We start from the raw sequence: 285219 nt of genomic DNA, 5'->3' as shown, positions 1-285219 counted from the left end.
CCGCTTGCCGCACCTCGTGACACACTTAAATGTCTTTGGCTGTTGCTGTTGCAAATTTTGAATGTTGCCGTTTGTCAACGCGCCCTGCTCTGCTCGCAGACGACGAAATTCTTGATGCCATAAGGTTAGCGCTCAACTGGCGCGAGTTTGTGGCTCTAGACAGTGTTGGCATTTTAGCAATTTTAAAGCTAGATCTGCAGCTATTTTCAAGCTGCAAATGCCATAACATTTTATTAGTTAGCACTGTAGCAATTTTAAAAAGGCGATCGATCTACTTTTGGCTCACTCAAAGATCGATTATGTAAATTTCCAAGCCTCAAATAAACATTAAATAAATTGAATTCATTTAAATAGTCTTAATGCTAAGGTTGCTTACATTAACAATTACAATTCCAAGATTAATAATTCTAAATTTAATGTTTGAAATACTTATTGAAGAATGCTATCGATATTGATTAACTTTCATTGTCGCTACTATAAAATAAGCTTAACAAGAAAGCATATTTTATTTACAAACACTTAAATATCATATTCTTAATTTAACACTATTGACTAGGCGAATTCTAAATTGAAAGCTTGAGAGCTGCAGCAGCTCAATATAGAATTTTGATTTTATTTTAATTTTAATTGCAGCCAATCTGCCTACATTATAAATTGTTTTAAAAAACTAGAGCCAGAGGCTTTTAAATGGACTGCGCTTTTTGTTTTTATTCTCTTCTATTTGTAGCAAGTTCTTTAATTTATTTTTTAAGCTATTTCAGTCCATTCTGGCAACACTGTAACTGTAACTGCGACTGCGACTGTTGCTGTTCCTTTCAACGTTGTGGCACGCCACGGACAAGAGTCAGGCTTATTTTGGTAATAAGATACTTGAACACCCACACGACTGTTTGAGTAGCTTAGAGCGCTCTTGTAGCGCTGCTTGCTAATAAACTTCAACACATACACACACACACACACACACAGGCATTAAAACGACAACGTAATTTGTATAAAATTTCAAGCAAGTTCTTTGGCAACGTTTTTTGTTAACGCCAAAAAAGGTTTACATACTTAGCCTGGCTTCGACTTCGAGTTGAAGTTGGGGCTTGCATTTTGGTTATTTGGCTTTCGTGCCGCTTTATTAATATCCAAATCGTGAGCTTAATTGAAATTTATTGTTAATGAAAACAAAATTATGGCAAGCGACAATGCACACTTGACACGAAAGAACCAAAAGCGAAGACACTACAGCTAACCAAAACTGTGGCCATATCATAAATTCTCTGCAAGCGCAGCTTATAAATATTTCTCTTCTCAAATCCCATTTGTTACACACACCAACACACACACACAGAGAGTCATGGCACGGCGGCAACTTCAACGCCACAGTCAGAGTCAAAATCAGAGTCAGAGTCAGAGTCAGAGCAGCTGCAACTTTGCGACCGCGACCAAGGGCTGACTTGGCAGCCACAGCGTTCTCTTTAATTTGGCATTTAAGCGCTCATTAAGGCGACAAGTCTGACAAGCGACTGACAGCATCGTTGCCCCCAAAGCCAAACGCAATGCGCTGTGGGCGTGTGGGCGAGTGGGCGCGAGCACGAGTATTTTTAAGTTTTTAGCACATCAGTTAGGCTGATTTAATTGCAATTTAACTTTTAAATATATTTAAAAATTTAGTTGAGGCTTAGTTCAACACATGAAAGTCAAAGCAATTTGTGTTAATTTTCATTTTGTTATATATAAACTAAGTTCTTAGTTATTTTTAGTCTTAAGTCTTAAGCAATTTATTTTTCATTATAAGCGAAGTCAAGTTAATTATTGAGCTATTTTCGCTTTTGTAATAAATAATTAACTCAATATACTTATTTCTAATCCAATGCAGTTCAATTATCTAATTTAACAAATTGCAAATAGTTTTAGTTGCCTTAAGACTTTAGCTAAGGCATAAAGCGTTCGAACTTCGAAGTGTGCACTTTGGTTCTCTTAGAGAGAAGCGTTCCCAGCCCAGACGTATTGTAAATTTTGGATGGGGTAAAGATCAGGTGCACAGGTATGTTGATTAGAGATTAGTGCACACTTAAGTTGTGGTGGCCAATTAGAAATCCAACAGTTAACGCTGCATCGCAATTTGATTTGTCGTGTATTAGAGAATTGGAGATGCACTCAGTGATTATGGCGCCCATTGCGAAACTTCTGGATCGGCTAAGAAAAGCGGCACACTCTCCAGCTTTTGGTTAAACGAGACACCAAAGTCTTTTGCTGCTCGCAATCGAACTTGCGGCTAGATGTTATCAAAAAACATGTCAGCTGCGATTATTTTGGGCACATAACTTACCCAAAGTAATTGTTGCTCAAAACGAGTAAAATTGCATTGCAATTGACACAATTGAATTCTGTAAAGTCCAACTAATATATCCGTTTAATCAAAACCAAGCATATATAATTAATACACAACAATAGAACAAATCGCACCTTAATGCGTAGCATTGGATTTTTGTCTGTCAAATTAAAACTATAAAAACTAAACTCTCTTGTCCAAATGTTCAATGAACTTGAATATAAGTATACAGTATTAGTTTCTTAGTCATACGATAACTTAATTAACAATCATTACACTTTCGAATTTACAAGTTTTATATATTGTAGCGACTTCGAGCATTTACTATTATTAAACATTTTATATATTTCAATATTGAATGCAGTTTAATAAATTTGCATCTCACGTGTATCTAGAACATCTGACGTCGTTTAAAGTTTGATATTTCACAGAAAGTTGTCTCGTTTGCTTATTTTCTTGTTCTTAACTTTGTCAATAGTTAAAAATTGAGATTTTTTGTTTGAAATGATGCAAAACACAAATCTGAAGCATTGAATTTTTAGCAAACTAATTATCATAATCATAAAATGCAGCACAGTCAAATTTATGCTGCTTATGATCAATCGATCGAATGAACTTTAGGCTAAAATAAATTTTGAAAAAATGTGGTTTTAAAAAAGAAAAGAGACTCGCGTTTTGGGCTTTATTTACACCATACAGGCATTAATTTTTATTAATTATTACAATTAAGAGATGATTGCATATCATTGATCAATTTATTTACACGCACAATGCAATTAGATTTAATTAAACAAATTGTCATTAATTTATAACATAGTAAAGTAATCAATACACGTACACATAAATTTTGATTCGCTCGCTCGCTCGCTGGCGAATACAATTTTATATATATAAAAATAGGGCTAAGAGCTAAAATGCATTTATTATTAACAATTGTGCAACACCGAACTGTGCGCCAAACAAAACAAATACAAATACATATAGTAAAAAAAAAGTGTATTCAATAATAATAAGTAATGAGTAATAATTATGTGTAGAGAAATACAATAGATATAATTAAAATAATTACGTTTTAATATATAATTAGTACACACAACTAACGGAACTAATGCGATTGCAAAATATTTGAATTCGACGAATTTGCGCGGAAAAAAAAAACATTTTCTTTTTTTTTTTTTTTTTGCAGCAATAAGGAAATTTTTCGAGTGTTTTTTTTTTCTTTTCTCTTTTTCATTTGCAAAATAAATTAAAACAAAATTTGTTCGTTTCGCTTAACTGAGCGCCAGCAGCGGCTCCAGTTCCAGCTCGTGCTCATGCTCCTGCTCCTGCTCCAGATCCAGCGGCTCCTTGAGCGGCGTCTTCTTCTTATATTTCTTTTGCAGCTTCGTCTTCGAGAGCTTCGACTTGGACTTGCTGGGCGGCTGCGGCTTCTTCGCCTTCTCCGCCTGCTGCTGCTCTAGCGCCTTCTCGCGATCCAGCAGCTCCAGCTGCTCGAATATATTCTTCGGATGCGGATGACTGTGCGGCTTTGTGGCATTCTTGGCCGCATAGACGACGACGAATTGCGAGAAGGCCGAGTCCGCGGGCGTGTTGATGTCCGCAAAGTCGCGGAAGTGGGCGAACTGCTCCTCCGGGTACGTGTACTTCTGTATGAAGCCCTCGCTGGGTCGGCCATGGCCATTGTTGGCATCGCCGTAGATGTAGTCGCTGTTGTCCTCCGGGTGATACGGCATCTCCTCCTCCGGATAGAACGTGCCGCCGCGCAGTACGCCAAAGTCGCCGCTGCCCAAAATGGCGGCATCAAAGCCGCGCTGCTGTTGCTGCTGCTGCTGCTGTTGTTGTTGTTGCACTTGCGGCAGCAGTGGCAGCGGCAAGGCACTGGACTCGCCGCCAGCTGCTGCAAAGTACGGACGCGAGTGGCCTAGCGGTGGCGCCTCATGGTAGAAAGGTGGATAGAAGTTCTGCGCCGCCTGCGAATGCGAATCGCCGCCGCCTGCGATTGCGACTGGCCCATCAGCTCGCGATATTAGCTGCGTATTCGGATTGGCAATGGGTCGGAACTGTTCCTGCTGCTGCTGCTGCGCCGGCGACTGAAAGTGTCTGGGCGTGGTTGTGCCCAGGCTGCTGCGCGGCAGTGGCTGCTGCTGCACTTGCAGCTGCGTCGTGGGCGGCATATGGAAGTGCTGCTGCTCATGGGAGCGCAGCACAGTGATGGGCGTGAAGTCGTTCGGCTCCATTAGCATATCGCTGTCCTCCTCGGGGAATGCAACTGCAAAGAGTAAGAAAGAGAGAGAGAGAGAGAGAAGCATAAGTCAGCTGGCAAATAGTTTGGTCAAGTGGCATGCCACACACAGCAGCATGCCAAACAATTTCCACAAGCGCCAGCAGCAGCCAAAACAAGAGATCGCTGACCAGTCAAATGTCGACCCGATACAACACACACAGACATGCATTCAACCACACACACACACACACACACATGCAGAGCAAGAAAAGTAGTAATGTACCTTGACTTTATGGCAATTTATAAACATTTATATTAATATCAAATTAAAACAACAATTCTGGCTAACAATATAATATCAATCTTAAGGCTTCAGATACATACAGTTAGCACAACATATATAATAATCTCATAATGTACGAATAATTTATGTGCCTTATTTCAAAAACATTAAGTTTATTACAATAAGAAAATAATACAATTATTTTTGATTGCCTAACCGTTAATATGAACTTTGTGTTTATTAATTAACAAGAAATTTCTTGTTTATCTTTGTTAATTTCCAATATATTCATTTGAACTTGAAAACTGGGTGTGTACGAATAAATGTTGTGCTTACTGTATGTAGTATAATATGCATATGTACATATATTTCTATAATTTGGTATTAACGCTAGACTTGCTAGTAGATAAATCAAATCGAACTCATTCTCACTCTCTCTAGTTTATGCACAAGTTTGTTGCAGCTTTCTCACTCATATAAATAAATAATGTAATTACTTTAAGCATATATATTTTATTTAAGCCTTTATAACACTTATTTTTTAGCAAATAAAAAAACTAACTGGCTTTGATTATTGTAAGCAATGTAGGTTAGCAGCAATATTTATTTATATAAAAAGTACTTTATTGTTAATTGTTCTTATAAGCTACAAATCAATTCTCGTTCACAATTCGACTTAAAAATAGCTGATATATCTAGCCTATCAACATCTGCTCGATAATTGATAATCGATACGTTTTAGTGACTGTCATCCTACAACAAAAGTAAAACAGCTAAAGCAAATTGAAATAAAATCCACGCATTCCCAGTCGCAAGCCCAAGTAACTAAGGCTGCCTCGTCTGTAGCTTTAGTTTCAACTTCAAGCTTACAGTTATATAAATAAATAAATAAATGAAATTATAATTTAATAAAGACTAAACTTTCTGAACAGTTCTACAAATAATGTCAATGTTAATTTATTATTTATTTATTTTAATGTAACACTTTGCTCGACCCATTGTCTGTCTCATATTTTTGTTTGCTTATATTTTTCTTTTTGTGGCGAGCAGCTTAAGTTAATATTAAGTTTGAGGCTCATTTGGTTTCTAGCCTTTAAATTCAGCGTCGATAATTTGCCCGACAAAATCAACTTCAACTCCTTTTGTTTCTATACTTTTAGCTCTTTATTAACTGAAGAATATTCTGCTTGAGGCTTTGTTCATAATACGCATAGTACCGCTTAGAATATTCAATATTTTATACAGCTTCTGCCACATGAAATATTTGCAGCAAAATCAGCTTGAACTGCTGCACATTTTCTCTCAGTGCATGCATATTCAGCTGCGCTGGCAGCTGGCATAAATTTAGTGTTCTAAGCATGTTTGGGAGCTGTTAGCAAGCCACAGTTTGGCCCCCCCAACCCACTTGACCACCCCACAAGCCAATGCAACTGCACAGCTCCCATTTCCACTCCCACTCCCACTCTCAATTTTCTATTGGCATGTGGCATGCGGCATGCGCCGCTTGTCGTTGGCTTTATTTCAACACGGCTTTGAATTTTCACTGCATGCCACAGGCTAACAGGCCGCGCTTGTTGTTGTTGCTGTTGTTGCCTTTTTTGCTTGGGCTGCTAAATTATTATTGCTGCTGCTGTTGTTGGGGCCTGACACCCGCTGGTTGTTGCTATTTGCTTGTTGTTGCTTTTGTTTTTTTTGCTTTTTTTGCGCTCACAAGCGCAACATAATGAGTTTGTTAAGTGTAATTGGCTATTGCCTGGCTATGGCTTTGGTTTTGTTTTGGTTTTGGTTTTTCGGCCTAAGCTGCGACTTTGTATGTGGATTTGGCTTGGCTTTAGTTCGGCTTGGCTGGTGGGGGCTGTTGATGATTTTCGATAGCGCAAAAAATGGGTCAAACACATTTCAGTTTTGCCAGCGATATGTCGTGTATTAAGTATAAATTACTTTATTATTTATTTGATCAGCTTGTTGCGCTCGAGCTGGAGCTGGAGCTGAAGCTGGAGCCGCCGGCAGCTGCACGTTTCAGTTATCAGCTTCTCCAATTTACGAAATTGGCTGGCTGACTGGCCAAGTGCCACGCCGCACATGCTGCATGCCACCAAAAGATGCAATTTGAGTCGTATCAAGCGAATCAGCAAACATGCAACATAACAATTGCAACTTTGGCCATAAATCTTGCAACTAAAACTAAATGCAAATCTAAAAAATTTACTCAAGCAGAAGCATCCTTTCAATTCATTTCATTTCATAAAATAATTAAAGCAAGCAAATTAATATTAAATTTTTGTAGTTCGCATAAGCGAAAAAAGTCAGCAGCATAACAAATGAATAATTATTCAAAATTCATTTAGCCAATTTTAAGACGCGTGGGCTTCAAATAATTTTCTTAACAAGTGTTAGCATGTGTACAAATTAATTCAAATTAATTCACAAATGCAGCTAGAAAAAATATATTAAATATATATATTCACTATTGATTAATATAAAATGTCAGCCGCCAAGACTAGTTAATATTTTTAGAAGTCTCTGTTGATTAGCAAAGATTTCATTTTAATGATTTATTTTATTTTCATTTTATATCAACGCCATAATCTAATTCATTTATAGAAGTAAATAAAATGCATTTATATTTTTACATAAGGAATTTCCAGCTCTTGAATTGATTCGTAACGTTTACCAAAGCTCAATTTTATATAGCGATGCGTAGGTTAGTAACTTTGCATTAATTTTGCAAAATGCTAGTAAATCAAATAAAAAAAAAAACTGAGTACATAGCAAAGCCTCAAATATTGCTGCAATTTTAACAAATATAAAAAAGAATATTGGAGTCTGCTGATTGTTTCAATTTGGGTAAGCGCATGCAAGATATATAGCTATATATATTTATATGCATGCTGATTAATATGCATGTATAACAGTTGATTATCTAACCACATCAAAGGCAAAGGCAGTCAAGAGATTTGCCATAAAAACGAAAGCCGCATAATTAAAAATTCAAATTAATTGTTACAGTTTTTTATTTTATTATTATTGAATTATATTGTTGTGTTGTCTAGCGCGCGCATAAAAAGAAAACAAAAGCCAAAAAAAAGCAAAACAAGCAAATTAAATATTAAATAACTGCTCGAGCCAAAAACCGAAAACCAGACAAATCAACTGTAAAAGTAACGTGCAGAAAATGCGCAACACTTTCATCAAGTGTCTATATGTCCGTGTTTGTCAGCTCATCAATCATTCGAAAATTGAATGCAGACAAGACAGGCGACTTGGCAATACTCTAGGTCAAGAGACTAAACTTAGTAGTGGGCTGAATCGAAAGAAAGAAAGCTTAAGCTAGGAAATGTAATTTAATAAATAAATAATTAAAAAGTAGTTAAGGCTCAACAGTTTGGCGCATTTAAAGCGACTTAATCCTATTTTGAAAGTGAAGGCAAATTAAATCAATTATTGTGGCAACAAGATAATTGCAACGCACGTGTTAAATGCTGCCACAGAAATTATGAAAGTGTTAAACAATCAGCCCCGAAAGCAAAGAAAATTTCATAATGAGGCGCACAGCAAACAAAGCGAAAGAAAGAAACTGCAAACTGCAAAGTGTGGCAAGCAAATATAATTACAGCCCAATGTGCTACGTCTCTGTGTGTGTGTGTGTGAGTGTGTGCCATCAGCGAAATGATGGATGTATGGGCTGCTGCTGATGATGAGAGACGCCGTCGCGCACTCGTAACATGATGACCCTGATGAAGGCAAATGCGAGTACCACGGGGCGTATGCGTTAAATTGAGCGCAACCAGCGCCTAAACAGCAGACAAAACTAACAGCTGTGTATGTGTGTGTGTGTTAGTGTGTGTGTGTGTGCAGACAGGCGTGACAATAATATGCGCAGAAAATTGCACATTGTCTTGACAATTGTTTGCACGATGATTTTACATTGTATTGTCTGATTATTGTGATTATATGAATTATTTTGAAGCTGACACTTCTGCTTCTTCTTCTTCTTCTTCTTTAGCAATTCAATGCGTTGATTATCTTGCATTGTCTCGCGCAATTGCGTGGCGTGGGCGTGGGCGTGTGCCCACAAAGCGTGTAATTAACACATTGTGCAGCAACGCGTGTTGCAACAGACGCGGCGTATGAGTAATGCGATCGCATGCCTAAGTGCGCATTTAATACGCCTGTATTATGTTAATTGTACGTCCGTCTGTCCGTTTGTCTGTCTATGCGTGACGTCAGCTTGTTTCAACTGAGACGCTTATTACTTTCGATTTTTTCATTTCCAAGCTAAAGCGAGAGCGACAAACTGATTGCTGCCCACACATTAAGCTCAGCTCTTGTTTTTTTTCAGCTGTCTGCGATAATTTGCTGCCTGTTCGATTATGAGCCATGCCGCATGCTCCATGTGTGTGTGTGTGTGTGTTGTGTGTGTGTGGCTGCCACAGGCAACGCCCGCAGCAGCAGCAACTGCAACTCATCAGCTCGCGAGCGCTGCAATTTTCCGGCATTTTGTTGGCATTTACAGCAAAGCGAGCGTGTAAATGCAGCAGCTGCCCCTCCCCCTGCCACTGCCCCACACACTGCCAGTGTGTGTGTGTCTCTCTCTCATAAATTTCGTGTAAATTCAGTCAGCAGCAATGCGAGCTGCGCAAACGATTTCAATTACTAATGATTATGATTATAACAAAAATTTAAATTTGTAGCTGCAGTTTCAGTTTTGCAGTGTTGTCGCTTTGGCCTTTTTCTGGCTAGTTCTCTATCCTTATTAGAAAATTGCAGCAATTGATTTGTTTGCTCATTCGTTTGCTTTTCAGCCTTTTACTTAATTTTTAAAGTTTTATATTTATGCGAAGCAGTTAGAAACTAAAAATAAAGAGAAAAAAACTAACATTTTGTTTTTTATATTTATATGTATTATGAGCTCACTATGCACAAATATTTTATAATATAATAACATTTATTTTTGAGAATACAAATCAAAAGAATTTCAGCTATTGTGCTATGAATAAAACTTAAACAATTAACTAGTGAAAAACGCAAATATAATATATTAAAAATATAAAATAAGATTTATTACTCAAACGAATGTGTGGAAGTTAAAATAATAAAGATGCCCAGATGTTCTCAGATCTCGCTTAATGCTTGCTGATATAATTAAATTCATTAAGCTTGCAACAAATGTTGAGTTTGCTTAACTAACTTGAAATTTTAAATATTGAGCTTTATTAATATTAGCTTTGACTTTCTTTTGACGACGACTGTCTAAAGTGGACTTCAGAATAAATAAATAAAGATAATAATGAAGACAATGCAAATAATTCGCTCCACTCCACCCACTAATCTAACTGGATTTCTTTGTAGTTATTGCCTTTGCAATTAACGTCATTTTATGTTGCATTTTAATGACAGTTTTGTTATTGCAGTTTCATGTTTTGTTTTCCTTTTTATTTACTTTTTGTGTGTGTGTGTGTGTGTATGTGTTGCTGTCAAGCTTTTCCGCATTGAGGCAAAGCCAGCGAGCAACCTTGAGCGGCAGCAAGCGCTGCAACTAACTAAGCAACAAAACAAATGCATAAATGCATTCGGTGCATTTGCCTTCATTTGCAATTCGTGTGTAGAGACGCCAAGCGCGACTTCAGCTCAGACTGCAGCTCAGAATCTCAAGACGCGTTGCATGGCGCGATGACTCAGCTCGCTGGTCGGTCAGCTGGTGGGCTCGCTGGTCAGCCGGCCGGCGATGCATGCGGTCAATGTCAGAGTGTTTTTCATTTATTTATTTCAAGACAAACCGCTTGCTGTGCTGCTGCTGCTGCAGCATTAATTGTCAACCGAGAGATGCTTTAAGCGCATACATGGCGTATGAGCGATGCTATCAATTATCGCTTGAGCATTTACGACATTTGCTATGCCATGGCCTTGACTGCAAATCGACACAAATATATTTTAATAAATATTTATTTGTCAATAACTATTGAGTTGACAAGTTCTATTAAGTAAAAATAGTGTTTATCAAAGTAAATTCAAATAAATGCCATATGCCTATTTAATTTATGTTTCTTACTTGCCATATATTTATTTATATTTAATGATACGAATTTGAAGGCTTCTCGTATTTTCTTGCTCAGCACCTTGAGCTAAAATCTGAGCTGCGGGCTTTGCCTACAAATTCTTCCGCATTTGTGGGCCAACGACTAGAACAAGAGACAAGTCGATGTGTGTGTGTGTGTGGGTGCGCCAGCATTTATAAATAATTGCAAAAGCCAAGCGCATAATAAATAAATAAATTGCTGTAGATGCGCCGCCGCCGCCGACGCCGCCGTATTGGGGCCCAACCCAAATAAAAATTGTAAACAATTTTCAAATATTTTTCATACTCAATTGATTTACACTTGAACTTTAAAGTTCAAAGCGATGCAGTGCAGCTGGGGGAAGCAAAATGTCAAGTCAAGCGCCAGAACAAAAGACTCGAGACACGAACTGCCCGCAAGGACAAGCAAATGCAAAATGCACAACAAGCATGTGCATGTGCATGTGTGTGTGTGTGTGTGTGTGTCAATGTTTAAATAGTTGCATTTGCCAATTGAAAACTGCAATTGAAGAAGTCGGACAGCTCATTGCCTAATTTGTCGGACGGGCAATGTAATGTGGCCAATTGTCATCGATATTATGCAAGTCTCGCGATCTCGCGATCTCGATTTGATCGATCGATCGATCGATCGTTTGCCTACAAAGTAAATTAAATAATTTTTGCTCAATGACAGGCATAATTTAGAACGTTTCACTTTTTATGGCTGCGCGGCGGCATCCGTAGAAGTCCGTAAGTCATTGCTGTTTGTCTCTGACCTTTAGTTGTTGCTGTTTTCTATTTGTGATTTGTGATTTTTGCTCCATTTGCTTTTGCTCGTTCAATTATGTTGTGGCAGCTTCTGCCGCAAGTTTTGACATTTGCTGAGGCAGCCTAATGTTGTGATTGCAGTTTGATAAATGAGTTCGCTCCGATTTCAATAACATTAGCTTCAGCTTTAGCATTGGAATTAATTTCCAACAACAACAAGCACATGAGCATTTGCCACACATGCGCCTGCAATTAGCCATCTTAGCCATGAGCCAGCAGTCAGTCAGTCAGTCAGTCGGCATCAGTTTCAATTTCAATTTCTGCTTCAGTTTCGGTTTCGGTTTCATTTTTGCTTCGTGCTTGGCATGCTAAAGTTACTCGCCCTCGTAGGCAACATTACGCTAACGCTAACGCTTACGCTAACGCTTACGCTTACGCTTATTGGTAGCTTGTGCATAAACAATTTGATTTTATGTACAACTTGTGCATGCACCGATTGGCCAACACTGACAGCGCCCATAAATCTTGACGCCTCGCCTGACTCAATTAAAAAGACAAAACAACAACAACAAACAGCACAGCACATGAACAAAGAACATTGAATGTCTGATCAGTGCTGCGAACTGCGGGCAGCGATGTGTAAAAAATATAATAATTATAATATTAGCTGCTGCGCTTAGTCAAATATTTATCAAATCAAAGCTTGAGCAGTCAAGTGTTTAGCTATTTATTAATTAAGTAGCTTAAAATATTTTATTTAAATTTAATTTTTATGCTCAAAATATATTTTTGACTTTGCAATTTATGCACAAATTAATTATTTGATCAACTGCATTTAAATTTCTTTTACTATTCGCTTTTCAAGCAATCAATTTAAATTTAATAGCTTTACAATTTAAATTTATATAATTTTTATATTTAATTTGCCTTTGCAGTTTCGATCGCAATCAAAGCTGAATTCTTTTCAATTTAAAACTTGCACAGCAAATGTTACAAAAGTTTGAAGCAATTTAAGTTTTAATTCGAATATATTAATTGAATATTAGTTTTGAGGATGGACAGCCAAATGTAATTTGATACACTTGATTACAATAGATGCAGCTTAGTACAAAGGGCATTCATTTTAGCTTAATCGCTTGGCTTTGTCATTGAGCGCAATCATTAGTCTTGGGATCTTCACTTGGATTTCCGAGCTGCTGCGTTAATGAATTACAATGTTGGGCTAGTTGGCTCAGTGGCTGCCTACGGGTGATTTTTGGGGTCGAGATGTTGTTGTTGTTGGCGTTGGCCCTGGCTTAATTGTTAGCTTTGACTTTGAGCCAGCTGCACCTGTTGGTTGCATGTGGAGCTTAAACTGCAACATCATCGGGCATAGAGAGAGCGAGAGAGAGAGAGAGAGACATGGCCATAGCCATAACTCAATTTGTTAACATAATTCGCTTTGACAGCGACGCGTTGCATGCCACGTTGCCCCCCCGCCTGCTTGCCGCTTGTCAGTTGCAAGTTGCAGTCAGTGACATTGGCCGCCGTTTTGCTGCTGCTGCTGCCTGCGGCTGCTTGCAACTAATTGAACATGACATTTGCCAATAAACAACAATCGTTTAATGTGTGTGTGTGTGTCTGTTGACCTTAAGCAGTTTTATTTTTATTGAAAATTGTCATGTTTGTAATTTAGCTTCTTGCGGATGCTCAAGTGACTGAGCACAAATCTGACTTTTGGCGCCTCCACACAGCAACAACGAACAACAACGAACAGCCTTAAGCCATATAAATTATACTTGGTTGCAACCACAATTGTTGCACTTTGTGTTAAGCCGCAAGTCGAAACGATGCGCTTCAATGTCAAATCGCTTCAAATACCAAGCATTGACTTTTAATTTGTTCTGCTGCCTTTTTGTTCTTCTAATCAATAAATCGGTATTGCCAACTATTAATAAAAATATAACGTATACGCATATACTTTATGAAAAAAATATATTAATATATATATAAGCATTAAATATAAATAAATTCATTATTTATTAACAAAATAATTGAAGCTCACTTTTTGTGAGAATGAAAAGATCAAAAACTGGTTGCTTTTGCACTAATTTTTAAATACCAAGAAATTAGAAAAAAAATGTTGTACTTTATTATTAAAGTTGACATCGTTCCTAATGTGTTCTTATTTAACGATTATTGATATCGCTATGCAAACCCAGCAGTTACTAATGTTAGATATTCAGTTTAAAATCGGCTAAAGAACATTCAATCAGTCTGATTGCTTGAGTTACTAGTAAAACTATAAATAGGTGAATTTTCTTCTTCCTAATTTTAATATAACTATGCAAAAATAAGTAAATATCGCTATAAGTTTATAAAAGTAAATTTAAATACATTCAAATAAGGAGAACTTAATACCAAATCAACAGATAATTCATTAAATTAAATTTCAATCGACAGATAATCTCAACTATTTGCTTATTTAAGCATTTAATAATCAAATCAATTCATCTATGAACACAAAAAATAGTTTTAATTTCTATAAATTCTATATACGAAATTAACAGCTAACTATTTGTTTATTTAAACATTTAATAATCTAAATATTTTAAATAAATTGAGTAATTTTAATAAATTTACTTTACCAACTACGAAAGCGACAGACAATCTTAAAGAATTAGAATTGATATTTAAATTAGCTTTGAAAACAAAAAGTTATTTGAACTTTTAGATAATTTCAATAAATGCACTTTACTATCTGCGAAATCGAGCGATAGATAATCTTAACCATTTGTTTATTTAAATGATTAGCTTAGTATGCCGTGCTAAGCGTCGTTAGCTTCAACTCTATATATAGTTGCTTATGAAATCCGTTTTGAACTACTCTAACTAATGATTTATTTACTTTCAATCGATAGAACTTTTTTATATGCAGTGCAGTTCCCTTTTTTGTGCTGGCTGGCAACCTGTCTGTGGCTCTTATTCGAGCTTTGAATGCATTATGAATCGCATGGCTTGCATCTGAATTGAGTTCCAGAGTTGGTTGCCAGCTAAGTTGGCTGACATTCCGTTTGTGTCTCATTTAGTTAACATTTTGTTGTTGTTGTTGTTGTTGTTCTTGTTTCGTTTCTTTTTTTGCAGTTGTAGCATTTAAATGGCTCTTTTAAATATTATTTATGAGTCCTCCTAGCAATTGCATGACATTAATGTGGCTGTCGTCGACAACTGTTGCTGTTGTTGTTGCTGCTGCTGCTGCTGCTCGACTGTGCACGCATTTGACCCTCGTCGTCGGCACGGTCTCTAACAGTCATGAACATGACTATTGCTATAAACTCTGACTAAGTATCGTAGTCTTGAGAACAGAGACTGCGACTGAGCTATTTGAAGCACATCGTTAGTTAGTTAGACAGCAACGGGGCAACAATAAAAATTGCATTACATTGTTGTTTGAGCTCGAGTTGTTGCAATAAGCAGAGCCGAGCAGAGCAGCATAAGAAATAAAGCTGAAGCTAAATAAATTAAATTCTTTGTTGCTAATGTTAATCATAATAATAAGTTTTAGCATTGTAATAATTTATGAGTTTCTGTTTTATTTATATATATATTTTTTTTTCTCATCGTTATGTCTAATTACGAGTAAAGTTGCGCCTTTGTCTTGCACTCAGCAGTGGGTGGCAAGTGCCGCAAGTGCGGGGGGACTGGTCAGGGGCTCGAGCTTTATATCGTCATCGTTCGCCATCGTGGCAATAAGAAATAATTATAGTATAAGTACTCATATATATATGAATGTATATATGTTTGTATAAATCGTAAGTCGTTGTCGTAATGCGAACTGGCCAAGGACGCGCTACGCTATTCTCTCTCTCTCTCTCTCTCTCTCAAGCATAGTTTTGCTCTCTTTACGCCTCAATAATCATTATGTGCAGTCTTAGATTCTCATGCCTTCAAGCTACTTTGTATATATGCATCTTGTCACGATTCTCACTTGTTCACTCAGCCAATTATTGATTGCAGTGTGTGATTTTATGAGCTGTTTAACTATACTCAACTACTTAATTAATCGACTCACATAGCGTTGTGCACATTTAGTTCTATTCTGATTTTATCTGCTTGATATTCATCTGAAGTAAATTCACATTGCGTATACGCAGTTTGGCTTATTAATAAATAGAAGTAAATATTCATTGTTTTGTCGAAATTTGTTGCGTTCATATTTCAAAATATATATTTATTATAATTAATCAGTTTGAATTCAAAATATGTGAAATTTAGTAAAATTTAAATGCACATTGCCCCAAAGTTTGTTACAATCAAAACTTCGCTTATCAAGCAGCTTTATTTCAATATCAAAAACAAAATTTGTCAGCTTTCAGCTATTATAATATTTGCTTCAAGTTATGTTTGATAGCAAAGCTGAACTTAAGTTCATAATAATCTTAAGCAGGTCAGTGGTAAGATAAACTTAAAAAATTATAATTCAATGCAATTGAATTGTTCGGCTTTATTCCGTAAATATCTATTACTAACATTTAGAATTTGAACGAAGTAAACTTTGGAACTCTTCATTTGTTGAAATTGAATTGTCTTAGTATTTACATAATAGAGATCCAAGGGGCGTATACATATTTTTAATGTTTTCTTTGCCACAAAGGAATTTGAAAACATTGTCAAGATAAATGTGCCGACTACTGTAACGGAATTTATCAATTCTAATTCTAATATTTATGAGCTCTGAACGATCTGAAGTCAAGCACTCGACATTGACTCGCATTTCACTTTTACTTCTAGTACAATTTATTTAAATTTTTTTACATGTTTAGTTTGCTTAACGACATGACTTTTGTCTTTCATATTTTTCAAAGTCCCTTTCAAAATATTTATACGCACCCTAAAATTGAACGCTCACACACACAGAAACAATAATAAAGCATTTTGTTCAATGGCATAAATATGAGTTGTGCATAATGCAAAGTAGCGCGCTTTAATTATAATTGTTGGCTATCGTTGTGCTTTAATCGCCGTAGAGTGTGTGCAGCCACTTGGCGTATGCGTGATATTTCATATGAGGCAATTAAATGTCGCCTGATCGCGCTTTAACACATTTGCCAGCAGCTCCAAATTTAGCTTCTGCGTCTGCGCCAGTCTGACCAACGTCCATTTAGCTGAGTCAGCAGCCAAAACACGTTTACAACCACCCCCCACCCCTGCCAAAAAAAAAAACCAAGAAGCCGAAACCAAGATACCGAACTATAATGAAAACGCTGGCGCGCAGCCAACTCGAGTTCATACTTGAGAGCCTGGAACTGGGGCCATGGCACGTACAAAAATAAATGAACGTGTGGCAGTGCCAAAAATAAATAAATAAAACGCAATGCTATTGCTACTGCTGTCTTGCTTTTTCTCTTGGCTTACAATACGGTTTTGTCTATTTACGGTTCGCTTTTGGGCCAACAAGGTGAAGGTTAGCGAACTGTCGCTAACTGCAAATGCATAATGTGGGAATTGGGTGTGAGAGATAACGACACAGAAGTCTGCACATTATGCTCAAAAGATCGTAAGTGTGTAAATAAATTATAAAGATTTGTCTGCATGGCAATAAATTGTGTGAATAAAATAGAAAGAAAAACCAACTAAGCTAAATATATAATTGGTAAGTACGAATGTAATAAAAAGCTTAAGTAGCAATTAAAGTTTGCTTATGTAAAATATATGCGCATAATTAAAATAAAATAATGCACGGCTTATAATTAGAAATAAATCATAAAAAATACATAAATATACAAATTTTTACATTGCCTTATATTTGTCTAAATATAATTTGTTTATTGCTTAATTTATGCAAAACAAAACTTGAAATTATATATAAATCACAAAAAAGTTTTCATTACTTAGATAAATGAATTAAGCAACACTTATGCTGGATATGAAATTGTTATTAATTTTATTTTTTAAATGTTTGCCATTTGACGAGTGCACACATATAATTAACCCTTGGCTCTCTACAAATTGAGCAAGCTGCCAGCTCAATTGAGCTGTTAACTAATGATAATGTTATTGTTAGCCAAGCTTGCATTGTAGTCCCAGGCAGTCCCAGTCCCAGCTGAAGTGCTCTCGATGCCAAAAAGTAAAAAAGGGAAAAAACAAATCGATGGCTGACATGAAATGAAATGAGCGCAGACCCTCAATTGACTCAGCCCTGCCGGCTGGAGTGCCAAAGCGCCAAACAGACAATTAAGCTTGACTTTAGGCAAACACACACACACACACATGTATGTGTGTACTGGGAATAGTTGTGGCCTGCTGTTTGTCTTGCTCAACCGCAAGCTCATCAGTAAAATTATATATAGAGACGTATGTAATTCGTTGTTGTTGTCAGCTTTAAACTGCTGATTGATTTTTATTATTTTTTTTTTCCTTTTTTTTTCGCTGTATTACAACATGTTGTCTAACTGATCATTATGCTCATAACGCAATTTGCATTTAACTAAGCAACACTCGCTAGTCTCTCTCTCTCTATTTCTATCTCTGTATGTGTGTGTGTGGCAAATGGGAAATGGACTTTGTGATTGATTGCAATGACCAGCGGTGCGTAACCAAATGGCCAATAAGCCCAGCCAGACAGACAATTACGTTATTTCCAACACTGAGCGCTGAGCTCAATATGAAGACATCATTAAAGCTTCAATTAAGCAATTGCCACACACACAGACGAACACACACACGTGCATGCAAGTTCATTATTATAAAACTCTATGCGCAGTTTACTTAACACTTCGATTAGCGCTAAGCTGTTTAAACTTATTTACATTCTAAGCAGCGTATTGAATTCAAAATTAAAAGCAAATGCTTTTTATTTTTATTTTAATTAAAAGGTTTTGCTTAGTGCAACTGCTAAGTTACGCTCTTGTTGTTTTTAGTCTTAAAAGATGCACAAGATATTAACTAAGGCAAAGGAGTTTACTGCTTCGATTTATCGTTAAGACAATTCAACGCCGCAAGGCATGAGTAAACTTAAATAGAGCACTGTAACTTCTAAGTCGCTGCACCGATTTGCATATAATTAGCCTCAAAAGACGCACAAGACTTTCGTTATAAAATACAAGTGTAGTTATGGTTGCCTCACATAGAGCAAACTAGAAATTATGTGCACTTGAAAGTCAAGAAGCTGCCCACAGAGCTTAGCGCTGTTATATGAGCAAATAAAAGTAGCAGGCGATAACTTCTAAGCCAATGCTATGCTATTAGCCTTAAATTAGACGCACGCGACTTTAGTTAAGCTAAAAAAGTTTGAATTGGGTTAACCTAGCCTGGCCGTACCAGAAGTAATGCCCAGAATTTTCTGCCTGCTTTCAACTTTCAGCTGCATAACATAAACTAAAATATTTTAAGCATAACTTTTATAAATGAAGGTTGCTTTAGCTTTTGCCTAATCCAAAGAAATCGAAAATAAAAAGGCGAAAACAACGTTATGTAAATTTGAGTTGCAAATATTGATTAATTTAGCATCTCACTTTCGCATCAATGTGGAGCAAATGCAGTTGAGCGATTTTAATTAGCTAATTAAGCATTTGACGAGCGCCCGTTGCTTATGTAAGTAAAGCAATCGAAATTCACACATGTGTGTGTGTGTGTGTGTGTGTTTCATTTCGTTTAACATTTGTCTGCGCTACTTATTGATTGATTCATTTGCATAACCTATATACCTATATACTGATATATATATATATCTCTTTGATCTGTGTAAAATGTATTAATATATATTGTCGCTACCGTTTGTCGTCGCTATTTGTCTCAATCATTGCCCAACTGCAATTGCTTTAAATCAATGATGGATCGCTTTTGGTTACGACTTTTAATTTCGTCTGTCTCAGTTTCAGTTTCAGTATCAATTTCAGTTTCAGTTTCGGGGCTCAGGTTGCGGCATTTCTTTCTTTCGGTTTTCAAGCTGTTTGGCATTTTCTAATGTCGAACGAAACCTTTTGTAAGAAATTAGTTCACACACACACACACACACACACACACGTAGACTGTGTAATTACATTAGGCTGCGTCAGTCACACAGTTCGCTGCTTTTAAAGGTTAAAACTCAGCATTTAAATTTTTAAAGCCGCAACTACAACAATAATAATGGCCGTAATGCACACCATGACAATGACAACAACAATAACAACAAATTAACCAAATTGCGCTTTGTTCCAATTTGTAGCTTAACCTTTTTTACGTTTACTTCTTGCTTCGCTTTATAAAAATGCTCATTACACTCGCAGCTCAAAACCGTTCAATCTTTCTGGCCAAAGCTCAAAGCGTTTATTACATATAAAAAGTAAAAAAAAAAAAAACAGCGTCAAAATATTTAAGTTTAAGCAACTAACTATGAGCTGAATTAACAAGTAAATACTCAAGTTCTGTAGCTTAGAGCTAAAGTGTACTTTTTGAATAAATGAACGCTTAAAAATAAATTAATGTATTAAAAATTACACTCAATAAGTTAAAAAAAAATTTAGAACAAAAATGTTTAATTTTTTTAATATATATTTTTTTTATTAAATAAGATTAACTTTGGCTTGAAAATAAATATATTTTATTAATTATTATGCATTCAATTTAATTAAAAATAATGCAATTATTTTAATAATAAACTTGTAGCTCTGTAGTAGACTTTTTGCATTGATTTTATTAACAAAACTTTAACCTTAACTTATTGAATAATTACTGAAGGCAAAAAATGCTAATAATCAATTAAAAAAAATTGAGCAGAATTTAAATTCAATTACTCTGCAATTAAACATAAACAAGACCTTAGACGTTGACCTTAGTTTTTATAGCTATTTTTGTATTCTACTTAAAATAAATAAATAATAAAAGCGGTTAAAATTAAGTTCAATATTATTGCAATTGCAGCTTAGAGTTGTGTCTATTAGCAAATTAGCAAATTTCTGAATTATTTGTACAATTTTTGAAAATTTTAGTGCAAACTTTGATGAATGAAAACGCAAATCGAACTCAAAGCAAATGAAATCTTTGCAATTGACTCAATCTATGCAATATGTGTAAGCAAAGCTTTGCATGTGTATGTGTGTGTGTGTGTGTGTGTGTTGTTGTTGTTGTTGATGCGCTCATTAAATTTCATTCATTGTGCAAATGAATGGCAATTGTTAACTTTAAAATTTAACGGCTCGTTAGTTGGCAGCGCATTGGGGGCGGCAATACAAATATACACAAAGCTTACGTGTGTGTGTGTGTGTGTGTGCGTGTCTTTTTTTAATAAAGACAACGTGTGTGAATAATTGTGTTGACAACTGTACATACGAAAATTAATTAAATTGCGTTTCAAGCTAAATTTAGCTAGGCACAAAATTCTATTGTGTGTGTAATGTAATTAAAAAACATTGCTGAGCTTGTTTGTTATGAGGGAAAAGTGCAGACGTCAAACGAAAGGCAAGAGACAAAAGACAACACACACTCACACACACATACATATAGATTTATATAAAATGCACTGGGCACTGGGACAATGGGGCAAGCTGGGCGTCTGGGCTTGGCTTTTGTGCTTTGTGTTGGTGGCGCGACCGCATGACATAATGCCACAGACGCAACAGCAGCAACAGCAGCAGCAGCAGCGACCCTTGAGAGACGCCACAACAGGTTGTGGCTGCTTCCGTGCAGCTCATCATTGCAACAATTGCAACTGCAGCAAATTAGCTGAAAACATGTTGCAATCTGTCTCGCTGCTCTTTTGTTAATTTTATTATTATTGTTGTTGTTGTTGCTGTTTTTGTTGGTGCTGCTCTTTTGATTAATTAACTGACATTTAGCGCTTTCTTTCGCCTCTCGCGTTTTTTGTTTCTTTGGCCAACTTACTTAACAGCGCGTACAAATTGGCCAAAACGCTGAGATACATTTGTCTCTGGCTCTGGCGCTTAATTGGATGCGAGCTGTTATGCCATTAGACGTGCCACAATCTGTGGCATTTGCATGCTGCACCAGCGGAAGCCTCAAGATGGGCGTGGGAATCTCTGCGGTCGCTCGTAATCGCCCAAGCAAATGATATAAGAGATATTGTTGTTAAAAAATGAAGCCACATAAGAAATCCCCCCAACATGAGAAAGCTCAAAATTTGCTTTAAATTTGTCTAGAGTTTGAGCAGCAACATTAATTTTTATACTTAAAAAATTATAATTTTAGTAAAGCAAATTGAAAGCCAAAAAGCGTTCAAGTAAAGTTTTCAAGCTGACATAAAATATATTCATTAAAATTAAAATATTATTTACTGTAAATACTTTTGATAAGCGTTTGGTATAAAAACAAAAAGTGATGCAAATTTGCCAAGAGACAGCGCATTAAAATTAACTTGAACTTAAATGTTGAAAGCAACAAAAAAATACAGATAAGTAATTAAAATTAATTATTATTAATGCATTTTTGATTTACTTAAGTTAATTTTTATAAATTTAATTTAATGTACTTTAATTTAAATTTATACAAATTAAACTGAACTTAAATCAAAAATAAATGCAATACAAATTGTCAAACTGAAATAAAATATATTTTAATATTTTAAGGTTTTTTTTAATGTTTTGATATTTATTTTTATTTTTTGAATATATTTATTTAGTTAGTAGAAATGTTGAAAACAGAATTGAATTTAATTATGCATTTGTAGCCTAATTTAAGTCTCTTATATAAAAATATTTAAAAATATTTAAAATGCAAAAGAAATGTTTTGCAAATAAATTGAGTGTCTTAATAGTTTATTTTGATTTGAATTCATAATTATAAAAAAGAAAAAAACACGTTTGAGTAACATGTTGAATTTATTAAATATGCTTATTTAATTAAATATAACCAAATAAATAACTAATGAGACTGGGGATGTAAGCCGATGGCCAAAATACATTTATACTATATAATGAACGATTTCATAATCGCGACATTAAGAAATGTAAAAGCAAATGCTCGTAAAATGCAATTCGACTGCATTTTCGATTCGTTTGTCAACTCGAAGTTGAGCTTCAACTTTCTTTTTGTGTTTAGAGTGATACGAATCAAGTCGAGATACGAGTCAAGTTCAGTCTCTGCGGCTCGGCTCGAGTGTGAACTTGTAGGCATCGCATTAACATATGTATATATATTTATATATAAGACGTAATCCAATTATAGAGCTACTTTAAAGCCGAGTGTGTTGCTCTTGGCCGACTACAAGATTATTATACGGTAAATTTGAGATTTGACACGCCCACCAAAAAACACAAAAATTAACGACAAAGCGGAGCAGCAACAACAACAACAACAACAACAGCAACATGAACGATAAAGTGAAAGCGATGCCACAAATCAAAGCCAAAAGCAACAGCTGCCCCTCAATGGCCACGACCGGTTGCTGTTGCTGTTGCTGTTGCTGTTGTTGCTGCTGCTGCTGCTGCTGTTGTTGTTGTTGTTGTTGTTGTTCTCTCGACAGTTGTCACTTTCGCTAGCCAGCTGCTAATTAGCTTGCCACTTGCCACACTTAAACTCTAAACAATGGTCTAAAGCTAAAGCTTACCCTTTGCTGATTGTTGTTGCTGTTGCTGCTGATGTTGTTGCTGTTGTTGTTGCTGTGGCGGCTTGGCCACTGCTAGCGTCGCTGCCAGCATTAGAAGCAGCAGCAATGCTGAGCTCAGCTGCGTTTGATATGCAATTGTCATGGTGCTGTTGAGTTTTTTTTTTATTTGATTTGAGTTTGAGATTTGATATTTTGGATTTGAGTTTGTCGTTGGATTTGCTATTGACCCCTTAACTGCAACTGCATTTCACTTTTAAGCGATATACGAGTGTGGCGAAAGGGGAAAAGAGAAATATATGAAAAGCATAAATAAACATCAAAATCCAGTTGTTGAAATTTAAAGCAACGACAACAGCAATCGGCAGCAGCAGCAGCGGAGGCTGCAAAGTGAAATTTCACTTTCGTGCATTCAAGTGGCGACTCTTATAAGCAACAAGTATTGCAACAAACAGACAAACACACACATGTGTGTGTGTGTGTGTGTATTGGCAAGGGGTCACGCACTGTTGTTGCTGCTGCTGCTGTTGTTGTTGTAGCTAAGCAGGATTTTGTATCTTGTGGCAGTTAACATTTATTTAGCTGCTTGTTTATTTATAATTGTGTTAATTCATTTTGCCACAAATGCTTTGTGGTGTGGAGAGGGGGGAGGGAAACTATTAGCGCGTAACAGCCACGAACACAAAGGCGAAAATGTTTCGTTATTAATTTGCATTTTGTTATAATTTTTTTTATAGCACTTGCTGCTGTAATTATTTCTTTATTTTCATTGTTGTTTCATAACGCGGAAGCACACTTAAGACACTTGAACAATCAACACAACAAATAATAGCAAAAAAAACAAAAACAAAACAAAAATAAATTAAATTAATTAATACAATTGCTGTGCGTGTGTGTCCAGCGCGCAAGCGAATTATAATCTAATTGCAGGATGTGAAACGCACTCGCACTCGCACTTCAAGCCGCAAACACTTCCGCACACACACACACACACACACACACAAACAAACAAACATATATGTTGTTGCTTCTGCTTACAGTTATAACAGTCTCAGAAAGTGGGCGTTGGGCGCTGCGCCAGCCCACAAAACAAACAAACAAACAACAAAAAATTTACTAAGTCTCTACAAATCTCACGCGACGTTTGGCCAAGCGCTCGCTTCGAACGCCGTCAACAGTCTGAGCCGCGCGCAGGCGCCAACATTAACTTTTAAAGCCCCCACGAGCAACAAGAGAGCGCCATAGAGAGTGAGCGAGAGAGAGAGCGAACGCGCGAGAGCGTTAGTTCCATGAATGAACTGCGGGGGCATCGAATCGACCGAACGATCGATCAGCTGTGAGTAGTGCAACCGGTAAATGTTGTACAATTTTGTTGACCACCAATCAGTGTTGTTTTTTTTTTTATAACTGTTCAATTCTTGTGGTCAGCAGCAGCAGCTGTTGGTAATGCAAAGACAGCGAGAGAGAGAGAGAGAACGGCAAGCATTCAAAATCTTTAAATGAGAGCGATCAGCTATTGTTACTAGCTTAACATAACTGCTAAATAATTTTTAGTAATTGTCATTATAAGTAATAAGTTTAAAGTTGAATATATAATATATATTATATATATAATATGATAGGATCCAAACGAAACAATATTGAGGAGCAAATCCCAAACTCACTCAAACAGCAGCCAAAACAGAATTGAAATGGAAGAGCACAACCAACTGCAAGACGGCGAGAGCAATGTGCGACTCTTGGAATGTCAAACTCTCCGAATTTCTAATTCAACTCCAGATAAATGAGTGCAGGCTGCGGAATTGCGTATACGCCCACTCTGCCATTTTTCTTAAACTTATGCTAAGGCTTAAAAAAATGATTTGAAATATTTTTGTTTACAATCTTTGCGCATTGCACATCCTTCAATGCCAATCGAATGATGATATCATTAATCTGTATAATAAAATGCAGTACAATTTATTTTATACAAATTCGAAAGCTTTGGCTAATTATCAAAATTGCTTAGCATTTTAACTATTTCATTTTATTATTATTTAATAAAAATTATTATACCTTGTGGAAATTAATATTTATTTAAAAATTTAACAAGCTGTTGGTCCAAAGCAACTTGTGCCCACTCTACGTATACGCATTATGATTTCTATAAGGCTCGCAATCACCACACATTATTTAAAACTTTTCAAGAAAACGTTGCACAATTTTTTTGTAAATACTTTGAGTTATTATTACACAATTTATAAATATTAAATTGAGTTGCATTACCAAGCCTTAAACTAATTTTCATAGGCAATAATTTAATTTTTTTTGTATTTATATTGTTTTAAAATAACAAATTGTTATTGGAGGCTTGCAAAAAATCTTTGATATTGATTCCTATTTTGTACTTATATTTTATTAATATAAATTTATATATAAAATTAATCAAGTATCATTTGAAACAAAGCATTAATAATTTTGATAGTAGAACTATTGAGGATTACGGAAAGAAAGAATTTCTTATTCAAGGATTTCACCCTTTCCTCAGCCACGTGCAATTGCAATGGCCCCACATTTGTTGCAATGTCTATATGTCGGACTATATAGCCCCGTGGCGTATTTGAGTGGCGTGTCATTAGTTTTGAGGCCCTCACATAGCATAATTGATAGCGTAAATGTTTTCGGCTTGTTTTTACATATTTGGGGCAAGTTAACGCGCACGCGACTCACAAGAGCAATAAAAAATATGTTTTGATTATTTATGCCTAAAACGATTTGCATAATAACGCGAATGAAATCGAATTTAAAAGCGCGTTTGTCATGCCATTAACCCGGCCCAAGTCGAGTCTGAGACTGAGACTGAGAGTGGAACTGAGACTGAGTCCGAGTGTGGTGACAAATGGAGGCGTGAGCGTTGCTTTTGGCCAAAAGCGTTTAAACATGAGTTATGTTATTGTTAAGAGTGCATTATAACTGCCATAATATAAGCAGTTAAAGAGCAACTGTTGAGTTCTAATTGTCATAAACGTTCGCAAAGACAAATAAATAAAACAAAATCAAAGCGAAATTGTTGGCTGTGGTAATTTGTTGTGTTCAAAATGCATACAAATTGCTCACACACACACACATACAAAGATTGTAGCTGTAACTGTAACTATAGCTGTAACGCTTCAGCTTGCTTTTGTATCTGTATCTTTAGCTTTGTATCTTTGACTGCATCTGCGTGCGGCGTTGGCAAAGCGCGCGCTTCGCATTTGTTGACCGTATCAAATGTGATATTGACCAAGTGACTTGATTTTAGCATTGTTGTAATACCTGAAGACTTCAAGCATGCATAGACATGACCAAATCCACACACACAGACAGTTCGCTTGCATTGCTGTAGACTTGGCTTTAACTTCGATTAGCCCATGCGGCCAACAGTTCAAGTTGCTGCGTAATGTTTGTTTCACAATTCAAATTGAAATTAAATTATATATTTTATTTAGAAATTATGTTGTAGCGAGCTATAGTTATATGGCATATAGCACTCTTCACCTTAAGTTACAGCTGAAATGTATTCAATAATTCGATTTAATATAGTAGCAGTAAATTCATAAATATGTCATTTATTTTATACATATTTTATTTTATATGCAATGTATTATTTTATTTTTATATATAATGTATTATTTTATTTGAAATCTGCTTGAAAGTCTAACCCAACTTAAAGTGAATAATTTAAGTTTAAATGCTTTAAAACATAAATAAATTTATAAATTGCTGCAATTCGCATTTATTACTTTTACTCAATTGTCCTTCAATACTTTACTAACACTGGTCGATTATATATATATATATATAGAGTACCTACGTCATATCAGAGAGTATTCTATTCTCTTTAATCATATTTAAATAGTCGCCAAACTCGTCTAGAAATTTTACTTTCAATCGCTGCTTGCGTTTAAATGTCAAAAAGAATTTTTAGGAGACACTGATTCATTAAATCATAAAAATACGGACGACCTAAAGCCGAATTTGAACTGATTACATTTCTCTTACATTTTCAACTAATTATGTTGCTGGGCAATTTATATATTTTAATAGTCCAAATTGCTTGAATATGATCCAAGCTATCCAGTGTACCTGGAATTAAAAATTCAACAATTTTTGAAATCTATGAATAAAATAAAATTGTTGCGGCGTAATTTTTATTTCATTTTATTCATCATTGATTTAAATTATTATTGAATTGATTATGAACTATAAATATTACGGCTGGTCGATGTACAAATATTCAAAAAAAAAATCTGAGGATAAATTCTTAGCCACCACCAAAATCTGAAAGATTTCAATCAAATTTATATATATTAGCAATCTGTTTCATATATTTGGCTTTATTTGAATAATAATTTTGTAGCTACACAAAATATATTTTTAAGAGCGAGTGCTGAGAAAAGTTGTTATATATTCTGAACTTTTTGAATGTTTCTTAGTCGACTCTGCTCACTTCTTTTGTAAACTTTGGCATAAGCACATCGAACTTTCTTCTACGACAGCAATTTTTCTCAAATGCTGCTACTACATGTGTGTGTGTGTGTGCTGGGTGTGTGTGTGTGGGCGTTGTGGAAACATGGCAACCACAATGACGCTTCCGCCAAGTCAATATGCGGCTTTTAGCGATAATAGCGTTTGGCAAATTATAAAACTGGGTTGGGACTTGCAGCAACGATGATGATGATGACGACGACGACGGGAGGCGTGCCGCAAATCAGGCTTTAAAAGCAATTACGCACTCGGAAAATAGAGAGAAACATATATAGAGACACATAGATACTTACACAGTTGTCACCGCGGCAGCACTGTCTGCTTCCTGCTTTGAGCGACGCCAAGGCAAGTCCGCATCCAAGTCCAACTCCAATTCCAAATCCAAATCCAAGCAGCGACACCGAATTCAACTGCCAACGGGATGCGAAAAGTCATTAAATCAAAAGAGAAAACAGTTCAAAATAGATAGAGACGCATGCGTGAAGCAGACTCCACACATGTGTGAAAAACATAAATAAATTTAGAGGGCCTTGCCTTGGCCATATGCAAATGTGTTTAGCTTGTTAGCCACAACTGGGTGCAATTGCAATTTGGCTAACGCATGTGGCTGCCTGCCAAAGCGGCATGAAATATTATAGCCCCAAAAATGGGAGTGAAGATATCATAACATTTCAGATTCATTAGCCAGGACTCGACAGCTCCTGTCCAAATGTGCGCGCAATTAAACAAGCGATGATCACAGGCCCGGGCTCGGGCTCGGGCTCGGGCCGTTAGCTAATATATGGCCATAAGGAAATTTGCACTCAGCAAAGGGGAACGAAGTTATGGCGAAATATAATTGCAATCATGCCCGTCGCCAATTGAATAATTTTCAAACCAAACACAGTGTGCAAATCATAATTGCTGCAAAACTAATGGAAAAACATAACCAGTAGCTCAGATGAAATGAAACTTTGCTATGAAAAATCATGTAGCAAGCTAGACAAAGCGCACTAGATTCAAAATATACATAAAATATATGCTATATATTCATATATATATAATTCTATGCTGTATATTCAAACAAATGCTTGGATAATGTAAGCTTAGCCAAGTTTCAAAGCTATGTGCAGCTGAGACACAAGCCAACAAACAGGGCGATTGCAACTTGGGAAATTCTACGTTGCAAACGAAACTTGGGTCAGAGCTCACTTCATTTGAAAATAATTTTATTTTTGCAAATTAATATGAGTTTGCCATATTAAGAAATAGTGATGGACAAATTTATTGACAACGCATTGGCATGAATATCATAATAATATATAAAAAAGAAGTGGGCTTTGACCCATATATATATATATTTATATATATATATATAATCTTTATACTTATGTATATACTGTATTAATTTAGTTTGTAGCGCAAACTTATGTCCACCTGCAGCTTAAAAATAAAAGCTAATGTCCTATAAGTGTAATAAATGAATATAATTTATGTTCAAAGAGAGACGGATGGAAAATTAAAAATATAAGACTGAGCTGCAGTACCTAAGCAAAATTCTCACACATGCCGACAAAGATGAAATAATGACTTTTTCCTTGGCTGCCTAGATGTGTTGTATGCGAAAAAGAAATGGACGGTATTTATGGTGTTCGTGGAAATCATTTGAATTATACTATATTAATGTTATACTATAAATAATTTGTAGAAATGTATTTCTGTTTTTTTTTTTTAGTTAGTTATGGCCAAACTTTCGGTTTGTATTTTCCTTAGTAGGTTGTTGTCTTAACTTTGCTACACTGCTAATAGCAAAGACATGCATCTTAATCCAAGTCGCAAGCTCATGCTCGCTTTGGTTGTTGTCAGCGCTAAGCAACGCTTTTGCCAAAGTTACTTTTAAATTTTTTAAACGACTGACTATTAACTCTTTAGTGAAAAGTAAAGCAAACTCCATGTGCGTCGGCAAATATGCGATAAATATGGCTTAATGGCAAAATAAACAGCAAGTGCGTATTTATCAAACAAGTTGTTTATCTATGATAAAAGCTGTGCTACCTTTCAACACGGCATAAGCTCGTAATAAACAATGAGAGTAGCAAATGAACAAACAAGAGGGGCAAGTGGCAAAGTTTAATGTGGCGCACATAAATTGCAAGCAATTGCTCTAATTAATTTAGCATATCAAATTAAAGGATGAGCGAGCAAAAGGGATAAGCGCATCACTGAGTTGACGGCAGGAAACCAAAACGCGTTCATATCCTGTTTGCTTTTACTGCTTTCTGTTATTTTTGGGCGGCTCATGGTTGTGGTCGGTCGGCGATTGGCCGCACTTAGCCACGCTCCATTTGGCCATTTGTCGCAGCGGCACAAAGTTCGGGTCAAGACAAATGGCCGCAGACAGGCAAACAAATCGCAAGTGAGTGGGCGGCTGGGGGGCGGGGCAGAGCACTTTGATTAAATGCGCTGTTGATTTGAAAATGATTTCATTAATTAAACAATTGCTGCAACCCTCGCTTGCACTCCGACCTTGCCACTTGCCCCCGACCCTGGCCCTGAGACCCTCAGGCTTGCATCGATTTGCAAGTTTCTGCGTTTATTTGACAGCTTGCGATAGCAAAAAAGAAATTCTTTAATGCATGCTGACATTCAATTAAAAACGCTGCTAGCTGCTATAAAAAAAAAAACAAAATATAATTTTAATACAATTTTTTACTATCAATTTCAACGCCCCAAAGCTCTGACATTCAAGCGAATAATTCTCTTTCAATGCGTTTGCATGTAATAAAGCAACGGGCATTAAAATTTAATTTGAAAACAAGCCTCGACCAGCAGCAATTTGACATAAACATAACATTGCTTGTTTAACGGCACTTTATTCATTTTTTATTTGCCATGCAATCAAGCATATTGCTTTGATTACTCATTTACATAAGCAGTTACCGCAAGAACTTGCCCTTACTACAAATAAATCAATTCTAAGACCGCAATAGGCAAACTATTTCCACAACTCGACAAAATACAAAAAAAACACAAAGAAAACAAAAAGCATTATATTAAGTTTCATAAATAGCCGGAGCTCGTTTATGGATGTGTGTGTGTGAGTGTAAAATTGCATTAGGCTGAACTGTTTAATTATTCAAAGTGTTGAATTTCAAATGCACAAGACAGTGCAGACTCGATAAGTGCGCAGCTTAAAATATATAGTATTAGCAATAGTAGTAAGTTTATTCATATGCACAAGAATATTTCTAAGATTATTCAGTTATAGATAAGTGAATTGAAATCATTATTAAGCAAGACTGTATTAATATATATTGTATTTTATCAATTGCTTTCTTTGGCTTGCTGAAATTATTATTATAAAATAAATAAATAAAATATGGAAAGTAAAACTTACTAAGAATATTAAAAAGTTGGCGACAAAAAATTAATTATAATGTAGTAAAAATGCGTAAACTTAAAGCAATTAATATATTTAAAATAAATTTCGAATCTTAAGTTTCTAAAATAAAAAGAGTACATTATAAAGAAATATGAAGTTTTAAGTTAAAGTATTCTTATGATATCAGAAATAAAATCTTATTATTATCTTATTATTAAAAAATATTAGGATTGCATGTATAAAAGTATATAGTATGTAAAATATATATAAATAGAATGTATATAAAAGTATACAGAGTGTTTACTGTATTCGCTTAATAGTTAACGCTTGTGCTTAAGTTGAACAAATAAATAAGGAAAAGTATTCAGTAAACTCATAATGTGGCACTGCTTAGGCAGCACTTACTGTACTTCGTAATTTGATTGAAAAGTTTCAAAAGCTGGATTGGCAAACTTGACCCTAACAACATAAACATGCAACCTGCAACATGCAGCATGCAACATGAGCCTTTCATTTGTTTAGTGCCAGATTAATTTGTGAATTTGCATTAGTTTTTGCATTATTTATGGACACTGCAATAAATCATGATTATTTAATTAAATACTTGGCGTGATTTACATTGTCAACTGCTTAGGATCATAATCAACGGCAACAAGGGGTTAAAGGGTGCAAGGGCGGGGGCTGGGTTGGCTATATAGACACGCATCCATTTGCGGACTGCCAAACTGGCAGCAGGACTAATTAATTTCAGACTGCGTGACTTGCATGAGCAACATGAACCAAGTGGGCAGCAGAAAACGTAAGGGGGTGGTAATAGGGGGGTTGGGGGTTGTAAGTACTTACATTATGAACACATAGAGCAGTAGTCCAAGTAGTATGACTGCTTCGCATGAGTAATGATTACGACCCAAGTCAAGCGAGCCCGAAGTCACGCCCAACAAATTTGGGCAATGCGCCCTGTCACTTGCCAATTTAGCTATGAATCATGCTCACCATATATACATATATATAATATATATATATATATTATATTATTATAATAGTATAAAATATATATTGTATATAAATGTATAGGACTCTTAACTAACGCTTTTGATCAATTGCAATTGCATGTAGCTTAATTCAAATTTAGATTGCACACGAACACATTTGAGGTTCAAGGACTTGAAGCTCGACTCCCAACTTAATATTTATCTAAATAACTTGCTGCTGTTCTTAGCTGTAGCTTCGTGGCTGCTGCGGGCTGTGGGGGGTGGCGCTGTTTTTAAACTCTGTCTTTGCGCCTGCGGCGTGCAGCGAGATATGGCGCAAGTTCATAAACTTTATAAATTTAGCTTGGAAAACTTGGTAAAGCAGCAACAACAAAAGAACATAAATAATCTAGCTATAAATAGACTAAGGTAAACAGCAAAGACTTCATCAAAGTAACAACAGTAATAACAATAAAGCGCACTGACTCTGAAAGTAAAACACAATAAGCAAATTTTAATTGCATCACAATTTATATAAATTTTAAGTAAATTAAAGCTACATTTATTGCATAAATTTGTGTTGAGTGCTTAAATAAATATTTGATTTTTACAGTTTTACAGTTTACAAGTCAAGATTTGTATTCTTTGGAAAGTTAATCTGCCATATAGCGTATACAGCAGTCGGCTGAGCCCGCATTTACAAATGATTTTTAGGCAGCGCTTGTGACATAACGTGCGCTCTTACTCTCTCTCTCGCTCTCACTCTCTGTCTCTCATTCTCGTTTGGTTAGAGATAAGACAGACTGACTGACTGACTGACCTACTGCTTATCGTATATTAGATAAAGCGCTGCAACTTTTGGCTTAACCAGCAGACTCTTTTATTATTTTATACACACACGCACACATATGCATTTTGATACTAGCGATGACACAGCCTCTGGGAGGGAGCTTAGGGACGGGCACCACTAAGCCGTTTGTGTGGACACATCTCGCTGCCGACTGCGGCGATAGCTGCCATAGCCCTCCAGGGCATTAATGCTGAATATAGTCAGGCCGAAGAACTGCGCAAAACAGAAGAAGAAGAATGTGATGATGATGAAGATGAAGAAGAACGTAAGCTTCAATTAAAGCAGCAGCAGCAGCAGCAGCAAGAATAACAAGCTGGTTTTTATGAGAAAAATCAACTCACCGCTGCCGCCGTGTATGCGCCAATATCGAGTGAGAGCACCAGGCCGGAGGCTATAAAGTGACCCAAGGCGAGAGCGGCGTGCGTGCTGAGCGACCAGCGTGACATATTGCATTGCCAGCTCTGGCCGCAGCGCAGGTAGCGACTGAGCAGCAGCGTCAGCGTTACTCCAAATCCAATCAGCACGATGACCAAGTAGAAGCAGCCACGAAAGTTGCTCAGGCGCACCGAGCTGCATACAATGCATAGAAATCCAATGAACCCGCACAGCTGTATAACCAATACACATACATATAATTGCTTGTGTGTGTGTATGTATGTGAGAGGGCGTGTCATTCTTCTTACCAAGCAGGTGATCTTGGACAGACCCTCAATGCTGCGCAAATACTTGCGATCGTTGCCATGGCTGGCGGACATGTCAAAACAAAACAATAGGCTGCTCTCCAGCGAACAACAATTAGCAGTGACAACACAGCAGCAGCAGCAGCAACAACAACAGCACAAAAAAAAAACAGTAAAAAAATAACCACCAAATAAACAAATGCTCACATTGCGCACGCGAGCGTAGCGAATACGAAGTGCCAATGGCAAAGACTGCGCAGCGACTGAAACTGAAACAGAAACAGAAACACTTAGAATGCCAGAGCCGAAAACAGTGAACAAGCCCCAAAGCAAGCGAGCGCGACAGAATGAGAGATAGAGAGCGGGAGCGCGCATACAGCTGCGAAGCTCCAAAGCTGTTACGCTACACTATACTGTGGAGCAACTGCGACGTTTTTATGTGCAAAATAAAATAAATGTGCTTATCAAAATGTGTAGTTAAAATGCTACGACATAGTATTAGTGTTTATTTAAATTGAACTTTAGTATGTATATATATGCCACACTTGTCAACAAACAAAAGAGTTTAAATTTTGTTCACAATTATATTCCCAATTGTCCATTGTGCAATGTCTGCTGCGTGCTCTCGCGCTCTTCATAACAATTATCGAGTGCGTAGAGCGCTTTGCTTATCTGCTTATCTGCTGTGGGATCCGCAACGTTCGCGCGCGCTCTCTCGCTCTCTGCAGATTTCGACCTGCTCCAGTGGCCTTCAGTGCCTAAGCATAAACAGCATTAAAATAAATATCAAAACATATAAACATGTGTAGAATGCTTGAACAAAGTGTCTGCTCTCCTCATCTGTGAGTCATTTCTTTTTATATGTTTTTGTTGCTGCAATGCTGCTGCGCTTGCTGATTCACTTCACACGTTGTGCAAACGCCAAACGGGACAATATCCGACTAGCTGATGCTCTTCTCAAATGCATGCGGGCGCGACTGCAATTGAAATATGTATAATAAATGTATGAGCAGCAGGGCATGCTCCAACTAATTCAATTAAATAATATTCAACGCATGTTTACAATCACAGCACTAGAGGGCGACACTGAGCGACGAACCTCGGCGTTCGACTCAGTCAAGGTCACTTGCTCACAAGCAAACAAACATGATGCGCTCCCAAATTGGAACGGAAACATTTGGCGTAATCAATGTTAGTTGCATACAAACCAAGTCGCGTTAGTGTGTGTGTGTGTGTCTTACAGATATGGGCGGTCGGTCGGCAAATCTTTTGAGGCAACGAGCAGGAAATCCAGAAATTTAATGAGAATAATATTAAATAGACTTGGCGCAACAAATGCGCAACAGTTCTGGGCGAAAGTATTTTGAGCAACAATTGGTACTATGGAGCATTTCGTAACTTTTTCGTGAGCTTTTTCGATAAACACTTCAGTGTATTTGAAAATATGTTCGCTTACAATATATTATTTATTTTAATTGTAGTAATATCCTAGAGCAACACATGTATCCATTCAACTTAGCAATTTTCAATCTTAGAATTTTATATCGAAGTATTTTTCCGGCTTGTATGAATACTTTTGCCTATAAGTGTGCGTGCAACGTCAGTGTGATGTATAATGAATGGAATGCAAATATGGCACAGTTCATTCAAGATTTCAATTTTTGCAGTAAGCAAAAAATGCAAACATTTTCATTACACTCAATCTCAGCATTTGAATATGAGTCAGATACTTTCATATGCAAATTATTATTACACTTACGGATCTCAGCCTGATTGGCTTCTGAGTCTATTGAGTAAATTTTCTGAATTAGTTTGTGCAGAATAAAAGTTATATAAGAAATTTTAACTTAAAATAAGAATTATAAAGCGTGATTTTTAACTAAATTTTATATAGTATATATAAAAAATGTACTATATTATTCGATTTTGTATCGTGTGGAAATTCAAAATAAGTATTTTGAAAACAAGTAAGCGAAAATACTTGGATTTGTCATAGATAAATCGAACATACTTCATTCATATGTATAACTGTAAATCATAAGTTGTTTGCATGGGCGTAGTCAAGTTATAATTTGGGGATAATTGCTCATCTGGCTGCCGAACTTAGTCAACCCATTTGAATTGCCCATTGCTCACTTCTCATTTGAAACTTATATGCAATATATTAGTAAATAGGAATAACATCAATAATAATATATGCATTAATTTTTACTTGGAGTAGATTCTAGACATAGAAATATAATCTTTCACTTATACTGTTAATTTAGTTTTCTATATTTAGTTTTACTGTTTGTGGTTTTAGCTATTAGAAAACTGATTCATTCGCTTAATACTTATAAAGTATATAAGCTTTAAGTTTAAATGGATTTTCTATAAACTCTCGGAATTGTTGCTTCAAATATCTTTATAGCATTCAGCTTGCAGTCATGAACTTTAATTGGACAATGGCCAAGTTTAGATTTTGGCAAGCTGCAGTCAGATTCGATTTGCTGTTATTTAAATGAATAACTAAACTAATGCGATTTGAAATTCCAAACCATTTGCAAAAGTGCAATGATATATGCAACTCATGTTGCATGCAACAAATGTTGTTGTTGGAAGTGCTGCTATTAGCTGTGGCAGCGACTTTGTTGTTTGCTGTTGGCGCATTATTGTTGTATTTGTTTTAGCTAGGGTCAGACAGAGAGAGCGAGAGAGAGAGAGAGAGAGAGAGAGCAAGAGCGAGTGAGTGGAGTTGAGTTGAGTGCACTCAGTAGTAAATCCGCTTTGCTATTTGCACTGCGCAATTTAGCGTGCAACGCTTTACGTTTTATGCGTCAACGCGTAAACGCGCAATGCAATGCAACTTACCTGACGGCACTTTAGAAGTTATCTTAACAAAATACACAGACACACAAATACACAGACACATTGCAGTTGCTATAGCCAGTAGCTTTATTTTTTATGCGAATTGTGGGCTATATGATTTTTATGATTTATGCACATGGCTGAGCTTGCTACCTCATATAATGTTGCAATATATCGCATGTGTGCATGTGTGTGTGTGTGTGTGTGCACTTAGTTAACACGACATCAGTTGGAAGCCAACTGTTAATTTCTTTTTGTCAGCCGACTGTCATACGCGTCGTATACGCAACGCGTTCAAATTTATGCAACATGACGCATCTGTGTGTGTTGTGCGTGTGTGTGTGTGCAGCTAATTAAAAATTTTCACTCTGTAATTGGCACAGCACCCAAATTGAAGTTGAGTTGGTGCCATTCAGCGCCAGCGCCAGCTCAAATTTTCTAACTGAACTTATTCAGTCAGTCGTAAATTATATCGGTTAGTAAATGCAGCTGAGGTCTGTTCAACCTGATTAGCCATTCACTGAATAGAACAACTGTTTGTAAAATGACCCTTGAACTAATTAGTTAGTGAACTATAAAACTTAATTGCAGCGCCGTATCCAAGAGAACCTTAAGCATCAAAATCAAACTCAAATCAAAGTATTAAGTTACCTACATAATTGATGTTAGTTTGAGTTTGATTTCATGAAAAGGCTGCTTTAGATTCTCTTGTAGTCATTAGTTACATAGTTAATGACCATTTTATATTAAAATTATTCTGTTTTATTACATTCTAAACGCGTTGAAAACGTTTCACTGATTCTGATATATCTAAAATATTCTGTTGATACTTATATTTAGCCAAGTAAGCAAATTAGATGTCCTTAAATATTTGAAAAGCTTTTCTATTTCAGCTTTAAGGTCCCCAAATCGAAATTACTTGTCTATACAATGAATAACAATATTTTCTTTTATTAAAACTTTACTCACTGACATTTTCGTTGATATAAAATAAAAAATGTTGATCGCAGTAACTTCCTAACCAATCTATCGATTTCCATTAAATCAGAGTTTAATAAAGCGCAAGACTTTAATTAAGGAGTGCAATTGTGTATTACTTAACATTTCTTGAGCGCAGTAATCTTCACTTGAAAATTGAATTTCAATAAATGTTAATTTTTATAATATATAATTTTATAATTTTGTGAACACATTTATATAATTTTTTCAGCTCTCATCAGTATTTATTTAATCCTCTACAAATTGTTTACGCAACATGGCACAAATGCAATTTATGAAATTTTATTCAAATGCTAATAAGATCAATATATAATATAATTTTGATTTATCTTTTTATTTTACACTCAATTTCCACGCAATCAAATATTGTTTTTTTTTTTACTAATTGAAAAGCTTTTTTAATTAATAAGCGGCTATTAAATTGTATGCCTGCTATAGCATTGGCTTGATTTCTGCTAATATAGCAGCAGAAATTTCTTTATTGTTTCATGATCTTGAGTTTCTATATTTAATTGTCTTTATTGTCATCTTCAACTGATGGCTCCATATGTAAAATGTTTGTCAGTTGTGAGCCACTTTTGCAATAAAGTTAAAGCCTTTAAACTATTGAAGCTTGTGCAGCCTTTTAAAGTCAATTCGATTGTGTACGCGTGTAAAACTGTGGATAAGGGCAACGCCCATTGGCAATGCAAATTTCTGGAGTGTTGGCAGCACTGACAGTGGCAGACATTAGTCGTTGCTGCAACTGACAGGCCGTCAGCTTACTCAGTTCCCAGTTCCCAGTTCCCAGTTCCCAGAACCCAGTCCCAGTCCCAGTGGCAGTCACCATCGCAGTCCCATTCCAGAACTGCTGGCAATCTTATGCTCATGCTCATTGGCCACACATAATTTCAACGACCTCAAGCGCATCTGCTGCAACGATGGGGCAACCAAATCGCAAAATCTGTAAAGGCAAATCTCTCGCTTAGAATCTTGTTTGTGGTCCAGTCCAGTCCAGTCCGGTCCGGTGCGGTGCGGTGCGGAGCTTTGAGTAAACATTTATGCGTCTTATAAATGATTATCTGCTAGCATCATCAATCACAGGCAACGAGTGCAACAGGACGCGCCAAGGCGACTCTAACTGTAGCTTAAATGTGGAACGTTGCAGCTCCTTATGGTGTAAGTGGAAAAGGAAAAGGAAGTGAGCGCTGCGGGTAATTTATGCTAATGAATTGCCTTTGGGCTCGCTGTGTCCAATGACGATTACATTACATTTCGTTGCGCTCTCACTGCTGCTGGCTAGCTATCAATCAATCAATCAATCAATCAATTTTGCCGCTGTCTCAAGTGCTTCAGCGCGCTTCAGCTTCAGCTCATTAAAGGCTGCTGCCCACCAGCCTCAGCCCAAGTCCAAGCCCAAGCCCAGCGTGGCGAAATGATAGCTGTCAGCAGCAGCTTACACTCAAAACAAAGAGAGACAGAGCAAGCGAGCGAAAGAGAGAGAGAGAGAGAGAGAGACTAAGGTAGTTAAAAAGCGTAAATAAATGTATAAAAACCACTTGCTGCAAATGCAAGCAAGACAAAATAAATACGTTAAGATTCAAAGAGTATTTAATTGGCCCTTGAGTTTGCAAGAGAACAGCACTAAAAACAAAATGCGCAAAGTCGGGCGCAGTCGACATTAGCAGACCCGTTACATAGGCCTGAAGTTAAGCGTAGTAAATTAGAAGAAATTTCGTTTCTGCTCTCATCTTGCTCTAACATCATTTAATATCAAATAATTAATTTTTTTTTAATAGCTCAAGTCAACATTTTGTTTTTATTCAAATAAAAGTAGTATAAAAGTATAAATTTAAATGAACACTTAAATTCAAAGAAAAAAGATGCACACAGCTTAATATTTGCGCTGCACACTTAGCAAAATATTTAAAAATTTATCTATAAAAATTCGAAAAAAAAATGTAAATACTTGAAATTTTATTTTCGTGCTTATTGTTAGAAATATAATACTAAGCTTAGCAACATAAAAATAATAAATATATGTAAGCAAGTGTAATGCATGCGACTAGCTTAAAAGACCGTCTGTACATTTGAGTGTACCGGGTCTCAAAGCGAACTGGCGGCTTCTCGTTTGCACATTTTAAATTTTCAATGCGCTTGATTTCTGATCAATTTCAGCAGCATGTCCTGTTCAAGGACAGCGCTGCCGCAAATTTACGACTGCTGTTGACCCAGCAAACACACATACATGTGGCTAAGTGGCGCGTTGTTTGAAAAGTTGTCTAACATTTGGCACGCTCGAGCAAATAAACTGAAATGTTGGCTAGCGCTGTCTCGCTCTAACAATATACACAGGTGTATGCAATGCTCAGCAGCCAATTGTTTTCAGCTTCTAGTAACACACACACACACATACACACACATACATACTATATGGTATAAATGCATGTGTGTTTGGTTATATTTTTCAATTTGAATTGAAAACTAAGCACGTAGACCACGTGCGCGTTGCCCGAAACCCACAGGCATCTAAAAGTAATCGAAAGCGAGCGTGTGAGCGTTGCTAAGGGGTGTGGTGAGGGAGTGGCCAGCTTAATAACAGCGACGTTGATTTGTTTTCGATTACAGCGAGCGAGTGAGCGAGCGCTTTGTGATTTCTGTCGAAAGCTGGCTGCTATGCAACGCAGCTGCTGTTAATTGATTTAGCTGCTTGCTATATATAACGAAAGGTAATCTGATCTTGCTGCCATTACGCAATTGCCATAAATTAGCGCAGTTGAGCGTCATTTAATGTGTGAGCACACACTCGAGTTGAATAAGATTCTTAATCTTAACTGCAATGCTGCCTATTGACGATTTGCTTATGCAATGCACCAACGCGGCAGCAGCAGCAGCTGTTGGCTCTAAGCTAAATTGAATTTTGGCTAATCAGCGTTTTGCAGCAGGCAGCAAGATGATTGGCAAGCTGCTCTGGTCTGGCTGCTGCGCTCAAAGGCAACTTGTGAATGTCGTTAATTTTATTTATGTTGATTCAACAAGTTGAAAGCAGCGCCAGCCAGCAGCTACTCAAGCCCAATCAAGTCCATGCATAATGAAAAAACAAGGACACACACACACACGCACACACACACTTATACACTTGCAGCTACTGCTGTGTTGATAGAGGCGACTATTGAGTTTCGCTGCTGCATTCGATTTGCTCACAGATATAATTCCGAGTATAGTTCCCCCCCCCACACACTTCAATGCAATTACGCAATTTATGAAATTACAAAAGCGAAGTGACTTTAGCAACAATTTGCATTAGACAGCGACACACACACACACACACAGACAGAGACAGCGACATGTCTGTACAATGCACATAACGGAAATTGCGACTAAAATATCTATGGCCCTTCAGGGCAGACATATTCGAGCAGAGCAGCCAATGCCAACCAACCAGCCAGCCAGCTCTGTTTCCACAGCCAGAACATTCTTCTTCTTGCTGCTGCTCTTGTTACTGCTGCCAGCTGCGCACTGCTAGGCAACAACATAACAATCAAATTACCAGTTATGCAAACTGACAATTTGCAGCACAGTCTTCATATCGGCAAATCACGTTAAAAGTGCACACACAATCTCTCTCTCCCTCTCTCCCCCTCTCTTTGGCTCTACCTAGCAAATTGTCTTTAATGAAATATAATTATTACTTTGACATAAATAAGAGCAGCCAGGCCAAACTTTAATGTGAATTGATGAAAGCAGCAGCATTTTCTATGCTATCAAGTTGATATATAATCAACTACTTATAATATTGTGCACATCTTTGAAATTTAAGGACTTGGTTGTTTATTGGAAATGTTTTTTGTTGGGCTTGGCAGCAAACTAAAATAAATTGAAATACCAAGCTAAACATTTGAGCTTTTGCCAAACAATAGTAGCAAATATATGATAAATATTCGATAGTCTTAGGCTATTTATTAATACACAGTGAACTTGAAAATAATAATTACATTGGCTGCTGAGCGTTTATGTCTAGAATTTATTTATAATATTTGTCATGACTTTTAGTTAATGAAAGCTTGACTTTTTAATTTGTGCATGCATCTTAAATTAAAACTCATTCAGCATAATCATAATTAGCCATAATTGTGACAGCGCGTAGAACAAAAATATTTCTTTAAAGTTAATTTTTATACTAACTATACTTTAGTCTACGCCTCAATGAATTGCTTGAGAATGCAAATTGATTAGTTTTTTGTGTTGAACTAAATTTATAAGACAGTCTGTGCCTGCTGAGCAATAATATAACTCTGAAAATTATAATTAAGTTCGTTAAATTGAGAGCGTATTTTTTTATAATTAAAAACTCACAAATTAAATATCAATGTTTTTGCATTCTGATTAAAGCAGCTACAGCTTGCTTAATGGCCTTCTCCCCACTTTATGCCATTTACCCTTAATTCTTTTAATGCATTTTTTTAGCTATACGTTGAAAATATAAATAATTAAATAAATGCAACGCTTTTGCGCGAAATTTTGCACAGGCATTTTCTATGCTATGCACTTTTCGATGCAAATGCAGCAATGACTGGAAAATAAAGTGCTGGTAATCAATAAAAAATGCATATTTAATTTTAACAAAAGTGCTAGCTGTTTTTATTATATATTTACTTGTAGCTGAAAACATTTTATTAGCTGGATGCATAAGAATGAAGACTGCATAGTTAAGTGCACAATATCTAAGACTGCAGTTTATTGTTAAAGTGCATAAATAATAATGATTATGTATATTAGGGTAGCTACCATTCGTTATAATTCATTTAGACACAAAAATCGAAACTCTTAGCTTGGCATTGATTGCGCTAAAGCAAGCGCAAATTATGGAACTTATTTATCTGAGCTTATACATTAAATGCACTCAGCTGCAGCATTGTTGCCATCGTAAACATTGAGATTTCGAGATTGGCAATAAATTTTGTAGTGAAAATGCGCTTTACTATCATAATAAGTTGCATATCTTATAAGGATATCAGGCTCCACTTGATGTTGAGCGCACACTTGCAGCGACAATGTTGCGGCTGTAAAACTGTTTATAAATCGGCAACAAACTTATTGCAAGCACTGTTAAAGAGAGAGAGAGAGCGAGCGAGCGAGCGAGACAGACTGTGAAACAATAACCACAAACACTTTTGGCAGCTGTTGTAAGTGTTGCGGTATTTGTAGCATACTTTTGAGCGCTGCATGCATTGCGGAAAATTAAAAATGAGATTGTGGCATTAATTGAAAATTAAGCGCAGCAGTCACACTTGCACTTTATGCAAAATGGATTTTATGCATTATGTTTATATAAAATATTGCTGTATATAGCACTCAATTAAATTTAAATTGATTGAATGCACTTGATCGCTATGAGCTTAGTTTGACTATTGGATTATTTGCCAAAGAATATGTTTTTATTGGGCTCTAATACTTAGAAGCTGTCTTTATATTAATCGTATAGTTAGGAATGCAAGAGCTTGGCACACACTTGAATCTTAAACAATTTTGAATGCCAACGTTATCATTTATATGGAATAACTTATATCATAATTAATAATTTATTAATGCTTTGCTTATATGATGGAAAGCCATTGAAATTTTTGACAAATTTAAAGTGTTGCAGGCTTAAAAATTATTGTTTGGTTATTTAATTAATGGTCGACTTAATGTTACTTCAAATCATAAAAATAAGTCATAACTCGCCCTTAGAGGCAAAGAGGGAATTTTGATTTTAATGAGTTATAAATTTCAATCAAAGTGCAAAAAATAAAAATAATCGATATGCCATTTGTCTTCAGCTCAAAGCTGATTAGCGATTGTTTTGATTCTCTAGCTTTTTGTTGTGTCAGTAGGAATTGTTAGGAAATTTATTTTACTTATTATATATATTGCGAATTTATTTGTTCATCTGGCTAAGCAAGATACTTACAGCATTCAATTAGAGTCAGAGAGCGATGGCCAGTAATTCGTTTTTAGCGATTACTGTAATGTTAATTTTCGCTGTTAACATAGCATTCAAGCGATGAGTAATGGGGCAGCTATGTATGGAGAAATTGCCCATAGTACTCTCTCTTTTTTCCTTTCTTTTCACGGTCAGACAACACACGTGCTGGCGATTACAAGTGCAGCTGCTTCTCTGTGTGTGTGTGTCTATGGAAAGGCTTTCATCATAATCATAAAATGCTGCTTAGCACTTAGTTTGTCTCAGCGAGAGAGATCAGAGTGGAATTGGGATGGGGGTGGGTTGGGTTTGGACGTTTTCATTTAAGACACGCACGCGGCCGTCGCAATTTTTATTACCGCAAGCCCATTAAGTAAATAAGCAGATTTCGATGTCTCGACTTATTTTTTATTGTCTGCCCAGACATTGAGCTGTCCACTGGTCATAGACACACACACACACACATGCATGCATGCGTGTGTATGTGTGTGTGTTGCTTTGATTGCAGCAAAACGGGATCGTTAAATCAAAACAACGACTTGGAGCACGCGTTGGCCTATTACCATGATAAATGGCCAAGGCCAAGGACAAGGCCAACGCACGCTTCAGTACGAGCCACGCCCCCGCCCCTCACTCGACACTGTTTATTTAGCAGCAGCCTGCATTTGATTGGCATTTGGCATAATTGTATGTTAATAGCAATTGGCGTCCAAGTGGCTCAGCCTGAGCTCAACAGCTGGCCCGGCAATCGCTAGAGCCGAGCACAGCAGCTAATAACAAATTTATTTCTCACACGCACGCACACACACCAACACACCAGCACACCAACACACACATAGACAACTTAGCTGCTGTTGTCATATGCGCTTATGAGCTTGACCTTGACATTGTCACTGAAAACGCTGATAAACTAAGCTCTAATCCACTGGCATTATGTACATTCGGCACTTTGGCAGACAGGCACACACACAGACACACACACAGATGCAGACACACACACAGACAGGCACACAAATGGGCAAGTGAAACAATAGCGTGTGCCAACAGCGCAGCTTAAGAGTAAAGCTTAGGCCATGTGGCTGGAGGTTCGTTGGTTCGCGGCTCGGAGCTCGGGGGAGACACAAAAAAATGCGAAATAAAATCAATTCCCATAGTAATTGGCATCTTAAAGGTTTAAGCAGCAATTTCTATTATTGAACTGCGCCCCCCCCAAGGCCACCCCATTGCCTCACCCTCACCCTCACCCTCGCCCTTCCATCCACATGGCCTTTTGAGCGTTTGACTAAAACAATGCATGGCGCACAGTGGGACATTTGAATAGCTGACAATGCGTTTGCCGAATTTTGTTTGCATTACAAAAATTGAAGCTCACAAAGCCAAATGGGAATTTGCACATACCTCAGTCAAATAATTAGATTGAGACAAAGGTTTAAAAGCTAATCACAGAAATCATCAAAGAAAGCCAAATTCATACCAAATTCATTTCTATTCGCTTAAATGAAAAGTTAAAAGAAATTAATTACAAGGCAATATTTAATACCCCAGGCAAATTATTATAACTGACAAGAGTTGCAATTCTCATTGTAACAGCAAATATTTTATTTTTTTATCTGAAATAATTTGAATTACTTTTGTTTTTTAATAAAAATTGCACACATTGCTGCGAGAAATCAAAAAATTTACAATTTATCTTTATATATAAAACTTAATTTCTGTACGTTTATCTTGGTCTTGAAATATTCGGGGAGTTCTAGGGATCTAGGCAGCCATGGAAAAAGTCATTTGTTCACCTCAGTAGGCACACGTGAGAATTTTGCTTAGGAGCTTCAGTCTCATATTTTTCATTTTCCATCGCTCGCTTTATTTATAATATTGTATTTATAATATTACAAATAAAAGTTCTTCATTGTATATCTAACGCTTACTCAAAATTCACTTTACAATTTACCAAGGTAAGTTTATAAATTTTGAATTTTGGCATCTAAGGTACAGAGTTTCTTCCACTTTGGGTATGTTGGCTGTTGGCACTTCTTTAGTCTGGCCCAGGAGTAATATATCAGCTGCTTCGCCTGGATAACCGGCCTCCCATCTGGGATGCGCGTGCTCATCGTCGACGACCCGGATGTCATCTTCTATCTCCTTAGCAATTCCCTTCGGCGGCAAGCGACACATTTCTCTCCTTGTCAGCGGCATCCTGGAACGGTTGGCGGACATGTAGCTGCGAATAGTCTTAGTAGAGGGACCTGGTTGTTCGTCAAAGTCTTCAGACTTGAGACTTGAGATTGCAACTCGTCTGCATTCTAAATAAAAATTATTCGTTATATAAGCCAAACGCAGATGTTTACTGGGTTGGCCCAATATGGCAACTGGTTGGACGGATTCTCGAGCACGCCAAAGCCCATGTCCTGGCAAATGTAACCAATCGCCTCGAGTGCTGCATTTTCAGGGATCCAACGGGCACAGTCTTGTTTAGCATAAAAATAACAACGGGCAATATTTTTATTCAAACGACAAATATTTTGTTCGCAATATTTTTATTGTATATAAATATATAATATAATAAAGATTAATATAGCATAATTAAGCCTGTGGCAACATTGAGTAATATTAATTTTATTAATAGTTAGAAATAAAAATAAAATTCTCTATAACAAATTCTTTTGTAACAATTTTGTAATGAAGTTCATTTGAGGTATATTTTGTTTTGCTGCAAATTCAACAACGGATTGATTTGTAATGAATGTATATATATTATATATAGTCAACACATCTTTGCTACAATTGTCGAAAATTCATTTTGTAAATATACAACATTATTTAATTTACTATGCTACTTTTTTAATTTGTTTTAAGGCGAGCAAAGTAAAAGAAACAATTCTTAACCGAATTTGCTTGAAATGTATAAAAGGCTTTTAATAAGTTTGTAAACAAGCCCAAAAAGGCAGCTAATTAAATCATTGAATACTTTTTGCATAAAGAGCGACTTGTCTGAAACGCTCCGACAAAATTAGAATTAAATGACAGAATTAAGCATACGACACGTTGTGTGCGCTTTGCTAGAAATTAGCCAGTTTTTTTGTTATATATTAAAAGCAAATTGCTTTAAGTGTTGTATTTATAACATTGAAATTTGTTAAATGATTCGCTAAGTTGAAGTTTAAATATCGCGAAACTTATTCAAAGCCAAACTACACTTATTTCAATAAAGTGAACAGATCTATTTAATGCTTCAAAATTTAAGTAAATGCTTTAACACAAACTTAGCTTAGTTTTTCTTTTAGCAGCCAGGCACTGGCATCTCGAGCTCGCTTCCTGGCCTCATAAATTTAGTAGCTGCACTCTCGAGTTGCACTTCATTTCCATTTGATGGCTGACTGGGTGACTGGCTGAGTGGCTGACTGACCGGCGCATTGGCCTTTGGCTACCTGGTTCATTGGCCCAAACAGCGATTGGCCTCAATGCTGAGGGGCTTGCTTGATTTCTTGGCTCTGTAGTTGCTTTGGCAACTATTTCATTTGAGAGTCTTCTTCGCTCCCGTGGTCGCTCCATTGAAGGCATTATCCTCGCTTATTGTCGTATATATCAAATTTAATGGCTGCACTTGCCGCCGGTTTCCTGAGCTGCTGCTGCTGCTGCTGCTGCTGCCATTGTCTGTGCGTTTGCGTGTGTGCGAAGCTTTAATGGCGCGCACGTTGTCGTCCTTTTAAAGAGCTAAAAGCGCTAAAAGGTTCTGCCTGGTGTGGTCTGGTCTGGTCGTTGGCATCGTCAGTCAGCTGACAGCGACAGTCAGACAGCGCCCATATGTCGAGACGCGACACTGTCACTGCTTTTGCGTATGTGTGTGTGTGTGTGTGTGCGTGGATCGTCAAAGGCCTGGAGGCGAGGCTGAAGCGCGGGCTCATCAATCAGCATTCAAATTGAGAGAGCGCCTGCCTGATCGGCAAGTGTTCCACGAAACGAATTCGCTGCAATTTCAATTTGAACTAATTAGCGAAATTGGCTTTGAGCAGCAGCAGCAGCAGCAGAACAATAAAGTCGACTTTGATTATATTTCATTTCATTTCTATTGATTTTGCCGCTTCTTTGTTGTTGGCATCACAACGCCTTGGGGCGCGGCATAGAAATCTATGAGGCAAATGAAGCTGTCACGTGTCGCGCCGCGGTCCTGGCGATGACATATTTTTAGTTGAAAATCGAACGAATTTTCTCTTTATGCTCTTGTGCCTTGTGCCTTGTCCTTGGCATTAGCAGGCGCTCCACGCTCCACCACGCGCCACCAGCCAAAGCGCTCACACGTCAAATTATGCTAATCAGGTGGCAGACGCAGCCCACGACTCACGACTCGATTCGATTCGATTCGCTGCTGCTGCTGCTGCTGCTGCAGCTTGTAATCGATTGCCGCTTGAGCTCAAAAGCGTAAAAACGTATGAAACACACACACACACACAGACATAGGCAAATGAATTTAATTTGGCGGTTGCCACATGGCAACCAGGCCAAGGGCATATTGCGGCTTTGCAGCCACACACAGACAGACAGACAGACAGACAAAAGCTGTATGCTGCAACACACACACACACACACACTCGAAATAAATCGCTGGCACTCAGTTGAGCCTCAACCAAGCAAGCAAATCAACTGCCTGCCAGACAAAATATAAACTTAACTCGAAATGTCCTTTAATTCAATTGTACGTTATCTAGCAGCTCTCTCGCTCTCGCTCTTCTTTCTCGCTCTCAACTTCTATCTCGAGTGCGCACTCAACTTGTAGCATCTACATATTACTCTTGGCATGCCACAACTTTTCCCATGCAGACCACAATGGGCAGCTCCGTCTGCTTTTGTGGCCATAATTCAAAATAAAGTTCATCAGCCAGTTCTATAAACTCGCAAAAATACCAAAAAAAAAGTGTGGTACCAAAATGTTATACTTTGTAAATAAATACAAATTTAAAAAGTTTTAAGTGTCAAGTGATAATGAAATTCAATACATTACAATCGATAAGTTGAAATTTTGGCTTAAGTCGATCTTGGTCAATAGCTTCAGATGCAGCCTAATTCGTATGAATCCATCCACTATATCTTATAAATTTCGGACTCACAACCAGCCACAATTCACATCGAATTCATGTCAAATAAGTTTTCACCTTTTTTAAATAAATATAAATATTTAAATTGTCCTTTTTTTCCTTTTCTAACAATTCCATCGTCAAAAGAATTAATCAAGCTGCTATTACTATGTAGAAAAGTTCAGGCTGGAACTCCAAAGGACTCAAATTGCGAAGCTTTGCAAAATAAAGTCTCAGACTTATTCTATACAAATAAAAATATAAAAAATATTTGTATCCCTTTTTTTTTAATGATACCCTTATTTAATATTGATAATAATTTAAATTTAACTGTAGCAAAGTTTAGCTAAATCATTGATTCACAATATTTAATTTATACTTTTAACCTTTATACATATATTAATATAGAATTAGAAAAATTCTTGCTTATAATTGCAATAATAATTTTTTTTGTGTATTTTATTAATTACAAATCTATGAACTTTTTGTGTTTAAGGACGAAATGAAATTTGTAGAGTCCAGAATCGCATTTAATTTAAGCAATTCAACAATTCTATGAATCAACAACAACTTCACAGATAGTAGCTATGTTTAAATGTCTGGTGAGCATTTCGAATGAATTGCTCGGTTTGAATTCCCCACAGTGCAGGCATGGCAAACAAATTGCCAACAATTGGGCAATATATTTATATAGAGTTTTATTTTAAATATTTATGGTAAGGCTTGCAGCATTTGTTTCATATGCAATATGCCTAAAATTGGCGCAGTTGCAATTTAAAAATATGATTTAATTCACAAATTAATTTTGTTTAAATAAATAAAGTACAACTGAGTAACTGTAAGTCGAGTCGAGAATTGTTTTAAGCCAGACGCAGACGCTTTTGGGTTTGGGTGTTTGCCAAGTGCCACGAAATGAGCATCGATGATGTGAAAATGCGAAAAACAAAGACAGATAGAGGGAGAGAGAGAGAGGGAGAGGGAGAGAGGGAGAAGAGAGTTAGAGAGTGCAAGAAGACAAACAAATTTAGAGAGCGTGCGTGTAATAAAAGTAAAATTTGTCAAGGGAATTGACTGCATTTTTATGCCATACAGCTGTCGCTTTTACAGCAACAACAGCAACATTATCATCAACAACAACAACCACAAAATCAACAGCAACGACACCAGCGACAAGCTTAAAAAAACAACATCAAATTCAGCGAGGCCAACCGCAGATAAAGCATAAAAATGGCATTGCAATGCGTCAGTGAGCAACTTAGGATATCCAAACACACACACACACACACACACACAGATAGACACATAGACACCCCACTGAGCAGTGGGCGTTGTAAAAAGGACTGTCAGGCATTGCTGTCAATATGAATAGTGAACAGTGAGTGCTGCATACCAAATGCTAACTGCGAATGGAGCATAAAATAGAGTGGATTTTAGTTTGATATCTGAGCTGGCGACCCACTGCAGAGTAAGGGGGTGGGGTGGGGTTGGGGTTGGGAAATGGCCGGCAATTTGTAAAACTCGTTTGCTGGATTGCAGCTTAGTGTCAACTAAATAAAGATGCGCCAGTCGATAGCAGACAACAATAATAAATAAATAAATAAATATATGCATGCGCACACTTTTAGCGCCAACTGTTTTCAAATTCAACGCATAACACGGCATTTTAATTGATGGCTCACTTAATCTGCAGCTGCAAATTGTAATACGATACAATTGATTGTTTATTTTATTTTAAGCAAAGCATTAAGCACAACTAAGTTGTTATCTCGCTTAGTTGAAAACAAAGTTACATTTTTCAATTTAACTTTAATATAATCGGCATTTATTTATGAATTTTATTGGAAATTTGGAGCCCAAGTCAGTTGGCAATTCAGAAAGTTATGATAAATATTCATTTATTTTTTAATACATAAAACATAATTAATATTTAAAATATTTGAGTTCTAATATATAAAATATTTCAAACACTTTAATGCAATTTAAGTTCATTTCTAGTGATCTAACGAATGAAAATGCTAAAGTTAATAGAAAGCACCATAAACAAATAGAATTTGAAATAAGAAAAAATATGTTGAATATAAATAAACCTATCGTCTGGCAACACTGTACTAGTATCGCTATGTTATGTTATCGATAATGTACTCATATGAAATCTCTCGCTCAATTAATCGATAAGCCGAATCACTTCACTTGCTTTTGTTGGCACCGCTTTATATTTTAGCCTTTTTTTTATACAACGGAAATAAAAATAAATTCTAAATTTCTTTATCATACGCACTTTTTTTTTTTAATTAAATTAAATGGATTTTATATTGAATCAATTCAAATTCAAAATTATGACAATTTAAACTTTAGACATAATGTCGAATGTTCTAATGTCAGTGCGAATAAAAACTTTGAAAAAAAAAATAAGAACCTAGTAGAGCAAAGTAATCAAAGCCTTGAAGTGGCTTTTAACGTCTTGAATAGAATCTAAGCTTAAAGCCAACTTTTAAATGTTAAATTTTAAAAATTATTACAGCATTTCAAATCAATTTCAGCTTCAGCTTTATATACAATCTATCGAGTTGCTTGGCTTGACAAATGTTGCTTTAGGTTTGATGCACTAAGCTTTAAGATGCTCATAAGGCAGCAGCTTATTATGTTACTCATGTGCTTATCGAGGCGTAGCCTTTTGTCCAGGCAAAGGACATGAGCAGTTCAGCTTGAGATATATTCGCTGCCTTGGCTGGAGTGAGCTTAACAAAGCCAAGAATTGAGCATTTGTAATCACCTGCGGAACTTGCAGTTGACTCCTTGCTAGTTTATAAAACTGAAAGCTGATGCGTCTCGTTTCGTTTCGTTTCGTTTGGTTTCGTTTTGTAGCCTGCAGGATATGCGAGGCAATCAGTTGGAATTTGAGTTTGGAGAAATTTTGTTGCGCTGCTACGGGCAGGTAATTACGGAATGTAAATCAAGTCCTGCGGGCCAGTTGGCACACTTGGCTAAGTGGCTTTAAATGTGGGCCCGAAGGCGAGTTGCCAGCTACTAATAGCTGAAATCCAAAGTGAAAGTTGAGCAGACGAAAGCGAAAGTCAGCTCTCGATGAATGTTAATAATGAGAGCAAACTAGTTGGCAACGCCTGCGGAGACAGTCGTGTGTGTGTCTGTGTGTGTGTGTGTGTGTGTGTGTGTAACATGCTTTGGGGCTTAGACTGCTGAGTAATGATGCTGACAACAACAACAACAACACGAAGAGCAGTAAAAATCACGCACGCTTATTACAAAAACAAAATCCCCAAAAACTTAATGCGAAGTGGTGCGAGTGGTGCGAGTAAGTGTCCTGCGGCAAGGAGCGGGAGCGTGAGTGGAGCAGAGTGCCAGAGCATATGTGTAATATGCTATGGGAAGTACGTTAATACATTGCCGTGTATGTTGTAACTACGGCCGTACGATATGCGACACGTCAACGACAGGCGAACAGACGGACAGACGGGCGGACGGGCGGACGGGCGGACGGGCGGGCTGGGATCTCTTGCTCCATTTGCAGGCATTTATATGTGTCAGCATGTCATGGCCATCATCAATCACTTTTGAGTTATTTGTCAGCGGAGTTCAGTGTTTTTTTTTTGTTCTTCCTTCTATTTCGAGCCGCTTCACTTCACTCCACACGTTCGAATTTTCAAGGGGGCGGCCGCCGCCTAAGCAACTGACATTTATGAGCTGCTGCTGCTGCTGCTGCTGCCGCCGCTAACCACAGCCGAGGCACATGTGGGTCACCACACCCAGAGCTAGTCCCAGTTCCAGACTACACGCCCAGAAGCGGCGGCCTGCAGCGCCTTCCAGAGCTGAGTCCGCCATTTGTCTTGCTTAGGCAAAGTGCTGAGCATATTTGGGGGCAACTTACCTGACACCAATCAACCACCCACCCACCCAACACGCCCACTCGCACAATATTTTTGTTTTGCTCTCACTTGATTTTATTGTTTAAATTGATTATAAAAATATTTTGCCAGCTACTTCAGCAGCAGCAACATATTTTATTATTTCGCAGCAGCAGCAGCAGCAAGCAAACATCACTAAATAAATAAATGACGATATGTATTCAACTTTTAAATATATGCAAAAACACGCACGCACCTTCACACACACACACACACGCACACACACAAGCAAAGAGTGAGCTCGACTCTCTTTGCATATGAAAATGAGTTTGTCCTTGCTATGCTTTATTATTATTTTTATATTTAGCACATTGTTTTTCTTCTTTTTTTTTTGTTGTTGTGTTCATCTCTTTTTCTGGCCTCTTCGTAAAAAATCCAATTAACGTGACTACATCGAAAAACTATCAAAGCGCATTAATGTTCAAAAATAACATTTGACATTTTGATAGGCAGCGGTCAAATTAATTTCAAACTGCGCCTAACAACAAATCTAGCAAAATATAAATTAAGTTTTTTTTTAGCTGCAAAGCAAGACGAAGAGCGCATACGCTAACAAAATAAATAAAATTGCTTATTCACTAAATATTAATATCAGCAAATATCTTTTAAATAATGCTTACAAAAGTAAAAAGACTTTGTTTAGAATTTGATTGAATAAACAATATTTAAACGTAATTGAAGCAGCATAAAAATGAAGCAAACTGAAATCATTTTTATTTATTTTACAAATATTTTGATAGTGAGCTGCGCTTTTAGCATTTTTTTATTGCTATTTCGAATATTTTTGTGGAATAATTTTTTATTTTTTTTCGTCTCAGTGTATTTTTTACAGTGCCTGGCAAACAAATTTATTTTGCATTGCACAGTCGACAAGGCAAACTTGACATTTAATTATAAATACACACACACACTAGCTCAAAAGCAAAGGCTTTTCCGCTTGGCTGCACACATTATGTAACTTATTAGAGCATAAGTATAGTTTAAACAAAGCTCACTTTAAAATATATATACTATATTTATATGTGTGGCTATGTGTGTGGGCCAACTTCAAAAGAGTTTTTTTCAAGCGGTTTTTGCAGCCTGCACCGCAAATCAATTTGAATAAAGTTTTTGGCATTGCTTAGAGCTTTAAGCAAAGTGCCCATAGCTCTCTCACTTGGCCTTGGAGTAAATTGTTTGCATATTTGGCCGAATGAAGGCGAATGAAGCATGATATACTATTTTGAAGTCCTGCCCGGCTCGCATTTCAGCTTCAAACATTTTTGTGCCCAGCATTTTAATTTGAAGGCCATGGCACCTGCTTTGACCATTCGCTTTGACTTTGATTTCATTTGCGTGTGCCAACGAGTTGAGCTCGAGTCCTTTTCCTTTTGCCCATTTTGCCAGCCGCTTATGCGAGCCAGATTGCACTGAGAGAACTTATGGTACTACGATTTTGTTGGTGAATTAAACTCACAACTGCTTGAACTTTGGCTTTGTTAATCAAGCATTTCAATAACAGGCTCTCCATCAATTGATTTTTTGTTGGTGAATTAAATTCACCAATGCTTGGTATTGTTGAACTTTAGCTTAGGTAATGAAGCAGATTCCCTATCAATTGATTATTTTCTTGCTAAACTCAACTGTTCACGCATTGGTGAAGACTGTGGAATGCAACACGAATCAAATTTAAGTCCATTGTTGTTTAATGTTGGTGAACTCTTTGGTGAATGTGAATGAATTGATAACTGCGTCTCCACGTTAATTTCACCAATGTTTTCTATGAGCGGGTCGTGGAAGAAAATTTAGTGGCTGGTAACCAGTATAGTGACTAGCTGCTCACCTTTGTGTGTTTGTGTGTGTGTCTGTGTGTGCGCCATAAAGCAAATTGCAAGCACTTCCTGCTAAATACTTAATTGCATGCTCTGCTGGCAGCATCAGTTTCAGTTTCAACTTGAACTCAAAGCGTTTCGCTCTGTCGTGCACTTTGCTTTGACTGGGCGCATCAGTGTTGGGTAATGCCCGTTTAATTAGCGTAATGTTGCCCTGGCTGGCATTCAAGCTGTCGGCAGCGCGTGTACACAACTCATTTGCAAAGTAATTACAAAAACAATTTGTCAACTGTGGCGACTGCGAGAAGTTTTAATGCATGTCTTGTTTACGAGTTAACTAAAAAATGCGTTGACAGCTTGAGACAGAGAGCAAAGAGAGAGAGAGAGAGAGAGAACAGAAATGTGTAAATTCAAATTTAAATGATTTGTATTTCAGCAAATGCAATTGTCTAGTTTTAAATGTTATACATAAAATGGGGCTTATATAATTAAATAATTAAATTATTTTTGGCATTTAAAATGTGCGCAAATATTCAGTAGCAGTCAAAACTAATTTACTTAGTTAGATTATATGAAATATTGTTTGACTATTCGAATTATTTTTTACTTAGCTTTAACTATTTGAAGCTTGCTCAATTTTTTTTTTAATTTTATTAATAATTTTTATTTTAATTAAACAAATAAATTTGTGGAAAATTTCGAATTTCGAGCAAATTAAAATTGCGTGCACTGAATACTGAAAATTGATTTTGGCCGCTTGATTGTGCCGTCAACTTGAACTTTGACATTGACTCTAGTCTAATTTCATTTCCGAGCTGTCTATGCGTAGTTTGTCTACCTCACTCTCTTTTTGTCTCTCTCTCTCTCTCTCTCTCTCTCGCTCTCTCTGTCTAGCTGTTTTCTTTTGGAGTTTGTTTGAAGTGTCGCTCTAGGAAATGAAATTGCGCACACTATCCGGCTACGGCTACGGGCGAGACGAGGACGCTGGGTGACTGGGACTGGGACTGGGGCTGGAGCTGGGACGGGGACTGGAACTAAGGACCGCTCTGCATACTTTATTTCATATGATTATTATTTAGGGTCGCGTTGTTTGCCTTTGCTTTTGACGCTGTGCCCAATTTCCGTTTCACGCAGCACTTTATAATTATGTGCCAGGACAAGCTGCGAGCAAGGATAGTTCTCATGTTGGTCCTAAATAAATTCAGCCATGCATGCATGTGTGTGTCTGTGTGTGTGTGTGTGTGTGTGGGCTTCAATCCACTTGACCCGAACCTGCTGACAAATGCCTGCTTATAGTTTGAGGCTCTCATATATCTCTGTTGGCTGCTTTGCTTGTTAGGCAGACAGCGTAGCTAATTAAATGCTCCTAATCAGCTCACCTGCCTGTCTTAGCGCCCAATCTCAATCTGAACACCTGACACTCTCGCTCTCGCTCTCTCTCTCTCACTCACTCTAAGCTCTTCAGTTAAGTTTGGGATTGGGAGTTTTCGTTTTTGTGCCGCTTGTAGGCTTAACCACGCCCACTAAAAATTACATTGTGCAGTTGCGAGCCACAGACACTCGACGCTTGTCTGTTTGCCTCTACTAACAACAAAAGCTGCTTTCTACACTGACAGAAAAGCGCTTGCAGCTAAGTTGATAATTAAAAAAAACCAAAACTTTATATTCAAATTAAGCTCGCCACAATTATAATTGCAGCTTTTTTTTATAATAAACTATAATTAATGTTTTCACTGCATAAAACTGAATCTAAACAGTTGCAGCTCAGTTTCAGTTTATTTTTTGTAAAATTATGTTGAGCGCACGAGCCGCTTTGGCCCCTTCCAGCTTAACTGTTTACACTTTTTAGTTAACGTTTAAACAGTGTTTTGGCCTCGGCGTTTAGTTACGCCCATGAGCGTAGCCAGTTTGTCATTTAAAAGGGGGCAGCAGTAGCTGCTTGGAGCTTAATAAAGTTTAAACTTGTAGAGCTTGTACCCATTATTGATCAATTTACTAGCTTATGCTTATATTAATAATATATCAACATAATATATTAACAGGCAAAATACCAGACGCACTAAGTCAGCAGCAAGCAACGCCCAAGATGGAAGCTCCGCTCAGTCATGGAGATCTAAGGGCAGCGCACATTTAAATTTAATAAAAAAATTTGTATACATTAATTGAGAGTTCTGCTGGCTCTGAAAATGTCAAATTTTACTTTTCATGCAAAAAGTATTTAATTCTTTGTATTTAAATCAAATTAAATTTCATTTCAGTTTCTTTTTTAAGCTTAGCGTTTTCATTTTGAAGCTAATCAAGGGCAGAAAGAAAAGCCAGAATTCCCACTTTCAAAACAGCCAGATCTGAGGGGAAAAAAGCGAAAATGACACCACTGTGCATAATGGGTTTGGAGTTACATACCACACATCAGTTACCACTCCCAGTCCACTCATTCATTCATCACAGATTCCGCGAACTTATGGAGTAGTTAGCTACTTGAAATATTTAATTTTCTCTAGCATTGAAGTCTTGATGGCTTTATACAATCAAATTTACAACATACACACACACACAATCGATGCGCATTAATTTTTAAATAAAGTTCAGTCATTCGCATTTTCAATTTTGGCATGTGAGATTTACAATAATTGTGTGTATATGTGTTGGTATAAATGTCTAATGAGCGATTTTTAGTGTTAATAGCTCAATAGGCACATTCACATCACTTGGCTAACAAATCTCTTGTGCACTTTGCGTGTTTTTCTTTTTGTGTTAATATATAGAATCGGATTGTGTTATCGACTTGTAAATCGGATTGGTGGATTCGGTGGATTCCAGTCATGAGTACTTTTGTTTTTGTTGAAGCAACGAGTTGAGTTGAGTCTAGGACATCTCCTGGCTCAGCTTCACAATCTGGTTGAACGCCCAAGTGGAGACAATTTTGGTGCGTTGCACAGTGGAGCGTTTGCCCGCGGCCAGCAGTTGGGCAATGAGGTCATCGTCCTGTACGTAGAGATACAAGCGCAGTCCCAGCGCTATGCACAGGTCGCCAATAATGCCCGCGACGCTGGCTAGCATCGAGTCGGGAATCTCGTCCTGCCGCGCAATGCGCTTGATGAAGCCAAAAATGTGCATTAGATGCGGCTCCAGCTTTTGCACATCGGCACTGGGCGTGGACTCCGCACCCTTGAGGCCTTGAATAATGCCAGTGTAGGCATCCAGCACGCTCATGCGCAGCTGACCGACATATTCGGCCACGGCATAGTTCTCCGGATCGTAGCTGTCCGCCTCGGCAGCAGCGTTGTGCAGCGTCCCCAAAACTACATCTAGATAGCTGAGAAAGTCGGAACCAATGCCAAAGGCCATGTCGCCAAAGGTGGTTAGAATTTGCGGCTTGATGCTGGGGCTTAGCTCAAGATCAGTCAGATTGGCCAGCAGCACGGACAGCAGCTCATCGCAGTATGGCACGACCAGTTGCTTCAGCTGTCTGCAAATGTCGCCAGTTAGGCCCACAGCGGCGGAGCAGACCAGCTGCTGCTCATGATGCCTCAGGCCCATAACGAGATAGTCCTTGAGCGCGCACAGGTAGCGCCCGAAGCGCTCCCCAAGCAAATCAACTAGCGTGGCGATGGCCATAAAAATATCCTCGAGCACGCCAGCGCCGCCCTTATGGCCAGCACTGGAGTTGAACAGGGCGAGCAGCGCGTACATGACGTCATCCGATATTTGCGATGCGTCCTCCTTGCGCAGCTTGAGCAGCACGCTGCGCAGCGCGGCACAGAGCAGCGACTGCAATTCGTTGAGCCGCTGGCGATCGCTGTGGCTGCTAATCTGGTGCTCCAGCTGTATGACCTGATTGAGCCGCTCCAGAATGACAAGCGTGGTGTGCTGCACCACATGATAGCAGTCGGCGGGCGAGCTCTGTATCATGTCCATGAGCGCCTCGTAAGCGACGCTAAGCAATTTGCTGTGGGCACCAGCGTCTGTGCGCTGCGTGGTCTCCAGCAGCTGCTGGATGATGAACTCAAAGTATGGCGTCAGCGCATACGTAGCCGGAGTCTCGCCCGCAGTGGTGGCCGCTCCCTTGTAGGCCGCTCCCGCCAGTCCAGCAAATGCCCAGCAGACATTGGCGCCCAAACGCGGCTCCGACTTCAGACTCTTGCAAAAGAACTCGAGCAGCACTGGCAGATAGGTTTGGTTTATTGCCGCCTCGGGAATGATTTCGCAGATGCGTCCAATGGTCCAGTAGCTAGTGTCGCGCACTATGCCGCTCGAGTCGTTCATGCGGATGATCAGCATGGGCATGCACTGATCCACGAAACTCTTCAGCGTGCTCGACTGCAGGCCGCCGAGCACGGAGCCAATTATGAGGACGGCAGCCTCGCGGTAACGCCAATCCGCTGACTCAATGTGCTGCTGCACAAATGGCAAGATGGTGGGCACAATGGCATCGCCGCAGCAGTTGGCCATCAGCATGAGGCAAACTGCGGCCGCCTTGGCCGGATTCCAGTTCATGGCATCGTCGCACTCATCCTGCTTGATGAGCTTCGTCAACAGCACGGCACAATGAGCCACGCGCTACGCCAATAATGCTGCGAGACACGCTCCTCCTCCTCCTCCTCCTCCTCCTCCTCCTCCTGGGCAGCTAGTCTGAACTCCACATCGCACACCGTAGACCAAAACTCAATGCCCTGCAGCGCGACGCTGTCATCAGCTGCAGTCATAGCGTTGAGAGTGACGGGAAACAGCGCGTGCTCCATGTAGGGCTCCATGAATTTATAGTACAGCGACATAATCTTCACCAGACACTGTAGAGCAACGACGCATAATTTGCTGTCCGTCGACTGGGAAGTCGCGCAGAGCGCCTGCATAATAAAGTTGCGCTCCTCGTGGTTTTCAAAGTTCGCGTTGATGAACTCGAGCGAATTCAGCAGCGCATTGGTGGCGGTGAGGCGCACCCTTGGACACTGCTCCTGCTCGCCCATGCCATGCAGGATGGCGTTAAGGATCTCCTTGGATTCATTGTCTAGCACGCCGACGTCTATATCTTGGCATATATATCCAATGGTCTCCAGCGCCGCCTCGCGTTGAATTGCGCTAGTTCCATCCACTACCTTTTGCACCAATGTCGGCATCAGATTGTCCCAACGACCAATGGGCAGCTCCAAGACGGCCACATAGGCAACGCACTGGGCAGCACAAGAGGGACGCGAATTCTCAGTACCCAAAGCGGCAAGTATATTGCGCTTCACAATCTCACGAGCGCTGTCGGGAAACTGATCCCAGCGCTTTTGATACTTTTCGCTTACCTTCTCGTCATTGCTCGTCAGGTGGTTCTTCAAATGCAGACCAGCCACATTGCGAGCCAGCACACTATGTGAGCTATCGACAAGTATTTCCGATAATGTCACCAGAAAGTCCAGCAAATTGCTTTCGGCCGCCTGCTCCAGAAAAGTCTTGGCCGCCAGCAGCTCATGCTGATCAGTCGAAAGCGCCTTCTCCAATATTTCAATCAACTGCTCAGTCATGATTGAAGACATTCTGGGAAAGCGTTTAGTTTGCTTTGTTAGTATGTGTGCAAGCTGCTCGTAATCGCTCAAATGCCTTTTCTATGTATTAGTAATGTTAGCTGATGTTTGTTTGTTGCTTCTTTGTTAGCGAATATTGAAATTGCCCAAGGAAAAGCGCGACAGGCAGCGAACTCAAAGCGTAGCGAAGCAATGAAAATTTTATATGAATTTAGCAATTTGCGACTCAGACTAAATTGACGATGACGAGTTGAAAGTGACGGCAAAGGCAACGAGTATCGATAGCATTAGAGACTTAAACAGCAATGAGTGAGCAATGGGAAATTTCTTTATATAGCAGTTTATATTTAAAACTCAGACTCTATTTACACTTAGTGCGGATTAATTCTTTATATTGCATATTATATATTAATTAATTGGTCTACATGTTAATATATAAATCTTAGTTTATATTCGTTAATACAACTTGTTAATATCACGACAAAGTTGGTTAAGTTTACACTTAATATTTGCAACAAAGCTGCTTAGACTGTCTGGCAACACTGAAATTTAAATATAATTTATAATTGTATAAATATGTTATAGTTACATTATATATATCGAAATTATAAAAAAAAAAAAACTTACAACAAATAGAAATGAACTTTGTGGAGATGTAAGCAAAAATATTGAAAAGTATACAATACGTATACGCAATGTATGCATATGTGGGCGTTAAGAAAAGGCGTGTGCAAAATCAGCCAATTTTTCTTCAAGCTTTATTCATTCTTTTAATACAATATAAACGAAGTTGTAGCTCTGTAACTTCATTATTTGAATTCAAGTCAAGTTATCTGCAATTGGGCACAATTTGCAAAGTCGTTTTTGGTCTTTGAACTAAATTAGGGCTTATTAATATATAAGCGGCTGTGAGCACAAACGTAATAGCCGCTTGCTAATTTATTTTCCTAAGCTCTCCTTGCTCTACGCTGACTACGCCCATGGCTGGCATATCACAACAGATTGCAGCTGACGGCGCGCCAAAATTCTATTAGCATGTTTAGCCACTTGCAACTTGCCACAGTGCAAAGTTGCTGCATAAAATGCAAATTTTGTTGTGTCTGTGTCTGTGTGCGATGACTCTAGATATAATTAAATTAGAATGCATTAACAACGAACTGTTGTTTTAACAGCATTACGTACGCCCGGGCTCAAAGTGTGTGTGTGTGTGGCATGGCTGTGATAATGCGTGGGGCAAGCGTGAAATTAGATGACAACCACACAGGCAGGCAGGCAGGCACAAGCAGCGGCACCGTGCAACAGCATGTGCAACAATCTGTAGCAATAATAAGCTTGGCAACATTTATGCTGGAGTTAATAAATTGACAGCTTGGCTTGCATCGATCCATAAATAAATATTAACATAACGTATTTATGTTGCGGCACTTGCGGCATGTATGCAGCCCATGGTGGCATGTGGCATGTGATATGTTGCATTTGACATTTGTTGCAAAGCCGCAGCAGCAGCAGCTGCGTTGGCTGGCGTCCATGCATGGCGATGACAAGGCCCAGCCACAGCCCCGGCAAAGGCTTCCAACCACATTGGCCCCCACACTCCACTCCACTCCACTTCGCTGCGTTGTGACGACTGCCGCAGGCGAGCGCACAAAACTTTACAAGTTTATCGATAAGTTGATGCTGCTGCATGTTGTTTGCTTCAGGTCTTTGCTGTGGCAACAAGTAACTAAGCACTCGCACTCGAATTGCTGCTGCTGCTACAATTGGAGCAGCCAAGTAACTTTTAATGAAACACTAATTAATTGATAGCTGATATTAAGAGGCAAAAAATAGCCACACACACACACACAGTCAAAAGTAACTAAGCAAATTTGCTGTAATTGCACACACACATTGAGATAGAGAGAGAGAGAGAGAGCAAGCGAGAGAGCGCGAGTGGGAGTGGGAGAGCAGCATAAGGTTAAGTAGGATTTCATTAATGTCTACTGCCTTCTTGTTAGACAGTTTGTATGGCTGTTGATTTTTGTTGCAGCTCTTAGCTTACATTTTGTGCCTGGAGTTTATTGAATTACACGCATTACACATACGCCATGTTGTCAAGGCAAAACTGACGAAACTTTTTGCAAATTACTTGCAGCATCTTTTGCAACACTCGACAGCCAACTCGACAATTATTATCTACGTTTGTTATCTCTCTCTCTCTCTCTCTCTCTCTCTCTCTCTCTCTCTCCACTTTAATTACTTCAATTTCGTATTTCTGTTTTCCCACAATATTCTGTCAAATGGCATTTGCAATGAAATTCCACACTGCATAAACAATTGCGTTGCTTTTAATGGGATTTATTTGGAAATTAAAATGCTCAGTCTGCCGCATCTCTTGATTGTCTTGCGGTTATGTTCAGGTAGTTGCCATTTCATTTATTTTTCAACTTAAAGTGCCCAGCTTAATAAACGACAGCAACATATTTTTATTAGCTTATATGCTGGCATTGAATAATTCGCTGGCTGCAAAGCTTTAAAACAATTTAAAACTAAAAATACATTTTATTTGTTTTGCAAATTCGAATTAATGAGCCACACGGCCATTTAAATTTTAATTTCATTTTGAATTTATTTATATTCAGCACATTTAAATTTGTATTGCCATCTATTTAAGCAAATAAGCGTTTTGTAATCATAAAAATTTTACTAAAACTATTTGAAATTCATAAGAAATGTAGCAAGATGTTCTATGTATTTCATAAATCTGATTATGACTTTTGCTTAAATGCTACAAGGCCACGAATTTGTTTCTGTCATGTTCAGAATGATAATCCAGAATTATATCTACGACAAGTACGCTGCCAACTTTTGCAACTATAAAAGAAAAATATTGCTTCTGCTAACAAATTAAAAATAAACAAAAATATAAGTTAAGTGCTATTCGAAAATTTGTTATTTCAATTGTAATTTAAAATTTTATACAAAATATGCAGCTATGCTAAAATGTTTATAAGGTCTTAATTTTGAATACAAATGAATTATGTTGTTAACTTTATTTCTTGCTAGAATTAATCAAAAATTAAGTAAAAAAGAAGCAAGAGAACGCCACAATATTAATCACTTGATTTTCAAAGTTGCCTTTGATCAATCGCCGCTGCTTTGTCCATTTATAACAAAATGTGTTGTATCTATATAAATATAAACATAAATAACAGCAGCGTATACAGTAAATCAATGTTTTGTTTATCTACAGCACGAACTAATGAATATCAAATTAATTTATGCGGCAGCTTATTAAATGCCACGCCCACTTTTGGTAGCACCGATAAGCACACTGCTCATATGCGTGGCGGTCGGCCCGAATGCCATCAAATGTGTATTATTAAAGCTAATTATGTTGATTCATAAATTACAAACACCTTTTGATTGTGGAGTCGTGACAAATGTTCGTTCTACTTTGCCTTGAGCAGCTTATTGCGTGTTGACCACACACACACACACACACACACATGCAAAGAAAGCAGTTAATTGCCGCCCACACCCACATTTGCTATTTTTACGTTTAGGGACACTGCCTGAGGCTCAGCGTATCAGGGGGGGAGAATATGGAATATATATAAATGTATAACATTTTAATTATGCAACACTGCGGGAAATTACAGTTAATGTTCATTAGAAGCACGTTAAGAATTGTGTGTGTGTGTGTGTGGTAGTTATTGCTTTAGCATTCAGGCTTAAACATAAAGGGGCTCAATTAGTAGCGCTCTCGGCTGCTCGGCTTAGTGTCTGCCCATTAAGTATTCCCTTTATTCGAAGCCATGTTTCTTAAAGTGAATACAGCAAGCCAATATTTGCACTAGAGGCGGCGCGGCCACACCCAATAACCACCTGCCGTTGGGCAGTTGACCACAGTTTGTGGCCAAGCGAAAGTCAACAGCAGCAGTTAATAAAATACATTTACGCCCAATTATATGCTACATATTTCAGCATTGATAGTCGCTTTGCAACAGGTTAATGTCCCAATCAGACCCAAGCTCTAATTGCTATGCATGTGTGGTGGGGGGGGGGGGGGGGGGGGGGGCATGCCGCTAACGAGTAAGCAATGCCGACTATGTTGGCACTTCATTTGCTTAATAAGCTTACCAAGCTCAAAGTGTATTTCCAGGTCGTGCGCGCTTGCATTTTGCGCTTCTTTCTTTTATTACACATTTATATGTGTATGTTTTTAAATTTAAATGCTTGCGCAAAATATTTGTGATATTTTATTAGGGGCCCAGCTGAAATTAGTCTGCGGCTTGTCTGAGAGCCTTTGGGTTTTTATGTTTGGTTTTTAGGGTTTTTTGTTTAATTGCAAAAGCAATTTGCCGACATTTAGTTGTGTTTTAATTTTTGCTCTTTTGCTTTGTTAGCTGCACAGCCAACAATAAATAAAATGAAATATTAAAACAAACGAAACCGAAAACGAAAATTTCATTAATATTTAAACAGCAGCGTTAAATATCATTAAGAGTGCAAAATCGAGATCAAGCGCTAATTAAAAAAAATTTGTTTTGAAGCTCAAGCCAGAGCTTGTGCCCCAGGCCATAAAATAATTAAATAATATATGCAAGGCTAATTCGGTTAATAATTCTCTAAAACTGCTTAGCAGCAAGCAAATTTAATTGATGCACCAATTGTGTATAATTTTCCATTTGATTAGATTTTTAGCAATAAATTTGTTTGCTTATTACTTTTTTGCTTTATTGTTAGATTTATTAAAATGACAGTTTTGCTCGTACAAGTTGGCACTGACTTTCTAGTTGTTAATTTTTTGTTAGCTGCTTGGGAGTGCACAGTACACAAAATTATTCCATACAAATGATTTCAAGCGTAAACATCTTACCAAAATTTATTTAATATTTTGCAAACGCTTTTTCAACAAACAAAACAAAAAATCAAGCACAAAGTCAAGGCCATGCCCGCTAAGGATATGTACATCAGTTCACTATTCGGAGCTATGGAGGCATGCTCTGAATCCAGATGCACCAATTTTCCTAATTGTGCAACTGAGGTGGACTTGAGGCAGGCCAAGAAGCGTGAGCGACGTCTGGCTAAATTGAAGGCCAGAGGCGCAGCCGAGAGCCAGCAGAGATCCCCAGTTGGTGAAAGGATTGATCCTGGCTCTGCGAGAAGTCGCAGTCGATCTCGTGATGAACGGGAACGGAAAGGGGAACGGGAACGGGAACGGAAAGGGGAACGGAAAGGGGAACGGGAACGGGAACGGAAGCGTGGAGATTCTGTCGAGGTCTTTTCAAGGTATATATCGTAGACCAGTGAGCAATCTCACGATTCATTTCATTGTTATGCAAATGCAAACTTAAAATTAATAAATAATATAAAAAACCAAATGCACATCAAATTGCTACGTAATGTTAATATTATTTGTTTATTTTACGTTATTTTTACTATAAAACGTAGGGACTGGCAGTAGTGACAAACATAACGGCAATGAAAGTAACAATTTTTGAACAACAATTTGGATGCACTGAGAGAAGTGCAGAGATTGCTTGTGCACCGGAAAGATAAGCCAGTTAAGCCGGGTCAACCACTGAACGTAAGTTACATTGCTCAGCTGTCACTTAATGTCAGTTCCAACGAACTGGAGTTCTACTCTAGCAGGGCTTATATAATATAACGATAGGTATATTATATTTTTATAACTAAGAACCGATTCTTATTTATTATTTGCTACAGACTTAAGATAAATACGAGGTACGTTTAAACTTAGCTTAATGCTTAATATATATAATACATGAATAAAATAATTATGCTCAAATAAATTTGATAAATTATACATTTTTAAAGCAATTGTATTAGGCATTTAGAAATAAAAACAAATTTAAAATTATAAAGCAAATGCAGCAAGACGCAAATCAAAATCAATTTGAAGCGCTGCTAATTGCCTTTGATTATGAATGCTTATCGACTCTTTGACATGTGTAGAAGCTTAGCACACACACACACACACACACACACACACACACACAGGCATGTAGAGCTCGCATTAAATTGTGATTTTGACTTTGGGTCCAGCTTTGGACACTTATTTTGGCTGCTTGGGAGTTAAGACTGTGGGTGGGTTGTGTGGGTTGAAGGGCATAATGAGCGTCTTTAGATTTGAGGCGTGGCTGCGTGGCATGCCACATTGCCGCTTCGGTCTTTTATTTATTTTGTTAGACGCATTTTGAAAAGCCAATAAGCAGCTTCTGATTGATTATCTGTTGGCTGTGCGCTTCGCCTCGCCCCATTGTTGTTGTTGCTAACTTTAATAGCAATGTTTGCCCCACTCGTGTTTGACTTTTTGTGTGCGCATCCATGTGTGCGTGTGTGTATGTGTGTGTGGGACGTCAATCAATTTTGAGCGAAATAAATGAGCCTTGTCCGAACAAGCTCGTCATTTAATTTATTGGCTTTTGCTATAAATTTTCTATTTTTTGCATGCCGCATGCCGCAGGCCTCAGCTCAGTTCCAGCTGTGGCAACTGCATTCAAGCCATGAAAATCTCTTCACATATTTGGTAAAAACTGTTGCTACGCTACAAAGTTTGAACAAAAGTTTGACACTTTAAGAGTTTCCGACACCTTGTTGTGCAAACCTGCAGCAAAGTTAATTAGTGGCACAAAGTTATGCAAATAGTGAACTGTTTAAGTTCCGACTTAAGCTTGCCACTTGCATTTCACTTACCCTAAGAATTACAGTCGCAGTAGCATTCACTGCTCAGTCACGTGATCGAGCGGACACCCATCAATTTTTTTTAAGCAAACACAGTGTGGACTCACGATTTGCAATTTGTAAGAGATACAAGCAGTTAATAATTCATTTATTAATAATTCATTTATATTGGTAATAGACGTAGCCAGGTTTGCCATTTAGAGCTTGAATCGTAAACAGTTTTAAATGCAGTTCTTACTCGATTCTTAGTGAAATTTTCAGATTAGACAGAAGTCAATTTACTTCTCGACAACTAAAGTTTCTTGTTTCAAATTTGACACAGCATATTCTTATCATAGCAATATAGACCTTGATCAGCAGCAATTTTGTATTACATGCAAACTCTTCTTCCCAATGCCTTCTAGACTCAGTTGGCACAGAACTTTAAGTTCTTCACTCAGCAAGAATTTATGTATGCGTGATATTTTCCTGATATTTGTCATATACTTTGACATTTTTATAAAAATATATAGGGAGAAGGAGTCGGGGCAGACGCCATAAACTATATGTATTCTTGATCAGCAAGACAAACAGAGTCTAACGACTGCTTCTCAGCAACTTGATATAATAAATGTACATTTTGTACTTTGAATTTATTTTTATTATTGACCATCACAATCTATTGGGTCATAGCCTGAGCGCCTTTGCCAGTTGGTAATACCAGATGTAGAAAGGGCTACCATCACCACCACCTGGTGGTCTTGCCAACGCATCCGGGTTTGTCCTCTTCGCCGCTTTCCGACAATCACCGCATCAAGCACCTTATGGGACGAAGCGTCTTCTTCCATACGTGCAATGTGAAAGAATGAGAGAGAGATGAGAGAGGGAGAGAGAGGGAGAGAGAAAGAGTGAGAGGGAGAGAGAGAGAGGTAGAGAGAGAGGGAGAGAGAGAGGTAGAGAGAGAGGGAGAGAGAGAGGGAGAGAGAGAGGGAGAGAGAGAGTAGTAGTAGCAGAAGACGATCAACTATTTTCATGAAGAGAGAGGAGAGAGAGAGGAAGAGAGAGGGAGAGAGAAGGTAGAGAGAGAGGGAGAGAGGAGAGAGAGACAAGTAGAGAGAGAGAAAGAGAGGAGACAGAGAGGGGGAAGAGAGGAGAGAGAGAGGGGAGAGAAGGGAGAAGGAGAGAGAGAGGAGCGAGAGGGGATGGAAGATGATAAGATGGGACGAGAGAGGGGAGAAGGAGGAAGAAGAGAGAGATGATAGAGTAGGGGGAGGAGAGGGGGAGGGAAAAGGAGAGGGAGAGGCGAAGGGAGAGGGAGAGGGAGACAGAGAGGGGGAGAGAGAGGGAGAGGGAGAGGGAGAGGGAGAGGGAGAGGGAGAGAGAGCTCTACTATTACATTGCTTTACAATTTGCTTACTGATCCCAAAGCAACAGCTGACAAGTGCAATTCTCCGCTTAATCTCCGATCTGATATCATTGGTACTACCTATAGCAGAGGCAAGGTAGATGAATTCCTTGACAAACTCAAGGGTAGAACTGTCTGCAGTCAGCTTAGCATCAAGACGACGCGCTTCTCTGCTGAGCACAGCATAAACTTTGTCTGGTCCGTATTAACTGCTTGGCTTACTTTAGCTGATTCCTTTCCAATAGCCCCAATGGCTGCTTGGTTCGGCCAATATCAATATTATCAAGGAGTTGAACACACCTATTCATCCGAGCCGTGCCCTTCCGATGACCATCAGCATTCCTTTAGTATATCGAAGAGCATACAGGACCGCGAGTCACCTTGTCGAAGACCACACCTGGTCATTTCCTACCTAAACATAGCTGATGGTGTTGCTCAATCTCATTCTGCAGAATTGGCCTCACTACTGAGATGTACATCGAATGTGTCAGTTGGGGTGATAGGCCCCAACATTCTTTGTGATGTGTGTGTGTGTGTGTGTGTGTGGCATAAATAAAACACATTGTTTTATGAACATTGAAATTTTATTTACAAAATTAATGAAATAACTAAGTTTGCATAAAAGATTTATATGTGTATATATATGTATGTATGTGTATGTGTATATATATATATTTCTCTCGTTTTTGTTTTACACATACTATGTAGTTGTCATAGTTGAAACACTTTTCCATTCAGACATTAAACTTGAAGTTTGTTTTAGTTGATGCATAATTCAGTGCTTAGTTTGCTAATTTTACATTTAAAACATTTAAACTTGTAATTGTTTTCGTTTTGGTTTTGGTTTTTGTTTTTGTTTAAAATACTTGTACACGGACATATCAACATTCAATGGCTTAGTATATGTATATTTATTATCAAGAAATAAATGATTTCAAATACAAATAAAAGGACAATACACAATATATATGCATGCATATATTATATTATATATGCTTATATGTATATGACAAATATTGAAATCTTCAAATTCGTTTTGTTCAATTTGCTTATCATTTAAATCCGTAAACTTTGGGGCTCAAAAGGTTTACAAATTTAAATGAGTTTTTTTATTTGTTTGTTTCTTTGTTTTTGCCTTAGCTTAGGTGTTGACTTAAATGAAAGCTTACTTATTGTTCAAGTTGTAACGTTACATTTATGTTTAATACAACTTTTGCTGTCACAAAAAAAAAAAACACACACACACTCAATCATTTTATATAAATTGTTGGTTTGTATTTTAAACTTATTACCTGTAATTATGTTTATAAATATTCAGTTGTTGTTATTATTATGCATGTCGTTTATAAAGTTTTACAGCTACATTTTATTTAAATTTAAATTTAGATTTAAATTTATCACTTTAGGTTTGCCAATCAATCGAAAAAGTTTTAGCCACTCATAATCAAACATTAACTTACTGCTAGTAGGTATACATATATATGTATGTATATATATTATATATTTCATAAACATTTATAAACACACATTCAATGTAATTGTTGTTTTTGGTTTTTGTTTTGTGTTGAACTTTCGAACTAGAACAAACATTCAAACATTGAGAAAACATTTAGGCTGTAATTAGTGAAAGTCGAGTGAGTATCTTAGACATTGCGCTCCTCGGCGATAATGTCCATGTTGCTAATGCGACGATGCGAATGGTGCTGGGGATGGGCATGGACATGGGCATGGGGATGGGTGTGGGGATGTTGGTGCTGCGTCTGCGATATGCCCAACAGCTCGGTTGTGGTTGTGGCCGTGCTGCGGTGCTGATCGCTGCTGCCGCGACGCGGCACCAACATCACCAATTACTAGAGGACAGTCTCGTTGGTGTTGGTGCAGGTGCGTGGGCCATTGACGATCGAGTACTTGGACGAGCTGTCCTTCTTGTTGGCCATGCGGCCCAGGAAGATCTCCTTGAAGGTCTCGCGGAACTGGCGCGACATGCCGCAGTAGATGCCAAAGTTGATCGGATAGCTGAGCACCAGAAAGAAATTGGTCAGCACTATGAAGATGTTGGCAATGCGATAGTCCAGAAACTTGATGATCAGCGAGCTCACAATGTGCATCGAGGTGACCACGGCAATCGGAATTTCGGCAATCAAGAACACAGTGACGACCACAATCAGCATCAGTGTGGTGCAGTTCGAGTCGCGCAGCTTCTTGCACTCCTTCTTGCGATTCTCGCGGAAGAGCAGCTTGCGTCGCTCCTGGGCCTGCCGCAGGGCGGCGAACAGCAAAATGTTCAGCGTCACCAGCACCACGCACGGCAGCAGATTGCAGAAGAGCACGCGAAACGTAAAGTAGCTGGTGTAGTACAAATCGACGCCCACATAGTCGTCCACCCACTCGGAGGTCTCCAGGTGGCACACCTCGGTCTCATTTCCATGCCACTCAATGTACATGGGCAAGTAGGTGCGATCGAAGAAGCGCGGCAGCTGATGCAGGAACGCCAGCAGCACAATGTAGAACGTGCAGCGCTTCACTCGCGGCATCGTGCACCAGGTGCGTGCCATGGGGGCGTGGCACACGTAAATGTATCTGCAATTAGACAAACGATTCATTAGCCACAGTTTATTTCATTCGTCATTTAATTCGTCTATAAATTATGCCTTATTATTTTAATAATTAATTTATAATAATTTACTTATTCATATTCATATAGTATTTAAGAATTTAATTAAAAATGTATTTCAATTTGTCCTTCAATTGATAATACAAACAACAAAAATATAAACCAATTATTTATTTATTAACTGCATATTGTAAGTACTTAATTTATTAAGTTTGAGCTAGCAGCAGCAATTGACGAAAAGTTATGTATTTATTGATTTATTTATATATATAAATTTTTAATTAGAAATTTATTTCATTCGTCATTCAATTGATAACATCTTCATATATTACCTAAGCGCTAATTTTTATTTATTAACTATGCATTTTATAATAAAATGAATAAATATTTATATGCGCTTTATAAGTATTTGAATTATTTAGATATTAAGAATGCAGCAACAATTTGTAAAAGTATTTGCTTCTTTATGTTTTTATGTATTTTTTAATCAAGGAGTTTATTAATTCAATTTTATACCAACTTTATCTATTTTGCAGGCATTTTTATTAGTTATGTTTAATTTACAGCATTTTTTATATCCTGACGTGTTTATATTTTTAAGCATTTAAATTAAATTGTTTATTTGTCAGCTAATAAAATATTAATAATTATAAAATATATCTTCCAAACTTTAATTCATAATGCGTGCAACTTTGATTTTATATATTTACTTTTTTGCCTTTCTGCGTATTTAATTTAATTTTTCTTATCAAATCAAATCACTTGGGACATTAATTAAAATGTCTACTTGCTAACATTGTTTTTGAATTGTTCAATATGAACTAAGTTAGTGCTAATAGTAATCGAAACTTTACAATTCCTTCGCTTATCTCTGGCAGGACGAAATGTGTCGCGAGTTAGAAGCTTCAAACGTTTTTAGTGCTAATGCAATTTCAAAGCCCGAGTACAATGGCATAATACAATTTACGACAGGTGCCTAAAATTTATGTTGCCAATGCGTAGTCTGTGCCTTATCCTGTAGCCTGCGCTGCTTTGCCTAAGCGAAGGCAAAAGCTAATCAAGTTTATGTTTTATAATTTTATAATTCTGGTAATTTCCGTAATTTGTTAGGCACAAGACGCTCGATGTCAGGCTGGAAATGAAGTTACAGCTACACTGTCTGCCAAAAGTTTGCTTTATAGTTTGCCGACTTGTGTGTGTGTGTGTGTGTGTGTGACTAAAGAAATATTTTGCATTAAGCTCACACAGCTTTGTGGGTCTCGCGCGTTCGTTTTCGCTCAAGGCTACGCATTGGCCTAATTTATGCGCATAATTATTGGCACGCCCACTGTGGGCGTGTGTGTGTGAGTGTGGGTGGTAGGGCACACTTCAAAATGCTTTTCAATCAATCTTGCATTGAACCTTTGCCGAGCGTGAATTTCATTAAAGTTGAAAGCAAAAAAATAAAGAAATACTGCCTAGCAATTGGCCAAGCGTTTAGCCTGAAATGAAATTGATATTGATAATTGAATTCGGAGCAAGAGCACGCAAGTTCAATTGGCAATTGCTTAATTTGCTTGCAACAAGGCGTAGCGCACATAAATTTCAAATATAAATTGCTTGCCAGCAAAGATTTTATGGCCGTTTAATAAATTGTTTAGCTCGCAAGTTGAAGTAAGCGAACGATTAAAGCAAAATATATTATTTGTAAATAAAAGAGTTCGGAGCAAGCAAATAAATAACGCTTGAGGGTATTTGTAATGCTTAATTGTGATGCTGCAGTTGAATTGTTAACAGAAATTGGCGCCCCCAATAAGTGTGCTACATTTTTCGTAATGCAACAAGTTTTAGCTCCAATTTAGTTGCAATTCGCAGAGCAGTAAATTTCGCTTTATTATATGCCAACTTATCGAAATAGACAGTATGTACTTGTCGAGTGGCCCCTAAAATCACTTGAAATACAATAATAAGCTGACAACAACAAGAAGCTGACAGCGAGAACAACGAAAACAATAAACGTTGACTGTTTTATCGAGCTATTTGTCCTCGGGCAATTTTCAAAGCGTTTTACAAAAATGGGGGCAAACAAGAGTTGCGCTCGCTCGCTCGCTCTATGAATGTCTCCCCAGCCAGAGCGTATTATTTAGCTATTTGCTGCAACACACACACACACACACACACACACACACACACACACACATGCAAGAGATAGCGACCACTTGAAGCGGTCGCCAGTCGCATAATGGCGCAAATATTTATGACCATTTTCATAGAACATTTTTGCTGAGCGCCTTGAAGTTTCGCTTTCGTTTCGTTTTGGGTTTCGCTATTGCGTTGCGGGTTGTGGAAATTTATTTGCAAAGCTGATAAATTTATGATGCCACACATGAGTTAATAGAACAATGCGTAGCAGCCAACGAGTGCTGGCTGCCACTTCAAAATATTTGTATATAAATTTTTTTTCTCTCTCTGTCTATCTATCTGTGTGTGTGTGTGTGTGCTTTATTTTTTTTTTAAGCGCTACTTGGACTCTTTTTTGGGCATTTGAGTATTTTGCAAGGACTCGCACTCGAACGATTTATGTTGCCAATTTTATATTAGTTCATTGTTTTCTGCTTTTTTTATGCTTTGTGCATTTTTTCTCATTTGATATTTATTTATTTCCTATTGTTTTTCATTTTTAGTGTCTATAAAACATTTATGGCACTGACTTTATTTATGGCTTTTGTTTATATACACATTTACTTTTTACACTTTAAACTTGCGCGTCTGTGTGTGTGTGTGAGCTGGATATGGCTGCTGTTGAAGTTTTGATATATGACAGCTCGCATATAAATTCATTTATTATCGGCAACTAAAAATGCTAGACTGCCGTCAAATATTCAGAAGTTAAACACGAAGACAAGTTGTTTGTGCTTGGCAGCAGGTGTCGCATTGATCATACGCCACATTGGCCGTCTGGGCGTCTGGCCATTTGCCATTTGCCATTTGCCTGCCATTGACAGTGCACACAGACTGCAAATGGCTGATTTATTGTGCCATTGACAAGTGAAGCACAGTCAGTCAGTCAGTTGGTCATTTGGTCAATTCATTGAAGCAACTCTCGCATTTGCTGCTGCTGCTGCTGCTGACAACTTCTTTTGCTAAGCCAACTGCTAAGCTGACTAGCGTTGTCTGCTCTTTGCCTGGCATTTTTATTAGCATTAATTGTATATAACACTGCTATATATATATATTTATATATATATATATATAGTATGCATGTATATTTACCTTTGCACGGCGAGCGCTAGCGTCAGCCAAACGGAGATGGTGTGGCACATGACAGGCATTATCTGTAAGCAGACAAGACAAGAGCACAAAAGAGCATTAACTTGGTAAATACAGGTGCAGGTAAACACTCGCTTAAGTGTCTTGCTTACACGCGTACGAGTGTGTGTGTGTGTGTGTGTGTGTGTGCCATAAAGTACCCTGCGGTTTTTGCTTGAGCTACTTGCTCACCAATTAGCATGAACTAATCCGTTGTCGATAAGCGAGCCAATTCTCATTTGAGTATTGACACATAGTCGAGCTAGTTAACTTAGATTTAGTCGCAGACAATATTTTAAAAAATTATTGGTACGCACTTATGTATAATGTTTTATTATATTATTATATATAACGAATATTTTCGATTTATTTTGCTATTGTTTATTATATAAGCCTAACAAAGACTTTATTAATACAAAAAATATTATAAAAACTAATCAAAAGCTTCTATGTAGACTATTCGGCTCTACTTAAATATTAGTTTGTTTGCTAGTTCCAGCAGTCTCATTTAATAGGCAATATGTAGTAGTCTAGTGGCTAAGCCGATTGTGGTTTGTGCAATTCCTGCGTCGCTAATTAGAGTAAGATGCTAATTCTATAATAACAGACCTAATATTCCTTCTAATTAGCATAAAATATTCCATTGCCTTCAGAGCCAGTTCGTCCATATTATTCAGTTGAACTGCATCTGCCTTAGTCTGGGATATTTATCCAAAAGACAATGAAAACTCAAAAAATAAAATGTAATTGAAATGGAAAGCCGATTGGCAGTCCTCGACAATGTGGCTCTTTGCTTAAAATACTCTGCAAAACTGCAGGGTATTAAGCAGCATAAATATGTGTAAATGTAAGCGCTGATACCACAAAAGGTGCACTTTGTGTACTTTCAGTTCGCAGCACTTTAGTAGCGCACAAACAGATCAAACACTCAAGCTCAGTTGCAATCAGAGCTGCAGTTTCGCCTAAGATGTGCACACACACACACATACAGCTACTTGTGTACTTGTGTAAGGCGCAGAGGATAAAGCATTTCGCAGAATTTACTAACCAGGCGAAATAGTTGAGAAACGAGCGAATCATATATAAAGCAACATAATATTGTTGAGCTACATGGCAAAGACTTTTATTGAATTATCTGCTAGAGCGAAATACACAAAATTCCTTGGAGCTTTGTGGAGTACATTAATAGTAAAATCTACTTACTAGTTATGCAAAAAGCGTAAGCGCTGCATAGCGTGAATTTAATATCAAATTGCAAGTTGTTAGCTCACATTTGTGCATATCTAAGTTGTTTATATTTGTTATCTGCAAAGTTGCATATCAGTTCAATGTTGCTTCTTGCTTTGCTCTTCTAAACTAAAATAAGGCTGTCTGTGTAATGTCAATAGCTGCAATATTTATCTAACTATTGTTATCAGTAATTGCTTAATCAAAGAGCTATCGTAATTCAATATTTAAATATCTAAGCATATCAAACAACTTGTTTACTTAATTAATTTCAATTACTAATTCATAAACAAAAATAAACGTTGCGTTGTTTTCTAGTTTTGGGACACTGCTAGCTAGAAAAATTCGGCAGTCAGCGATCACAAGGCAAGCGCACAGCTTGAGCACTGCACTAGAACTGAACCAGCTGCCGCCAGCAGACGATGCTCGCTACGTTAGCGCTTAAGCAGCGCAGCTGAGCCGCAGCGCTCTCTCAACGATGTGAGCCGTTGGCGTCGCTGCCTTAGCAGCTAGAGCAGAGCATGGTAGAATAATACAAGGTAGCTAACCGCGCTCTTAAGTTACTTAGCTTCTTCTTCCTTTTTGCTGCTTTCTCGCTGTCGCTCTTTTCGTTTTGTATACGGTGTGAGCGGGAGCGAATGAAGCTAAGTACCCAAAACATTCAAAAAGAAGAGTGTAGTCCGCTACCTTGTATTATTGTATCATGGTACAGACGAAGTTCGCCACGTGAGAGCAGCTGAGCCGAAGCGCTCTCTCAACGACTTGACCCATGTGCGTCGCTGCCTTAGCGCAGCTGAGCTTAGAAAAAAAGGCAGCAGTCACTAAGGTACAGACGAAGTTCGCCACGTGAGAGTGCAGCTGAGCCGAAGCGCACTCTCAACGCTTTGAGGCGTTGGCGTCGCCGCCTTAGCAGCTAGAGCAGAGACTGCGAAAACGCAGCCGTCGCTACAAACGAAGCGTCGCCACGTGCGCGCAACTGTAGCGAAGCGCTCTCTCAACGATGCGCTTATCGTGTGCGTCGCTGCCTTAGCGCACGAGCAGCGCAGCTAAGCTTTGATATCCAAAACCAAATCATTGCGATAAATTGTTAGTGCTACAGTCTATGTCTCAAAATCAATTATTCATAATTTAAATATTTGAAGCAGAAGAAATAAGAAATACATTGACTAACTTCATAGCCACGACTATAATTTAGCCTCAAGTAAGTTATATACATATATCTATATAGGTAGTTCTTCTTCTTATTTTTATTATTATTGCTTATGGATGCTTAATGGCAGAGAAAGAAAGAAATTAATCAAAATATAAAAATACAAGCACTGAATTAAATTTCGCTATAAATAAGCATGAAACAAATTATTGCAAAGATTTACAGAAACTCTAAGAGCTTTGCTATTGTACCAAACCTTATATGCTTAATAAAAAAAACTAAACTATGACTTAATTCCCTCAAGCTAAATTACATACTGACTAACAGGCTTTTGCACTTCAGACTCAGCTCACTTGTTTCAAATGCACTTAATTAACGCTGCAGCCAAAGCTGAAAGCTGAAACTTATTTTACAGCAGAGCGGAGCAGAGCAGAGCGGAGCAGAGCAGAGCAAGCTCTACTAATTTAGAGGCTAAGCCTTGTGCCACTGACAAGAGTCGAGCAGCACTCTCCCATGCACACGCATTACTTTCGTTCAAATCCATTTGAGTGTGTTGGTGTTGCCTTGGCCCGAGCTAAATGCTCTGCCCAGTGCCTGCCACAATTATGGCCACAAAATTTGCCATTCTGTCTATGCGGCACTCTCAGTTGCTTTATCTAAATGCGCGTGTGTGTGTGTGAGGCTGTAATGCACTATACAGTTAGCCTGGCTGACTGGCTGTGTTAGCTCGTTTCGCTGACACATTAACATGGCCATTAAACGCGCCAAGCTCGTCGACAGCAGTAGAAAATATATATACGTATATATATATAAATTTGCTTGGATAAATGAAACGAAAAATCTTCAACTTCAGCTGCAATGGCCGCCTGGCGGTTATTACACTTTTGGCTTTCTATTGCTTTTTTGTGTGTGTGTGTGTGTGTGTGTGTGTCGTTCTTATTTTTTTTTTTTTTTTTGGTGGGTAGCTATGTGAGTTGAATTTTATGGCAGTCATACGCAGATAGCCAGCGTCAAACTCATGAATATCAACAGCAACCACCGCTAAGCCCTCAGCCCTCAGCCCTCAGCCCTTCAGCCTGGGCTCAGCATGATATTTAGCTGTTAGCTGGTACAAATCCCTTGGGAGTCCAGGCACAGCACGTAGAGCTGTAACAACGACAACAACAATGGGGGCATAAGTTGGAGAAACAATGGGCGCAGTTTATCAGCTCGACACTACTCTATTGAAGTGAGTAAACAGTTTTGCTTTATGTCAGCCCTCTCGCTCACACTCTCACGCTCTCTCTTACTCACGAACGAGCGACTGCCATAAATTGAAAACGTTGATTAATCAACGAAACAAACGTGCGACAATGGAAATGCATAGAAATAAAAGGGGCGAGCAGCATGATAATGTTAAAAGCGCGACGCACAATCGACTGAATGTGTGTAAGCCTAGCAGGTGGCAAGTGGCAAGTGGCAGTGGCAGTGGCAAGTGGCAAGTTGAAGTTGCTTTCATTAAATGCTGACACACAAGCTGCAGAACGTAACGTGCTAGACCATAATGATAACAACAGCGATAACAAGAACTAGACGCGGCTGCGAACTAAAATTGGGCGCTGCAAATGGAGGGTGAGACTAACAATGCGTCACACAGTGCGCTACACAGCGAGAAATAGTCAAGTAATATGCTGGAAAAAGTCAAATCGAGTGGCCATTTGTTGCTTGTCAATCAAGCATTGCTTCAATATATTCAGTCAGCATTTCTTTATAATAATTTTTACAGCTTTCCTCATGGAATTCCTTGAAAGAATCGAAAAAATAGGCGAGGGCACTTATGGGGTCGTCTATAAAGCACGAAATCGTTTAACTGGCCAACTCGTTGCCATGAAGAAAATTCGCTTGCAGACCAATAATGAGGGCGTGCCCTCTACGGCGATTAGAGAAATTTCGCTGCTTAAGGAATTAGTGCATCCGAACATTGTTTGCTTGATCGATGTGCTGATGGAAGAGAATCGCATATTCTTAATATTTGAATTCCTGTCAATGGATCTCAAGAAATACATGGACTCGCTGCCAGCTAAAGTTCAGCTCGATAGTCAATTAGTGCGCAGCTATCTGCATCAGCTAACAGATGCTATAATGTTCTGCCATCGACGTCGTGTGCTGCATCGTGATCTGAAGCCGCAGAACTTGCTTATCGATAAACATGGCGTCATTAAGGTGGCCGACTTTGGACTTGCCAGATCCTTTTCGATTCCAGTGCGCGTCTATACGCATGAGGTTGTAACGCTCTGGTACAGAGCACCCGAAGTGCTACTCGGATCGTCCAGATACTCCTGTCCCGTTGATATTTGGTCAATTGGTTGCATATTTGCTGAAATGGCGAGCCGCAAGCCGCTGATTGCAGGCGACTCGGAAATCGATCAACTTTTTCGCATGTTCCGAATACTCAGAACACCCACCGAGCAAATTTGGCCTGGTGTCACATCATTGCCGGATTACATGCATACATTTCCCATTTGGACAACAAACCAGCTGACCAGCCAGCTTAAGAATCTTGATGACAACGGCGTTGATCTTATGCACAAGATGCTCATTTACGATCCAGTGCATCGCATTACAGCCAAGCAGATTTTGGAGCATTCCTATTTTGATGGCTATGGCGGCAATAGGTACTAAGTGGGTTATGCCCTCAGCCAGTTAATAATAAGAGTAGCAATTAGTTGCATTACATATGAGTTTTGTTCAAGGCGTTGCCAAAAAGAAAATGGCGAAAATAAATCAAAAAGCTTAAAACAATCGATTAAAATATTGATCGATAAAGCATCGCGAGGCGCATAAAATTAATTCAATTGAAGAGATCGGTTGAACACTAATTACAATTAGATAGTTAGTACTTATACAGGTAGAAAGCTGGAAGTGTTTCAAATAAGCTGAGCGCAGCTTTTGCATATTTCAATTGTTGTTCAATTGTTAATGGTTTAGCTTGAACTTTGTCTGCACTAATCTTTTGCCAGCTTATTTAGCTTAACCAGTTTAGCCGTTTTAGCCTCTTGCCAATTGAAAATTAAATAAGTTTAGAATGAGTAGGCTATAGCAATTGTTTTCTAATTGATACCGCTATAGCTGTACATATATTTTTTCTATTTTGTTTTTGTTTTTTTTAACTCGCTACAAACTTGTGCAAATGTCTTCAGCACTTTCTCTCGGTGTTTGTTGCTCATTGAGAGACAAAGCGCTTCAGCCGTCAGCCGAGCATTTTATTCAGGTCAATGAGCGCCAGCCACCCCCAAAAATACACCCACCCACAAAAAAATAGTAGTACACAAGCCTAACAAGCACACGTTGCAAAGTATAAAGCGTTCCACCCATTGAACTAGCGCTCAGCAATTAAGATGTTGCCTGCCTGCTGCCACAATTTGTTGCATGCATATGTATTACATGCGTGTGCATGTGTGTGTGTGTGTGTGTGCGTGAACTTACCTCATTGAATATACTGAAGGCATGACACATGGAGACCGGATGCATCGGCTTGTAGTGATTGCCGAACGTGTACATATAAATCAGACCAGGAGCTGGGAAGAGAACCGTCAGCAGATCGGTGATGGCCATGCCTGCAAATGAATGAAAATCAAACAATACAATAACTAATGCAATATAATTTAGCGCAAATTGTATGATTACGATTTGATTCAGCGTAGTTACGTTTATGCAATGTCATGAGCATTCGAGTCACACTCGAGCGCGCTTTAGACTTTTGAGAGCTCACTTAACGCTTCATTGATTGATTGATTTTGCTTTTTGCCTGAGTCAGCAGTTGCACTTATTGTTAAATTAATGATGTAAAAGCGCCAGCAAAGTTATCCAAAGTCAACTGCATTACTAACTAACTGACTGACTGACTGACTGACGTAACTTTGTTGCGCGAAAAGTTGCGCGTGAATATTTTGACACAACTGTAAAGCGTTAGAAAAAAGTTTCTAACAAACACACAGCCATATAGTTTGCATTTGCTTTTCCTTTGCCCCCCACCCCTTAACTTTTCAGCGTTTAAAGCTCACGATATTGGGCTTGCAATTTGAGAGCTTGAATGATTTTTATGCTTGAGCATAACGTATAAAATTTATGGTTCACGCTAAGTGCAAAAGGTAATGCTGCTATGCATTAATTTTTAATGGAGATGTACGACATTTACACAAAAAATATTTGAAATTGTTTTTCCAGCGCCTCTGGCCTATTTCAATCCAATCCAATCCAATCCAATGCATTTGCCGCCAGCCTGGCACAATAATCTTTTCAAATAATTTCAATTCAAGTGCATTGCGTTTCAGTTCGAATTCGAATACAAAAAATAAATAAAGTAAAATACAAATTTATAAATATTCACTACGTACAGATGGCTATGCTGACTATTTTTAATGAAAAGCATATACAAATTAATTTTTTAAATGAATGTTCATTTGCTTGCATTGATTTATATTTGCTTAAATGTTATACACACGAAACTTTTTATAATATTTCTTACGCATTTTTTAAAATTAATTTCATTTTTATTTTTATGCATACTCAAGCGTAAATTGTTCTGTCCGTAGTCAAAACATTTTGTTTAATATGTTCAAATTCAAATGATAAATGCATCTGATCATTTTTTATTTTATGATATTTCTCAGCGATTAAAATCAGGCATTTCTTGTATAACCCTTTACTAAATTCAGTTTTAGGATATGCAATTATTTGTTATTTAAATTGAAATTATCAATCAAGTAAAATTATATTAAACTATTTTACTTACTAAAGTAACTTTAGCTGAAATATACAACATTCAGCCTAAACATCTAAATATTGTTTTATAATTTTAATAGTATTTCTCGATTATTTTAAATTCATGCACTATTCAATTGAAATTTTACAAATTGGGCTTCAAATTTATGCGCACTGCGTTCTTTGTGGTCTCTCTCTGTCCCGCTCTCTCTCTCTCTCTCTCTTTCTTGCTAGCACACTTGCTAACTTTAGCATGCAATTAATTAGAATTTTTGCGCTAATTGGAGCTGCGCCCAGGGCTCTTCTTCTTCTTCTTCAGTTGCATTCAACGAGTTTCTGCTCATTGCAGACAAAAAGTTGTGCGCGTAAAACATTTAACAAGAACTAAAACAACATTTTTGTTAGCTGACTGCATATGCTTAGCCATGTAGGCATGAACAGAGCGGGAGAGCAACATCGAGAGAGAAAGAGAGAGAGAGAGAGAGAGAGTGACATGCTTAAGCGTTGTAATCACTTTGCGCGTGAAGGTTTTCCCAGCACTTTTGTTGATTATTATTTATTTTGGATTCCATGCCATTTCAGCTGAGAGGCTCACACACACACACACGCACACGCACACAGCTACGCAGTGAGTGCACGCGCGGCGCAGATCCATTTAATGTGCCACAAAGTTAAATCAGGCAGAAGTTTTGCTAGATTTCAAAATAGCTGCCAATGTGCGTGGCCCCACCCCACCCACCACCCACTCGCCCCAGCACAGTGGCACGCATTCCGCGTAATGCTGAGATATTCTAATAGCGTGTGTAATGCTAATGGCTGAACGCATGGGGTGAGGTGGGGGTCTGGTGTGTGCTGCTCTTTTGCTCTCTGTGGTATTTGCCACTGATTTATGAAAAGTCGCTGCGCACAAGCCAAAGCCAAAGCGCATCCAGTGGGGCGTAGGGGGCGCAAAATTGGCACGTAGTGGCTGTAAGTAGCTTAAACATGATGCGGACAGCAAAGCGTGGGCGCCTACTCAGTCTGCTGAGCTGCACATCAGCCGAGAGCCGAGCGCCAATTCCTAGCGCGCTGCGTGTCAATGCAATTTGTAGCAGCAGATTGCTTAGCCCCATACCCAGCCACAAGCTCACGAGCGAGAGTCGAAAGCATTTTTGCTGAAATATTTGCTGTCAATGGGTTAAGCTCTGGGCGCCAGCGGCTCACTGGGGCTAATCGTGTTTAGCTGTTCGCCGTAGTGGACTTTTGGGTTCAAGCCCAGTTAAGCGACGATAAATGACAGCAGTCCAAACACGAAATCAACTTTGCTGCTGCAGCAACAACTGAGTGAAAGCAACACCCTTGCCACTGAGCACGTTCCATACACAGCAAAAAATATTTATTTGAGTTGCAATATTAAATATGCAATGACCCAATTTAAGGCAAGGCAAGGGCAACGACTTGCTACACATTTCTCAGTCACTTCATATATTACGAATTTTATAAATATAACATTTACTATACTAGCTATATATATATTTATTTTTTACTATTTTGTTATATTGAAATTTCATAAAATTAAAAATTCTTGTATGTGTTTTATACTGCAGTCAATTAATTATAAGTGATAAGCTTCAACAATATCTAACAATTTTGAATATTAGTTATTGATAATGGGCATGAATTGCATGAATAATTTTTTACATTAATGCATAGTAATTCAGACTAAATTATATTAATTAATTAGTAACAAAGACTTAAATTCAAAAAACAATCGTTGGGGCTCAAACATTTTGTTTCAAATCCAATAAGCTAATGCTGCATATTTAAAACAAGACATATTTAAATTTTTCCATTTGTGCAAATTTGAAATTTTCTCTAAAATTATCTTCATATAATTCTTTATCTTTATTTTAATTCAGTTTTAGCTGCCATAGAGGAAAGCAAACAAAATGGCAGTTCTAAAGTTAATAGGCCTATCAAAAGATTTACTATGTCAAAAACAAATTTAACAATCAAATAAAAGTTATTAATTTACTCTATCATTCCTTTTTGAAAGAATTACTATACCATTCCGCTTCATGAAAATTATTTCTATTCATTTAAACTTAAGTTTACTCCATTAAGTTTTTTGTAACAATTAAATTTTGAGCGTTTGTACAAAAAAATGTTTGCTTATTAATTAAATAAATTTTTCATTTATATAAAATTATTATATTTTTACATTATGTAACTTTTCGTACTTAAAATGATAATTATATATTGAATTAAATATTAAATTAATTTTGCTTTGCATTTTTCTTGGTATATAAATTAAAATAAAATTTAATAAACAAGCTTAAGTGTATTAAAGCACGCTCATGCATATTTTTTTGCAGTGTACGCTGCTTGTGTCAAATGTCAAGTGCACGTACCACATGGCGTATGATGAATTTGAACTTGCGAGCAACACAGCAGATGCAATACACACTCACCCATTAGCACAAAGTTGGTGGGCGTGGCCATGCTCTTCTTGCTCAGCACGAGCACAATCAGCGAGTTCGATATGATGGTGAGGACGAGCAGAAAGGGCATGCAGTAGCCATAGAGGGGCAGCGCATAGTCCAGCGGCAAGTCGCAGGTGACGTTCAGATAACTGATGTTCTCGAAGATGGGCGGGCACTCGTAGCTGATCAGCTGCTGATGCGTGGCGTAGTCGAAGCCGCCGCCGCCGCCGCCGCTGCTGCTCTCATTGCCCGCTCGCGTGCCATTGAGCTCGCGTGGGCGTGACTCGCCCACTACGCTGCTGGGCAATGTATGCATATCGATTGTGTGGGCAGCGGCGTCGCCATCGCTGCCGCTGCTGGCGCCGCCTCCCCATTGATAGAGCACGTTCGCAGCGGATATGCCGTAGCTATAAACGGAATTATTATCCATGGCAGCAGTGCTCAGTTGACATTCGCTGTGCTGGTTCGCATCACAGCGAACAAACAAATGGAAAGAGAGAGAGAGGGGGAGAGTAAAGAAAAGTGCGCACGTGTTTAGCTGCAGTCGCTGCTGTTGGCTTTTGCTTTTGTTTGGCAAGACTTCAAGCTGAAGCTGCATGCATTGAATTCTCTGAGGCTCGCTCGGGGTCCGACTTTGAAGTTATTTTTATTGTAATTGGGCGCTCGTTGAGGCTGCAATGAAGCTGAAATGGAAATCAATTTTAGTTACTACGACTCGTTACTTGTTAAAGGCATAAAGTTTGCCTTAATGGGCAAACGAAACTTGCAAAATTAAGTTCATGGGCATTAGGCACGCTTCGAGTTCGGCTGCTCCCAACAACTAAACTGAATAAATAATCTATGGCCAAGTTATGAAAGTCAAATCTGTTTTCAAAATCAGCCCCAGCTTGAAGCTAACTTGTTGCACGCCACACACACACGCACTCACACACACACACACGAATCGTAAATATTATGTTTGGCATGACTCGACAACATTAGCCTCAATAGCACTTGAAAGCAGTTACAGCATCCAAGCCAAGGCGCAACTTGCTTAATGGTTTTATTTTTCGCAAAACTCTACAGTGCGTGATGGGCGGGGGTGGGGGGTGGGGTTGTGCTATGACCACATTGACCCACATTTGCTGCTGCTCTGCCTAGCAAATTGAATAGACGCGTTTTACTTAGTTAACAAAAAATTATTACGCATACGCCATGCTGGCCATTAAGCTTACTTTAATTGCCATTCGGACGCATAAAATTTTATTCAATTTCTTTCTGCATAATTCATGCGCTCAGTTGTGCAATTCGAAACAGTTGCATTTAAAGCAAGTGACAATTTATTAACAATTAACACAATTGCTCTTAAATATTAAATATATGCATAGTTAAATTATTTATGACTCTTCGGCAAGCTCAAATTTGTCTGCAGCAACTAACGTAAGACAAATTTGTGCAACACCAAAGTACACTTAAGTAGACTTCTCAAATAATTAAGTGACATGCAAAAGTAAAAAACAATTAATTAAAATATATATTTGATATGCTTACTTTCATCCAAAGAATGTGCAACATAATCTAAGATTTATGAAATATCAAATAAGCTTTAACACTGTTTAAATTTGAGCTAAGACTGCCATTGAAAATGTTTTCTAATTTGTTTAAAGAACTCTTAATTACGTTTAAGCGAAACCGCAGAGTGCGGTTAATGAATTCGACTCAGCAGCTTATCAATTTTATCCACTTTGAAATAATGATTACTAATTGTATTAATTAATTATTAAATTGTTCGCGAACTCATAATTAAGTGGCAATCTTTTTCGCTTAATAAGTTTACAATTACAAAGAAATGAAGAAAAATGCGAGATTATTTGAGATATCATAAATTTTAGATAATGTTGCACATTCTTTGGATGAAAACTTCACTTAGTAAGTAATATAGCTTAGAAAATATTTTGTAATTCGATTCTACACAAATCGCATCAATTTTAAATAAACTCAAATTCTGCCGCTTTATTTTTTGATTTATTTGTAATCATTAGTAATAAGCAATTGAAAATATTTGCTGCTGTCATTATAATTTGATTGATTACCATTTGTAATTGATACTTAACAGCTATGAAGCTATTTATAATATTTAAATGCACTGCATGTCACTTTTTCATTTCAAATTAGAGAGCTTGGATTTTTTTTTCGCTTTAATCGAATGTCCAACTTGCTGCTAAAAAGTTGATTGAGAGCTACGTGAGGACAGCAGCTGTCGAAGTGCAAATTGCTAATGTTTAATGCAAATGCTGGTTGCAAGTTGCTTTTGTTGTGTTGCACTGTAATTGGCCTGCGGAAAGTTCAGACTGTCAGCCCTGCCAAGCAGCAGAGTCGGAGCTAATTGAGAAGCAATTAGCGAGGAGTGAAGCCATCATTAAAATGCACTAAGCTGCAATCAGCCAAGGCGCATGCTAAGTTTCAGCTATAAAGCAATAAATATTTTATGTGCACACACACAGACGCAGTTCATTGACTGTTGAATGGCTTAGACAAGCGTCGGCTATTTTAAATTGAAGCTCATCCTTCCATTGCTTTGAGCGGTTCAATGCATAAATTTTACAGTCAGACGCGCATGCAACATAAGTGTGTGTGCGTGTGTATGCGTGTGTGTGTGAAACAGTCAAGACACATAATTAATTCCCTTAATAATAAATGAAAATGTAGCAAATTTACTTTTGGTGATGTTGCTGAGGCGCCGCCTTGGGGAATCGAACTTGCGACTCGACTCATTTTCATGCCGCAATGCAGCACAACAAACTTTATGTGTCTCTTTCGTTCGCCCTCTCTCTCTCTCTCTCTCTCTCTCACTCACTCACACACATTCAAATTGCATTTAATGTGGCTCACAGATTGCGTTAGACAAGCTCGCAAGCAAATTTCACGCCAAGTTGCCGACTTAATCATTTGTAATCGTTTAATGCGCCCATGCTTATTGCCACGCCCACAGGCACGAAAAAACAAAGCAGCCCCCAGTTCATGGGGCACACAGTCAGGCATACGAAATGAGCTCGAAGCTGCGACGTTAGCGTTAAAATGAAACTTCCCAGACATGCCGAATTAGTAGTTCACATACGCCGCTGTCGCAGTCGCCGTCGCCGTCGTCGTCGCTGTCACAACCCTCTAGGCTGAGTTTGCCTCTAGGCTAGAGTTAGCAGCCGAAAAAAAAAAAACAGCAGAGCGCACATTAAGTTTGGGCCGCCGTTTAAGGCGTTTAGAGTTTTAGTTGTAATCGCAATGCGAAACTTTTTCGATTTGGGAATTAAAATACAACCAAAAAAAAAAAAAAAAAGCTCAAGAGCAGTCTAAGCAGCTGCCCTGCGGCTATTGCCAGCCCACCCCACCCCACACACCCCACACTCTCTCGCTTGAATATAAAACTTTTGCTTACCCTACACGCATCGCTGACGCTCTTTGGCTCAACTTTAATGGCCCCAAAACCAGAGCGTAACCTATAACAATGCCAGGCGCTTGCTTGCCACACTCGAGATAAGTGATAAGCCGCCACACAAATTGCTTGCAACTTGTGCCTGCAACACGCAAGCGTTAAGCGTTGCCTACTCCTAGGCGCAGTTGCGTGTGTGCCCACACAGCATAAAAGAATAGAAACGAAATGAGTATTGACCAACTCAGTTGCTCAGCTCAAGTTGAGCTCATTTCATTGCTGAGCTGTGGCCACGTTGCATGCAGCGAGAGCTCAAATTGGTTTCATTTTCTGTCATTTTCAGCTTCTATACACATACACATAAATTAGCAATTAATTTCAATGAACAAATTTTAATAAGTACAGCCTAACGCTTTTTAAATTCTGTGCATTGGCGACAGTTACGCGCATTAAAGCAATTAATTTGTTTATATTTTGAAAATATTTGTTGAAAAAAAAGCGATTTTGATAAAATGTGCCAAGTATTAATAATCTTTATTTTAATTAATATCGAGCTGTAGCGAGCTTTCAACCAATTTGCAACGCAAAACAATAATTTATTATTTTTAAAAGATGCCTCACTTATATTATAGCATAAGTCTAAGACAAGTTAATAATGTAATATAAATAATTATTTAGTGTAATTTTCTAATTTACTACCAATACTTTAGATCGATATACATTATATTATACATTATATACAGTAATTACATTTATCAATTGATTTATGCAATAGTCGCATGTCCCAATTTTCATTATAGCATTCATTTTTTTTAGCTTCAATTAAACATCAAAAATACTTTTTTCCAGTGTGAATAGTTAATGTCATAAGTGATGCTAAAGTCAAATGGCAAATGGCTGCTATGATAACAACAATAAGTAAAGTTAATAATATTTAAATGAAATTTGCTTGTTTAATCTTCGCTCGTAGCTTAACGAGGGCAGCGCTGCTCGCGTCTTTCGATCGTACGAGAGCGTCGCTGCTTTGTCGTGTGGGTGGGCTTGGGTGTTAGCGCTTGGGCTTTGCTTTGGCCTCAGCCTTAGCTAAACATCAGCTGTATGTTTGTATTGAATATTGTATTTGAAGCATTTCATTAACTTAACTTAATCAACTTAACATTAAGTGTTAGATTTCTAGCATAGTTAGATAAAAATATAAATATATAAAAGTATAAAAATACTTGAATACAAATATATTTAATATATATATAATATATATACAGTTCAGCCTGAAGGCCTTTGTTGTTCTGGCTATACCAATTGTAGCATAGAATTTAATTATGGGCTAATAAATAAACTAAATATACAAATATTTGTATGCTCATGTTGAGTTTGCTTAAAATTTGTGACCATTTAAAGCTCAAGCAGATTTATTGACTTTACGTTAGATGCGGGACGTTTATCAGTTTCTAATTGCTGAGCCGCAATCAAACAAAGCTCTAATCACGGCAACTCATTAAAGCAGAGCAGCTAAGCCTTGAGCCCTTTGGCTTGTTTTCAACTCTTATTTGCTTCTTTTGCTTTTTGTGGCGAAAGCGCGTGTTGTGGGTGGGTGGGTGGTTGGGTTGAGCATTTAAGTAGCAAACTGCAACTGCTGACAATTCAATTGAAATGCCAAGTCTGCTGCTGGTTAAAAGACAAGACAAGCCAAGCGCAGCATAAGAGAAGCGCAGAGAGGGGCGAGCGGGAATGGAAGTCAAGCAATGTTGCAACGCAAATAAATGTCTAAAATGTTGAAGCAGAGCCAAAAAAAAAGGAAATAACAACAACAATGAAAAGCTAAAGAAAAGAAATGGAAAATAAAAGTTGTAGCAAAAGAAGTTCAACAAACTATAAAGGGAACGCACCTGCGTTCGTGCTTTTATGCATGTCTCTCTCTCTCTCACTCACTCACTCTCTCTCTCTCTCTCTCTCTCTCTCTCTCTCTGTGTTTGTTGCAAATGCAGTTAGTTGTTTTGAATGGCACGCATTTCCATCGCAAAAGACGACATTGTGGCAAAGTTTATGCATTACGCTTTGCCATTACATTTACGGTAACAGTTACGGTTTACAGTTAGCGCTACAAAATATGCAAATGACCGGAGAGTACAGTGCGTAAGTTATAGCAAGCAACAGCAGAGCGAGAGAGCGAGAGAGCGAGAGAGCGAGAGAGCGAGAGCGAGAGCACAAGACAAATGGGCCACAACTCAAGTTGGCTGTTGGCGCTGGTTTTTAAATATTTAATGCGTTGACGCGTGCACAGTTTAACCAAAAAATAAAATTACAAATTTATAGACGGTAACATTTTTAAAAAATTTAAAGCCAATTTGTTGATATGCCAAAACAAGCAGCAACAATAAAAACAGCGGCACAGATAGAGTTAGAAATATTAAAGACTAAGCACAACTTTAGCTAGAAATGCGCTAAAAAGTTCAAGCTAACATTAATGCTAATAATTTTTTTCTAACAATAAGTCTAAGAAAAATGTTAAGATGTCAAAATAGTTAATGAAGTACATAAATTAACTTAATTTGTTGCTTTACTCTTCAAAGTTTTTAGTTCATATAAAACATAATCAGCAATTCTTGCAAATTATTCTTAGTTCTTCTACAATATTTTAATAAAAACAAATATATACATAAAGAAAAATTTTCAATTAAATTTCAATTAAACAAGAAGACCTTAAACTATTAATTTATGCTAAAATCCAGCAATACGAACTGCAATATATTATGAAGTGATTAACTTAGCATAAGCTTAAACTAAACGGCAATATAATTTTTAAAGTTTACTATACGCAAAGCTGATCAACGCTATCAAACTTTTAATTTAATTCAACAATTTAGCAATTTTAAATATTATTTTATATTACCAACGACTGTTTTTTGCAAAATTTTCTAGCTCTACATTTAATAAAACGTTAAAACGTTAAATTAGAATTACAAATTTGTATTTCAATGCGAAATGCAAAGGTTAAAAGATTAAAAGCTCATGACAGCTTCACCACTCCGACTCCAACTGTTGAGCAAATTTGCAAAAAAAAAAAAATAAAACAAGCAGAAACATTAACGAGGAAAGAACAAAGCTCTGGAGAATTTTTGGCAAATGCAAACAAAAAATTTCAATTAACCCAGACATGTTGATGAAAACAAATTTATTCTGCATAAAGTAAACACACACACACACACAGAAGCAAATGTCACGCCCACTAGAGGGTTAAAGTTGGTAAAAATAATAAAAGAAAATTACGCTCAAGGCTTGCGTATGTATGTAAGTAACTTATAAAGACTTGCATTAAATGTATGTGCATTAAATTATATGGCTAACTGTTTGGTTGCATACAATTAAAAATGAGCTGTCAATAGCTTGAGAAATGGCCAAGCGACCTCAATTATTTTTTATACATTTTTTTTTCCATCAAAGGGCAATAGAAATTTACGCAAATTCAAATGCCATGTAACAGGACACTGCGTGGCTGTCTTCAATAGACACACACACACACACACACACACATGCATGATTGTGTGTGTGTCACCATCAGTAGCTTGCGGCACGTGCTGCGCAAAATGTAAAAAAAGAAAAAATAAAAACGCCAAGAAATTTTCAACACAGCAAAGCAAACGCGCATCGTTAACATATGTTGTAGCTATAGCATACATATGCGCATATGCATGTGTGTTTGTGTGCGTGTGTGTGTTGGCGCTGTCTATGCTTTTTTTTAAGAATTTGCCAAATGTTTGCTGAGCTTTTCAGGCTTGGCAGGCAGGCAGCAAAAGTTTGCGAAAAGTCCACAAGCAATTTAAATAGTTTGCGCACAAATTTAAAGCAAAGCTAAAGTATTATATATGTACGTTATAGTCGTATGTCTGTATTATAAAACAAAAGTAATTAAATGCATGTAAGCAAGTTGTCAAAAGGCCTTTTGTTCAGCCCAGTGCAGGGTATATTAAAGCAGGCAAGAGTTATGCCGCTCAGCAAGTGCCACACACACTAACACACACACATACATGTGTTTTTATGCTCGCCTGTCTGTGTGTGTGTGTGCGTGGTGTGTGTAAAAGCAAAAATATGTTGAAAAACAATTTCATTTGTGGCAGCTCAGTGCAGTGCAAATTTTGAGGCAACATTTGAGGCAAATTTTTGTGGCTAGAAGCCAACAACAGCAGCAGCAACAACAACAACAACAACAATAACAAAAGCCTGCAATTTGTAACGTTTATATGTGTTTGTTTCTGTTGTGTCCTTTTTTTCGTTGCCACTGCATTTTAAACCTGTTAAGCCTGAGCTTAGCTGCTTGTTTAAGTGTTTTCATATTTTTTTGTTAACAACTTTTTTGCAATCACAGCCACATTCGCTTAAACTAAGCCGCTGCTTAAAACATTTTTATGCACAAATTATTAAATGCAGTGCATTTAAAGCAAGGCTAGTACTAATAATAATACTACAAATAATTAACGCTAGCATTAGCAACTCTTTTGTTCAAGTAAATCGTATAAATTATATGCAAATTTAAGCTAACTATACAAAAAATAAAATAAGTAATAAATGTATGCAAAAATAAAAATAAATCTATGTTTTATCAATATTTAAATGTAATGATTTTTAACAATTTTTATAAGACTAATGAGCATTAAAGTCAAAGCAAATATATTTATGTGCAAAATTTAAACATTTATACATTATTTTAAAAAGAAACATTAAAATATATTTCAGATTTTTAATATATATTTAATGCTTACAATTTATTTGTGTGATAATAGAAACCTCATTATTATATTATTGTATTTAAATTGTTTAAATGCTTAATTGGTTTCTGCCAAGACACAACGATTAAGGCAGCAGCCAGAATTGTATTGAAAAGTTTTTGAATTCTCAATAAACTCATCAAATATATTTTTCATTTTAATGAAACTCTCCGCTTTGCATTTATAACGCTTCAGATTTCGCAAAATTGAAAGCTGCAGTCTACAGCATTAAAAGTAGTAGAAAATTCGAATAGTTTTGATGCAACTTTTGTTTCATTTAGTTACTTTAGTTAACAACTTTGCCCTTACGCTGAAATTTAAATGCAAAATTAAATGTTCAAAAGTCACACACACACATGGAACTTGCTCGAAATGAATTTGATTGCATATGCTCGGCGAACGTGAACAACAACAAAAAAGTTGACATTCTAAATAATTGCAAACATTTTTTACAAATTGTTTAGATATCGCCCACTCGCTCACACTCCTATGCTTATTTCAATTTATTTCTTTTTATAGACACTTGTCGGACAGACAGACAGACAGACACGTGCGTCGGCCCCCACATGCCACAGCGCTGTGGCTTTATTAACACTTAGGACGTCATTAGATGTACAGCACAGCAAATTTAATAACAAATAGTGTCCATCAACAACATGTCCGAACTGAAATGCCAGCAACAGCAACAGCAGCAAGAGAAAGCAAGAAAATAATAATAAAAAAGACAAACAAAATCGCAACTCGTATTCGTGACAGGCCTCTGATATGATTATAACACACACACACACACACACACACACACACATGCTTGCGCATTTGTTGCTGAATTTATGGCTCATTGCCTTGTCTGTCTGAATGGCCTTATCTCTAATATATAGTTGGCTGCCATATGAATTACAACAACAAAAAGCAGCGAAAGTACTCAAAAAAAAAAAAAAAAAGCGAAAGTCACACGCACATAAAAGAAAAAGGGCAAACAACTCACATACATTTATGATTATTGCACAGACAGCGCCAATAATATTTAATTTTTAATCATTGCGACCAAAGCAACAAATTTAAATTTATAATAAAAATGTATCGTTAGTCCGTCAAATAAAAATATTAATCTGCTCGACTCGCTAACAAATAAATACAAATTGCTGTGATTCGCCATAAAATTCGATTGGGCAGCAAACTATTTGCTGCAACTTTAATGCTCGCCAGAGTCGAATCCTTTAGTGCTCGTAATCCGCGCTAGGGTCAAATTTCTGTTGCAAACCCACATAGCCACTCGCTAAGTATTTGGCGCTGCTGGTTTGAAATCCTCTGGATGAGGAAACGGATGCAGCAGCCTCCATTTGCTTTTTGCTTTACTTAATTTTCAGTACATTAGGGTGGCTCAAACAAATTACAAAATATTTAATATAGCAAAAATGTTGAACAATCCCATTGCATTGCATGTAAATTAAAGTAAAAATTATTGTTTTTTTCCTATGCTCAGAATTTAAGCAAACTGCAATTACAATTTGTTCAACTATCAAATCGATGGCACCCCAATGTGCAAATATTTTATTTTATTCATTTGCCTAGCACAGATTTCTACGAATTTAGTTGAACATTTTGCCTCATTGTCAATTTATATTGCTTGACCGCAAGTAAACAATATTGCAGCTCAGTTACGAGTTTGTTATTTTTATGCTATACATATTACGTATACGTAGCGAACAATTGTAAAGCAATTTCGGTCCATGTCTAAAATAATTTGATATATTTTTTGAACAAAAACGTAATTGAAAACCCAAAAAACAAAAGCAAAAACTTTCAAGCGAAAGCTGCATGGCGACTGTGGCTGGAGCCGGGGGGTTGCTTCTTGGTAATTGGGGTTGGCGAGTTGAAAGTTGCGAGCGCTGCCCGCTGGTTTGATGACAGTTTGGTGGGGTGTGTGGGATGTGTGGGGTGGGAGACCAAGGTTGTCTGGCAACCAACCATAAACTGACCAACAACTACTTGTTATGTTGCAAAATTTATATCAAATTTCATATACTAAATAATATATGTATATACTACATACTAGGTCTAGGGGCTGACTGGCTGGGGGGTGTGGTGGGTTGTCGTTGCTTTGACAAAAAGTTTTGTAACTTTAAAGCTTGTTGTTGGCTGTAGCTGAAATGCGAGCGCTTCTTTTTAGTTTAAACAATTATAAAATTGCCAGTGAACTTTTCGACTTTTAATTTGTTATGCAATACGTGTAGACAGAGCTAGACCAAGCTAGATAGATAGACAAGTGAGTGTACAAATGTATTTATAGGCTACACGTAATTGCATAAGCAGAGCTTGTTAAAACAACAAAGAACTTTTGCCGCAGTTTGTTTACACTGCCTGTTAGTTGACAAATTGTTGTTTAAATTGCTTATGAAACTTTGTAATTATATGCAAATAAATTAACTACTTCAAATATGCGTGTGTGTGTGTGTGATGTCATGTTAAAGAGTCTTAATAGTTATTAAATTAAATCATTATAAACATTAAGCCGCCGCTCAAGCGGCATTAAGTGCAGCCGGGCAGGCCAATTGCACTTTCAATCTCAAAGGCAACGCATGGACATAGCCAGAGGAGCAAGACGGACATGAAAATATGATGAGCGATGAACACTCAAAACAGCAAAACAGCTTTGGAATAATAAAAATACTCTAATAGTAACTAGTACGCCCTACCGTTAGTTATTATATTAGTGTGTGTGTAAAGGGATTGAAGAAGTTTCAGCATCTAACAGGCATAGAAATGTGGCAAGAATGCGAAATGTGGCAAGAGACTAAGCACAGAAGAAACTCTGGAAATGCCTCTTAGCTTGGCCTTTAAAATGAAAGAGTGATTTCAAATCAGCTAAAAAACAACTTCGAACTGCTAATTTCCGGGCTTATTTATTGAATGAACGCGATTCGAATGCAGATCAGTAGTTTTACTTATGAATATTTAATTTTGTTTATTTTTGATGATTTTATTATTTATTGCTATATTATTGTCATTTAAAATGTTGAACATTTAAGTCGATTTAATTATTTCCGATAAGAAATTATATAATATAAAAATGCATACCGATGGTCCCTATGGAGCTATATGATATAGTTGTTCGTTCTTAGCCAAATTTGTTAAGCTCGTATAATTTAGTTATGTTTATATACATTTAATTATGTTTATATACAAAAAAAAATTGCTATGCTAATCGATCTAATCTAATCGATTATGATAAAGACATACGATATAAATTCTTTTAATATATTTTTAAAATATTTTTATAGATTTTTTGTATTAATTTCACCACTACACAAGCCCAACCACTGTGGAACGGTTGCACTTATTTGTAGTATCAAGCATTAAAATCTCTCTGTAGTGCTTACAAAATTTTTAGAGAGGCTTTAGACTAAGATCTAAAGAGATTTTTAGAGGCTCTCCAAGTGTGCATCTCAGAAGAAGATGAGTGATGAAGATTTTAAAACGTTTGTAGTAAAGATAACAACATGAAAAATATCAATAGCTATAACTTTATGCAATTCTATGAATCAATAAGCAATGCTATATAGACAGTAAATATGTAGATATATTGATATATAGCTAAATAAGTGAGGAAATTGATTGAATGAATCTCTCAATCAACTTCTAGTATTCAACTCCTCTCTGCGGTTATTTGCCTCCTCACTTTCCTGATCTCTCCTCTCGTTCTGCTGCTAGAGCAAACCCAATATTTATTTATTAAATTATTTGTGATTTAGAAAAGTCATGCTAAGCGCAATTATTTAAATCTGCATAATCAGCATTAAACATTAGTTGACTTATTGCTCAAGTAAAGAATTTAAATCATTTTCGAAACAAAAAAGCTGCACTTGGGTATATTCAATGAGTGCATTTGCTTGGGCCTGGATGCATTTCAAATAAATTTGAACAACAGTTGGAACACATTTTTCGAGCTTAGCATTAAGTCCTAGACAGCCGAATAACAAATTTAAGTATTGATTTGATGCGGTGCAGCATAAATTGATAAATACCAGCAAACCCTCATATGGCGAGCAAGCAAACAAAACATATTCGAGGCTTTTGGGGTTTTGTTTTGGGGATATGAGTTGAGTTGGCATTGGCAGTGGCAGTGGCACTTGTGCAATTTGGCATCAATGCTCTGATTTGTGGGGATAAATTCGAACATTGTTTATCGTGTTGATTGCGTGGCAAAAATAGCGCCAACTCAGGGTTATATTTTTTTTATCTGATTGTTGTTGTTGTTGTTGTTTTGGGGATTTGGCATTCAGTTTTAGCTGCTGTCTAATTGAATTGCGAGTGCAGCTGACGCGCGTCAATGGCAATGGCAACGTTTTTTATGTGTAAAGTGCAAACTGTTACCAGCATCAGCAGCAGCAGCAGCAGCATCAATAGCAGAGACTTTAGTGCGTGTTTGAGTGGGAAATGAAATTGCAAACTAACTACGTGCTGTGTGTATAAACAAAAATCAAACAGTTTGTTGTTCGACTATATTTATATGAATGTGCCGCAAGTGGCAAGTGGCAAGTGCTGGTATCAGCTGGTGGCCTATTGCGTTAAGCGATTTATGAGCTCAGCACCGCCGTCTGATATATGCGCTGAACGAAAGTCTATAATTTCTTTTAATTCGTTTATGCTACGTTCGCCTGCTAGCAATTAGTCTTTGCTATTTGGGTGGCTGGTGGGTGGTTGTGGGCTGTGCTGCTTTTTGTCTCTGGCGCTTGTAGTTGAACTTTTTGATTGACAATCGCTGCTTGGCTTGGCGCTTTGTTTGCCCAACAATAGCTTAAAGTTTTTATGACAATTGTATTTAATTATGCGCCGCTTGCTGTCATTTTTCAATGCGGCTTGGGTCGCTTCACCACAATTATGCGCATTTGTCAAGATTCTCGCTGCTGCTGCGCCTTAATGGACTTTAAATCGTTTTTATTTATGCGCACAAACAAAATTGTATAATTAAGCTTGCGTATTTATTAATATGTGTGTGTGTGTGTGTGTGAAGAACTGTTAATTGCTTGGCAGGACTTCGAAATTGGCTTTGCTAAAAATAAATTAAAGTTTCGCTGTCGACGAAAATTTCAAATTAAAACGCAAGTAAAGCAAAGCGCGAAAGTTTTAATGCGCTTTGGGGCTAGGCAACAGCAATTAGCAGACACTGTGTCAGAAACTAAGCGTAGGATGGACCAAAAAATATGACGAGCAATGAAGTAGACCAAATGGCTGCTGCTTCAAAGCAAAAGAAAGCACGAGGCGCGCTATTAAAAGAAAATTTAGCATTTACTTCAGTGCAGCTGCACTGCAAGAAATTTGTGACGACCAAAAGCTGCAGCTCGCTTGTTATTTGAAGTTTGATGCTTAATTTCTGCTGTGTGTGTGTGTGGGGCAATTAACATGGTCATCAACATTAGTATATATACTATATATGTAAGGATATATACTAAATTACGTGCTTGGTTGTCAGTGTAGCACGTGTCGGGCCGTCTGTCTAATTAAGCCAAAAGTAAACATGAAAAAGATGTCAGCCAAGTAGAAACGAATCAAAATGGCAGCCGTACGTTGAACTAAACTGGTGACAAAAATAAACGTGCGACTACGACTAGGACTAGGACTATGTGAGCGCCCCACCCCACTCCACTCCACACACATAAAAACATGTGTACCTGTGCCCAATGTAAATGGAAATGAAAGCGAAAATAATAATAAAAGTAATAAAAATAATAATCCAAAAACAATTCCAGCAGACAGACAGACAGACAGACAGTCTCAAAAACCAGTACGCACAAACAGATGATGAAGATAATAATGATGATGTGGATGTGGATGTGGCTGCTGCCTCGACTGTCAATGCTGAGTGGTTGTGTTGAGTGGTTGACGGTGGGCGCCATTGTAGGCGCGAGTGGTCCGCTGGGGCAACGCTGGCTTATTGCGTATGAAATCACTTAAGTCTCGGTAAACAGCTCCCACTGGCAACATAAATATGAACTTGAAACCAAAGGCAACGCCAGCAGCAGCAGCAGCATCACAATAATCATAATAAGCCTCAAAACTGTGTGCGTCTCTTTTAGGCGCAACTGGCCCCAGAGTGTGGCAAAAATTGCAAATGGCAAATGGCAAATGGCAGTTCAAGCTGCAAATGTCCAACTGCTAACAAGTGGCCCATGCCGGCAATAGGCAGCAACTCTAGAATTAACTTTGCCGCAGTCGCATAGGCTATATGCTAATAACAAAATAGATTTAGAAGATTACTGCGCATCGGAATTCATTAATATAAAGCAGCTTATTGAATGATTAATTTATGCTGTTGATATATTTCGTATATGTGACAATTAGCAGCAAACATAAAATAGACTTACTGCCAGCAACTAATCGATAGTATCGATATATATTTAAATTATATTTATGCAACAGATAGTTTTGATAAAAGTCTTCAAGCGTTAACGATGTAACAAAAACTTATCGATAGTATCGATATAAAGCGTACAGCAGCTAACTATGCTAAGTATTTGATATTTAGCTGTAATAATTTCATAAATAAATTTCATTAAAATGAATGCTGCAGGCAAAAAAATGTTGCAAATGTTTTCTCCGCTACTATTTGATGCCAAAATAAATTTACTTTGCCTTTCTTTGCTGCTTTGCTGCTGCGACCCTTAACAGCAGCACAAACAAACCTAAAAAGAATAAAAAATTAATGCCTTTCATGCATTATGAGCTAATTGCAGCTTACAGCCAATTAATATGCGTGCTCATGGCTGGGCTGTATCAACGCCCTAATGCCAACTGTCTGCACCACAAAAACTCTATCGATTTATGTATATATAGATATATATATATATCGACGCTTGGTTCGTTGAACGCTTGCATTTGATATCAGCTCACAGTCAAGTGAGCATAATTACATGTGAGCTGCGAGTGAGGAGCGAAGTGTGTGTAACTGAGATTTAAGCTATTTAGCTAGTTGCAGGGCAGCGCTCTTGAGCTCTGATTGTCTGTTGTCTCTTGTCTGTTGTCTGTTGTTGACAGGCGCTCTCACGCGCTCGCTGAACTGAGTTTTCATATTGGAGGAGACGCCTGCCAGGCTCGACACTTCTGACAGATCAACAGACCGAACAACTGCTAACGGCAATTCAATTCAATGTATGTCTGCTTAAGTTTCATGGCCATGGCTCGCATGAAAACAAAACAAAAAATAGCATATGCCATAATCAAAAGTTATTTGCTACAAGATACAAATTAAATCGTAGATAAACTTCAAATAGTTTACAAAATTGCTTAAACAACAAGCGCGCATATTTAATCTTTTAATTGTTTTAAGCATAACAACTTTGTTTATTTTATAGCGCATATAACGCATACGCAACGTGTGGCTGGCACTAAAATATTATGCTTTATATGTAGTGGAAGTGGCAGCGCGTTTATCAAAACCAAAGCCAATAACACAAACATAACTCACAGTGAAGCGAATAAAGAAATTCAAATTAACTCATAAATAAACTAAAAATAGTTGCTGCTGCTAAATTGCCTAATCAACTGAATTTAATTCGATTTTAGTTCGATTAAAACAATTGCTGGCTACATACAAATTTGTTGTTTACTTACTGGTAAAAATATTACGCATACGCATTGTGTGGCCTCAAAATGTTTTACAAACGCCAACCAAAGTGGGTATATCAAAAAGCACTAAAGCAACGAGTGTGAGACAATTTATTGGCGATTATATGCACAGATTTCTATTGAGTTATTCAACAATGTTGTGGTTATTGCCAAGGCGTGGGGGGTGGGGTAGGGGTAACAACAGTGGCCAAGAGCGCCACTTGTGTCGAATTGTTTAAAAGGCACTTTTTTCAGCTTGTTTTATTTTTTATACTATACAAACATGTGTGTGTGTGAACATATGGGCTGGCCATGTTGTTGTTCTACTTGTTGTTGTTGCTTATAGTTGTGTCGAGCACTCAACAAATATGCAAGCTGTGCGCAGTAGATAGCAAACTTTGGGTTTGGGGCTGGGTGGGGACTAAAAAGGCTGTGAGTGCGTGGCCAAGGGCAAAAAACAATAACGAAATATTGCACAAGCTGCGAGGTGTTCGAGGGTGCGGGGCACTGAGCTGGGGGGTTAGCGTGTCTGTTCCTGGCATTGTCCTCTGTGTTTAGTTTAGTAAGATTTGGCTTAATTAAATTTCAGCATAAAAGGATATCTGCTTTAAGCTCTCGCTCTCGCTCCCTTTATCTTTTTATGCCTTTTGACAAAAGTCTTAACGGCTTATTTGTGGCCAACACACATACGCCTTATGCTCATGAGCTGCGAGTCGCCAAAGCCGCCGCCGCCGTCGCCATAGGCTTTAATTGCAACTATAAATCATAGACTGGCAACCAAGACCAAATGTGTGTTACCCCAGCAAGCTTTACATTAATAAAAGCCACACACACACACACACACACAAATACACACTCACACATTTATGTTGATTACCATTTGGCTCAATTGTCTGTCCATTGTTCTATGTTTGTATCAGTTGCCTTTAAATTCTTGCACATTAAAAAGTTGAGTTTAGTAGTGCTGGCTAATCCCATTGGGAGTTTGCTGCTGCCACATTTCCCACTTGGCCATTTGTCATTTTCATGCCGAGCCAGCTGAAAAAAAACAAAGTAACCTTAACTGTGTTTGCGGTAAAATTCATGAGCTCAAATCAACCCGCTGCTGCTGCTTTGGCATGTTTTATGTTCCCAACTTTATGCTTTATGGTTTCATTGTGGCGAAACTATGATAATTGCCAACAAGTTTGCCCACTGCCACCACCCACTCGCACCGCCCACTTCCAATTCTCCAATTCTCATGCGCACAGTTCACGGTTGAGCGCCTTGTGGCAAAGTTTTCAATTGCTCTTGGCAACTGCCACATGCTGCCAGTCTGCAGTTGAATTTCGGAGCTTTGCAGTTTGTTGTGTAGAGTCGAGTGGATGGCAAGTGCCAGTGCCAGTGGCCAAAGGAATGCTGCCAAAAATGCTGCATATCCTTCAACAGTTGCTTGCTTTTTTTTATTGAAGCTCAGGTTCAGCTGTGGCATAGCTAAGAGGCAATAAAATTGCTTGCAACTCAAACTGAGATAAACTGAAGTTCATACAAAAAAAAAAAAAACAACAAACTTATCAGTTTGTAACTAGCTTAGCAATGTATTTGTCAACTTTGTATATAATAGCATTTAATATGTGCAGATGATACAAAGATTTGTAACTGGATTGCAACAAGATTGTAACTGGATTGATTCGAATACAAGAAATAGACATAGAGCAATTGTTAGAATACGACTTTTGTAATGCTCAAAACAATAAAAATGTTTATTAGATGCATCTTAATCTTGATTAAATTAATAATAGATTAGACTACAGCTTCAGTTAGGCAACAGTATTAGCGAAAAATCTAAAACAGAAACTGTAATTTAATTCTGATCTACATCATACTTGTATATTCAAATAAACTGCTCTAAAATAATAATTAACACATTAAAAATAGCAAAAATCTAAAATGCATAGATTAATACAATTGTTTGAGTTTAATTTCGCACTTTATTTATTAATATTTTGTGATTTTGGTAACTTTTTTGTTGAAAAGATATTTGAAAATATTTTAGTCTATCGAGAAGAAAATATTTTGTCGATACTTTCGATAGCCATGAACTTGTCCAATTTAAATTTCACACACAGCAAACAAAAAGTTACAACTCGAACATTAAAGCAGTTTTTATGCCACTTTGTGTACTCATCATTTGGCATGTTTATATTCTTGTGGCTGTTTGTTGACAGGGTCGAGAGAACTGTAATAAGCAGCAGCAGCAGCAGCAACTGCTAATTGCGGCAACCGCTGCCAATCAGTGTGTGCTCTGATTCCCGCAGCGGTCCGATCCCGCCTGCTGCTCTTGTCCTCACCTTGGCTTGCTTGATTACTGTTGACTGAGTTGCATGTAAGCTACAGAAAATTGTTATTTAGTGACTGGCCAGACTGGCGCGTGTCGCACATAAATTTTAACATATGCTCGCCATTGTTGTTGTGATTTTAGCTTTCGGTTAAGCATTTTAAAATCAGCGCTCGTCAACAAGCAGCAACAACAAAAGGTCATGCCGTTCATTGTCCAGCGCGAAATGTTGCTGTTGCTGTTGTTGCTCTGCTTGTTATTGCGAGCAACACACGCCCACAACAGCCACGCCCACACATCTGTAGCTGCTGCTGCTGTTGCTGCGGCTGAAAGACAAGCCAAGTGGCATTCAAAATGCCAATCAAGATACAAGCCAAACAATTTACGATTGGCCAGCAAGCAAGCAGGACCCAGGACTCAACAATAAGGACTCACTGCAGCATAAGTCTGTTAATATTGGGCTTACGTATTTAATATAATTTGTTATTTTCTCACATTCTGTTCACATTGTTGTTGTTATTAAATATTTTTGCTGTATTTTTTTTTTTTTTTTGCCTGCAATTGAATTTCTCTTGTCACATTTTTTCGCTTTTTTGTAAAATTAATAATTTTTGGCAACAATAAATTGCTTGCCAAGCAGCTCTTGACTTGGCTACAATTTCAATTGCTGGCTTTGTGTGGCAAACAAATTCATTTAGTTGCAAATTAATAGTCGTATACTTAATATGGCAAGCAAATTAGTCTGGCAAAGCAAAGCAAAATAATAATAAAATAATTTAACAAATATTGTTTGTCTTGCCTTTGAAGTTGCTCGAATTGTTAATAAACCAAAGACCTAAAACCTCAATAAAAGAACAACAAAATAATTAATAATAAATTATTTGATCAAATATTGTTTGTTTGGACTTTGAAGTAAACAAATAAAATCCAAACCTATCAAAGCTATAATAATAAAAATTAAATGAAACATTGTTTGGAAGTTTACTAAATGGTTAATAATTAATAATTGTAATCACAAAATGTTGCAAATCCATTGCTGGGAATCAAGTTAATGGAACTTTTATTATTAATTTTAATACTTACATATGAAAAGTGCTGGCTTAAGACTCAAGCTTAATGCTTTGGCTGCAAAGAGAAATAAAAGCGCATTTTAATATTGAATTTTGCTATGTTTTGTTTGCTTTTGGGCCAAGCAAGTGCGACAGCTCGTTTATCACGCATACGCACAGTCGGGCGACCGATTGACAATTTAATGCAAATCGATGCATAGCTCAACAATAAATACAATGCGCCCTTTTTTTTTTTTAAGCGTTCTACGTCTCTCTTTTTGCATAATTTTGCGCGTTGACATTGAGTAATGTATTTGGGGTCTCAGTTGCAAGCGGCTTTAAGTCATTAAATTTGCCAGTAAGGTCAACAGTTGGCAGCTAATTGCCTTAAGCTTTTGCCCGCTAAATTTGCCCACGCAAATGAGTGAGAACATGCAGCAGTTGAGCCTTTGCCTTTGCCTTTGCCTTTACCATTTGAGCTGCCGAAAACGTTGCTTTGTTCTTTGGCGGCGGCGGCGGCGGCAACAACGACGACGGCAAGTGGCAAAGGCATGTGGCAAGTGCATTGGCCGCCTTTGCCTGCTTGCCAGGCTGTCATGTTCGCCTGTCAAAAGGCGACGACAATCACAGACAAAACAAGTAAACGACAACGACGACGAGCGAAACAAGCTTCCAGTTCATTTAAAGCTGACGACGCTGCAAGCAGCTTGTGCGCCAAAATGTATGCTACAAAACTGGAGGCAGTGTATATTGCAGTCGAGTGTGCCTCGACGTTTGCTTATTATAATCACATTTATGAAATTTAATTAGCAAATTGTGCTCGCCTTGACTTGCCATCGACCAGTTGATCGAACTTTAGAAACATTTGCAAATTTGCAGCAAGTACAGTGAATGCTGGCAAAGCGGAACTGCTTACAGCAAATTGAAAAACTAAAAACATAACAACAAACAATTGAAAACTAGAAAACTTTTATAATGCAAATAAGTTTAAACTATTTACAATGATGTGCAATTGATTTATTAAACTTTGTAGCAATAATTATTACGCTCAGCTTTCATGTTTCATGTAATTTAGCTGTTGCTATTTTGCTGGCAGCCACTGTTAGTGCAAAGTCATTGTCTTATTAGTTGCCATAGACAGAGAGAGAGAGAGAGAGAGAGAGAGAGAGAGAGAGAGAGCGAAAATTCCTGAATCAATTTGCAGTTTGCCTAATATATAATAAATATGTATAGACATCGATACCCAAGGCATGGGGCTATGCTAATATTTGAAAGTGAAAGTAATTGCACTTGGCGACAATGCTCTACGTATGTGTGTGTGTGTGTGTGCATGCAAAGGCGTTGCATTAAATTGAAACTGGCAGCTAGACAGACTGGCAGACTGGCAGTTATATAAACAGGGACTGAACTGTACTGTGGACTGGACTGGACTGGACTAAACTGAACTGTCGACTGTCCAAATCTGTGTACGCTTGAGATTAATATGCAGACGCTGCGATTTGATGGAGCAAGCAGAGCAAGCAGATACACAGATGGACGGACGGACGGCTGGACGACTGAACTGGGAGCTGCTCTGTCACTGAAGTAAACAATTTGAATGAAAGGATATTAGGCGCCTGCACGCACACGCACACGCACACGCACACACACACACACACACACACACACACATATTGTTACGTACGTGTATTAGCAACGTTTGACCAAACATTGCCTCGCATTTCGAATGTGTTAATAATACAATTTTATTTGTCTGGGCTCTACACAAATTGCGGCAAAAATGAGCCGAAAATTTACGATGCGTGCTCTGCCCTGTGTCCAACTATGTTTTGAAAAGGGTTTGACATTTAAAGCACACGTCCAGCCTACAATTTGCTTATGGGCTGCTGGGTGGGGTGGGTGGTATAAGAAGTTAGGTCAAAGCTGTAGCAAAATGACAAAACGATGTCTAAACGAGCGTTGAACGAGCAGCAAAGAAATTGACCAACAAAAGCGGCAACAAACAAACAAAAAACACACACAAAAAATAAAACAAAAATGTTTTAAGTATGGCATGGGGTCAGTTGCTGCTGTTGCAGTAGCCCTGGGAGGGGCTGCAGAGCGAGCCTTAAGCTGCGCAGTGCTTAAGCTACATATGCATAGAAAATTGGACACTAAAACGCAAAGGCACAGTGGGCTGGCATGCATTTAAATTGAATACAATAAATACTTATGCATTATAATAAACAAATATGCAGCTTGAATTTTAATTAAATTTAAAAATTGCATTTTAATTGAATTTAGTTTGGCGTTTTAGCGTTTGATATTTATATATTTTTTATTATTAGTTAAGCGTTAAAGTTAAAGTATTTATGCATAAATTTGAGTGCAAAATAAATTTGAATACAAAAATCAGCAATTAAGTTTTATTTTCAATTTTTTATATGGCGCAAATTGTCTTATGTGAAATTATTTAATATTAAAGTTATAACGAAGAGTTTTAGTTGCTGCTATAAGGCAAAAAAAAAATTACAAAATAATTAAGTTTAAAAAATAATTTAGGTTTGCTAAAAGTTACATTTCCACATATATTTTGTTTATTTTCTTAAAGCAAATGTAATGAATTTTACTAAAGTTTGATTGAAAACTAAATCAACATTGCATTTATTAATTTGAATATTAATTTTCGCTATAAGCAAAACAGTCATATGAGCAATATTTTCTCCCACTGTGCGCGGCAATATAAATCTACATACCGTGCTACACATTCATTACACACAGCGGAGAGTGTGGCAAGGAGGGAGGGGCAGGGAGGCACATGTAAAATGAAGAAGGGAGCATAATATATGAGAATAAGGTGAGCGCACATGAGTCTAGGGCTACAGTCTCGGCCTTTTGTTAAACGTCTCAATTGTAGCACGGGGCGTATGCTTAATGTATTATGCTGCAAAAGCATCAAGTATAAAATAAAGCAAAAATTTCGAATCAAATAAAATTAAATGGAAATACAACACACACACGCACACACACACAACAAAAGCAAGCACATTACAAAAAAATACATTTAATTTATTCATATTAGATGCGAGAGCTGTCCAAGCAAACTGAACAGAACAAAAAGAAGAAACACAAAATGCTGAAAAAGAGAGAAAAAAGAAATAAATTTTGGCATTGGCGTGTGTCTGGCTGTGGCGGCGAGCATAATGTGAGTGCTTGAAATGAATCCTCTAGCTTGTTGTGATAATTTATTTCTCTCTCACTCTCACTCTGTGTGTGTGTGCGTGTGTCTGCTATAACAATCAACATTTGTAGTGAAAGGTTCATGACGGTCACGCCAGTTTAGTTGCGCTAAAAATAACAAGCCAGAGTAAAATTCTTTTGCATTTTAAATTGAGCAATTTGCTCGCTCTCACTCTCTCTCTCTTGAACATTTATTTGGCAATATAATGCCAATAATAACAATGGGCGCGCTTGCTGTTTGCCCATTGATAAATGAATTGCCAGCAGCTGTGGCCCCGAAGGTGTTAACTGTCGCAATGGTTCGCTCTCTGCTATAGCTGCGCTTGATAAAGCTGTGGGGCGTGACCCAGTTACCCAGCTGCCCAATGGGCGTGCCCACACACACACACACACACACGCATTGTTTATCTTTATAAACTACTACACTTGTTTAGCCGACCTAAATAACAAACAATATGTTGAGCCCAGCAATTATTTTTTCGTTTAATTTGTTTGCTTTGTAGTTTGCCTAATTTGAATTGTGCAGCAACCAAACAGCCACCCAACCACCCACCCACCCACTGATAAACTATTTACAATCAATGAGCGTTATGTTTATGAGTTTACGAGCGCGTTCATTTCATTTCTAGGTGCTATTATTATTATTGCTAGCATTTCGTTATGTTAGTGCCCATCGAGCTGATTGCTTCAATAGAAGTTCAAGCTATGACAAAGTTTTAGCCAAAAACAAAATTATCTACTTAACAATAAATGCGAGAGCAGCAGAGTTTGCTTTTTATTTGCAGCAATAAAAATAATTAATTCGCATTTAGGCAGCGCTCAATAGACCAAGAAATCGATTTCTTGTGTAAATTTCTAATGAATTATCTTGAAGAGCTTTAACTTATTCAAATTGCCAAGCGATTTGTTTTAACTTTTTAACTATTAATAATTAACACTAACCCAAAGCTGATTGCAATGAATGTTTTCTCTGTTTAACATTTTCAATGTATAAACTTATCAAATTTAAAGAACCTATAAATTGAATTTGAAATATTTTTTAATACGACTGTGCATAGTTGACATTAAATAAATAAAATCTTCTTGAAATTTAATTTTAGCAGCAGCTGCAAATTTATTTAATTTAGCAAGTTCCTCATTTACTTTTTTAGACTCTAACTAGGCAACTAATGCATATGACTAAGTTTTATTTATTATTTCAAACATTTGCAGCACAAAATTAAGACTCAGCAACATTTAATTAAATTGTTTTAATATTTTATTAAATTAATCAAAGATTTAATATAATTAAATTAAGATTTTTTGAAGCAATTCATTTCATTGCTGTGCACTAAAATTAGCTAAATGCTTTGCTTATTATTAATATTTATTACAAGTAAATAAAAAGCTTAAAGCTAAATTTAATAAGCATATAATTAAATTAATGCATATATAAAAATGTTATTATGTTGCTTAATTGCTAACACAACTTTCATAAATATAAAATTAAATTGCGAATAATTTGGCATGTGGCAAGCGCGACTCTTGCCACTTTGTAGAATAATTATATGCGGCACTATTGTTATTACCGTTGTCATTGTTATTTGTTGTTGTTTCTTTGCTGCTGCTGCTGCTGCTTATCTTTGGTGCCAATCAAGTTGAATTACTTTTTGTTGCCACTGTAAGTGGCTCACATTTTCCGGTTGAAGCAGCCGCACTGCAGTTTGCTTCGTTGCGCATTGCGTAGCTGCAACATGTTGCAGTTGTTGTTGTTGCTGCTTGCTTGTTATTTATTTTTATTGTTGTTGCTGTCGCTGCTGCGGGCCACACGCTCATTTAACAGCGTTTGCGTAATTTTTCAGCTGCTTGGGCGTTTATTCCGTTCGCCTGCGTTGCGCATCCGCATTTTGTTGCTTTGCTTTGCCTTGGCACCCTAAATGTTTTATTGTTGGGCCACCCTAGTTGGGGCCCACTTATATTAAGCTGAATGCCACTGGCTCAGCTGGCTCAGCTCTGCTAGTGCTTTTACTCTTGTGCAGGACACGCAGTGGCTGCGACTCGCAGCTTCATTCCTTTGAAGTTCATTAATTTTGATGGCATAACTTGAAGCTCAAGTCGAGATTACTTTACAAATGCAAATGCCAATTGTCGAGCAAGAGATTTATAATTGAAAACGCAAGAGAAATCTCTCTCTCTCTCTCAACTTGATTAAAGGTAAGCTCTCTGCTCTGCTCGCGCGCTTGTTGCAATAAATCTGCGTGCCCACATTGCGTATGCGTAATATATAAGCCTGTCCATTGCTCTTGCTGCAGAGCTGTTAATGCCTGGCCAGCCCAAGCAGGTGGTCTGCTTAATGTAAAGCCATCATCAACATGTCCATAAAATCTGCATAGCAGACAAACTTACTTATTAAAAAATAAACTTAAAAAAACGGCAAAGCAGAAAGCAAAGCACAGCAAAAAAAAAAAAAAAACAAAAATGAAGCTCGCTAAATGTGGCAAAAATGTTAATTCGAGCTACAAAATACGCTGCGGCTTTGGCCACATTGCTTTTAGCCATAAAAAGCTTAGGGCCTTGTCTGCTACATAAATTACATTATACATGTTTTCAACTTAAGTGCATGCGATTTTAATTGCACGCATAACTCAGAGCCCAAGTACATTTATTTTACAATTACTTAGGCTTTGACCGATCGCAGTAGCACAAAATATGCCGCTAAAGCGAAACAAATATGAGAAAACTTTTATGAAATATATAAATGCAACAAACTAAAGCATTAAGTTTACGTAACAAAATTATTTATGGCTTAGTTAATGGTCATTTTCAATATATTGTATCCAATTGTAGCAAACAAAAATATTTTATTTATTTATTTTAATTGTAGCCTAGAATCAAATTCTATGGTATAATTGGTAAAGCCAGAGCAACAAAGGCCTTCAGGCTAAAAATATTTTATTAAAAAATTAATATGAGCGGCATATTAATCATTAGAATTTGCTGTATTTATTTAAAAAAAATTTAAGCACACACAGGAAAGTCTTTTTGAAGATTTTTTTTGAATGCAGAAAGTTTAAATTGCCTAAACTAAAATATTTCAAGAAATATTTAATTTAAGCTCTGCGCATTCTACTAAAATATTTCAGATAAATCTGTAGCTAATGCAAATATTAAGCTTAACCTTAAAGCAAATAGTTTAGCATTTTAAATTTGCATCATTTTGAATAATAATTATTAAGTGTTAATTATTATAATCACTGTAATTAATTGCCTTAAATAATTTTATTGTTTAATAAGCGTAATTCTAATTTAACAGTAGCTTGAATTGCTGTTTAACAAAAACTTGCAGCTTGAACTCTTAGCTTAAGTTTATTGCTGCAATAATTTTATTTTATATAGTCGACATTAAATAAAGAAATAAACGTTACTATAAGTAAAAGTATAAAATATTAACTTGCAGCTTTATTTTAAATTGCTACTCAACTTGATTTATTACGTTTATAGCTCAGCGTAGTAACAGCAAAATGATTTTCATAGAAAAACCCAATTAGATACAAAAAGTCAAGCACAGAGCGAGAAGGCGCAAGTGTGCGAGAGAGAGAGAGAGGCAACTCTATTAATTGTTATAGCTTTTGTGTAGCTAGTTTTATGTGAGCTCAGTGCAATTATAATGTAATTTTTATGTTTCTTGATTGCACGACGACCCACCCAAAGTGTCATTATTTATTTCTTCGCTGGGCCGTATTTTTATTTGCCACTTATTTATTTAATATTTTTGTTATGCGTAGCAGTTTAGGCCAAAGCCAATTAGCAAAATAAACTTGAACTAAGGCTCAAGCCAAAGAGAGAGATGGAGAGTGGGAAAAGTTAAAGCTGCAGTGCACAATTTGCATGGCATACATTGCGTATAAGTAATGAACAACAGACACACCGACATGCATTGAAATTGACAGTGATTTTTGTTCTGCTGCCAGCCTCAATTTAACCTGCACAGATTGCTTGTTGGCCAGCCGAGCGGCCATGTTGTTGCCACTGCCGTGTGGCATGTTTATTGCCGTTGTGCCTTTAATATAATTTTTTGCACAAATTGTTTGCATGTCGCACTGACGACGACGCACACAAATCCTAGTCAAGGCAGCAGCTGCCAGCGTCATGCAATCATTGTTGACAATATAGATATATATATATACGATATATATATCTTCTTTTTGCTGCAGCACTTGTTGTGTACACATGTGTGGCATGCCACGCCAACGCCAAACCCATTTCAGATATCGCATGCAAGTGTGTTGCATGCCTCAGGCAGATCACTTTTGATATGAGGCGAGTTGCAAGCCAAATTGCTTTTTTTACTAAGCAATCTGCTTATAAATTTGCTTTAAATAAAGCGCCAATCTGATTTATTTATTTTTAAATCGAAAGTTAGAACTAAGGCCAGATAAATGAAACTGAAGTCAACTGGAGTTCAGCAAATTGGAAACTTATAACTAATTTATAACTTCAACTAGCCAAAGATTAAATTATGAATATTTTCCCTTTGTATTAAATTTAAATAATCAAACAATTTGTGATATGTTGATATAAGCAAAAGCCTCACGTTGCACCGACTTTGATAATCAAATATGAGTTGAGTATTTGACGCTCAGCAAACTTAACTTTTGAGCTTTTAATCTTTTGTATAAATATGTGCCGTTATTAGTTTTAACTATGCCCGAAATAATAAAAAATAAAGAGCGCCCAACTAGCGTTAACTTTAAGCCATACAGTTGCCTTTAGCCGTGTTTATCAGCAGCCCGCAGCTGTGACATTCACCGGCTGTAGTTTGTAATTTGACAAAGGTTGGGGGTGGGGTGGGGGTGGTATGCGCAACTTATGCGAAAACTAAAACAAAGTCTTAATCAAGCTTAGGTAGTCAACAAAAAAGTTGCGTAGTTTTCGGCAAGCGGCAAAAAACTTAAACGTAAATTTCAGCAAAGTTTTTATGTTTTATTACACACACACACACAGAGAGAGAGAGAGAGAGAGATAGTGACAATTTAGGTTTTATGTCTATATAAATAAGTTTTGTGTACTGGCTTATTGAAAGCAATTAAAACAAGCTTTGGGGGCTGAGAGAATCAATGCAGTGTTACGTATACGCAGCGTGTAACAGATTGAGACGCACAAGTGACAATTGCAGTTTGCCCGCAAGCAGAGAGAGAGAGCGCAAGTTAGTTCTCTCTCTCTCTCTCTCTCTCTGGTCTGTTTTTTTTTAATGAGTATTCATTACGCAACGTGTCAAGGCGACAAGGCGGCAAAGCGACTAACTACGACAGCGCAAACGTGGCGTATGCTTGATGTCTGTGCTTAACTAAGTGTAAGTGCTTGTGTGTGTGTGTGTGTGTGTGTGTGTGTGTGTGTGTGTGTGTGTGCTAGGCTTTTGTTATTCATTTAAACTGGCAGGCAGGCAGGCAGCCACTAAAACAAGCTACAACAAAAAATGTTACACATACGCCATGTGCGCCAGTTTGTAAACAGCACCCCAAGCAGCAGTCTAGGCTTTTGCACAACAATATTTGTGGCATAGTCAGCAAATGTCTGTCTAAGCCCCAATGCCTTTAATTGGCAACTGCTTTAATTAAAATGAAAACAAAACTAAAAGCGACGCTGCACAAATCAAAATCAACGTTTGCTAAGCGACTGCAGCAGCCATAATGTAAAATCTTAAATGTTGCTATGCCTTAAGCAAGTTGATAATCGAAGCACTACATGACAAAAAACCGAAACGTAACGAAACTAAAAGCAAACCAGAGAGCCAAAGCACATTTTGAGGTGACGAAACGACTGCTGTCGATAAAAGGGCATTTTGGGGCTAACAAGCATCAAGCAGAGCAACAACAACAACAACAACAACAGCAAATACAACAGCTAGCATGTTTATATATGTAACTGCATACGCTGTTATCGAATAACTCCCCCAAAAAAAGAAAAAAAAGGCAACGAAAAAAATATAAAGCGTAAAAACAAAAGCAACGCAAGCACTTTATTATATTTGATTTGTATGTGTGTGTGCTGTGTGTGTGTGCGTGCTGTGTGGGCGTTTTATATATATACAAATACAGTAAACACTCTACATAAGCAACTAATGCGAGCATAGCGCAATTCGTTCATATCATAAAAAGTTGTAACAATATTTTTTTTTTAGTTTAACATTTATACATTTATTAACGTTAATCAACCAAAGTTGTAACAACTTAACATATTTTATTATTTATTAATTAATAAAATTGTTTCCGAATTGCTTTTGGCGCCGATTAGACTTTCTAAGTTTTTAACAAAATGTATTCATAAATTTATAATAATCAACTAACTGCTTAGTTGGAACTTTGCTTATAGTGCATGCTTACTGTACCTTTTACTGTTTATATAATTCAAATACTATTCCTGATCTAGCGTTAGTTTGGCTGCTTATGCAATCAGCAAATTTGATTAAATAAATCATTAAATAAAATTGATTGATACGCAGATAAAAAGAAAAAAACACGCACATGTTTCGACCTCAAACCCAAATAAATCGCATTTAATATGCTGTCTGCAATTTAGCATAAATTTAATACACTTGTTGACATTACAGCTCAAGTTACGCCCACGCCGAAGAAGAAGCAGCAGCTTATCTAATATATTGGAAATAGCTAAGCAGCGATTAACTTGTGTTTTAATTAAAGCAGCTCTTATGATAAATTTAAAAAACTTCAAAAAAATTCAAATTTATTCATTACTAACAAACAGTAAAAACTTATTTTAACAAACTCTCATATCTGTTTTTACTGCTTCGTACTCTAGTATATTTTATATTTGATTTATTTTTTGTTAGCCAAACTATTAATTTTATCAAATTGATTTCAAACTTTGATAACTTGACTGTGACACAATTAAAAAGTGAGTATTAATTTCTGTCTACGCTGCAAAATTATTAGCCAAGTTATAGCAAACAATAAAAGCAGTGTGAAACTTTCAAAAGCTGTAACTGTAGCTCTCAAATTTCAGAGCTTCATGCCTTGTTAGACTCGTGAACTGCAACTGAGTTGAACTGCATTCAAATTTGGTGATGTCAAAGTTCGACAAAAACACAAAAGTTGTAAAATCTGAAATGTAATCTGAAGAAAGTTGCGTTGCAGCTAAATTGCTAAGTTTTCAAATTAAATATTGTTGATTTGAATTGAATAAACAGCAAGTCAATATAAAATTAATAGCTCGCTATGCGCTGCGTATGCGCAATATTAATGCACATAATATTTCTATACAGTGGCACACAATTAATTGCCCACGCTGCTGCTTGCATGCAATAAATTAAATTTAAAACAAAGAGATCTTCGAGGAATTACAGCGCCAAGTGCTCAATTTGATTTGTGGAACGCGTCGAGCCGCGCCGAGCCGCACATGCTGTTAATTAATCGCCGCACTGTGCGCAACAATATAACAAATTATTATTATGAATTATAAAAGCGCGTAGGCCTTTTTGCCTGCAGCGCAGCAGCTGCAGCCAGTTTAACTAATTGGCTAGCATTAGCTCAAAAGCTAACGCATTGCAAATTAATTAGGCAGCAGCAGCAGCCACTAGTTAGTCTAGTTAGTGCGTGCATATTAATAATTAATTCTAGTATATGGCTGCCAAACATTCAGCAAGCAGCAGCAGATCAAATATAGTTCCCGGAATAAAAATAAATTAAGTGTATGCTGTGCTCAGCTCAGTTTCAGCAAATCGAAATGCCAACTTGTAATAAAGCGCAAATAATTTCGCTGTGGCAATGAAATGTTTTCAAATAGTCGCTGCTGCAACATTAAAGTAGCAGCAGCTTAATCAAATAATTAATAATAATTAAATTCATTTTGATTATTAGTGATTAGATTGATTGACAGGCAAGTGCACGAGTTGTTTTATGCGCTTATGAAATATTTAAATTAAACATGCAAAATAACTAAACTTGTGGCTTTTGCTTTTTAATTTTATTCTCGTGCTTAGGCTGTCAAAAGCTTTAAAGGCAAAATGCTGAGCAGCTAAATTTATCAATTGTATTTTTTGTTGTTTTTGATTAGTACAAAATACAGCGCTACGGCTTCTGCTTCACTAATAAAGTTCATGCAAAAATTTGTTAATTTTTTTTTTAAATATATGGACGCATTTCGTCGAACTTAACGTATGTTGCTATTTATTGAAATTGAGATTTTGTTGCAAACTTGTTCTAAAGTTCATCACTTATCAGTTGCATAAAAACTAGAATCATATTCGCTATAGTTATAAAGCTACAATGATTTACTTCTTTAATTTTATTCGAAAATAAATCATTATACAAAAAAATGTTTTTTTTTTTAAATTTATATACGATATATTTGAATTATAAATTATTTAGTTTTTAGCAATGTTTGATTTTTATTATCTCACTCACTAAAAAATTAAGTTTGCTGTATTACATTTTAATATGTATAAGAGTCGTATACGCAATTTTTCTTTTATTTATGTATTACAAATTATTTAGTTAACTGATATGATTTTTTATTTATGCTGCGTATTTATTGTATGTAAATTAATTAAGCAGCTGTTTTAAAATAAAAAAGTGCTGCCTGCCTTTAATAATAAATTACGACTAGCCTAGTGCAAACTGCTACTTTTTAGTTCTAAGCCAAGACTAACCAACAGTTTTTGTTGCACACGTCGCTTAATTAACTTTAACTTTTTTTTGTTGCCTGGCAGCTTTCAGTTCGTTTGCAGGCTTTCAGTTCAAAACCGCAGTGGCCATGAGCTCTGAGCAGCGCCTACGGCCACAGCGCCGCAAAGTATGCAGACAGACGCTGATATGCGGCAAGCGGCGCAGGCGGTTAACTTGTTGCATGACGCAGACCGCAGTGGCAGCTTGTTTGCTGCTTCTTTTTTTTTTTTTGGGGCGTGGCACAAAGGTAAACAACAAAAAATTTTGCGCGCGCGCCTTTGCTTTCTTTTCATTAAAAAAAATGTTATCTCTGTACATTGCGTATTAATAACTGGGCATGTTGCTAACTCTTGTTTTCGTTGCGGCAAGGACATGCTCTGTTTTGCTTGCGCGACGGCGTTTTCTGTTGTTTTTGGCGACACCAAATTCCAAATCGAAATTCAATATGTTGTCGATTTAGCATATTTCAGCTGCGGCTCAGCCGCATAGCCACGTTCCTCGCACTTTCGCTGTATGTGTGTGCATGTGTGTGTGTGTGTTTTTTATTTGTTTTTTTGTGAACAAAAGTAAACAAAGTGTTGTGCTAATATTGACAGTGCCATCAATGGGCGAAAGCTCATGCTCTACGCCTACGTCACTGCCAAGCAAGCAGCTTAACCAAAACCAAGCTTTGGCCAATCACTGTCCACACACACACACACAGAGACAAGCACACACACATATGTACAGTACATAAATTATTGAATTGACATATGCGCAATTGTTTGTAGGGCGAAGCGGTGTCAAATTTTTGCTCAATTACATTAGCCAAAATGGCTGGCAAAGGGCATCAGCTGATATTTGTCTGTGTGCATTGTTATGCGATAGGCAATTGATTCCGCGAATTTAAGCAAGCAAACAATCGAACGATTAATGAGCTGCAGCTATTGACTTTGCAGTGATCGTTACAGTTTGGCATTGATTGCAAAACAATGTGCAGCTGTGCTAATTAGCATAATAGCCAAGCGCTTAAGACTAAAGCCATATGCAATCGATATAATCGATAACTTTAAGCAAGTATCGTACAGCGCTCGATAGACGAGGCAATCAGCTAAGCAGCTAATTAAAGAAAATTATAGCAAAACACTTTAAATTCAAAAGAAAGAGTTAACTATCGATATTATTGCCAATCGATTATGCTACTTGAAGAAAGCCTCAATCAGTTGAACATTAAAATATAAATACAAGCTTTAGATTTTTTTATGTATATGTAAATATTATAAACATAAAAACACAATATAATAAAAAGAGAAATAATATAAATAAATCAATTAAATACCAAAATATCTTTTGTTGATGTGTAAGTAAGAAAATTATATTAAAAGTATACAAATGTTGCTAAATATAATGTTTTATAATAATACAAATATTTTAACAAAGCATATAAAAGAAGAAACATAATTGTTGTACTTTATGTTTTCGTTGAGCTTCAAAAATAAAATAACGATTATAAAAATAAATTAGATAAGATACTAAAGCAAGCTCTTAAATAATAATAATAATTTTTCGCTATGTATACAACAAATTTTTAAATGACAATTAAACAAAATAATCAATCTCTACTAACGCTGGCGGCATCTATTGTTTAAGTTTGACCTCAAGTTAGCTCAACTATGCGCTTAGCACTTCATAAGCCCAAGTAAATGGACAGCTAAATTGCCAGCTTTTTGCTGCTGTTAAAAGCAGACAAAGCAAGAAGCAGCAGCAGCAGCAGCGGAGAAATGAAGAAAAGGAAATTAATTGCTACCTTTGCTTGAGAAACCTTTCAGCAGCACTCAAATGAGCACGAGCCCAGACCAGAAGATCCTAGCTTAGCGCAATGCCCCAAAGGAGCCACTGCTGACTGCAAGTCATTAAAATCATGATTAGCAGCAGCCACAGGTGCCATTAAATGAAACCCGCTGAGCCACAGCAGCAGCAGCAAAAACGACAGAAAAAAAAATAACAAAACAAAAAATGGCGCAAGGGGCAAACAACACGCGTTGGACATTATTTGCGAGGGCAGTTGCTATTGTTGTTGGTGTTGCAACAAAATTAGCTACAACAACAACAACAAGCAGCACAAGTGGGCAAAAAGCAAACTGGCCCAAGGCACATAAGCCAAACTGACCGCAAACAAGCAGCAAAGTTATGACTGCGACTGGGGAATTTCTTGCCTAATGTTTTTCTTTCAATAATTCGCGCATGAAATTTTAGCCCAAGGTGGCGACCGAGATGCCCAGAGATCGCAACCAGCAAAGCCAAAGTGCAGCAAGCGACCACAAGAGTGGATTAAGTCCAAAGTCCAAGGTTAGCAAACAGTTACGGCCGCGCTAAAAGGGTTTACTTGATGAATTCTTGCATGCACTAAGCCTAAAGCGAGCTTGGCCCAAAAATTCACTTGACTTGGCTAAGATGCTAGGCTCAAGTTGCTCAAAAGCAATGCAGCTGCTTAGCTCAACTTTTAAATACTGTAAACGTAATAGTAATTATTGCTAATGGGATTATTTTTGTTTTAGTGCCACAGTTGAGTAAATTTAATAGCCAATATTTTGTATATGTAAACTAATGATACAGTTACAAACAATTGAATGCGCAATTACAATTACCAAAGTACTAATTTTCAATTTATTTTTACATTTTTCAACTATTTTTGCGCATAATTCGAATTATTTTCACACAAATCAAATACAAAATTTATAAAAATGTATTAAACAAGCAGAATAGTTTTGCAAGCTTTGCTTCTATATATATACTATATATATTTCTATTGTTTTATATTTAGTTTCAACAAGCTTAATCTAGTTATATATTATAATATATAAGCTTAGCTAAATCTACTTGAAACAAATTATTTGTAGCATACTTTTTAGGGCATTGCGCAGCGTACGAATTTTCTATTTCGAAATATCTCACAAACAACTTAATTCAATTTGTTTTTAGAAAAAATGTTGTATTCGAATGCTAATACTACCTCAAAGTAATTGTTAATTAGCAAATAAACTTAAGGTTTATGCTTGTTTTTTTACGTCAGCAGCCGAATAGCCGAAATCTTGTGAGTTAATTTCAGAATTTTGCATAGCTAAGCGTATTGCTCGCGTCGACTTGCTTTAGTTGCAACTGCTTTTTGTTAAATGTTAGATTTGAGTTTTGGCCCTTTTTGCTGCTTTTGGGTGAATTTTTACGTCAAACTTGCAAAATGTTTGCCAACGTTATTCGCCAGCGCATACTTTTTTTTTCAACTTTTGCTTTGGCTCTGACGCTGGCTCTGGCTTTGTTTTTGGCCGGCTGGCAAGTATGTCTTGTGGCCGCAGGTCAAATGGCAAATGATTTTATGTAGGCACTTTGTTTTCTTGGCCTGGTTTTTATGCCCAGCATATGATGGCGCAAATAAATAAAAATAAAAGCAGGAAACATATTTGTGCCGCTTGTCTGCGATTATCAAATAAAATATAAGCAGCCTGTTAATACCTTTTCTTATTTATTGGTGTTTATTTTGACATGGCTTTAATTCAATAAGCCGTAGCCAGCAGTGCCAGAGTCAGGGCCATATTTTTGGGCAGCAAACTCTTTCGTGGATTTGCTCTGGTTATTTTTGCTGCTGCTCCTGGCATGTGACTAAGTTTAATGCGGCTTTGGTTCATTAATGTTAATGACCATATTGATTTATATGTGCGGCACGTGTGACAGCCGTTATGTGAACTATGTACACCACTAATTCAAATGAAATTATTTTTTGTTGCTTGCAGCATATTTATTAAATTTCAGTGGCAAGCTAATTGATTCAGACACTTTACACTCTAGCGCTTGCTATATAAATGCAATTTTAATAGCATTAGCTCTTGTCCTCCACTCGTTTGCCGCACTCTGATAATTGTTGACTAGCTACAGCTTAGAATCGATTTGAGCGCCCAGGGCCAGCTTAAGAAAATTCTGCATAAAAATATTCATGAACGGAAGCTGTCTGATATATGAAATCTCAAAAAAAAAAAGCGAAAACTTCCCCAAAGCACAACAAAGTTTAACTGTCATGTTTCTTTTTACATTTAAAAAGCAGCAAAACAGACAATTTTTATCATTTTCTTGTTACTTTGCTGACGACTTTTAAACTGTCATTTAAGCGTAGTGGGGGCAGCAGCTAAGACTTGCAACTTGCAGCTGCAACTTGCTGCACAAAGTAATTTCCGCAAGTTACACTTAATTGCTCTTGGATTGTTTTTAAACGCAAGAGTCTCACATTTTTAATGGCCACAAATAGAAAGATATATGTATATTAAAAAAATATTAAAAAAAAAAAAGGGGCAACAGCAGCAGCTTGCATAATTTATTTTTAATATTTTAATTGCACTAACTGCGTCACTCGCACTCTCTCTCTCTCTTTCTCGCTTGCTCGTTTAGTTAACTGATCTATTAGACACTCTTTGCCTTCAGTTGTCACTCATTCGACATTTGTACACATTTATTTCTGGGTTAAACAACGCAAGAGAAAACAACAACAAACCTACACTAATATATGACTGTATTTATCCTATCTGCATAACAATAGCTTTTCACAAAGGATTCTAGCACGAATGTTTTTTTTGTTTTTTTTTTTTTTTTTGTTGTGTTTTGTTTCTTTGCTTTGCGCTTTTGTCTATCACACTGGAGGCCACAAGCCATAAATTCTTTGGGGCATTGTTTGTCTGCAAACAATTGCTTAAGTTATGACAAAAATCTTAAAAATATATAAACACATAGCGTAGATAGTATAAAAAACAAACAAAGTTTCAACATTTGCTCACCTGTAAGTCTTTTGGCAAACACAACACAACACAACACACACACAACAAATCGCCACACACAATAACAAATGTTAAATGTTTATTTTTTGTGGTTTTTTCTTTTAAATTTTAACGCACACTGACACTAAATAAATACAAAAAAAATAATGTTTTTTATGCAGCATTAAAGTACAAGTTTTGTATGCGCTACATTTGATTATTTTTACTAGTTTAGTTTATTTATTATTTTGGCAAAATTTAGTTGCCGGAATTTAAAAGTGTTTGTGTTTGTTGTTTGCTTGGCGCTATTGAATTTCCTATTGACTAAGACTGTTCGCCTTGAAACACCCGCAACGACTGAATCAAAACAAGCAAACTTCTTTGGTTATATTTATATTATGCCGCTATGCTGCGACGGTCTGCCTGCCTGCTGACTGAGGCTGCTGCTGCTGCTGCTGCTGTCGCAGCCGACGCTGATTCTTTCGTCGTCGTCGTCGTGTATGCTGCGGACCATTCGTGTGCGCTTCGGCTATGGCTGGCTGCCTATGCGAGCGCTGTTCTCAGTTGTAAACTTTATCCGCTCACTTTTATCCGCACACGTTTTATCCGCCAACAAGTCCCCTTTGCGTTATCCGCTTGGCACACAGTTGCTTTTGTTTACATGCGTAGCAGCGTCGCCACAGCACCCGCCGCCCCGCTCGCACTCTCACTCTCGCTCTCAAGTGCTCTCACCTCAGCTGACTGACTAACGGCGTCGCAGCTCAGCTGTTGCTATAACTTTTAGTTTCGCGTGCAAAATTCTATAAGGTGTTTGACACTTGGCCTCAGCGTTTAGCAAAATGTATGCATATTTATTCAGGCGCTGAAACAAAAACATTAAATTAATACAAAACCGTTGTGGCTTTGCGCTTTTGTTCGTCTATTTTATAGACTTCAGCAGTGCAAGCTTAAGCCTTAAAGTAAGCTACACATGCATATGCTATGCTAAATTTTGCTTGACAGCCAGCAAGGCAATCATCCTTACATCAAACGCTGCAGATTAAGACACAGAGAAATCGTAAAAAAAATATAATAATAACACGCTTTAAATTGGCAATTCCCTAGGTGAACTTTATGTTTGCTAACCGCTGGCAAAAATGGCAATATAATCGCCATGCTGATGCTGATGCTATGCTCAAGTGCATAAAGTAAAATAACAAAAAAATAAATAAAATATGTATATGAAACAGGAGTAAGCAAGAATTTGTTTTGTCGACAATTTTATTATTTTCGGTGCTTTTGATTTTACTTCTTGTTGTTGTTGTTGTTGTTGTTGTTGTTGTGTTTGGCCATTGACTTGGCAGCTGTAAAAATGTCAAAAGTCATTAACTTTTTAGATTTACAGTGCTCAACACAATTATTTGTACTACTAAATTGCATTCTATTTGTAACAGTAACTTATAGCAATAAGTAATAAAAAACATAAAGCACATGCACAGTTTTAATTCTTAAAATTTGCTCAAAGTAAATAATTTGTTTATGACTTTTAAAAATGTTCACTGACACTTAGTATTTTAAGTTAGAGCTATAATATGATAAAACAATGAAACTTACAATCGATTCAAATCATGCTTAAGAATAATATTTTTGTAATTTCAATAAAATATATAAAAAATTATTGAATTTCTTCAAATAAATATTGTGTATTCAATACTAATTTTCAATATTACATAAATATTTTTATATTTTTTAATATTCAATATAAATTATTAATTTAATATGCATTCAATATTAATTTTCTTTAGATTTAATTCACACAGACGAAGCGGATGAATATTTTTTTTTATTGCAGCTAACCACTAAATGAAATTTCATTTAAAAATGTTTGTCAAAATACATATGGCTACCACTGTTGCTTGCTTAGCTTGTGTGCATGTGTTTTAAATGCAATTTCCTTATCAGTTTAGCAACATTGTTGTGGCTTCTTGATTTAATTATAAATCTAGGCATAAGCTCACAATTAGAAGTTGAACTTGTCTTACAGCTGACTTAGGGCTCAAGTTGAATGACTTTGGCAACCTTTTGTTGTATTAGAAAATCAAATTGAATTTGATTTCCTTGGCTTGGCTATTTTTGGGGCGCACTTGAGATTTTGTAGTACCTTATGCTTGACTTGACTGACTGACTGACTGACTGGCTGGCTGCCACTTGACTGCTACTGTATCAATAAAGCGTTTAGACGTTGGCGCTGCTGCCAAGGCAATAAATCTCTCTTGGCCAGGCCAAGTGCAGTCTAAGCTGAGAAGCTTATGCCTGCCATATATGAAGCTTAAATGTTCATAAACTTCGTTAACTGTCGTTTGTTTGTTCAGCTGCTTTTAATATGCTTTTATTGGAAGGCTATTGTCAATGAAACAGTTGAGCTCGTGTCTTGGACCTGGAGAACCGAAAAATGCAAAAGTGCCAGCCTCGGCCTGGGGCCATAATAATTGCATTTTTGTGCGGCCAAACGTGTGGACTCTCAGGTTTGGCTCAAAGCGAATTTGTTCAACTGTCACTGTGGACAGTCCGACCGACCGACCGAGCGGCCGCCCGAGCTGAATTTTCTGTCAACTGCAAGTGATTGATGTGCCTTTGGGTGTTGGCCGCAAGCAGCCGCAGCACTGCCTTAAAGGCTTCAGCTTCAGCTTCAGTCTATTAAAGTCGCTGTCGCAGTCGCTGTCGCAGTCGCAGTCACATTACGCATACGCAAAGTGTGCGTAACTTTTATTTGCGTTTCATTTCATTCGCTCCTTGTCATAGCCAACAAATTTGGCTTATGCTAAGCAGCCAAAAAGCACGACGACTGCCCAACATTTTGTCAGTTAGCAGCAGCAGCCAGAGCAATGGCATTTCCGCTTACGGTTAACTGCCTTTGCCATATAATGCTTTTCAAATTTAACTGTAAATCACTCGAGGCCATAGGCACAACGCCATCAGTTTGCTACAAATACACACACGCGCACGCACACGAAGACACACACACACACACACACGTACACATCTTGGGCTGAGCTCAGCACTGAGCCTTTGACTCACATGTGTTGGATTATATCCCTTTTTTCAATGATTTCCTTTTACCTTTTTATACCCATTGAAATCGATGTGGTGCATGTTATGCCTCCGATTGCTGTAGCTCGAGTGTAAATCTATATTAATATTATATTATGCCGTGGCAACAAATGCGAAAATTGCAAAATAAACGTGAAGTGCATAAAGCTGAGTAAACTCTTTAATACTTGCTCTAGTACTTGTAGTATTTTTTCTATTTTATATTTACATCTGAAAATTATATTTGTCTCTTTATTAAGCCTTTAACTCTGTTAATAATTTTAATGCGTGATTAATTCTTATTATTTAGTAAAGGTATGTCCAATCAAAATTTGGAGTATATATACAAATAGACATATCAACGTTATAAAGCATACTTAGCGCTAAATAAAATGTTAACTTCATCTATCGATAATTATATCATAATTATATTAATAAAAGTTTACTTAACGACGTAAATGATAAGCTGCATATATCGTAAAATTAAAATACACACTCGCTATCGAGAGTATTGATAATTCTTTGTGCTCAATACTTAAAAAGAAGAAAAGTGTTTATTAAAAATGATGTAACCAATTATCGATACTTTCAATTGACATGCAAGTCGAAGCTCATTGCAGTTAAATGTTAAGTTTAAAAACAAAACAAGTTGTCTATCGATATTAAGAGTACGCTTAAGTTTATATATTATAATGTTAAAGGTAGTGCAAGCGTTTGTGTATACGAGATATGCAACAAAGATTCAATATGAAAATAAAAATCATTGACTAGTTTTTAGACTGTTGATTTTGAATAAAAGTAAGATTATTAAAAAAAACTTTTTTCTTAACAATTACGTTCTGATTTTTATATTAAAGATCATAAAATAACCATTATTTTTGATAAAAATCAGAAATAAATTGTTATTTTTAGATTAAAGAAAATAAATCTATTTTTAAAAGTTATTTCTGAACTTGTTTAATAAAAATCAAAAATAGCATAATAACATACATCGAATAAAAAACTAATTATAATAAGGACATATTTTAAAATAAATAAATAAAGGAAATAAATAAATAATAATAAAGAAAAGAACTGTTACTTAGATTTTTACTATAAAAGTTAAAAAAAAGAAATTATAAATATTGATTGACTTATACATTTGCTTGCAATCAATAGTATCGATATTTTAATTATAGTTCTAGATTTGAAACTAGCTACAGGGTATGCTGCAATTCGGCCTTTTAGCTTGGCTTAAACAACACACTAACTTGTTTACTAACATGTTTACATTTTACACAGTTTTACATGTGTGTGTGAGTGTTTTTTACAGATTCGGCTGTTTTTATGCATATGTATGTAGCGTATACATTTTTTTTATTTTCGCTGCCTTTGAGTTGCAAGGCTTTGCCTATTTTTGTTGGCAAGCTTCAAAGATACGAAAGCTTGCTGCACGTAAATGGCTTTGTTGTTATTCCATTCAGTTGTTCACTCCCTCGATTTCGCTGTGTGTGTGTGCGTGTGTGTGTGCCTCTCAATATGTTGCTAACATGAAAGGACGAGCGGCGGCATGAAGCAGGCGGAATGTGACTTGGAATGGGCAGCGGCTCAAAAATATCTTTGGCAAAGCGTGTTGTATTTTGTTATTGGCATGACATGGGCAACGCCAGTTAACCCCAACACGAGGCTTTGTGTATGTGTGTGTGTGCTAGTTACAAATTGAATTTAGCGCTATTTACTTTAAACGCCTTGATGCTGACGCTGATGCTGATGCTGCATTTGTGGGCGTGAGCCACACTGAAAGGCAAAGGACCTTTATGTGATTTAGTTGAACTTTTGCCAGCACGTTGATGTTGCAGCATGCGTGTTGCAAGTTATTTTCAAGTGGCAGCCACGTGCCAAGCTGGCAGCTTAACGCTTAAATCATGATTACCACAGCAGCTGCTGAGCAGCAGCAGCAAGGTAAGGTTTGCCATTGTGGGCGTGGCAGCTGCTTGACTTTTTATGCAGCTGTAATTAGGCGGCTCAGCTGAAGCGCAACCAGCTCAGAGCAGCAACTCAAGCGCTCGAATACGCACAAGATTGCAGCCAAGTTAACTTACATACAAAGGCATTCCACCAGCAGTAACAGCAACAGCAACAACAACAACAATATTAATATGCACATAGATATGCCAACAATTTGCCATTACTTGCTTCAGCTTTTCCATTTGCTTATGCCAAGCGCGTGCCTTCAACTCAAAAGGCGAACGACAAAACTGGCACTTGGCATTCGCATTCGCATTCGCATAGCTTCTGCGTATTTTCACTTGTGAGCAATCAGCAGCCACTATGAGCAACAACAGCAACAGGAACTAGCATCTCTGCATAGCTTCACCATTTTGTCGGCTGTATTATAATAATTTGCTCAAGTTGTGAGCCATTGATGAAGCCCCAGCACTGCTACAAGCTTCATAGATTAAATGATATATATCATGCTGTGTTAGTGTGGACATATAATTTGCGCTACTTGCTGCTTCAACTTTTGTATAACTTAAGTTAAATTTGGGGCAAATGATAGCTTTGGACTTGGCTTTGACTGCAGTTGGATTTAAGTATCTTTAAATTTAATCAACATGTAAACAAAATGATGAATAAATAAAGAATAAAATATTTCTTGTCTATTACATACTAGCTTACATAGTTGTTTCTTTTTTCCAAGGATGTTGTAGGCTGCCAACGAAAATACTGAGGTGAAAAAATTACTTTTTCCATGGTGTACGCGAGAAAAAAATTGACGCACTTTGAGGGAGTTTCTGGAAATTATTCGAATTTTATTTAACCTCCTCCACGAATATTTCAAGACCAAGCTATGATAAATCCGTTTAGTCGTCTTTGAGTTTTAGTGTGACAAACGAACAGTTAAAATAATCTTATAATAAGAGTAACTTAATTTTTTATATGTCGAAAAGATTGACAATCATTTGTATTTGTAGCATAATTCAATAAAATATTGTTCATCCATGTTCTTGCTTTAAATTGTTGTACAAAATCACATACAAGACATTTTTAATGGACTATAAATAGCATAAACATTTATAAAAATGATTACTACAGCAGCGAATTATTTTAGCATAATCTATTAAAGCAAATATATAGAAATAAAATAAGTAAAAAAAAAATTTAAAGAAAATAATGAATTTACATTCGCTTTCCCATACCGGGAATTGAACCCGGGCCTCCCGGGTGAGAGCCGGGTATCCTAACCACTAGACAATATGGGATGGTTGAATTCAGGTGACATTTTCGCAAACCTAAGCAAAGTCAAACTGCGAAGCTAAAAATAAAATGTTTTAAATGATTTGTTTACATGCAAACAAATGCAATAAATAACAATAAGAAAAAATCTCATAAATATTTTTATATTCAATTTTGTTGAATGAATGAACGTTTCATAAATAATAATCATTAATAGAATTTTTAATAAAAAACAGTGCCCAAACTATTTTTGTTTCAAATGAAATTTAAGTTCAAATACCTGCTACAGCAAATTTATAACATAATTTATGCCATTAGCTCCAGCTGGGATTACCACGTGTCTGCGTGAGTGTGAGTGGTTGCAACTGTTGTTTTTTTTTCCATTCTGTTGTTTAATTTGTAAAACTAATTTGCGTTGGAAATGTATAAAGTTGTGGCTGAAGCTGAATGCATTTGCCAACAAGCTAATTAAAATGGTAGCGCATGTTCCTTGCACTCAACGACTCTAACTGTAAAAGGTCAATGTGTGTGCGTGTGTGTTGATTGAAAACGCAACTGCTTTTATATATGTAAGCTCACTTGCATATTATACTCAACGGCTTTATGAGCTAAATTGAAAGCATTAAGCTGTCAGATTATATTAATATTAGCGACGCATAATTGTCTGATTAAGTACAGGCACACACACACACACACACACATATAGACAGACAGCTTAAGCAAAGCAAAGAACGCCAGTGGCAACATTTAATGCCACACGCACTTGATGTCTGCTGGCAACGTGGCGTATGTGTAATGACATTGCCTGTTGCGTGTATACGTCGATGTATCTATGTGTGTGTGTGTGTGTTTGGCAAGGATTTGGTTTTGAAAGCCTGCCCATGTAGGTAATTAGCACGTGGCTTGGCTCTACGCTCCGCAAGTGAAAAGAAAAAAGCGCAAATGTCATCTCTTGGCCTGGCCAACTACCTTTGTCAGTCGCCAACGGCACAAATCCACTTACAGGCGCTTTACATGTGCTGAGCAACTGCAGTTCGCTTTGGCTGCAAGCTCATGCATTTTTTTCTTCTGCCTTACGCTCTAAGGATCAATCAGTCCACCTTAAGTCGGCTAATAAATTTCAACTACCTAACTACTCGTTCCATTGCACTAATTTAAACGAAACTGCGAGTAGTAAACTCATGCCCAAATGTAAGCTCAGACACTCAGCTGCGCGCTCGACTGATTGCAGCTTGCAAGTTAAACTTCAGTTAACTAGTTAACTTGTAAACTAAATGTTTGTGTTTCAAAATTTAAACTTTCCATGCAATATTAGCACACAACTGCAATTGCGCTAATTAATTCACTAGTCAAATGTCAACACGTCAACACGTCAGCGCACACTACTTCATGCATAGCCCTGCAGTACTGTTGCATAACCTGCAGTTCTACTGCATTCCGTGCCAGCAACAACAGCAACCAGCAACTTTTTAACTTTTTAATCAAATTGAAATTTTTAATATTCAACACTTTACAATTAAATTGAAAAAATGAAAGCCACAAAATATCAGTCAAACGAAAATTTTAATCTATACATAAATATATAGATTAAAGATTAATAATGAGAGTTTTGTTTATACAAGTTGGCACGGACTTTCTAGTTTTCAGTTTTTAGTTAGCTGCTTGGGTATACACAGTACACAGTTTCATTCTATAAAAGATTTTCAAGCGTACAGATCTCACTAAAATTTATTTATTTTTTCAACAAATTTTTTCTTTTGCGTGATAAGAAAATGTCAGGACGTAATTTAAATACAAACGATGCTAATACAAACGTAAATTATATTCTTTTCATAATTCATTGTGCGTTAAATAAACGACTTTTCTTTTAGATTGTAGACCAGATGCAGTCCCAGTCTGAAGACTTAGATGATCAACCAGGTCCCAGCCGCAGGTCCGCCAATGCAGAAATGAAGTCGCGGTTCGGGAATGGATCTGCTAAGGAACAAATCAGGGGCTTGCTCGCTAAGCTTAAGAGCTTCAGTTGGCCATTCGGAGCTAGGACGAAACCATGCGCTGAATCTTTAAGCAACACTTTGGCCCATGATCCAACTAAAGTGGCTCTAGTCAAGCGGCCCGGAACTGCATTGAGCCAGGGCAAGGAGCGTAAGCGACGTATTGCTCAATTGAAGGCCATGCGTGAGAAGATGAGCGCATCCAAGGACGAGAAGGGTGCTACATTTCATGCACTGCGCCAATGCCTCTGCACCGAGGTGGACGGCAAAATTTACAAACTGTGTGAGTTCGCAAATCAACGGACTGAACGTGCTTTTTTCTCAGGGACTCCTCCTGCAGAACGTGAGGAGTCTGCCGAACCCTCTACAGAGTAAAGGGTCTGCCGATTCATTTCATTATGCTATGCTAATGCAAACTTAAATGAAAATAATAAATTCTGTCGTAAAACAGTAACTAACTATTATGTTATGTAAAGAAAACACAAGTGGACACATTAAAGTTGAGCTCAATCAACTTTTATAAACTCTTTGACTAGGGCAGCACACACATGCACAAAAAACAGCTAACGCGTCCACAGCTCGTGTACGCTGTAGCGTCAGCAGCGACGTCGACGACTGCGTCGGCAGCGACGCTTGTATGGCGCGTGAACAAATTGAAATATAAATAATTGCTAAGTTATTTATACAATAGTTCTGAAATTTTCGACATCGCTCATAAATATTATTAGGCGTATTTGCAATTTATTTTAGATTTTTAAATATTTTTTAATTGCCTAATATTGTGGGTTTAATTCGTTTTTTCGATTTGCAGTGCAGTGCGGATGAAATAAAAAAAATAAAATAAAAGCGTTTGAGTTTGGGTGGTGGCTCTAGCTCTTATAGTTGCTGAGAAACAGTTGCTCAAACATTCAGACGCACGGACGGACATAGCTATATCGATTCAATTTGCTTTGCTGATCAAGAACATATATACTTTGTGGGATCTGTCACGCCTACATACAACTTCATGATACCTTTTTGTATTTTTTACAAAAATATCAAAGTGCACTACAGTCACCGCCTGCATTCCACTGGCATGTGTGTTGCCTCAATTATAACTTCAAACATTTGCTTAGGCTTAGGCAGCATAGAGACTCGTCATGGACTTGTGGGCACATAACTGAAAGTAATTTTCTTAGCTGCCTACAAAGGCAAAGGCAATACATTAACGTTTTAAGCGGCTTGGCAAGCCACATGACCTTGAATTGAGCAGCAACAAAAACAAAAAAAATATATATATAAAGAAAAGCAACAAAATGCTCTCTCTCATTACAATTTAATGCGCTTTGCTTGAACTTAACTCGCAGAACCAGAGCAAGGCCAACTTAATCAGGATTTAAATGAAATTAAATGACATGTTATGCCCGCACAGAAGCTCTGGAAGCTCTGGAAAAACCCACAGAGCCCAACTCAGCTGGCAAATGAGGCTTGAGGCTTGAGCGTTGCGCTTTTTGTGTTATGCCTGCTGCGTTAATTAACAAGCTAAAGAAAATATTTGTGTGTGAAACAACTACTTACGCGTATTTCAATTAAAGCATAATCAACGCAAATTAAATTTTCAACGATAACAATTAAAAACACAAATTAAATGCAGCTCAAAGTTGAAACGCATGTCGCTTGACTCCAAGAGACAGAAAGAGAGAGAGAGAGAGAGGCTACTCCCATGACTAAATTAAGAAACTTAAATTAAACTTAGTAAGCTATTAATATACTATTTATATTTATTTTAAGAACTCTACCAAATATAATTGTAGTAATCAATAAGTGCTATGATTAGATTGCTGCTTCCTTTGATGTTCAGCTTAATTTAATGGGGTGCATGGGTTGGACTAAGTTGAGGTGCTAGGTTCAGCATTCATCGCGATGTGAAGAGAGCAAGGATGCCACTGTTTAATTATTAAATCTCCATGTGCGGTTTGAGTCCAATGCCATGTTACCTGTTTTCTCGGACAACTAAAAAGTTGCATGGGTTTTATTTTGAGCGGATTCCATTTGGGATCTTTACACTTCCTAGTGAAAAGAACGAGCTCAGTTTTATCTGCGTTGATGTCCAGGTTTGCCCTTAGCACCTCTTGTAATGCGCCTTCCATGAACCGAGCAAATGGTCGCTAAACATTTCCCAGTTATCTTGGGAGCTTTGCTGTTAAAGCTCTGCATTAGTTCGTCCATTACCATATTCCATAGAAGTGTGGACCGCATTCTGTTGAACTCTTCAACTTGAACTCTTCTTGGTGGACCTTGAGTTTGCTTCTCGCTCTTTGATTGAGATCTCATTTCATCCATTTTTTCCATGGCAATCAGTTATGCCTCACTTAAACTTGTTGACAAGTCACTCAATTCTCACTCAAGTCAATGTTGACAATAAACAATTAACACAACATTGTCATTGAGTTGACAGGTGCTCCCACTAGGATTGATTAAGTTGATATCAACATTGACTTCTCAACTAGTGTAAACGAGGCATTAAACTTTGTGGTCAATGAGTGAGGTGAATGACCAATGAAGAGCAGCTGTGGCGCCAATATTTCGTAAAACGTAAATTATAATAAAAAATAAATAAAAATTTTGTGCAGTATACAATCGTCTTTCCTTTTAGAATGAAGACCAGATGCAGTTCGAGACGCATGCTCTAGATAATCAACCAGGCCGCTCTACTCGGCCTCCAGCAACCAGCGAATGTAAATAATAAAAGTTAACTATTCAAATATTGCATCTGCTTGTGCTTGTTGCTGTTAAATACTATTTACAGAAATATGTCTAGGCAAACTTCAGGTGAAGATGCGACTTATAGCGAGCTAATTGCAATTGCAATTTGTATTATTTTCATTAGTGACAGTTCAAATGCCGTGTTTATTTTATTTTGAAACCTTTGGCAGACTTCTCAGTTTGAGCCCCACAGCTGTATCTAATATATCCGATGGGTTTTAATATCACTTTATACAAAAGAACTTATTTTTCGGCTGACTGCGTTTCGGTTCGTTGGCGCGAAGCCATGTACAAGGCTTTTTAAAAAGTTAGCATGTAATTATTTCTTCTACATCTTTTCACATAATTTTTGTATAAAAAAAAAAAAATAAAGCAGACAGCCTCAAATGTTGTAACTAGCGCATCGAACGTAATATGTTTTTGCTCTGAGCTAGTATTGTCTCCCTCTCTCTTTTTAGCTGTCTCTCTCTCTCTCTCTCTCTGTCTGTGTGTGTCTGTTGCATAACTAGCGCTCTTGGTTGCAAAGGTAATTTATGCATAGAGAAACGCTGCACTTGGCAGCCATTGGTAAATGTAATCAGGGCCTTGGTTGCTTACCACAATTTCTGTAGCTGCTTCTTCTTCTTCTTCCGTTAGTTTGCGCTATTCTGTGTAGTAGCCCCCAAGGGCTGCACTGCACAGTGTCAGGTCAAAATGCTAAGCATTCATCACAACGTGAAGTGATTCAGTGCTGCATGCAACACGCGGCGGTAAGTCGACTGTGCTCAGACTTGGCCAAGGGTGCGTATGCTTAATGTGCAGCAATTTGTAAGCCTGAAGTTGAAGTCTTCACAAAATATACGCTACGTACTAATGAATTGAGTTGTCGCTTAAGAAAAGTTTGTTTAAATATAAAACTTGAGTAAAATTAGTTCAAAAATCAAATTACTTGGATTAGTTATGAAGATAATAATAATAAAAAAAATAACAAATATTTAGCTTTTGCTGAATTACAAATACTTAAATAACAGTTTAATGACATTAAAGTTTATTCCAAATATTTTTAGAATTCATTGTTAATTATGAATATTCATCTTTTTGAACATAATTAATTATCTTGAATAATTTTAAATAATTTCAAACTATTTTTTAAGCATTTAAAAAACGTTTGCACTTATCACCAACATGACAATTATTGAATTTTTTCAATTACTAACTATTAAAAATAAATAAAAAGCATATAAAAATAATCTGACTTATTTAATTGATTTTAATTGTTAGTAATGTTTAATATTTCAGCATAATCGAAACTCAAAAGCCATAAATAAAGCACACACAAAGCAAACTTATTGTTCAAATAGTAAAAAATAATCTTTAAAAATAGTTGATGCCAGCTAAGGCAAATGCCCGATGATTTATGATAAAAAAATAAATGTATGCAAATTAATAAGAATTAAAGCAAACAATGGCTTGATGTAAAATGATATTCAACTCAAGCGAATGAACAGCAAACATATGTTCACATAAATTGTTTATATTTGCCTGACAAATTGCTACGAATATCAACAGCAACTAATTTGTTGCTGCAGCTAGATTTATAACTTGCTCAACGGGGTATATATAGTATATATATATATATAATTCGTTTGTAGTCTCAAGCAGCGTCGCTGCTGGACAACAATAAATATGAATTATATGGCAAACACACACACACTCATACACCGACATGCACTTGTAGCGCTTAATTAAGCAACATTTCATTAAACGCAAGCAACAAAAATAAAAAAGTCAAAAAAAAAAGTTTGGTGTGTGCGTTTTTTTTTACATTTTCAACGTGGGCGTGTAGGGTGTTAATTGTATCGTGTTGACAGGTCAGGCACATGTGTATGTGTGTGTGTGTGTGTTAATTACAGTCGTAGGTAGCGTAAACAATAAGCTATATATGTAAATAAATTGCTAAAAGGAGCGCGCTAACTGACAGTTAAATAAAGTAAGTGACACCCCCAGCGACTGCTCTGAAGTTTTTCTATTCTATATTAAAGTTGCAAGCTGCACTTGGCGACTTTAATTTCAATTACCGCCAGACTAGGCTCTGCTCGTGCCATCCCGCTGCGCATATTAAGTATACGACAAAAGTGAATTTAATTGACATGACACTCATGAGCATCGCTGCCACAACAGCAACAGCAACAGCACCAGCAGCAGCAGCAACGTTTCAATCAATTTTTAATGTTATTAATCAGCGCAAATTGATTACTACAGTAAAAAAAAAATAAAATAAAACAAAAAGTACAAAGGCAATTGCTATGCTCTGCTCAAAAGGCAAAAAGCAATTAAAGCCTTACACACATGCTCTAGGCGTTTTAATGGGCTTTAAAAAAACCATTTAAAATGCGCTCTTAATTGCAATTAAATCTTAAAGACTTGCAACAAGGCTGTGGCAAGCTATGCTAATGTCTTTCAAATGTGTTCAATTAAATGAACATTAAGTAAACAATTGTTGAAGACAATTAAATTGATAACGGTGCGATTGTAATTAAAGTATCCAATCAAATCAATGAACAATTTTCAAAATTAAATAGTTCAGCTAAAACATTTTAGTTAATAAAAGAAATTCAATTTAGGTTTACAGTGAATGACTTTAGTTAATTAACAATTTAAATACAAATTTAAAATGCACACAATCATAACTTTATATGTAAAGTATTATTTAAATTTATTATTAACAAATAATATATGTATGTATGTTTTATTTATTTAATCTAAATAACTTACTGTGAACAAACACTTGAACAATTTTAAGAAGTAAAATGAAATTTCAAATTCTTTTAATCTGTTCAATCTGCTGATTGAAGTTAAAATGCTAATGCTGCTACCCCAGCCATACCCAAAGTTGAGATTTATGTCGAGCATGCGGTTTCTAAGGTCTATAGCCATTTAATTGTTTATTTGTTGTTATGGTATTAAAACAAAGCCCCATTAACAATGCATCAAGCATAGTCAGCATGCCGAAAAGCATTTGCCGTTTGTCTGAACATTGTGAGAAGAAGAGAATCATTTAAATGACAGCGCTAATTGCCAATAGCCCATGATATGCCATATAAATGTATAAATGGCGATTGGGGGCAACAACGTGTGTACATGCGTTGAATAAATAGAAACTCAAAAACGACCATTTCATGCTTCTGATAATAAACAAACTGTCTGCTCGATTCGTCTGTCTGTCTGTCCGTCTGTTTGCCTCAAGTGCTAAGCATTAGTTGTGACGAATCGATGCGTTTGCAGTTTATTTTTAAATAGAAAAGCAATTTGGAAATCAAAACAAATTCAAATACATTGGCTTCAATTAGCTAAAGTAGCAGACAATGCTCAAGGAAATTCAAAGTCACAGACTGATGCAGATGCAGATGGAGAAAGAGAAAGAGAAAGAGAAAGAAATTTGTTTATTTGCTTCAATTAACTAAAATAGCATACAATGTGCCTTAACAATAAAAGCTTATGCAATGCAGCAAAACTTTTGCTTGCATGCAAATCACACAAAGAGAGACAGCTAGAGAGAGACACAGAGAGAGAGAGAGAGAGAGACAGAGCTAGAGCTAGAAATGTTGTGTGTGCGTTTGAAGATGATCCACAGCTGGTGGCAACAGTAACGTGTTCATTGCTCATTGCCCATTCAGTGAGCTAACTTAATTTACTTTATACTCAACACACTTGGCATTGGCCACGTACACACACACACACACACACCCACACATAGACACACATACTAGCTAACACTTGCGCCCACAACAAACCAAGGCATCCACTCAACCGACACCCAACACCATTCATTTGGTTCCGCTTCTGATTGTGGTTCAACTCGGTGCCATGTTTATTTTCTTTTTTTTGCTTTGCCAAAACGTGTACACACACACACACACAACAGTGCTGAGCGCTGCAAGGTATGCTGCAAAAAGCGGACACAGTGCGACAACAAATTACAACAAACTGTAGGTTACAACAAGCCCTGCAGCAGTCACGACTACAATATGCTCTGTATTAAACTCTCAGCTAACTAACTGCTAACTGTTAAATGCCACTGTAAACTCAGACAGCGAGTCTTAACAGTTCACAGCTCACAGTGCTCGGCACATTTAGTTTGATAAACAATTTATCCATTATAACTTTCTATTGCTTTAAACTAAATTCAAAAAATTATGTAGCTTTATATAAAAATTTATGCACATGCTCTGATTTGTATGACATTAATTCATATAAAAATACATATTGCGTATACGCTAAATTTTTGTATACCAATTAGTGAAATAATTTTTTTATATAAATCTCTCAAACATTTTTGTATAAATTGCAAATTTACTACGAAACAACATTAAATTTCCATAAAATAATATTTTAATATTAGTAGCCGATATATAGAACAAATTGTTTTATATCAATCGAAGTAACGATATAATTACCAATCACATTATACTTATTACAATAAAGCGATATCATCAAGCAGCCAAAAAAAATATATTTAATTTTAGTTCAATTTGTGTGGGAATTACACCCAAAAATTGCATCTTAATGTCAAAAATAATTTGTTAAGCGTCGGCTTAAAACAAATATTATTTAATTTATATATAATATTTTATTGGAAATGGACAATAGACAAGAATAATAAAGTTGTTATCAACATTGATTTACTTGTCGACTATTTTGATATTTTGATATTGTCAAAATAATTATGGCAACTAGTGTAATTGCAATTGCAGCTCGCTCAATCGCAGCCACACGCTCACGCTCAGAAGCTGACTGCTACTAACAGAGAGCTGCTGTTAATGTTACGCTTGCTGTTAATGTTATGCTTGCTGTTAATGTTAAAACGATCGCTGTAAAAGCAACTGAAGCTGAATTTCATACAATTAGATTTATTTGATTGCGGGCTGCAGCTGCTTATACCCGACTGATCTGAAATGCACACAGCGCATGCTAGAAGAAGAAGCACAAAATGTAAAGAAAAAGTTAGCAACTGTGAGCTGTGTGCTGTGTGTTGTGTATACAGTGAAGCGAGGCCCTCGGTGCGAACGTGTTGGCCAGGTAAAGGCAGAGCTGTAAATTTGTCGTAAATATTAAAATTTCATACGTTTATGTAAATTTACTTTCGACAACTTTACTTCCTGTCGTCGTCTTGCCTCGTCAACATCAGCACAGCATCAGCATCAGCAACGGCAACGGCAACGGCGCACTCCATTGTTCGCTCAGCGTCACCAAAGCGAGCTTCCGTAATGAGGCGCCGGCCGTCTACCTGAGCAGCAGCAGCGCCAGCAGCAGAAGAAGCGCTCTTTAAGCACTTAACCACACGCCTAGAGACTGCGTGTGTGTGTGTGTCTGTGTGCACGTGTAGACGTGTGTGCTATATGAAAATTTATTAAGTTTAAATTACATTACAAATAATTTTCATATTATTGTTATGTACGCACATACGCTGCTACCGTTATATATGCCTATGACAAGTGTGACAGACGCGCACATAAATTATAGACACACACATACACATGTGTGCTTGTTTATGCATGTCTACTTTCTGGCATTGGGCGTGTCGAAGGCGTTTCGTAATAGCCGTGTAATATTTATGTAAATATGAAACAGTTACTCTCACTGTCGCTCTCGCTCTGCCTCGCTCTCTCTCTCCCTCTCTCTCTCTCACTCTGTTGTTTGGCTTGTCAGTAAATCTTTCAAATCCTGTCTGAAGTCTGCTTGTCACTTGCTTATTTATTCATTTGCATGAAATGTTTTAATAAAGATTTTGATTTCATTTCAGCTTACAAATGTCTGTGAGTGTCTGAGTGTGTGTGTGTGTGTGTGTGAAATAATGCTGACAGCAAATCGTTGGCAAGCCGCAGTGCTTATGCGCTAGCCACAAGCCAAATAGCTGGAGTTCAAAGGTAATTATAATGTTGCCATGTTATCGATACTATCGTTATGTATACACCTAAAATACATTTATTGATATATATCGATACTTAAATAGTTATGCATAAACATATATGTTTATAATTTCTTTAAAAATATTACAACATAAAATAAAAGAAAATAAGCTGGCAACTATAATTTTTACTATTCGCTCCTATCGATATTAAATCTTTAATAAAACACGCTTCAATTTATGTTATGCATATGCGCAATTACAAATTGCAATTGTTAATTACGCATACATATTAATTAGCAACCGTATTTAAACTCTGCCAATGCATTTTAAATGACAGCCGGCAGCTGATAAATCAAACTGCAGTCAAACATTTAAAATTTACATAAATAAATTGAAGCGTGTGTAAAAAAGATGGCAAAGATTTGTTCGCATGGGCGTGGCCACGCCTACACTTGCATGTATGCGGGCCGCGTACGTGTTGTAGCATTGCATTGTGTTTTTGGTCATATTGCGCATACGCAACGTTGAACTTTATGCTGCAGTTTACACAATGGAGTAATTGCCTGCACTATTGTTGTTGCAACAATTGTATTGGCTTTGTTTTGCACTCGCAGCAGCAGCAGCAGCAGCAGCACGGACAATGTTAAAGGTTTCAGTGCATGCTACGCATACAAAATGCATTAGAAAGCTTTTATATTTGCCACCCATATTTTCACGCATACCAAACACACACACACACACATACATACAGACAGACAGATAGACAAACAGACAAATTGTTGCTAGCTGCAAACTGCGTGCGCTTAAAACCCGAACCAAAGCTGAACGGCTGCTCGAAGAATCCAAATTTAGTTGAGTGCTTGTCTCAAAAATGCTGCATGCTTCACAGCTCTTGGCCAATACTGAAGCTGGCAACTGGAGACTGACTGCAATTGATAGCTCTCGGAAATATTGTTAATAAGCCAAAACGTTTCCCAATTTGATTTGAATATTTGCGGCAGCTCTCTCGCATTTTATTTTATAACATGCGAGACTGATTCAAATCCGATGTGAGTTTCTAATAAAAATGTTATTGTCAAGCGCTGTAAGGTATGCTATAGTAAAAGATAATTGATAATTCTCCAGTATTGAATGCTATATAAGCAACTGAACGTAAAATTCTATGCAAACATAAAGCTTAAGCTATTAACAAAGTAAGTTTTTTAGCTTAACAGAGCAATTAGCCAAAATATTCTAATCAAATCGTTTCAGCATTGATTTTTTTCAATTATAGTTCGACCTCATGGATTTGCCTTTTTTCAGTCTTAAATGCAATTGATACTTAATTTTTATGCATGCAAAATTGAAATTGAAAATTAAACTTGCTTGTATAGAAAATTTGATACTTTAAAAGTTGCTTATGGATAGTATGTACACATTATTTTTTATATGAACAAACTGAAGCTCTGTCGGTTAACAGAGCAAACAGGTCTTGAGGCTTGAGCACTAGGCTAGTCATAGTTATGTAAACTAAAGCTGGTAATTAAGACAAGTAGCCCACTAAGCCCACTTCAAGAGCTTCAAACTATGCACAAGCAGTTAATTAAATTGAGCTCTACCGCTTTAGAAGGGCTCGAATGCGTAAGCTTCAAAGTTTCAGCTGAATCTCATTGTTATATTTAGTTTGAAAGAGATACGCACTGTGTTTTGCCAGTTTTAAAATCTTCGCATATTATTTACTGATTGCTCTCGTGCAAATCGTATTCACCTAAGTCGAGGTTTTCTAGGAAGACAAAAGCTTTTCACTAAATGATTTTGATTGAATTGAGTTGAAATGATTGTGATAAGCTGCAATTTAATTTATATACTTATATTATGTCTACAAGCAAATAGAGCTAAGCTTGTCAAATACTTTGTTGAGAGCGAGTTGTATATACTAGAAAGAGACTTGCCAGCTGCATGAATTGACATACACAACGATTATATACAGAGTAGCAATATATGGATATTTACACAGACAAGTCAGCTCATATATTAAACACGTATCATCAATCATCAATTTTTTTTTTTTTTTTTGGGATTTTTATTGCGTGGCTTTTGGGCGAATTGCTCGCTTCGCTATACTATACACAGATAAGTGCGTGGGTGCCAATTGCATGGTGAGGGGTGTAGCTGGAATGGGGGTGCGGTTTAATCTGCAGGTGGTTAACTTTTTTGCATTAGCTTTGCCTGCCAGAAAAAATTACTTTTTCAAGCGAAACGTAAGAAAAGCGGAAAATTATTAAAATATATTGCAAATGTATAAAGCGAGGCAAGCTAAGCGTACGTGTAAGTGTTTGTAGCATGAGTGAGACACAGAGAGAGAGAGAGAGAGAGAATGCACTTATATTGGATTTTAAGCTGTTGACGATAAAGGCGAACGGATTTGTGATTTGTGCCAACGCTCGTTTGACTGACACGACGCATCAGCTTAACTTCCCCCTACCCCCCCACCCATCACATTGTCTGCCTGTATTTGGCAGCATGTTTATTTGCCAACATGTGGCAAAATTATTTCCGCTCAAAGATCCACTTCCGGCGCATTTTATGTTCACCGCTCAGCTCATATGTATGTGCTTTTTTTGTTTTAAGGAAATTGAAAATATATATATATGTATATATATATATACGTGTGCTTAAAGCGTGTCAGTTTTTACAATTTGCCTGCCTGCTGATGACAAAAGAACAGCGAGCAAACAAAAAATATAAAAAAAAAACAATAACAAAAGCGCTGTAGACTGCTGCTGTCAGTTTGTCAGAGAATTGAATAAAGTTTCATTTTGCTTTGAAATTGCCGCAATCGGACCTATGTGTGTGTGTGTGTGCGTGTGTGTAGGGACACCTGTTGACAGCTATAAGAAAAAGACCTACAAATGAAATATAAATATAAAAAACAAAACGTTTTGTCGCCAACAAAAGTTTTGCCAACACACACACACACACACACACACACACCTGGCACACACACGTATACACTTGGCGAACAGTCGATGTCCTGTTGTTGCGGTTTGTCCTTCCGCTCAGCACAAGCCAAAGAGTTCATACACGCTTAACCCAAACATTGCGGCTAAGTTTATATTTCTGCTACAATTTTCCCCACGGTATATGCTTGCTCATGGCTGTATGTGTGTGTGTGTGTGTGTGTGTGTGTCTGTGTCTGTGTGTGCGTGTGTCTGCTTACTTATTAAACAGCACTTAGGTCATAGGCACGTCTAACCTTTGGTAACAGTCTAGCAAACTTTTGTGCATTTCTTGCTCAAGGGGAAATCAACTGATCCCAGCTGCAGGCTCTACTCACTGTTCCCACTATATTATAGGCTCTCTTAAATGCGCTCTTAAGTATGCAGCGCACGCTACAGAGTTCAACCTAATGGAAACTATAATTTAACATATTTTAAATTTATTTATGAATATAAAACGATCATTCACTTATTTAATAGCCAAGTTTATGTTTAACTCGAGTATATCCCACTAAAATATAAATATTTTTATATGGATTAAAAGCAATCATAATATTAATTTGTTATATGTATTTATACCTATATTCTTATATATTTAATTTAAGTTAATATTTATATTTATTTTTATTATTTTATATGCATTTTGACATTCTTAATGTGAAATGTGGCAAATCCCATATAAAGTATATATATTATTGATCAGCAAAACAAACTGAGTGGATATAAGTCCTTACGACCGTCCGTCCGTCTGGATGTATTAGGAACTGTTTCTTTAATGCGCCTATTTGTTTTTATTATAATTTGTAAAAACATTCATTGCCTACTTCTAGGATTGATTTTTAAACAGACTTACACAGCAAAGCAAATACAGCAAATTTGATAAGTGTGAGAAATAAATTATTATTTACTTACGACACAAAAATATTCCAAGCAGTAGACAGAGCGCTTGTAATTTTCTTGTTGTGCTTTAAGTTATATAAAAAATCTTTGGATCTTTTGTAATGCTAAGTTAAATTCTTTATATTAGAATTGGAATATATAAATAACATATTTATTGTTTTTATAAATAACATATATTAACACATTTCAATTAAGATATGCTTTGTTTATGTTTTTTTTTATATATTTTTCATAAAATGATAGCTGCTGCTGAAAATTCCCCAAGCCGCATGTGAGAAGAGAACACATTTCTTACTCCTTTGTTGCGGGTTATACTGGGAACAGTTGTTTTAAAGTCCATATTTAGTTATACTTATATGCTATATAATATGAGCTTCATGGAAAAGTAATTACAACTTATAATGAATTGCACAATTGACTTTTGATTTTCAAGTGAAATAAAATAATTGTTTAAGCTTTGGTGAACTAACTAAATAAAAAACCAAACTTACATCTGTTGAACTATGAAATATTTATTCAATTACAGCTTTGTTTGTTTTTTTATTGTACTCAATTGTTTTTATCAAATTCGTGGCAGCAAAACACTCAAACTGCAAAAAGCAAGATTACAAAAAAAAAAACATTTTGTTTGTATTTTTATTGTTCAAATGTATATTTGAATACTTGCATAATTGACGATAAACATTTTTTAGAACTTGCCATCGGATTAACAACATTTAATTGCCATAAAATGTAAATTAATTGGATTAAAAAACACGCGCAAAGTGCAGTCAAGCGTAGCCGACTGTACAAAACTCTGCAATCAAATTTTCTCTCACTCCTAACTATTTATTTGCCAAAATAGGCAGTCAACAAAGATATAAGACTTTTGTGCTCTTTATGTACAGAGTCTAAACAAGAACATTGTTAGTAGTTTAAATATTTATTTATGCCAAGCACAGTTCATAAGTTATTTCTTTCTTATTTACAATGATTTTTTATCAATTCTAAAATTTGTTTTGCTTTTGTTATTACTATTTAAACTATTTAAAATAGTATTTAGCATATGTAGTTAATAGAATATTCCAGCATAAATTTGTGTTATTGATTAGTAGGAGTCTATGAGTGTTCGGACCCACTTAGGTGCACATTCAAAATTCATACCTGTCCCCTCTGGTTGACAGGACACAGTTACTAATTTAACTTTTATAAGAGACACGCCTCAGAAATTTGTACAGGGTGGTTTGCTTTTGTCCGTTAAAGTTAATTAACTGCCTTAACGATATTGTGGACATTTTAATTAAATTGTTATGAAATGCAATTCCGCTTTACCTAAAATAAATTAAAACGCAGCAAAGTAAAGAAAAGTATCGTCAATATTAAAAAATAGTATTTAATAATTTAATAAGCAAATGAAATGAGTTTCTTAATTTAGCATCCTGTACTTGAAGCCGAAAGTTTTGACGTACGTCTATTAATTCGGTACAGATTCCACTGGATCTATTATTCAGCAAATGAAGCTCCCAGCCAATGCAAATTATAGTCCACAGTACCGTAACTTTAGTACACTGTAACCAATTTAAAAAAAAAAATACGCAATTAGTGCTTTCTAAATGGTTTATTTTTTATATTTGTACTCAGTGCAGTACGCTAAAAGTAAATTAATTTTATTTAAGCTAATTAAATTAAATATTTCTTTGTGACTACTTTTTCTAACAATTTTAAATATATATTTTTAAATTCTAATTTTTTGTTCAGTTCAGTTCTTCTATACGCTGCATTTTTTTGCCAACTTTTTTATAATATTTAAGCCAAATTGTTTTTTTAATATATTTTTAAGTAATATATTTTGCTATAGAACGCTACGTATAAGCTAATTAATTTTCTTTAAGTTGATTAAATATTTCTTTCCAACATTTTTTAAAATTACTATTTTTTCTGCAATTAAATAATAAAAAGTGCATACACAGTTTTTTTTTTTTTTAATTTTTATTAATACTTTGTAATTTAACATATTTTTTTATATTATGTATATATACTTATGAACATAATATTTTTTAAGTTATATTTAATACTTTTTTTTTAATTTTGACTTGCCAGTATTATGTGCGTAAATCGTTTTTTTAGCTTAGTGTACTTTTTTTAAGTTGATTTGATTATATTTGTATGTGCAAAAAACTAAATTTTTTTTTGAAATTTGGCCTGCAAGTGTTTGTAGTTTTTTTTTTTTTTTTGGTAGTGTTGTAGTGCAGTATTGACCTTTTGTTAAAAAATGCATAAGGGGCAGTTATTGAAAGGGATCCTCATCCAAAGGACCGCGTCTGTTATGCCAATTCCAAGGACCTCGAGTACACGGTGCTACCTCATGTTCGTCTGGTTCAGCTGGTCCGCCTGAGCCGTGTGGTCCACCTGGGCCATGTGGTTCGCCTGATCCATCTGGTCCGTCGTGTAAAGGGCATAGATGATGATGATGCTCATGATGATGATGGCCTACTGGATGCTCATGCTGATGACATCTTGGGACATATCGGTGTCCGTGTCCGGGACGTAGCCCTGGGTTGGCGTGGCAGTGATGTCCAGCAGTTGGATCCTCTGAAATCGTGTGCCGCCTACATGGTGGACACTCCGTTGGATGTGCCGTGTATGGTGTATGGGTACACGGCAGACCCGCGCTCCGAAAAAACTGCGCCGGATCGCACATGTGTCCGCGCTCCATCCAAGCAGCTGGCCCGCAAGCATGATGATGATGCGGATGCGCAAAGTGGTGATGGCCACCGCGATGATGGAGCGGACCATAATGATGGGCCGGACCATGGTGCTGATGCGGACCGTGATGATGAGCCGGACCGCGATGATGCGGACCATGATGTCCATATCCGCGATGATGTCCATGTCCACGATGATGTCCACCGAACATGCGGCGTCCACAGCGTCGAGCAGGGCTGTCACTTTCGCTAGAGCTCGAACTAGAACTGGAGCTGCTGGAGCTACTAGAGCTACTCGAGTTGGAGCTAACGCTGCTCGAACGCGAACGCATTCCCTGCGGTTCCACACCCTGCTCCTGCTGCTGCTGACGCTTGGCTTGCTTCTTTAGCTTCTTCGCCTGCTTCTTCGCTTGCTTCTTAGCCTTCTTGGCAGCCTTCTTCTGCTGCTTGCGCTGCTTCTTGCTTTGGCCACGCGTCTCCTGCTCCAGCTGCTGCTGCTGCTCCTCCATGACAAGCGCATTCAGCTCAGCCACCGCCTTTTCCAAGTTGCACTGCGCCTTGTAAACTCGCTTGGCCGCCTTTTCAAAATGACGCAGGCTCTTCTTATTCAACTGAGCCTCTAGCTGCTGCTGCTGCTCGGTCGACTGCGGCGGCTGCTGCTCCTCCGTCGACTGCGGCTCTTCAGGCTCCATCAATGACTCAAACTCATTGTCCTCAATGTTCTCCGGTACGTTTTGCGGCTTCATTGTTAGTAAATTAAAAATAAATTGTTTGTGATAATTTACGTTCTGCTACGTTTTGAATGTTTTCAATGCTTCGACTGATGTCTGAAGTTAGCCGGCCGGCAGCTTTTATAGGCAGCGCTGAACGTTTTCAAACGTTTGACGTCGACAGCGACGCCAACTGCGACGTCGAAAATACTATCAGAGATCCCCACGTCAGCTGAGAGCGCCACTGAGAGCGTGTGCAACTAACTGCGCAAGAGAAAAACAATGCAATGCAAACTGACAGACAGACAGAGAGAGAGAGAGAGAGAGAGACACACGCACTCAAACTTGATTTGTTTTGGTTTTTCTTTCTTTTTGTGTGCTGATTGTCAATTTCACAATATCATGAAATATGCAATTACATTGCCGTTCTAGTAAAACGCAATTTGCTAGTCCAAGGGCGAAATTCGACTGACACTTTGTACTTCTTACATAATATGCTAAAAATAATAGTAATAGAATAATATGGAAATAAAGCCTTTGTAGACTTTATGCATGAGCATACATAGGATCAACATAATGCTCCACAACTCTACAAGAACGTAGAGCTATTCATGCATTAGTCGCATCAGAACAAATCTGTGTTTCATGTTTCCAGAATTTTCCATTTCAACCAAACATAAATAAATAAAATAATATGCATTTGTATATAATATACAAATATTCAACATGTAATTACTATTCTTTCACAACAAACTAGTCTTAAGCAACTATATAACTGTATTATTTAGTCAAAGGCCTCAATGGCCTCTGTAACTTAAATAAAACTAAAAAACAAATTCTCAATAAATGCTTGAAACATAATATCCATATTTTCTGTATAGGCAATGTTTGCACTTTGCTTATGATGTTGAAACCATATTTTGATATCAAAATTATATATATACACTCTTGAAACACAATAAAAAAAAACAACGAACTTTTAGTGCAGTAATAAATTCTTTTATTTCAAATTAAACTTAAGTTTATATGGCAACTGCTGCTCCTTCCAATTTATATTAAATTTAATATTTATTTTGTATATTACAATAGAGCCTGTAATAACTAAAACACTTTCACTGTAAAATAATATTCCTATACATCTTTATAATATTTCAATATTATTATTTATTATTCATTAGGAAACATAAAAAAAAAATCACACACAGCTTAAAGCTTTTCCAAAGTGCATATATTTTATGGCTTAAGCATAAACAAAGCTGTAATGAAAAATTATTTATGCATTTGCTTTTATTGAGGGACCACTCAGCTATATATATACTTATATATTGCTGATTTTTTTAAAGAAAGGGAAGCACTGACACAAGTTTCATAGGCATTTGCCTCATATAAACTTTTTCACAAGTAAATATATTGCAGGGGGTTTCATAGTTGTTCACACTCAAGCACAGATCAATGCAGTAATTTGCATATAACACCCAAGTATACACCCAAGTACTTTGTACTCGATTCGTTTCACAGTTAGAACAGCAGCAACAACAACAACAGCAATATGATATTGATTTGTTAAACGTTTACAACTGTTCCGAAGGTGGACGCGGAGGCGATTTCAGAAACGTTCGCCTCGCCTCAGCTGCGGTCGTCGAATGAAACACAAAGCAAAACCCCATTCCACAAAAGCAAGAGAGCGCGCCAAGTGAGTGGCGATAGAGCGTGAGAGCAACGATAAGCAAACAGCAGCGCGTCAAGCTACAAAAGCAAATGAGCGTGAGAGCGAAAGCGAGCGAGAGAGAGCGTGGGCGCGGAAGTAAGCAATGAACAGCGATAACGCTACAGTGGGATTTAATTTGTAGTTTTTAGCCATACATACATATATGTATTTGTATTTGCATATAATCAAAAACTAAATGCCGCATATAACTTTTAGATTTGGCAAATTCTGAGTATTGCGACAATAGCGTTGCCAGCCGTTCCAATGCCGAAATCCCTCCGAAGTTTGTATGCGCTTAGCACAGCTGGCCGACTCACGCAAATTCTCATCCAGCAAATCTGCAAAACGCAAACAAATAATTGACTTTGGTTTTGATTGCGAGGGGGGTTTGAACTTGCCTTCGCATTTGATATTGCAAACGCCGCCGCGTCTGTCCTGCTGGCAATAGCGAGTGTTGATCTGAAACAGTCCATAGCTGCTTGAGCCATTTGGATTTGCTGTTATCTTGGCTGTGTCCAAGTCGCTTTCATGCTCCAGCAAGCAGATCCCTAGAGCAAAGACATTAAGCCAATTAATTCCAGCTGTGTTCTCCTTACTTACAAACGGGCAACAAGCTGCGCTCAAAGCCGTGCTGCTGCAGCAGCTTGCGGGCCAACTCGCAGCGCATATAACGCTTGCTTAGCACCGCATCGAAGCTGCTGCTGATGATGATGACCCACAGGCTCAAGCTGAGCAATGCAAGCGACTGCGTTCTCATCTTGCGACTGAGCTTGAACTTGGCTTGGCGGCACCCACCACAGCTGCGAGAATAACTGTTGATGCTGATAAGCAACTTTTGCGTTCCAACTAACAACACACAAATACATTTATAAGCTTACTTATTTTTTCATGCAACAATATAATATATTGTAGCTATAGCCACAAAAGCAGGTTCTGATCACTCGATCTATTATTATTTAGTGGTTTATTATCTCACACAGTTCAGCATATGTCTGTTCATAACTGGTTTATAAACTCAAGCGAAATGTTTGCTAAGCGGCAAAATAAATGGTTTAAATTGCTCACAAACAACTGCTCTAACATTTTGTTGGGTATTTTAACTTGCAAACATTTTTTGCACAACGTTAAGCTGAAAAGCATGCAGCATTATTTACAAATTATGCCTGCAACAAAATGCTGCATGCTTTTCAGCGTAATGTTGTGCAACAAATTGTTGGCAAACATAATTTTAAGAAAAATAAACTAAAACAAGCAAACAAATTAAAAGCACCGCCTCAGAGCTATTTACATTTTTTTTATCAACTTTGACGTATGCTTATTAATATGAATATGCTTATTAATAATATTTAAAAAAAAATTGGCTTTAGTAAGCTTTGAAGCGAGAATTTTATTTTTTATTTACAAATTCTGGAATTAGGCTGCGTTCCAATGTGGCGAAGATGTCACATGCCAAAGCCAAAAGTTCTTCGCAGCCGATACGACTCCAGCTAGCCAATCACATAAAGACGTCATATGCGGGAGAAAACTAAATTAAAACTAAAAACTAGAGAGTCAGTGCCAACTTGTATAAGAAAAACTCACATTAACACTTATAAATTTTTACTGCTGTTATTATTTATATTTAAATAAAATAGTTTTACTAGCTGACTGACGAATGTTAATAGTAATAAGTGGGAATAACTGCACAGCAGAGCCCGCACGATGGAGAGAATGGAAATATTTATTAAATTCTCTAAGGTGCTTTAGAGAAGGAAATTTGGAAGGGAATTCGGATAACTATATTTGGGTAGAGGCTTTTAATGTTTCTTGTTTTGCGAAAAGCATTGCATATTGATTGCAAAAATAAAATAAGTTTCGCATATTGGCATCAGTTTTAATCTTTAATGATTAATGCAAGCCAGTGCTATTAAAAATCGCCCCATATATGACTAAGTTATGTATTTATTTATATCATATACTTTGCTTCATACTACAAAGCAAATTGTATTGAATTATTATACAAATGATTTGTATTTAAAACAATTTCAGCACAAATATAAAGCAAGAGTAGGAATGCGGAAATATTTTAATGAATTGCTCTACTATTGAGAGACTCATATTTATTAAGCTTTAACTAAAATCGACAATTAAGGTATACTTCGAAACCTAAGCATTTTAGATAATACAAATGTTGGTAAATTGGCGGCTATATGTGTATTAAGTATCAACAAATATCATTATTAAATATTATTAAACACAGTGTTCTAATTTAAAGACTACCTTAATTGTAAATTTGTAAAGTAGGTTGATCAAACTTTGAAGAATCTAACGTAATCTAAAAAGTCGCAAAATTCTATTGAGTTTTACGGTAAGCAAAAACAATAAAAATGTTAAGTAAAGCTCAATAGCGTAATTATTAAAAGTATTTATTAACTATGTCATAATAATCGTAAACCACAAGGTGTAATATGCCGATGAGTCTTATTTATTTATTTATTAAATATCGACAGTCTACAGTAAAATGTTTTTGAGCTAACTATTAAAAAATAATTGTTCTTGAAGCAGAAAAAAAATGTTAAAGGAATATTATATAAGAGAACCGTTAAAAACGTATTCAGCTTATATTAAGCAAAATAAGCAATCATTGATAATTATTCTTATTGAGTTTTATGTATTTCGGTAACAAATAATGTTCTACATTTTATTTAGGTACTCCAAGCTGAAAATTAACTTTAAAGAAAAGCGTACACATCGAAATATAATCACAACCAATTATTATTGAAAAGAACCAAGCTTGTAAGTTTGTTTAACAGTAACTTTAACATGGCCATGTTAGCTAACAACGCACCTGCTGCAGATCGCACCCACGCACGCACTTTAACAGCAGCAAGCGTTAGCATTAACATTAACATTACATGTAGAGAGACAGTGTTAAGAGTGAAAAAGCGTGAGAGAGCGAGAGCGAGAGCGCAACTGGAAGTTAACGCAGCAGCCAGCAGCCAGCCCCAGCCGTCTGTTAGCTGGGAGCGACTGAGAGAGTGATCGTTACGCATTGAGCGTGTGTGAGAGCGACTGTAAAAATAACTAAAGAAACAAACGTTATTGTCATTTAAAGTCGCGCACTTGGCCCATACAGGGGACAGTTTTGTTCGGAGCGCAGTAGAGTTTGGTTCGATCGATCGATCGGTTGACCACGTTAATAAGACTTGGCGTAAAGCTTTAACGTTGTTTCACATTATTTTTTTGTTGTGTGTGTGTGTGTGTTTTTTGTTAACAAAACAATTAGCAGTGCATGCTTACAACTCAAAAGTTAATAACAAGTGCAAACACAATAATAACAAATGTATGTATAGCGAAAACTAAAACAAAAACATATAAAATAACCAGTAGCAATCCAAAACGTAGAGCGACCCTCAGCTGAATCAACTTTTTTGTGTGTGATTAACACAAATACAGACATATTAATACTATATACTAAATAAATGCTGGCTGTTGTTGTTTTAATTTTAAAATGTGTTTCCATTCGTTGAGCTGCTTTGCCAACACGCTTTTGTACTTAAATTATTGTTAGTTGAACTAGAAATAGAACAAAATGTTAACAATAAATTACAAAAAAAAAAGCCCCAAGCTTAACGCTTGACTGCAAAGTGTGCAACTAAACGTGGTTTAATTAAATTTCAAAAAAAAATAATACATTACCGAATAGTGATTAATGCGCATTGAATAACTTGAATGGGATTTCAGCAAGTGAATACAAATAATACAAACAATTGATCACAAGCAAACTAATTGTATTTATTGTTGTAACAATTAAGTGCCAAGCTTATCCTTTGCTTGTGTTCTTTATTAAGCTCCAGCTCCAGCTGCAACTCCAACTCCCAGCTATCGTTGTTTGCATTCTCAAACGATACAAATTCCAGCGCTCTCTGCCCTGCCCTGCCTTGCCTGCCCTGGTGTGCATTATTTATCTTGAAAAATTGCAAATGCGAAGCGCCCACCCGCAACACTTGCCCTTCACCTCAAATTGTCGCCCAGACATGGTTTGTTATTAAAACGAACTACAAAAACTTTTGCGCTCATGTTGAGCCATTACTAGCATACCCTTTAAAAAGAGCAAACAAAAAAGTGCGTATATTTGGGTATATCAGTTGCGCTATCAATTGCAGTTCGCATGAGTCAAAAGTCTGATCAGTCATTAAAAACCCACAAAAATATACAAAATTAATCATTACGCTTAATTTTTGCGTATGAGCTGTAATTACTTAGAAGTCTATACCCACCCATATATTCACGCTATTTAGTCAAAAAGTAGAGCAATTCCTATTAAAGTCTTAAATCATCCTCAAACCAAAACAAACCTCAGCTTTGAAGAAAATTTTTACTTGTAATATATAAAGAATAAAATTTATGCATTTTCTACTCCTTCTACACTTTAATCTGAGAGAAGAGAATCTATAAGAAATTCAAATTTATAGTAAAATATGCAAAGAATTAAATAAAATTTTATTAAAGTTATACGAAATTTATAATTTATATTATAAATTTAAATTTAAATTTATTTATAAACATTTTGATAAAATATGTGAAACCGACTATAACTTATATTTTCTCTCTCTTTAACGAAACTACAGGGTATAGCGCTAGTCGCGTTTTTCATCTTGCTTACTATTTTTTTTATTGTAATTGATTTGCTTTACTGCTATTATCTGGCATTTGCCTGTGCCTTTTTTATTCGCTGCTCTGTTTATGTTGCTGCTGCTTATGCTGTAGGATCAGTGCAAGCTGCCACGCCTACGCAACGCAGCACGCCCTTCGCTCTTTACCTGGCGCCAACATGGCCAAAGCCCATGACGCACCCTTAAGCAATGTTAGCAGAACGAGTTGAGCACAAAAACAAAAACTAAACAAAAAATACAAAAATGACAAATGAACCACAAATGACAATATATAAATGCAGGCAGGCGCAATTGTTTATATACAAATTAAAAAAACGTGCTAAATTTTTATAATCTACTCATAGACAGTCGGCATTGACATGCAACAGCGCTGTCGACGTCAGCGGCGGCGTCGCTGTTGCTGTTGCTGACGAAATGCTTGGACAATCAGGCAAAAGCTGATTGATAAGCGTAGCCCACGCAGCTTATAAATAAATATAAGTTATATACACATATGCGTACACATGCATATTTACCTTTAACTGTTAATCGTCACAGCCGCAGCCGCAGCAGCCGCCGCAGCCTTGAGTCATACTAACATTGCTCTGTTAAGACGCCACCGTTTATTGCTTCCTATCACATGAATCATCCAGCCAAACTACAGGTGGGCAACGACACCAGCAACGGCAACATCTTTGCAATGGGCTATCGTATCAATCAGCAATTGTTTGCTCAATGGCTCTAAGAATTGAGCAGCAGCAAAAACAAGTTATCAAGCATTGATAGCAGCGCACATAATAATAATTATTGTTATTGTTCTCTGCTTTTTTTGTCAAGCACACACACACAAGCAGAAAAAAGCACTTGTGCAGCTGTATTTGTGTTTATGCAGGTATTAACTGTTAACAGTGAGAACGCATGCATTTTATTTCGTTTGCTGTTGTTGTCTGGAATTCAAAGCTGCTGTGCAAGTTGCTCTTAAAGCTATTTTTACACTCTCACACACATACACATGCATGCCACCCACGTTATTTTGAGCGCGCGCTACTTTTGCTCTTTTGCTTCTGCATAACATTCGCGACAACAAAAAAAATAAATATACTAAGCGCATCTGTAGTTAGAGTAGCGGGGGGGCCTAAATTGCGTATTAATGCAATTTTATGAATGAATTGCAATGCTTTGTTTTTGTTATTGTTATTGTTATTATAGCTGATAAACTGCCTTGAGCTCGCTATCAGTGCCAATGCATGTTTGTATGTAGATTCAGCATTATCGACAGCAGCAGCAGCAGCAATAAACAGCTGAAAGTGAAACGCTCACTGACCTATAATAAGATTTAAAATCATAATGCATGCCCATGTTTTATGTTGAGTGCGGATGTCAGAAATATTCTTAGCCATGTATCTAGCATATTATATTAGTTTAAACAGGAAGCAGTGCGTTCTTACCTTTTAATTTATGCCCTTTAGCCGGAACTGGCAACTTAACATATTACATATCATATTATTAATCATATTGTTATGCTATGCACATATAAAAAACACCTTGGCATGTCATTGTTTATGATAACAGTGCATTGGTTGTTGATTTTGTGTGTGTGTGTGTGTGTGTTTATATCAATGTCAAGTTAACAATAAAAAAAGGTTTTTGTCATTTACAGTTAACATTTATTAAATAACAAGTGCCTGACCCCAATACCAGTTGCTTTGGCACGTAGACACATACTTATGCTTAGTTAACAACAAATAGACACAGTCATAAATATGCATGCAGCTCATAAAACAACAGCTAATGTCTCTTGACAGCTAAACACTCTCACTTTACTCTTACTTAATTGTTAACTCTTGCTTTATTTGCAGTCACCTAAGTTAACAACCCGCCCCCGCTCTTCAGACAAATGAGCGCACGTTTAGCCATGACACAAACCCAACGCAGCAGAGCAACGTTACAGACGCTATCGCTGCTGCTGCTGCTACTGCTGTGCTTTATCAATAGCATTTGCTTAGCTGCGCAGTCGCAGCCCTCGCCACGTTTTTTCTATGCTGCTGCCGAGGCGCAGAGCAAGGTGCGTGCGCAGCGCCAAACCGCCAGCAGCGGCAGCGCCAGCAGCAATGCAGCAGAGGTGGAGGCGTCAAGCTGTTGTCAAGGCGCAGCAGCCGCTGCAGCCGAGCCTGTTACGGTAAGTAAATGCCTTTACTTGTGTATGTTATGAATATATTTATGTAGTTGGCGCCAATGCGCCGCTTTGCTTTGGGGTTAGAGCATATTTGGGTCAGCAGTTGCAGTAGCCATAACAGTCGTCGTTCTCTCACTCTCTTAACAGTTGTCTCACATCTTTACATACAGAGCTTATTTGCATTTTGATAAGAGCAACGCGCCTGGACAGCGGCGCCTCTGTTGACGTTACAGTTGCTTGGCAGCGACCTGGCATTGATAGTGCTCTTGATTCCAAAACAAATAACTTGACTTTACTCTAATTAGGCATTACTCATGAGATACAGCAGAGCTTTAGGTGCCCCTCTGCTCTATTTGCTCTACATTTGTTTGCATTGCCTCCCACCAGCCGCAGCCGCTGCCGCTGCCTCTTTCACAGCCTCTGCCCAATTAGCTGATAAATCTCTCTAGAGCTGTCCAGGCCCCAATCCCTTTAAAGTCGCAACGGAAACCATTTGTTTTCAACAACAATTTCCAACGGTAAACAAACGTCATCGCTGGAAGATACAGATACAAATACAGATACAATCAGCGATACAGTTGCCCATTGCTGATTACACCTAAGAAATACAAATACGTTTTTATCGGCGTCAGCGGCGGCGGCGGCGGCAACAGCAAAAAAGACATCGGATCGTATTTCCGTCGCATTTTGTAGAATCGTAGAGTAATCATATTACACATAGGATTTATTTATTTTTGATTACGAAAAACTAATTGCAAAAATAATTTATAGCCGGCAAAACGCGCCGGCATATTTATTTAGAAATTAACAACAGTTTATTTATCTTTATTTAAAAACGTTTAAGAGGCGATCACAAGACAAAGAGATAAGTTTACAAATTATAATAAATTTTGGTTTATTTAAAATAGTTTTATATTGCAAGCTTCATATAACAAATTTCAGCTTACAGTTTTAATAGTTTTATTTTTCTTAACTAAGAATCAAATGTATATCAATAATAGTTTTATATTTCATCTTGCATTGTTTTTAAGCATCTGAATCGAGCTAAAGATCATATATCCTGAGTTGCTTCAAAGCTTAAAAGGTTATAGCTAATATTCTTAAGCTTCTATATAATAGAGTATGCAACTTTAAATTTATTTTTAGATTTATTTAGCAACAATTGTGAAGTTTCAACAAAGCTCAAATGGGTGTTGCAATTCTATAATTGAGTTATATTTATCGAGTTGAAGTTGGCTTTGACGCTTAAATGAATTTCAGAGCATTGCACTTGGTTATTCTAAGTAATTGCATAGACTCGTCCTAAGTGCATCCGCAGCTGTCCCTGAACTTTTGCCTGCCTAATTGGGTTAGTGCGCGCAATCAGCGAATGTGCCGCCAGCAATTTGATGACGCATAACCCGAGGAATGTCATTAAGGAAAAGATATGTATATACATCAAGCAGGTGCTTTGTATGTTCATATGTATGCGCTTAGATGTCACAACGACGTGCCAATTGACAAATCGGCCAACACTTTTATGAAGCGAGTGCGAGTTGCCACCGGTTGGGAACAGCAGCAGTTGGCACGTGTATCATTTATTTAGCTTGGCTTAACTACGCACCGTTTAGCGCCACGTAGTTGCCCCCTCTACACACACATATGGACTGCATTGACGCACATGTGGATACATTTGTTGCTGGAATCTCCAGGCGGCGGCGTTGGATTAGTCATCTAGTCCCATGTTTAGCTAACTACGTCTATTCAAATTGTAAACCGCATTTCATCTGTTTGTTTCAATTAATTAGCATTTAGACTGTTGTTCTGTTTTGTTTTGTTGTTTTCTTTTCACATTTCAATTGCCTTTGCACAGCTGTTTCTTCAAATATTTGTAACATTTCCGTAATCGAGCTTGACTTTTGTTTTCAATTTATTAAGTATACGCTAAGCTGGCGCGTATAAAGTAAATTTTATAAGCGTTAGTTCAAAAACCGCATTAAGCGTTAGACTTTATTAACCTTTGTATTAAATACACAACCTCTCTTTCTCTCTCTCTCTCTCTCTCTCTCTCTCTTTTTCTTACTCTCTTTTACTCTCATATTCCGCTCAAGGTTAAAAGTAATAGCTGAGAGTGCAAATGTGAGAAAATACTTTATAAATTATAGAAATTAATAAAAAAAAAAAACATGATAGCTTGATACAAAAAATAAATAGCAGCATTTGAAGCTACTGATGCATTTTAATTATTTTATTCAGAACTTAATTAGAATTTTATTTTAAAACTCAATCTATCGAATTTCTTTAGATAAACTATTTCTTTGAACAAATTCAAAAAATAAATAACATAATAATGCTTATTTCATATTTACATATTATTATATTATTTAATAATTTTTTAATTTCCAATTTTACATTTTCCATATTTATATTTTGTTTACTTTCAATTATTGTTTTGCGTAGCTTTTTATTGTTTATTTATCATTTTAATTTTTATTTAATTTAAACATAATTTTTGCGCTTTTATTGTACTTCAACAAGTTATTAAATAAAATATAGATAATAGAATAGAATATATAGAAAATAAATGAGAGATTATGTTGAGATCTAAATATAATTATATATATATTTATATAATAATATAATTATAATTGCAGGTGTCTGTTCAGCTAAGCAATGTGACTGCAGATTATGGTGAAGCCGACGGATCCGGCGAATACTCATCCAGAGGTAAGACCCATAAGCGAGATGTGTAATTTAATTAAAGCTAATGCTGCTCTTTTTGAAACAGAAACCTACAAACGCAGCGTGGATCGTGGTAAGCATTTAAATAAAATGGGAATGAACAATAAACTGAACTTACTTGCAGCCATAAAGTTTGCAAGTCCGGCCAGATGCTCGCCGCAGCCGACGATAGTGGAACTGAAGCCCTCGTCGGAGGGCGATCATACATCGGGGAATGTTTACTTTTCGCCCGCGTGCACGCGCGTGAATCGTTGCAATGGCTGCTGCGGCTCCACGCTCATCTCATGCCAGCCCACGCAGACTGAGTTGGTGAAGATGAGAGTGCGCCAAATGAAGGATGGAGTACGCGATGGCTTCGCGATCGTCGATGTGGAGCAGCACTTGGACTGCAAATGCGATTGTCGCATCAAGGCCGAGGACTGCAATGCGTATCAGGAATATCGCAAGGATCTGTGTCGCTGTGAATGCCAAAACACCGATGCGCGTCAGAAGTGTCTCGAGCAGTCGGAGCACAAGTATTGGGACGATGCGAACTGTACCTGCGTCTGTCGCTACAATCAAAGCTGCACCACCGGCACCGTCTTCGATGAGACGCTCTGCAAATGCACAGACGTGAGTGAGAGCCTCAACTCTTAAAGAGAAACACACACAGACACACAACACACACAGTTAATGTTTACAGTTGCAAAATGTACAGTTTGTTAGTTGGTTTAGTCACTAGCTCTGGTTGTGGTTGCCTGTTACTGTTACTGTTAACTGTACCGTTAAGTTATGTTATGGTTTACATGCTGTTAATTCTCTTTGGATTTGTTTTGGTTACAGCGTCTGCCTTGGCACAATGCAACTTAGCAACATATGCATTTAGTTTATCAAATGGTACTTAAATTAAAAAAAAAAAAAAAATAACATAAACACAAAACTCGACAATATTTAAACCCTCTGTAGACTTTGTGCTGTCGTGTCGTATACTTATTATAAACAAATTATTTCAAAGGCAGCTTTAACTTTTAAAAATTTCATTTATATATATGAGCATTAATGTGGCTCGATTTGGGCACAAAAAACACTAATAATGATACCCCATAGTCAAAATCTATTCTAAATTCTTAGATGAAACACTTTAGAAAGCTTCAACTTTTTTATTGATTTCACTTTAACCATTTGGAGGTATGAAATTTTTAACAAAATAGTTAATAAAATAAGTTTTTAGTTTGACTATAGATTACAATTCTGAGTTAAAATTTTGTACAAATCAAATCGATGCATATATTTTAGACTATCGAAACATATTTTAACTTCAAATTCGAACACATTGTGATACAAACAAAATTTGATTTTCAAAGTCCAAGCAACTATCTTAGCTTTAGTAAGTGACTTAGCTCACAGAGTAATTTGTAGTTAGTATGCCTACACACACTAAATGTTTTATCTTTAGCTGAGTTGAGGCCCAGAACAGAAAAGAAAAGAAAACAAACAACAGCATTTTATGTTGCATTGTGTGAGTATTTGTTATGTTTTTACATTTCTTGCATGTGTCTTCCCACCCCCCCAACCCCTATCAAAGCTTTTCAAATCAAAGTAAATTTACTACTAATACGCCTAACAATTGCAAATCAAACTTCACTTTAATCGTTATAATTATTTATTATGTGTGCATATTTTTAAATTGATTTTGAATTAATTTTGAATTCTTCTTATGCAGCCTGCAGCTCCACTCGCAATTGCGGATCGCCGACGTTTCATAGTGCAGGCCGTAGCCGTTGAGCCGGACAACAGTACGCTCTACAGCGTCTAGAGCAGGCACTGCAAATTAATCGTTATCGATCTGTCTATCGATCGATCATCATTCCAATGTTCAAATGGCAATTGTACTGAAGCATACACAAATTAAAAATCACTTAGGTTCTATTTACATTTAATAGTATATACTTATAAAATATTATTTATATAAATGTATAGCTTTAAAAACATTTCACGCAACACACATTTACAGTATTTTTCACTTAATTTTGTTTTTTTTTTTAAAGTCAACTGCTTCTTTTCTATTTTATTATTTTTGCATTTTACATACAATTTCGTTTATGTACATTTAGTTAGAAAATCGTCAAACAAAAATCTATTTTGTCTTCAATGTATGAACTAGTTTTAAGCTGTTTAATCATTACCATCATTATTATTATTATTGTAATTATTATTTGTTCGTTTTCGTTACATTCCTATAAAGAGCAAATAAACGATGTAAACATATTGCGCTGATTTTTTAACATTTCTATTTTTATTATTTACTAACTAGTTTATATAATAAAGTCTTAAATTCTTTTACTTCTGGCCTATTTTTATTTATTTATCTTATTAAGTATGTCAATCTTTTATTTTTTGAAAAATTGGAAATGAAATATTCTGATTTGTTATAAATTTTATATTGTATAATCAAATGCGGAAACGCTTAAGCTTCGACCTTGATTCTAAAGATATAGACCATGTGTTAAGTTCGGTTATAAGCTATTAAATAAAATGTAGCAAGGATTACGACACTAATATTTAAATATCTAATATTCTTACATCGGCTATTTTGAATATCATAATTTTATCTGCTTTGACTTCAAATTAAGTGGACCTTAATTAATTCTTTCATATCATTTACTTTGGATCAGACTTAAAACTACGAATATTCTTAATATTAATACGACTATATTTAATTCGTTCATTTTATTTACTTTGGATCAAGCTTAAAGCTATGAATGTTCTTAATTCAAATTTTTGTCTTATATGCATAAATATTTAAGCTTCTACTTTGATTCGGAATAGTTTGGTTATTTTGATAGTCAGTTTATAAGATTGCAAGTCTTAAGCAATCAATATTATATGTTCTAATATTCTTATTGAATAGTTTATATTCGTTTATTGGTATTTATTTTCACTTGCAAAGTTTCGGACTTAGAGTTAAATGTATTGGAAATTTCTTAACTTGGTAACCTAATTTTAAATCTTCAAGTTAATTTATTATTTCATTGAACCAAAGCTCGATTGCAAGCAAGTAAAGCTGTAAATGCAAGTGTAGCTAAATTAAATGAAAATGAACAAATGTTTATTTAGTGCAGTATTCACTGTAGCTGAAGTGGTGCGCACCAATCTGATGAGCGGTTGTAATTTCGCATGGGCATTAAGTTTTGTTATCTGCATTGATAAAGCGAATTTAAAAAGCAAAAACAATTTGCAACAGATACGCGTTGACAATATACACTTAAAAAAAAAAATCAGTGCTTATATGAGATAAAAATAGGCAACATACACCTTGACCTGCTAAATAATCTAAAGAAATCAAATCGAAATCAAGTCAAAGGAATGTCCCCACTGACGTTTATATATGGCGGGATAGTAGCTATTGGAACACTATAAATTCGTCTGACCAATGTCATAGATAGATGATAAGATAGAATGCTGGTCTGCTGGCCTGGTCTATAAATAATTGTAGCTTAAGCCTAATAGTGACTATAAAATGCGTTTAGCCAGCGTCAAATGCTTTCAGTTAGTTGAGCGAAATGTTGAGGATGAGCAGCTTGCAGTTTGTTGTGGCAATAGGTTTGCTGTTGGCTTTGGCCTGGAGTGGTGAAGCGGCGCCTGGTGGTGCTGCTAGTGCTGCTGGTGAGATTGATGGACGCGTGGTGGGCGGCGTGGATGCGAAGAAGGCACAATTTCCGCATCAGGTGTCCTTGAGGAATCGCGGCTCACACAGCTGCGGGGCGTCGATTATTTCACGCAACTGGCTGCTGACGGCGGCGCACTGCGTCACCTACGACGATGCGGACAAGCAGCTGCAGGTGTATCCAGCCAGCCAGATGAGCATTCGCGCCGGCAGCAACGATCGCCTGAGCGGCGGCATTATCAAGCAAGTGGCCGAGATTGTGGTGCATGAGGACTATGGGGACTTCCTCAATGATGTCGCGCTGCTGCGCGTCGCCACGCCCTTCATCTTCTCCAGCGACATCCAGCCCATTGCTCTGCCCAGTGACAATACGCCAGCGGATGCGGACATCATCATCTCGGGCTGGGGTCGTCTCTGGCAGGCAGGCGACCTGCCACGCTACATGCAATGGAATACTCTGCGCTCGCTCTCGCTGCCCGCTTGCCAGGAGGCCATCAAATACGGCTATGAGAACATGCTCTGCCTCAGCCATGAGGCCGACAATGGCGCCTGCAATGGCGACTCTGGCGGTCCAGCCCACTACAAGAACGAGCTGGTCGGCGTCGCTGGCTTTGTCTATGGCGGCTGTGGCACCAAAAATCCCGATGGCTATGCACGCGTCTTCTACTTCAAGGACTGGATCAAAAAACACACAGATCTTTAAATTTATTTTTTTCAAAATTCAATTCAAGTTGGTGTTACCAATAAAACCGTTTCGATGTGAATTATCAGTTCTAATTTTTTTTTTTAAACACTAGTTTACAAATATTATTGTTTTATGCCTCAGATATAAATGAAACAAAAAACACGGCTACCAAAATAAAATAAATAAATAACTAAAATAAATAAAGTTAGCGCTAATAAGCTTTTCTAGAAATTTTCTTTTCAAAGGTATAATTTATTGGATAGTCTGAGAGTACTAAAACCACTAAAAAATCCGAAAATATAAAATTGAGGCCACTTACGGTCTACATAAGACTCATCAGTTTTGACTTATGCTAAAAATTCTGGGCAGGCTCAGGTTCATTTTGGAGCTGGTTTCAGACACTGATATCAGTTCGTCATTATTTCAGGATATTTTTATGAATGATATCAACTTTTTGCTGTCGTAAATTAATATTCCAAACAATAAAATCTCTTCAAGTGCTGTGCAGTTACAAAATTAATGCAAAAAGTAAGGCAATTGTTTGAATAAAGATTAAAAACGGTTGAATTACATATATTTGTAGACTAGTGTTATTATACAGCCCAACAATATTTTATTGAATTTGTCTACAAAATCAGACACATTTTTTATTCAGCTATGCTATAAATCTAAAAAGAAAATTTATTCAAAGCATTCAATCAAACCCTGAAGCTTCTACCTTCAGTGAAAGCAAAACCCCCCCCACCCAACCCCAATCACTCTCATTCAGTCGAACGGACGAATGAACGAACGAACGAAAGAACGAACGATCCAGCGCGCATACGAACGAGAGACGCGAACTGCTCTCACTACGAACGAAGAGATCAGCTTAGCTTACATATGTATGTGTAGGAGGCTGAGAGATAAAAGAGAGATAGGCAAGGCCTCGAGCATGATACAATAATACAAGGTAGCGGATTGCACTCTTCTTTTTGAATGTTTTGGGTACTTAGCTTCATTCGCTCCCGCTCACATCGTATACAAAACGAAAACAGCGAGAGCGAGAAAGCAGCAAAAAGGAAGAAGAAGCTTAGTAACCTAAGAGCGCAGTCCGCTACCTTGTATTAATGTTTTGGACTAACGACGATTAAGCATGCAGTGAGAGCGAGAGTGTTAATTATTCGTAAGTTCTACTCTCCAACTTATTTTTGTTTCAGTTTAAATTATTATATTGATGAAGAATAAAATTTACGCTTTCACTTTTCTGCTTCAAAGCAATTTAAAGTATTATTTACAATAAAATTGACACAACAACTTGACATGGATATTGAAAATGAAAGCTTCACAATAATTACTTACACAGAATAAAAGTTCAATTATTATATTTAGCCAATGTTTTATTTTGTTTTTTTGTTGTTTTGTTTTCATGCGTGAAATTTTGAAGAGCATTACAAAAACTAAAATTAAAACTAGAGTTCTTTTAAATAATAACTTGAAATCATTTGCTTGCGGGTATACATTAAATTTATTAAGGTCACTATTTGCAATTTGCAATGTTTATAGTAGGTTTAAGGGTTCATATACTTATTGAGAGTACATAACACGTTGATACAATGCGAATATATATATAGACATATATGTATAGATTACATACCATACCAAACTATTTTGTAGAATGTGTGCCAATCCTTAGAGCTACCTTACAGCTGCGGAAACTCTTAATGCTTAGTGTGTTTTGCATTTGATTTAAGGTAATCGATTGAATGCCGTGACGGCACTTTGACTTATTTACTCAGTCGTATAGCACAATTCCTTGGACGTCGAGGCTTTGCTGGAACGCGATCATGGCGAGCGAGCGCAGATTCTCGCTAATCATGGGCCGATTGCGAGAGAGCTCGATCTCACGCGTCGGCAAGTCGAAGAGCTGGCGACGCAGACGCAAATCCTGACGCGCGCATAGCGCATTCATGCCCAGAGAGCAGGTAGCGCCCGCCTGACGCTGACGCTCGATCTCGCGCAATCCCAGTTGATCGCAGGCCATCGGCGCCACATAGACCGTGTCCAGCAGTTCGCTGTAGTGCGGCAACGGTGGCGGCGGCGTCTGGCCCGGCTCCAAGCTCGCCTCGAGCCTATACTGCTCCTTATGCTCCAGCATCATATAATAGCGCGCCTCGTTCAATACGCTGTGGGCATAGTTAACGCCCGCCATGTCAAAGGATATGCCCAGCTCGAGAATCACGCGATGCGGTTGCCACAGCTTCTTCGCCGATGAATTGCGATCCGCTGCACGCGCCGCCGCATGCTCCTCCGCATGCTGACGCGTCTCCGCTACCAAGCCCTCCCAGTCCACGCCCAATGCATCGCCAATGCCTGCAGAACAAAGCAAACGGTAAGTTATCAATTGAAAAATGGACAAGTGGTGTGAAAAATTGAACTAAATTAAACTTAAACTAATTAATCTTAAATATAATTTATGCAATCCCAAACCCATTTTTTAAGTAGTAAACAGTGAAAAACTACAAAATGCAAATAAATAAATAAATTTTGAAAATGCAAATAAAATAAATTGAATACCATATTATAAATTGTTTTTAAAAACTAATTCGATTCAAACTAATATCAACTCGACTGCAACTAAAAAGTTTTTTCTTAATTCAATTTAATTTAATTTTTTGCTGGAATTTGCCAAAGCAAGTGAGAAATAAAACCCACAAATATTTTCTATATTCAAATATTTTAACTACTTAACTTACACATTTTAATTTAGTTTCTTTTTTGCATTATAATAAAACTAACTAATATGGTTCATATTTTAGTTTGGCTTTTAACATAAACAAAGAGCGCTTAGTTATTGGTATTAGCACTCGGACAAGAAGTAAGTCCTATTCGATTTTCAAATTAGGGAATGCCCCAAGTTTAGACTAAGTAGAGCCCTCTACGTATTTCTCAGTTGAAATGCCGGTAAGTCAACTTAGTTAATTATATATTAATTATTATAATAAATAGGCCTTGGAAATTGTTTTTTTTTGCAATTATCATTTCTTTTTCACTCTTTAGGGTTAAGGGCAACTACTCGACTAACACGAGGGTTAAATAAGTTATTAAACATACCCTTCTGTACTCGAGCCTCTTCCTCCAGCTCGCCATCGGAGATCTCTTCAAAGTCCAGCACCTCGTCCATTTCCTCCAATTTGTCCTCCAGCTTATGCTCGATCTTGATTTGCTGCTCGTCGTTGGAGAGCGCATCTGCGGATAGCTCCTGGGCGTCCGCATCCAACAGCGACTCACACTTCGGCTTGATTCTGTCCGTCGTGTTGAGTATGTCGTCATCGCTGTCGCTAATCTCGCTCAGCTCTCCGTTGGACTTTGACTCTTGTTTAAGCTCTCTGTCCAATCCATGGCAATTCTCCATGCCTCCGCCCACTGCCTCCATTGTGCCTGTAGAATCCTCTGAACCATCCTCCTGCTTAATGCTGGTAAACTTACTCACCTGGGCCAAGATACCCGGATTCGTGGTGGCATTGGCGGAACTCTGCGCCGCCGCCTTCGCCGCGGCCACTGCCGTAGTCGCCGCTGCCACAGCGCTCGCCTGTGCTGCCGCATTGCCGGGCTTGAGCTGTGCCGCCGGATTGGCCGCTCCGCCGCTCGATACCATGTTGCCACCCATGTGCTGATGCTTCTTGAGGTAGCCGCCGCCGCCGCCATAGGAGCGCTTGTGTAGGAAGCCACGCGAGCCACCGCCTCCTCCACCGCCATGATAACCACCCGGCGGCTGCACTGGCAACGTCATCAGCGGCGGCGGATGCGAGCGATAGCCACGCTCGCCCTGCTCATGTCCATGTCCATGCGCCATGCCGCCGCCTCCGCCACGTCGAAAGCCACGTCCACCGCCGCCGCCGCCACCGCCGCGTTCGCTGCGCCCATGCATATGATGATGTGGCGAGGCGTTGGAGCTGGGCATGCCATGTGCTGCTCCATGCATCTCATTGGCATTGCCACGTCCACACCCAAAGCTGGGCTCCTCGCTGTCGCGCCAATCGTTGCTGCTGGCCAGCTGCCAGCCCGACTCGCTCTTCACCACGCCCGTGTCCACGCACTCCTCCCGCTCATCCGCATCCCACTCCGGCTCTGAGGGCGTGTGCTGCTGTTGCTTGCTGCTGCTGCTGCTGTTGCTGCTGCTGCTGCTGTTGCCTGCTGTGCCTGCTTGGAGCGCTTGGATCCGCCCACAAAGCCACTACTGCGTGCTGGCGTTCCACCGCCATTAGCACCAGCCGCACCGCCAGCCACTGCGCCCTCATCCTCCCAGTCGCGTTCCCATTCAGCGCGATAGTCGCCACGCGCCGGCATGCGCTCCCGCTCGCGCTCACGTTCGCGCAGCATGCGCTCTCGCTCATCCGCATAGACCAGCGCCTCATCGTTGTCCAGCTCGCGATAGTCGCGCATTTCTCGTGCCTCCAGCCAAGCCTCACGCTCGCGCGAGTAGCGCGCATCCAAATAGGCGCGTTTGTAGGCGCTGTCAACCAAATAGAGCGAGAGAAGCGATTAGAGAGAGTGAGAGAGAGAGACAGAGATAGAGATGTGCTACACTTACCGCTCACGCTCTTCCTCGGAGTAGAGATCACGCGGATCACGCATCACGCGCGGCGCATAGTGCTCGGGCAGCGGACTCAGCTCCCGGCGACGCTGTCCTCCATAGCGACGCATGTCCACGTCCATCAGTCCATGTCGCTCCGGTTCGATAAAGTCCTGCTCACGCTCATACGGATCCAGCTCACGCTTGTCGCGCACATGCCGTCCGCTGCGCTCGACCGTCTCCAGCGAACGCTCGCGACTGCCATGGACATAGGACATGGGCAGATCCAGTTCGCGCACACTGCTGCCGCCGTAGGACTTCTTGCCCACGCTGCCACCGTTGGGGCTCTCCTCCTCCTCCTGACGACGCAGCTTCTCGCGTGCCAGACGCTCGCGCTCACGCTGCCGCTCCTGGCAGCGCGCCAATGCCTCGGCGCGCTCCTTATCACGCGCTGCCTCGCGATCCGCGCGCTCCTGCTCCCGCCGATCCCGCTCACGATTACGCAGCGAGAGCTCATCGTGGCGATGCAGCTTGTGCTCGTGCCGTTGACGCTCCTGCTCGCGCTCGACGTGGCGCTCTCTTTCCCGCTCACGCTCCATGCGCTCACGCTCGCGATCTCGCTCGCGTTCACGCTCTATGGAAGGCGTGCGTACACGCGCGCGCGTCTGGATGATGATCTTCTCGCGCGACATCAGCTGATGGTGCATGCGCGCCGTGGGCACACCCAAGGCTACCATGCTGGAGCCACTGCCGCCCGGTCCGGGACTCTTTTGCCGCTTGCCCAGCACATCCTGGTGGATGCGTATTTTGGTGGTGGTAGTGGTGCTGCTGGAGCCGACACCGCCGCCCGTGGGCGAACGACTACTGCCCAAGCGATGATGGTCACGTTCACGATCTCGATGCTCACGATGCACGCCGCGCAGCTTGTCCCGCTCACGCTCGCGCTGCTTGCGCTCGGCCATTTTCTTTAGTTTGGCCTGCGTGGCCGGCGACAGCGAGCGATGGCCATGGCCACTCAAGGCGGCGGCAGCGCGTTTCTTCAGCCGTGCCTCCTTCAACTTGCGCTTGATGTGATTACGCTTGGCCACAAGCTTCTTTTGATCATGATCTCTTTCGCCATGCCCATGGTTATGACGTTCACGTTCTCGCTTCTCACGCTTCTGACGCTCATCGCCGCTTGAGCTGGCTGCGCGTCGGCTGCTCTTCTTCTTCCGATGATGCCGCTCGACACCGCGCTGATGCGTATGCTGATGCGGATGTGCATGCTGATGCTGATGCGGATGCGTATGCGTATGTGGATGCCCATGGGCATGAGCATGGTTATGAACATGGCCATGCTGATGTCCATGGGCATGAGCATGGGCATGGTGTTCCCGTTCGCGCTCGCGTTCCCGTTCACGTTCACTATCCGTGCTGCTGTATGAACTGCCACTGCCGCTTTCTGTGTCCGTGCTGGAGCTCTCGCTGCTGGAGTGAGTGTGCCGCGATTTTTTGTAGCGTCGCAGCTGCTCCTTGGACTTCTTCTCCAGCTCCATGGGTGTGTGTTGTGTGTGTGAGTGTGTGTGAATGTACAGTGTTGTGTGTCGTTGTTTATGTTTATTATTTATGTTTATTCTTGCCGTTTGCATCTATACGTAGTATGTATATTTATTTTTCTTAAGCTAACAGTGTCGCTGCAATTAACATTGAGCGAAGAGTACAGAATGCTTTTTTCTGCAGCATGCAATCGTATGCAGAAAGAAAGAGATGCACAATGGCTGTGTTAGGAGCAACACTTGTGCGCTAGATGACACTTGCCGGCACGCTAATGAGTTGGCACACTCTAAATGCTGGATGACACTCACAAGCAGCGGCATAACTCAACGCTAGATGGCGCTAAGTTTCACACTGCACATAGATGGCGGCAGCAGACGCGTTTTAAGTGAATAGTATTTCAAAAAAACAAAAGGACTTGTGTTGAATTTGCAGTATAATTAGCCAACGGTTGCCAAATGCCAAAGAAAAATCATAAACAAGGATTATATGTATATACATGTGTATGTGAGAACGAAACAGCAATAAAACGTCAAATCATCATCGTTGGGGGGTCTGAGTGTATGCTTGCGCTAAAGCTTACGCAACTTATCTGGCACAATTACAGGATTATCGCGCCGTATCTGGGTTGCGCCCATTTCGCGATAATCAAAATTACAGTCATGGCGATCGCTGTAGCGATGGTAGGCACAAAATGTGCCGCCACAACGACACGAGAAGCCACCAGTTAGTCCAAACTTTTTGCCGCACTTGTCGCATTTGGGCTTCTTCTGCTTCTCGGGCACACCGGGCTCATCTGGCTCATTCTGGCACTGCTGGCCGCCGCCGCCCGCTCCAGATGTTTCGGGCATCTGTTCACGTTGCTCTTCATCCAGTTGCTGCTGCTGCGGCATCTTTTCGGCCATTTGGACACCAGGTAATAATGGCGGCGAGCTGTTTGAATCGATGATCTTTGTTGGCAGTGTGCGAGATGAGCTGTTATCATTGCTATTGGTTAAGGAATCAATAGCATCCTCCTGTGTGTTTCCAAAATCGCGTATTTTTCGGTTTTCCATTTTATCTTGTTTGCCGATTCATTCGTCAAAGTATTTAATCTGAAATTTGTTGAATTTTGAAGCAATAGGCTACTATAATTTAAGCCACCTCAAACATGCGTAGCCTACTCAGTTATTTTCGCAGTTTGACAATTGGGTGTTGAACTTAAATTAAAAACCAGGAATACCCAAAAAAAAGGATTAACTAATTTAATAAAGATATTAGACTTTGAATGAAGAGAACTTTTTGTTATTTGTCAATCTTATGCAAGCTTTTGAAAAAGGATCATTCAACAGTGTAATGATTATTTGTCAATCCCTGGTCACTCTCAGCCCATGAACTATATTTTGGCTATGACGTCAGCGGTCTGATTGGCACGTAACCTATATGCATGTAGTTGTGGATAAAGCCAGATAGCCATATCCAGTTGGGTGGGCAAGCAAATTGGATTGGCAGTCACAGCTGCCGCTCGTCATCTGTTTTATGTTAACACATAAGTCGTGAATACTTATAATGAATGTATCTACATATATTCGCATACAATCTATGAACATATATCTATAGCTGATCATCTAAGTAGATCATGTGCATATGGAACGCAGCAGCAGCAGCAGCAGCCGCAACAGCAGCGCCAACATTTTCGTTAGATTCCACACTTGTAAACAACATTTTTCGTTTTTCACAACAATTTTTATAATTCTTTAATTTTGTTTTTTTGGTTTTGTGAATTTTTAATTTCTAATTTTTGTCTTCTGCTTGATCTTGCAAATGGCGCAGAAGTCAAAATCCATAACCGTAAGCATAGCCAAGTTCACATCGAAAAGCAAATCAAATTGAATTCGATTCGACAGACTAGCGAAACGAGCGCAATAAAATTGATTGCGTTTAAGAATATTAATATCAAATCAAAACTGCAGCAAGTCTGCTTCGTACTAAGGTGCTTACAAGGGGCAGAGGTGGGTTACATTGACTGCATTGCTTTGAAACTGTCCTCATTGGGGACATTGAGGCAAACGAAGTTCGGCATTTCATAAGATCTTAAGCATACATTAACATACATATGTCAATTTTGTATAGATAAATGATGATGCATGATATGAAATGATGCGTAATACAGGTGAAAAATAAAACGAAATTTAGGAAAACAAAAAAATATTGCTTTTGCATTTTGCGTGCACTGGGGCTTAAGGCATAAAATGATTTAATTAACAAAAATTATCCCCACGCCAAGGAGGGAACAAAATTATCCCTTGGTCAAGGAGGGAACAAAATTATTCCCAAGCGAAGAGCAAGTTTAACGAAAGTTGGGATCGCGACTTAGCTAAGGAAATTTCCATTCATAAGCGCACGCTTAACTGAAGGCATGAAGGGAAGTAAAGAGAGCGAAGCTCAACCGCATACGACTATAACAAAGAGCGTACGCTGGCAAGAGAGTATGGGGCTGGGGCTGTCGCACCGTCTTGCTTAATTGATAACAATTAATTTGCATAGATTCTTCATTCGCTTAGATTTATCTTAATGAAGCAGCGAAGCAGGAAAACATTTTAGCCCATCTCAAAAATGCATCTGGTTGGCTAGCTTATGCAAAGCGGAGATCACAGTGGGGACGGTGCATGGACATGTCAACTCAACGCCAAAATTTTACGCCAACAACTGACGGCGGCGTCGTTGTCATGACAAAGTCGCGCAAATATTTTAATTGCATTTTTTTTCTGTGGCTAATTTCCGCTTTCTTATTTTCATTTGTTTTGTTTTGAATTCGCATTGCAATATTCCTACCTTAAAAATTATAAGTAAAATTAACAATTTTTAATTGACTCTGAAACTTATAAGCGCAACATGGCACAGCAAATTTCCTATTCATGCCTAGAGTGTGTAAATAAATTAAATTAGTTGCTTTCATTACAATATTTGGTGCTAAGTAAAACTGGCAAACAGGTTTATTAATACAATTAGCACATAAAGAATATATATAGTATATATTATACGTATTTTCGCATGGGTAATTTGGGGAATTGTAAAAATGTTGACTTTTAATTGGTTTGCTGCTAACTATTTGCTATAAATGTCATCTATTATGTTCTTAGTCTGCTGTAAAATGAACAGATGGGGGTTTTTAGCTTTCAAAGCGTATTGCCTTTTAATCCTTACAGTTCTGTATTTTTACTACAATTTGCAGTACGTAGAACTTAACAAATATTTAATTGTTATTCTTTTCATTTAAACATAACATAAATGGCTATAATTATGCTGCGGACGTAATTGCAACTCGATAAATAGAGCGTATGCATAATATGCGCAACACTTAACACCTAACAAATTAATATTTTGAATTATTTTAATTGAAATGTATGCGACGTTTAGCTTGAAATTGGTAAATTTATGCTGCTTATGCAGCGGAAGTAATTGCAACTCGATAAATGGGGCGTATGCGCAATATTGTTGCGCAATTTGCTTTCAAAGGCAAAGACTGGAAAGAGCGAATATAACTTGATTTAGTAGCATGAGGCATTTAATAGGGCGACATCTCTTGCATCTCTTGGACAATGCACTATGGCGGCGGCTGCAATGGGCTTTGGCCATTGGCGTTGGCGCCAATATAGCGTTAATAACCCAACAAACGCGTAATGAGATAGCGCGTTGAAAGCGCTAACAATTTTGCATTTAGCTGCTGTGTTGCATGCCACATGCAACATACTTATGCATTTCGCAAGGTATTCACAATTTTAGCATTTTTATTACAATATTTTTTGGTCTGTAATTTCTGTTGTTGTTTTTGGTGGCGCGAGTCGTGCGCTTGATTTGTTTGGCATTTGTTTTGGGGCGCTATTTTTATGAAAAATAAAACAAAAAGGCAAAAACAAAAATATATACACACGCGAAATTTTACTTATGATTATTTTTATTAAAAATTTCTGCAATGCATTTTACAGTGCTCTGGGTGCTCTTGTTGGCAGCTGCTGTCAGCAGAGGCAAACTTTTCGCACTGACAACGCTTCTAAGCCAATTTGCAAAAATGCACGTGAGAGTGCCCAAATGAGACTAGGCCGCTGCGGAGTGGGTGGTGGCATGGGTTGGGCCAGTGGCACAGTGGCGTATTGGGTAAGATTCTCTTCGCTAGGCGCATTAGGTGTTGGCAACATGGATCTTAGTCAATTTGCAAGTTGTTGTGTTTTCTATCAAAATATTGTGTGTGTTGTAAACAAATTGCGCTCATACCTACAAATTGCAAGCACATGATTGACTACAATATATATGTATGTATAGTTATATATACCATATAACTTGAAAATTAGTTGTGTAAATAGACCGCTAATTTAATATTATAAAGCATATAATTGCTGGCAATGCCTTGGATTTTAAATCAAATTAACGAATACAAACTAAAATCAAAAGATCAAATGTCAATTGTGAAAATATAATTAATTTGTAGCACATTAAACGCAAATTAAGCGTATGCTCGTTATTATTATTAAGATTAGTGACGGCTAAGAGCTCAAATTAGGATATACAAATTTTACAAATAGAAATAGAAGAAAATTCACTGCAATCAAAGATTTTATTCTTATTTATTCTTAAAATCTATAAAATCAATTTAAATTATTGTAAGACTTGCAAACATTTTTCAACAAACCACGTTTATCTAAATTCTATCTACATATATCTATATCTTCGTTCGTTTGTTTATCATACTAAAACTCGAGAGCGGCTGAACGGATTTATCTTATCTTGATCTTGAGATGTTCGTGGAGGTCTAGCCAAAGGTTTAAAATGTTGAAAAAATTCAAATAATTTCCGGGAACATCCTAAAAATTGTGCATTTCTTTTTCCCATAAAACACATCGAAGCTGCCATAGAAAAGTCACTCCTTGAAGTCCACGAAGATTTCGTGTGTGTCTGTTTGTCAGCAAATATAAGAGATAAAGCAACCAATTTGGTATATAGGTGCTCCTATACCTGATCTAAATCGCTTTTATTTTACTTATTTTTATTACCTCCCCCTTTTCCCACAAATCGCAAAAAAATAAAACAATTTACACCTACTATATTTAACAGCAATACTTATCGCAAAAATTTGGAAAAAACAGCCCAAAAATAATGTTTTTCACTGATTGTGTTAAATTTCGAAACGATCGAATAATTATTTTATGAATTATTCGCATTTCAATTGATGATGCTTTAGTTAAAAATGAGCTAAATCTATATCGCTGTGTCTTTAGTTATGCTATATAGCTGCAAGTTAAAAACCAGCTGAAGTCATAAATAAAAGTAAAATAGTTAACATATGTTTCTGCAGACTTGAGTCATGAGCTTTATTCCATATAGAGCTATATATGCCGCTTTAGTTGTGCTTCTTGGTTACTGCCTGCTCATTGGGGCACTCGAAGGTCACCTCATAGCCATGTCCACCCCAGCTTCTGGACCAGACCTTAACGGTGCAAACCTTCTTGCCGCCCTGCGTATCAACCAGCTCCGCCACGTACGTATCCAAGTGTCCAGACACAACCTGAGTCTCAGACGAAATGATTCTTGCAATGCTGTAAGCAAATTTGAATACATTAATTAAAGTAAAAACAAATACGAAATGTAGTTTACCTATAGTGTGGTCCATCGCCTGCTGCCAGCTTGGTCAGCGATGACTGCAGTCTGACCTTGGCAGCCTCCAGCTCAGTTGCGTCCAAGGTTCTGGGTGCTCCATACTGTGGACTACCACTGACCAGCACAATGGTGGCGCAAACAAAAATTAATTTGGCAAAAAACATATTTCGATTGGCTCAGCAGTTGTTTCTAAACTGAATATGATTACAGCCTAGCTTTGCTTATTTATATTAGCTGCTCTAATCAGCTTTACTTTGTTCTAACTACGTCTGTATTATATATAAACATTTGCTTATCGAATTTCAAAAATATATGCATCAGCAAACAAGTTGAACATATACTCTAACAAAAGTTGTTATTTCCCATTATAGATGAAAGTTGAATAAACAAATATATTTGCATTATTTACTTGCACTTAGCACTTATACTAAATCACATTTAAATATTATGCTTTGCATAAGAATTTGGTTTTATCGTTAGCTTCGATCAAAATTCTAAAATAAAAAAGATAATAACAATAAGAAACAATATTACATTATTATTTTAATTAATCTTATTGTTAGTGCTTAAAAATAATTGTTTAAAATAAAATTTTAAATACATTTATTTTCTATTTTTAAATTTTGCGGTAAAAATGTATAAAATTCAACTCATAACTGTTGATAATTATTAAATATTATTTAGTTTTAAAATTAACTCTACTCATTAAATTAATTCAAACTTTAATTATAATGTCTCAATTTTACTTTTTGAAATTTTGATTAAAAGTGATTAAATTGATTAAAAACGTATTTGAATTATATTTTAAAATTTCTTTACAATAATTTAAATTAATTTCTATATAATAATATAATTTAATGCCATAGCTATTAGCTAAGCACACCCATTAAAAGTATAGAGTGTAATATTTAAAAAAATAACCTTGACATTGCACTGACCTAAGCAAATAAATGGTTCATTAATACATAACAACTATATACACTACATATTATAAAAAAATGTAAACTCAAATATTATATTTGGAACATCTTTCATTCATAGCAATTATATTTAATTAGTGAGCATTATCTGCATTCACTTATATTTTATTTATTTATAAAGACTATAAGCACAATGTCTTTCCTGTTCATTAATGAAATTATTGTTTGTTTATTAAATTAATTGGGAGAGCTTACAAAATGTATTTATAGCTTTGAGAATATGATCAAAAGGTGCTAAGTTCACTTATACTAGACTAGTATGTACTAAATTATTTACGCAACTTTGTAAGGCAGTTTGAATATTTTGAGTGGATTGCAGCTGTTTTCAATCGAATAGCGAAACGATGTCATTTGCATTTGGAGGAGAGATTGATGAACTGAAAAGAAACATATGTAGAAAATAAACAATTGTATCTTTGAGTTGTCGCATGTGTGCAAAAATTTATGGAATTTTAAACGCCGGGCTCATTAAGAAGGTCGTTGCCTGCATAGAATTGAAATTGAACTAAAGCACATAAATCACAGCAGCCTTAGCCGTTGTCAATCCCTCTTGAACTGCACTGAACTGTGAATGTGTGTGTGTGTGTGGCGGAAGACAGATCTACAAATATATATGTATCCAATCCATGCAGTCGGATGGACATACACAGCCGCTGCTGTCAGTAGTGTGGGCATGGACTGTGTGGCCCCGTTAATCTTTTGCCAGAGAACACTTGTAATACGCTTTCGGCCTATTGAGTGACGATGCCAATGTTGATGCCAACCTGTGTATAGTAGGGTGGCTCAAAATGATACAAATATTTCCATAGTAGTCATGGTACGAAAATGAACCGAGCATTAACATAAAAATTTGTTTTTCTACACCTCGATATTTTTATAATAAATGCAAAGCGTAGCATGAATGTGGGCAAATGTATTTAAGAGCGAGAAGGAGTTATATATTTTTTGATCAGCAAAACAAGCTGAGGCGATAAACCCATGTCAGTCTCTCCGCCCGTCTGTATGAGCAGCAAGAACTCTGAGACTATAAAAGCTAGGGCTACGAAATTAGGAATGCAGTTTTTCTTTACTTTTATTTCCACCGCCCGCTGCGCAAATTGAAAAAATGTTAGAGAATCGAATAGAAAAAATTAATTTACTGCTACACTACACACAAACAAAGCAAAGTAAACTTTTTCTTCTGTTATTTCTTCATCGATGCAGAAATCTGTATTCGAAAAATCATTTGTTGATAAAATCGCTTGTTATGTTGATTTGTCAATTTTTGTAATCGAGCCACCCTACTGTATATATCACACACACGACTGGGTATACGCATACTAAATTTACAAACTGTGGGGGCGCACAGTGCACTTTGCAGAAAGCGGTTTGCACTCGTTTTGTCGTCGCGAGGTGAGTTTCATGAGTTTGCTGTCGTCTGGGGCATTTGCTTGCTTTATTATTACAAGTGCGCCACGCGCCCTCAGTGAAATTCCCCTCACCCCCACAACACACTCCCCCACATGTGTGTGTGTGTGTGTGTGTGTGGGAGATCAGCTTGCTCGCTAGCAGTCAATTCAACTCATTTCATCTCATCTCAATTCAATTCAGTTCGGTTCGTTTCGAGCCGTTTCGTTTCGTTTCGTGCGCTCTCGTGGGTGCTGCCGTCCGTTATTTTCGTCAATTTTCGTTCACTTTATCCCACTTTTCAGATAAAAATCATGTAAGGCTGGAAAACGACGACAGTTTGCAAACGGCCAACGGCTCGCGATAAACGCGCTCAAAATCCAATACAAAGAAAAAATTCAAAAATTCAAAATTCAAAAAGTCAAATATTTATATTTATTCATCAAGTGTTTACAATTTATTGTGAATAACTGTAATTGTTTTTTGGTGTTTTTTGTTGTTGTTGGTTAAGTTGTTGTGTGTGTAAAATGATTTGCCCGAAACGCACATCGGAGCTGCTGGATTTGCATTTGGCGCCGTTTAAGGATAAGGATCCTGCGTGGGAGGTCGGCGTCTCGAAGATCGCCGGCCGTGGCGTCATGGCCACGCGCAATCTCAAGCGTGGCGACATCATCTTCACCGACAGCCCACTGCTCATTGGGCTGGCTGCTCACGAGGAGGACTCACTGAATGGCTGCAGCGTTTGCTTCAAGGCGCTGCCCGATACGCGCTTCATGTGCCGCCAGGGCTGCGGCCTGCCCGTCTGCGCTCTGTGCGCCAAGAAGAAGCAGCACAAGACCGACTGCGACATGTTCAAGGCCTGGGGGCCCAACGAGCCCGACGTGGCCAATTCGGTGATGATTCGCTTGCTGTGCGTGGCGCGTGCCATCAACTTGAGCAAAGATGAGCGCGATCTGATCTATTGCCTGCAGGCCAATTTGGATAACAATCATCGCACCGAGGTGCGCAATGCCGCCAAGTGCTTCAAGAGCTTCCCCACCGACAAGAAGATCATCGAGATCATGAACCGCACTGTGGCCGTACTCCGTACGAATGGATTCGACAAGACCAGCGATCGCACCACCGACAATCAGGAATTCAGCTATCGTGCTCTCTATCCGCTCTTCGGCGTTATGAATCACGATTGCATTCCCAACTCCTACTACACCTTCGATGAGAAGACCAACAATATGATCGTTCATGCCGCTGTGGACATCCTCGAGGGCGAGGAGATCACCACGACCTATACGAAGCTCTTCACCGGCAACATTGCCAGGCATCTGTTTCTCAAAATGAAGAAGGGATTCACATGCAAGTGCTCCCGGTGCACAGATCCAACGGTAAGTACAAACTAAAGATCGCATTGCCAAGTATGTTGAGTTGCGTTGAGATTCCATTGAATAGCTTGAGTTGAGTGGATAGGAGCGCTGTAAGGATTAGGGAGATTAATATCAATAGATCGCATACAAAACAATTATAAAGTTAGTCAACTGCTGCTACATGAAAAGGTTAGAAGAGGGATAGTAAGAAAGAAATCATGGTTAGATACTATAAGTTAGCATTAGCATTATCTGCATTATTTCTAAAGAAGTTTTAATAAATTGCAGTAGCATATATTATACAAAATGACCATAGATTTGATTTATTTTATTTTACATATTGGATCCTTTAAAAATTAAATGATTTTGCCATAAACCAGGCATCGTAGCTTTTATACTTTTTACGAATAGAAAGAAATTTTTGATAAAAAGTGATTTTGTTTTTACCCCAAATACAAGCTTTAAAAATAATAAATATTTAAAGTAATATAATAAATATTTTAAAATTTAATAAAAAATCAAAAATATCTCATTAAGTGAGCTTATAACAAAATAATATTTTTTTTTCGTATTTGTGTGTTTTTGTATTTTTTTGTATTAAAAACATCACAATGACAAAACAACAAAATAAAGCTAACACTTATTTACAATTTATTCATGTATTTGATTTATTTATTTAACAAGTAGCAATTTTTTTAAAGCAACAAATTTGAATCAAAAAAATTAAAGAGAAATTAATTTATTTAATAAATTAAAAAAAAACTATACACACAATATGGATCAATCATTCTTAATAATTCAAGAAGGCAATTTAAGCTTATTCTATTGTAGCCCAAATTTTAATATATTTTTACAAATAAATATTAAATTAAATAAGAAACAAAACAAGCAACAGCTAAACAATTATTTTGCAGTTTGCAAAACTGTAACGAACATTAACTAAAAATAAATTTTTAAATATCAATCAATTCCAAATGGCAGATTACTAAATTTTTATTGAACTTATTTTTTATGTTTTGTGCACTTAATTGTATGAAGAAACTTTTGAGCATATTACAAACTTGCGCCTTGTGCCTTACAATTCCAAAACCTGATGAGTGATATAGCAGCTGTATAAACTACTTTACAAGCATACAAAAATACACAAAGACACGCGCTACGTATCACACATATACATTTGCATACACATACATATATGGATAGTTTGTTTTTGTTTCATTTGCACAATAGAATTTGGAATATTGGCGAGCCACAAACGATCTATCAAAAGACCAAAAGCATTTAATTATTTTGCTTATAACGGAAACAGAAAATGAAAATGAAACTTGAAATTTACATTAAGGATATCCTGTGTTCATCCGTTTACAATTAGGCTAGCATAAAAAAACAACGAAAAATATATTCAACAAAATCAACATAATTTTAGTAAAAACAGCAACAATTGCGGCGCTATAATTTTTGAATTTTTTGCTTGTTTATATGCTTGCATTTAATATCTTGATATATATGTATGTTGGTTTGTTGTGATTATTAATTTTGTTGTTGCTCCGCAGAGCTTCCAGGCAAGCAACAAGTGGGAAGTTGCAAAGCAAAAACCACAACAAAATCAACAAAATAAAAAACATTTGTTGTTCGCTTATGTTTATTTTTAACAGCGACAGGCATTCAATTAAATCACATATAAGATCCAAATCATTTGCCAAAATTAACAACAAAAGTGCAAGAAGTCGGCTGCTATATTTTCTTAAAAAAAAAAAAACACTTGTTATAAACAAGTGTGTCTCATTTCAATCTGAATATGATTTGATCAAACAAATTGAATGCGCTAAGTGACTGATTGAAAAACTAAATAGAATTTCTGAACTTATTGCTTTTAGTTACTCCCATTATATAATTTATTCTTAAAGAAGTTGTAAATAATCAATAACTATTGTTCATATTAATAAATGGGCTTTCATTAAAACAAATTGAGTCTCAAGTTCTCGACAGTTTCTAATTCAGTAGTCTTAGTTTTGAATTCATTTTACATTTTTTAGTTATTTCATCCGAGTTTTTAAATATTTAGCATAATTATTTTTCAGTACTGCTACATTAAATAGATAAATAAATTTACTTTCTAAACTAACTATAGAATAAGTTGCTATTTTAAAATTTGAAAACCAATAATGAAACAATCAATTCAATCTCATTAGTTTCAATCTTTAATTAAGAACAAATGTATTTTGATTTTAATTCGCTTTTGGAAAAAACTTGTCACGTTAGCTCTTAATAGGCGTCCCTCGCCTTGCCAAGTAGTATCTGTAGAAGTCTTGGAACGCACGTTTTATGACTCTTAATATTTTTTATTAGCACATACATATAGTAAACTATATGTGAAATAGATTTTCATGGCCATGGCTATAGACAGACAGACAGACAGCCAGACAGACAGAAAGGCCAGCGCCACTTACAAAGATCAAATAAAAAATAGCAAGAATTTGCTTGAAGCTGAAAAATTGGCCAGATGTATATACTTGAATAGCTGTCGCTTTGAGTAGATCATTTATTTGGGTTTGTCTCTATACAAATGGGTCAGTCAGTGGCTGTTGACCAACTTAATAGCTTTAGCCTGGGCCCGGCCTGGCCTGGCCTGGGTGAATGAACTTGCGCGAAAGTCAAAAGGCCACATTCTCGTTATCACTCATTATATATTAAATACATATAAAAATGTTAGATTAGGCATATTGTGTGCTACATACTTATGGCAGACAGCTTCATAAATTAATTACTGTCGTACTTTTTGCCTGAGATTTATGGCCATCGAATTAGCCAAAATATGCCAAGAAAGCAATGCAAAGCGCTTTCAAAAGCTGTGACGTGTCCTCAGATCCGCTAATCGCGCCATTTGCTCTTGGACTCTAACACGAAATGCCCGAAATGCTTCGGAGCAGCATTACGAATTTCAAAAAATGCTATAAGCATTTCTTTTCTCTTCATGATTTTAATGTGTCAATTTATTTACGATCTATGTATAGAGCTTTGGTATCTATAGGATATTTCTTTTTTGTTTCGTTATTTTTAGCTGCAGGAATGTTAGCAATTTACTAATGAATAATTTTTATCAAAGTTCGCAGGCAAAAGGAAAGTTATTTAGATTGTCAATGCTATCGATATTTTAATCGCTAACGTAAATGTAAAACTGTAAGCCAATAAATATAGTAAGCTATAGCATAGGAAAATAATATTTGTAAGAATTAATAATTCAATTTGTGTTCTTTACATAATTGAAAAACTTGAACTTCATAGTTGCAGTAATATTCATTTTTAAAATAGTGCATTTATGCATGAAAATTAATTAATCAGAACTATATGAAAATAATATTCAATTTATGTTCAATATAGAATTGATATATTATAAAAAATAATTGCAATATTAATAATTTAAATTGTAGAAAGTATACATAAAATTTTATTCATCAACACAACAATTTATTATGCTTAGAGTTTTAATTTAATGCAAATTAACCTTAAGCAAAGCCTAAATAATTCAATTCTAATCTATTTTCATGAATGGTATAAACTCTAAGTTTGACAAATTTCCGACTACAATCTATGAATATAAAATGTTTACATTTCTACTTTTATTACTATTTACTATATTTATTTCTAGTTAATGATTTTAAAATTGGATAAGAATTTCACCCACTACTCCTCTCACCAAATTTATTTTGCTTTATACTTTTGTTATAATATTCGTGTCTGCTTCTTCTTCTTCTTCGCAGGAGAAAGGCGCCTACATATCTGGTCTCTATTGTCGGGACACCAACTGCACTGGTCTGGTAGTGCCGGAAATAACGGGACTGCCGCATCCGAATTGGAACTGCTTGGTCTGCAAGCAAAAGTCGACGCATGCACAGATGATGAAATCGCAGGACTTCGCCAGCGGCGCCATCAACGCCAAGGCGAATTCGAATTCGCTGCGCACCTTGGTGCACTATCTGAACGAGAAGAGCGACAGCTTTATACCCAACAGCAACTATGTGGTGATCGATGCCAAGATGTCGGTGTTGAATCGGCTGAAGCAGGGACGCGAGGATTGCAATGATGAGCTGGTGGCCAGCACCAGGCTGCGCTACAGTCGCGACATAACGCAGATAATGGACAAGCTGGGTTTGGGGGATTCGCTGCTGCGCACACAGCTGGAGAAGCAGCTGCGTCAGGAGGAGGAGCGTCGCGCCAAGAAGCAGCAGGAACAGGCCGAAAAGAAGCGCCAGCTGGCGGAATTGGAGCTAAAGGCAGCGGAGGCTGACAAGCTGCTGGAAGCTTTGGCAGCGGAGGGTGCAACGGCGGCGGCGGCTGCGGCTGTGGCTGCTCCAGAGCCAGCTCCGGAGCAAGCTTAATATCAAATTGAATTATTTGTATTTATTTATAATCAATTATAAAATTGTATATGTATATGTGTATTATGGATCTATGTATGTATGTATATATATGTGTGTGTCTCTCTATATAAAAATACATGCAACAACTGTTTTAATGTTTCACTTGCTCTGGCCTTTTATCTTTTGTCTTTTGTTTATGCAAATTTTTTAGCCATGGCTCGTTGCAAACGGCTTTAGCGTCGATTTATCACAAGACGCTCGCTAATCCCGAAATGTCAGCAAAACTTTTCAAATTCTTCTATTTGAAAATATGAAATTTTGCACACAAATAAATATTTATGTGCGAGACATAACTTTTGATTTGTTAGCATTTGTTTTATTTGCCATAAAAAGTTGCAGATCGTTTTCTCAAGTTTGGCCGTCGCAGCTATTTTGAGGTAGCGCTGACATTGCCACGCGGCCATAAAAAAAATTATTAATTAAACTTACAACGCACTGTAAATACCCTACAATGTTTAGCAGCATAATAAACTTATTTTCAGTGCATACCCCAACCCCAAAGTTAAGTGTATGGAAATGCGGCCTGTTTTCCATTTATTTATACGAAAGTTGTCACACAATATTTAAAAACAAATTGCACATTACATTTGCGCATACATTACATGCATCAAATAAAATATGAATGCATAGTTTCTATTTATACAAAAACTACATACATATATTAATTCATTTATTTCAAAATGAACTAAAAGCAAAGTAAATACTTCAGTCACAGCTTCTGATATCGCCCATAAATATGTAGCGAAGCTAATTTTTTTTTGGAAGCTAGCAAATATCATAAATAAAACTATAATAAAAATCTTAATAAATTATTTTATTCAGCATATAGAGACGGACACATGCACAAGAAATTGCATATAAGCTCACCTCTATAATTATGTATTAGAAGTATTTTTATACACATAGGTGTCTACCTACTAAAATGTCTGCTGATTAGCAAATACATATACATACATACATACATATGAATGTATGTACATATATATTAGCGTTGATCCATGTGCTTTGTCCATTCTCAGTTGGAAGAGCTTGTCGCATGTGCCTGTCTGATTTGAATTTGCTTTTAGCGACTATAACAAATGAGTTTATATACATAGCTGATGTGGTTATGAGCAGAAATATAATAAATGCGTGTGTGTGTGTGTGTGTTTGCTACTAAAAAGTTTATTACATATTTAAATTCAGTCTAGCAAGTCTTTTTATTTGTGCATTTCGCCAAAGCGAATGCATACAAAGTCAACGGTAAACTGATAAGAGCGCCAGCGCTTAAGAGCAACTACTCTTTGCTTTTGAGCTGACATAACGGCTTATGCTACGCTCTGCAAGTGTGTTCTATCTCGCTTACACTTACATGCATATGTAAGAGCAAAGCTTAGAGCTAATGTAACGGCATATTTGTATTTCTTATGACGCTGTCTCTTTAATTTGTTGAATGCTTTATTGCCAATGAATTGCTAAGAGTGTAGTATGAATATTTTGAAAACATTGCCGTTGTTGAAAGATTTGCTTATTTTGCATTGCATTTGCGCTGCGATTTATTACCGACATTTACATACATACTATAAATAATTAAACGCGCTTTAAGAATTTCATTTTTGATTTACATACTTGCGCCTGTACATTTTGGTGTGTGCATGAAATTTAAGTATTCGCATCCACGTATAACTTATGCCTTTTTAATGAGCAAACCAATAATATTCTGGTTATTAAAAGTCATAAATTTGCTAGCGCGCCAGATGTTAACTGTAAATTGTATACATTATCAGATATTTACATAGTATGTGTACAACATGGGAATATTATATTTCAAAGCTTATCAATTGATCAAAATTGTATTTTTTAATTTCATAAAGACACAACAAAAAACACAATAATTTTTATTAAACTTTTAATTTTAGGCAATGGCGTCTAGTGTTTTCGAATTTTTTCACTATGTAGAGCCATCTGTAGCGCTCTTTTCCCAAAGTATGCAACATTCTTATCTTAAAAATTTGCTGCATCGTTAGTTAAGCTTTTCGCATTCAAAATCAATCGATTACTATGCGTTGCTATTTAAATTAATCGTTAGTTTCTGAAAAGCTTCAATATCGTTAAGCTTTATTGGATGCAACTGTAAGTAAATTGTAAGAGCAGAGCAAAGCTTTATCATACATACGATCGGCTGCTCACTTTTCTCCCAAAAAGTACTCAGAAAGCTATTTCGCTTCTCCGACGATCATAAACAGCAAGAACGGCAAAACAACTAATATGTTTATAGTAGTTCTCTAACAGATGTCTCTATTATTTGTATATGTGTATGAGTGTGTGTTTGTGTGTGTAGATAACCGAGCGCCACAGTTTTTAAACAATTAATTCCAAACGCAAAAATATCATTCCGAATTGTGCGTTTCCAGTGCGAAGACCAATTTCTGTTTTCCGTTGATTTTGTGCAAATTAAAGTAATTCTACATTTTTTTTTTTTGGAGTGAACCAGTTTATGTGTTTTGTAATTTGAGTGTCAAACTTAAAGCGCAAAAAGAATTCCACAGCGCAAAAGGTTTGATTCACTAACAATAAATAATCGTATTTATAGATACGAATAAAAAACATATATACAATTGATAAAACCGGCAGACAGCATATAACATACGTATATTTTTTATTATTTTTTTGAATAACTAAATTAAGCTAAGCGTACATACAAACAAATATAAAGACACGAGAGCTCAAATCTTTATAGTTCGAGTTTGACTAAAGACGAAAAGCTGGCGCTAACTATGAAATGATGATGTACACTTGATGTACTTGATGATGTTACATGCCAAAGTGTCAATTAAGGTCCAAGTAATGGTCCCTAAGATAGCTTTAATATATTTAACCTTGATTGATTAAGCAAGTGTGCTGCCCACTAATAAAAAATATACATACATATGCAAGTTGAAGATAGAGCAGCAAGTTGGTTGGCAAGCGCCAGTTTGGCATTTATTTTCATACACTTTGATAACTGCAAAGGGGTATCTTGGAAGTTGTGCAACTGTGTGCAACAGGGCGCTGATTGGAACTCTGTGTCTGTATGAGCAAGAAGATCAGAAGGTAGCAGCATATGTATTAAATAGTTGGCTGCTGCCAAAAATTTACTGCGCGTTCTTTTGAGTTTGTTAACAAGTGCTAATCGCTCGAGTGGACATCAGACCACGCCCGCCTTGATAAGAAGGCCCGTTCGTTGAAGGGTATAAACGATGTTTATTGTTGTTTTATTTATATTTTTATATTTCCATGCGCGCACACACACACACACACACACAGAGCAACTTAAGTCGCGGTGAATTAGCAAACGAACGTGCCTGTTGACTTATTATGAATGTAAATCTCACCACCCCTCGCCGCTCGCCGCTCTGCACTCACCACGCTGCTTGCTGATAACAGCTCTCTCTCTCTCTCTCTCTCTACCCCCCGCATTTACCCACACAGCTGCGCACGCGTGTGTGTCTGTATATTTGTTTGTTTGTACATATGTATATTTGTTTGTCTTCGCTTGTATCTGTATCAATTGAACACTTGACATTTGTCTAATCTCAACTAATTTCATCACATTCGCTTGCAGCCAGCGGTGAAAGCGTTTTCGACAGGCGTTTCATATTTCTTCTGTTAACAATCAATTTGCCAACAAGATGTCACCACCGGCGTTGCTAAGCAAAGATACGCCCGATATTGAGGTAGGTCTTTTCCATTTATTGCATTCCATTATCATATTAATTGCTTAATAATAAATATATAATATACGCCATAAATGTTTCATAATCTTAAGAAGTGTATAGGAACTTTTTGCTACTGCAGTGAACGATAACGAATAGAATAATTTAACGCTTTATACACTAAATTGTTTAGTGTTAAAATTCAAAGCAACAGGTTGGAAAAAGTACTGATAAATTCGAATTCGATTTCGAGCTGAATTCTCAGATTATTCACGAAAGTTTTTAGTTTTAAAAAATTTAAAGAACATTTAATGTTAATAGATTAAGAGTTTTTGAATTTAAAAAAAAAAAATTCAAATAGATCAATATGAAATGCAAAAAGTAACAATTCCTTGAAATATGAGTTGATTTTTGATTGGGAGGTTGTAGCGACTTTACGAAAACTTAATTCTTAGATTGGAAATTTTAGATGCATTTTCTTTTTAAGGATCCAAAAAAGTTTTAGTAGTATTTGTATTGTATTGCATTTGCTTGAATATTGAATTGAATATTTAAGATTATATAACATAATATATACATAGATTAGAATATTTCGAATTTAAGATTCTGAACATATTTTTGGTTTGCTTTGGTAATCAGTTTATATGGTTCATATAACTTACCCACTTTATTTTCCTACAGGATCTCTTGTCGCTAAATCCACGCGTGAAGACGCAGTGCAGCGTGGTGCCCACAAAGCAGACTAAGGAGAACAAGAAGCACTGGAAGCGCAATGCTGACCACACGGCCACCCCGTGCACAACACTGTCGAACAACTTTGAGGATATTAAGCATACGACGTTGTCGGAGCGTGGAGCACTGGAGGAGGCAGCCCGTTGTCTGAAGTGCGCGGATGCCCCTTGCCAAAAGTCCTGCCCCACGCAGCTGGACATCAAGAGTTTCATCACGAGCATTGCGAACAAGAATTTCTATGGAGCTGCCAAGGCCATATTCTCGGACAATCCACTGGGCTTGACCTGCGGCATGGTGTGTCCCACGAGCGATCTCTGCGTGGGCGGCTGCAATCTGCAGGCGAGCGAGGCGGGTCCCATCAACATCGGTGGACTGCAGCAGTTTGCCACGGAGGTGTTCAAGCAGATGGGCGTGCATCAGCGACGTGGACCGCTGCTGCAGCCGCTGGCACAGCCAAATAAGAAGATAGCACTGCTGGGCGGTGGTCCGGCTTCGTTATCCTGCGCTACATTCCTGGCGCGCTTGGGCTACGAGGATATAACGATCTATGAGCGACGCAGTTACTCTGGCGGCTTGAGCGCTGCGGAAATTCCGCAATACCGTTTGCCCATTGAGGTGGTCAATTTCGAAATCGATTTGGTCAAGGATTTGGGCGTGCGCTTTGAATACAATCGCTCGCTGAGCGCCAAGGATTTGACAGTGCAGGGTTTGCTCCAGAACAAGCACGATGCCGTCTTTGTGGGCATTGGGCTGCCGGAGCCCAAGCTGGATGACATGTTTGCCGGACTCAATGTCGACTCTGGCTTCTATACCTCGAAGAACTTCTTGCCTGCCGTCTCCGACGGCTCCAAGCCCGGCTTATGCGCCTGCAAGGCTTCCCAGGCACTGCCACGCCTCTATGGTAATGTCATTGTGCTGGGCGCCGGTGATACTGCCTTCGATTGCGCCACGTCTGCTCTGCGTTGCGGCGCTCGTCGTGTTTTTGTGGTCTTCCGCAAGGGCTCGACGGGCATACGCGCTGTGCCGGAGGAGGTGGACCTGGCGCGTGAGGAGCGCTGCGAGCTGATGCCGCACTTGAGTCCACGCAAGGTGGTGGTCAAGGAGGGTCGTATTGCCGCCATGGAGTTCTGTCGCACTGAGCAGAACGAGCAGGACGAGTGGGTGGAAGATGAGGAGCAGCTGGTGCGTTTGAAGGCCAACTTTATAATCTCTGCCTTTGGCTCTGGTCTGGAGGATGCCGATGTCATCGAGGCCTTGCAGCCACTGAAGTTCCAACGCTCACTGCCAATTGTGGATCGCCAGACCATGCAGAGCAGTTTGCCCCAGGTGTTCATTGGCGGCGATTTAGCTGGCGTAGCCAATACCACCGTGGAGTCGGTCAATGATGGCAAGGTAGCCGCTTGGAGCATGCATTGCCAGCTGCAGGGCTTGCCCCTGGATACACCCGCTCAGCTGCCGCTCTTCTATACGGACATTGATCGAGTTGACATCAGCGTCGAGCTCTGCGGCATGAAGTTTGAGAATCCTTTCGGCTTGGCTTCGGCGCCGCCCACAACCAGCGCTGCCATGATACGTCGCTGCTTTGAGCAGGGCTGGGGCTTTGTGGTGACTAAGACATTTGGCCTGGACAAGGATTTGGTGACGAATGTCTCACCGCGCATAGTGCGCGGCACTACCTCCGGCTATAAGTATGGACCACAGCAGGGCTGCTTCCTCAACATCGAGCTCATCTCGGAGAAGCGCTTGGAGTACTGGCTGCGTTCCATTGCCGAGCTGAAGCGTGATTTTCCCGAGAAGATTATCATTGCCAGCATTATGTGCAGCTACAACGAACAGGATTGGACAGAGTTGGCCACGCAGGCGGCAGCGTCTGGTGCAGATGCGCTGGAGCTGAATCTAAGTTGTCCACATGGCATGGGCGAGAGCGGCATGGGTTTGGCCTGTGGTCAGGATCCAAATCTGGTTGAGGGCATCTCGCGTTGGGTGCGCAAGGCGGTCAAGCTGCCGTTCTTCATCAAGCTTACGCCCAATATAACAGACATTGTTTCCTTGGCGCAAGCAGCGCAGCGTGGCGGTGCTGATGGCGTCTCCGCCATTAACACCGTCCAGGGTTTGATGAGCCTCAAGGCCGACGCCACGCCCTGGCCCTCAGTGGGCAAGGAGCAACGCACCACCTATGGCGGCGTTTCGGGCAATGCCACACGTCCCATGGGTCTGCGCGCCGTTTCGGAAATTGCACGCAAGCTGCCTGGCTTCCCTATATTGGGCATTGGTGGCATCGATTCTGGCGATGTGGCACTGCAGTTCCTGCAGGCAGGCGCCACGGTGCTGCAGGTTTGCTCATCCGTGCAAAATCAGGACTTTACGCTTATCGATGACTACTGCAGCAGCTTGAGGGCACTGCTCTACTTAAAGGCCAATCCACCACCAGTGAATGGCGTCTTCTGGGATGGCCAGTCACCACCCACGCCTGTGCATCAGAAGGGCAAGCCTGTCGTGCATCTTACAGGTCCTGGCAACAAGACTCTGGGCTTCTTTGGTCCTTATCAACAGCAGCGTGACATTAAGTTGGCCGATTTACGTCAGAAGCAGGGCGCCTTCTGGGATGCCGAGCATCAGAGTACACCCAGCGCTGACAGCACATCAGCTGTTGTGACCAAGGCCGCGCCTAAGGTGGCAGATGTCATTGGTGCAGCCTTGCCACGCATTGGAGCCTATAAGAGCCTGGACAACAAACAACAAAAGGTGGCGCTCATCAATGATGTAAGTGTTCCTCGGTGTCGCTGCATTTAAACAGCTAATAATTTACATATTTGTTAACTAGGATATGTGCATCAACTGTGGCAAGTGCTATATGACTTGCGCAGACTCCGGGTACCAGGCCATTGAATTCGACAAGGATACGCATTTGCCACATGTCAATGATGACTGCACTGGTTGCACGCTTTGCGTTTCCGTCTGTCCCATTATCGACTGCATTCGGTAAGCTTAAACAGATATTATATAAATTGATCAGAATTTGACGCCTTTCATACTTACAGCATGGAGCCAAAGAAAATTCCGCATGTCATCAAGCGCGGCCTGGGCGAAGAGAAGACCTTCTATACACACGCACTTACGCCCAGCCAATAATATAATAAATATTATAAACAAAACTATTTCTGTACTGTCAGACCAGCATTTCAATAAATAATAAAAACTTATAGCAAAGATTTGTTACAGTTAGCGCTCTTTTCACTTAAAAAATGAAAACATTTATCGATAACTTATGGATTGCTTATAAGCACTTTACAACACTGTTACAGTTAATGGTTTATTAGCCACTTGTATTTTACTGTGAATGGCAGCACAGCTGAAATTTGTTGATTAGAGCGCTTGCAAAATTGTTTGTTTTGCTAATGGCCACCGCAACGCAAAACATAACGCCAAGCAATGCCAGCATAATTGCTAACAATGAGTTGATCTCTTCGACAATGGTGGCCGGGCTCAAAAATCTAAGCACAACGCTCAGCACAGGGATAAGTAAAATACTTATTGCAAATTCACTGAAGCTAACGCTATATCCCGATGCAAGTATGTTGTAAATTGTTATTGTTATTTAAAAATATCCAGTAATTCACAAATGTTCTGTTGTAGCCATAGCACGTGTGCCAGAAATATATGCCACACATGCAGCCAGCGCTAAGCAGAGCGAATATGCTGTCGTCGCACTCTACGCCGTGGCCACCAAACATGGTTGGGATGGTGTGACGATGCGCCAGCAATTGGAATCGCTGGGCCTGCATGGAGCGGCAATAGATGAGCTGACACGCGTGTATGAGGACAATCACAAGGATCTAGTGATGCGACAACTGCAATTGGGACACAGTTTTCCGCATATTACCGACGTGCAATGGCGCATTGTGTGCGACGCCAAATCGTCGACAGCTGATTGTAGCAGCGGTGAACCGCATTTTATCATTAACCTAGGACAACAGCGTTCGAGCAGCGGCGAGCGTCAAACTATTGTGGAATTTATTTGCAATGCTGAGGAGCTGCACTCGCTGATCAATCGTTTGAAGGACATTGAAAGGCATTGCAGACAGGTGGCCAGCATTTAGCTTAATTACTCTCAATTAATAAGCTCAAATGCAAATTGTATTATATATATGTATATTATATACATTTTATTTGTAGCATATATATACATTAATTGTGTTATATAGTGTGTGTGTGTGTAAAAAATATTTGTACACAATGTCTAGGGCAGACAAGTTTTGAACAAATAACTTGACAGTTAACACAGTTGTCCATCACTAAACGGCTACGTCTTACTCTTGTCCATTTAACAATTATACTGCTGCTGCAGCATCCTTCACTAATTAGTCTACTATATGCATTTGCTATTGCTGTGGCATTGGTAACTCATGCAGTCTGAGCTTATATTCGCTCGGCGCCAACAGTTCCACCAGCATCGCATAATTATTCGGTGCCGTGCTAAAGATGGTACCTGAGAAACTCTGCTCACCCTCCTCAGAGGCTATGAAGACACATTCATTATGCTTAGACATGTGCATATTTATGCCACGAAAGCGAGAATCCTGCTTATACAGTATGGAACCATCGCGTGGCAAAAAGTATGGCCGCCCACTGAAGGGATTTAGAAAATCAGCCCAATAGCCTAACGATAATAGGCGATCGCTTATTTCTCTAGCTGCTAACACAAACTAAAAACAAATATACAAATAAATAAGATACGCTACATTTCTTTAAATAGACAAAACACTTGCCTTGGTAGCGCCCAGTTCTATGTCGCCTTCATAGCTCAACGTTAGCAGTGTTATATTATAGTCCTTCTGTCCAATTGGGCGCACTGGGAAAAGTTCAAAAATTGAGTCACGTATTAGCATGGGACATTGGCAGCACGTGATCTCCAGCCGACTGTTGTCCAGGTTGGCGTCTTTAAAGAAATTAACTAGTTGCGACAGTGGCTCCATTAGACTGACTGTGGTAGTGCCACCCTGCCAAGCAGGTCCCGTAGCATTTGGCAAATAGAAGCGATTGTGACGTTGCAAGGTCAGTTCCCAATTTGGCTCGCTCTCCAAACTATTGAGATCGTCTGGCGTGTATTAAAGTCGATTATGAACAAGTTGTTCAGTCAAGTGCTTGACGCGGACGCTTACCATCATCTACGCTGCGCGTTTTCGTCACAGTCTTGAAGGGCTCACCAGCATCTGGTGGTGTTCCATTGCGTTTGGAGTAACATGCTGCAGCGCCAGCCGATTGAGGCGAGTTCACCACCAGCAGACTGTTTACTGGCCTATTCACCTGTAGTGGATTTACATATAGATAGCTTGTCACACAGCGTCCGAATACACGACTAAGCGAACGCGACATTATATCATAAGCTCAAAGCTCTGCAAGAATTGTAAAGAGACGCAATTGTCAAATCTTGTATCGTCATACATTGTTTTTGTTTTTGTTTTTTTAATTGGTATACTTACTGGACAGCAGTCGAAAGATGTACAAAAAAAAGAGCGAAAATATAGAACTGATTACAATTTCACGTATAATTTAGTTTATCAATTGCTTTTCGAAAACTGAAAAGTTTACTTTTCGTTTTCAATTTTTTCCTTTTTGCTTATGCTCTATTTTTGTTGGCGCTGTGCAATAAACATCTGATAACAACAACGTTGCCATATCTCGTAAATATTAAATAACAAATTTCATCATTCAATTTGGCAACATTGCATTATGTGGGTTTTGTTTATAAACAATATACAACAAAAGTATACTAATACATGTTATGACTGTGTAAGCCTTTAACGTGTTTTTTAGTCTTAAAACTCATTTGTGTCAAAACAGCTGTTAGTAGTAGTGCTGAAAAATACCAAAAATATTTTCACAATAAAAGCTAAACAACTATGTTTATTTGTATTATTTTGCAATAATTTGCAACAATGTCGAAACTAAATAATTAAAAGCAGGCCTAGCTTTATTCACCTACATTTCAAAATAAAATCAAAGGATTCCCGCTCAGTGGAAAACAAATTAATCTAAAATAAGTACAAAAATATTTATTAAATATTTGAGATTATACACGATAAAAGCATTCGAAAGCATTTGGTGCACAATTGTCATAGGCCTTAAACATAGCATTGTCTAAATCTTTCTCAGGCACGCAGGCGCAGTGAAAGTTTTTATTATCACGGCTAAAAAGCTTGCGTGGATATCCAATCCAGCTGCGCTCAATGCCATCGCCACTGGTGGGTGTGCACCAAACCCGAGTGCCTGTTTCCTCAGACCACTTTATATTGCATCCTGGATATTTTTTGCGCAACTCATCTTTTTGAGCCTTGACTGTCTCTGCTTGATCCACCAGCGCCAGAAACTTCTTGTGATAGCTGGTTGACTTGCCCTGCTCGTCATAGAAACGTCCAATTAGCTTGCCCTTGTAGGTATATTCCTTCTCGTAGAACTGCTGCCACTTGGCCAGCTCTAGCAAATCGCTGGGCTTTAGAGTGAGCACATCGTCTGAAGTCTCTGGATCATAATTCTCGAAATCGCCGGTAACAAATGAAGCGGACGCATCACGACCCACGAAGAAGTTGTAGCTACATCCAGTTCCATAGTGCTTTATGCCCTTGGAGACATCAAAGACAACACCAAGTAAAGCCAGACAGATAGGATTACCATCTTCACCATTGCACATGGCCAGCTGCTGCTGCGTTATGACCGTCTCTGTTGACTCTGGCACGCTATCCATATATTTACCCAAGGCGCTGCTCCAAAGCTGTTTAACTTCATTTTGATAAACTGCAACCAGTATAGCTCCAATTAGCAATAAGAAGGCAAAACGCAAGCTGAAAATATGTTTTGCAAAACCAAACATTTTGCAAAGAAACCAAAATCAAAGTAACTGCTATTGCAAGTCAGCTGTTTCGCCAACAGAGTTGTATATATGTAAATGATCATTGGAATTTAACTAGTTTTGACTAAGCTGAATAAACGAACTGTAGTTTTTCTAACTCGGTAGCACGTGTTGATTTATGTACATTTATAAAGAATATGCAACTTTGAAGCTTACTTATTAACCGCATTCAAATCCGCATATGACTAAAATTGACTCAGAACATATAATGAATAATTAGTTCGTTCAATTGAACTACAAAGTCAAGCAAATAAGTCGCTGTGTGAATAGCAAATTCAGAATGCCGTTAAAACTAAAGTGTGTTTAGCAAAACATATTCAAAAGTTAAAATTTGCATTTTAGTCGGATTAGCAATCCGCAAAAAGAGAAGCCTGGCGGCATTTATTGCAGCAGTGTCTGGAGTATAACTGTGTTGCAGTTTCTGTAAAGAAGAAATTCAAAAACTAAAAACTTAAATTTTTGTAATGTTGCGTCGTAACAATAATCCGGAAAAACAGAACCCTGGCACCATTAACATGGCTGTTGCCAGAAAGCTTTGGATTCATTGTAATCGCTGCTTTACTCATTTTGTTAACCGTCAGTCTATAATGTTTTTGCTTGCCTGCAAGCATGTAATATGCGAAAAGTGCGTAGCTGCCAATTTGGGTCGCACGCCGTCTGATGCGCCCACCTACAAGTGTCCCATGTGCCAGCAATTAGTGCGTGGCCGTCAGCTGGGCAATTCAATGCCCAGCAATCTCAAAGATATGTTTCATCCCCAGCCTTGGCTTGATGGCATACACCATGATGTTGTGGACACTTTTCAGCGTGCCAACTGCGATCACCTCGATAAGCACTTGAAAGAAAAAGTATATTGTACTACTTTGACATGTCATAAAATTAATATGCTTTATTTATTGTAGAGCAAAAAATTGAATAAGGAGGAGAGTGACTGTAAACTGGCCAAGGAGTCCACTTATAAACATTATATGGAATACCGACGTACGCGTCATATTCGCAAGCAGCTTGAAGACCGTGCGCGTCAAATCAAGATTCAAGCGCGACTTCGAGAAGAAGAAGAATTACGGTAAATAATCTTAAACTAGCTATTAAACGAAGTTGCTCATGATTTCTTTTAATTGCAGCCGTTCTAGTCTGGCTAAGCGGCGCAAGTCACCAGATGCAGCAGCGTCTGCAGCATTACAAGCTATTGTGGACGGCGCCAAAAAGAGTCGCAGTCGTAGCCATTCGCCAGCCGTGCCATTGGATACCATATCACAAAGACATCGTTCGCCGATAATGAGACCAACCATAACCAGCTTTGAACAGCGTGCCAATCATTCATTTGACTTGTAAATAATATAATTATGTTAAAACTTAGTACTTAATTTAGTTAAGTAAACAGGCTGGCCACATTTAAATTATTATTAACGTTAACCAACACTACTGTAGTGTATGCTTCTTCTTTCAAACGCTGTTTGCGCTGACTACAACCAGTCGCCATTTTATAGCGCTTGCTACAGTTTTTACGCAAATATACCCGCTACGGCGTGAATGGCAAATAACAAAGAAGTTGCGCATTAAAAACGGCGCTTCGCAAATTGTAAACAAACTGTCCAGTGTACTGTTTGTTAATCAATAGCTAAACATTGCTGTAGTCGCATTATGAGCAGCAACAAAACGGGCGTGGTGCTGAATTGTCGCACATGCACGCGGGCTTGTAAACAATACAAATCGCTGCAGGAGGAGTTTGAAATTGGGCCCGAAGGCAGTACCACTCTGGCCAGTATGCTGAACTACTGTTGTAGTTTATCATTTGAGCCGCAGGACGGTGCATTAATGCCGCAGCATATATGCATAAACTGCCTACAAATGCTGGAGCAGGCGTTCAACTTTAAGCGCATGGTCATCGACTCTGACGAGCTGCTGCGGCTGGGCCTAGAAGACGTAGAGCCAGTCGCAACTGACAGCCCTACTGTCAACCAGGAGTTTGTCATGATTGAGTTGCTTAACGAGAAGGTTGGCCTCAAAGCAGAAAACGGCATAGACAATATAACTGCTCTGGCAGAAACCTACAATGAGCCTGAGCCGGAACCGGAGCCAGAGACTTTGGTAACCGATGTAGATGATTTGGTTTTTGAAGAGACGGAACTAGATACGGAAACCGAGGACGCGCTCGAGGTGTTAAATGGCTATCAACCTGCTGACATAGAATATGTAACTATTAAAAGCGAATACAGCACGCAGGCCCAGGAAGAAGATGATGATATTGAAGTAATGGATGCGCCACATTTAGAAGCTATAAGTGATCAAATGCAAATACAAATGATTGACGATCAAATGGTTATTATGTCAGGCGACGAGGTGCTGGATGACGTAAGCGGCGACATGGAGGGTGATGAGCTGCTAGTTATGGAACCCGAAGAGCACTTGGTAAGACTTGCTCTACAAAGTTTAAGCTTAAGCAGCTACAATTGTTGTTATTTTAGATGCAAGGTGAAAGCGAGGAAGGTGAGGATTATTTGGATAACGGTTCGCTAGATGATAGCGTCTCTACTCAGCAAACATCCACAGGCACCGAAGTGCTGCCGCATGTTTGCCATATATGCAAGAAAGCCTTCCGCCAGCAGTGTCGTCTCAATCAGCATATGCGCTCCCATGTGGACATTAAGCTCTACGGCTGTGAAGTCTGCGGCAAGAAGTTAAAGCACTTGCGCAACTACAAGGAGCACATGCTGACGCATACAAATGAAAAGCCACACCAGTGCAACATCTGCACACGTTTCTATCGCACCACGTCTAGCCTGGCGGCACACATGCGCACCCATGCTGAGGACAAGCCCCACAAGTGCGATCAGTGTGGTCGCAGCTATGCCGCCTTCGATCATCTGCGGAGGCACAAGCTCACACATACCGGCGAGCGTCCTTACGCTTGTGATCTCTGCGACAAGGCTTACTATGATTCATCCTCGCTGCGTCAGCATAAAATAAGTCACACTGGCGAAAAGGCGTTCACCTGCGAAATTTGCGGAGTGGGTCTATCCCAAAAGTCCGGCTACAAGAAGCACATGCTGGTTCATTCGGGCGAGAAGCCACACAAGTGCCACATTTGCGGACGCGCCTTTACCTTTACCAGCAATCTAAATGCGCATGTGCGTTTGCATTCCGGCGAAAAGCCCTTCAAATGCGATAAGTGCATGAAAGCATTTCCCACCAAAAAGCGACTCAATAGCCATCTGCGTGTGCACAACAAAGAGGCGCCCGTCACCTCCACCACAACTAGCAGCATCAGCAGCAGCAGCTCTATGGAACGCTTAACAGCTACACGGCGTGTCGGCCTGCGCCTGCCTGACGTCAATGACCACCAGGTATCGACCTCCAGGGTTGTGGTGGTTCTCTAGCTACGCTAATTATTTAGTTCTTTATAAATTGTTATCCATCGGCAGGCTAGACCTTTTCTAATTGGTTTTAGTCTTGGCAAAGGTGCACCATTTTCTATTCAATGTTAAGATGAAAAATTTATTGAGTGGCAGCCACAATACTTTTAGCTTTATATAGCTACAAATATATATATATATATATATATTGCGTATGTATAGTTTTTAATAGCATTTAATGTAATAATAGCAATAAATAACTAGCCAAACTACTGTACATTTCAATTATTAAATGTAAGCTTACAATAGACACACGATCTTATGCAGTTAACAACGAAATATTGTTATTGTTGTAGAAAGCTTGTCCCAGAGCTCTTTATTTTGTAACATATAGAGCATAAGACTTGGACTTTTACAAGAAATGCAATCATAGTGTAAAAATCTGTAGACAATTGACTAAGCAATGCATACACAACTAAATAACACATTTTCTTGAGCTTTTTACAAACGATTTGTTTTTTCAAGCGAAAGTAGAGCTCAGAAAAACTGATTGAATTGTTCTATAATAAACTATTCTACAAATCAACAATTAGGCTTATTCCTTATATAAGAACATTTTACTTAATGCTGCAGATACAATATAAAATACAGACATGAACGTTGGTTTCCGTAGGCTCAATGCTTCTTTAGTTAGGGCAGCTGCTCATGCTCAGTTCCTAACTCCAGTTGAGCCCTGCCCACCCAGCCCACACCCACCAGGCAAAGCAGCGACGCTCTTGCTCAGTACGAAATAAAGACGAGAGCAGCTCTCACTTGCATAAGAGCGAAGAGCAGCTTACATGTATAAGAGACTGTGTTTGGGCTGTTAAAGCGATTAAACGAGTTTAAACTAGAATATTAAAAGTAATTATATTCAATATATTTATGTGTAATCAACCCATTAAGCTAGGTTAAATATAGTCCTACAACATCTATAGACTATATATCTTATTTGTTTACTTTTGCATGTAATTAGATATTAATACAATTTTGCTTTTCATATAGATATACTAATAAATTAACTACATTTAATATTATTTTATCTATTTATAAGATATGCGCTTTACCAAGCAGAATAAATGAACTGCGCATTTGTTTAATTGTTACATGATAAATATTGATTATGCATTTATTGGTATATAGTAAATGCTCACAGTAAATGTTCAGATATATTATGTACATATATGCATATATATATTCATATATAAACAATAACGTGTGTATGTTTTTCTATCCTAATTGTCATTCAATTCAAGTTAAATGTCCAATTCTGATTGTGAGTCTCGCTCTTTCTCTTTCTTTCTCGCTCTTTTTCGAGTGCGTTTCTTTACAGAGCCTGGCGCTGCTCTCGGAGTTTTTATGGAATTACGCGTATGGCTGCGTTTATGTGCTATTAAATTACTGGAATATCGAAAGTGGCGTCCGCAGATATCGCAGTGATGCGGCTTTTCGCCTGTGTGTGTTAGCATATGCTTCTTATAGCCGGACTTCTGGGTCAAACCCTTGCCGCAGATGTCACAGCTAAAGGGCTTGATGCCGCTGTGAGTGAGCAGGTGAGCGCGTAGGGAGGAAGCCTGGCGATAGGTTTTGGGGCACAAATGACATTTGTTGGGATTGTCCGGATTGTGTAGTGTTACATGGCCATCGTATGCATTGCGTGTTTTAAACGCTGCGCCGCAGATTTCACAAACATACGGACACTCGTCGCCATGCAGTCGCATATGATAATTAAACGAATTGGTAGTGCTCAAATACTTTCCACAGATCTGAAAAAGTGATTGTTTTAATAGGCAGCAGAGCGGGAAATATCCATGTTGCACTTACCCCACACTGCAGCATGAAATTTTGAGATCTATAACGCCTCTTGGGCGCTGCTTCATCACCTGCAGCTGGCTGCTGCTGTTTGTCCACTGGCACAGCCGATTCAAAGGCTTCACATTCTAACTGCAATTCATCAGACAGCATATCTTCGTAGGGTTCTGGCTCCTGCTTCTGACTGCAAACAGTTGAAGTCTCTAGTGTTTCCAGATAAGCCTGCTCCAGCACAAAGATATACTCATCCGATTCCGCATTAAGCCGAGCTTGAGTGTGTTTGTGACGTTTGCGCAGCAAGAGATCAGTGCGCTCAGCAGTGCGTCTAAAGTGGTAGACATGTTTCAGCCAATCGACGCAGTCCTTGCACATGTAACTAGGCATAAAGTTCTCTTCTTCCAGCACATCCAAATTGGCGCAAAGTCTAAGCAGCGCTGCCAACGTCGTTAGCTCGCCGTCGCCGTCAATGCTGTGTGGCTGGAAGATCGGTAACGCTGCTTTAGAGGACACATTGCAAACGCGGCAAAGCTGCTTCAGCTCCGGCTGCAGCATTGGCGTCTGCGTAAGCTTGTCCAGCGACATGCTTCGCGTTTGTTTATTTGTTTGCTTACATTGGCTTGCGGGCTCTGTGCTGGCAACGTTGCCACCTGTGCGTAGTGAGTGCTGTCAGCTGATTGTGTAGCGTTGCCACTTAGTGCAAAGAATTTTCGCTGCCATGCCGGTTGCGTCTTAAAGCTTTTATTTTATTTTGGAAATTGCAAAATACGTGACTGAAAAGGGGTTTCGTGCAGGACACACTGTCTACATATATAATATAAACATGAGCATTGTCCCAGCGCATGTCATACAATTAATACCATTTCGTTTACTGGCTAATCGCACGCCCTTCCAATTGGAACAGCTCAGGTCATGGCGGCGCACATTTTCATTGGGTAATCAACGTTCGCTGCTCGCAGCAGCGCCTGGCCATAGGCGTGCGCTATTAACGGCGGCGTCATATCACACAAGCAAAGGAGCACAGTCTAAACAGTGGCTGAAAAGCAGCAGAGACTACAGCAGCGCCAGTAAGTTGAGTTAACCAAAAAGATTACCCAATCCACTAACTGAAATTGAAACTGAACTTTGTATGTATGTGCAGAAGAACCGCCAGTTGCAAGTAGTGAGAGCGCTGCACCGTTACTATCAAAGCTGTTCCCACAAACATCACCAGAGGCAGATGCAGGTGCTGAGCAGGAGCGCAAAAAGCGCGAAGAGGATGAGGCTAAGGAAAATGAACGCGCCTGGAAACGCATGAAGCTGGGGTAGGCATTACGGTAAATCCGTTTTAAGCTAAGTTTTGGTAACTTTTGTGCTGTTGTAGATTTGCAATTTTCGGTGGTGGCGGCATTGCCACTCTGTTCTGGGGCATCTATGAGTTTGGCAAGCCCGAAGTGGACGCTGAGGGCCAGGTTATTGAGGATGAGTTTACCAATAAGCCAATGGTGCAGCAGTATGTGCAGCGCATGTGGAAATCATTGCATTATTATCAAAAAATGATTCAAGAGCCATCGCGTGCCAAGTTGTTGCCCGATCCGCTCAAGCATCCGTATGTGCAGCCACGCTATACGCTCGTGCTGGAAATGAAGGATGTACTGGTGCATCCCGATTGGACATATCAGACCGGTTGGCGTTTCAAGAAGCGTCCTGGTGTTGATAATTTTCTGCAAGAGTGTGCAAAGGATTTCGAAATCGTTGTCTTTACCGCCGAACAGGGCATGACAGTGTTTCCCATACTCGATGCACTAGATCCCAATGGCTATATTATGTATCGTCTAGTGCGCGATGCTACGCATTTTGTGGATGGCCACCATGTTAAAAACCTGGACAACTTAAACCGTGATCTAAAGCGTGTCATCGTTGTGGACTGGGATCACAACGCTACCAAAATGCATCCAGATAACACTTTTGGCATTGCACGCTGGCATGGCAACGATGATGATACGCAGCTGCTCGACATGATTGCTTTCCTGAAGAGTAAATTCCACCACTGCTTGTGCAAAATATCATATTTATATAATGTTTACTTGTAGTTATTGCGCAAAACGATGTGGACGATGTACGCGAAGTCTTGCACTATTACCGCCAGTTCGATGATCCTATTGGTCAGTTTAGAGATAATCAACGCAAGTTGGCCGATCAAATGCAGGAAGCTGAACGCATTGAGCAGGCCAAGGCCAAGCCCATGGTGAAGCAATGGTCTCGCAATATATTGGGTCGTTAACAGCTGCATCCCAATCCTCCTCCTTCACACACACACAAACACACAATAGCCATAGTGTCCAATTCCACAGCAATTGGTAAGCGAACCCAAACTCGCTGCATAAGTTTTGTTAAAGGATTCGTTGGCCACCACACAAAAAAAAGCAGCTTCTAGTGTTTTTTTTTTTTATAAATAATTAACAAAAATAAGCTGTTGTTTATATTACATTTTTTCCTAAAGGCAATTATTCTGTTTTTATTTTCCGTTTTGCTTTGCAATGTATATTTAATATTAATAAAAAAAAAACCAAATTAGTACACATAAGTTGTTTAAATATTTGTTTTAATTAACATCAGCTTACTAAATTTTTGTAAGTCTTAAAAATATTCGATTTTCAATAAGTTCAGCAGAACATCAAAACTTAAATTTAAAAAAAACACACTTTCCTTGTTGATTAGAGATTATTTTATTTCAAGTTTCTCAGACTTCGTATTTCATAGATATGTATATATGTTAATTAGTTAGTGTGTTAGTGTTTAATTCTGTTTGATATATTTAATACTTCCGTTAGTGTCCGGTGTAAAATGTTCTTCTGTGTTGCATGCCTAATAATTGGATGGCTTGGCGCCATCTAAAGCTAATACTTGTGATGTTTCCTTGAGATTTGTGAGTTTTAAGTGGTACGTGAAACCAGCAGGGGCGACACAATACCAAAGGATTGAGAAACGCGTCCTTGACGTCGATGGTGTCTGGACTTTTGCTGATTGCGAATAGGCATTGGCGTTAGCGTTGGCGACTTGGCATTCAACTGGAAACTGTTTGGTGCGACGCATGCGCCAGGAATGTCCAAATCGTTAGTGGCAGCCGAGTGAAAGGATTGCGGCATTGCAGTCATGAGCAAGGGCTCAGTCATATGGCTCCTCTTAGACTCGCTTGCAGCTGAAAAAGGAAATGCGGGCTTACAGACTCCCGCCCGACGCATTGGCTTACGCTTTGGTATAGCGCCCTCTGGACCGTAAGTGGGATTATATAGGCGTATGCCGTGGATAGCGGGCATTTCCTATGTTTAAAAGATCAATTTAGCGGTGCATAGGTCAATGCTGAAACACTTACCTCACTCATCGGATCGTAAAAGTCGTCATCAGAGTCATTATGCTCTGTGCCACATCCCATGCCCATATTAGAGCCGTACTCGGGTCCTGAAGGCGCCAAGTACTCCGTATTATACAAAGCGCCATTTATAAAGGTATGTCCTGCTGCTGCATTAAAATTTAAGGACACATTGTCATTACAACCGAATGGTGGCGGCGGTGGGGGTGGCGGGTAATCCGGCATCGGTGGTGGTGGTGGCGGTGGCGGCTGCGCATAGAAATGGTTAAACTGCATTTGAGCCTGCGGCGGCGATGGCTCGGTTTGCACATAAAGTGGCATTGTTGACGGATAGGTCGCCTGCGCCATAGGCATGGACGTGATGTTTCCAAAGCCTTGAAACGGTGGCAGCATCATTGGCATTATATTCATGTTAGCTTCTGGTGGGCTAAAGTGCATGGGCAGCGGTAGCGGCGACGGCACTGACGCCGGTAAAGTTGGAAATGGAAATTGCATTGACACGTTCTGCGCTTGCCCGTAAAGACAGTTAAGCGTCTCCAAATGAAGTGCATCAAGTGGATTTAAGTTAATATTGTTCGAATTCTGTGGTGCACTCATACTGGCGTTTTATTAAATGATTCAGCTTTTTGTTGGTTAGCTACAATCGTTTTACGGTAAATTGTTATTTTGAGGTTATTTTTCAAGTATGTACATACATGCAAGTGCAATTATCAGTTTAAAATCAATGCGAATGGACTTACGGCTGTGCAAAAAATTAGAAAAATTACAAACACGTGCGTTCGTTAGCAACACAACTGTACTTTTCGCCAGATAATCAGAAAAAGGAAGCTACTGCGACCGGAAGAGAACTGCCAGTTTCGATTAGAACTTATTGGCACCGATAATGTTTTTGTATCTTTCTAGTTCCGAATTTGATCTTAAGTCAATCGACGCCATAATTAAAAAATTTATGAGATTTGAAATTAGAAACACGAATACCTAAAAGATATAGTCTTAATTTGATGTCAAATTATTTTATTATTACAAATTAATACTAACGTATATGCAAAAGGAACTAATATTTTTAATTTATATTGCACTATCTTTTAATCACAAATATACACAGAAAATTAAATAATAATATTTAAAATAGACATTCAAATGGCAACCGCAATTTAACAGACATGCAAATTTGATGTATCGATACTAGCACTAATCGATAAGCTACTTATCGCTGTTGTTTTTTGTTTGTTTTGTCAGTGGGCACTGGGCACAGAAAATCAATAAGACAGAAATGGGAGCGGAGCACTCGCAGCAGCGTGTGGAGGCCGATGGCCATGAGATCTTCGAGAGGCGAGAGGCTGGAATCGGTGCTAATGCCATAAGCGATGGCAGCGCCATGGCACTGGCAGCAGCCGCTGCAGCGGCCACCAATAAACGACGTGTGCAACAGAGACAACAAGTTGGTGTTGGTGCGTCAGGAGTGAGTCCTGGTCAGTTTGTAGCTGGCACAGGGAACATGCCAGCGAGCATTGTGATTGCCAGCAAGCAGATTATTTCAGAGACTGCATCGCCCACAAGCTCGGAGCTAAGTCGTCCGCCCTCGCCACCACTGAGCGTATGCTCGGACTTGCCTTACGTATCCTACACGGACCGCCCCATTGGCGATTCGCCCAAGATACGCAGTCGACCTTCACACATGCTCCAGCAGAGCAGCGCCAGTCGCGCTGCAGCACGCAAATCACATCCCAGTGGCATAACCAGCAGCATTAAGCCAAAGCGCCCACAGTCAACAGCTTCCAGCCACAACATTGTCATTGTTAAGCCCGGTGCACGTGATGCTCTGGATGACATTGATCCGGACCTAACACGTTTGCGTAATATACCACAGTTCTTGCCAGTGTTGCGCGAATCCATTAGCTCGGCAACGTACACACGCGATGTGGAGATCTTGGAGCGCCTGCAGTCACAGCACTTACTCAACATATGCGGACGCATGCAAACACACCTGAATATTTGCGCCAGCCATGTGGCCAACGAACAGAATCATCTAGTGGAGCGCACCAAGGTGGTTAGCAACTCCATTACCACGCTCTTTGCCAGCTTTGTGGACATGCAGAAGACATATGCCTCGTATGCAGAGCACTTTGCCAAAATCCGTGCCGTCTCGCAGCAGCTCAGTCGCTGCAACGCGCTGCTGCATGAGAACATTGCCAGCCTGGAGGCTATTAACAATTTCCTGGACGATGATGATCGTTTAGAGCCATTTGTTTGGCGCACCGATGATAATAAGCTGCGCGGCGAAGCCGAGGGTGCCGCTGGTGGCAACAGCAATCGCCTGTGGCGCCTCTAAAACAAATCCGTTATTTTTAATACTATTATTAAGCATATTTATTGTGTATATATTAACAATACATGCTCATGTATATGCATGTATATATTTATTATATTTACTCCTTTAACATGTTGACATTGTTTCTAAGCCAACTATATTGAGATTTATTGCTGCCTGATCTCTGAAATTATAGTCTACATACATATATTCCAGTCGGAACTTAAAAATCCAATTATAAATGTAATGTCTGTAAATAAATGTTTAACAGCAGAGCATATGAATTAAGCGCGTCAAAATTGTAATTCAATTTAAATAATTAATTTATGCAAGAAAAATATCACTGTTAATATATAAAACTCAATTCCGGAATGAAAATAATTTAAAAAAATGTTGTCTACGTTATAGGGCAAAGTCTGCGGTGGGTGAAAAGTTGGTCGCATGCGATGTTGACCACGAATTTCTGTAATCACTCCCTATGAACAGTTCTAATCAACTTTAGTTAGAAGCAGTTGGTCGGTCAGACCAATCTTATCCAAAATGAATGCAAGTTTACAAATTGGAGGGAGTTATTGCACAACAGCGAAAAGTTTATTACACATTTAACATTTATAAAGAGCTTACACAACTAAGCACATATACACATATATATATATATATATTATATATAATTGTAAATTCATATTTAGTTACATACATACAATAAATACATACATATACATATATAGATATCAATATATTTATGGGGCTTTGCCCTAAGTTCTACACATTTATACTATATTCTTTTTGGCATAATTAACCAGAAGATTCAGCTGATAGACTTGCAGCAAGCACTTGATAGTACTGTAGACATAACTACAGTAAGCGCTTGGTTTTGTTTAGCGAGTGTTAACTGTGCTGTGTCCATCTTAAAATTAAATTTCTTTAATTTAATTTAATAATAGTTAAAACTATTGCATTTGAATTCGCTCCAAAAGGGCAGCTTTTTGTTGGAATTCATTTGCGTATATCAAGCGTTCAACAAACATCTATATAATATTACATACATTTATAATATAATTTCCATTATATTTAGATTCTTGGACGCCATTGTCTGCGTGCTGCTCGCTGTCGGCGATTGCGACGGCGAGCCTTTCGTTTATATCGTCGATAAGCATCGCACGCTGTGCGATAGAGAGCCCAGCAGCAGAGCATCTGATTGAGGAAGAGGCAAATGACGATGAAGCCTTTGGAGCAGAGATCGGTAACTATAAAGAAAATGCTGCCCTTTAACCAAATAAGAAACGAGTTGGCTAACTGTTAACGATCCCCATAACTACTCCAATAGACCAATAGCACGAGCAGAACATTGGCACAACTTATATTCTAGAAGAGCTTCTGCATATGAATGCGGTCCTGCACGTTGCGTTCATGCTGCTGCTCCTCAATAGATTTCAATTCGCGAGTGACAGTCGCCTTGAGAGTGGTGTCCAAGGCTAAAGCATCAAGAAAATCACGACGTGCCTGGGCAGGATTCCAGGCGCCAGCGTGGGCCTTAGCGCGACGGAACAATGCCTTAACATTGCGTGGCTCTAAATTCAACACCTCGTTGCAGTGCTCGATGACAGCATAGAAGTCGCCAGCAATAAGACGACACTGGGCAAAGTTGAGCAACAACGGTACCTTAATGCTTGCCAGCTCGATCCATTCTGCATCATGCGGCTTCTCCTTCAGCATTAGCTGCTCTACCATGCCTACAGCTTCGCGATAGCAGGTCTCTGCTTCGGTATACTCCTGGTCCTTGTAGTGACGATTACCGCGTTCGCGAAGCGTATGAGTAGCAATCATTTTTTCATCATCGGACATTTGCCAGCGCTCTTTCTCATATTCCTCGGGTAGCTCAATGGAGAAAAGCTCAAGTGTAAACTCGAGGTCCCCAGGCTTTTGCAAAAGTTCGTCCAAGTCAGCATATCCAATGCCTTCATTTTGTAAAGTCATTCCACAGCAGTGGCGACGCTCCTCCGATTTTTTTCCTATATCGCGCAGAGTCTTGGATATAAAAGGATACTGAGAGCAAAGCTGAAAAAATTATATTTATTTATTAATATAATATTATTATTTACTTTATATCTTAGTTTTTCATCATTAAAAATTTCCTTACAGATTTGTGCACAGTAAATTTGGCCACCTCGTTGAGAGACATTTTCTGCACAATTGCCTCCCACACCTCGAGCTTAAATTTTTTGCCCAGGACGAGCTCCATGGGCTTGTCCATTACTCGACTATCGTCAATCACACGTACGTCATTGGCCCGTCGTGTTTGAAAATGAAACTTTACCTGGAATCGCATAAGTGTGTTAGTTGCGGTTTTTGCAGCCCCGGATCTTGCAGTGGCCTTGGCCTGATTTTATACTGCACAACTGTTGCCTTACCCTAGTGCCTGGCTTGAGCTCAATATATTTGTTGCCTGGATTTACAACTTGTTTGCGGATTAAATTCATTTCGTTGTTTACTTTGTCCATTTCTAATACTTTACTTATGTTTTACTTCCTACGCTGTGCAAACTTGCAAATTTTTTTATGTATAATTAATACTTGAAAGCTTATTTGTTGGTAAATAAATATTTTATGAACCTTTTGTCTTCACTGCTGCACTGCAATTGCAATATTTGTGTGGGCAGCAATGCTGCCAGAAGTTCATAGGTTACGATAACTAAAAGAACTATCGGAAAGTGCATCCATCGATATTTTTACAAGCCCTTGATAGTCATCGATGTATCGTAAACAAAATCATATGTGTATTTTAAGTTTTAAGAATTCAAATATATAAGTTAGAATTATAAGTAATACAAAACAATGAAAAATGTAAAAAATAAATATTTTAATTATTTTTGAGGTACACTATTATAATGTGTCTTCATAATTTTTATTTACTTTGTTAAAGACAAAATATTAACTTAAGAATTTAGCACATATATAACATTTTTGATAAACAAAATAAACTCTTTGTTTCGCTTTATTGAACATGACTATTACAGCATTCAAATATTTCACACTAAAACTATCGTTATTTTGGGGCTGCCAACTTTGGCAACTCGATAGTTCAATCGATACCTAGACTGCTTGCATGGCCAGTGCTGCCAACGGCGCTGTTAATGCAGTTCAGCTCGTCACTTCCAAAGTTGGCGGCAAAGGTATCGTACGTGTGCCTTACGTGCGTGTGTCGTATAAACAATAATTTTTTTTTGAATTTCTGATGTAAACAAACAGTTTTAAATTCAATAAAACGGTAAATTACAAGTTTTACAAAAAACAAATACATTGAAGTGGATTTCAATTTATTTTCTAAAATGAGGCGACAATTGTAAAGAAATAAAAAGCTCAAAAGCAAAATTTTTTTTTTTTTTGGAAACTGCCAAAACTAAATGCGAATTTAATAGTGCCTAATTGCAAGTTTTAATATTTTTTTGTGTGCGTGTGTGTAAGTGCAAGTGTTAAACTATTAAAACTGATGTCAATTGAATGACACTACAATTATTACATTAATAACAATTGCGCTCAATGCAGTTCAATTGTTATAACAAATACTAAAATTGCATACAAATGAACTTATTTATTGAAAGCCACGCCGTGACATGAAATGCAACAGATGTGTGCAAATAATTTAAATATTACTGCTGTTGTAAACAAACACAACTTGAGAGAATTTACTTATTGCTTTTATTTAAAACCATTTTTGAATAATATGATCTCATCTGACTTCAAATGCAAAGCAAAAAGTTGGCGTTAATTGTTGTGATAATTTTATGCATACAACGCTGCGTATGCGCAATAGTTGTTAACAAATGTTTGTTTTGTATAAAAGACATGCAAAGTTTGAACTTTAAACATACATATAGTAGTTAATCATCTACGACAAATTGAACATTGCTAACAACTTTTGCCTAAGCAGACCACCTGAGCTCATTTAGTTCTCGTGTGGGCGTTTTGCTCTCCATAGTATTAATATTAAACTATACATATGTATATGCATATTTTATACAAAATGACACATCAACAGATATATTTCTTCTGTGTGTTTCCTTAAAACAAATCTTTTGCTAACGTAAATTACATTCAAAAAATATTTGTTGGGGCGGCCAACCCACACACAAACAAACATAGAAAACATCAAAAAACGGAGAGGGAGCGAAAGAGAGCAGAAGAGCGCGCGCGCAAAAAAAAAAACAAAAAATCGGCCAATCTGTTAGTGAGTTAATAAAAAAAAAAACTTTTGGCTCTTTGCCTTTAAGCACGAGCGCAAAGCTTTACGATCTTTTTGACTTGGTCTCGATCTCGCTCTCGCTCTCGCTTGCGCTCTTGCTTGCCTCTTGCCTCTGTTGATTGAGTAGGCGAAGCTGCTGTGGTGTGCCTTGAGTTTGCGTGAGCGTAGGCCAAAAGATACAGAGATACATTGAGACATATCTAATAGATATGTATGCTGTCTGTCCGTCCGTCTATACGAATATGTGTGTGTGTGTGTACAATTGGCCATGTTAGCTAAGGTTTTTTTTTTGTGTTCTTTGCGGCTGCCTCAGTGTAAATTGTTTTCTTACCTGCCACTGTCGCGTTTCGCTTCAAAATCATTTTCGAAAAAAGTTCATTTATAAATAAGAAAAACGCGACACGGCGCATGCGGCGCGTTCGATTTTTTTTCTGTTGTTTTTTTTTGACGTAATGCAAAAAGTTTTACTTTTTAATTGAAACTATTTTTCAAGTGCCGAGCATTAACCTTCACACATACATATGCATATACATATACATATATGGGCAGACATGTGTATTGATTTTTGATCTACAATATATGCGCTATATGAGCTTGTTGGCTCAGCTGTTTGACTAATTTCTGTATGCCCAATAATTTGATTGCAGAAGCTGCTTAAGTTTTAAAATAGTCGCGCTGACTAATGCAGCATCTACCAGATATATATGTATATATAGATATATATTTACCTACGCACACATCGCGTGTGCACATGTGTGTGTGTGTGTGTGTTTTCTATATGTATCTTGACGCATCCGTATCTTTTGGGATCAGCGCGGTGTTCTAACATCTGGCCCTCAGTTTTGTGCTCAACTCTCGCACGTTCTCTCTCACGAAAGCATTTATTTTTAGACTTGGCGATCACTTTTAATATTGACTCTGTGTATCACATATGTATATACACACATATATATATATACATATGTACAACTAAATTTGTCTATAGCAAAGTTTGTGCACTTTTGCTAAACCAAAACAAAAAACATTTACCAACGAAAGTTGTTGCAATTTATTCGCCGCCTAACGGTATTTTTCAAAAGCATGCTGTGCAGCATATTAAATGAACACATACATACATATATGTATATGTATATATGTGCGCTTGATCGCTTGATCGTTGACCATATGGCGTATTCAGCACAAAACTTTATATGTTAGAAATAAAAAACTGCGGCTCTCAATGAATAGCAAACATCAATGAGTTTCATTTGGCGCCCACATACGTATTCATGCCAATTTAAAACAAATTTAGTTTCTTAACACCAACGCCAACGCCTACACACACACACACACACACACATGCGTATTTACATATTAATGCAATTTTGTTGTAGTGGCTGTGGCTGTGACTGTGACTGTGGTTTGTGCATTGGCTAAAGGGCACTGCTAATATTGTCATTTGATTTCGCCAACCTGTTCGCCTTCTCTGTCTGTCTCTCTGTCTAGCTGTTACGTCAGCAGCAGCAGCAGCCGCTGAGAGCGATGAGCAGCGCTCGCTCTCTTGCTCTTTGGACAGCCAAGAATTTTAAAGCTAAGCACATAAATAAACAAGACATGAAAAACAGCGACAAACAACAAAATGCCAAAAAAACGAATGTGTTGCTACAAAAATCAACAGATAAAACTTGATTTTTTCTAAATTGTGTGTGTTCGTCGTTGTTCTTGCCATTGACGCTTTTTAATTTCGCTGCGTTAAAGTATTTTTTTTTTCCAATTTTTGTTTTTGTGTGTTTCATATCGGCCAAGGTTGCCGCAAGCGCAGACTTGAGATCATAAAAGAAATATTAACAATCATTTCATTTACAATGATGAAACACGCAAAAGCACGTGCAAAATTTGCTACTTTGATATGGCCGGCAGACATTCGGAGAACCTAATGCGTCACCTCAAGCGCAAACATTCATCGACCTATGCCGAGGTAATGCTCGAGAAGCAGCGACGCCGATCGACAATACAACAACAAAAAGAACAGAGCAAAAATGCAATAAAGTGCCTCAAAATCATAACAATAAGAAAAGCTCTGTGCAAACGACTCATAAAAACGAAAGATAACAACAATTTGACAAAACCAACGAAGCCGAAGAGAAGCCAAAGAGCCGCATCATGATCAGCAGTCGTAGTAGTTACGCGCTGCTGCTGCTGCTCATGATGATGAGTCTGCAATGCAGCCGAGATGCGAACGCCTACAACATCGATCTGCCCAGCTATGTTCGACACCGGCATACCCCCAACTCCATGTTTGGCTTCAGCATAGCGATACACAAGGCCCGCAACAACAATCCCAGCTTTACCTCGTAAGTACAACTGCTCCAGCGAATGCACTTGATATGCCCAGTTCTAAGTTTACATTAGCAGCTAAAAGTTTATATACATATGTATGTACATTTGAAAGCATAAATTAGCATAAATATGTCATAATTTGTTTGGCTTTCAGTACGGGTTGGCCAAGTTTTTTTTCATTATGTGGGTGACAACTTGGAAATAAGCACACAGTGTTACTTCGCTAAAGCATACCAAGCGTTGATTGAAGTGCTCAGCCAGACAAGTTAAAAAATTATTATTCTCACGATTTCGAAAAAATTTTCTTTAGCTATAAGGTGCCTATTCCATTGGGCATTGTCTCACTTTTCGTACATTTATGATACAGATACTTAATAATATAGTTGACTTTTAGCATATGATAATATATATATTTATATATATTTTGAATTCGATAAGCTAAGCTATAAAAATATTTCGCAAGAATTATTGTTAATGTTTATAATTAATTTCGAAGTATTAAGCTCGAAGTGAAATTGAATTTTGTACTGAAAACGTTAAGTGAAGTTGAGTGTTCGACTTTTCGAACACGAAAATTTGTTCGATAGCGAATTTGAGTTCCCTTGGGACGAATTGCCCTAGAAATGTAACTTGATAACTTGATTTATTTTCAAGCAGCTTAAAATAATAAGCTAAGAACTTGAATATTTTTGGTTTCTCTTATTCGAGTTGCTTTATACATATATCTTTATCTAGAACTGCACAATAGTTACTGCTTTGTATATAACTGCAGCTTTCAATAGTTAAAATTATTATAACATAAATATGTTTATTTTGACTACAAAAAACTCGAACGTGCGCAGCCTAAACAATTTACTGAACATATTTCTAAATGTAAATTGAGCGTACGACCTTCTGACACACCAAATATGGAAATGCCTCTCAGAAGTGACAGTGACATATGCATATATAGACAAACACACACACACACACATGCATATGTTATATATATAGTAATGAAGTGCGCAGACGCAGCAGCTACAATCAGTTCATAAACTGCATATCTTTAGCTACTCCTCGCCCCTCGCTCCATGCTCTGATACTTAAATTTTTTCTTTTTGACTGTTTGTCTGCATTTTCCGGTTGCAGCGAAATCTGCAGCGTCTCGCACGCGTTTTGTGATAAGCGCCAAGCTGCGTTATGTATTTATTTTTTTCTTTCCTATTATCAGTGGGAGAGCTCCCGCAGTGCTCTTGAATAATGCTGTCAAGTATTTTATCTTAATTTTATGTGAATCATATTTTATTGTAACTTTAAAATATCAAAGAGTTTGTCTTCGCCCAAAGCTTTTCCCCTAGTCGTTGCTTTTGATCTTAAATAGAGCATCCTATCAGTTTTTTTTTTTGGTGTCTTATGTCAACAGCGCAGAACGCCCAAATGCCATTAATTTCAATCAGAGCTCGGGGAGGTGCAAAGGCCTGCAGGCCCCAATAAAAATTTATGGTCGACAGCGTGTCCTATTGCACTATATTCAGCATATAGATAACACTACTATATATAGTATAGCGAGGGAAGCTGTGTGTTCCAATTTAGCTTTGAACCGCAACACATAATTATCCAAATGCTGCGCTGACCCTTGATAAATGTATGGATGGGAATTGGGATTGGGTTGGGAATGGGTATAGCGCATGTTGCTTAAGCTCTCCACTTCCTTGTATAAGTGCACTGAGAAAAACCACATTTTATAGCTTAGCAAAAATATTATTTAAGCAATCATTTTTAATTTCAAACTCTCTGCTCTTGCTTTACTTACAATATGTTTAAAAATATGTTGTAATAATTATAAAAAATTATAGAGAATGACAATAATTAACATTTGCATAATTTTCAAATAAAAATGTTTAATATAAGCTTAATGCTTTAGCTTTATGGCAAATTTAATTATTTATTAAAATTAATTACAATAATAAAACTTTAGAGAAAATATGTCCATGTCGATTATGTTACAATAAGTTGAATTATTTCATCTCAATCTTTTGCTAATTTACTTGGAATTTAGCACACTAAGCAATTTTAACTTAGAACAAAATATGTTGCATGGAATTTTTGTTAGTAATAAAAAATTATTTGGAAAAAATTATAATCACGCAATCTGCGCATATTTTCAATAGCGAACATAACAAATGAATTGTTGTTTTTGTAAATGTCACAGTTTATAAATAATAATGAAATATAATTTTGGCTGTATGTAAATATGCAATTACTTTTAATTATAAGATAATTTAACTATTTCTCGCTATGTACACTGTCTGTCTAGCAGATCAGCTCGATCATGTTGTAGTATGTTGGGCTATTTCTCACATGCATAGACTATAGTACTATTCGCATAGACCGATAGCCTATTGAACTTTGCGAGTTCGTCAAAGGTGAATGCTATGAATGCTAGGCGCAGAGCTTCGCTAAGCGTGTTAATCAAGCGTTGCTTCATTGACAGAGAGAGGGAGAGAGAGAGAGAGAGGTAGAGAGGGCTGGGCTGGGGTGGGCTGCAGACAATTTTAACTGTTCGCACGTTCACTTGCCGCAAAGAAAGAAGTTCGAGAGGCTGTGCTGCTGCTGCTGCGATTGCAAGCCAAAGATAGTGATAGACTAGGCTGAGAAAAATGCTTACACACACACACATGCATGCATGTATGTGTATAGTGCCAACTGATAAACCAGACAATGGATTTTTTCTTTAAGTTACAAAATTATCAACGCTTAAGTACGTGAAGTTGTGCTGATTAAAGCTAAAAGCGTATACAGATTTATTAAATATTTTAAATATAATTATAACCAATTACTTATTACGATAAGTTCTGCTTTTTTTTTCGATTGTTAAGACTAAAACGTGCAGCTGAGTCATAAAATTCAATCTCTGGCATAACAGAGCAACAGACTCACACACACACACACACAGCTACACAAATACATCTACACGGTTGCACTATTTAAATGCAGCGTTAAAAGGTTTACTATTCAATAAACAAATGGGAGATAAACAGAGATCACAGTGCACAAACGCAAGCGCTGACAAAAGCACATTTACGTTTGTGCATATGTGTGCGTGTCTGTGTGTGTGTGTGCACAGGCCTTCAAGCTTTCAACTAAAAGACATATAGACATGCTGCCTTGTCTGTTTGTTATATAGTGTTGCCTGCTCTGTCTCAGGTTGTGCTCTATAGACAGACTGAAAAAAAAAAAAACGACAAATAAACATTGCCTTAGATATTCAGAAGATTTCACACTTGCACTTGCCAGTATGCGCACCAGCAAAGTAAACTTCACATCTTCTTCTATGCTGCATTATTTTATGTGCTTAACATTTAATTCTTAATCTTTTTTTTTCTTTTAGTTTCGTAATATTTTTCAAAAAATATTTATAAATTCGCTAATTCAAACAAACATTGAAATTCTACTCTAATATTGCTGAATTCTTACTCCAAAATTAAATTTCATGGAAAAGTTCAGCTGCATTCTCAAGTCTTCTCAATCTTTACAGACTTTACAGAGCTCTAAGTAGCTTGATGATTAAGCAATATTTGAGTTGAACTTTGTATTTACGGCATACAATCTCCATATACATATAGAGTGAGTCTTAATGCGCTCCCAGCAAAGCAATTAAGATATTGTTATGGTTGCACATATTTTAGCTACGACTGTTGGCTGTAAATATTGTTGCTGTTAATTGTTTCGGAGACTGTTTTTATTTTTTTGTTAGCTTGTCTACTTAATAATTAACACATTGTTGTATGTTTGCGTTGCGTACCCTACAGTATTGGTGAAAAGCGTGTTCACCAACGTTAGGCACTGTAGAATTGCAGCTTAAGTAATCAACTGTATGAATTGGTGAATTCATTGGTGAAAAGCGAGTTCACCAACGTAAGGTATTGTTAAATAAAACTAATTAAACATACGAATTGCAAAATGAGGTACAAAGCAGACGTATGTTGGTGAATTCATTGGTGAAAAGCGAGCTCACCAACTCAGGGTATTGTAGAATTCGTTCTCAAACTAATTCAACATACGAATTGCAAAATGAGATACAGAGCAGATGCATGTTGGTGAATTCATTGGTGATTGGTAATGAATGCACCAACTTATTGATTTCCAAGTTGGTGAGCGGTAACTAGTGAGCCGTACTGGAGGGTATACGCATATATAGACACCCACACATTTGTACAGAGCGTGTGATGCTGTTAAATGCGCTAAGAGCTTAAAATTACCTGGCTCTGACTCCATTTGCTGCTTTACAATGGGCATAAACAACTATAACAAAAGCGAGCGTTGACAGTGAGGCTGAGAGAGAGACTACGTGTGGCTAGTGGAGTGGGGGGTGTATTGGTGGCACAGCTTTGTCTGTAACTAGTTGTGGTTATTGTTAATAAGGCGAAACCATTGGCCAATGTGGTTTGCCCTGAAAAGTTTGTTGCCGGCAATTAATACTCACATATCTAGCAGCTTATGTACTGATGTACGTATGTATGCATGTGTGTGTGTGTGTGTGGATGACACAGTTAACGCTTATGCGTGCGCTATTTACGATCAAGTGCTTTTGGCCACAAGGATGGTCAAAGCCATCCGTTTCACCCAATTGGCCAAATAAGTCATCATCAGCAGCTGTGGCAGCAACAACAACAATGCGACACCGTTAGATATAGACAACAGGTGCGCAGGTGAGCCAACCACACAGGTTTCCTTATTTATACGACTTGCCGCATAGCAAGTGCCTCATTCAGTCTGCGCACTCAACTCATTAGCCTGGCCTCGTTTATCGCACGATTCGCACCAGTTTGCCAGCCCAAAATTAGAAGTGGGCTAGTGAACTACATCAAGACCTGCAAGAGCTGCAAGCTAATAAAAAGTAAAGTACATCTTTATTTAAAGTTTATAATTTATACAAGCTAACAAATGTTTTCGATTTCGAAAAGTCAGTGAAAGCGAAATTGCTACTGAGAATCGTTTGGCGCTGATTGCAAAATTTTTGACTTAGCTTGGATACCAATGGGAATTCTATGCAAGCTGCGTGATGTAATGCTAATGATGTAGACCGTATACTTGATGTACAAATGATTCTCTGTTAAGTAGCAAAATTTGATATGGCAGCTGGTGTAGCCACTGATGTTTGCTTGATGTACATATACTTAGCTTTTTTGATTTGCAAATTAAATCAAGAGGGATATAGAATTGATGTACAATTGATGTTGACAACACCAACAACAACCAAACAACATCAACAAAAGCACCAAGAACAACACCAACAACAACAACACAAACAACAATGATACCAACAACACCAACAGCACTAGCAACAACACCTACAACAACAACACCAACAACAAACCTACTACAACAACATTACTACAACAACACTACAACAACAACATTAATACTACTACAACATCCACAACAGCAACTGCATCTTGCCTTATATCTGTTTGGATCTCCCTAGATCTTGTTGTGTTCTAATAAAGCACTCGCCAAATACTTGTAGTATCCACAAACAGCTGCCACTGTGGTGTGTGTGTGTGTCGGTTCAGCGCTTTGTTGTGGTTATGAAATTGCAAACGGCAGTGCCAGACAGTCGGGGCACAACAGCAACATTAGCAGCAGCAGCAGCAACAACAGCAGCAACAGCAGCAGGCAATAGACAACAGTAGACAGTAGACAATGACATGTAATTGATTTCAAATATTTACTGTACTCGCTAAACACTTTGGCATTTGGCTGGCAGTTTGCCCAGTTTGCTGCTTGGCTGGCTACTCTGGCTGCTGCTGCTGCTGGCTGTGCCCATTTAATTGCCGCTTGATTGCGGAGTCGAGTGGCGGCGATCAAGATAAAGATCAATACCAAAATAAATATCGGATGTGGGCAGGCGACTGCGCTGCTGCTGCAACCCGCTGCATCGACCATATCCTATCTAAATGTTATTTGTAGGCAAAAGTGTCAATGTGTAAAAAAGGTGTTGGAAAAACACACACACACGCACGCGCTGGCCGCACACAAACACAAACAAAGGGTCCGGAGGCGTTTGTACATTCAGCGCCGGCGCGCTACGTTTTCCCATTGTCCAAACCGTCGAGGCGTTCAGCGCTCAGCGCTCAGCGTCACGTGTGTGAACAGTTACTTTTAGACCCTACTATAAAACCCTGAAGCGTGAGAGCTGAGAAATGAGGCGCACACATGTTTAGCGCCGAAACGCCCGCTCGCTGCGCCCCCTCGTTCAGTTGCCCGGGCTCACCAATCCTAAGTGCAATACGTTATTGTATTTTTCGAAATGACTTGGCGATTTTGTTAAATTAAATTTAGCCCTTTTTAGGGCTTGAGCAGTGACTGCGAAAAGTTAGTGCATAGCACAAAATCAGCTATTTATTCATATAAAAAGAATTTGGTTGCAAATAAAAAGATTTTGAGAAATGTTTGAAAATCAACAAGTTGGAAAAGAAGTGGTTAAAATTCAAATAACTAAAATTATTTTAGCTAAGTAACAGATACGAAATGTTTTTGTATAAATATATATTAAATACTTTTATTTAATTTAAACAATATATTAATTACAAAAAAGTAAAAGTAAATAATTTGTTAGAAATGTACAAAGTTAGCAATTGAAATAAAATAAATATAATTTTAAATGTACATATATCTTTCCTTTCACTTTTTTAAAAAATAAAATATTCTATATATACAACAAAAAGCAAATAAATAATTTTTTTTCAAATATTAATCTTAACATTTTTGTATGCATAGAAAAACAAAAGAATTGAAACTGCTTGTGTGTCTACAAATTAACATTAAAATAGATCAGCGCTTAAATAAATGTGCGCTGATTTGTTATGCGCATACAGTTAGCGCTCAGTGTGCACGTGTGGTAGATGCATTCATTCACTCACTCGCTCACTCATTCATTCATTCATGCGCATTTGCATGACAGCCGACAGAGCCGAGTGGACAGTCGTAGTCAAAGAGTCAGGGGCGCATTTGTAACGGCGCAGGAAGCATGCGCAGCTTCACACGCACCCACAACTCAGAGAGAGAAAGAGAGAGGCAGAGCGAGAGTGAGAGAGAGGGAGGCGTGGAGAGGAATTAGGCATTGTCTTGATGGGCAAGCGGCATTGCTGTTGCTCGTGCTATCCTGCGGAACGGATGTTGTGCATGTGTTGTTGCCTCTGACTTGACAGACTTACTCACACACACACACACAGAAGAGTCAGAGGTGCACACACACACACATACAGCAGTGAAGGGAAAGAGCATACATCGCTACATGCTCGTAAGTTTATTTTTAAACATTATTTTTATTGCTGGTTTTGGGTGTTGCATGCAACGCTGTTCTTGTTGCAATCGATCGCCTTGGCAATTTAAAATTCAATGCATGCCGCTGTGGCCAGAGCCAAAGGTTTGCTCTTTTCCATTCTTAATTTGTTTTTAAAACTATTTTCCTTTCGCTCTGCGGCTGCGTCGGCGGCGGCGTTTGCGTCTGCGCTTCCAGTTAAATTACATTTGCCTTATGGCTTCGTTTGAAAAAATTTCCCCCCGCCCCTTGCCCATTGCCATGTGTGCGGAAAATTGTTTTGAAAATTTCTACTCCGAGCCTGACTTTATTTTGCTGCTGACCTTCGTCTTTGTGCCCAAAATTTGTAATTGAGACATTGCTCAATTATTGTTTTTTTCTTTTTGAAAATAAAAGTAAACAATTGAAGTGAAACATGCTTTGTTATTTGGCGCCTACAATGCAATGTTTGTCTTTTTATTGTTTTTCAGTCTTCTATGGAGCACATGTGCTTGATTCTTATTCTGCTTGCTATTTTATTTGTATTTATTTTGATTGTGTTGCGCATTTTTAATTGAACAGCATTGATTTTGATTGAATTTGTTGTGCATGCTGCTCCATAATGCCCATTGTACATACATGTGTGTGTGTGTTTGTATGTGTGTGGTTGTGGTTCATTGCACAAACACACAGACGCAGCAGCTGTGGCGCGTGCTGCTTTAATTAAAAATTACGCCAGCGTTGTTTCAAAAAAAAAATACGCAATGGAAAACTAAAAGCAAATGTAATTTTGTTTTTGTAATTTTTGCTAACAATTTTTGCTTTGTCAATCATCTTTAATCTATTGCTAAATTTAAATTTGAAAATTTTGCGTAGCAATATTTTAAACAGAGTATTACATTTTCTAATATTTATAAGATAAAGCCAACTTTAAGAATGCCTGTCCATATTTTTTAATAAAACTGTAAATTAAACATTTTTGTGTGCCTGAAATTCATACTTAAATAAGAAATATTTTAAGCAGATTAGTGCATTTTTCTATTAATTGTTGAGGCAGTTTAAGAATTATATTTAGTCTAAAAATGTCAATATGCTATAAATAGTTTTTTTACGATTTTCTTCTACTTTAATTTTTAACATAGATTAATTTTGTAAGTATCAGACCCTAATAGTAACTTGTAAGCAAAAAAAAAATATAAATCATAACTATTGAATATCAAAGAATTAATTTTTTTCTTGTTAAAGTGTATAACAAAGTTGGCTGCAGTCGACTTTAGTTTAAACTATTATTTGAATTGCAATCCAACGCTCATTGCAAACGCAAATATTATTTTAGGCTAACTGAGCTCAAACGCGCATTTTCCCGTACTATAATTAGAATCTTAAATATTGCATTAATTAAAAGATTTTGAACTCTGACATTGAACAGCTGTTCAGCTGTGGAGCCGCAGCACGCAATCGATTCAACTCGTTGACTCTTATTTGGCATTCGAATGCTGACATCATGTCGTTTGACCATTGAATCATTTCCATCGTATATTATACATGCTTGTAATTAATAACAATTTATGAGGCGGCGCTAACAGCAAACAACAAAAAGCAAAAACAACAGCAACAGGTTCTCCAACAAACAAATCTCTAAGCGCCCAAGATTCAAGTTCTCTCAAGTTCTGAGCTCATTTGCATATGACTGACTGTGTATAGCCCTTAAATAACCAATTTGTACATATGTATATATATATATTATATATATGCAGCCGCGACGCCTTTATTAATTTTTGCCAATTTCAATGCAATGCGTCATGCATTCAAAATTCAATCAGCGCTGATGAATTCGTGTGCTAAATTTTGTTGTTTATTTAGCTGTCATATTTGCATTTAAATTTTAAGCGAAAATAAGTGACGCGAGTTTACAAAATGATGCATTCGTTTTAAGATTGTACAGAAATCTTTTATTTACAAAAGATTAAAACAAAGTTTATGCCTGTGACGCTGTTTTTTATTTTATAAATAACAATAAAATAAATAAACAATTTAATACACTGCATACAATTTTTCTATGCACATTAAAATTTTCATGTGATTAAAAAATGTATTTTGCTTTAGTTGATTAAATAAAAATAAATTATAAATATGCATAAAATAATACAAATTTAATAACTTATTGATTAAAATTAAAATTACATGTATAAAAATTTTAATTTTAAAATATCAATCAACAATGTATAATATATATATATATTTTTTTTAAATATTTCTTAAGATTAAAAATAAATTTTCTACTTGAAATTTTAGCCACACTTGAAGAAAGTTTTTAATTTGCTTTGCCTGAAATGGACTTTATATATTTAGACAAAATGTAAATTTAAATAGACAAAACTATGATCTCAACTATGCTGACAAAAGTGAATGGAGCACCCTGTATGGCAGCATCTCTTGTTTTAGCACGCTCCAACTCTTTTTTTGTGCTGCTGGCCCAAAGGTGGTTGCCCAACTGCATGGAAGGCTATTGTAGCCCATTGTAGTCACCCTAACCTCGACCAAAGCATTGGGCTTGGAGTAGGTCTCTCTCTCTCTCTCTCTCTCTAGTGCCCTTTTAACATCTACGAGCATTGCAAATGGGTAGTAGTAGTAGTTTGAGTAGTACATCATGGCATGCACATTGACAGCTGTCATTAGCATTCATTGCGGAAGCGGCGAAGAAAATGCCATTGAAGAAGGGTCGCCGCTTGTGCCACCGCCAGCGATTGAGGGTGCTGGGTAAATGGGCCTTCATTAAAATTGAAAATAATAAAAATGAAAATAAATAGCGCGCTGCAACGGCAAATCAAACACTTGAGAATTGATTAAAAACGGCCCGCAAACGAAACCGCCACCACAGTTGCTGCTGCTGCTGCTGCTGCTGCTGCTGCCACTGCCCACATGCAACAATTTGATGCAAAGCCAAAGAGAGGCACAGAATCCGCACAGATGCGTGCAACGCGCATACAGTTTGGTTTAGAATTAAATGCTCAAGTGAATGAAATCTGTTAATGGGGATATTCACACACACTTCAATCTTTGAGTGTGGCTTTGATGTTCTTCGCCTCGAGCTAACTGATCCAACTGATGTTTTGCTCAAAAGTGTTTTATTCATGAGTAAATTGTTTTCCCAATTAACGCCCAAGTATTCGCGGCCTCGACATGGCCAAACAAACGAAAGCAAAAGCCGCTTGAGCGATTGAGATTAATATTGTAAGACTAAATATCGTATGATTAAATTTTGTGCTAAGCGCTGGTCATTAAATATATCGAAGTAGTTGCTTTATCGTAAAAATGATTGTTTAGCATTTTAACTCTTCATATTTATATTGGACATTTATCAGATCAGATCAAACTTGAACTGCATATTGTAAATTGAATACAGTAAATTGAATTCATCTGCAACATAACTAAATATTCAATCAATGAATATCGAAAGACTTGCAATATTAAGAAATATAGTAGAATATTTATTTTAGACTACAAAATCCCTCCTCTAACTCCAGCGAACCCTAACAATATAAAAAGATTTAAAAAGATAAATAAAAGAGACAAAAACAGCATTATTGTACTATAGTAACAATTCTAAGTTACATACAATAAATAAAAAAATAAATTTACTTTCAATATGCATTTTGGTATTTTCTTAATTATTTTTGCTTAAACTGTTTATCGTAATACTCAATAGCATAGTTAAGCTACAATTTAATTTTGGTAATGCAGCTTTTCTTTTTATATTATTATATTTAGCGCAGAATTCAAATATCAATTTTGTTGATTAATTAAATTTAAAATATTATTAAATTTCTAATTAAACGCAATATTGTCAAACTGCATAACGTAAGAGTTGCATTATTAATGAATATCGTAAACTTACTATGTACTTTTGATATTTATAATTGTTAGTTACTTTTAATATTTATATTTTGCAGCTTTTAAATTATTTATGCTAAGCTTACTTACTCAATTCTCGATAAACGAAAATGTTTTTTGTTTTTTATTGCCATTTGCAGTTTAATTGTGGGCGCGCCCAAATTCGATACATCCAGCATTCAGGATAATGTGCAGGAGGCTGGCGCCGTCTTCAAATGTAGCATGGATGATAATGGCTGCGTGATGGTGCGATTCGATTCCAAAGGTATGATATTGCGAAATTATATAGTCAATGGCCAAACTGTCACTGTCATTGTCACTCGGCGCTGAGCTGAGCTCAGAGCTCTGACGAGCCCGAACCGTGCCCCATTGTGTCTTGTTGCAGTTGGCGCCAGTTGACAAGAGCGTTAACTGCAGTTAGTTATTTATGGCTCACACGCATGCGCAGCCGCAGCCGCAGCCGCAGCCGCAGCCGCTGGCCTGGCCGCTTATGCATGCTAAATGCAAAGTGAAAAAAAGTGTAGAGAAAAACAAAACAAAAAAAGCAACGCGCATAATTTTTATAAAATTGCGCACACTGTTGTGCGTTTTTATTATTTTTAGACATTTGCCATTTGTTCTCGCGCATGAACTTCCTTAATGCGCTGGCGGAAATGATAAACAGACGCCCATTTTCGAAGGCTCTCCCCACCCAGCGCCGAAAAGCAAAAGCAAAAGCTACTTGGGCCCACAGCCGTGACCATCTCCCTAGTCTCGCTTACGTTGCACGATTTGCTGCAACGGATGCGCAAATAAAAATTATTCGCTTCGTCGACAATGACGATGACTCCGACTACGGGACGCTTCCATGTTGCAGCTGAGATTGCAGCGCAAAGTGTGTGCAAAGTTATCTGTCTGCAAAGTCGATTGGCATGCCCCCTCCCTACCGCTCTCATAAATGTGGCAGACGCAGGCCTCTGCGCCTCCATTCAGCCATAAATATGCGACTTCATTTAGCTGTTGCTACTCCTGCTGCTTTTGGCTGCTGTTGCTGCTGCTGCCAACACCTCTGAGCACAAAACGCTGACGCGTGCCCCAAGCCCTAAGGCTGCTCCAATCATAAATTCAGCGCCCTCCAAAATTGTTATTGACTCATTTCGCTGCTGCTGATATCTCTCATGTGTGTGTGTGTGTGTGTGGTATAAAGTATAAACAAATATTTTAATGTTCGCTCTCAACTTGTACCAAGAAGCTCTTGGAGTGCCGAGCTGGGTGCGCTCCCTAGTTTGTAGTAAATTGAAAATCTGTTATTATACTTATCGTAATGCTTGCGTTCCAAAGGAATTGTTAAATGCTTCATTCGACTGCAAGGTTAGTTAGTCCATCCAAAAGCAAATAAAATATTAAACATTTCTCTATGTTTCACCTTTGAGTTGCCTTCAGCGCTTTAGCACATTTCAATCAGATCTATATCTTACAGTATAATGAACTTTAGAGGGTCAATTTTTCGGTTGGGTAGATCTAGCTGACTAGCTAGAAAAATAAAAGTATTAAGTATTATTATTTACATATTAATTTATTTAAATATATAATTTTATGCTATTGAAGTTTAAGTTTAAGTTGGTTTATCAGCTTTAGCTCAACAAGGTCATCTGACTAAATAAATCATTCATTTAACTTTATGTCAGCTAATCAAATTAAAGAAGAAATCAAAGAAACAAATTAAAACGGTTTGAATTTTGTATTAAAGTTTATTCAATAGTTAGGCCAATGAATGAATTTATTATTTAAATAATGAATGATTTGTATTTAGAAAAATAATTGATAAAATAAAGTGAGGGAATAAATAGAAAATATTAATTTTGTGAATAAATAATTACCTAACTACCTGGGAACTGTTTATAATTTTACAATTTAGCATTTACATACATTTGTTTTTTTAATATAAATATATAAAGAACTTACTTTTTTTTAAATTAAAACGCTTTTAATGAGTGGTCTAGCATAATATATAGTATAGTAATATATTTAAAATCACATCGAGTGTTAGTCAGCAGCATTTTTAAGAAATTGACACTGATTCATCACAAAGATTTGATCATTAATCTGCTTGGCTAGCTATGAATTCATCAATATTAAATTAAGAAAGTGATTTGCATTTAGCTTTCAGTTTCAGTTTTAAATGAATCACAGCAATTTTAATTTAAAATTCAAGTACACAAATTTATGTGCCTTACATCTCACTCGCCCCTAGACTATTCACATATGTCTATATACTATATGTCTGTCTGCACTTAGCACCCTTAGCATATGTACATATAATAAATCATTGCCGAAAACAGAAACAGAATTCTGAAACGGAAGTGACCATTATGTCATTTATTTGCCAAGAGTGTCTTGTTTGCAGCAATTTAATTAGCTTACTTTTCTTATTGCCGTCGTTGTCTCAAATTGCGACTACTTTAAAATACATTTTAATTTTTGTAAATTTTTCATTTCCGTTGACAAGCCACTTGCCCTCCCCACTGGGCTATGCATATCAATTATTCTAATGCTGCAGCTTTGAAAATATTTAAGTTTTCTTTTTTTATTTATTAAAGCTTTATTATTATGAGTGTGTGTGTTACTTTGTTTTGTCTGCCTGCATGGAAATATCACTAATTGCAATTTTATTTTTATTAGGCAACAATCGCAATACGCAGAAGGAAGTTGTGGACCGCAAGTCATATCAATGGCTCGGAGCTACGGTGGCCACTGGACGCAACAGCGATTTGGTTGTGGTGAGTGCTAAATATATGAATAAATAGGGGTATAAGGGTATATTAGATTAGATTAGCTAACAAGGCTAAAAGTTGTTTGAACTCCTTTTAAGTTTGTAGTTCAAAGAGTTGATACTTGAGATTTGGAATGTGAATGATTTCCAAAGTACAGTGGAGCGGAATGTTTCATATAGAAACAATCAAACTTGCTAAAAAAAAAATATGGAGAGCATAATTTGTAGATATATTTAAATAATGCTGTATACATACGAATTTATGACTTTTGATAAAAAAAAAATTGCTTAATCTTGTTAAATGTGAAGGAAAAATAAAATAATTATTACTCTCTTGGGAAGATGCTTAAAATAAAACTGTTATAAAATATAAGCAGCATAATATGTGAATTTATGATTTTGGATTTTTAAGCTTTAAACTTGAATCAAAATATATATGCGAATTTAATTTTTAAATATTTAAATATTATTGCTCATAAGCTTGTTGATACGCTAGCCGATTGAAATCAAATACAACTCACAAAATGAATATATTCAATATATTTATTTTTAATCTTTACTTTACGATTTGAGTTGAAATTGATGCATTTGAGACGATTTATGAGCAGACTATCTTTATGGGCTTAACATATAGTTAACATATAATAAACAAGACTAAATTTCTTATGCTGGTTAGCATCGATAACTAAATCATAAAATAACATAAGCACACAAGTTAACGCTTGTTAGTTCTACATTTCACTTTTCACTAGCGCGAGAGCAGTTAAATATTTCAATGGCTAATATGTGTGGGCGGACTGACTGACCGACCGGACGACCACCTAGTTGGCCTGACCCACTGACAGACTGACACACAGACCCAACGCCACCACCTCCCCCCGCTGATGTGTGTATGGCATCATCGTGTATCGTTAAAAAATAACCAGACGCGCTCGTTTGAAAGTGCAAGCAAGTAGAGCCATATAAATTATATAGCCAAGTTTATAGGTGGGCGTCGAAATGAAACTGAAACTGAAACTGTGCAGCGTCAAAGAGATTTCCAAATGACATTTTCTTTTACTCCATGACAATGTTGGTGAGCCAACAGCTTGCCAGGTGGGTGTGCAATGCCGTTAAAGCTGACAAGAAAAAAAAAAAAAACATTCTCAATGCGCTTTGATTTCTATTGTTGTTGCTTGCCCCCAAGCTGTTAAGCTGTGTATGTGTGTGTGTCTTTAAGGTGCGCCCTAACAACTTTGCTTAATTGTGTTCGCGTTGGCGTTTGCCATTGCCACCCACCACCCACCAAATGTTTGGCCCTAAGGCAACATTTGATTTTCACTTTAGTTCTCAATTAAGTTTGATTTGGGCCAGTTGATTTGCGGCCGTTAACATTGATGGCCCGCTAGCTGTTGTTGTTGCACTTAGCTCATGTCCATGTCCATGTCCATGTCCATGTCCAGGTCACTTCCGAAACGAGCGCTCGCACCCACCTGGCCTGACCTTCAACTGGCCATTAAATGGCCATCGATTTATGCCATGTGCGCAATTTCGTCAGCAAAGCGAGCGATAGCTGCAGCTTAAATTAAATCTAAATCGCAAAAGGGAATTGCCATTTGCACAATAAATATTTTAGAAATTATTTTTTATGTTTTTTGTTTGTTGTTTGTTGCTGTTGTTGTTGTTGTTGTTGTTGTTGTTGCTACGTGTGGCCCTGGAGTCTGCTGCTTTTGCTTTTGGGGCATGTGCCGCATGTCGTGCGGTCTCGTTTCGTTGCCTGTTGCCTGTTGCTGTTGCCTGTTGCGATTGCGACATGATCATCGACACGATCTGTAAAATTGCAAACGCTATTGAACTCAAATATGGAGAGAGACTCAGACTCAGACTCAGACACAGACGCTGGCAAGCGAGCGGCCCTCTGCGATCTTTGGCCAGAACTTTGCATTCGCATTGGTAACGTCTGCATGTCGACCATGTCAAACGTGTTGACTTTTGACTCTTGTTGCTGTTGTCGGGCCAACAGAAAGCACAACAACAACAACAGCAGCAACAACAACAAGGCAAAAGTGCAGTTTAATGTCTCAAATATTTATCGCTGACATTTTGGTATGCGCCCTCTGTGCCCAACATGGTCAATAAAAGAAAAAAAAAAACACAAAACACACACAAGAAAGCAGAAAAACCGCCAAACGATAAAAAAATAAATAAATGCTTAACTCAATTTCAATTTAAAAACCATCAAAGCAGCAGCAGCAAGTCTATTAAATTTAGCTATAAACAGTTGATAAGTAAATAAGGCAGCAGGACTTGAGTCAAGCGTAGTTAGAATATTGAATAAAGCTTTTCAATTTCGCAGAACTTTTGTCTTTTTTTCTATTTAAAGTAATGCATCAACATTAGTAGTAAGGAATTGAAATTAGTAATAGGGAATTTTTAATAAAGCGGTTAACAACTGTAGAATTATATTGTCATAATCGTATTACGATTAGTTCAGTATCGTCGTTTCAATAGAAATCTTTCTCTAATGATGTATTTGGGGCAAAAGTTCTGCTCTCTCTAGCTCAGCTCTAAAGCTTTTATGTCTATTAAAATATTTATTATTTTGGCTTAATTTGCAAATTTTTATTTACTTGGAATTTTTCTTTAAGTACAGTCTCAACTAAAATTAAACGCTGAGCATGCTGTGTCTGCTTTTTTCTTAAATGATTTGAGGCTTTGCTAAATATTTATTTTCTATTGCTTTCTATTGTTGTTAAATCAGTGCACAGCATAATTTAACACAATGGCGCCCAACGTGGAACTCAGACATGAATTTGCAACAGCGTTTGCTTCGCTTCTTTGACTGCCACAACAATTTGCATATCTAACTATCTGAAGTTGAATAGCAACAGCGCTCACAACTCTCATGACTTCATGCTAAATGCGACTTTTGATAATAAAGTTTTTAATAGGAAAGCGCTATTAACTTATTGGCCGGCGTGCTGGTGGGCCAACGGTATAACTTAGTTGTAGCCCAGGAGTGGACCGCAGCGCGCTGTGCTGTGGTTCAATTCAATTGAATTGTTCAGCGACTGGAGCTATAGCTGGAGCTGGAGAGCTCCTAAGGGTACCAACGTACCTGGCGGCAAACTGATTGTCTTTATTTTGATTTTATGGGCACATTGAGTGCAGCTAAAATGCTCCAGGCCCGAGTGTAGTGAAGGTGACTTTCAGCCAGGGCTGGGTTGCTATCTAGCATATCTTATGAGCAAGTAAATTGCAGCGCGCAGCAGTTTAAAGCTTCAAAATTAGTTTGCGCATTGGGAAATTTTTGAAAAACGCTTCAACACATTTAAAACTTGTTTAGACTTTTGCCTTTTTTAATTTATAATAAATACTTGTATTATTTAAAATAATAATACAGTTAGGAGCTCTTAATAAAACGAACTTAAAATGATAAATTAAATTCAGCTTTGTCAGCATTGTTTGCTTAGAACTTAAAATTATAAAATTATTTTTTTTTTTATTATATTTTTGTTGCAAAATTTGTAAAATACATGATGAAATTATTAAATTAATTTTGCACTAAATAAAAATATTATTAAATAGCAACTTATACATAAAAATATAGAATAAGTCAAATTTTTAATGTTCATAGATAACATTGAATTATGTTTTATATTATGATATGCATAATAAATATTGAAAATCGACACTTATTTAAAATAAATTAAAATTAAATGTTTTGTTAACCAAATATTTTATCTTTTGGCTGACATATGATTAAATATTTAATGCTGATTAATTTAAGAAACGCTATAAGTGGTTTTTTGGTTTTGTTAGAATTATATTGTAGCCCTGGTTTTGAAGAGCTCTGCTGTGATTTGAAGTCCGTCGCTTGCATAATGCGAGCGCATAGATTTCTGATTCAATAGCTATTTGAATGGGTATGAGAGGCTTCGACTGTGACTGCGACAGCGACTGCAACTGCGACTGCGACTGAGGCTGAGGTTGGGCGTGTTTAGGCGCAGCAAAGCGCTGCAATGTGTTTGTGTGATCAGCATGAATTTTTGGCGATAGCGCGTCATTTTGGACTCGCAACAGTGTGTGTGTGTGTGTGTGAGGAGCTGCGGCTAGCGGAGTCGCAGTCGGAGCAGCAAGTCAATAGAGCTGCTGGCATTGCGATCCCTGCCACTGGCAATGCCATAAAAGGCACAATATGTATAAATTTGTAAAAGTAATTGCAGCCATATGTGCCACAGACGCAAGCATCAAACAATGCCAGCCAGGCAGCCAGCCAGCCAGCAGTTCCAGCTCCAGCCCAGGCAATGGCCAAGCTCAAGATTCGAGATCCAAGCCCCATGCCAACAACTGCCAACAGTCAACTGCCTGCCTGAGCTTGCGCTTTCCCATATTTGGCATGAGCCATAGGCCCAACTTATACGCATTGTTGTTGTTGTTGTTGTTGCTGTTGCTGTTCCCGAGCAGCGCCGGCAGCGTGCGTGTTTTATGTCCAACTGCCAACCATGTATACATTATAAAACTATAAACGCAAACATACATGCATAAGTGTAGCTACACTGCAAGAAAAAAAAACTATGCGCAGTCAGTTAGAAAAAAAGTTCATGGCACACCCTGTAGTTAAGTTGTGAATTTGCTTAGTATATTGACTAGGGTGTGCTCTATTGTTTAACATATAAATAAAAAGTAAAAATACAAAAACTAATTGATAAAAGGTTAAAAAAATAAATGCATATTTAAATAATAAAACGCATGTGTAAAACAGACTCTGAATATTTGATAGATAGTTTCAAAAATTATTTAAAATATATAACAGCTTATTCTAATATAAATATGTTTATTTTATTACGATATTTATTATAGAATCTTTATGGAAACAATTTAATTTTGAATACATTTTACTTTCTTAAATTTGTGCTGAAGTAAAAAATTAAATAACCGTTTGGAAATAGCTTCAAAGTTTTTAATTTTTCAAACAAACTTTTCAATCTTAAAAGCCAATAGCAAAAATTAATTTAAATATATATTTTTCTTTATTTATATACCCCACCAAAGTGTGTATCTTAAAATATAAATTACGAAATATATTTAATGATTTTTAGTTTATTTATAATTAATTTAGCTTTGAGTTAAGTTCACACTTGCATAGAAAATCAATTAGATAGTTGCATTAAGTTCGCTGGACGAACTTACAATTTAGCAAACTAACAGACTGCTGTAACTTATTGCTACAGAGTCTAGCATAAGAATTGACTTGTTTTATTATAAATATTATGAGTTGAATGTCAATTGCTAGAATATTTTGCACTGTGTATGGACTGCATAAATATATTTGTATGCGTGTAGCCAAAAGTTAAGCTCGGCCACGCTCTCACAACTGCTTAAGCCCCCCTCGCTCTCCCGCTGCTGCTTAATTCGCTTTGGCCATTTTTGGTTAGCTGCATTTCATGATATGCTTGATGCCATTGTTTCACATTTTCACAACTTTACAATGTTGGCACACACACATACATATACGAACTGATGATAAACACATAAATAAATAATTCGTTGTCTTGTTTTTCGTGCTCATTGCAGGCCTGCGCACCTCGCTACGTTTTCCATTCGATGACGCCAACGCGCGCGTTACGCTACGATCCCGTCGGCACCTGCTTCACCTCGCACGACTTCACCAAGTTCCACGAGGTATCGCCATGCCGCACAAGTAAGTACATAGAGCATAAATCATGCCACAGAGAATTAGCCGTGGCAAGCAAGTTGCACTTGTTGTGATTTCCAGTAATTCGATCAGACCCAGACACTGGCAGGAATCCCTTTAAACGCAACTGCCGCAGCCCAACAAAAGTAAAAGTTTCAGTTTAAGTTTAAGTGGCGCATTCAGGACACTTTATGGCTGTAACCTTAGCAGTGCGCATACTTTCAGCAGCTACTGTGCGCAGCCGACATGGCGCATAAGCCCATTTAGCTATGTTCTGCATGTTAAGGGCCAACACAAAATGCGCTCGTATTTTATAAATTCGAATTCGAATTCGAAACTGCTCTGTTTGCCTTAGTCATGCCACAAATACTTACAAATTTCTATTGCTGGACACACACATGTGTGGCAAGCTTATGCTATATGTTTATATATAGCGTCTAGATCGACAGCAGATGCAAACATAAATACTCACAACATACATAAAACCTGTATATAAATATAGCTCTCTAGATATATTTATTATCAATTTGCTGGCGACTTCGGCTAATAGGGACGCAAACAAATTTATGTACATTTTTATGGTCATATTTTCGAATTTACATGTCAAAGAAGTTTTTTGAATTAGCTGTTGACTTGCAAGCAAATCAAACTTTAAAATTTCAAATTTATTAAATTTGACAGATTACACTAAACTGTTTCAAAATTAAATAAATAAAACAAATGTAAAGTTAGCCAATTTGACATCAAAGAATTCCAATATTAAAAAAATATATTGGAGTTTTTAAATTATCAAGATGTGATCAAAATTTACGAAAATTTCAAACCTAAGAAAAAAATTACATATATTCAAATTTATAAAAACAAAGCAATAAGTTGCAGAATATAGAAGTAAAATATATATATAAATATATGATTTATGTTTAAAAGCATTATCAAATTGAATTGAGTTACATAATTTTTAAACAATACCAAAAACAAAACTAAGTGCTTAGAAAATTTTGTCAGCTTAGCTTTCTTAGTTATAAGTACGATGTTTTTATAGAATATTTTTATATTTGTGTTCGAGCTGTCACTTGTGATGTATAAGTTTTTAATTCTAAATATTGAGCTAATTCATAATGGCAAAGAATATTAAAGCAAATAGTAATTGCCCAATTACTTTGCTAAGTAATAAGTAAACTATTTGCACTAGTTCTGCAGCAAAGAACTACAATGATATATAAAGTGACTGCTAAGACACACACACACACACACACACACATACACACATACACACATACATACATATGTATATATAGACCTATAGCTGTAGAAGGCGATTGCTTAATTGTTGTCCAAATGATTCAAGGCCAATTTAATGATTCTAAACGCATTGCCCAGCCATATACATTAGCTGTAGCTGTTGCGTTATTAATGTTGCTGCCGCTTGTTGCTGCTGCTGGTTGTTGTTGTGAAATGATTAGCAGCAATGGGGCAGCAACTCATCACATGACAGTTGGGCCAGCACATTCCGACATCACTGAAAGCAATAAATACCAACTTAACGCACAAAATGCCAAACTAATAGTTAAGGCGAATACAGCAGAAAAAAAAATGAAATAAAATAAGTAAACGATGAAAAAAGGGTAAAAGCAAAGGCAAACGTCAAAGCAAAGAAATGAAGAAGAGCTTGGGGCCCCGAGAGAGCGACAATCGTACATGCCACAATTGAGTTGCGTTGGAGTTGCAGGTTGTGCCACCTCCAACTTCAACTTGCCGCTTCAGCACAGCTTTAAGTCAACTGACGGACTGGCTGGCTGGCTGGCTGCCCTTGCTAAGACTAATTGTAATTCAAGACGGGGGCGATTTTATTATGGGAATTACTTACAACAACTGCAATATGTCCATGTGTCCAATGTGTGTGCATGTGTGTGTGTGTATGCCTTAAATGTTGACTTATGCGCGAAGGTTGCTGCAGTAGCCGCAGGCAACACAGCGCAACACGCCAGCAACATGCCGCTGCTGCTGCTGCTGCTGCTGTTGAACGTTCAAATTGAAACACTTCGGAGACAAATTGTTATCGTTTAATTTGATCAAACGCACGATCTGCCTGTTGATTTTTTACTCAGCTGCTGCTGCTGCTGCTGCAGCAAAAAAGTTGCCAGCAGCAGTGCGACATGTTGCTGTTGCTGTTGTTGTCGCCGTTGTAGTTGCTGCCGCGAGCATTGCGTGATTTTTATTTGGTAGCACAACATTCGCGCAGCAGCGACAGAGGCGCAAAACAAAGACGGCCAGGCCAACAAAAGGATGTGGGCACTGTGGTTTGCCTCATTGTTGTTGTTGTTGCTGTTGCTTTGCTGCTCTTTTGGCTTGACTGTCTGTAAGTCTTTTGTTTGCCGATCTGCCGCTTAAGTTGCTTGTTTATTGTATTTTCATTTCAATGTCCAGCGTCTGGCAGTTGGCAGCTCTCAGCTCTAAGCATTGCTGCTGCTGTTGCTGTCGCTCTAATCCTTTTATGTTGCTGATTTGTCTGACAAATCACTGGCAGCAACAATTCCAAACCGAAAAATAAATACTGCATTTAATTTGTCATGTTATAAACAATCGCTCTCATGCTTAATTTATTCACAGATAACTGGGGCTATCATCGACAGGGCTCATGCCAAGCTGGCTTCAGTGCTGCTGTGAACAGCGTAAGTAAAATATGATTGCAAATATTTTATCTCTCTCTTGCTCTCTGTGGAATTATATTTTAAGACAATTTACGCATTTGCATATATGCTGGGCACGTTTAGTTGACACCCCGAAATCTTTTTGTTGCAATCGTGTGTGTGCATATCATTTGCATTCTCAATCTTCAGCATAATCAATTCTTCCACTCCCAATCATGCTCTATCTCTCTCTCTCTTGCAGAATGGCTCGCGTTTGTTTATTGGCGCACCTGGCAGCTGGTACTGGCAAGGTAAGTGCACGATTTTTGTTTATCTCATTTACACATGTAATATTTTGTAGCATTTACCGTTTAACGTTTACGTCTAGTGTGAAATAAGTTGAGTTTTATATAAATACAAAGAAACTAAAGCCAAGATCCAGCTTTCAAATCTTCAAAGATTCCAAATATGCTTAAAGCTAGATCTTGGTATATTGTTTTATACTTTCCGAACTTAATATTTAGTATTTTTTTTTTTGTAATTGTAATTGTATTACCTTTAAACGTATTATCCACCTTTTATTTAGTCTTAGCTTAGCACCCTAAGTAATGTGTCTGTCCCCCCCACCCCTTGGAAGCTACAGCTCTTCCTCACTCTCTTTCTGTTTTACCCCCAATCCAATTCCTTGCATAGTACAATCCCGTTAGTTTTTGGGTTTGTTTTGAATTTGATCCACCTTGCATTTTGTATGCTATCCCTTGAAAACAAATGTGTATTTAATTTGTAGCTTAAGTTGTTCTTAATTTTTGTAGAGTTTAGAACGTTTCTAACCTCAACACAAGACACAGCCACACACACACACACACACACGTTGAAAACTTACACACAGACAAGTCTAACAAATGGATGTTATACACACACACACAACTTTAGATTATATAGAGTCTATAAGTACTGTCGCTAACATTAGTGCTAAGTAGTTTAGTTTTAAGTGCAGTACTCTTTTAATTTCAATTGTAAGTTAATTGTAATGCGTTGCATGAAGTACCGTTAGCTGTTATCGATAGCTCTGTTAGGCGAACATTTATTCGTATGCTAAGTGATGAGCATTAATTTATCGTAGTTATTTTGTAAGCATTGAGTAATTGTGTTTTTAGTGTTGTCGAGTTGCTGCTATCCAAAATTTATTACACAATTGGATCTTTTTTTATTGTCGTTTAGTGTTGTCGTCGCCGCTAACAACCAACCCACAAAATTGATAAATCAAAACACTAACTAAGCAATTCGACAGCAGCTACTATGTCTCTCGTACATAAACTAACCAACAACACATTTGCAGTATTTTTAGTGTAGTCTCAGTTATTTGATTATTATTATTATTGTACTTGTCTCTATCGTAATTTAAACTTAACCCTTCAAGCCAGTTTTAGCTGCATTCTCGTGACGTAATACATACTCTCGTTCAATAAGTATGTATGTTATCGTAATTGTAATCGTAATCGTAAACCGTTATCATAATTTTAACGATAACTTTAACTGTAACTGTAACTGTAACAGTACCTGCGTCATAAGCTATACCATTTGACCAAACAGTAAACAAACATAAATTGTGTCTTTTTTGATTAATAGAATTATTATGTATTTTATTCTCTCTTTCTCTCTCTCTCTATTTCTTTTACTTTTTGCTCCCATTCACACACTATCTGCCTCGGCGCAAAATGCATGCAATTTTGCACCGTATCCATTAAAAACAAAATAAAATAAAAACCGAAATACAACCAAAACAATGAAATAAAAACCAACCATCTATGCATACCGTACCGAACGCCATGACCTGTGTCTGTCTCAACCACAAAAACCACAACCAAAAATAATAAACAAATCTCACAACTCGATTACCAACTGAATACTTCTGCTATTATAAAACCGAAATGCCGATGGCCAATACAATATATAAATAAAATAAAGGACAATCCTACTCAATACCGTCCGATGCCGAGTTTCTCTTTAAGCCAGCTTTTTATCGGCCCTTCGGCAGTGGAGGTAATAATCAAAAATAATAATAATAAAAACAACTCCAAACACTTCTCTTACAACATTAACACCCAACGCCACTCACTTTCCCCACCACACACACACACAAAAGAACTTGTATAAATACTCAGACCTAAACTATAAGGCACAACGCATAAGCCAAACACATTTTGGTGTGTGTGATAATATACTTATCAAACGAACTATAGCATCGTTGCGGCTGAAACTTATTTTATACTGAGCCATGCCCACGACTTGACACGTTACTCGTTGAATCTCGCTCATCAAAGGAAACGCTTTTGCTAACAAACGCGCTCTCTCACATTCAAAATGCCTCAAAGGACGCGCCACATTGCTGCTGCGGTTGTTGTCCAAGCTAAGCTTATTTCATTCACCATACCATTACATACATAAAATGCATAAAGCCAATTTAAAAGTACGTTAAATTGCTTTTACCATAACCGTCTAAATTCCATTTCCAAATTCCTATCCTGTCTTCCTTTACCACTTCCATTTCATGCCCAGTCTGTTAACATTGCTGTTAAGCTGCACACAGTTTGAGAGCAAGCGCTGCCATAGCAGGTCACAATTGAACTGTGAGTCTCAAACTGTTCAGCGGCAGCAGTGTTGGATAATTATTATTTTATAAAGCTGATCTTTAAAGTGTGTGTTTTGCTTGGCTGCGGGTATTTAGTTGCTAAGTTATATTTGTAGCTGGTGCAAGGTATATATTGCATGTTGAAACTAAAACTTTGGTGTTACTGTCGCATGGATTGGCAGTGGTGCTAAAGAAATTGGTTTAGTACTATTTAAAAAGACATGTTCATGTGTAGCAGTAACCGTAGTTATTTGAGTGTTTGTTTTTATTTTATTTGTGCATGCTATGTATTTGCAGTTAGTTCCTCTCTATCTCTTGGTGTTACGTAAATCATTCTTTCCATACAACTAACTGCAAGCATACGTAGAACCTTCGGTCTTTATCCTTATTATTCTACTCGTTGTTGTTGTTCTTATTTGTTTTAATCATTCGGCATGCCGCTATATACTAAGTACATACTATATCCACATTATACATAAATGTAGCTAAAAATCACACACACAATTCACACGTAACTGTTTTCTGTTGAGCCTCAAAACTTTTCGACGCACTGACACTTCATTAAACTTCACAGGTCAGATTTTCTCACAAGACGGCTCCAATGACGTCACAAAGCCCGAGAATCAAGTCTTCTCAACGGCAGAGAGCACATCGAAGAACGATGATTCCTATTTGGGTTACTCCATGGTTAGCGGAGATTTCGATGGGGATCGTGTGGAGGATGTTGCCATTGGCATGCCACGTGGCGCCAATCTGCTTGGCAAGATTGTGGTCAATAAATGGAACATGGTGAATATGTTTAATATAACGGGTCGCCAGATAGGCGAATACTTTGGCTATGCGCTGGCCACCAGCGATGTGGACGGCGATGGTCTCGACGATTTGATCATTGGTGCGCCCATGTACACCGAGCCAGGCAATGTCGAGGGCAAATACGATGTGGGACGTGTCTATGTGCTGCTGCAGGGCGGCAATACGCCGGTAAGTAGCGACTCTAGCGACTCCTCTTGTCAGCTATTTAAGCTGGGTGCACTCTTTTTCAGGCGGACTATTGGCATAGAGAGCACATACGCGATGGCTTCCATACCAAGGGACGCTTTGGTCTCGCTCTGACCACCTTGGGCGATGTGAATGGCGATGGCTATGGTGATTTCGCTGTTGGCGCACCCTATGACGGACCCGAGGGACGTGGTGTGGTTTATATCTATCATGGCTCGCCAACGGGTCCGCTGGCCAAGCCTTCGCAGACGATTATGTCGGAGCAGCTGGTGGAGGCTGCGCCTTATCCACGCACCTTTGGCTTCTCTCTATCCGGTGGCGTCGATATGGATGGCAACACATATCCCGATCTAGCAGTGGGTGCTTATGCGTCCGATCAGGTGTTCATATTCAGATCGCGTCCAGTGGCTGCCGTCAATGCGGAAACAAGCTTTGTCAGTAACTCAAAGCTGATCAGTCTGGATGAGAAGGTCTGCCAGCTGCAGAGCAACCACAAGTACGTGCCCTGCATGTCGCTCAGCACCTGCTGGAGCTACACTGGCCGCAACTTGCCCGAGATTCTGGACTTTGATGTATCCTGGCTGTTGGACTCGAAGAAGACACGCAATCCACGCATGTTCTTCCTGCTCAACGAGGGCAAGAACATACGCAATGAAACGATTCGTCTGGGCTATGGCCAGCGCCTGTGTCTGAACGAGACTGTTTATCTGAAGGATGCCGTGCAGGACAAGCTCACGCCGCTGGAGGTGGAGGCGCGTTACAATTTACGCAGCCAGCTGCCCATGGAGCGTCGCCGTCGCAGCATCGAGCCCATCATCGATCAGAATCGCGAGATTGTCCTACGTGATGCAATCAATATACAAAAGAACTGCGGACCCGACAACGTTTGCGAGCCCGACCTGGCGCTGAGTGTTGAGTAAGTGCGCAGCTAAAGAATCATCGACCAATTAACTGAGTAACGCTTCTGGTTTGCTTGCAGTACTGTGGATAAATATCTGTTCGGCTCACCCGATCCGCTGACCATTAAGGTGCTCATCAAGAACAACAATGAGGATGCATTCGAGGCGGCGTTCTATATGATGACGCCCCCAGATCTGCAATACACCAAGATGCAGCAGCTGGGCGAGATCGATACATCCGTCACCTGCTCCGCCCCCGATGCCAGCAATAACTTTACGCTCAAGTGCGACATTGGCAATCCGCTCAAGGGCGGTAACATGGTAAGCCTTCAAATTGTTTATTATATATTTATTTATTTACCGCTTGTTTCTTTTGTTGCAGACGCACTTTGCCATTAGCTTTGTGCCCGCAGAGAAACACGCCAATTCCTCCAGCTATGACTTCTATTGGGTGGTCAACTCGACGAATGTGGAGCGCATTGGCTCCGAGTTCGACAATGTGGGCAGCAAGAGCATTGGCATTTGGGTGGAAACCGATCTGACCATCAAGGGCACCTCGTTGCCCGACTATCAGCTCTACAAGGCCGATGACTACAAGACGCCAGAGAACGCCACCAGCGAAGATGATTTGGGACCACAGGTGGTGCACATCTATGAGCTGCGCAACAATCAGAGCTCATTCATTGAGCAGGCCGTGGTGGACATATTCTATCCCTACAAGACCAAGGCGGGCGATCCGCTGATGTACATTGTGGATCAGCCCGAGACGGGCGGCAAGATACGCTGCGATCCCATCGAGAATGTCAATGAGCTCGATCTCAAGCTGAACGAGAAGCTGTCACGCAAGTCGTATCTGCATGCGGCGGGCGCCATAAGCAACAACATACAGCAGACAACTGTGGCTGGTGCTGAGGCGGATGGCGTGCATCTGGAGGTGGCCAATGGACAGCAGACCGGAGGCAGTGTGGCTGTTGAGCTGGGCCCCGACAGAGTCAACGTGCTGACGCCCAAGCAGAAGGAGATACTGAAGCATGACGATACGCTGGATGCTGCAGGCGATGCCTCCTATGTGCATCTGGATCGCGCCAATCAGGCCAACGAGGAGCAGCAGGACAATGCGAACAACTTCAAGGTGCAACAGAGCAATGCCAGCTATCAGGCCAGCTTTGGCCACAGTCTGCCCAGTCAGCAAATGCAGGCGCATAGCACCCATGGCCATATACAAATGGCTGCGCCACAAGTTGTCAGCTCCAGCTCCTCCAGTTATCAGCAGCGTCCACTGCAGCAGCAGCATCATCAGCAGCAGATTTATATGGCAGGTGCTGGTGGTGGTGGCGCTGGTGCCGGCTCCGTTGGCGACAAGTCCATGTATGGCGGCAGCAATGGCAACTTCCATGCCGGCACTTTGGATCTGGGTGCGCTGCCACGTGGGCGTGTCGACCAGGAGCTGCACAACAGTCAGCTGCAATATGCTCAGTCGGGTCAGTCGGCTCAGCCTGGTCAGCAGCAGCAGCAACATCACATCACCTACAGCTCGGGCAGCAGGCAACCCTACTATGGACGCGAGAACGAATATTTCTATGATGAGGACAATCAGCTGCAGCGTCCGCGTCATTGGAGCAGCTCCAGCTCAAGCTCGAGCTCCAGTCAGGGTCGCTTCCGTCGCGATAAGCCTGGCGTGCAAGCAGTGCAGGTGGAGCTGAAGTCAGCGGACGGCATCTCACCCTGCCTGGGCGTCGAGTGCCGCAAGGTGCGCTGCTATGTGACAAATCTGGGCTACGAGGATGCTGATGCCGCCTTTGTGGCCATACGCGCACGCATGGTGGCCAAAACCATGGAAAAACTGGCCTCCAATGTGCCTTTGAATGTGTCCACGCTGGCGGTCGCGAATGTCACACAGCTGCCCTTCATTGGTACGCCTAAAGATGAGATAATCGAATCGCATGAGATTTTCTACAAGGCCGAGCCGGAGCCGCTTCAGGTGCCCGATGTAGTGCCACTCTGGGTGGTGGTCTTGGCCGCCTGCGCTGGTGCGCTCATCTTCTTGCTGCTTGTCTATCTGCTCTACAAGGTGAGTTTGGCTTTAACGACTAACTATTATATCAACTATTTTATTAATATTTATTTTCAGTGCGGCTTCTTCAAGCGCAACCGTCCTGCGGATCATTCCCAGGAGCGTCAGCCGTTGCGCAATGGCTACCATGGCGATGAGCATCTTTAAACAGCAGCAACAGTTGCTCCAACAACGAACAACATTTAACCTTGCACTAAATCTGTACTAAAAACGAACGAATTAGCAACAGTTCTTAAACAACTTGTACTAAAAATGTCGCACGCGTTTTAGCCAAGTTCCAAACCAGCGCGTGTGTGTTTTTCGATGCTGCGGTATTGAATTTTAATTATTATTTTTTTTGTAAACACATAAAACTTGCCTAGTCACGAAATTAAGAACTTTCTAATGCGAAATGATTTAATAATTATTATTATTTGTTTAAATCTTATATACTTTTTTTGTGTATGATTTGCCAATAATGCAAAATTATCAAATTTATTGAAGAGTTTTAAGTGCTATATTAATCTGTACTAAAGAACATAACTATGCTAAGTGTATGCCTGTATATGTGTGTGAATGTTTGAATGTGCGAGTGTCTGACTGCTTATACTTTAAAAAACATAAACTAAATGAATACTTGATTTTTGCCTTAGTTTTGTTTGCGCAAAACAAAACCAAATGGCCCAGAGTTAAACAAATGCTGCCCGAAGAGAAGCTTTCGAAGGTGTCATACTGCCACGCCCCCCACTGGCAGCAGCCAGCAGTAGCATATAGTTAAAAAGAAGAGAATTCTAGGTGCTACTCAAGAATAATTTTTTTTTAATTTAACCATTACATATTAAAGTTTTGAAAATTGTTGGCGTAATAATTATAAATGTTTGAGTGATTTTTTTTGAATTGTTGGACAAACTAAAAGTTTGCCGTTTGTTGGAAAAGAAAGCAACGCCCAAATGTCTTAATATAAAACTTAAAATAGTATGTGTAATAATATATATTTTTTTCGTATAACTGTAGAACTCGTTGTGTACATACTAAAAAAGAAACAAACAAAAAAAAAAGCGATAAAGCCGTTTATTTACATAATTAATATTGCATTTATTTCCATACTACACCGCAAGAAGCATAAAAGTTAACTTCTTTTGGTGTACTCTCGAAATAAACTAAGGGTAGTGTAGCTCGCTTTGTTGCCCACTGACTTTATCTAATATTTATAAACAATTCGCTAATTGTTTAATTTATTAACTGTACTTATAAAATGCGTGTGTTTTTTTTCGCTAATTTATATATATATTACATTTTATGTTTTATTATAAAAATTGCCAATAAAATGACGACCGAATTGTAAAATAACAAACTGTGTATTTGAAATCTAAAAGTAAGGCGAAATATTAGAACGTTAACTTATAACTTTAAATTTGGCGCCTATGTAAGTATTTTCCCATACTGTAGAAAGTCAACCACAAGCAGGTATCATCCAACAACATTTTCTGCATATTACATTTTTTCCAACTGACGGCAGAACTGATCACACAATTTCTTGATTTTCTCTTGCTATTAACGAGTATTATCTACAATAATATTGTGCAAAGTTCCTGTAACGATAGCGATTACCAATAACGATAGCAAAAGTGATAGCGATGTCGATAAGGTGAATTTTCTTTTTTCTTTTACGTTTGGCGCTCTTTGTTGTTGTTGCATTTGATAACTGTGCTGAACGCGAAGGTTGTGTCGGAGCTCTGTACGGGTGTTTTTTTTTTTGTTTCAAAATTCCTAAACAATAGGAAAACGCGAGAATTTTTGTAAATCAAGCGAGAAACAACTAAAGAACCGTTGCGTGACGTTGTGCGTTTCCAAACCGGCTTCAAATATAGATGAAGGCTTGCTGTATTGTTAAATTTTTTGTTATTGTGTATCGCGGTATAGAAAGTGGGAGAGCGGCTTAAGCCGAGAGCGAAAACTATTGAACGCCAACAAGCAATAAAAACAAATGGCAAAGTTTTCAGCGTGTTTGTTAGCGCGTTGTGTGTTAATATGTTAATTAAATGTTGCTTCGTAACTGCTGATAGCTCACTTTAACAAGAGTAAAAGCAATTAACAAGAGTGAGAGCAAAAACAAAGTTATACAAAAAAAGGTAAAAGCAAACATTGTTTGAGCTCCGCTTTCAGGTGCCTTTTAAGTATGTGCGTCTGGCTGTGTGTGTGTGTTTTGTTAGGTGATCCCAAAACCGATTTGTTTCATATCTGAATACAAATATGGAGCGTGTACCAGAGAGTGCATTTTCAAGCCGTAGTTTAAAATTAAAAAAAACTGTCTCTGTGTATGGCTGTGTGTGTGTGTGTGTGTGTGTTGGTGAGAAATGCCGGCACAACCGGTTCATCAAGTCACCTAACTAAAACCAGCATCAATACAGCAACAACAAAAAGAAAAGTACACGAGCCAATGTCAATGCTGCGCAGTCGCTGCGTCGACATCAGCGTCGGCGTTTTCATTTCTTGGAATGCTGCAGCACATACATCGGATGTATGTATGCATGTATGCGTGCATTTTTAAAATACACTGTATGACAATGGCAAAGACAGCTTGTGCTCAATATTAAACATGTGTTTGCTTAAACTGCATGCAGTGTTAAGTAGAGTATATAAAAAGTCGAACATGACTGTTTGTTGTGCCTGCTAATTATCGTTGTTGTTGTTTTTAGCTCTCCACCTACACACACATGGCAACAACAAAATTCCCACAATTAATGCGTAAGAGAGCATCAGTAGAACTTATAAACGGTAACGTTTGCGCATTTCTCACATCATCATCAGCAGCAGCAGCAACTCCCGCTTTTGTCTGTTTTCTATTTCCGCTTTATTCTTTGCTGCTTCTGCACGCACTGCTTTTGCTTTTCATACACGAACCGTTAGGTTTGTCTTTAGCATGCGCATGTGTAAGTGCCATTTGCTGTTGCTGTTCCGTTTACATTGCATTTGCGCATTGTGCAGCTCACGCTTAAGCAGAGGGTTAACTTTTCAGCTCTCTCCCCAGCTCTCCACTCTCCACCACGCCACTCTGCGATCGATCGATCGATTCTTAATGGGTTAACTTACGCCCGCATTGTTTTTTAATACGAGTGTTCCCCTTTTGTGTGTGCTGTAATGTATGCATATGTATGCTAATGTATGTGAGTGCGTATGTGTGTGTGTGTGTATGCAACTATAACAGTTAACCGCACCTTTTTCCGTTAAGCGCTTGAACTTCTGATTTACGCTTGAACTAACAGCCAAAGATGACGTCGACTGGAAAGCTAGTGCGAGCCAGAATTTGCCATGAAATTGAAGATATATAATATATATACACAATTTTTCAATTAACTTATTTTGCAGCAAACCTTCATTAATTCATTGTCGTGCCATTAATCTAAAAATCATTTGTTTTTATAAATCAAGCAAATAGTTTTTGTATTTGCAGAGTTGCATTACATGTGCTTGTAATTTCGAATATGTGTGTACATATTTCTTATCTGTGCTGATCAAACAATACATACATGCATATGTATACTATGCATGTATGTATGTGTGCATTATGCACAGCTAAGCGTTCTCGCTCTCTCGCTCTGTTGCAGTCGCTGCTGGCGTCGCTGCTTAGTAACTACAACTAGGCTGACAAATTGTTGACACATTTATTTTAACAACAATTAAGCGCTCTATGTTTCGTTGGCTGTTTTGTTGTATGGCATTGTGTAAGCTGGGCGTGCAAGGTTATCAGTGGGCAGACACACACACACACACACACACACACACACTGAGCGTCGAATGCTTAGATGCTATATAGTATATACATATGTATACCCTGCAACTAGTATATACAATTTTTTCAAAATTAAATATGAAATGCGGCATTTTTTTGAATAAAAATCAAAATCAATTTAAAGCTGCAGCTCTACTAAAATAAGAACAATTTAACAAACCTTGCTAAAAAATTGAAAAATCATATTCATTGCATAAATTTGTAATTATTAAAAAAATTGTATTAAAAATATTTAATTGTTTATGTGCAGCATAGCAAAAATAATTTCAACATTAAATATAAAATTGTCGTTTTTCGAAATAAATTCAGAACTAAAGCTCTAAAATGCATATTACAAATAATATTACATATACAATTAAGCAAATATACATTTATTTAAACTTTAATGAAATGCTGAAAAATCATATTTTTAACTACAATATTTGAACTTATTTATATAGCATAGCTGCTAGTCTTCGCCTACAAGTTCTCTTGCCTAGTTCAAGTTTTTTCTGATAATGAAACAATGTATGATGTGCCATTAAACCAAATTAAATGTCAATATCACAATGAGCACAAGAGCAACAACAATAACAACAAACAATTAAGTGAGCAACATGGGCAAAGACAAAAACATTGAATGAGAAATGCGCAAGTTAACAAATGACAAACGAAAGCTTTGACAGGTGGGACAGCAAAATAATAACAACAAATTGATAAACAATTGCATACATGCTGCTGTCAAATTGAATTTGCATGCATTTGAAATTTGTTAGTTTGTTGTTTTATGTAATTTGTATGCAAATTTTTAAGTGTCAAATTTTTGGTGTTAGTTTTTTGATGGGGCTTTGATTTGGCCATTGTTACGATTATATATAGATATATATTTATTTTTATTTTTATTTTGATTTTAAATTTGATTTTGAATTTGATTTTTTTGGGACTGTGGCCTCCGTTAATTTGGCATAATTATTAATCAGGTGTGTGTGCGCCCATTGCTTATGAATGGAGTGTAAATGGAGTGTGAATGGCAGTTGTCCATGTTTTTGGGCTTGGAAAGCGAATGCCGCAAGCGAAGATTGCCTAAAATAAAAACTAAAGTGGGTGTTGGCCATTAGCATAAAGTTGTTAAATTTATTGCACCAATTAAAGCAAGCAATAACATTTTGTTTTCCATAAATGTTTTTTTGAACACTTCAAATAAAAGTGTATTTAAATATATTTGCTTGAAAAAATCAATGCAAATTGAATAGCTTGAGTAATAAATTTAGATCTTTATTTGAAAGATTTTTAAAGATCAGTTTTAGTTTCAAAATCATTAATGACTATAATGATAAACAAATTTAAAAACACTGCCAATGATTCTGTGCTTGTTTTAAATAATCAATAAAATGAGCTAATTTTCATATTTAACATTTTCGAAAATTATTTAATGCTAATTATTTAAGTATATAAAACAGTTAATAAAATTCAAAAAAAATACCATTTACATAAATAAATTAATGGTAAAGAAATTCTTATCCAACTTTGAGTATAAACAAAGATGCTGTGCTTATAATCTATAAAAATATTAATGAAAATTAATTTACTTGATTTCTGTTAAATTTGCATATGCAAACATTATTCGATGCTAGTAAAACTATAAGAAACTTTGCTAAATAAATAGTACAGCATTTGTTTATACACACTCAAGTATAAACAAAGATTATGTTTGATAATCTTTGAGATAAATTACGCGTTTATCTCAACCCTCTTGATGTGGATATTGCAACTTGGCCACAATTTCTTAAGCTGCGACGCAAAAGTGTGAACCACCCTTTTGAGTGAGGAGTTGCTTGAGATAAAAAAATGCGCAGCAGCAACTTGTGATGAGTAAAAAAAGGGGTAGCGACTGGGCCGAGAGTGTTGCAAGTGTTTTGAAAGCTGCCACAAGCCAAGACCAGGCGAGTTGATGCAGACGTTGCCCCAAGTGCGAAATAAGCAATACTATTTAGCATTCGAGCTATAAACAATAGTGTAGTCGATTCATATACATAAATGCATTTGTGTGTGTGTGTGTGTGCGTGTTCTCATTTATTAAAAATGCCGCCGCGGCGAAAATGTCTTTGATGAATTGTTTTTTAGTTTCTGTTCGCTGTTCCATTAAAAAGTGACTTGCATTTGCATTTTTCTTGCAACATGCAAACCTAATTTTATGCTAAAGCATAGACAAAGCAAAAAGCAAGACAGAGAGCGAAAAAGAAAAACAATTGTAAAAATAATGAAATTTTGTTCACAAAGCGGAAATTCCATATGCAGCAGTTAATTGAATAATTTGTGACTAAAAAAGTGCTCAAGCCATAAAAACATTAAACATTGTTTATTGATAAACACTTGGGTCGGTAGTAAAAGTTTTTAATGCGCTTAAGCCAATGACAGAAAAGTGAAATTAATGTATAATTAAGAAGTAAATTAAATGCAAGCTAAGAACATACAAAAAATTGTAAGTTTAATATTTTATTTGTTATATTAACATTGCCAAATTAAGTTTAAAGCTGTGAACTATTAAATTAATAAAAAATATAAAGCATTTTATATATTTAACAGTAAAGTGCGCAATAATAAAAGTCTTAAGCTTGAGCTGCCGCTCTAGAGCTTAACGAAAACTGCAGCTGGGCACAACCGACAGTCAGAGACCATGTATAGATTAAGCTAAAATATATTTATACTCGATTATAACTTATCAGTCAATTTGTTTAATCACAAACATGCGTTGGTAATTTAAAAGACCCTTGAAACTTTTCAGATTGTTACAAACTATAAGAAGTTTTTAAATTTATATGCATGCAATGGCAATGGCAATGTCAGTCTTAATTAAATTACATAAAAGCAGCCAAAGGTACTGTGTATAAATAATTAAAATTTGTTGTCGCCAGTCCCTAAGAGCCACATATCTTGAATTGGCCACTCAGCTGGCTAAAGATAGAGAGTGTAGGGGGTAGGGGAACTGCTTTTATATAGTTTAGTATGCATTAAAAGTGGCAGCGTATTAAACTCGATAAGATAAACTAACGTTACTTAAATACACTGTGCTATTTATTTTCGTTGCCTTGGCTTATTTAATTTAAGCGCTGCTTTTTATTCGAAACTGACCCGTTCTTATCGCCGTGGCAAGTCTTAATAGAAGATTTGCTAGCTTTTGTTAAAGTCCACTACGTGAAATTGAAATTGAAAACTTATGCGTCATTGCTATATAATTAGTACAATAGGCAATGCTTCAGTTTTCACACACACACACATTTATATATATGGAACAATCTCTGCGTTGGGTGTGTGGGTGTGTTGAAAGCAGATTAAATTGCAGACGAGCTATAAGATTACAAATTGAAAGGAGAAGGAAAACCACAAGCGTGTGCCGCCTCTAGTTGAGCCAGCGAAGCGTGGCAGTCTTTTTATTTAAGGCCTCGACAATTATATGAACTATGAAAAACAAACCCATTTGGGCATTTAATCATTTAGAAAATGAGATTAATAATTGTCATAGGTATTTGAATTGTTTTTCTAACAAATAACAATAGCAATTATAAAAAAAAATATGAAAAATAAACTTATTTGGGCATTTAATTAGAAATAACTCATTTGGATTATAATCATTTAGAAAAGAATTAATTACTTAGTTATTTTTCTATTCATTAAAATAATACTTAAATAAATAAAACAGTTTAGGCTTTGTTAATCTGATATTTCTTTTATGTTCTTATTGGTCTTATCATATATGACAAATAAGAAACAAATCTTACAGTTTTTTATACATAAAAGTAAACTAAAAGTTTTGTGCTAATATTTGCCAAGTTACAATTCAATAATTTTGGCTAATTGCTGAGATCTTGCAGTTCATACAGACATCAACTGCACGTGCTATACATAAAAGTAAACTAGAAGTCATAATACTAATATTTACTAAGCTGCAAGTCAAATATTTTTGCTTATTGCTGAGATCTTGCAGTTCATACAGACATTACTTTCAATTATGTTGCAGCTTAATTCTATTAAAATTGTTATATTATTTTGATAAGCCGTAAAAAGTTTCTTAAGTGCTGTGGCCCAATTGCAATTTTTTTTTTAATTAGTTGCTACTTTTGTCAATGAAAATTTATGCACATTGACTGTTGATGATGTCTGGGGCATAAAGCGCTATATATATCTCAAGCGATTACTACTTATGTTTAAAGTGCGGAATCTCAACTGTAAGAAAAGCAACAACAACAATTTAGAGACGATTGTCGCCCAGAGAGTTTCGTTTCGTTTCGTTTCTTTGCAAATTGGCAGCAATTGTTGTCAATTTAAAATTGAGAAAAGTCAAATGTTGAGAAGAATGCAAGCCACACATGCAATATATATGTATATAGTAAGCGATCTGTAACTATATAGTATATACAAAGGTATGTGCGCGACTTTATCTTGGAGTAAATGCCACTTATCTGTGATGATCCACAGCGAGCTATTGCGCAAATGAATTACACATGTGTATATGTGTATGATTCAGTTGGTAGTATATATCATGTTGCTAAGGTAATCTATTTTGATAATCAAGTCTTAAGTTAAGCTGTCATGCGTCTGATAAAGTCACCACAACTGAGAGCGCGAGGGAGCGAGAGACGATTATAGGGCACTTGACATTCTGCTTCAATTGCCATTTATATGGGCCATATATATGGCCCAGATATGCCACTATATGAACCATTAATATGACTGAGATTTCAATGCTATTTGCCTCTTCTATTTGCAGTTGGCCTGACAATGCGCCTACATTAAGCGCTGAGCTGAACTGAACTGAACTGAACTGTACTGGGAACTAAAATATATATAAACTGACAAATCAGCCATGGCCCTGAATCAGGGCAGATACAAGCCAACGATCTGTGCCATTGACGAGGTGGACGATCGCAGCTACAAACTGCACAGTGGCCCAGACGATGTCAACGCCAAGCAGCAGCAGCAGCAGCAGCAGCAACAACAGCAACATCAACAGATTGAGGGCAGCGAAACGGCGCCTTTGACCACAAATCAACAAAAGCTGCATATGGATGAGGCTGGGCTAACGCCCAAGGAGCTGGAGGCGGCACGCAAGGAGGCGCTCGCCGAGGCTAGTGGGGTTACGCCCACTGGCAATACGCCAAACTCAACGCATACATCGGCCAATGGACTGCGAGGTGATTCAGCAGCTGCTTCGCTTTAGTTCCTAAGCAACTTTGTTAAGATCGCACATGTCAATCAAATCAAATCATACTCCCATTATTTGTAAACAAAATATGCTTCTATGTTTGTTAGTTAAGCCTTGTCATGACTCAAATTAATTGTTAGCATTATTCATGTATTGCTTATCGAGTATGAATTTAATTAGGCTGCTATTGAAAGAGATCAACATTTGCTAGACTTTCTTAAAAGTTAATTAAATTTTACTTATATGCAAATACTCTATTACTCAATTATTCTTTATATAGTTGTGCTTATAGTTTAGTTAAAAGCGCATATACTAGTTACTTACTATTGAAATTAACAAATTGTTGTTCTGAACTTTTAAAAATATATGCCCATAGTCGATTCTGTATGATATTAGTCCATAGAAAATGCACAAAGTGCTATTTTAATTTTTACAAAGTGTAGTATTTGTTTTTATACATAAATAAAAACATTTGTCTTTTAAGCATTTGAAATCAAATTACAAACATTTCATGTTGAATAATTATTAATGTGAAAAAGTTCAATTCAATATTTTGAAAATATTAGCTGATGCTTAAGGCAGATGCAATTGTACAGTTTTACAATATCATCAATCAATCAATAGAAATGTCCATCAATTTGCATAGCGATTCGCTTAGCGATTTTGCCTTAGTTTGGCTAATGATGGTAGCAAATCTCAAATCAAATCGTATCGTATGTCAAAAATTCTCATTCTAATTTATTTCTGATAGCGCCATAAACAAACTCAAAGATGTTAAAATTAAATTTATAAGCAAAGTTAATATAATTTAACTATTTAATCAGCTGCTGAGTGACTGACTTGATGCCAAATTCAATTTTAAAAACTGTGACTAATATTTTGACAATAATATTCCAAATGAATAACAAAGCTGACAAGAAATTTGATATAGTTATAGATTTGAATTTGATTTTTTATATAAAGTCATTAAGACCGCTAGCTTAGTTTACAGAGTCTTCTACTGTCGGCGTTCATCATATGCTCATGCTCATTCATTAATCCATTCCTATGTTCCATGTTCATTTTCATGTTTATTGTGATTGCGTTTGGTTAAACGAGTAGCCTTGCTGCTTCCAGGCCGACGCTCCTTCGATGCACTGATGAGTCTGTCGCGCAAGCGTCGCCTCATGTACGTGGCCACCGCCTGCCTGTGCGCCCTGCTGCTGGTCATCATCTGCATGCTGGCGGCCTTCTGGCCGGAGGTGCCTTTCTACCTGCGAGCGCCGCTCTGCCTGCAGCGCGAGTGCGTCGAGAGCAGCCGCCAGCTGCTGCTCTGGGCCAACACCTCGCGCAGCGCCTGCCACGAGACTTACGAATGGGCCTGCGGCAACTTTGCCAGCGAATATGCCCAGGGCGATTACTTTGTGATAAAGCGCGGCGAATGGAATTACAAGACTTACAATGAGTATCAGGGTGAGTAGCTCCCAATCGAAAGTTGCAATCAAAGACTAAAGTTTGTGTGTCCGCCCAACAGAGTTGAACGAGCTGAATCGCTTCATTGCCATGCTGCCCAATGCGGCGGAGGGCGCCTACACGGTCGAGTCCACGATCAGCAGTCTCTATCGCAGCTGTCGCGAGATCGATGCACTGGACAAGAGTCAGTCGGATCTGCTGCTCAAGCGCGCCATCAAATCTGTGGGTAAGCTGCGCAAATTGAACGACTACGCAACGCTTTTGTTAATACTCGTGTGCCAATAGTTTATTGAAAAAAAAAAAAGAAGCTTACAGTTTGTTAGATTAGGTTAAGTTATTGGCCAGCTGGTGGCAGATAGGTGGGGCTTTGGGCCAGCTTGTGGATGCTGCTGCCATGGGAGCCAGCGCCAGAGACAGAGCCAGAGCCAGCGCTGCTGATGATGCCGCTGGAGCTGCTGCCGCTGGCGACAATGTGGCCAGCAGCGTGAGAGGAGCTGCCGCTGGCGTAGTTGCCGCCAGTGGAGCCACCATAGCTGCCGCCAGTGGAGCCACCATAGCTGCCACCAGTAGCGATGCTGCCGCCGCCATTGGCAGCGTCTAGAATGCCAACTACAGATTGGACACCAGCTACGCCATCGTTGGTGTGCTCCGAGCTGCCTTCAATGCGATCGTACTCGGCTGCAAGTGCTCAAAGATTAGTTGACTGCCAGTTGTAGTGCAATGGAACTTACCTTGGATCTGCTGCTGGGCATGCGCTGCCTCCGCATCGGTTTTGTATTTGATGAAGAAAATCTCGGGCTTGCTGGGCAGTGTGGGCGCTGGCGTGGCAATGTCGTTGACCTCCAGCGTCGAGTCCTTCTTGCTGAGCACATAGATAACAGTCTTCTCCTCCTTGGGCGCATACTCGGCTGACAGCTTGACATTGGCGCTGCTGGACGAGGGCGCCTTGATGAACACGACGCGATAATTGCGCTGCGGACGACCAATGACCAAATGCTTGACACGCTCCAAGCTCTCGTGCTCCTCGGGTGCGGCGACTGTGAAGAACTGCTTGTGTATAAGTGGAGCCTCGAAGCTAGCGCGCTGCTCCTGCTGCTGCTCCTGCTGATAGCTGGGCGCCTGATAGCCGGAGAGTGAGCCGAAGCCAATGTTGGGCGTGGGCGCAAAGCCAGTGAACGAGGAGCCGCCAGAGCTTTGACTGTAGCCGCCGCCGCCGCCGCCGCCATAGTGAGCCGAGGAGCTGCCGCCATAATTGCTGGAGCCGTCGCCGCTGCTGCTGTAGCCAGAGCTAGCTGGAGCGCTAGCATAGGTAGCGCCGCCTCCACCGGAGTAATGACTGCCATGGCCATGACTTGAGCCACTCAGCAGCGAGCCCACGCTGGCGCCTTGGAACGCACCCAGTGGGCCATAGTTGGACACACTGTGCTTATTGCTGGGCGCGCTCACGTAGCCGCCGCCGCCGCCGATTGTGCCCGAAACACCGCTGGCGTAGTTGTAGCCCTGCGGCTTGGCTTGCGCCAAGGCGAGCAGCGTGCACAGTGTCTAGAGAGATTTTAGTTAGTTAGTTGGTTAGTCTGTTGGGCTAATCCGTGTGTGTGCCGTTTGATTCTTACCACAAATGAGCGCATTGTCTGTTGAGTTTAGTTGCTTGGGCTTGGTATTTGCCGCTTGACTGATGCTGCTCCTCGACTCCGACAGAGTTTTTATAGCTGCTCAGTGGATGCCCCAGAGCGTTCCTCCAAAGAAATATACTTAACGCCAAATATATTCATATTTGCCAGCTCGCTTATAACTTGGCTTAGTATCTTTCTCAGCTTTGGCTTTAATTAATTGCTCAATTATTTGGCTTCTTATGCGTGCGAACCTCTGACATTTGACTGAACGCTTCTCTCGCATTCGCTTTTGTTCTCTCTCTCGCTTCTCGTTTATTTTGTTTATAATAAATCAATTGACAATAGCGCGGCTCAACATTAACGTGTCTTTAACAATCAGCAAAATGTTATAACTCAAAAGCGTCAAGCATTGACCCACGCGCTGCAGCTTCAGCTTCAGCTTCAGCTTTAGCTTCTGTCTATGCAAATCTTGACTTGCCTAAAATGCAATTTCCTTGATCATTTGATCGATCATTTTATATACAATATATGCATAGCTCAGCTGCAGCAACTCGGTTGGGGCTATTCATGCTAATTATGCAAAACATAATTTTTATTAAGACACATAGCTGGATAATTTGTTTTAAATGCTATTTTGGTTATAACAAATGTTCTGCGGGACTTTTCCCCCAATCAAATGCCACTCAATTAAGACTTCAAAGCTAAAAGACAATTAACATTGCTGACGTAGTTCATTGGCTTTCGAGCTAAAGTTGTTTGAATTGAGCGTTAGAAAAGATTTGCAAATTCGTTTAATACACTTTTATTTTCAAGTAAAAATTTTTTAAACGATCTGCCTGCTTTGAAAAAATCTTTTACTTTTTATATACAAGTTTGTGTATATAAATCGATTATATATTTAAATGAATCCATTTTTAGTAAATCATCGACAATTAAATTAACTTTATTATATAATATCGTCTTATAAAGTAATATAACATATTTTATTTTATCCTCAATTGTGTTCGCTTTTAATCGTGTACAATTTTTAAGGCCTTAACTATTTATACTTTTGTTATAGGTCGTTGATCTACTTTGTCTATATAGCATAGAAGGCATTGTCCAAGTTAAATTCTTGGATTAGCACTAACAATAAGTTTCTCAATAAAAGTATTTTTTTCTTACAATTTATTTTCTAGCTTTACCTTTTTTTTTTTAAAAAAAACTTACCCATAATATATTATTTTGTCTACATAATAAATCTGCAACTTCAGTATGGAAAAAAATTCGCTTTGGTTTACAAATTTTATACAAATTGCATTCTGCCAAAAAATTAAGCCCACTATACAGTATCTAGTATCGTTTTATCTTTTGAAATCAAATTACATCAAAAGCATAAAATATTTTTAGTATAAGTTGCTCACTTACTATATTTTCTCTATACTCAACAATTTATTTATAGCCTTTCAATGCATCATTTAATTATTTGCAGTCTTTTCTTTATTTTCTAAACTGCTATAAGGTATTCAAGTTTCGCTTTTTTGTGCATTAAACATTTCTTCGTGGGGTTTTTCTCATATTTATAGCTTTAAGTAATAAGCACAATTAATCTTTTGCTTACGCACAAATGGTTTTGGCCTGGCCTGGCCGTTGGCTAAATGTTTCGTTTGCTTTTGATATGTTTTCGTTCAAATTGAAAACGCAGTTCGTAGTTCGCTGTGCTTTAAAATGATGCAAAGAGAACTTCCGCAAAGACTCAAAACGAATATATGAGAGTTTACTTTTGTTTTCTAGGCGTTAATCGAGTTATTAATAATTGATTGCATTAGCTGGTTAGATCATTCTAGAGTCTACAGTCTGCGCTAATGAGCTCTTGTCTCTTGTTTGTTGGTTGCGCATTGGATTTGATTGAATTAATTTTGAAGCAAATTGCAAGATCTTTTGCCTAATTGTGTGTGGAGTGGCACTCAACGGTTTGGTCATGGTTTGGTTTGGTTTGGTTGACTTTGAGCTTTGGGTCTTACCAAAGCAGTCTATAAATTAAAGCATTTCCATTTGATAAGAGCCGTTTGGCGTTTGCCGTTTGGCGGCTCTCATCTAAACAAAAAAATGTTTTTGACTTCGATTATGTTGTGTCACTTTTTGTAGCGCGCAGCTAAAAGCAGAAATTCCAAACGGCTCAATGTGTTGTGTATTTAATTTATTTTTATTTATATTTATATACATATATATATATATATATATATATATTATTTTTTTTGTAAATTTCATTATAATTGGCATAATTTGAATGCGCTGTGGGGCGAGAGCTTTGTCGGTGGTTTATGTGTGTGCGTCTGTGTGTGTTAAGATGTTATGATTTATGCACATTGAACCACCTTGAAATAAGCCGCTTGAAATTGGCCCAGCAGCTGTAACATTAACATATTGTTAATTGCAAAAAGACTGAGCAAGCAACCAACAAATAATTCAAAGCAAGGACAAGTGCGTGCTACAAACAAATGACTTAGAACACAAACTTTGTTTGTTGTGTTGTTTTTAACACTTGCTTGTGATTACGCATCTGCATATAATTATTTATTTTTTCTTCACTTTTTCAAGATTAATAGCTGACAAAAATATTTGCAGTGTTTTTTTTTTTTGTTGTTTTCTTTTTCTTTTTATTATTGACTGCCAATCACAAAAAGGTCGCCCAGTTGATATCCAGCTTTGGCCAACACACAACTGAATCCCATTAATTAAATGCAAATGCAAAATTAAAAATAACAAAAATCTATACAAAGCTGCTTGAGTAGAAGTCGATACAACAATAAAGATGCATTTTTTAGTTTTAAGCGATTTGCCAAATTTATGCAAATTATCAAATTTTTGTCGTCTTTTGAGGAAACACTCAGCCAACACTCAAGTTTAAGCGCAGCTTTCAAAGTTTTTATTTTACGATTTTCGATGTAGCCTACCCATATATGTTTAGCTGTTGCTAGGCTAATCCTAGCAGATCCTAAGCGCATACTTATGAGTTTAAATGCAATAAAACAGACTGAAATGTATTCGTTGTAAATAGTTTTTTATTAACTAAAGATATGCATATGTCATAATATGTAGATTAAAAATATTAGTAAATGGCCTGACATATTTTATTATGTTGTAAATTAAAAGCAATCCAATAAGTTCTTTAAATTAATTAAGTTTATAAAAATCAAGACAATTTTTTAGTCAAAGAATCAAAAAATCTGAAATCATATTTTATTTTAGCTTTTATTAATATGCATTGATCGCATAATCAAATCAGGTTTTTTATTTGCCAACTAAAATTAAGTGTAATAAATCAAAAGAATTACACATTGTTAATATTTGTATACAAAATACAAATATTTTGCCCTAAATTTGCAGTATGATATTGAATATTTACAAAATTAAAAAAAGATGCAGCTTAACAATTTAGTTTTTGTAATATGCTCACAAAGAATATTTTCAAAATTAATAAAAAATATTTGTACTTTAGCTTGACTGACTTGTTACATTGACTGTAGTATTGCTATTTGTTTTATAATTTATTCAGCTCGATTGCTCTTTCTTTGGCTATGCCTGAGCCGCGGGGTCTCTGAGTTCGCTTGACTTTGGCTGTTGCCAATTGCGTGAGGCTGAGGCAATTGGCTGATTGGCTTCTTGACTCTACTCAGTTCTATGAATTATAAAGCGATTTGTTAATTAATTAAAGCAGCAATCAATACATGTGTATATATTTATATAGTCAACAGCAATTTCCGCAGCGTTTGCAAAAATTATGTAAAACATTAGAGATGCACAAATTAAGAAAAACAGAAGAAAAAAAACAGCAAACTTTTTACGACTGTCTGAATTTTTGGCTTTTGTTTTATTAGCGCATTCGCTATCTGTTATGACGATTAGTTGAGGGTTTTTTTCTGGTCTATTGTGCGCTTATCAGCTTTATGCAAATGCCACTAATTAGTTAGTTGCTGGTGCGCGTGGGTCGATCGTTAAACCGACACCACCCAGACGCCGGCAGCGCAGCAGCAGCCGCTGCGCTCAAGCGCTGTTGGGATTTTGGTAAGCATAGCCAAAGCCAGCATCGAGGCTGCCCACCACAGACTGCGCTGGCGCCACATAGGGAGCCACAAACTCCGTGTTGCCGCCCAGCTGATCGTACTGCGTTTGAATCTCGCGCTGCGCTGCCGCCGCCTCGTCATTCGTTTTGTACTTGATGAAGAAGACATCGGGCTTGCTTAGGCTCTGCTGCTGCTGCTGCTGCGACGGCGTTTGTATGTCCTGTGCCTGCAGCTCGTGCTGCTTGCGGCTAAGCACATAGATGACGGTGCGCTCCTCCTGGGGCGCCAGCTCTGCTGTATAGCGCAGCTGATCGCTCTGTGAGCTGGGCGCGCGTATAAAGATGACGCGATAGTTTGTGCTGGCGCGTCCGATGACCAAGTGCTTGGTGCGCGGCTGCAGTTCCTCCGGCTCCTCGGCTGCTGTTATCGTATAGAACTGTTTGGTTATAATCGGTGGCGCTGCATCGCTGGCTGCTTGCCTGGGTGGCAAATAGTAGCGCGAGGGCAAGGACAGCGCCGACGTCAAGCTGAGCAGCGTCCAGGCGGTCAAAACTAAGTTAAAGCTACACATGTCGTTGCTGCTGCTGCTTGCCACAAGTGGATGCAGTCATGGGTGTAGTCTGTTTGTTTTATATACCACAAAGTGGCAGAACAGCAGCTAATTAGTGGGGCAGCAAAACAAAAGACTTGGGCAACGAACTTTTCTGCAAATTAATTGCGCGTTTCATAGGGACACTAAAAAGCGCTGCGAAAAGTTTACAACACATAAATATATCTGCCAGATCTCATGTGGGCGTTACCCAACTGGGCAAATAAAATATTTAAACATATAATTCACAATTTGCTCATACGCAAGAATAGCTAAAGTTGCAAAAAGTAACAGATAAAAATGCTATAAATATTAAAAAAAATTTAATTTATTTGCTGCTTTTTGCTTTGCTTAATTTTTAAGTCATTTAATGCATTTTTTATTAATCTACTTCATTATTTAATTATTTATTCATTGAATAATATTACATATTACCATTATATGTTTTCTTCTGTTTTCTAACTTTTAAATTTTTTTTTTTTTACTATTTTTATTTATTTAAAAACATTCTTTCTTCCTCTACTTTATTTTTAATCATTTATTAAAGCAAATTGTTGCTTATTGTTATTTCTTTCTTTTTAACTTTAAAATATTATTGCAAATAGCAATAAACTATATAATCTATATGCCAAAAGTATACAACAAATTAAAAAAAAAAAACAAATTCTTTAATTGCTGCTTTAATTGTTTTATTTTGTATATAATATCAAAAATATATTGTTTCGTTCTTTAATGAATTACATTTAAAATTGTTTAATTTATCAAAAAATATTCACAACTAAATTTGTTAATATTATTCAAACCCTTTAATAGAATTATAAACAGTTATTATTAAATTTGTCACGCCTTTGCAACTGATTTGAATGTCTTGACTTCACTTTTATGGCATCTAATTAATTTTTTAGCAGCTTCGCTGCACTCTGCGCTATTTATCATTAGCATTGTTTTCATTTTAACGCCCGCGCCCAATTTTTGACTAATGAGTGACTTCAGGCCGAGATCTAATCTCTGCTTTACAACTCAAGTCCAAGTCCAAGTCCAAGTCCAAGACGCTGCATCGCAGCTTTGGTCAAGATTTTGTAATTCCTTTTTGCTTGGCTTTTGCTTTTGTCTTGTGGTGTTTTCCGTTTCTTTGTGTTGCGCAGCCTCGTCGCTGATTAATAGATTAATTCGTTTTTGTTTTTTAAGTTTGTTGGTCGAACTGCGTTGTCAACAAGTTGGTCGAGCAAATTAAAATATCAACTTTGAGAATTTCGGCACTAAATATTGATACATTGCTATTGGGTTGACATCAATTTAAAATTTCAGGGCTTCCCACACTTGTAACAACTAATTTGGAGCCATTAAACAAATGTGCTTATAAATAATTTATAACAAAATGTCAGCGCCAGTGAGTTTCCTATCAATTTTGCAATTAAATATATGTATGTAGGTGTGTATGTTCATTTGTATGTGTGTGGATGATTCATTTAATCAATTATATTTAACCATATGCGGCCATTATTAAGCCTATTAGTTGTTTATTTCGTGTTTGGGGTAATAAGCTAATTTTTTGAGCTATTTGTGGCGCCGCGGCGCTTTTTTTGTTTGACCAACAGATCTGCATTTATTTAAATACGTTTCTTGTTGTTGTTGTTGTTGTTGTCAGCTTGATTTTTGGGTATTATTTCAATTTATTTATGGCATTTTTATTAATTTTTTAAATGGCATTTTATGGCGCGGAAACTACGCGACCTTAGGTAAGGCAGCAGCAGCAGCAACAATTTGAGCTGCGCACTCTTCTTCTTCTTCTGCAGATAAACACTTGAGCATTTTGTTTAATATATTTTATTTATATAAAAAAAAAATAGACACAAATTATGAAAACAACATGTGCTTAAAACTAAACAACACATAACAAGATAAAAAAAAATGCACAGAAAAAAAAAAGTTAAGAGAAAAATAATGTGTGACAAGGGAAGGGGGGGAGAGTGTAAGGGAGTGGAAGGACTTAATGCTTGCGCGCGCTGGGCAGATACTGGGCGTTGGGCTGCTGGGGAGCGCGGTTGACCTGGCGGTAGTTGTAGCTGCCATCGGGATTGAGACTGTCGAGGCTGCCAATGACGGAGGTGACGGGAGCGTTGTTGTCCTCGTGGTACTCATTGGGGCCATCGAGCTTGTCGTATTGTCCCTGGATTTCCTTCTGGGCCTGTTGCGCCTCCTCGTCGGTCTTGTACTTGATGAAGAAGACCTCGGGCTTGCTGGGCTGTGTGGGTGCGGGTGTGGCAATGTCGCTGGCATCCAGATCGGTGTCCTTCTTGCTCAGCACATAGATGACGGTCTTCTCCTCCTGTGGCGCAAACTCGGCCGAGTATTTGACGTTGGCGGTGTCGCTGGCGGGCGCCTTGATGAAGACGACGCGATAGTTCTTCTGTGGCCTGCCCAGCACCAGATGCTTTACCTTCTCAACATTGCCATGATCCTCGGGTGCCGAAATCAAATAGAACTTCTTGTTGATAATCGGGGCGGGCGTGGTGCTGGCTGGGGGCAGATACTTGTCGCCGCCGCGATGTGGCACGCCGCCGACAATTTGTGGTGAGAGATTGCCAAAGCCAAGTTGCTGCTGCAAATCCTGGCCGGGCTGCTCGTAGCCGTACTGAGGACGCGCCTGCACCTGCACCAGAGCCAACAAGGCAAAGGCAGCCAAAACTTTTACTGATGACTTGTTGAACATTTTGAATTTGATTTCGATTGTGTGTGTGTGTGTGTGTGTGTGTGTGTGTGTTGGTTGTGTGTGTGTATTTTAATCCTTGCGTGTTTAGAGTTCGCGTCGTATCGTTTGGTTTGAAATGCTTTAGGGCAATGCTTGCATTTCTTGGCGCTCCACTTGGCTTATATGCGCTGTTGCGATGCGCAGTTTGCTGGCTGCGCTGTCTGCTGGCTGCGCTGTCGGCAACTTGAAACTGTTTCGTTGCTGTTGTAATTTATGCAAATGCGGAGGCCCAAACGGTCAGCAACAGCAACACAGCAACACACCAACACAGCAACGGACGCAGCAGCAGAGTCAAAAATCTGACCTAAAATTTATTCAAATCTCAGTCCAATGCACAAGTGTATCTCGCGCTGATGCTGTTGCTGATGCTGCTGCTGCTGCTGCTGCTGCTGCTGATGAGGGGCGTGGCCGATTCTTAAGCGCGCTCGCTGGCCATAGCCATGGTACACATTTTGCTTTGCATAAAGCACCGCCAATCGCCAATAGATTGTTGTTGCTGTCTATATAAATCTTTTGTCTGGGCCAGCTTCGTTTTCTTTTGTCTTTTGGCCCATTGCCCATTGCTCTGGCATTGAACTTGACTCACAAAGTCGTAGCGCCTCTAGCCTTAGCTTTAGATTGTTTCCAATATATAAATTGAAATTGGCAAGCTTCATAGGCCGTTTGCATCTCATTAAACGGCACCAGGCCAACACCTCAATGATCATAACTCTAGGCCTACACACACACACAGATCTGATCACATCTCATCTAAAACTCGTTTCCATGGGTTTTTTTTATTTTTTCGGCCTGTCCATCTCTTAGCCGACCGTCTTGATAGATTTGCATTTGCAAATTTGCAACAGTTTATAAAAAGTGGATGATTTCATAGCCCCCACTCCATATGAATGACAAGATCTGATTCAATATACATAAATCACATTCAGTCATTATACTCTTAAGTTGCCTAAACGAACCGACATCAATTTAGTAGTGTGTTTGCCATAAAACGATGCGGAGACTGAGAATTTGTTAAGTTATAGAAATATTTCAATAACTGAATAAATATTGCTAGACATACAGTAAGCATTCTAGATAAGCAACTATGTCAGGCATAGAATGTGATTAAAAATCACTTAAAATAAAGCGAAGCAGCTTGGGCTTATTTGAAGTTTATATTGCTCTGAATAAAAAACAAAATATATAATAATTTAAATTTAATTTATTTTATATGCATTTATTTTAGTGTTTTTATTAGTTAAAACTTAATAGTTACATCTTTTACTTTTGCTCAATTAGTTGTAGATAATTCCAATTCCCTAGTCTTTATTTTTATAACTGTCAATTTGTGCAGAAGAATGAAAATGAAAGTGAAAATTAGAAATTTAGCAACCAAAGAAATTGCTCATTACTGATTGGGTATATATTTTCTTATATTTTTCTATATAAAGTATCTATAACATCTATTTATGTTATAATTAATCTAGTTTATAAATTTTCAAATTGTTTTTAGTATTTTTAACACTTTTCATTTGTTACTCTTGCTAAAAATGCTAACGTAAAATAATCTCGATATATTATTAAAATATTTTCGGCTTAATGCGGCGATTAATTAAATGAAGCAAATCTTTAGGTAATTTAAATATACTTCTATCCAAAGTTCTGGTAAAAAAAAAACGTTCAGCTTTGATTCCTTTTCTTAATTCAATTATATGTATGTATATAATATTTCTTAACCTATTTTTTGCTACACATATAACATTTAACTCGGTCAGGGCGTTTGCCCTGTTATATGAGAAATAATTATAAGTATTATATATAAATTGTAATATTATATCATAAATTCCAATGTGGTTTTTTTCAAACTGTTATTTATTGTAGCCAACAAAATTTAATATGACATTAAACACATCCCACCCATATGTATGTATATTTCGTTGTTAGCTATAAAAAGCTTAATTGCTTATATAAATATTATTGAATTGCATCATAACATTTTATGCATAACTATTTAATCTGCATTGTGCTCTAAATGATCGTTTTGCCCTAAAAGGTATTTTTGCAAGCATTTTGGCAACACAAAGTGAAACATTATGGTTTGAAACCATGCGTCAGCCGATTATCGAATTCACAAACCCACAAATGGCAGCGACTCATCACATTCACCTCAGTCGCAGCCGCAGTCGCCGTCGCAGTCGCTTGGAGGTCGCCGCAAAGAGCGCCATATAAACTAATAAAACATAATTTAGCTATAGCTACAAATGTACATATATAGATATGTATATATATATATATGTCGGACATATAGATCAGCAATTTGCATATGCTGCTGTCAACGATTTATGAGCTTGGCTTGCAGTCTGATGAATGACAAAATAAAATATAATAACTTTAAATAAAAGAGTGGAAGTGGAAGTTAGACCGTTGACGTTGCCGTTGACGTTGACGTTGGTGAAGGCAGCAGCAGCAGCAGCTTAGCCTCATTGATTAGCTTTGTTCAATCAGTTGATCTACTAATACAGTTATTAGCAGCTATATATGCACATATGGCCTGGCTCTGGCTCTGGCTCAAACTATCGCTGCAGCTTTTTTCGATTCAATGCGAACAAAACGATAATTATCAATTAGGCATTCCATAATTTCCATCCATAATTTCTTATCATTTTGTCGCGATCGACGCGCAGCCCAAGCGATTTGAAATTTATGTAAGTTTTTATGAACGCTGACGGTAAAAATCGAGGGACATATGTCGTTATGGCTATCGCCTCGTATCGCTTATTTAGTAGGTGTGATTATCTTTATGCAAAGATCGCGCGACACATTAATATTCAGATGCTCTCTGAGATAAAAAGAAACTGATGCGAGATACGCGCATTCAAAAGCGCTTTGCAAGAAGCCAATTAATTTTTAAATCAATTTTCAAATTTCAAGAGATCAAGTTGCGCGACGCCGTTGCATAGATACATATATAAGAATACATTAAGTAACACACACACACACACATACATACATACATAAATTTTGCCTAATACTCACTGGCATCTCTTAATGCCCACCGCTCTGGCTGCTGCATGGGCGATGTGCGACCTTGCAGCGCCGCTTCAGCGCTCTTCAACTTAATGTGCCCATTATTAAAGTTTACCCAGAAGCGGGTATACGGCCCATGTGCCCCAGCATGTGACACAGCTACGAATTGATAAACAAAATTGAGTGCCTAAGTACGACGAAATATGCAGAAATTTTACTATTAAGTATTTAAGCAAATATAAAAATTAAAATATATAAAAATAAAATATATAAAAAATAAAATATATAAAAAGAAAATATATAAAAAAGAAAATATATGAAAAATAAAAAAGAAAATTTAACTAAAGGTATATGAATTAAAAAAAATAGAAACTAAAAAATATTACAAAATTTAAAAAAATAGCATAATAAAGAAAATACACAAGCAGATTTTGTTTATGTATTTGTTCTTTTAAAATATATTTTTATATTTTAAAGTATATTTTTATTCCTGCTGTATAATATATTTGCTATTATTCATTTAGAATGGACTTAGGGTATTGTTTTTTAAGTAGTATTTAGTATTCAAGTCTAAGCACATTTATATTTTTCGTATATGTTTTTTTCGTGCAGTTAGTGCATGCAGAATTCGTTGTGCCCATTGAACTTTTGTCGTACTTTGTGTTTTTTTTGCTTTTCCTTTGTATTTGGCTTCTATTTTTAAGACACGAATTTATTAGCCATCGCTGACTGTTGACTGTTGTTTAGTCGGTTAGGTGGTCGTGCAGCTCCATTACTAGTTATTGTATTAATAAACAGGGCAGGGCTGGGCAGCTGCTTTGCTTGGCTGGCTCAATTGAAAAAAGCGTTAAGTGCATTATGCAACAATCGCTTGGGGTGCTGTAATTTGATTTCGATTCAATTTGATTGATATACCAAACACACACAGTTCATTTGTAGATATGCTTAAATTTTATTTAAAAAAAAAAATGTTGAATAAAAAAAATGTTTGCTCTGCATAAATTGCTTAAAAGTTAACGCAAAAGTTTCCATAGACAAATTCTAGCAAAATAATCGTCAAGGATTATTCAAATAGAAGCAAGACAATCGCACAGCTAATTGTATGTGTGTGTGTGTGTGTTTGTCTCTGTGTATGTGTGTGTGTGTAGCAGCTGGCGACTGTGTTTGGGGATTCTGGGGCTCTTAGTACTTGACCGATCTGATGGGCTTGGGGGGCAGATAGTTGGTCTGGATGACAGTGTTGCCACCAAAGCCAAGCTGAGCGTTGGAGTTGGAGCTGCCGCTGCCGCTGTTGTCCACATCGTACTGAGCAGAGCTGGAGCCAGCATCGACCAGCGGCACACCGCCAGTGCCAACGATATTGATGGCGCCAGAGCCATCGGCGAGCACACCGGAGGCGCCATTGTCACCCAAGCTGTTGATGACCGAGGAGACAGGCACAATGCCCTCATCGCTGGTCTGTGAGCTGCCGCCCAAGGCATCATAGTTGGCTACGTGACAAAGTGGAGTGTGAATAGTGAATTTCAATGGTGTGAGGGTTAGCTTGGGACTCACCTTGGATAGTCTGCTGGGCATGAGCTGCCTCCTCGGGCGTCTTGTACTTGATGAAGAACACTTCGGGCTTGTTGTTGACGGGACGTTGGGTGACGACCTCGGCGCTAACATCCAGCGCGTTGGACTTCTTGGACAGCACATAGATGGCGGTCTTGTCCTCGACGGGCGCCACATTGGCAATGATCTTAGCCTTGCTGGTGGTCGAGGTGGGCGCATTGATGAACACCACGCGGTAGTTCTTCTGTGGTCTGCCCACATTGACGTAGCGCACAATCTGCTGCTCATCATGATCCTCCGGAGCGGTGTGCAGATAGAAATGCTTGGTCACCACCGGCGGCTGGAAGTTAACCAGATGGCTAATGTACGCCTCCTGCTCCTTGTAGTTGATGGCCGGACCAGGCTGAATGCCAGCCAGGCCAATGCTGTCGCTGATGGCATTGCTGCCACCACTGCCCACCGTGTATTGAGCTCCACTGTACTGAGTGCCGCTTACGCTACTGACCTGGGTGGAGGGCACAAAGCCGGAGTTGCCCACGTACGAGATTTGCCCCACAGAGGGCACGCTATTGAAGTACGCGCTGCCCGAGGCTGTGGGCTGATAGGAGCTGCTGGTGGTCACGACGGGTGTGGACACCACACCGCTGCTGCTCTGTCCATTCTGGCCAATGCCGTAGCTGTACAGCTGGCGACTGAGATCAGGACGCGCCGCTGCCCAGCGACTGCAGCCGAGCACTGCGAGACAGGCCAAAAACTGTGAATTAGATGCAGACGCAGACGGAGATTAGTTAATCCAAAATGCAGCAGCCATGGAGCTTCTACTACGCTACTCACCACAAACTTGTTCATAGTGCTGCTAGGAGATGAAGATTGATGTGCTGCTGCCTCCACGCCTAGAGTTTTTATAGAAGACGTCGCCGCTTTGACTTTAATTGAAGTTAATTAAACTGCTCGCATTGATTTGCAATAAATCGTTAAAATAATATACATACGAGTCTCTAACTATAACAAAACTTCACACACAAAATCCGGCTAAGACGGATTTCAGCTAAGTGCTGAACTTAAACTTTATTTTGTTTTTCCACTTTTGGTTGTTTTTATTTTGTGTCATTTCGTAGGCGCTAATTGCAGCCGCAAACACAACTGACACAATCGATGAATTGAGCTGCCAAAATATGCCAAGAGAGCCAAGTCACTTGACCAGATCTAAGTGTATAGCATATACAACTAGTTTTTTATATTCTATAAATAAGTATAAAATGCATTTAAGTTGTCGATAGTATAGATAATATAGAAGCTTTTGTACTCGCAACAAATTTACAGCTTCAAACATTTTTCTACATTTGCTGGTCTATGTTTAATGCAGGCAATAATTATGACATCATTAATTAAATATTATTGTAAATTTATTGAATAGTTATCGATAGTAACGATCTGAAATGGATTTGCTCAAATATTTTTGCTATTCAATCTTTTTTGTGCAATGTGTTTACTTAAGCTGCTGAATTAATTTGTCGAGCATTCACAGTTCGTTGTTAATTTTATTTTGTTGCTAGTTTTTTATTTTTATCTGTGTTATAATTTTATGGCTGCAAGACAAAACAACTTTGCGGTCTAAAATTTCCAAAAAGTCATACATTGCAGTCAAACATTTTAGCGCCTTTAATACAAATAACATAACATGTATAAATCTACAAATATATAGCTACCTATCATATAGCTATGTATATAGCTGCTGTCATAGATTTTTGGCAAAAAATTCATGTCTTTGCCACTGAGGAATTTGATTAGCGCTGGCTAAGCTGTCGCCATGGCGTACGGTCATTCCCCGAAACGTTAGGCGCATACTACAATAATTAATTAGCGTTATTAATTAATTTAAATAACTGTTGCTCTCTCGCTGCAGGTGGCTGGCACGCCTTCCCGGACGCACAGCGGCTCCAGCACTGGGAGTACAGGAGCGCGCTGAAGCATCTGCAGGCCAAGTTTGGCATCTTTCCCTATTATCGCGTCAGCGTGGAGAACGGCTACACCATACCGCACGACTATGTCATAACCCTCACCGAGGGCGAGGTGGGTCTGCCCGACAAGTATTTCTATGGGCCCGATGCCGACGAGGAGGTGGTCCGTGGCTATAAGCTGCTGCTGCGCGACTTTGCCATCAACATGGGTAAGTCCAAAGCGCAACTGGAGGCTTCAACTAATATTTATATATAATCCAAACAGGCATTGTATCACGCGAGGCGGATCTATTTGCGGATGATATATTCCACTACGAGCGACGCATTGTGCATCATCTGGAGGCGGCCAAGCACAGTGGGCAACGCCAGCAGAACAAGCTGCTGCGCCTGGCCGAATTGAAGAGCATAGCGCCATCGGTGAGAACTCACTCCTCACTCTAACTTCGCTCGTCTACTCGCAATTTTGTCTTATTGTCGTGTGTATGACTAACTCTTCCTAGTATGAGCATCTCCAATTACTCAACGCGACTTTATTCTGTCTCAAAGTCAAGTTTTCCATACCGAGACGTCTGTGTTGAAATAATCTTGAGCGATGTATTTTATTTTACTTAAGTAACAATAATCAACACTAATTGGGCTTATCCCAATGCTTGTTTAACACTCGCCCATATTCATTTAATCTTTCGATTTAACTTTAAACACTTGTCTTTATTTAATTTGAAATTTCTTTTACCCTCGACTGAACTAAATAAATATGTTTACTATTGATTCACTTATAAAATATTTATATTCAATTTCCTTTGAACTGCAGCTGCCCATACTGGAGTCCTTGCAGGCCATATTCACCAACACAAAGATAACCGAGGAGACTGAAGTGCTGGTGCGCGATGTTGAAGTGTTTCAGGAGCTCTCCACGCTGCTCTCCACCTCGGACAAGAAGTGAGTCAGAGTCCGAGTGTTATTTATTTATTTATTTATGGCAACTCATATCTACTACTTGTGCTTTAACTTTTGCTTGTGTGCAGGCCCATTAACAACTTTATCATTTGGTCGCTGGCACGTCAAATGCTGCCGCATCTGTCCAAGGAGTATCGCATGCTGGCCGAGAACTTTGACCATGCTATTTATGGACGCACGGCCAGCTATCCACGCTGGCTCATCTGCAGCAAAGTGGTGCGTGACTGGCTGCCCTTTGCCGTCGATGCATTGCAACAGCAGCCGCCCAAGCAGCAGTTTGATGCATTGACGCGTCAGCAGCAGCAGCAACACCCGAATGGCTTGAACAAAACGCTGGGCAATGAGAAATTCCTGCAGCTTATGTTTTATAGCCTGCGCAATCAGCTGCAGGAGTCGCTGACTCAGGCTGCCTGGCTGGAGCCAACGGCGCGGCAATTTCTGCACAAGAAGCTCGCCGAAATGCGCGTGCAGTTTGGCATACCCGGCGAGCTGTTCGAGCAGACGGACTACATCAAGAACTACTACAACGAGCTGCTGCTGAACAATCTATTCTTGGTGGAGCACCTGGAGTCCATTTGGACATTCAAGCGCTCGCGCATGGAGGAGAAACTCAAGGCCCTGAGCATGCTCGATGTGTGAGTGCTGCGAATATTTCATGTCTCATGCAACTTTTATTCAATTTTCATCCTTGCGCACAGCATTGTGTCCGAGATGTACACCAGGGAGCAGCCGGCCCAGCCCATTGCCTACTCCAACAAGCTGAATATGCTGCTGGTGTCACGTGTGGTGACCAAGAGCAACTACTACGACTATCGCTATCCCGTGTAGGTATTCCCCGCCGCCCCCCCAACCCCGTAGCTTGTTAATTAAACTTTGGTTTGTTTAATTAATTAGCATGCGGCAATAGCAAATGCTTTAATAACAAAATATAAACTAAGCTTAAATATTCTAAGTAAAAAACTAGTTATACTGCAAGCAAATCAGTAAGATGCTAACTCAGCTTCGCAGTTGCTTTTTATAGTTACGATTATATTTACTATATGCAGATTTATTTATAATAGTCTTATACGCAACTTAATTTTTAATTAATAGTTTCTCATACTAAGTTCATTTCCTATTAAATAATTGTCCATTTAAAATGCATAACAAATGGTAATCAATCTTGATTAAGACATCAAAAAACGACTCGAAATCATTAGAGATTATATTAGATAAATCTGTAAATTATTTCAGACTATACTTTAAAAATTAATATTTAATATTATTAAACTAGTATTGTACTATTGTTCAAGCAAACATAAACATTAGTGTTGTTTTAAGTCCGTTGATGCTTAGATAATTCAATTATTTTAAAAATTAATTGAATGTAACTATTTTTACAATGTTGCAATATTTATAAGCTGGTGTAGTTAAAATAAACTCAAATAAGAAAAGTCGTGCAGATTTATGTTAAACAAGCAAATAATTCTGAAATTGTATTAGTTTTTTTTTTTTAATAATTATAATCATCATTGCTAAGCGTAACCAATTAGCTTTTAATCGTATACGATACAAATAATCAAATTATAAATGATTAATAATTGCTTATGACAACAGCTAATGAAAGCTTTGGCTTTAGTTACTAACGATTAGTTTTTAGGATTGACTGTCTGTATTATTATTAATTATCTTTCTTTTATTCTCTTGCACACAGCGCTGTGAACTTTGCGCGCATTGGCACGGACATACTCGAGACGTTGATCAACAATTTTCCGACATTTTTGCTGCAGTTCAATGCCCAGAGCGTGGACGTGAGCGATGTGCCGGCGGAGATTGAGTATGCGCAGCCGGATGTGAACTGCTTGACCGCTGGGCAGCCGCCGCGTCTGGCGCACGAGCTGCGTCAGTTGTCGCAGGAGGCGCTCAAAAGCTTCCACGTCACGCTGAGCGCTGCGCGCACCGCCGCACGCGCCTTGAGCAGCTTCGTCTCGGCCATAGACGCTGGCAGCGCCATCCAAGGTGCGGGCATTGATCAGGCGGTGACCTACGAGGCGCTGGGCCTGACGCGACGCCTGCGTGTGCCGGGCCTGCGCTCCTTCAACGAGAACGAGCTCTTCACGCTCGCCTACATGCAACAGCATTGCAGCACCAGCATTGCGGACAAGGACTACGCACGCATCAAGCCGCACGTGGAGCGACAGCTGGCCGAGCGCTATCTGTAAGCAATGCACACACACTTTATGCTTTCAACGCTATGCTAATTGATTTGCCTTCTCTTTCTATGTGGTGCAGCTTCAATGCTACTTGGCAGCATATTCAGTTCCTGCCACGATCGACCAACTGCGCTGCCGCCGACGTCAGCTGCTCCAATTTGCTGTGAGGCAAACCGCTGAGCTCAGCCGCATATTTATTGTACTCCCTTCTACACACACACACACACACACACACAAACACACGAACACACAATTAGTTGTAGACTTAGGCTAATCTATTAATCATTAAGTAGTTGTAACTGCCTTGAACAATAATTACATTTTGTTTTGTAACTAAGCCAAGCCCACTATTGACATCACTTATATAGAGCACACATACACACACATACAAGCATGTTACAGAACTTGAACTGCCAAACATTTTGTTTGTTTGTTTGTTTGAATGTACAATTAACTTACGTTTACGTTTTAACTCATAAGCATAAATCTAAAGTGCTTAATACTATAGCCTTAGTTAGTTGCTAAGCACACATAACGCATATAAACATATATATATATTTTTTTTTGTATAAAATTGAATTTAATTATTGTATACGTTCTGCAGAATTGATTAAAACGAACTTGACATTGGAATTTTAAGAGATTTGCTTCATTCATATAATTTAATAAATAAAATGGTCGCTTAAGCAATGCCCGTCAACATCAATTGTAATCACAGCGTTGTCATTTAATTAACTATAACCTTTGTTGGCTCCGCCCTGAGATTAGGATTTGTGAGTTGATATTGTAAATAAACTATGTAAATAGAAGTGCTTGGATTTAGTTTAGTTTCAATGCCTTTTGTGCCCAACTACGCAGTTGTTAAGCACATTAAGCCACTGAAACAAATACAAATACAGCATGTGAATAATAAAGACGTACACACACACACACACACACGCAGACTCTGTGTTGGGCTTGTCAGCTGTTTTTATGGCAAAGTTATGACGTGCCTCATTCGGAGGCTTAGTTACAGCCAGAATATGCCCCATTCTTTGGGCTCTACGCACCAGAGAGGCAAAAAACACAGCAAAAATAAAGAAATGCTTTAACGTTGGCACTATGGGCGTTTAGTCTACTTTTTCAGGCATCAATTTCAAAATTTAAAATCATAACTAAATGCTGCATACTGCAAATCTTAATAGAATCAGCCAAACTTAAGTCAAAGTAAGTAAAAGCTAAATGTGAATTTGAAATCATTTAATTCGTTTCAATAGCAACAAATCATTTTATTGATCAGCTAGGTTGATTATGACTTACTAGTGTTGCTTTCAAAGTTTATATTTAAACGCTCGTTATGCTATAGAAATCCAATTGAAAAATGTAAAGCCAAAAAAAAAAAATGTAGCAATTAAGAAAAACTTTCTTACAGCTTATGGAGTATATATTTTAATATACTTTAAATACATATATAAAACAAGCCTTAGCTTACATATTAGTGGGCTCTCTAATTGCTGCTCAAAAAAAGTGAGTAAAAAACCCACAGTGCGTTGCCAAGGTAAAGAGCTGGGAAGCCCGTGCGCTGCCAGGAGGGCAAAAGAAAAGAAAAACTTTTATGCGACTCTGGCGCATATAATACACAACTTTTGTTGCTGCCTTGGCTCCTGAGCCTTAGTCTGAGTCCTGAGCAGGAGCCGATGCTGGAGCCAACAGCCAGAGCCAGAGCCAGAGCCAGAGCCAGAGCCAGAGCCTGTGCCTTCGATGCGATGCTCTTGCCTTTTATGTCGTTGGCGGCAGCTATCAGTTAGTTTGCCATGCGTGTGTCTGTGTGTGTCTGTGTGTGTCTGCGTGTGTGTGTGTGCGCTTATGGCGTTTTGTGTGACATTTATTGTTATTTAACTGTGACAAACTTTAAGGATAAGCATGCATAGACTCGTGTACCTACCAGACTCTCTCACAGTTGCGTGTGCGTGTGTGTGTGTCGCAACCCGGCGCCAGTCGGAGCTTTAGGCCAAGGTGTCTGCCGCCTCCAACTTGAGAGTCAACATAAAACACGCATATTGTTAAGTTGACTTTATTGTTAACGAAAGCAGGCACGACAAGCAAAAGGAAAAAGAAAAGGCAAAAAGTAATGTGGAGTGAAAGGAAATATAAAACGCAAACTGCAATCAAATCTGCAGGCAAGTCGAGGTACGGTTAGGCTTATTAAAAATTAAAGCAAACTTTTAAGCTTCGACAACAGCAGCAGCAACTACAACTCTTTGCTTATTAATAAGTAAGCAACTCACATGTAATACACTCGTTAGTTAAGCACTGCGCTAATGATTTCCGTTATTCACACCTCATTGCAGCACTTGGGGCCATATGACGATGCTAAATCAAAGCTAGCTGACAGCAATAGCGAAAAACTGCAGCTTGCTAACCACACAACAACAGCAACAACAACAACAACAGAAGCGGGAGCAGCAGCAGTAGCAGAGCCACCCACGCTCAGTTGGGGGCACTATGTACATCACTTTGGTTTTCCATGCCACGAATGCCATTTCAGTGGCGCCACATTCAGGCATCCAGCCAGGCGTAAGTAGCGGCGGCAGCACCAGCACCAGCAGCAGCAGCGGCAGCGGATGCACAACATTTGAGCATTTGCACATTTCCGGCATTGTTCACTCAGCCCATGCATAATCGATTAACTGGTGCCCATAAACATGACCGTAAATGTGCAAATGCGCGGTTGCAACACCCACACACACACACATACAGTCACACAGTGACACACATACATAGAAACATTCAGTCTGCGACTCGTTGTCAGTTGGCTTTGACTTCAAGTTTGGTTTCGGCTTTAGATTTGAGTTTGGGTTTGGGTTTGTGCCTGAGGTCGGGCTGAAGTTCTGTGGCCAGGCGACATGCATAAATGCAAATGCAATGCCATTTAACACAATGGCAAGGGCAATGCCAGTGGCAATATGCAAATGATGAGCGCAAAAAAAATTATATATATATGTATATAAAAAAAATGTCTCTTGCTGTTTAAGTTCAAAATAAACAGCGCCTCTGCGAATGAAACCAATTTCATTTTCATTTAGTTCGCCATGAGATGAGAGCACGTATAATCTTGAGATGCAGATGCTTAGGTATGCCTGATTAACAGCATGTGTAGCTTGAATAACTTAGCGAGTGAGACAGACAGAGTGAGATAGACAGACAGAGATAGTTGTATTAAATTCATTGCTTGGCATTGAATGCGAGCAGCTTCACACCCTCAAGAGCTATTCAAATGAACTAATTACAAATCGCAATGCAAATGCCAAGGGACAAGTGTGCATATGTGTGTGTGTGTGTGGGACTAATTGTTGTAGTAGAGATTTCTTAAGAAATGTGATTTAAAGCATTTGGCACATGGCTTGGCTTTGCTTGAAATTCTATGCTTATGTTCAGTTGTATATAAGCGTAGCTAGTATTTAATTTAGGGGGGAGGGGTGGGGCATCAGCGTATACCAATTAGAATTTAGCATTGTCTTCAGGCTTTATGATTTTCAGCTAGCTGCTGCTTATATTTGGTCCTTGAATCTATGCTGTTTATCATTTATATATAGTATTTAGTGATATATAGCAGATCGCTACAACTAGCTGGCACCTACTTGCCTATGCCTGTTCACTATGTAAGAGCACAATCAGCTTGTGGCTAGCAGCATGGAGATTGAGAGCAAACCGCAGCGCCACGAAGGGCATTAAAATAAGAACAGCAGCAGCAGCAGCAGCAGCAGCAGCAGCAGCAGCAACATTGCTGACAATAACAATGTGTGCAAGTTTGTTCAAGTACTTAACTGACATATGCACGCTGTATGCATAATGTACATACATATGCGCGTGTGTGTGTGTGTGTGTATGGCTTAAAAATAAATAACTACGAAGACAATGTCACAGGATTTTAGGCCAAGCTGCAGCTAATGCACGCAGCACTAACATATGTTGGTATTGTTATAAAGCCATGATTCCCTTAGGCGCACGACCACGCCCACACCCACACCCACACCCACGCAGTTACATTTTAAGCCAGACTGCAAAATTAAGCCTGCGTTTAGCCCAAAACAGTGGCAGCAGTATCAAAGGGCTGGAGTTTGGCATAGACTCTTTCCATCTGTGCAGGCGGCAGTAAAATGTTTGTCAAGCTGCCAAAATGTCTGTCCAATGGGGGCCCCAAGCTGACAGACAGATGCTTCACTAGCTGACCGTCAAAGGGACTCGCAATTCACGTACATAAACAATGACAACAGCAGCAGCAGCAGCAACAACGAACAACAACAACGATAATAACAAGTGCGCACACATCAGACATCAGAGACAGGAGACAGCAATGCAGATGCCAAAGCCATCGGGCAATAGCAACTGGCAATGCAAATGGACTTTATTTATGGCAATGCGTAATGTCTACATGTCTCTGTGTGTGTGCGTGTATGTGTGTTGCTGTGGGAGTTATGGCCATGCTAAAATTGAAATAACAGTTAGATACTGCGCCTTCTCTATATGACTCACAATAGTTTGTTAATAATTCAACACCCAAAGCCGATTGTCTTTTTTTTTTTAAAGCTCAACTGCTTCGCCTATGCATTATTTAGAATGGACTTTGAAAAGCATATCAAGTCCACCTACTGGACATTGGCAATTTGCAGGGCATTAAAAAAAGAAAAGTATGCAGTTGAGTGTGTTTGGACGCTTTGGCAACGTGCAAAATTTCAGGCATAAAAAAAGAAAGCAAACAAAAAATAAACTCAACAAAAAGAGAAATATCTCTTGGGCTGCAATGCGAGTGCACAAGCGACATAAACTGAAACTCATAACGTCACTTTTCTTATAAGCCATATAAGCTTTCATGAGGTCTTTTATTATTTATGCTCACATGTGTGTGTGTGAGTGTGAGTGTCACTTGTATATACATGTGTATGCATAACTACAAATGTTGAACTAAGGGACATCAGCTCGTTAACGCGTCTGCCGCGCCCTGCTCCGTCATTTGCTTTCGCTGCAATTTCACTTCATATTTGTTTGAGATTTTGAGAACGCACTGGCACTAACTAGTGCACTTGAGAATGAAATTAACATGTTTTTAAGCAGCTGGCATTATTAGCAACATATAGTTGTAATAAACAGTTAAATCTAATTTAAATTCGCTCTTAATGTTTGAGAAAAACACAAGTCTGCATCAATATCCATAGCTTGATTTAAAATCAACCGATTGTTTAATGCTCGTTTTGTTGCAAAGATTTTAAAACTTTTGTATATTAGCGATTTTGAGATCGTGTTTATATTAAAAAAATCAAAAGCTTACAGCTTTAAATGAAATTTAATAAAGGTTCTTCTCTCGAGTATACAAAGGCATGAAACTCTGGGTTACAACTTCTCAAAAGTTTGAAATATTTCTTGTTTGCTTACTCTATTGTTCATAATTTTGCCAAATAATTTTTAAAACAAACCTATTTAAATTGTATTTGCAACGCCCATATAAGATTAATATTTAGCTAAGCTAAAGCTGCTTAAAGTTTGAAATTAAACAAAGAGTAAGTCGAAAATCAAATATGTAAAATACATTCGCAATTATTTTGCGCACTATAGATAATAAAAATAACAAAAAATAAAACTAAGTAGTGCAATATTTAAAAGCATTTCGAATTATCGATAAATCGACGACACATCGCTGTAGTGTCAAAGCCTTCAAAAGTAAAATTTAATATTCAGTTGTGTTTTTCATTGTGAAAATATTTTTACTGCAGCATAAAATAATGAATTCCAAAATGAGCAAAGTGAATCCACGCGGAAATCTGCATCGCTGCATCGATTCGTTTCTATATCAATCTAGCACTGGTGGTGCATTCGCCAATTTGCAGGCCAGCTGCAAAAATTCGTTGGACTATGTGCAACGCTTGGATCTGCTTAAGGGATTCGAGATGGCCAATGGCTGTGTGAACTCGATTAACTGGAATGCCAGCGGCACGCATTTCGTATCCGGCTCGGATGACAATCACATTGTCATAAGTGAGGCCAACCGTGGACTGACTCTAGTGCGCGCCAAGACGCAGCATAAGCGTCAAATCTTGTGTGCACGCTTCATGCCGCACTCCAATGACCAGGCGGTGATCTCATGCTCGGAAGAGGGCCTAGTGCAGCATACAGAGTTTATTGGAGCTTATGGTCCAGGCTGCAGCGTTCCCGAGGAGGCGCTGGTCGATGAAAGCGCTGTCAAGTGCAACCTTTATGACTGCCACGCCTTTGGCAGCGTCTACGATGCACTGCCCATGCCGGATATCCCGATGACTTTCCTCAGCTGCGGCGAGGATGCCACAGTACGCTGTGTGGATATGCGTGTGACCGATCGTTGCGAGAATAACATCTGCTACAATCATCTATTCATTAAAGCACCCAGCGCCGTCACAGCCATGGACGTGGCGCCAGTCAATCATTACAAACTGGTCATTGGTTGCTCCGACTCCATCGTGCGCGTGTATGACCGCCGCATGCTTAGAATCGGCATGGATAGTGAGCCCATTACTTGGCCCCTTAGAGCTTATCCCATACCCTTGGAGTATATACATCGTCCTTTCCGGCCAACTTGCCTTAAGTTCAGCAGCGACGAGCAGGAGGTCCTTGTCAGCTACGCCGCGGAGCTGCTCTATCTATTCGATCTGCGGCATCCTGGCTACAGCGATTTGGCGCTCCTTAACAGCGGCTGCTATACGCGGCTGGAGCCGCAAATGGGTAGTCTACGTTGCCATGGCGATTGGACTGACACAGGGCCCAACTCCGGAGACCAGAACCGTTTGAATTTTGGACTGGCACGTCCGCCGCTAGAGGGCATAGATTTGAGTGACCTCAGCGAGGAGCTCATGGCTGTGCGCAGGGCCAGAGGCCACAGGCATGGGCATGGGCATGGACATGGACATGGACATCGCAGCAGCAGAAGCAGCAGCGGCGCTGCCAGTGACAGGCGCACCAGGTTCATGGGAGTCCACGTTCAGGGCTCCTGGCGCATAGTAGAGAATCGAAGACACAATCCTTCAGCTTCAATACCGTCAACTTCGAGGCGAACACCACCGATAGTAACCTTAACAAGATCTGCAGCAGCACTGACTGGTGGGCATGGAGGGCAAGTTTTTCCGCTTGCCACCTTTGACTATTTAAAAATGACCTACAAGGGCCATCGCAACTCACGCACCAAGGTTAAGAACGCCTGCTTCTGGGGCGATAACTTTGTCATGTCCGGGTCCGACTGTGGCCACATTTTCATCTGGGAGCGTCAGACGGGTAACGTGGTCAAGACACTGCTGGGCGATCAGTACGTAGTTTTCCAGGTGCAGCCGCATCCTACACTGCCCTATTTGCTCAGCTCCGGCGTGGACGAGAACGTAAAGCTCTGGGCACCCATTGGACCTCAGGCCTTTTTTGATGCCGACGCAGCAGCTGATCTAATGCTGGACAACGAGGTCATGCTGGCCAGGACGCGTGATACGTATACAGTGCCCGCACACTTTATGGTACGCATCATGGACAGCTTGCAGCCATCACCACCACGGTTCAGACCTCGAAATCGTAGCCACCGTTCCCACCATAGAAATCATTCCCATAATTCACGCAGCACCGCTCGAGCTCATCAAGCTCCAACTGATCAAGCTCCGACTGAGCCAGCTCCAAATGGCCAAGCTCCGACCGAGTCAGCTCCAAATGGCCAGGCTACGGCTTCTGTCGCTCCTCCTCCAGATCATGAGTGAAATAAAATTACTAACATCTAAATGTGTACTCAAAATAAATGAGGCCTTAGCCAAAAATTATTTAGGTTCTCCTTTTTTTTCATTGAGCGCTGTCTAATTTATTTGAGACTTAAACAAATTTGGCCTTATTATTATGTTATAAACAGATTTGTTCCTTTGGTTAATTTGTGAACTAGCCACAAGGTGCCATTAAACTATAACTTAACTTAACGTTATATTTAAATTGGGTAAAACTGACTGTTGGCTGATTTAGCGAAAGATAAGTGAGGTGAGTATTATCTCAATTGCAATAACTACCAAAAACTCTTTTGCTTGCATTTTTAATTACAAACGTGTAGTGTTCTTGCTCCTCCTACTAAGATATCCTTCCAATTCCATACGAACGTGCATTTTCATACTCCTGGCCATAAATGAAAACTACCAGGATATCCATCGCACATGAAAACATTGGAGCAACTTCGTTGCTTACGTTGAGAACTTGAGCTTGGCAGCCCTTAGGAATATGCAGCATTTTTAGCATATCTCTTACTCTTACAATGAAAAAATTGTTGCACACTTTTGAGATGAACTATTAGCAGAGGCAACAACCAAAATGAATGCACGTAACGAAAAAATCTAATGAAACTTTAAGAGCTGCTAAACAGAGGCCGGATCAGGTTGCATTTGCAAAATTTTTAATTTTCAGTTGCTAGTGATGGATCGTTTTCGTTTGACTTCTGGCGTAGACGTTGTTCTTGTAGCTAATAATGTTGTTGTTGGTGCTGATCTTATTCAGGCTCTGATTGTTCAGATTGCAAACATCCTAAGTGGTGGTGAAGCTGCAGCAAATATTATCGCTGGCCTTGATGCTCACCACCCACTTGATCAGGCTGTTGAAGCGCTTGACTGTGCGCAGACAGGCATTGGTGATCCACCAGACTCAAAGTCAATGAATTCGTCCTCAGCCAAATCGTTGGGTGTGCCCACATCGGATGCCTGGCACGCCATAGCCTCTGTCCTGGCTAATGTAGCCAATTGCCTCGATGCTACATCGCTTTGCATTTCCGTGAATCTACCGGGGACTACTTTGTATAATATAAATATATAAAACTAAATTGCCTAATTTCTTTTGTGAGTAAAAGCTATTGGCGTTGTTGTAGTCCTCAGCCTAGAAGACTGTAGTGCAATCTTTGCACTGCAATCCGCAATCAAATCCTGTTGTATTTTCAAAACATTGAGCTGGCGGCAATAAGGAATAAAGGATATTTATTGTTGCCATCTTTGATCTCTGATAAAGTCAAGAGAATGTGGACTAAGCACTGGACTGATTAGAAAGCAAGTACGGACAAGCAACAAAACTAACTGAAACTGAAATTTACGTAAAATATTTGAGCCATTGTATTGTGTGTGTGTGTGTGTGTGTGTGTGTGTTGCAAGGCCATGGGTTAGAACAAAAACCAGCGAATTGATATTCCAAGCGCGCATTTGGAAAACACAAAACATTCTACATCTATTGCAATTTTCTAACGAGGCGGCGGCATATGAAACGTGCATGTTTCCTGTCAAGCGTGGGCGGCGGGCGGGCGGCCAGTTGGGGAAGAGGGCGTGGGAGCGTGACACTGTCGCACTGTCGTAGTCGTGGTGGCATTGTTGCCAGTCAACTGAAAAGGTGCTTGGCACTGTGCAATAGAAACACGTTTCTGATTAGAAATCAGCAAACAGAATGACAGCGTCAAAGTCCAATGAATACAAAACATAAATTGATGTTGTTGCTGCTGTTGCTGCTGCTGTTGTTGTTGTTGCTGTTGTTGAGCATAAGCTATAAGTAAGTGCTTGCCACGCCCGCCGCTAGGCGCTACTTAACATATAAATTGAGGCAAGGCAGCTGCCATCAAACAGCTTAATCAACTTGTCCTAAATTGTGCAAAAATTAAATCGCATAATAATAAAAATTACAGCGGAGAAGAGAAAAAAGGACGAGTACCAGCGCCAGGACGCAAAGTATAGTTATCTACATGTATTAATAAAAAAAAAAAGAGAACAGAAGAGCAGAAAAAAATTCAATTTTTAAAATGCAAATGGAATACAAATATTTGCATAAATAAAAGCTCGCAACAGAGGGGCGAAGCGAAAGCGAGAGAGCGAGAGAATCATGGACAGCTGTCCGGTTTGGTTTGGCTTTAAAAAATGGCAATAAGGACGTGACAGCAAAGCGCAGAAAGAAGGCAGCAAAGTGTAATGTTGCTAAGGGAGTTGGGGGTTGGGGGAAGGGCTTGCAAGCTGGTTTTAAATTATGATTTTGTTGTTGGCCATTGGCTAATCAATGGCAACATTGAATGGCAGCTCTAATTGGCGCTCGCTTTCAATTTCAATCAGCGAATTATGTAAAATGCAATGAAATCAAATCAAACCAATTCAAATTGCAAGCAAATTAAACACGTGTACCAGATTATTGCATAAAACTGAAAACGCAAACTGAGCACGCAATCAGCACTTTGTTGATAAGAATATTATGGCCACTCACCCTCTCTCTCTCCATCTCTCTGTCTCTATCTCTGTCAGGCTGTAAGTAAATTAACCATAAATTGTATGCTTTATAGCTTGTGCCGCAAGTGGGGCATGCCGCATCGTTGATGCTGCTGCTGCCAGCATTAGCACATCCAATCGATTTGCCTAAAGCTGCTTTGCTCCATTTGTCAATATTAATGCAGCTAATTCTCTTTGCCACTGTCTGCTGTTGTTCCGTCCACCAAGGCAATGTCCTTGCTGCTGACAGGCTTGACAGGCTTGACAGTCTTCCTGCCTGCCTGCACTTGTATTTGTTTTTCTATTATTTACTCAGGCACTTGCAATCATCCGCGCTTCTGCTTGTGCTTGGGCTCTCTGACTGATTAGTGCTTGAATTTGATTTGCTTTTAAGCGCATTACAAGTTATTGCCCTCCGTCCCCCACTCCCGCCTCAAAGACTGCTCGACAAGTGACGCTGACGCTGACGCTGAGTATCAGTGACAGACAGCGAGCGAGTGGCATGTCCTTGTGCGTTTGCTTCCATTAGCAGCCAGCTCACGTCTCGACGCCAACAAATCACACACGTTAACACCTACAGCTAAAGTCACTCGCTCCCGATCTCACTCCGACTCCGACTCCGACTCCTGGCACCTGCACTGGTCATTGGATTGCTGCACTGCTATTGACAGCAGCAGGCGAGTTACCATACCACCCCCTTTCCACCAACTACCACCACCGAAGCCGCCACGCAGCCGTTAAATAAATAAACACAGCATTTCATAAAAACATTTTACAAGTAAATTTATTGCGCAAGAGTGTTACAATGTATTGGATTGCATATGCTTAGAAAAAAACTTGACATTCATTGTTATAACGAGAGCCAAAGCGTACAGTGTTTCATTTCAAATGTAAACCCAACAATAAATAGTGTCCATACAAGTGATAAGTGACCAATATACTTACTAGTGCTACCACGACTGGGCATCATCCCCCCCTGCCCACCACCACATGGGACTGCTACTTGTAACTGGCGCGTCTATGTCAGCAATGTTGGAGCTGAAAGTTTTTCGCTGTTTTCAGCAAACCACACGTAGCATGCAACGCTTAATTAAGCCACCATTAAACTCTGTCGCTTGCCATGCATGCAACACACTCACACACAGACTGCTCAAACTCCGTTCTAGATTGCGTCTGGCTGTGCGTGCAACAACAGCAACTGCAACTGCATCAGCAACGCGTAATTGCAACATCAACTGACTGATAATGTCGGCTCGGCCACAAATGTGCATATCTGTGGACAGTTACGTTCGGTTCAGCGATTTGCGCTTGGGCCCGGCTTATTGCATTTCTCGTTTAGCTGCCAACTCGACAATATGCTCTCAGCCTCTGCCAAATATTCGCAGTTGTTGCACCAATGTACCCAATTTATCGAACTAGGAGACAAACAGAATGAGAGAGAATATTTGGCTAAAATTAAGGACTATACAATGCAAATAAAGTTCACTATGCTAACGTTAGTTAAATTAAATGAATGATATGCTAAGTTTGTCATCAAGCTTATGTTGAATAAAGTATTAAATAGAAAGGGAAAATTTAAATTGAAATTAAAAAAAGGAACAAAAAAAAAACCCAACACTCGGAACTTTGAAATAAAAACAATTTTAAATACAAAAACCAACCATAAGACCCTCGGGAGTGTTTGAGTGTTATTTAAATTAAAATTAAATAAAAAAAACTCAACCAACCGTAAGACAATAGGAACTCTTAAATAAACATAAATAATTGCTGCGCAAGTAACAGCAATTTTAAATATAAAACAACTTTAAATATAAAAATCAACCAAGTGTTTACACATTACTAAAACTGCTGCACAAAATATCAGCAGTAAATCAGTTCAAGCATTAGTAAGCAAAAGAATATTGCTGATCGCACATAATATGCCGACCAACAACAGTCGATCAGTCAATCCGGCAGTATGCCAATTATGCTGCGTTGCAATGATCCACAATTAATTAATACACTTATTGGCATACAAATTATAATTACATAACTATCTGAATAAGCTTTTATTATGTATAAATATTGATACTGTAGTATGCTCACATATTGAATGCACACTGTAGACAGTGTTATGCATTCATAACCAATGCCCTAAGCATATTTCAAGTGCAAAAGTAACTTGAGTAACACGCGCAGCCAAAGTGCTGGGTCGGCATGTATACATACATGCGCAACTGGCCTGTTACTATGTAAGCATAATACCCCTCTCCCTCGTAGCGATGTAATCGCCGCTACTCATATACATAAATATACATAAGCAAATATACATATGTAACAAAGGCTGCTCCGCTGCTGGCGTCGCCGACAGCGCAGTTGCGCAGCCTTAGGTATATGCACATTTTTAGAAGTAAGTCATGATCATTCGAATAAAGAGTACATTATGAACACAACGTGTTCAACATCAAAATAACTAAACAATCTTTATATGGACTATCCTACAATGGATTCTCTCAAAAAATCAGTCTCAGTATCAGTTTAAACAATAAACAACTGTGTTCTCATTCTACCATCGCACCCAGCAGAAAGCTATCGCAGTGACTTTAGCTTTCACGCAACGAAGGAAATCCCTCTCCGCAGTCCAACTGGTTCAAGTAGCCAGTGTATGTACTGGTATTATGGAAGTAGTAAGTTTCCAAAGCCCAGCTTAGTATGTAAAAAGGTCACCCTGTTCAACATAATGGAATCATCATAAACTTCGCCGTACTAAATGTCGTCGCTGACTGCGGAAACGATACTCATGCGATCGGAATCTGCAGCGCCACACTCACGTCAACATTCTGCAGGGAACTGTCCTACACGCCGGCACTACCGCACAGGGCACTACCCGACCCAGCCATGTGGAAAAAATAGATCATTATCAACGAAGAAGCCGCAGAAATAACATCGTCTAGCGGCATAAGAACAAATGTCCGCGGCACGTCCCTAGTAACATTTGAGGACGAGCTGTAGATAAATGGGTATTATAAACATTACGAAACACCAGGAGATTTTAAGCCTACCGCATCTCCAGAAGCTCAACTTGGAAAACTTAAGATACATAAGCATGGCACAGGTCGTAAAATTTCCTGTGATCTTTGATGACAATCATCGGGGTGCTCCTATGGAGACTACAACTTGGCCGAGTGAAAGCTAGAAACTCAGCATCCCTTTGGACTTCGATTGACAACCTAAAGAAATCCGGGGACGGCCTTCAGCTTGAGATGGGAGTAGTTAACGTATCCGGCCAAGTGCATGGTTAGCGTTCCCACGATCGGCGTGCAAGTTAGCAAACGAAATAATAAGCAAAGAATTTTTACACAAACACTGCAACATTGTTGCAGCGATATAAAGAAACCGGACGCACATGCGCTGCATCGTCAGCATTGCTGAAGATTCCAAGAAGCAACAACACTCGCCGTCGTGGGAGCAGAGAAACAAAATGTAATCTTTAATCCTACATCAAACAAAGTGGTCGCAATGACCGTAATAAACATTGCTTAATAATTCAACAATAAATATTGTCTTTATTAACTTGCACATGCCGTTGCACAACATCGTTGCAGCTGCGGCAACATTGCACGAGTTAACATGCACACCCCTTCGCCCCAACTGCCACCCCCGAAGCCGCCACGCACCTAGAAATAATAAACATAGCAGTAAAATTATTCTTAACAAATAAATTGCTCAACAATGTTGTGTTGATTACTTTTGGGTCCCACATCCTGCCTTATGCTGAGTGTGCAACCCAATACATTGGAAATACATAAACATATAAACATATATACACATAACAAAGAATGTAACATCAGCATATTCCCAGCAACATGTTGCTGGAAATATACAATTTCATTAGGCTAAGTTATGCTAAGAATAAAGTAGATTCAGTCAGTCTTATAACGAAACTCAACCACAACGGGCTTTTATTTAAAACATCAAAGTATAAAAACACACATCTAACAGTGACTGCAGAACAAATACAGTGAACCATAATTCCACTATAACTGACACCACGGGACATCACCTGGTTCCTCACCCCTGCAAGGACCCATTATCTCTTGTAACTCACGCGCAACTTGATCCGTTAGCCGTGCCAACGGTTTTGGGGACTGGGGCTAGGCTACTTTTAAGAATTAAATGTACTTAGCTTGCAGTCTGATTTTACTAATAAAGAGAAACAGTACTCAGGTAAATAACCTACATATAGATAGAAGAAAACATACACAAACTGGTTAAATGTTTTATAAACAACAAAAATTAAATACATTTCCTTGAAGAAACAACAAGCAATAAATGAAAAATGCTTGTCAAAATAAATATGCCGAGCAGTGTAGCAGCCTTTCAATGAGCTTTTGTATAACAATAATAAGAGCTGTGCAAAATGTTATAGATGTTGTACGTGAATTCATGCATATTAAATAGACTACATATTCTAAGAAATCAACAACTTGCTTAAGCGATTGTAAGCGAAAGCCAATGCCAAATTGTATAAAAATTGTTTAACAATTTAGTTTTAGCCAAAGTATTTATATTTCTAATATTATGGCCTAGTTAAATAAAAAGTTATTGCATCTGCAGCAAATATAATTGAAAAGTATTTAGGTTGCAGCAATTGTCATTCACTGAGTTTCGCTCTGTCGTCGCTTTATGTATGGAAATAGTTTTGTTGTCGCGCAGTTGCGTTGATACACTAATCCAGGCAATTATTAATGGAAATAATGCACTCGCTGGCTGCCTGTGCTGCTAGTTATCTAAACAACACTCGGGGGCACTGCTGGGCTTATTAGTTGGCGCAATGAGTTTTTCCGGGAAAGCAACTACGCACTCTCTCAATAATAGTTATTATGGCGTGGCAGCTTCAGAAGCACGCCCACTCCACTGCCATGGCCACTACATTGCTGTAGCTTATGAGTGCAGTCATGTTATGGCAAGAAAATGAAAAATAAAGCCGTCGAAGGGCATCATCATTGCCTAACAGCTTGTAAATACAAGCAGCATTTGATTGAGGACAAGTGCTTGCCACGGCTTGGGCCTCTCTCTGCCTCACGCTTTTGCTGTTGCTTTTTGCGGCTTCTGTGTTGCTGTTGAGCTGCTTTTAACGAGCTGGATGGCGGGCTGGCTGGCTGGATGGCTGGCTGGCTGGCTGGATGGCGTTTGCTTTGCCAGGAATAATGATGAGCGAGTGACGTTGCATATTTTACGAGCGTACGTTGCGAATTGCGAATGAGGCGTGTGCACAGTGGGTGGGCTAGTGTTGGTTGCCATGCTCAACACACAGCTCAACAATCTGTTGGTAACAAGTAGCTGCTGATTTTTCAAACTGCGTAACTCACTCCCCACTCCACACACCTCTCTCTAGCCCTCTCTCTCTCTCTCTCTCTCTTTGGTAATACTGTCTGGGCAATTTGAAAACGCAAAACATGCAAACGGTTTTGTTTTCCCCACTCTTACTGTCTCTAATTTATACATATAGTATATATAGAAATTTTGTTTTTTATTTTTGAAGCTTTATGCGCTGGAGGTTAGCAGCAAAAATGGCAGCAACCGCTGCCGCCTCTGGCATTTCATAATTTTCCAGCGAAGCCAAGCTAGAGGAGTTGCCTCTCTTCCACTGATTTTAAGCACAAAGCATTTTTGTAGCTCGTTGCTATTGCCGTTGCCGGTGTTGCGGTTTTGTAGCCACAGCTGGCTTTGTGCTGCTACGAAGCAGCTGCAGGTGGGTGGCAGGTGGGGTGGGGGTGGTGGCGTGCTTGGCAAAACATACTAATTAATCGGCCGAATCTTGCTTTTTCGTCTCAGTTGTACCATTGTGTATATGCCAAAACAGAAAGTTGCCTTATGCTACTGCAACATCCTGCATAAGCCTAACCGTCAAGCTCTCAACACACACACACACACACACACATGCAAATGTACGCTTAACTCTGCTCAACTCAGATAATATCATATTTCATTCAATATTTTGTGCATTTGCCTGAACTAATTGGCAGCTACGCTAATGCATTCGAAGTAGAAAGTGCTAAAGTTTCTAATTTTAGCTTGAAACGCTTTAAAAATAACACTAAACATTTTGGCAAAAGTATTTTAGCTTCGAAGCCTTGATTTGTTTTCTCAGCTGCAATTTGTACAGAGAATTGATAAATAATGAATTCTGATAAGATGTATACTTATTATCAATGGTGCAATTAACTTGCAAATTAAAATTTGACTTTTAACAACTTTAATTATAAGTATGAAAAAGATATTAAGATGAATATTTAATATAACTATTAAATAGTGCAATCAATTAAAAATAATAAAGAATTGACATGAATATTTATTATTATTGAATACTGCACTTGTCGACCATAAATCATGGAATTTAATTTAAAAAGTCTTTGAAAATTGTTAATCATAAAATGATTTTTGTTTGACTACTAAAACAGATTGCTTTATTCCCAGTCAAACAGACTTAACCTGCCAACATCTGCTGCTGCACTTTTGACATGGCTTAATCTCTGCGCTGCTCTTGTCGTGTGACTTGATTAGTTGCAAACGGCTTAAGACGCGTTGCATGCAATGAATTAAAGGCTATTCAAAATTTTCATAGCGTACTTTTGTGCGCAGCATTGGAATTTAAACTGCAACTAGACTAAGTTGGCATTGCGATTGCGAGAAACAATAGAATTTATTGGCAGATTGAGGGTGTATAAGTAGATTGTTTATATTGCAAACAAACCATAAATAAATAGAGCAAAGCAGCTTGGAGTTAAGCCGCGTATGTCTGTCTGTCTGCCAAACAGATTCGGCCAGCTGTGCACTTAAGAACACTAATTAGCATTTATAATCGACTTATTGTGTAGTGCATTATCTTATTGTTTCGATTATGCTTTTGTTCTGCAAGCTGTAAGCTGTAAGCCGTTGGCATTCAATTAAACGACTGGCTGGCCAGCCAGTTGGCCACTGGGCAAATAAATAGTACAACGTTATAGCCAGTTTTGAGTAAGTTCTTTGCTCAGTAATAGCCGTAGTCGTAGTCGTAGTCGTTGGCAGCAGCTAATTAAATGGCCATGCTTTGGCAAAACTTTTTAATTGCCGTGCACGCAAGATGGCGCCACTGGCCGCAGGCAAGCAACAACACACAGCAGCCATAGCCATAGCCATAGACAAAGAAGCACACACAGACACAGGCACACAAACACATGTATAGCATATATATGTATGTATCTTTGTTATGTAGTTAAGCTGTGGCAGCAGCAAGAGTGATTAACTTGGCTCACTTGGCCATGGGGCGTAGTAGCATTTATTTTTATTGCCTTGCCGAAAGTATCAACTATTAAAACCCCAAACACACGCATACACGTGCAGTTTATTGAATACAGTGAGGCAGGCTTAAGGCCGACCGCACACACACAAACAGACAGAGAGAGACAGAGTCATTGAATTGACGTCTGTGGCTGGCCACAAAGCGTGGCGCGTGTGTTTAGCGTAACATGTGGCATTTAGTGGCGTTACATTGCGATATCTTTAGTTGAATTTAGCTCAGTTTTAGCTTTGGCTTTAGCGCTGCTTCAGCTTTATTGTCATGTCCTTTTATTTGTGTGTATGGGTGTGACCAATGGACAAGCGACAGTCTGTGTTAATATCATGCCCCGGCTTAACTAAGTGCCAATGTCTGTGTGCGTGTGTGTGTTAGCTTTAAATACTTGGCTACTGTGCTACTTTTATGGTTTATTGCAACTGCACAGTGTAACCAAAATTAGCGTTAGTCTGTCTAAATTGCAGCTATATACACATACATATATATGCGCGCGCGCGTGTGTGTGTATGTGTTTGTGTGGTCAAGGATCTAAGCAAAGTTTGTTGTGTTTGCCTTGCCTTAGTTGCCGCTTACTTTGTATCTTATTTCAAATTCAATAAAAACCAAACACGCACACAAAGTACACACACACACACACACGCATACAGTGGCGCCCTCTGTTGGGCGTACACTTACACACAGAGCAGAGCATAGCATACATGCTAAATTGCTTGTCTGGCGTTTAATTTGATCTGTTGTTTGATTGTGTGCGTATTGCTTTAATTGAATTTTATGATGAAAATCACACACACACACACACACACACACTTACATGCATGCATCAAAGCGCGTCTAAGCTTGGCCAAGCGTATTAATTTCTTTGTTGTTATTGTGGCTGTCAATGTGCTTACATTTCACAGGGTAGCGATTTGTCATTGGTTTGCATCTTAGGTCTTCGAAATAAATCGATAATTACTTATTGTTAGCTATCGAAATGCCAGTACAGTCGTCCATTAAATTGCAGCACCACAGCAACAATTCTTATTTAAACCGAGCCGAACAACAGAGCAACAACATGCACTGGATACCCATACAAATGTACATACATATACATGTTTGTTTGTATGTATGTGTGTGTGAGTGCACATGCACATGCATATGAATGTATCCGAACTTATAACAAATTCATTTGTATATATTGTATTAAAATTGAAGTTGGCAACAGCAGCAGCAGCAGCACTTTGGACAAGCAAGCAGCTGCCGCAGACACACACACACACACATACACTCACACTGCTGATGCTGTGATGACGGTGTCAATGACACAGTTGTACATTATGAAAGTTTCAACACAACTGCATTATTAATATCCTCACTAACAATGTAATAAATATTAAATGCAACGCAAAAGCGACAACAAAACGCAAAACAAAAATAATTAAATTAAACAGCGCGCGCAGTTAACTTGGGCGCTGGCAACTTTATAATACACTTGCAGACACTAGCAATCAAATGCCATTGACGTTTAGGAAACTCAAGCTTGAATATTTCCACACGTATCCACTGGGGAGTGCGTCCAAGTTTATGCCGGTTGAGCTTAAAGTTTTTTTTTAAAATTCTGCGCGTTTTTTCAATTTACAAGCCCTGCGAGCTTCTCAGTTAGTGTTGCTCACACAGACAGGCAGACAGGCAGATGAGCATTCAGCTCGTCTTGCTGATCGAGAATATATTGAGCACTATTTGCGACAATGTTACAGTAGAGAGGGTTTTGTTTTTGAATTATTTTAGATTTTGTTAGGTGAATTTACTTATACTGGATTTATATATACAATTAAAATCTAATCAGAACAAAGTGTATAAAAATTAGCAACACAGCCACAATCCACAGTTCAGAGCAAAAGCTGCAATAACCATATCCGGTGAGGGGTTGGGGTATTTATGCAATGCATATGAAATTAATTAATTCATAATGATTAGTAAACCAAATAGAATAACAAACTTTCTACACTTCACTGCGTTTATGCTTATCAAGTCTCGCTGCAATCGACAATCGAATGCGAGAGTGCCAAGGTCAGTAAGCTGCAGCTGAAAAGTATGCTATCATTTTCATAGCCAGCAGACACAGCCACTAAGTGACAGGCAACAAAAGCGTGTGGCATGCAACATTACTTGCGTCATAAATATTATAATTATAAACGTAAATAAATATAGTAATATATCAATAAATGAAGGCTTGAAAAAAAGTGCTATGAGCACAAAAAATCAAACACAAAATAAATATTTGAGTCTTTCATATACTTAACGTGATATTAGTACGCACATTAGCTGCAATATTTGAAAGGAAGCTTTTGTCTGCTTGCATCGCTTATTGCTTATGGGAAGAGTTGAAATAT

The 285219-nt window shown here is 38.2% G+C and overlaps 31 protein-coding genes and 1 non-coding gene across 40 annotated transcripts; 13 read left to right on the top strand and 19 right to left on the bottom strand.

Annotated features, from left to right (window-relative positions):
- Positions 1–3539: 3539 nt before the first annotated feature.
- LOC108607154 (putative mediator of RNA polymerase II transcription subunit 26) lies at positions 3540–24345 on the bottom strand. 2 transcript variants are annotated; one of them, XM_017997801.1, is made up of 3 exons: positions 24213–24345; positions 23178–23427; positions 3540–4589 (listed from the first exon to the last, which is right to left on the bottom strand). In XM_017997801.1, the coding sequence occupies exons 2-3, from the start codon at positions 23317–23319 to the stop codon at positions 3592–3594; spliced, it is 1140 nt and encodes a 379-aa protein (XP_017853290.1). In that variant the 5' UTR covers positions 23320–23427; positions 24213–24345; the 3' UTR covers positions 3540–3591. The 2 variants fall into 2 exon arrangements, with proteins under 2 accessions (XP_017853290.1, XP_017853291.1); XM_017997802.1 differs by having other exon boundaries at positions 24292–24318.
- Positions 24346–32573: 8228 nt separating this feature from the next.
- LOC108605968 lies at positions 32574–33814 on the bottom strand. Its single transcript, XM_017995788.1, has 4 exons — positions 33750–33814; positions 33546–33636; positions 33204–33470; positions 32574–33075 (listed from the first exon to the last, which is right to left on the bottom strand). Exons 2-4 carry the CDS (start codon positions 33615–33617, stop codon positions 32980–32982), a joined length of 435 nt encoding a protein of 144 aa, XP_017851277.1. The 5' UTR covers positions 33618–33636; positions 33750–33814; the 3' UTR covers positions 32574–32979.
- Positions 33815–56393: 22579 nt separating this feature from the next.
- On the bottom strand, positions 56394–59878 carry LOC108607286 (importin subunit beta). Its single transcript, XM_017997982.2, is given in 3 exon segments — positions 56394–56480; positions 56539–58679; positions 58682–59878. Coding segments are annotated over 2 exon segments (2655 nt in total). The 5' UTR covers positions 59658–59878; the 3' UTR covers positions 56394–56480; positions 56539–57000.
- A 9688-nt stretch (positions 59879–69566) lies between these two features.
- Positions 69567–119060, bottom strand: LOC108605506 (sex peptide receptor). The gene is made up of 6 exons (XM_017995254.1): positions 119025–119060; positions 102378–102419; positions 83192–83886; positions 79464–79594; positions 73586–73647; positions 69567–70299 (listed from the first exon to the last, which is right to left on the bottom strand). Exons 3-6 carry the CDS (start codon positions 83799–83801, stop codon positions 69570–69572), a joined length of 1533 nt encoding a protein of 510 aa, XP_017850743.1. The 5' UTR covers positions 83802–83886; positions 102378–102419; positions 119025–119060; the 3' UTR covers positions 69567–69569.
- On the top strand, positions 77735–78764 carry LOC108605507 (cyclin-dependent kinase 1). Its single transcript, XM_017995255.1, has one exon. The coding sequence runs from the start codon at positions 77772–77774 to the stop codon at positions 78657–78659; it is 888 nt and encodes a 295-aa protein (XP_017850744.1). The 5' UTR covers positions 77735–77771; the 3' UTR covers positions 78660–78764.
- Positions 119061–125242: 6182 nt separating the features above from the next.
- On the bottom strand, positions 125243–125314 carry Trnae-cuc. Its single transcript has one exon. It is a non-coding gene; the product is annotated as a tRNA-Glu (tRNA).
- Positions 125315–126992: 1678 nt separating this feature from the next.
- On the top strand, positions 126993–127756 carry LOC108606089 (maker313). Its single transcript, XM_017995934.1, has 2 exons — positions 126993–127102; positions 127160–127756. The coding sequence occupies exons 1-2, from the start codon at positions 127061–127063 to the stop codon at positions 127655–127657; spliced, it is 540 nt and encodes a 179-aa protein (XP_017851423.1). The 5' UTR covers positions 126993–127060; the 3' UTR covers positions 127658–127756.
- Positions 127757–142264: 14508 nt separating this feature from the next.
- On the bottom strand, positions 142265–142988 carry LOC108605059 (midnolin homolog). Its single transcript, XM_017994627.1, has 2 exons — positions 142442–142988; positions 142265–142383 (listed from the first exon to the last, which is right to left on the bottom strand). The coding sequence occupies exons 1-2, from the start codon at positions 142986–142988 to the stop codon at positions 142265–142267; spliced, it is 666 nt and encodes a 221-aa protein (XP_017850116.1).
- A 1483-nt stretch (positions 142989–144471) lies between these two features.
- Positions 144472–145756, bottom strand: LOC108605820 (lysozyme). The gene is made up of 3 exons (XM_017995626.1): positions 145498–145756; positions 145296–145445; positions 144472–145235 (listed from the first exon to the last, which is right to left on the bottom strand). Exons 1-3 carry the CDS (start codon positions 145652–145654, stop codon positions 145090–145092), a joined length of 453 nt encoding a protein of 150 aa, XP_017851115.1. The 5' UTR covers positions 145655–145756; the 3' UTR covers positions 144472–145089.
- A 2275-nt stretch (positions 145757–148031) lies between these two features.
- LOC108607274 (vascular endothelial growth factor A) lies at positions 148032–156344 on the top strand. 4 transcript variants are annotated; one of them, XM_017997968.1, is made up of 6 exons: positions 148032–148219; positions 151391–151710; positions 154341–154413; positions 154475–154498; positions 154553–155040; positions 156131–156344. In XM_017997968.1, the coding sequence occupies exons 2-6, from the start codon at positions 151429–151431 to the stop codon at positions 156221–156223; spliced, it is 960 nt and encodes a 319-aa protein (XP_017853457.1). In that variant the 5' UTR covers positions 148032–148219; positions 151391–151428; the 3' UTR covers positions 156224–156344. The 4 variants fall into 4 exon arrangements, with proteins under 4 accessions (XP_017853457.1, XP_017853456.1, XP_017853458.1 ...); XM_017997967.1 differs by having other exon boundaries at positions 154475–154501; XM_017997969.1 differs by lacking the exon at positions 156131–156344 and adding an exon at positions 155251–155589 and having other exon boundaries at positions 154475–154501.
- A 1508-nt stretch (positions 156345–157852) lies between these two features.
- Positions 157853–158871, top strand: LOC108606748 (serine protease SP24D). The gene has a single exon (XM_017997147.2). It carries the CDS (start codon positions 157971–157973, stop codon positions 158775–158777), a length of 807 nt encoding a protein of 268 aa, XP_017852636.1. The 5' UTR covers positions 157853–157970; the 3' UTR covers positions 158778–158871.
- Positions 158872–160253: 1382 nt separating this feature from the next.
- Positions 160254–164995, bottom strand: LOC108606747 (fl(2)d-associated complex component). Its single transcript, XM_033294288.1, has 4 exons — positions 163330–164995; positions 162934–163251; positions 161850–162901; positions 160254–161108 (listed from the first exon to the last, which is right to left on the bottom strand). The coding sequence occupies exons 1-4, from the start codon at positions 164937–164939 to the stop codon at positions 160531–160533; spliced, it is 3558 nt and encodes a 1185-aa protein (XP_033150179.1). The 5' UTR covers positions 164940–164995; the 3' UTR covers positions 160254–160530.
- Positions 164996–165269: 274 nt separating this feature from the next.
- On the bottom strand, positions 165270–165982 carry LOC108606091 (zinc finger A20 and AN1 domain-containing stress-associated protein 6). Its single transcript, XM_017995936.1, has one exon. It carries the CDS (start codon positions 165897–165899, stop codon positions 165417–165419), a length of 483 nt encoding a protein of 160 aa, XP_017851425.1. The 5' UTR covers positions 165900–165982; the 3' UTR covers positions 165270–165416.
- Positions 165983–170157: 4175 nt separating this feature from the next.
- Positions 170158–170661, bottom strand: LOC108606058 (sarcocystatin-A). The gene is made up of 2 exons (XM_017995905.1): positions 170476–170661; positions 170158–170417 (listed from the first exon to the last, which is right to left on the bottom strand). Exons 1-2 carry the CDS (start codon positions 170640–170642, stop codon positions 170222–170224), a joined length of 363 nt encoding a protein of 120 aa, XP_017851394.1. The 5' UTR covers positions 170643–170661; the 3' UTR covers positions 170158–170221.
- Positions 170662–173298: 2637 nt separating this feature from the next.
- Positions 173299–178725, top strand: LOC108606785 (SET domain-containing protein SmydA-8). Its single transcript, XM_017997218.1, has 2 exons — positions 173299–174223; positions 177964–178725. The coding sequence occupies exons 1-2, from the start codon at positions 173372–173374 to the stop codon at positions 178579–178581; spliced, it is 1470 nt and encodes a 489-aa protein (XP_017852707.1). The 5' UTR covers positions 173299–173371; the 3' UTR covers positions 178582–178725.
- Positions 178726–181006: 2281 nt separating this feature from the next.
- LOC108606784 (dihydropyrimidine dehydrogenase [NADP(+)]) lies at positions 181007–186223 on the top strand. Of its 2 annotated transcripts, none has more exons than XM_017997217.1 (5): positions 181007–181061; positions 182207–182318; positions 182979–185792; positions 185854–186011; positions 186071–186223. In XM_017997217.1, exons 2-5 carry the CDS (start codon positions 182274–182276, stop codon positions 186159–186161), a joined length of 3108 nt encoding a protein of 1035 aa, XP_017852706.1. In that variant the 5' UTR covers positions 181007–181061; positions 182207–182273; the 3' UTR covers positions 186162–186223. The 2 variants fall into 2 exon arrangements, with proteins under 2 accessions (XP_017852706.1, XP_017852705.1); XM_017997216.1 differs by having other exon boundaries at positions 181040–181159.
- Positions 186224–186363: 140 nt separating this feature from the next.
- LOC108605635 (COMM domain-containing protein 3) lies at positions 186364–187153 on the top strand. The gene is made up of 2 exons (XM_017995419.1): positions 186364–186602; positions 186666–187153. The coding sequence occupies exons 1-2, from the start codon at positions 186428–186430 to the stop codon at positions 187127–187129; spliced, it is 639 nt and encodes a 212-aa protein (XP_017850908.1). The 5' UTR covers positions 186364–186427; the 3' UTR covers positions 187130–187153.
- Positions 187154–187210: 57 nt separating this feature from the next.
- LOC108605634 (methylmalonic aciduria and homocystinuria type D homolog, mitochondrial) lies at positions 187211–188673 on the bottom strand. Its single transcript, XM_017995417.1, has 4 exons — positions 188513–188673; positions 188192–188425; positions 187799–188127; positions 187211–187735 (listed from the first exon to the last, which is right to left on the bottom strand). The coding sequence occupies exons 2-4, from the start codon at positions 188403–188405 to the stop codon at positions 187412–187414; spliced, it is 867 nt and encodes a 288-aa protein (XP_017850906.1). The 5' UTR covers positions 188406–188425; positions 188513–188673; the 3' UTR covers positions 187211–187411.
- A 429-nt stretch (positions 188674–189102) lies between these two features.
- LOC108605988 (neuferricin homolog) lies at positions 189103–190030 on the bottom strand. The gene has a single exon (XM_017995809.1). It carries the CDS (start codon positions 189898–189900, stop codon positions 189103–189105), a length of 798 nt encoding a protein of 265 aa, XP_017851298.1. The 5' UTR covers positions 189901–190030.
- A 207-nt stretch (positions 190031–190237) lies between these two features.
- LOC108605621 (RING finger protein vilya) lies at positions 190238–191355 on the top strand. Its single transcript, XM_017995403.2, has 3 exons — positions 190238–190787; positions 190842–191005; positions 191064–191355. Exons 1-3 carry the CDS (start codon positions 190404–190406, stop codon positions 191272–191274), a joined length of 759 nt encoding a protein of 252 aa, XP_017850892.1. The 5' UTR covers positions 190238–190403; the 3' UTR covers positions 191275–191355.
- Positions 191356–191465: 110 nt separating this feature from the next.
- LOC108605620 (zinc finger protein 616) lies at positions 191466–193447 on the top strand. The gene is made up of 2 exons (XM_017995401.1): positions 191466–192351; positions 192408–193447. The coding sequence occupies exons 1-2, from the start codon at positions 191584–191586 to the stop codon at positions 193317–193319; spliced, it is 1680 nt and encodes a 559-aa protein (XP_017850890.1). The 5' UTR covers positions 191466–191583; the 3' UTR covers positions 193320–193447.
- Positions 193448–194490: 1043 nt separating this feature from the next.
- LOC108605998 (zinc finger protein 16) lies at positions 194491–195766 on the bottom strand. The gene is made up of 2 exons (XM_017995820.1): positions 195159–195766; positions 194491–195100 (listed from the first exon to the last, which is right to left on the bottom strand). The coding sequence occupies exons 1-2, from the start codon at positions 195726–195728 to the stop codon at positions 194591–194593; spliced, it is 1080 nt and encodes a 359-aa protein (XP_017851309.1). The 5' UTR covers positions 195729–195766; the 3' UTR covers positions 194491–194590.
- An 87-nt stretch (positions 195767–195853) lies between these two features.
- LOC108605786 (mitochondrial import inner membrane translocase subunit TIM50-C) lies at positions 195854–197578 on the top strand. The gene is made up of 4 exons (XM_017995589.1): positions 195854–196210; positions 196285–196447; positions 196507–197159; positions 197216–197578. Exons 1-4 carry the CDS (start codon positions 195967–195969, stop codon positions 197404–197406), a joined length of 1251 nt encoding a protein of 416 aa, XP_017851078.1. The 5' UTR covers positions 195854–195966; the 3' UTR covers positions 197407–197578.
- A 289-nt stretch (positions 197579–197867) lies between these two features.
- LOC108606003 (ras-associated and pleckstrin homology domains-containing protein 1) lies at positions 197868–199356 on the bottom strand. Of its 2 annotated transcripts, none has more exons than XM_017995826.1 (3): positions 199236–199356; positions 198499–199132; positions 197868–198445 (listed from the first exon to the last, which is right to left on the bottom strand). In XM_017995826.1, exons 2-3 carry the CDS (start codon positions 199090–199092, stop codon positions 198059–198061), a joined length of 981 nt encoding a protein of 326 aa, XP_017851315.1. In that variant the 5' UTR covers positions 199093–199132; positions 199236–199356; the 3' UTR covers positions 197868–198058. The 2 variants fall into 2 exon arrangements, with proteins under 2 accessions (XP_017851315.1, XP_017851316.1); XM_017995827.1 differs by having other exon boundaries at positions 198211–198393.
- A 347-nt stretch (positions 199357–199703) lies between these two features.
- Positions 199704–201127, top strand: LOC108605915 (BLOC-1-related complex subunit 5). The gene has a single exon (XM_017995731.1). It carries the CDS (start codon positions 199769–199771, stop codon positions 200825–200827), a length of 1059 nt encoding a protein of 352 aa, XP_017851220.1. The 5' UTR covers positions 199704–199768; the 3' UTR covers positions 200828–201127.
- A 412-nt stretch (positions 201128–201539) lies between these two features.
- Positions 201540–203466, bottom strand: LOC108605785 (AH receptor-interacting protein). Its single transcript, XM_017995588.1, has 3 exons — positions 203218–203466; positions 202947–203123; positions 201540–202864 (listed from the first exon to the last, which is right to left on the bottom strand). The coding sequence occupies exons 1-3, from the start codon at positions 203305–203307 to the stop codon at positions 202172–202174; spliced, it is 960 nt and encodes a 319-aa protein (XP_017851077.1). The 5' UTR covers positions 203308–203466; the 3' UTR covers positions 201540–202171.
- A 3457-nt stretch (positions 203467–206923) lies between these two features.
- LOC108606370 (integrin alpha-PS2) lies at positions 206924–236596 on the top strand. Of its 2 annotated transcripts, XM_017996419.2 has the most exons (12): positions 206924–207381; positions 218687–218811; positions 221208–221305; positions 226855–226981; positions 229586–229647; positions 229868–229916; positions 231574–231648; positions 232812–233218; positions 233281–234152; positions 234216–234456; positions 234518–236206; positions 236267–236596. In XM_017996419.2, the coding sequence occupies exons 1-12, from the start codon at positions 207191–207193 to the stop codon at positions 236354–236356; spliced, it is 4026 nt and encodes a 1341-aa protein (XP_017851908.1). In that variant the 5' UTR covers positions 206924–207190; the 3' UTR covers positions 236357–236596. The 2 variants fall into 2 exon arrangements, with proteins under 2 accessions (XP_017851908.1, XP_017851909.1); XM_017996420.2 differs by lacking the exon at positions 231574–231648 and having other exon boundaries at positions 206925–207381.
- Positions 236597–237885: 1289 nt separating this feature from the next.
- On the top strand, positions 237886–265847 carry LOC108606371 (protein gone early). 2 transcript variants are annotated; one of them, XM_017996422.2, is made up of 11 exons: positions 237886–238320; positions 244729–245152; positions 246280–246615; positions 246677–246841; positions 262079–262342; positions 262399–262550; positions 262945–263072; positions 263159–263725; positions 263789–263914; positions 264784–265287; positions 265362–265847. In XM_017996422.2, exons 2-11 carry the CDS (start codon positions 244825–244827, stop codon positions 265447–265449), a joined length of 2658 nt encoding a protein of 885 aa, XP_017851911.1. In that variant the 5' UTR covers positions 237886–238320; positions 244729–244824; the 3' UTR covers positions 265450–265847. The 2 variants fall into 2 exon arrangements, with proteins under 2 accessions (XP_017851911.1, XP_017851910.1); XM_017996421.1 differs by having other exon boundaries at positions 246265–246615.
- On the bottom strand, positions 246940–248282 carry LOC108604920 (keratin, type I cytoskeletal 9). Its single transcript, XM_017994490.1, has 4 exons — positions 248229–248282; positions 247347–248157; positions 247085–247293; positions 246940–246960 (listed from the first exon to the last, which is right to left on the bottom strand). Exons 1-4 carry the CDS (start codon positions 248241–248243, stop codon positions 246940–246942), a joined length of 1056 nt encoding a protein of 351 aa, XP_017849979.1. The 5' UTR covers positions 248244–248282.
- On the bottom strand, positions 252255–252845 carry LOC108604919. Its single transcript, XM_017994489.1, has one exon. The coding sequence runs from the start codon at positions 252843–252845 to the stop codon at positions 252255–252257; it is 591 nt and encodes a 196-aa protein (XP_017849978.1).
- On the bottom strand, positions 254818–255864 carry LOC108606373. Its single transcript, XM_017996424.1, has one exon. The coding sequence runs from the start codon at positions 255574–255576 to the stop codon at positions 254854–254856; it is 723 nt and encodes a 240-aa protein (XP_017851913.1). The 5' UTR covers positions 255577–255864; the 3' UTR covers positions 254818–254853.
- Positions 259618–261154, bottom strand: LOC108606372. Its single transcript, XM_017996423.1, has 3 exons — positions 261007–261154; positions 260176–260926; positions 259618–260111 (listed from the first exon to the last, which is right to left on the bottom strand). The coding sequence occupies exons 1-3, from the start codon at positions 261019–261021 to the stop codon at positions 259804–259806; spliced, it is 1074 nt and encodes a 357-aa protein (XP_017851912.1). The 5' UTR covers positions 261022–261154; the 3' UTR covers positions 259618–259803.
- Positions 265848–285219: the final 19372 nt, after the last annotated feature.

The sequence above is a fragment of the Drosophila busckii genome, chromosome X (assembly GCF_011750605.1).
Source record: "Drosophila busckii strain San Diego stock center, stock number 13000-0081.31 chromosome X, ASM1175060v1, whole genome shotgun sequence".
Lineage (NCBI taxonomy): Eukaryota > Metazoa > Arthropoda > Insecta > Diptera > Drosophilidae > Drosophila > Drosophila busckii.
The sequence above is the reverse complement of the archived record's forward strand: the minus strand, read 5'-3'. Positions and strand labels throughout refer to the sequence as shown.

Coding starts and splice junctions, on each gene's coding strand:
- LOC108606003 (XM_017995826.1), bottom strand. CDS start 199,092: ATGAGTGCACCACAGAATTCGAACAATATTAACTTAAATCCACTTGAT. Junction 198,446..198,498: donor TTTACGATCCGATGAGTGAG/GTAAGTGTTTCA, acceptor TTTTAAACATAG/GAAATGCCCGCTATCCACGG.
- LOC108605786 (XM_017995589.1), top strand. CDS start 195,967: ATGAGCATTGTCCCAGCGCATGTCATACAATTAATACCATTTCGTTTA. Junction 196,211..196,284: donor CAGAGACTACAGCAGCGCCA/GTAAGTTGAGTT, acceptor ATGTATGTGCAG/AAGAACCGCCAGTTGCAAGT. Junction 197,160..197,215: donor CATGATTGCTTTCCTGAAGA/GTAAATTCCACC, acceptor GTTTACTTGTAG/TTATTGCGCAAAACGATGTG.
- LOC108606784 (XM_017997217.1), top strand. CDS start 182,274: ATGTCACCACCGGCGTTGCTAAGCAAAGATACGCCCGATATTGAG. Junction 182,319..182,978: donor AAGATACGCCCGATATTGAG/GTAGGTCTTTTC, acceptor ATTTTCCTACAG/GATCTCTTGTCGCTAAATCC. Junction 185,793..185,853: donor AGGTGGCGCTCATCAATGAT/GTAAGTGTTCCT, acceptor TTTGTTAACTAG/GATATGTGCATCAACTGTGG.
- LOC108605988 (XM_017995809.1), bottom strand. CDS start 189,900: ATGTTTGGTTTTGCAAAACATATTTTCAGCTTGCGTTTTGCCTTCTTA.
- LOC108606785 (XM_017997218.1), top strand. CDS start 173,372: ATGATTTGCCCGAAACGCACATCGGAGCTGCTGGATTTGCATTTGGCG. Junction 174,224..177,963: donor CCCGGTGCACAGATCCAACG/GTAAGTACAAAC, acceptor TCTTCTTCGCAG/GAGAAAGGCGCCTACATATC.
- LOC108606058 (XM_017995905.1), bottom strand. CDS start 170,642: ATGTTTTTTGCCAAATTAATTTTTGTTTGCGCCACCATTGTGCTGGTC. Junction 170,418..170,475: donor GGCGATGGACCACACTATAG/GTAAACTACATT, acceptor ATTTGCTTACAG/CATTGCAAGAATCATTTCGT.
- LOC108606373 (XM_017996424.1), bottom strand. CDS start 255,576: ATGTTCAACAAGTCATCAGTAAAAGTTTTGGCTGCCTTTGCCTTGTTG.
- LOC108605059 (XM_017994627.1), bottom strand. CDS start 142,988: ATGGAGGAGCAGCAGCAGCAGCTGGAGCAGGAGACGCGTGGCCAAAGC. Junction 142,384..142,441: donor GCAGTTTTTTCGGAGCGCGG/GTCTGCCGTGTA, acceptor TCCACCATGTAG/GCGGCACACGATTTCAGAGG.
- LOC108605915 (XM_017995731.1), top strand. CDS start 199,769: ATGGGAGCGGAGCACTCGCAGCAGCGTGTGGAGGCCGATGGCCATGAG.
- LOC108606372 (XM_017996423.1), bottom strand. Junction 260,112..260,175: donor TGCCCAGCAGACTATCCAAG/GTGAGTCCCAAG, acceptor TTTGTCACGTAG/CCAACTATGATGCCTTGGGC.
- LOC108605506 (XM_017995254.1), bottom strand. CDS start 83,801: ATGCAGCTTCAGCTTGAAGTCTTGCCAAACAAAAGCAAAAGCCAACAG. Junction 73,648..79,463: donor CCTTCAGTATATTCAATGAG/GTAAGTTCACGC, acceptor GTCTGCTTACAG/ATAATGCCTGTCATGTGCCA. Junction 70,300..73,585: donor CTAGCGCTCGCCGTGCAAAG/GTAAATATACAT, acceptor GTCTAATTGCAG/ATACATTTACGTGTGCCACG.
- LOC108605635 (XM_017995419.1), top strand. CDS start 186,428: ATGGCCACCGCAACGCAAAACATAACGCCAAGCAATGCCAGCATAATT. Junction 186,603..186,665: donor AACGCTATATCCCGATGCAA/GTATGTTGTAAA, acceptor GTTCTGTTGTAG/CCATAGCACGTGTGCCAGAA.
- LOC108607154 (XM_017997801.1), bottom strand. CDS start 23,319: ATGACAATTGCATATCAAACGCAGCTGAGCTCAGCATTGCTGCTGCTT. Junction 4,590..23,177: donor GCAACAACAATCAGCAAAGG/GTAAGCTTTAGC, acceptor TACTCTTTGCAG/TTGCATTCCCCGAGGAGGAC.
- LOC108605634 (XM_017995417.1), bottom strand. CDS start 188,405: ATGTCGCGTTCGCTTAGTCGTGTATTCGGACGCTGTGTGACAAGCTAT. Junction 188,128..188,191: donor AACGCGCAGCGTAGATGATG/GTAAGCGTCCGC, acceptor AATACACGCCAG/ACGATCTCAATAGTTTGGAG. Junction 187,736..187,798: donor TAGAACTGGGCGCTACCAAG/GCAAGTGTTTTG, acceptor ATTTGTTTTTAG/TTTGTGTTAGCAGCTAGAGA.
- LOC108605507 (XM_017995255.1), top strand. CDS start 77,772: ATGGAATTCCTTGAAAGAATCGAAAAAATAGGCGAGGGCACTTATGGG.
- LOC108605968 (XM_017995788.1), bottom strand. CDS start 33,617: ATGTCCGCCAGCCATGGCAACGATCGCAAGTATTTGCGCAGCATTGAG. Junction 33,471..33,545: donor TGTCCAAGATCACCTGCTTG/GTAAGAAGAATG, acceptor TTGGTTATACAG/CTGTGCGGGTTCATTGGATT. Junction 33,076..33,203: donor GCGCATACACGGCGGCAGCG/GTGAGTTGATTT, acceptor TGTTTTGCGCAG/TTCTTCGGCCTGACTATATT.
- LOC108605785 (XM_017995588.1), bottom strand. CDS start 203,307: ATGGACAAAGTAAACAACGAAATGAATTTAATCCGCAAACAAGTTGTA. Junction 203,124..203,217: donor AGCTCAAGCCAGGCACTAGG/GTAAGGCAACAG, acceptor ATGCGATTCCAG/GTAAAGTTTCATTTTCAAAC. Junction 202,865..202,946: donor AATTTACTGTGCACAAATCT/GTAAGGAAATTT, acceptor TAATTTTTTCAG/CTTTGCTCTCAGTATCCTTT.
- LOC108606371 (XM_017996421.1), top strand. CDS start 244,825: ATGGCCCTGAATCAGGGCAGATACAAGCCAACGATCTGTGCCATTGAC. Junction 246,616..246,676: donor GACTTACAATGAGTATCAGG/GTGAGTAGCTCC, acceptor TCCGCCCAACAG/AGTTGAACGAGCTGAATCGC. Junction 246,842..262,078: donor GCGCGCCATCAAATCTGTGG/GTAAGCTGCGCA, acceptor CTCTCGCTGCAG/GTGGCTGGCACGCCTTCCCG.
- LOC108604920 (XM_017994490.1), bottom strand. Junction 247,294..247,346: donor TGCCCAGCAGCAGATCCAAG/GTAAGTTCCATT, acceptor GAGCACTTGCAG/CCGAGTACGATCGCATTGAA. Junction 246,961..247,084: donor CTCACGCTGCTGGCCACATT/GTCGCCAGCGGC, acceptor ATCTGCCACCAG/CTGGCCAATAACTTAACCTA.
- LOC108606748 (XM_017997147.2), top strand. CDS start 157,971: ATGTTGAGGATGAGCAGCTTGCAGTTTGTTGTGGCAATAGGTTTGCTG.
- LOC108606747 (XM_033294288.1), bottom strand. CDS start 164,939: ATGCAAACGGCAAGAATAAACATAAATAATAAACATAAACAACGACAC. Junction 163,252..163,329: donor TCCGAGGAAGAGCGTGAGCG/GTAAGTGTAGCA, acceptor TTTGGTTGACAG/CGCCTACAAACGCGCCTATT. Junction 162,902..162,933: donor AAGCGCTCCAAGCAGGCACA/GCAGGCAACAGC, acceptor CAGCAACAGCAG/CAGCAGCAGCAAGCAACAGC.
- LOC108606089 (XM_017995934.1), top strand. CDS start 127,061: ATGTCAGGACGTAATTTAAATACAAACGATGCTAATACAAAC. Junction 127,103..127,159: donor CAAACGATGCTAATACAAAC/GTAAATTATATT, acceptor CTTTTCTTTTAG/ATTGTAGACCAGATGCAGTC.
- LOC108606091 (XM_017995936.1), bottom strand. CDS start 165,899: ATGGAAAACCGAAAAATACGCGATTTTGGAAACACACAGGAGGATGCT.
- LOC108605820 (XM_017995626.1), bottom strand. CDS start 145,654: ATGAGAACGCAGTCGCTTGCATTGCTCAGCTTGAGCCTGTGGGTCATC. Junction 145,446..145,497: donor GCGCAGCTTGTTGCCCGTTT/GTAAGTAAGGAG, acceptor TCTTTGCTCTAG/GGATCTGCTTGCTGGAGCAT. Junction 145,236..145,295: donor TTGCAATATCAAATGCGAAG/GCAAGTTCAAAC, acceptor TGCGTTTTGCAG/ATTTGCTGGATGAGAATTTG.
- LOC108605998 (XM_017995820.1), bottom strand. CDS start 195,728: ATGTCGCTGGACAAGCTTACGCAGACGCCAATGCTGCAGCCGGAGCTG. Junction 195,101..195,158: donor ATTTCATGCTGCAGTGTGGG/GTAAGTGCAACA, acceptor TCACTTTTTCAG/ATCTGTGGAAAGTATTTGAG.
- LOC108605621 (XM_017995403.2), top strand. CDS start 190,404: ATGTTGCGTCGTAACAATAATCCGGAAAAACAGAACCCTGGCACCATT. Junction 190,788..190,841: donor ATAAGCACTTGAAAGAAAAA/GTATATTGTACT, acceptor TATTTATTGTAG/AGCAAAAAATTGAATAAGGA. Junction 191,006..191,063: donor CGAGAAGAAGAAGAATTACG/GTAAATAATCTT, acceptor TTTTAATTGCAG/CCGTTCTAGTCTGGCTAAGC.
- LOC108605620 (XM_017995401.1), top strand. CDS start 191,584: ATGAGCAGCAACAAAACGGGCGTGGTGCTGAATTGTCGCACATGCACG. Junction 192,352..192,407: donor TGGAACCCGAAGAGCACTTG/GTAAGACTTGCT, acceptor TTGTTATTTTAG/ATGCAAGGTGAAAGCGAGGA.
- LOC108607274 (XM_033294483.1), top strand. CDS start 151,429: ATGAGCGCACGTTTAGCCATGACACAAACCCAACGCAGCAGAGCAACG. Junction 151,711..154,340: donor CTGCAGCCGAGCCTGTTACG/GTAAGTAAATGC, acceptor TTATAATTGCAG/GTGTCTGTTCAGCTAAGCAA. Junction 154,414..154,474: donor CGGCGAATACTCATCCAGAG/GTAAGACCCATA, acceptor TTTTTGAAACAG/AAACCTACAAACGCAGCGTG.
- LOC108604919 (XM_017994489.1), bottom strand. CDS start 252,845: ATGTGTAGCTTTAACTTAGTTTTGACCGCCTGGACGCTGCTCAGCTTG.
- LOC108606370 (XM_017996419.2), top strand. CDS start 207,191: ATGATCAGCAGTCGTAGTAGTTACGCGCTGCTGCTGCTGCTCATGATG. Junction 207,382..218,686: donor AACAATCCCAGCTTTACCTC/GTAAGTACAACT, acceptor TGCCATTTGCAG/TTTAATTGTGGGCGCGCCCA. Junction 229,917..231,573: donor TGGCAGCTGGTACTGGCAAG/GTAAGTGCACGA, acceptor AATAAAATAAAG/GACAATCCTACTCAATACCG.